At 41.3% G+C, this 281,244-nt stretch overlaps 1 protein-coding gene across 2 annotated transcripts; it reads right to left on the bottom strand.

Moving 5' to 3' along the window:
• Positions 1 to 43,010: 43,010 nt before the first annotated feature.
• LOC140483152 (filamin-A-interacting protein 1-like) lies at positions 43,011 to 271,915 on the bottom strand. Of its 2 annotated transcripts, none has more exons than XM_072581168.1 (7): positions 271,494 to 271,915; positions 210,947 to 211,219; positions 156,897 to 157,070; positions 142,567 to 142,745; positions 81,348 to 84,138; positions 67,595 to 67,817; positions 43,011 to 44,050 (listed from the first exon to the last, which is right to left on the bottom strand). In XM_072581168.1, exons 2-6 carry the CDS (start codon positions 211,211 to 211,213, stop codon positions 67,611 to 67,613), a joined length of 3,618 nt encoding a protein of 1,205 aa, XP_072437269.1. In that variant the 5' UTR covers positions 211,214 to 211,219; positions 271,494 to 271,915; the 3' UTR covers positions 43,011 to 44,050; positions 67,595 to 67,610. The 2 variants fall into 2 exon arrangements, with proteins under 2 accessions (XP_072437269.1, XP_072437268.1); XM_072581167.1 differs by lacking the exon at positions 271,494 to 271,915 and adding an exon at positions 243,504 to 243,525.
• Between the last annotated feature and the right edge of the window lie 9,329 nt (positions 271,916 to 281,244).

Genomic DNA, 281,244 nt, shown 5'->3' with positions numbered 1-281,244 from the left:
TTTCTAATAGTGCGTGTTCAATTCCCTCACTCGCTGAGGCCACCATAAAGGTCCTGCCTTCTTGATCTTGTCCTTTGCCGGAGTCATGATGAAACTCTGGTTAAACACCCGTCTTTCTCATGAGAGAGCAGCTCTATGGTCCTTTGGGACTGTGGTGATTTTACTGATATAGTAGTATACATGGATTATCAGAACACATTTGATACAGTACAGACATGTGAGGAAAGGTCATGGTATAAAAGTGACAATAGTAACATAAATAGGAAATGGAGAGTGGATACTTTTCAGGCTAGAGGAAGGTTTGTAGTTTCCCAGAGTTTTTCTGATAAATATTAATAATCTGAATCTTTGTATGTCATTTGAAGATTTTTAGAAGATTCTAAACTTGGAAGAATTTTAAACTGTGAGGGGGATGGTATGAAACTCCAAAAGCATATTGACAACATAATCGAGTGGATGGAAAGGTGGCAGATGAGATTCAATCTAGAGAAATGAGAGGTGAGGCACTTTTGTCAGAAGAAAATTGAAAGACCATATAAAATAGGAGGTACCATAGGATGTAGGAGCAGAGGGACCTGGGTGTATACATGTACATATTATTAAAGGTGTTAGGATAGGTAGAGAAAGTAATTAATAAAACATACAGCATGCCCAGCTTTATTAATAGGGGTATAAAATAAAAGAGCAGAGAGGTGATTTCAAACTTGTGCAAGACACTTGTTAGACCTTCGTAGAAGTATCTACTAAGTATCACGTTTGTGGGCACCACATTACAGGAAAAGTACCATCAGAGAGACTGCAGAACTGATTTTCAACAATGGTTCAGGAATAAGAAACTTCAATTATGAGGATAGATGTAGGAATTGGGACTGTTCTTGGAGATTAGAAGATTAAAAGGAGATCTGATAGAGGTTTTCAAAAGCATGAGCCAACTGGATTGAGTGGATAGGGAGAAGCCATTCAGGCTCATAAAAGAAGAAATAACAAGAAAGCATAGATTTAACATGATATGCAAATGAAGCAAGAGTGTTGAGAGAGAAAACAAAAGTATTTGGATATAAATGGTGATGGACTAAATGGCCTTGATCTGTGCCACACAAATTTTGTGATTCTACACTTCCATGTAATCAATAAAGCCCTTTTATAATAGTAAGTCCCCTCCCAGAGTGACTTTTCTGTGTAAGGTAGAGGATAAACTGGAAGATTCTCTGTTATACAGTACATTAATTTGACTCAACCTTGACTGATATGGTCGATTTGGTCAATAATTAAGGCAAACATTCAGCTGAGAGGGTGGTGCAGACAGGTGTCATGTTGGTTGTGGTTCCACACGCATAGGGAACCGTCAGTACCTTGATCAAGTTACTATCTTCAGAGTTGTAGAATTTTTACAGCAAATATTCATCCATTTTATTCACATTTTCCTGCACTGGGCCTATATCCTAGTAAGCAATGGCATTTCAAATGCTCATCTAAATCTTTCCTAATTAATGCCTCTACCACCCTTTCAGGCAATTAGTTCCAAATACCCACACCCTCAGATGCCAATCTTCAGCTAACTTGATTCAAACCACCATCAAGAAATGGTTAGAAATACCGGTTAGTGCAAAGGTGATGGGACCTGACAACATTCTGGCAATAGTACTGAAGACTTGTGCTCCAAAATATGTCACTCTCCAGCCAAGCTCTTCCAGTTGAGCTAAAGTCCTGGCATCTACCTGACAATGTGACGTCCTGTACACAAAAAAAGCAAGAGAAATCGAACCCAATCAATTTCTGTCCCATCAGTCTACTCTTGATCATCAGCAAATCAATGAAAAGTGTCATCAGCAGTGCTGTCAAGCAGCACCTGCTCAGCAATAACAATGGAAAAGGGCAATGTTAGTGAGAATACAGAGATACAGGCTACAAGATTAGATTTTTTTAGATTACATTACACTGTGGAAACAGGCCCTTCGGCCCAACAAGTCCACACCAACCCGCCAAAGCGTAACCCACCTATACCCCTACATTTACCCCTTACCTAACACTACGGGCAATTTAGCATAGCCAATTCACCTGACCTGCACATCATTGGACTGTGGCAGGAAACTGGAGCACCCAGAGGAAACCCACGCAGACACTGGGAGAATGTGCAAACTCCACACAGTCAGTTGCCAGAGGCGGGAATTGAACCCAGGTCTCAGGCGCTATGAGGCAGCAGTGCTAACCACTGTGCCACCCAGATAATAATATGTGGGATTGTGGTTGACAACAAGGAGGTTTTAACAATTTTGGAATTTTAACAATTCTGAAAATAGATAAGACCCCTGGGCTGGATGGGATTTATCCTCAGATCCTCTGGGAAGCCAGGAAGGAGATTACAGAGTCTTTGGCTTTGATCTTTATGTCATCATTATCAACAGGAGTAGTGCCAGAAAACTGGAGGATAGCAAATGTCTTGTGTAAGAAGGGGTGTCATGACAACCCAGGTAATTATAGGCCAGTGAGCCTTACTTCAGTTGTGAGTAAGCTGTCGGAAAAGGTTATAAGAGGTAGGATTTACATCTGGAAAGGAATAATTTGATTATGGATAGTCAGCATGGTTTTGTGAAGGGTAGGTCACTAACTAACCCTAACTAACCCTATTGAGTTCGTCGGAAAGTGACAAAACGGGTGGATGAAGGTAAAGCGGTTGATGCGGTGTATATGGACTTCAGTAAAACATTTGATAAGGTTCCACACAGTAGGCTGTTGTACAAAATATGGAGTTTCAGAATTGAAGATGATTTCGTGAAATGAATCCGAAATTGGCTAGCTGAAAGAAGACAGAGGGCGGTGATAGTTGGGAAATGTTCATCCTGAAGCTCAGTTACCAGTGGTGTGCCGCAAGGATCTATTTTGGAGCCACTGCTGTTTGTCAGTGGTTAGCACTGCTGCCTCACAGCGCCAGAGACCTGGGTTCAATTCCCGCCTCAGGTGACTGACTGTGTGGAGTTTGCATGTTCTCCCTGTGTCTGTGTGGGTTTCCTCCAGGTGCTCCGGTTTCCTCCCACAGTCCAAAGATGTGCAGGTCAGGTGAATTGGCCATGCTAAATTGCCCGTAGTGTTAGGTAAGGGGTAAATGTAGGGGTATGGGTGGGTTGCGCTTCGGCGGGTTGGTGTGAACTTGTTGGGCCGAAGGGCCTGTTTCCACACTGTAATGTAATCTAAATAAATGATCTGGATGTGGGTGTAGAAGGATGGGTTAGTAAATTTGCAGATGACACTAAGGTAGGTAGAGTTGTGGATAGTGCGGAAGGATGTTGTGGGTTACAAAGGGACATAGATAAGATGCAGAGCTGGGTGGAGAAGTGGCAAGTGGACCTTAATGCGGAAAAGTGTGAGGTAGTTCACTAGAAGAAAAAACAGGAATGCAGAGTGGCTAATGGTAAAATTCTTGGCAGTGTAGATGAACAGAGAGATCTTTGTGTCCAGGTGCATAAATCCCTGAAAGTTGCCACCCGGGTTGATAGGGTTGTTAAGAAGCATATGGTGTGATGGTGTTTATTGGTAGGGGGATTGGGTTTCGGAGCCACAAGGTCATGCTTCAGCTGTACAAAACTATTGGTCAGGTCACACCTGAAGTATTGCATACAGTGTGGTCACCACATTATAGGAAGGATGTGGAAGCTTTGGAAAGGGTTCAGAGGAGATTTACTAGGATGTTGCTTGGTATGGAAGGAAAGTCTTATGAGGAAAGGCTAAGGGAACTGAGGCTGTATTTGTTGGAGAGAAGAAGGTTGAGAAGTGACTTAATCGAGACATATAAGATAATCAGAGGGTTAGATAGGGTGGACAGTGAGAGCTTTTTTCCTCTGATGGTTAAAGCTAACACGAGGGGACATAGCTTTAAATTGAGGGTTGATAGAAATAGGACAGATATCAGGGGGGTAGTTTCTTTACTCAGAGAGTAGTAGGGGCATGGAACAGCTTGCTGCAACAGTGGTAGACTTGCTGACGTTAAGGACGTTTAAATGGGCATTGGACATACATGTGGATAATAATGGAATGGTGTAGGTTTGATGGGCTGAAAATCGCAGCAGGTCAGGCAGCATCCAAGGAGCAGGATCTCAGCATCTGCAGTCCTCACTTTCTCCTAGGTTTGATGGGCATCAGATTAATTTCACAGGTCGGTGCAACATCAAGGGCTGAAGGGCCTGTGCTGCGCTGTAAAGTTCTATGCTCTGTGTAGATTAGATTCCTTCCAGAGTGGAAACAGGCCCTTCGGCCCAACAAGTCCACACTGACCCTCCGAAGAGCAACCCACCACTCCTTCTGACTAATGAACGTAACACTATGGGCAATTTAACATGGCCAGTTCACCTGACCTGCACATCCTTGAACTGAAACCAGAGCACCCAGAGGAAATCCACGCAGACATAGGGAGAATGTGCAAACTCCATACTCCAAGGCTGGGATTGAACCTGGGACCCTGGTGCTGTGAGGCAGCTGTGCTAACCACTGAGCCACCGTGCCACCCAGAGCAATTGGCAAGTATTCACAGTCAAGACATACAAGCCCCTCATTAATTTCAGGTATTTATTGAATTCAAATTCCACCATCTACTATGATAAGATTCGAAAGCAGGTCCCCAGAATATTGCCTGTGTCCTTGGGAAAACAGCGATAATACCACTAGGCTATTGTCTCCTCATATTGTACAAGTTTGCTGACAACCAGTTGAGCTCCACTACAGCAACTCAGCTCTTGACCTCATTACAGATTTAGTTTAAACACAGACATAAGAGCTGAATTCCAGAGGTGAGAGTGACTGCCCTTGAAATCAAGGCTGCATTCAACCAGGTGTGGTACCAATGAGCCCTCGCAAACCGGAGTCAATGGGAATTAGCGGGCAAAACTCTCTGCTGCTTGGAGTCATGTCTGGCACATAGGAAGGTGATTAGTTGTTGTCTATCAGTCATCTCAGCTTTAGGATATCTCTGCAGGAGTTCCTCAGGGTAGTGTCCAAGGTCAAGCCATCTTCAGCTGCTTCAACAATGACCTTCCCAACACAATGTTCAATGAGTAGGGATGTTCGCTGATGATTGCACAATGTTCAGCACTATTTGTGATTCCTCAGTTACTGAAGCTGTCCATTTTCAAATGTAACAAGATCAATAGCAATATTCAGTCCTGGGCTGACAAGTGGCATGTAACATTCATGCCACGCAAATGCTGGGCTATGTCCAGTAAGAGTCAAAGAGTGTGGTGCTGGAAATGTACAGCTGGTCAGGCAGCATCCGAGGAGCAGGAGAGTCGACTTGATGAAGGGCTTATGCCTGAAATGTCAAATCTCCTGCTCCTCGGATGCTGCCTGACTGGCTGTGCTTTTCCAGCACTACCCTCTTTGACTCTGATCTTCAGCATCTGCAGTCCTCACTTTCTCTCAATGTCCGGTAAGAGACAATCTCATTATCAACCCTTGACATTCAATGGTATTACCATAACTAAATTCCTCATTATCAACATCCTGGGGTTATGGCTGACCAGAAACACAACTGGACTTGGTGCCATATGAATATAAGAGCAGGTCAGAAGCTAGAATACTGTGACAAGTAGCTCACCCCCTGACTTCCCAAGTCCTGTCCACCACTATAAGACACAAGAAATACCTTACACTTGATTGGATGGATGCAGCTCTACACTTGAGAAGCTTGATACTATTCAGGACAAAGCAGCCCACTCGATTGGCACCACATCCTCAAGCATTCGCAAGCATCACTGATGCTCAGTAGCAGCAGTGTATACTATCTGCAAGATGCATTGCAGAAATTCACCAAAGATCTTTAGATTGCACCTTCCAAACTCATGATTACTTCAATCTAAAAGGACAAGGGGAGTAGATACTTGGAAACACCACCACCTGCAAGTACCCCTGCAAGCCACTCACTATCCTGACTTGGAAACATATTGCCTTTCCTTCATTGTCACTGGGTCAAAATCCTGGAATTCCCTCCCTAAGGGCATTGTGGGTCTATGGATATTAAGGTGGAAAAAGTAAAAAACAATCAGGGAAACATAGTTCAATGGCACCAGAAGACAGCAAGTTGCTTTCTTTCTCTTACTTTCAATTCCTTTCTAATTCTTTGTCATTTACACATGGTCTTTTGCACACCAATACACTCATTCACTGGTTGAGAATTCATCCTTTCACTGGTGTTAAAGTCATTTTATTCCTCCTCCTACAAGAGATTGGCAGAGAAAGGTGAGTTGAAGATAATTAACTGTTCCTGGAGATTTTCTTATACCTTCATACAAGAGAGATTTTTTTCATGTTTTCCCTTTGTAGGCTAGGTGATTCTTTGCTTTACTTGGTTTCATAGAAGCTATGGTAACTTGTTCAAAATCCAATCAGAACATCACTGTCAATCAGGTTTCCTTTCGTTCAGATCTTATCGGCTCCATGGTTTCTGCTTCCGTTCCAGGAAAAACGTAACATGTGTGCAACTCACAACCAGTAAATATGGTTTTTAAAACAGCAGCAATGTTTTTGCACAATCTCCTTGGTTAAAGCAGTATCTTCCTTTTTAGTTCTGGTCAACAGTCCAAAAATAAAGAAAATAAAAAGATGTCCTCTTTATGTACCTATAAATCTAAGCACACATTTGTTCACTCATTGGATGAGCAAGGCAGATGAGACAACCAGTTCAAGCAGAAATATTGTGGGTGGAAAGTATAAGCAAAAACATACCAAGTCTGTGGACCAAAGACCAAACTACAAAGGAGAAATGAGGTGGACTTTCTCAGTTTCTTTTACATCTTTGTTAATTATATCACATTGTTATCAACTTTTGTGATCCTCAATTTGGTAGCTGGTTCAGTCGGATGTGGATTTTTGCCTGAGTTCTTTTCCAGTCAGAGGAAAAGCAATTTTGCTTACTGGCAGACATTTTAGAGGTCTGCATAACCTCTTCTGTCAGTTCTATGACAACTTGTACTTTAACCGCCCACAAACTATTGGTAGCAGTTACATTTTCCACCTTAATATCCATTTTTCATTCATCTGTGGAACATGAGCATCAATGCATTTATTTCCCATTCCTAGTTGTTCTTGGGAAGGTGGTGGGCTGTATTTCTGAACTGCTGCAGTCCAGTGCTGTAGGTAGACCCACAATGCCCTTAGGAGTGAATTCCAGGATTTGACCCAATGACAATGAAGGTAAGGCAATATGTTTCCAAGTCAGTGGCACAGTTCTAGTTTCCCTACCCCTATAAAAATAAATAAATTAGACCCAGTGGGGTTCCTCTTGTGGTGCAGTGGTAATGTCTCTACCCCTGGACTGGGAAGCCTGGGTTCAAGTCCTGCCTGCTCCGGAGGTGCAGAATAACATCTCTGAACAGGTTGATTTGACTGTATCCTGTGGGGACACATTTCAGATTCTAATTCTATTCAGATTCCACCATCTATCACTATTTAATCACCAAAACACATCTTCAAGAGGTAGCCATGATGTGGAGGTACAGATGATTGAATTGGGTGGACAAGGTCAGAAGTAACACGATACCAGGTTATTGTCTAACAGGTCTATTTGAAATCACAAGCTTTTGGAGCACTGCTCCTTCATCAGGTGGAGTGAAGAATTTTGTAATTATCTCTCTACTTTAATTAATCAGATTATAGGTCATCCCTTCACCTGCTATTCAGTTGTTGACACGCTACTCACACAGTCTGACACTCTCAATCACCTATTATTCAGCAGGTCATCACTCCATTCACATCATTTGTGTGATGTTTGATCTCTCTGATTATAAGGTCTGTGCCTGAGTGCTTCTCTTCACTCCACCTGATAAAGGGGCAATTCTCCGAAAGCTTGCGATTTCAAATAAACCTGTTGGACTATAACCTGGTGTTGTGTGACTTTCTGACATTAGAGTGATAGTAAGATGAGATGTGCCCACTTTCGCCTAGTATCTTCACCTGACTCTTCAAACACAGTAGGAACACCAAGAACTGTCAAGGATATAAACACCAGGGCATCTTCCTGTATGTGATATCGATGAACACAGATGACTTATGTATTGGTGGAATGGAATCCTTTTTGTTTATGAACTCAGCTGCTTTGTGTTATAGGGCTCTAAGAGAAATGGGTGTACAATCTATCATGCCATGCACATGGGAGAAGCCAACTGTGTTGGCATTACCCAAGAGCAGCACTGAACTCAGGGAAATGAAATGCGATGTTGATCTGGCACAAATGCCATCAGTAATAGCCTAGTTACATTTGTGGGTGGGTGATTGAGAGGTCCATGAATGTATCCAGTGGATTCTTGGTAGAAGTAATTTGTATATAAATCAGTGTCAATACAGGTGTCACCTTGATGGTCTTCGAGATATAAGAAGGCATTGGCTTGTGGTATTATCGCTGGACTGTTAATCTCACAACCCAGGTAATGTTCTGGAGTTGCAGGTTCAAATCCCAACATGTTAGGTGATGGAAGTTGAATTCAAGAAAATAAGTCTAATGATGACCATGAAATCATCGTTGATTGTTCGAAAAATTCATCTGATTCACTAATGTCCTTTAGGCTCCTTACCTGGTCTGGCCTGGAGGTGACTCCAGATGCAGAGCAAAGTGATTGATTCTTAAATGCCCTCTGGGCAATTAGGGATGAGAAATAAATGCTGGCCTAGCCAGTGAAGTCCTCATTCTGTGAATGAATAAATGAAAGGTGGCCACCCACTCCCTCAGATGATCGGTCCCGCCACAAAGCCTGGCTTAGTCCTGTGATAGTGTCATAGGACAGTGTCTCTGTCATCTGGAGAAAATGGCATTGAAGATATTATATTCTGACCTTCTATATCTCCTTAGCATCCTGAGGTACCCTTCAGCTAAGACCTCTTTAATGTGAAGGCTATTCAGCATCTCCTGAAGGTTGCTGCTAGTCCTGAGCTTGCTAGCCTATTTTTCCTCCTCCATCTCTCTGCACCTTTGTTGCAACACAGTAGCAGCTGATAACCTCTGCTGGATCCATCAGTCATGATTGTAACAACCCTATTTAGTCTTTAGTATATGTCTTCAGTAATGTGTGCAATTAGCAATTCATATTAGTCACAAATGATGGTTTATCATACTCCAACAAACGGTGGGACATAGAGCACTCTAGCAAGGAGTGCTTCTACATGGTACTTTGACATGGGACCTTATTCTGAAAAATACATCAGGAGTCATGTCTCAAAGATATTGTAAGAGTTTGGAATTGCTGCATGAATCCCAGCTGACATCACCCAAGGAAAAGCATCCTTGCATATAAAATGTTGCATTATACTTCAGTTCAAGGTGTTAGGAAACCAGATCCATGCCCCTCTACAGCCTGAGACCTTGCATTAGCTTTGTACTTTGTGGCCTGAGAGTGCTACTTTTAAGATCACCTGTGACTACTGTGCTTCACAGAAAAGACTTATATTCAATATGCAATGATAATTGACATGGTTGAGATTTCTTTACACTGGTATTTGCATGCTTCATAGTTGTGCAGTGGTTGCAGTCAAGCTATTGGTCCTTTTAGGGCCCCTTATCCATCAGAAGTAAAGCTCAAATGTTGGGACAGAAAACAAACACGGACTCTAACTACACCAGGTGTAGTCACAGCCATTTCCAATTTATTGTTCACATTTATAAATCAAGAAAACTGAAAAGAAATGCACATCATGCTTGGCAGAATGAGTTGATAAGTGTGGCGCTGGAAAAGCACAGCAGGTCAGGCAGCATCCGAGGGGCAGAGAGTCAATGTTTCGGCCATAAACACTTCATCAGGAATGTGGAGGGGGAAGAAGGCTGAGAGATAAATAGGTGGGTGAGGTGGGTGAGGTGGGGCTGGGGGAAAAGTATCTGAGAAGGCAATAGGTGGATGCGGGAATGAGGTAAAGGTGATAGGTCAGTGGGGAGGGTGGAGCGGATAGGTGGGAAGGAAGGTGGGCAGGTCAAGAGGACGGTGCTGAGTTGGACGGTTGGATTTGGGATGAGGTTGGGGGAAGGGAGATTTGGAAACTGGTGAAGGCAGTGTTGATGCTGTGTGATTGAAGGGTCCCAAGATGGAAGATAAGGCATTCTTCTTCCAGTTGGTGGGGTGACTTCAATTTGGCAGTGGAGGAGGCCCAGGACTTGCATGTCCTTAGGGGAGTGGGAGGGGGAATTGAAGTGATTGGCCGCAGTGCGGTAGGGTTGTTTGGTGCATGTGTCCCAGAGATGTTCCCTTAAACACTCCGTGAATTGGCATCCTGGCTCCCCGATGTAGAGGAGACCAAATCGAGAGCAATGGATAAGGTGGGTAGATTTGCAGGAAAGTCTCTGCTGGACGTGAAAAGATCCTTTGGGGCCTTGGATGCAGGTGAGGTGGGAGGTGTTGGTGCAGGTTTTACACCTCCTGCGGCGGCAGGGGAAGGTGTAAGGTGTGGAGGATGGTTTGGTAGGGGTTAACCTCATGAGGAGTGATGGAGGAAATAGTTTCAGTGGAACACAGATAGCAGTGGAAAGGGAAATATATCTTTGGTGGAGTCAGATTGTAGTTGGTGGAAATGATGAAGGATAATGCGCTGTATTTGGCAATTAATGGGGTGGAAGGTGAGGACCAGGGGCGTTCTAATCTTGTTGCGGTTGGAAGAGTAGGGTTCAAGGACAGAGGTGTGGTCATTACATACTTGAGAGGTTGAAAATTTTAACTTTTGTTGAAGATCAGCAAAAGTGAAGAAAAATAGCAAAGAAAAAATACTAAATTTGCTTCTGGGAATAATGAGGAATCACTTATCTTTCAATCAACGATAAATTTATAGTTGACAAATGATCACAACTCTCAGCTCATATCTCTTGGAATTGGGTGTTAATTAAGTCATGTCTGGCTTGTTGTACCTGATGCTGCACTATTCTATTATGCTACTCAAGGTCCTTCTCTTCCTCCTCAGAATATTGTTGCTTCTCTCAGTTCTTCAGCAATCATCACATTCCTAATCTGGCTGCTTCAGTTGTGCTGAACAGAGCATTACAGGTCTGTGAACCACACTCTGTGTAGAGTGTACTGCAAGCCTCACTGGCTCCCTCCCCAGACCTTGCCAAGCAATGGAACTTCATCTTCAGGAGACCTGTCATTACTCCACTGCAGCGCTGGTCAAAGAATGGGTTGCAATGAATCTGCACTCGGCCTCAGGCAGGGGGTTAGATTCATACAATCAAAAAAAGCACAAAAAAAGTCTCTTCGACACATTGAGTATATGCCCCCAGTCAAAAAAAACTACATAACTATTCTCATGCCAGCAATTCCAGCAATTGACCCAGAGCCTTGTATGACTTGGCATCAAAAGTGTACAGTATATCTAAATACTTCTTAAATGTTATGAGAGTTTCTGTGTCTACCATCCTTATAGGCAGTGACTTCCAGAATCCCACCATTCTGAGTGAAAGGATTTTTCCTCACATCCATATAAATCTGCTGCCACCATACTTAAATCTATGTCCCTAACCATTGATTGGTCCACCAAAAGAAAAAGTTTCTTGCTGTCTATAGTGTCCATTCATTACCATTGTTCTCCCCATCCTCCTCAAAATCCCATGTTCTTTTCTTCCTCACAATCCTTGTCAATTCCAAACATCTTCATCTATCAACATTAACCCTAAGCCCCAGGTTTCCAGCTTAGCCATGCCAACCATAGTGTAGCATTGACTCCCTATTGAAGCCAGACTAGTTGTGACCATCAATGAACCCTCCCCACCTACGCAGTAATCCATGTCCTTCAAAGCACTATCACTTCCCACTCTTTCATATTGAGTTGCCCCTATATTATTCCTCCAAATCCCAGAATGTGCCAATCCCCACAATTGATTTCACAACTTTCCGAGCACAGCAAAGGCCCCGATAACTGCTAATCCTGACTGACAACATTCTCCATAAATTTTACTGAGGACAACCCACCTTAGGCTTTGAGATATGGCAATTTGGCAGAAGCACATGCAGTGAGTTGGTGGCACACCTTGTATGTGCATGTTCTCCTCTATTTTTATTTTACCTGCTTAGGATTCCTCCTTTGTCCTTTTTGTTGTGTTCTTTGCTTCAGAGATATGATGATACACTTCAGGTTTACTGTCTGAGCAGAACTTTATTCAAAGCTTTAAAATATCTGCTCTCATGCTTTTAACAGCTTGCCTCAGTTTAATGTCCACACCATGGTTTAACTAATTATATATAGAGAACAGTACTGGACACAAAAATCAAACACCAAACAATTGAATATTACATTTCTATCTGATAACACTAAAAAACTTATTTGAAATTAAATCATCTCAACAACAAACGTGTACAATTCATCAAGGTGTCCTTTGGAGTTCAGTTTATTTGTTTTCTCTAAAAATAGAAATAGTCTTTGAGGTGTAAAGGTCTTTGATGATGGTGCTCTGTTGTTGACCACCAGACCCTTTCATAGGATTGTAGTTTTATCGAATGATACCCAGATGTCATAGAGTCACAGAGATGTACAGCACAGAAACAGACCCTTTTGTCCAATTTGTCCCTGCCAAATATCCTAACCTAATCTAGTAACATTTGCCAGTGCTTGGCCCATATCCATTTAAAACCTTTCTATTCATCTACTCATCCAGATCCTTTTTAAAAATTGTAATTGTACCAGCCTCTACCACTTCCTCTGGCAGCTTATTCCATACACACATCACCCTGTGGGTGAAAAAAGTTGTCCCCTAGTTCCCTTTTAAATTTTTCCCCTCTCAGCCTAAACGTATGCCCTCTAGTTCTGGACTGTCCCAACCCAGGGAAAAGACCTTGTCTATTTACCCTATCCATGCCCCACACTTTTTTATAAACCTCTATAAGGTCACCCCTCAGCCTCCCACACTCCAGGGAAAACAGCCACAGGTTATTCCACCTCTCCCTATATCTCAAATCCTCTAACCTTGGCAACAGCCTTGTAAATCTTTTCTGAACCCTTTCAAATTTCACAATATCCTTCTGATAGGAGGGAGAACAGAACTGCACACAATATTCCAAAAGTGGCCTAACCAATGTTCTATCTAGCTGCAAAATGATATATATAAAACCAATAACTAATGCTCTGATCAAAGAAGGAAAGCGTACCAAACACCTTCTTCTATCCTACCTACCTGCAACTCCACTTTCAAAGAACTATGAACCTACACTCCAAGGTCTCTTTCTTCAGCAACACTCCTCAGGACCTTACCATTAAGTGTAAATCCTGCCCTGATTTGCCTTTCCAGAATGCAGCATCTCACATTAATCTAAATTAAATTCCAATTGCCACTCCTCAGCCCATTGGCTCATCCTGTTGTACTCGGAGGTAACCTTCTTCGCTGTCCACTACACCTCCAATTTTGGTGTCATCTGCAAACTTGTTAACGATACCTCTTATGTTCACATCCAATCATTTATATAAATGACGAAAAGCAGTGGACCCAGCACCAAGCCATGCAACACACCACTGGCCACAGGCCTCCAGACTGAAAGGCAACCCTCCACCACTACCCTCTGTCTTCAACCTTCGAGCCAGTTCTGCATCCAAATGGCTAGTTCTCTCTGTATTCCATGAGATCTAACCTTACTAACCAGTCTACCATGAGGAACCTTGTCAAGTGCATTACTGCAGTCGATATAGATCGCGTTCACTGCTCTGCCCTCATCAATCCTCTTTATTACTTATTCAAAAACCTCAATCAAGTTAGTGAGGCATGATTTCCCATATACAAAGCCATGTTTATTATCCTTAATCAGTCCTTGCCTTTCCAAATACTTGGAAATCCTGTCCCTTAGGATTCTCTCCAACAACTTGCCCACCACTGATGTCAGGCACACCAGTCTGTAGTTCCCTGGCTTTTCCTTACCACCTTTCCTAAATAGTGTCACCATGTTAGCCAACCTCCACACTTCCGGCACCTCACCTGTGACTATCGATGATATATATATATATCTCAGCAAAGGACCCAGCAATCACTTCCCTAGCTTCCCACAGAGTTCTAGGGTACATCTGATCAGAGTCAAGATTAGAGTAGTGCTGGAAAAGCACAGCAAGTCATGCAGCATCCGAGGAGCAGGAAGATCAATGTTTCGGGCAAAAGACCCTGGGGATTTATCCACCTTTATGCTCCTTCCTAGGCATGATATAATAAATGTTGTTTTTGCAATAACCATTCAAGTTTCACGTGCAGTGTAGTTATTATCAAAAACAATGTGAGTTCATTGTGTATTGTGTAGTGTAAAACCAGTTCTTCCTCTATTTCATGCAACCACTCAGTTTTATGTTACTAGCCTCTTCTCTGCTGTGCACAGTTCGTTACCAGTCCACTGATGTAACAAGAATTATGATCATTTACGAAATTGCCCTTATCACATAAGGCTGAATCTTATGTTTGAGCAGCATCTACGTTTTTGAACGGATTCTCACTGAGAGGCCTAGTGAGATTTCTCACTGTATCTTACCAAAGTCATCTCATTTTCTAGTTACCCTGCTCCTATGGCATCCCTCAGTTCTGATTGTAGCCCTGTCTTACCACGCAACACTCACGCAACAACTCATCAGATATCCACCAAAAAAATGCCATGCCTCACACTTGCACCATCTTCAAAAGCCATTGTGTACCTGGACAAGCATTGTCAGCCCATGTCATAGACATGGCAGACAAGGGGGAAGAGGCACCCTGCTCTGCAGTTAGGGAACAAGAGTCCTACTGGTGGGGTGGTGCAGATAGGTCATGTCTTCTTCCTGAGGACCAGGAGCAGACGCCACGACACCAGATTGTCCCAATCTGGTTCAAGGCTACCCGTGCCTATGAAGTCTCAGCCATCTGGAGAAATATGTAGCAATGTAAGCCACTCCGTCAGCGTGTCACCATCTTCTCTCCCACTTGCCACATTTCCTCTATTTTCTACCAGCATATCGACCTCCCACCAAGGCTTATGCTCCACCACTTCTACAATTGCCTGCAACATTCTTGTTGTCTCAAGGAATTAAGGGCTACGGGGAGAATGCGGGTAAGTGGAGTTGAAATGCCCATCAGCCATGATTGAATGGTGGAGTGGACTCGATGGGCCAAATGGCCTTACTTCTACTCCTATGTCTTATGGTCTTATGGTCTTAACATCATTCCTCATTCACTATCACCTACCCCAACTCCCAACACCACTAACTCTGCACTGCCTACTCACTTGCTCATGTAACCTACACAGCTGTCAATATAAAAAGCTGTGCCACTTACTTTCATCTCCTTCTTTCCTTCCCCCTTTCTTTGTCCTAAAGAGAAACAGCCCCCAGTAAAGCAAAAGCGTCAAGATAAATGGTAGTCTTCCTGACGTTTGGCTTTCACCCATTATGTGGTGAACATCCCGACTCTGGCTGGCTTAGCGTCTGTGTCCAGTCCGCTGTACTTGTATCAAAGGCTGCCCTTGACTTAATGAGCTAGACTCCATGAATGAACCTGTTTACATTGACTTGATTAAAGCCTCATGGCAACTATGGCAAGCTTCCTGACTATGTGTCTGGGCCTCACAGCAAAGCAAGACAGAAGTATTTAAGTCTGATATCTCTGGCTGAGGGGACAAAGCGCAAAAAGGTAGGAAAAAGCACTGCAAGGCAAGATACTATGACATCAATGTAGGCTCACAGTCTGTGAAAACTATGAGCCTAGTCCAGTCTATGAGCTGGGTTCATGACCCTGAGCATGAAGTGTTGTTTTAGCAGCTTTACATAATATTTGCTGGTGAAGCCAAAAATGTAGCTTTGAAGTGCAGAAGTATACTATAAGTGGATCCACGATGTGCAATAAGGTTCTTAGAGGCTGGCACATATCAGATGCCAATGTCCATAAAAATGCGATGAATATGGCCAGTGCCCATGGAACATGATCTGAGATGTTGGTGCCTACTGTCCAACATGGAGGTTCTTCAAAGCAAGCAGTAAACTGAAATTTCCAGGTATCTGCTCTGATTTCAATGTTGAGTATTCTCAATGTCTGGCTTCTTTGGTGTGTTTGGTAAGATAAGAAGCTGAACATTAATGAGGTGAACATTAATGGTAAGTCCCTGCTGACTAGCAAGAAACATATCTTGCCACACAGCAAATGCGTAAAAGATGTAGCAAGATGCTTTCAATAGGAAGATAGACCTCACCAGAATTCTCATCTAGTGCTGCACCAAATCTCACCATACCTCATGAAGATGATTTGGCTGTGTATAGACGTTTAGAGATTAATGAGCAAATCTTGACATGGCTCACAAAGTAGTCAACATTTGAATGTCGAAGCAGAGAATAAACTTTCTACCATATTGTTAATGTTCACAAACGTAGATTCAGGTTAATATTTCTCACTGTTCTATAAAGTATTTGGATTCAGTTTCTAATAATGATCATTCACTTTCTTCAATATACCATGAGAGTATGACATTTCTTGGCATATCTGTTGTAAAATACATTTTTAAATTGTGGTTTGAAATGCTCAGGAGTTATCAGAGATGCCTTGCCTTAAATGTGTCAAATGCTGTTTGCTGTACATTTTTGCTGTGCATTTTTCCCATTCCTGTTGTGTATCTTTATACAGTAACAAAAAACAAAGAACATAAGAACAGGCCCGTCAGCTCTCCAAGCCTGTGCCACCACATTTTACCCTTCCATACTAAAACTGTCTTCACTTACAGGATCCGCACCCCTCTATTCTCTTTCTATTTGTATTCATCCAGGTGCTTCTTGAATGCTGGTTCCACCATCTCTTCTGGCAGCACGTTCCACCAGATATTCATCATCTTTGTGTGACAAACATGCCTCATATATCTCTTTTAAACCTCCCCCTTTGCACCTTGAATCTATGTTCTCTAATTATTGACCCATCCACCCTGGGAAAAAGCCTCATAATTTCCATTTTATCCATGCCATTCACAATCTTGTGTACTTCTATCAGGACATCCCTCAATCTCTTGCATTCCAGTGAAAATGAACCCAGACTAGCCAACCTTTCTTCCTAGCTAAAATCCCCCATACTGGGCAACATCCTGGTAAACCTTTTCCATACCTTCTCCAAAGCATCCACATCCTTCTGGTGACCAGAGCTGTATGCAATATTCCAAGTGTGGCCTAACTAAAGTTTTATAAAGCTGCAGCATAACTTGTGTACACTTATGGCCAGAGCCCTTTCCAATGAAGGCAAGCATGCAATAAGCCTTTTTACTATTTTATTTAACTGCGCTGCCACCTTCAGTGATCTGTGGACCTGCACATCCAGATCACTCTGCATATCAATACTCCTGAGGGTTCTGCCATTCATTGTATCATTTCCACCTGTAGTTGACCTTCCAAAATGCTTCACCTCACATTTGTCCGGATTAACCTCCATCTGCCATTTTTCTGCCCATGACTCCATCACATCAATATCCTGCTGTATCTTCTGACAATCCTCCTCACCATCCGCAACTCCATCAATCTTTGTATCATTTGCAAACTTACTAGTTAGACAAACTATGTTTTCCTCCAATTTGTTTATGTAGATTACGAGCAGCAGAGGTCCCAGCATTGGTCCTTGTGGAACACCACTAGTCACAGCCCTCCTTTCCAAAAGATATCCTTCTACTGCTACCCTCTGTATCCTATGATTAAGCAATTTTGTATTCATCTTGCCAGCTCATACCTGATACCATATGACTTCACCTTTTGTACCAATCTGCCATGAGGGACCTTGTCAAAGGGCTTACTGAAGTCCATGCAGACAACTTCAATCACTTTTCCCTCATCAATTACCTTCATCACCGCCTCAAAAAACCTAATCAAGTTAGTGAGGCACAACCTTCCCCATACAAAACCAGGCTGTCTATTGCTAATAAGTCCACTTGCTTCTAAATGCATATTGATCTTGTCCCTGAGGATCTTTTCCAATTATTTCCCTACCACCGACAGGATACTCACAGCATTGTAATCTGCAGGATTATCCTTATTACTCTTCTTAAACAATGGGAGAATATTGTCTATTCTCCAGTCCTCTGGGACCTCACCTATGGCCAAAGAGGATACAAAGATGTCTGTCAATGCTCTAGCAATTTGTTCTCTTGCCTTCCTCAATATTCTAGGATAGATCCCATCAGGCCCTTGGGATTTATCTACCTTAATACTTTTTAAGGTGCAAAATACCTCTTCCTTTTTAGTAGCAACTTGGCTGAGAAACTCGACACTCCCTTCCTTGAGATCATCCTCCACCAATTCATTCATTTTGGTGAATACAAACACAAAGTAGTCGTTTAGGGCCTCACCTACATCTTCTGACTCCACGCATAGATTCCCTGCTTTGTCCTTGAGTGGAACAATTCTTTCCCTGGCAATCCTCTTGCTTTTATATACATATAAAAAGCCTTGGGATTCTCCTTAATCTTGTTTGCTAATGACTTTTCATGACCCCTTTTAGCCCTTCTAATTCCCTGCTTAATTTGTTTCCTACTTTCCATATATACTTCAAGGGTTTCATCGGTTCCCATCCTCCCAGACCTTACATATGCTTCCCTTTTCTTTCTGACCAAGGTTGTAACATGCCTGGTCATCCAAGGTTCACGTAACTTGCCAAAAGTATCCTTCACTCTCACAGGAATGTGCCATGCCTGTGCTCTTATCAACTCCTGTTTGAAATGCTCCAATACTGTATGTCCAATGTAGATTTGCCCTCAAAATGCTGCCTCCAATGAAAATTCTCCAGTTCCTGCCTAATATTGTTGTAGTTTGCCTTCCCCCAATTTAACACCTTCACCCGATGACTGCTGTTATCCCTATCCATGAGTATCTTAAAACTCATGGTATTATGGTCACTACTCCTGAAATGCTCCCCTACTGAAATTTCACTCACCTGGCTGGGCTCATTTCCCAAAACTAGGTCCAGTATAACCCCTTTCCTGATTGGACTGTTTACGTATTGTGTCAAGAATCCCTTCTGAATGGTCCTTACAATCCTTTAGCACATTTGCCCCGAGCCCCTAGCCTAACTATTAGTGCTGAAGAACAATGCCAATGCTTTCATGTTAGATAGGATCAGAAGTACATGAATGGCTTTGACGTTGTTTCATGTAAACTTGAAACATAGGGCCACAGCTATCAGAAGCAGGAAATATGGCCTTTTGAGCCAAAACATAATCATGTCTGATCTGCATTTCGCAGGACTGTTCCCTCCGGGACACCCGAGTCCATTCCATGACCACCAACACCACTTTCTCTTCCCAGGACACCTTCCCATGTAACCGCAGAAGGTGCAACACTAGCCCCTTCACCTCCTCCCTGCTCACTATCCAAGTCTTTCCAGGTGAAGCAGCATTTCACCTGTACCTCCTCCAATCTTGGGTATTGCATTCGCTGCACCCAATGTGGCCTACTCTACATTGGAGAAACCAAATGCAGCCTGGGTAAACACCTCTGGTCTGTGCACAAGTATGACCCTGACCTTCCCGTAGCTGGTCTTTTCAACACAGTGTCCTGCTCGCATGCCAACTTGTCTGTCCTCGGCATGCTTCATTGCTCCAGTGAATCACAGCGCAAACTGGAGGAACAATATCTCATCTTCAGACTAGGCAGTTACAGCCTTCTGGATTTACTATTGAGTTCAACACCTTCAAATTATGAACCAATTCCAATTTTTTCCCCTTTCTTTTAGCTTTACTTGTTACATTCTTCGTCACCATGTTCTCTCTTCCCTCCCCCCATTCCAACAGGACTATATTCTCTTTAAAGTCTGGCAGTTAGACACACCATTGTTCTGCCATTCTCACATTGCAGTCACTTAATGTGAACTAGCAACATATTTTCTCCAGAAGCACTTTGCATCCTGACTCCCTTCCTCCAACAATCCCCCCCCACCCCCCAACTCAGCTACAGTGTAAAAGCTTCCCCTCCATATGTCACTTTAGCTCTGAAAAAGAGTCATCTGGTGTCTGATCAGCTGTGATCTCCAGCATTTGTTCTTTTCTGTGCTCGTAGCATGTTTTGCAGTGGAAGGACTGTTTCCTTATCAATACGTTCAGATAGGGTAATAGTAAATTAAGAATTGTGGATTGAAATGCTCCTTGGAGTATTTCTTTTCCATCAATGACTGCTTTCTTTTTCATCCACCTGTTATTATAAACCTCTGGAGCAAGTGGAAGATTAGATTCTCTACAGTATGGAAACAGGCCCTTCGGCCCAACAAGTCCACACTGACCCTCCGCAGAGTAACCCACCCAGATTTATCCTGACTAATGCACCCAACACTATGGGCAATTCACCTAATCTGCACACTTTTGGATTATGAGAGGAAACTGGAGCACTCGGAGGAAATCCACGCAGACACAGGTCCCTGGCGCTGTGAGGCAGCAGTGCTAACCACTGAGCCACCATGCCATCCCATTTTTTTTCTGACAGTTCATAGAATCCCTACAGCGTGGAAACAGACCCTTCAGCCCAACAAGTCCGCACTGACTCTCCGAAGAGAATCCCACCCAAACCCATTCCCCTACCCTATTACTCGATATTTACCCCTGACTAATGCACCAAACTTACACATCCCTGAACACTATGGACAATTTAGCATAGCCAATTCACCTGACCTGCACATCTTTGGATTGTGAGAGGAGACCCACATAGACACGGGGAGAACATGCAAACTCCATGCAGACAGTCGCCCGAGGTTGGAATTGAACCCAGGTCCTTGGCGCCGTGAGGCTACTGTGCTAGCCACTGAGCCACCGTGCTGCCCCTGGTTGAACTTGGGCCTCCTAGATCAGAGGTAGAGCCACCATTCCTGTACTACAAGAACATTCAAAAACTGCTTATTTTTTTTTAATTTAACCTATTTTCTATTCAACCAGTTTAGAGATGTTATCAAGATTTGAACCCAGGCCTCCCATTCCAAGCTTAAGGACACTACCAGAGTGCCATAAATACCCTCAAGGACTGTTTTTAAGGGAGGATGAATGATTAGACTCAGTTATTCAATCCAGCTTAACAAGTGTGGTCCAAGCACGAGTGCTGAGTTGCATGCAGTCACCTGCGTATTCATTGGTGGGAACATTGAATATAGGAGTTGGGATGCCATGTTGCAGCTGTACAGGACATCGGTGAGGCCACTTTTGGTATACCATGTACAATTCTGATCGCTGTTCTATAGGAAAGATGTTGTTAAACTTGAGGGAAAATTAGGGATATTGTTGATAGAGACCAAGATGGTCTCAGACTACAGTCTGGTATTGATCAGTTGGTAAATTGGGCAGAGCAATGTCAGGTGGAATTTAATCCCGATAGGTGTGAGGTGATGCAATTTGGAAGGTTTGAGGAAGGTTATACACAATGAGGGTAGGTCCCTAAGGAGTACTGAGAAACAGAGTGACTTGGGTGTACAAGTCTATTGATCCCTGGAGGTGTCAGAGTGGGTTGATTGTGTGGTGAGGAAGGCATTTGGGATGCTTGGCCTTCATTAATTGTGATGTAGAATATAGGAGCTTGTTACAACTTTTAAAACATTTGTTAGGCCACAAATGGGATACAATGTGCAGTCCTTGTCATCACACTATCAGAAGGACATGATTGCATTAGAGAGGGCACAAGGAGATTCACCAGGATGTTGCCTGGGAAGAAAAATTTCAGTTATAAGGTGAGACTGGATAGCCTGGATTTGTTTTACTTGAAGCAGAGGAGGTTGAGTGGAGATCTGATTGAGGTATACAAAATTATGAGAGACATAGACAGGGTAGATGGGGAGAATCATTCCCGTGGCAAATGTGTCTAAGACTAGAGGCATAAGTTTAAGGTGAAGAGCAAGTGGTTTAGAAGAGATATGAGAAAAGTTTCTTTCACCCAAAGGCTGATATGTGAAACGTGCAACCATGAGGGTTGTGGAGGCAGATACTCCTGCAGCATTTAAGAAACATGTGGATGAGTATGTAAAATGTTGGGCCATAGTAGGCTATGGATCAAGTACAGGTAAGTGGAATTAGTGTAGTTTGATGTTTGTTGGTGGGCATAGACATTGTGGGTCAAAGGACCTGTTTCTATGCTGGATGACTGTTTGACGCCTTGTCTTTTAAGTTGTCGGGTCCATCATGAACTGAGACATTGGCAATATTGTATATTGCATACGTTACAAACTCCTGACACTAGACACCAGCAATGGAGGGAGAATATGGAATGTGTACATGTGAAGCATCACACTTGCACAATGTGTAGTTGTGAAGTACTGTTGGCACATACAGTCATGTTTGAATCTTGTGAGTCCAAAGTCATCCTTCCTACTGTCAATCATGGCATGTCTCTGAAATGTCCAGGTTCTGAAGACTGCTTGAGACACATTTGTGCAGTATGTTGAGGCCAAAGATTATGATGGCCATGGTTTCAGCCATGTTGATGATATTGAATTTCAGTATGTACTGTTGGATTTCTCTCTTGTTGAGATCAGCAATTCACTGAAAAAGTGTGACTTACATATTAAAGGCTAATTTACGTGGAAGCTGATTAATAGGGTTTCAATTATGTATTTGGGGGCATAGCAAGAACCTAGGAGAATCTGCCTCTGTATTGCGTGGCTCTTGACAATGACTTCATCCTGTATGGAATCTGCCATGGATATGACAGCCTGGCCCTCCAGTGTTTTTTTATTGCTGCCCTCTTCTTCCTTCTGCTTGTAAGTTCGTCTACTGTGCCATATTGTGGAGCATGCAGCATATGAGAATTATTCTGGAGATCCTTGCATTGGACTACTGTAGGGACCCTCTAGCATAATCAAAGCATCTCCAGCATATTTTCAAGATGCCAGTAGCTTGCTCAACTGTTTTACAGGTAAGCATGTCGTTGTTTCTCTATCCCTTTTGGGCTCTATGTGCAGCTGCCTAAGGGAGATTATTGGTCACTTCATTAATGGGTACATGCCATTTCTCAGAAACCAAGTATAAAACAAGTTGTGGTTTAAAAAGTAGAGGCTGCTTGCATTTCTCAGCATAAAATACTCATGGAAGTTTCTTGGATACCTTGCACTTACATGCAGAAACATCTTAGTGGGCTTGCATGTCACCTGGGCATTCAAAGAATGAAAGAATTTCTGTTAACATGGGTCTCCATCGATTAATTGGTGCCTTTATATATCATGGGTACACCTATGGCTCCCTGTACTTGAGGACGCTTGCTCTTACTGTGAAGTCCCTGTCCCTCACATCTTTGGCAAAGTTAATGTGCTCCGCTAGCAAAGTAGTATCTGTAATTGCCTGTGTATAGGTGGCTGACTGTGAAAAGCTGCAGAGATCTGCTGTGAATCCATTGAATGAACAGGCTGTATAACAATGTAGAGCTACTGTCAAACAAAGTACTACTGGTAGAGCATGTAGATTTGCAGACTGTGTTGCCAAATATTGCTTCACCATGGCAGATACCTCTGAAATAATTTTTTGAGTTAATTGCAGCGGTCTTCTTCACTGGTTTGTTGTCATGTCCAACTAGGTCCTTTGGTGTCAGCATACCTTTAGCTCAAGATAAAACCTTGTGGTCTCCATCTCCTACTTAGTACATGATGTTGCTACCTCCACCTTCTGGCCTTGTCCTCTCCAGTAGGACACGCACTTCTCTCACTGCTCCAATAGCCTGGATATATAACTGTGACAGTAATTTTGCAGCTTGTTTGGCATGATCCACACATCCTCCCAAGTGACAGTCTAAACTTCCTGCATCCCTGAGTCAGGAGGGCTGAAAAGAAAAGCCTTTCCAAGCCCCACCCTCCAATTCATTTGTTTGATTATGCTAATGGACAATCTGTGGCACTCCTTTAAACCTTTCCTGCTCTCCAAAATGCTTTTGATCACTTCAATGATTTTCCACTAGCTTTACAATTTTTGCATAAAGTTGTGAGTTGCATGAGTTAGATCTGGACATGGCAATGATGTTTCTGCTTGACGGACATGATTCCTTGATACACAAATTTAAAACTAGAAAATAACTGCTACAGGCCTGAACTGAACTTCTATACATTAAAGTGGAACTCTAATTCATACCAGTATCAGTTATTTTCAAATGTTACTTATTTTACTTAATATTGTTATTACTGAACCAATACTGCAAAGAATGCTGATATATTGTTTCTCTAACTCTGGTGATTCCATTGTCTTGCTTGTTGGTCTAGTATGATTTTTGTATGCCTGGAACCATTTATAGCATTTCAGCATCACTGATGGATAAATCCTAAATCAGAATCTCTAGTTCTTGTTAATAACTCAAAATTTATGCAATTTAGTGTAACTTGAATTTTAATGAGGACTCTCAGGTTTTGTGGCAGGAACATAAGGTTGGAAACCAAATGCATGGATACCAGTTCATGGAAAATAATCCACTTCCAAACTTATTTTTCCAAACCTTCTACAGTGTATGAAACATCTGAAAACAAAATGAGTTATATGCATATATATTTATCATAGAATCCCAACCGAAAGAGGCCAGTCAGCCCAACAAGTCTGCACTGACCCTCCAAAGAGTATCCCACCTAGGCCTAACTCTCCCAATCTATCTCCATAACCCTACCTAATTCACCTCGCCTGCATATCACTAATACTATGTACAATTTATCATTGCCAATCCATCTAACCTGCACATATTTAGACTGGGGAGGGGGAGTCTGAAGCACCTGGCAAAATCCCACAAAGACAAAGAGAGAATGTGCAAACTCCACACAGACAGTCAGCCAAGGGTGGAATACAACCCAGGTCTCTAACACTGTGAGGCAGCAGTATTGACCACTGAGCCATCATACCACCCTTCCCTCTCAGTCCTCCAAATTGCTTTTGTGAAGATCTGTGAGGACTCTGTGAAGATTCACACTATATTTAATGCAGGCAACTCCCCAAGATGTTGCTGCATGAATGTGTTGTGATCAATAGCTTTTCTCCAGGGTTAGTGAACTAATTTCCCATAACACCAGTGGAGCTGTTAACCACAGGGAGGTAATGGGACAGACTTCATCTTCTGCAAAATGCGAAACAGTAAAATAATGCAGCCTTAATTTCAAAACTCAAATTTCAACCAATTTACTGTCTGAACTTGCACAGGTATTGGGCATCCTTGTTACAATAAAAGGTCCTGCAAAGAATCCAGACTATTATATCAACAGAAAAACCTTCCTCTTTGAATGTACATACACATTTGTGTCTGTTAACCTGACAGTTGTTATGATTCTTTAATCAATAAGAAATCAGATTACTTGACTGTTCAGACCAACCCCATTATTGGACAGGTGGATCCTCAGGGAGAGGGGACATCATCCAAGGAGGTTGCTACTCACACCATCAAATTTAAACGGCACACAGCGAAGGTATAATGAGTGCTTCCGTCACACAGGAACATTCATTTAGCAGCATTGACCTTCTGAAGTTGTGCTTCAGATGTCACACTGCTCAGGGAAATCTTTGCGGTAAGCAAGGTTTATTATTGTTTGCAGAGGAGTGGAAGCAGAGGAGGAAAGATCACGGGAACATCAGCGAGGTGGAGCACAGCAAGGCTGTTAAAAAGCATAGGAGTCCATCCAAAATGTCATCATGACCAGTGACCTGCTGAGCTAATGTGGATTAACATAATGGGTGCATTGGAAGAATGTCAGCTAAGACATGAAAGGGATCAGATAGAAGTCAAGGCATAAGAGGAATGGAATTGAATTCATCATGCTTTGGAACATGTGGTGCATGCAGACGACCTACTGGTTGCTGTGAACTTGGTGAGAAAATTGTGACCACTTATCACATAATACTTTCTAAATATCTGTAGAGACTGACAACTAAAGCTAAAAGGATGAAAGATTATGATTTAATTTTTAAGACAAAAGACTAAAAGCACTATTGATATAACATTATCTTTGTTAGTAAATTAAACTTTAAACCACAATATGAACAATCAACCTTTTCTTTTGATACAAAATTATCTCAGTACTCGATATACAGGAATCCAATGGTTGATTACAGTAGCAAATAACTGTAATCAGACCTTCGAACTACTCAACAACAGTGAGATACTTGAGATGCCATTACCCTAACCCACTCTTCACTATTCTCCAGCAGCCTTCATCATCAGCTGCAAAATCTGCACAATGTGACTCTGACATTGGTGGGTCTGGTGCAGGGTAGTGAGGTTGATGATGGAGGAGAATCTGCCCAGCATTGAGAGATGGCATCTGATGATCAGCGACTTCAATGTTGGTTGGGTCTGGTGTAGACAGTAGCGAGTCAATGGAAGAGAGCTGGCAGCAAGGTATCATTGATGATGAGCTGGCTCAGGACTAATGGATTCACTTCAAGCTATATCTTTCTATTATTTTCTTATTCTCAAAGTTATTCAAAGGTTGCTAGATCTTCACTGTATTTTACTTTTTTATTCTCACTGTAAAGTACACTTGATAATAAGATCATTCATTCATTTCTAACTAAAACAGTTAGAATTTTAACAGCCTGGGGCAACCAAATGGGTAAAATGCTAGGCAGTTGCACTGGAACAGCTGCATGCAGCCGTGCTACTGGAAAAGTATCTCACTGTTGGGTACAGCAGTGCTGCAGCTGCCCACAGACCAATCTGAAAAATTAAAGGCCAAAGTTCCTGGACTGCTGGCTTTTTTCTGATGGCGTAGCTCCCTGCCAAATTGCATAGAGGTTCCCTCCCCAGCAGGGCATAAGCCAGCTAGAAAGTTTATAGCGCATGGAGGGAGCCTGACTGATGGTCCCAGCAAGATTAAAAGCTTTGCTATCTCTACGAGAAGGAGACTTCCCACTTTCCTTGTTGCCACACTAGTGGTCACCTGTCTCAATGTTACTTCTGAGACTGCAAGAGCTGTCAGCCCTCTTATTGGGCTAGCACTGTAGAAGTCTGCCAACCTCCTTAACTGGATGCCTCTTACTGGCAATACCTCAGGGGAGGACCAGCATCCCACTAAAGCATCTAGCCGTCAAAGATGCTGGGACTTTGCCCTTCATGAACCTCTTCGAGGAGAAAGTGAGGACTGCAGATGCTGGAGATCAGAGCTGAAAATGTGTTGCTGGAAAAGCGCAGCAGGTCAGGCAGCATCCAAGGAACAGGAGAATCGACGTTTCGGGCATAAACCCTTCTTCAGGAATGAAGAAAGTGTGTCCAGCAGGCTAAGATAAAAGGTAGGGAGGAGGGACTTGGGGGAGGGGTGTTGGAAATGGGATAGGTGGAAGGAGGTCAAGGTGAGGGTGATAGGCCAGAGTGGAGGTGTGGGCGGAGAGGTCAGGAAGAAGATTTCAGTTTAGAAAGGCGGTGCTGAGTTCGAGGGATTTGACTGAGACAAGGTGGGGGGAGGGGAAATGAGGAAACTGGAGAAATCGGAGTTCATCCCTTGTGGTTAGAGGGTTCCTCGGCGGAAGATGAGGCGCTCTTCCTCCAACCGTCATGTTGCTATGGTCTGGCGATGGAGGAGTCCAAAGACCTGCATGTCCTTGGTGGAGTGGGAGGGGGAAGTTGAAGTGTTGAGCCACGGGGCAGTTGGGTTGGTTGGTCCGGGTGTCCCAGAGGCCACACCCCCCACCAACCCAACCTCCACTCTCAGCCTCTTCTCCTGCAATCGCAAGAAATGCAAAACTTGCACCCACACCTCCCCCCTTACTTCCCTCCAAGGCCCCAAGGGATCCTTCCATATCCGTCACAAATTCACCTGCACCTCCACACACATCATTTATTGCATCCGCTGCACCCGATGTAGCCTCCTCTATATTGGGGAGACTGGCCGCCTACTTGCGGAACGTTTCAGAGAACACCTCTGGGACACCCGGACCAACCAACCCAACCACCCCGTGGCTCAACACTTCAACTCCCCCTCCCACTCCACCAAGGACATGCAGGTCCTTGGACTCCTCCATCGCCAGACCATAGCAACACGACGGTTGGAGGAAGACCGCCTCATCTTCCGCCTAGGAACCCTCCAACCACAAGGGATGAACTCAGATTTCTCCAGTTTCCTCATTTCCCCTCCCCCCACCTTGTCTCAGTCAAATCCCTCGAACTCAGCACTGCCCTCCTAACTTGCAATCTTCTTCCTGACCTCTCCGCCCCCACCCCACTCCGGCCTATCACCCTCACCTTAATCTCCTTCCACCTATCACATTTCCAATGCCCCTCCCCCAAGTCCCTCCTCCCTACCTTTTATCTTAGCCTGCTGGACACACTTTCCTCATTCCTGAAGGAGGGCTTATGCCCGAAACGTCGATTCTCCTGTTCCTTGGATGCTGCCTGACCTGCTGAGCTTTTCCAGCAACACATTTTCAGCCCTTCATGAACCTCTGCCATTTTTATTTTGCAGATTGCTTTTGTTTTTAACAGTCTTCAAGATCAGGCTGTATAGATATTTTTATTCAACTGTTCAGACATGTTATCACACAATATAGGAGACTTTCTGACTTGAATCAAATACACGTTCTAGTTTATGCAGATAGCACATCATCATTTTATGTCAGTTCTGCAGGCCAGAGGCTACTGCTAGGCATGCATTCACCACCTTTCTAGCAGAAGGCGGTTCTATACTGATAAGGGGCTGAGTAGAATTACATTTTTGATTGTTCTTCTAATACTGCGATGTAATGGTGATCAGAATGTATTTTGTATCCTAGCAAGTGTGATGAAGACATGCACCAAAGCATTGTTCATACAACAAATGTCATTGTTTGGGCACTATCCGATTTTAAACTTATAAATCCATTTTTAAGAAGATATTTTCAAGCAGGTGAAGAATTCCCTGTAAAAATAATTCAAATATATTCTTTTACTATCATCGACATGTTTGAAAGTATATGCTGTATACCAGTGAGTCTGTAGCTACAAGTAAATGAGTATGATAGTTTGGACACAGATGGACCTGGCATACGCACTACCATAATGACTTTGTTTAATACTGACTCAAACTAAATATCATTGTTCGCAATAATTTGTGCACAGTCATCATTCAATAGTTCTCAACTTAGATTAGGTACCGGTACTGGCAAGACTGTTTTAAACGAAAATTCCTTCTCTACTTAAGTTTTTTATGTTCGTACCACTTTGTTGTGTCTTCCTACTTTCATGTAGCTACTTACTATACTGACTATTTTCAAAAATCTTTCCTATTTTTCCTACATTGTTGGAATTGCTATATGGGGCAATGGGAAGCTCCAGGGGACAATTATGGAATCCTACAGGTTTCTCAACCAGCCAGTGAGTGGAGCCTTCAAAGATTCCCTGAAGGTTGATGAATAAGTTTGTTATATTTTTTCTAATCATCCTGTTTAGAGATGTCATTACACATCACTGGAGCAGGTGGGACCCAAACCTGACTCTCTTGGACCAGAGGTGGAGACATTACCCACTGTGCCACAAGAGCCCTCAGAGTAGGTTTATTTAACATTTTTGTTGACCTATTTTTCTAATCAGTCTGTTCAGAGATATAATTGCACACCTATAGATCAGGTAGGATGTGAATCTGGGTCCCTTGGTCCAGTAGTCATGCTACCACTGCACCACAATAGCCCTAGAAGTAGGTTTATTGCTTATAATTCAGAACTGATTCCACTTAAATCATAAATGTGTTACTTATTCAAGTAAAAAAGCAAATAAAATACTTATTTGTAAATGAGAGTCTATTCTGTGGCAGCAATATTATTACATGGACGCATGATGATCGAGGCTTTTTAAAAACATTATATTGAATTGCATTGTTTTCTTTAGTTTCTGTTTTCCACATGTTAACCTTAGCCAAGGAGACAGTCAACTACTTCCAGGTTCTCTGCCAGTAATTTTCTGAAAATTACTGCAGAAAGCTTAAAGTTGGAGGTAATTCCCCTCAAGATAATCTTTTCCCTTTTTGGTGTATGTAATTTGCTGCTCTCTACTAAGACAACTCCCCATCATTAGGAATATTTCATGTCCAATGTGAGAGAAGTTAGGAAGTGATAATAGGCAAGGCAAGATACAAAACCTTAAACACATGCTTAAACAGATGCAAGGCAAGATACAAAACCTTAAACACATGCTTAAACAGATGCAAGGCAAGATACAAAAGCTTAAACACATGCTAGCCATCAAAGATGCTGTGACTTCCCCCTTCATGAACCTCTGCCATATTGCTTTGCAGTTTGCTTTTGTTTCTAACCATCTTCAAGGTCAGGCTGAATAAATATTTTTATTCAATCTGTTCAGACATGTTACCATACAATATAGGAGATTTTCTGACCTGAATCAAATACACATTCTAGTTTATGCAGATAGCATGTTATCATTCTGTGTCAGTTCTGCAGGCCAGTGGCTACTGCTAGGCATGCATTCACATGTTTATAGCAGAAGGCAGTTCTATACTGATAAGGGGCTGAGTAGAATGATGTTTTTGATTGGTTTTCTAATGCTGCGATGTAATGGTGATCAGAACAATTCAAGAATAGCTTCTTTCACATTTTTATTAGACTTCTGAATGGACATCTCAAATTTTAGATTTAATATCGATCTCTCTCTTTGTGCACCTTCTCTGAAGCTGTAACATCATTTCCTTTGTTCTGTTCTATTACTGTAATACACTTTGTGTGGTGTGATCTGCATGATTTTACTACACACAAAACAAAACTTTTCATTGTTCCTGGGTACATGTAACAATAATAAATCCAATTAAATCAAAAAAATCAAATATTGGCCTTTATTTCAAAGCAAATGAAGTTTAAAAATAGGGAAGACTTTATACAACTATGCAAGGCACTAGTACCACACCCAGAATACTGCAAACAGTTTTGTCCCCTTTGTACACTGGCATTGAAAGCAGTCCAGATAAGGTTCACCTTGTTGATCCCAGGTATGGAGGGTTTTCTTTAATTGGAAGAGGTTAAGTGGGTTGGGCCTATACTTAATTGGAGAATAGAAGAATGAGAGGCAATCTTATTAAAACATATAAGATTCTTAGTAAGTTTCACAGGGTAGATATGGAGAGATTGTTTCCTCTTGTGGTAGAATCTAGGACCAGAGGGCATAATCTCAGATTAAGAAACCACTCATTTAAAACAGAGATGAGGAGGAATGTTTTCACTCAGAGGTTACTGAATCTGTGGAATTTTTTATCATAGTAGGCTGTGTAAGTCATTAATCAAAATCAAGGCTGACAGATTTTTAATCAGTAGGGAGTCAACAGTTGTGGGGAAAAGGCAGGAAAGTAGAGTTGAGGAATATGAGATTGACTATGATCTCATTGAATGGCACAGCAGACTCAATAGGCTGAATGGCTTGCTTCTGCTCCTATGTCTATGATACAATGTATGAGAGCTATATGTAGATCATCAAAAAACCCATGTATTTTATGACAAAATTTGAATATTGCTTGATTATGTTGAAATGTGTGGTAAAATGAGATTTATTAAATCATGCTGATGTAACTCATCACATTACTGTGACATCAGTAAGAGAGAAGACATCAGTCTAGGATGATCATATGGAGAGAGTGGTCTTGACTTTAGACATGACACCAGACAATTGTATTTGAAAATCAACCATGTTTAGATGTAACAAAAGGAATTTTACAGACGTCTGGTCTACAGAAGAGTTAAAAGGCTAGGGGGCAAGCACCCTCTGGACAGTGGATGTGCAGATATGCACATCCTGAGGTACTTCAAACTGGTATCTGAACATACAGGTAGCAGTACTGGCTGAAAGCCATGATAAATCCTGGTAGCAGCTTAGGAAACAAACTCTAGAGCCACATTCTGAAGTTAAAATAAAGTACAAGGACATAGCTGAACTGGGAGGACTCAAAGGCAGGAAAGGACCACAACAGACTTCAAAGGTGAAACTAATTGAAAAGTAGGAAGATTCCAAAGGGCAGGAAAAAGAACCTTGGAAGACTTTGAAACAGCAATTCTATGGAGAAGAAAAACAGAATATTAGAATGCTTCAACAGTAAAGGGAAAAACCCCCAGAACTCACCCAGGTTAATCAAATATGTACGCCATACGATGGCAGCTCTGATGGAAAACTTGCCATTACCTCAATCATTTGATAATGCAGAAGGCCTACAATGAGGCATGTAGAGTGGAAGGTTCTGAATGTAGCAGTTTCAGTGCTATAAAATGGCTTTAGGTTTACATGCAAAACAGCAGTACTGTTGGTCCAATGGATGATCACTTTGAAAGACAAAAGATGGAAGTATTATAGAGTATGATATATTGATTAAAGCCCCCAATGCACATTTTAGTTCAAAACAAATTTACTGAGAGCACTGGCAAGATTTGATCAATAATCTCTGCATTTGAGAGAATCAATCAATGCCTTTTTAAGTTGATTTATATTGTTTTGCAGATAAGGAGATTTAAAAAATGAATTAATCGGACTGAATAGTAGCTTGTGCGAGGGATGAGAAATTGTTGTGGGAGTAAAGCAGTGCTAATTCTGCAATCATAATTACTTATGCAGGGTAAATGAACTTACACCAGTGTATAATTGTTTCAGCCAAGAGCTGAGTTAACAAGAATGAAAACTATGTGAAGGAAATATGTAACTGTTTTTGTATTAGCTAAAATGTGCATACAAGAATGAAAAGTGCCTGCAAACAATGGTAGATGTTACAGACAAATAGATAAGGTCCTGTGAGGGGAGGGGTTAAGCTGGATATGCTTGTACAAACAGTAATTATAAGCACCTGTTTCCCGCTTCTGCAAAAACAAGAACAAAACCACAATCAAGAGGCTCGATATGGATGAGGAACGGGAGGAAATGTTACAAGCAAGGGAAACAGATGGTAGTGAAGAAGGATATGTAACAATAAGACCACAGAGGGAGGTGGTCAAACGGCTTTGTGAGGCCAGAGATAAACATTTTGCCACGAACAAGGCCGGACAAGTTTGGAGATAAACTAGAGTAGTGGGAAATGTAAACAGAGGAGGAGCAATGGGAGGAGGGAAGAGAAACGAGTTACATATTGTGTTACTCGTTAGACTCGGTGTGTGTGTGACTGCCTTTGTAAACAGTAGACACCACACCCCTCTTTCAAGAGCGTAATAAACGATACTACTGCTTCAGATCTTGTCTCAGACTGAAATTATTGAAGTGAGTGAGCTTCGTTTCTCACATTGTCAAATTTACTTAAATCCAAATTTAGTGTTAGAACAGGTAAATCAATTCATTACACAGGCAGAAATCACAGACCAAAATTGGACTGCAAGGAAACATCAGGAATTCTTTTGAAGTGGCCAGATAGGTTAGTCCAAAATGGCATTTCCATCCTTCTGAAAGCCCATCAAAGTGCCAAAAGTTTGGGAAACAATGTCAACCAGGCTCTACATGATGTGACTTCAAATACAGTTCCAAGTTCAATTAATGTCCAACAGGTGAAGTTGAAAGTGGCCAGTTGGGAACTTTAACAAAACATGTAAGTTAACAGCACCTTCATCAATGAAAAACAAAAAAATAGACCTGAAAAAGGACCATTTCCAGAGAAATGGAATTTATGCAACAAGGAGAGATACAGAAAAATAGGGATATGGAACAAAAGTTGAAGGTAACATTCCAGGGAGAGATCATCAAGCGCTGAAACAGGTCTTGGACCATCCATTTGAAGATATAAGGGTTTAGTCAATGGGTTTCAAATGAAATTAAAACTTGATACAAGAGCATCTTTTTCAAGACTCACTGACAGCTGGCCAGGATTGAAGGAATAGCCATGGGCACCTGCATGGGCCCCAGCTATGCCTGCCTCTTCATCGGATATGTGGAACAGTCCATCTTCCACAGGTACACTGGCACCACCCCCCACCTTTTCCTCCACTACATCGATGACTGTATCGGCGCTACCTCGTGCTCCCACAAGGAGGTTGAACAGTTCATCCACTTTACCAACGCCTTCCACCCTGACCTCAAATTTACCTGGACCGTCTCAGACTCCTTCCTCCCTTTCCTCTCCATTTCTATCTCGGACGACCGACTCAACACAGACATTTATTATAAATCGACTGACTCCCACAGCTACCTAGATTACACCTCCTCCCAACCTACCCCTTGTAAAAATGCCATCCCATATTCCCAATTCCTTCGCCTCCACTGCATCTGCTCCCAGGAGGACCAATTCCAATACCGAACAACCCAGATGGCCTCCTCCTTCAAAGACCGCAATTTCCCCTCAGACATGGTTGACGATGCTCTCCACTGCATCTCCTCCACTTCCCACTCCTCTGCCCTTGAACCCCGCCCCTCCAATCGCCACCAGGACAGAACCCCACTGGTCCTCACCTACCACCCCACCACCAAGGATATATTTCCCTCCCCTCCCCTATCAGCGTTCCGGAAAGACTATTCCCTCCGCGACTCCCTCATCAGGTCCACACCCCCCACCAACCCAACCTCCACTCCCGGCACCTTCCCCTGCAACCGCAAGAAATGCAAAACTTGCGCCCACACCAACCCCCTCACTTCTCTCCAAGGCCCCAAGGGATCCTTCCATATCCGTCACAAATTCACCTGCACCTCCACACACATCATTTACTGCATCCGCTGCACCTGATGTGGCCTCCTCTACATTGGGGAGACAGGCCGCCTACTTGCGGAACGTTTCAGAGAACACTTCTGGGACACCCGGACCAACCAACCCAACCGCCCCGGGCTGAACACTTTAACTTCCCCTCCCACTCCACCAAGGACATGCAGGTCCTTGGCCTCCTCCATCACCAGACCATGGCAACACGACACCTGCAGGAAGAGCGCCTCATATTCCGCTTAGGAACCCTCCAACCACAAGGGATGAATGCAGATTTCCCCATCTTCCTCATTTCCCCTCCCCCCACCTTTTCTCAGTCCCAACCCTCGGACTCAGCACCGCCTTCTTGACCTGCAATCTTCTTCCTGACCTCTCCGCCCCCAACCCCTCTCCGGCCAATCACCCTCACCTTAACCTCCTTCCACCTATTGCATTCCCAACACCCCTCCCCCAAGTCCCTCCTCCCTACCTTTTATCTTAGCCTGCTTGGTACACCCTCCTCATTCCTGAAGAAGGACTTATGCCCGAAACGTCGATTCTCCTGCTTCTTTGATGCTGCCTGACCTGCTGGGCTTTTCCAGCAACACACTTTTCAGCTTTGAAGTCTGTGAAAGTCAGACTATGCAACTTAAAAGTCCTGCGTCCGAGGGCTTAGATCTTCATATGTAAGCAAATCATCATGAAGCTTGTTCACAGAAGGCTGAAAGTATGTGAAACATTGTATACATTCTGAAGAAGCAAAATACCTAATTACTGAGCAGAAATGCATGTCTAGGTCTCTGAGTGGTTGAAATATAGTTGGCAAACTAAGTGCTGAAACGTTACTATGAGCAAAAAATAGTAGTGGAAGATTTATTGGCGTATGAGCACAGAATGGTTATCACTGTGATCACCATCTCCATTTCACCTTCAACCCACACCTCCCAACCTCCTTGTCGTCTGAGTCTCTCAGATAGCGATAACCTAGAATCCTGATATATTGACCTGATTTGGCTTGCATGAATTTAACTCCATGTTGTTGATACCAATCCCATTGTGAAGAGAAATCCCACAGAAATATCACAGAGGACATCTAGGTATCACAAAGTGCAGATCAAGAGCGCAGCTGTAGTAACCCTGCATTTTGAAAAACAAATAACATTGCATTTCATTGTGTGACCATATGCCATTTACAGCCAACTGCTTCAGAGCCAACCATTCCATCAAAATTTCCAGAAAGGTCATGGAAAATGCCTGCAATGGATTTTGTTCAATTTTGTAAGGAGGAGGCATTTAGTTCTAGTTGACTACGACTCAAGATAGTGTAGGATTCTGATTTGCGATCAGTAGTTTGCTGATTTTAAGTCGGTTCAAATCACCCCAGATCCCTGGTTCTGACACTGGACTAATTTAAGAAATGTGAAATGAAGAAGGCAGTAGACAGATGTTTCAGGGCAAAAGAAGCTCTGCGTTTATTTAAATACAAAAAAAGTAAAGTAAAAAACAAGAAACAAAAGGCAAATGCAATAAAAACAGTGAAATTGACACAATTATACAGAGGACTGTAACTAAATACACTATTAAATCAAATACAGATTAAGCGCTATTAGAACTAAGCAACCGGCTTAGTCACAGAAACTTTCATCAGGCTTTCTACCGTTGGGGGTTCCTGCACTGTCACCACCTACCTTCCCCCATCCCTGCTAGCTAGGTTGGATGCTTTGGGGTCTTGGTAATTTAAGCTCACCACTGGGAAGAACTCGTGATTTTGAAGTACAGGTCATTGTTCCCACTTGCCATACCTGGTGCCTTGATGAAGACCTCGGATGGTATAGATCTTCAGTCTGGGTTGAGTCTGCTGATGAGGCAGGACGTGCATTGGATCTACCAAGTGAGTACTTAGTTTTTTTTACTTTCTGGTGGTTTTTGCGAGCCGGTTTTCACTTCAGGTTGTGTCTGAGGCTTTGTGGTGTTGGTCAGGTCGGTAGTTTATGGAGGTTGTCAGTTCACAGGTCTGCTGGTTGTGGTCGGTCATCGTTGGTTTCCTGTACGGAACAGGCCTGTGCCGGTAGGTTTTGAGATTCCGTCGGGATTCCACTTCTGGAGATAGCTGTGTGGATAGCTTTCTGAGTGAATCACTGTGGGATCACTCTCCTAGTGGTAGTTGCAGGAATAGCACTTGGGACAGTAGTTCTCTCAGGTGAGGTTGGATCCTTCAATCATACTAGTTGTAGGCCTTTTATCTTCATAGCAAATCTGCACTTGCCATTGCATTACTTGTGTTCCCTTTGAGGTCAATTGGCTTCCTGACAGTTAAGAGTATGAGTGAATGTACTTTGATTGAGGTTGAATGCCCGATACCTCTCTGAATGAATATTGATTGAAGTTGAATGTCTTGGTATCTGTATAGGCTCCATAATGTCTAGGTTGGGGTAGCCCTAAAAGTAAAAGTGAGTTTAGGTCTAAAGTGTTAGGTCTGGTTGATCTTTTAGAGTTGAGGTGTGCATTGGATTTTCGGGCTGAACTGTAGTTCCAAGCAGCTTTCTCTGTCGATGTCCTGTTTCTGCAGGAGTGTGGGATACCGCACCTCAGCAGTTACAGGAGATGGTCGAGCTTGTGGGCCCACGGGCCGTCAGTGTGGTCGGGGGGCAACGATAGCCGCGCCTCCGGCCTGGGTATCCTGTTGCGGGGAGGCAACTTCACCATCTCCGAGGTTAAGGAGGTGGTGGGCGGGCGCCTCCTCGTCGCGGACGTTAAATACAGAAACGCTCCCGTGAGACTAATCAACGTGTACGCCCCAGTGGGTAAGAGTGAACGGTTGGCCGTCCTGCAACAGCTTCCACTGCTGCTGGCTACGTCCAGGCCGGTCATTCTGGCCGGAGACTTCAACTGCATCATTGATGTAGATGGACGATCCGGCGGGGGAGACAGTAAACCGGACGCTACGTCCAGAGCCCTGATGGAAACGGTCAAAGACGCCAAGCTGCACGACGTCTTCAGCACCCCTGCAGATGGAGCGCAGCGTAGATACACCTGGTCACAGGCAGACGGGTCTATCCGCTCAAGGATAGATTACCTGTTTGTGTCCCGAACGCTCTCGGTCAGATCCACCGACGTCAAGCCGGTGTTCTTCTCTGACCACTGCCTCCTGCTGGCCAACTGTCACCTACAGGACGAACAGCGGGCGGGCAAGGGAACGTGGAAACTGAACACTAAGCTGTTGACCCCGGGAAACATCGAAGAGCTCAAGAGGGATTACGCAGGTTGGAGAACCGTGAAGCCCCTCTTTGAGTCTCCAGCGGACTGGTGGGAAACGGTAAAAGGGAACATCAAGAGGTTCTTTATCCTCAAAGGTGTCCAGGAGGCAAGAGAGAGGCGGGGAAAACTGTCCCAGCTCCAGGAAAGTATGCAGAACCTGCTCCTGCTGCAGACGATGGGGGTCGATGTCACGGAGGACCTCAAGGAGGTGAAGGGCCAGCAAGCCTCGCTCTTTGCCTCGGAGGCCTCCAGGATAATCTTCCGGTCCAGGGTCCGCTCAGTGGAGCAGGATGAGACGTGCTCACGTTTCTTCTTCCAGAAGGTGCACAAAGAGAGCTCCGTGCTCAGCAGCCTGAAGAAAGAAGATGGCTCGGTAACGTCATCTCAGGTAACGTCATCTCGGTAACGTCATGAGGATCAGCAAATCCTTCTACGCCAGCCTGTATGACTCGAAGCCAACCGACAGCGCGGCCTCCCAGTCGTTCCTGTCCTCTATCACGGAGGTCCTAGATGACGGAACACGAGAGAGGCTGGACCAGCCGCTATCTCTGGATGAGCTGACTAAGGCCCTCGAGTCCTTCGAAAAGAATAAAACTCCCGGAAGCGATGGCTTACCAGTCGAGATTTATTCCGCTCTTTGGGACTTGATCGGCCAGGACCTGCTGGAGGTGTATGTCAGTATGCTTCGGGCAGGTACCATGAGTGAATCCATGAGGAAAGGCATCATCACCCTCATCTGCAAGCGGAAGGGGGAGAGGGAGGAAATTAGAAATTGGAGACCGAAATCACTGTTAAATGCAGACTACAAAATCTTCTCAAAGGTCATCGCCAACCGGGTCAGGTCTGCTCTGGGATCGGTGATCCACCCGGACCAAACCTGTGCTGTACCGGGCAGGAAGATCTCTGAGAGTCTTGCACTCCTCAGGGATACGATCGCCTACGTGCAGGACAGGGGGGTGGACACCTGCCTCATCAGCCTGGACCAGGAGAAAGCCTTTGACAGGATATCGCATACATATATGAGGGATGTCCTCTCCAAAATGGGCTTTGGGGAGGGAATCGGATATTGGATCAGACTGTTCTACACCAACATTGTCAGTGCAGTCTCAATCAATGGGTGGGAATCAGATAGCTTCCCTGTAAGATCTGGAGTCAGGCAGGGATGCCCCCCTCTCACCCGCCTTGTTTGTGTGTTGCATAGAGCCATTTGCCGAATCCATCAGGAAGGATGCGAGCCTGAGAGGGGTGACTATTCCTGGCAGCGGGGGCCTGCAGGTTAAGGTCTCCCTGTACATGGATGACGTCGCTGTTTTCTGCTCGGATCCGCTGTCCGTGCACAGACTCGTGTGCATCTGTGACCAGTTCGAACGGGCCTCGGGGGCCAAGGTAAACCGAGGCAAGAGCGAGGCCATGCTCTTCGGGAACTGGGCCGACCAATCCTCTATCCCCTTCACCGTCAGGACTGACCACCTGAAGGTGCTGGGTATTTGGTTCGGGGGGGCTGGGGCGTGCGCCAAGACCTGGGAGGAGCGGATCAGGAAGATGAGACAGAAACTAGGCAGATGGGGGCAATGGTCGCTCTCCATCGCGGGAAAAAACCTGGTCATCGGGTGTGAGGTACTCTCAGTATTGCTATATGTGGCACAGGTCTGGCCTATCCCCAGGACCTGTGCCGCTGCAGTCACCCGGGCCATCTTCCAATTCATTTGGAGATCAAAGATGGACCGGGTCCGAAGAGACTCAATGTACAAAGACTGGTGCAATGGGGGACAAAACACGCCCAATGCCACCTTCACCCTGATGGCCACCTTTGTGTGTGGCTGCATCAAGCTGTGTGTGGATCCCCGGTACGCAAACACCAAGTGTCACTACGTACTGAGGTTCTACCCGTCCCCGATGTTGCGAAGGATGGGCCTGGCCTCGCTGCCGCGGAACGCTCCGAGTAGTTGGACCGTTCCGTATCACCTGTCCTTTGTGGAGAAATTTATGAGGAAAAACACCTTTGACCACAAGTCCATCAGGAAGTGGTCAGCACGTAGCGTCCTTGAGACCCTTCGGGAAAAGGAGAGGGCGGATCCTGTCGAGCGGTCCCCTGAGCAGACTGTCAAAGCCATTTGGCAGAATGCCTCATCGCCAGAACTTTCCAACAAGCACCAAGACGTGGCTTGGCTGGTGGTGAGAAGGGCTCTGCCTGTGAGATCCTTCATGCACGCCCAGACTCTCTGCCGCACCGCGCGCTGCCCTCGAAGTGGCTGCGGGGGGGACGAGACTGTCACACACCTCCTTCTGGAATGTGCCTATGCAGAGGAAGTCTGGAGAGGAATGCAGTGGTGCTTGTCGAGGTTCGTCCCGAGCAGCGCCGTGACGCGGGACTCCGTGCTCTACAGCCTGTTCCCCGGGACTCACACTGAGACGAACATTAACTGAGCCTGGAGGATCATCAACTCGGTGAAGGACGCTCTCTGGGCGGTCCGAAACCTGTTGATCTTCCAGCTGAAGGAGTTGACCCCAACCGAGTGTTGCAGACTGGCACATTCCAAGGTCCAAGACTACGTGTTGAGGGACGCGCTGAAGCTTGGGGCAGCTGCCGCCAAGGCGCGGTGGGGAAAGACCACCGTGTAAGATCGGCCTGCCTAAAGAAGAACAGGGGGCCCATGCGGAAGTTTTTTGGGCTCTGCTGATGCCTCAGCCAAATATATGTATAAGATTAAAAAATGCACAGACCTGTATATGACAAGGATAAATTCGAATCTGTGTTTGTAAATGTGGACATATGTATGGCATGACCAAATGTACAGAACAACAAATCATTTTATGAATAAAGTATATTTTTGAAATATAAAAAAAATCTCTGTGTCTGTGTAACTTTCCCAGATCATAGCCAGCTGCCTTTTTTCCCTTTTAAAAATGATTTGAGAAGTCCAGGATTTTGGTCCAGTATTTCAGAATATGGGGATTTTTGCTCAATCCTACAATAGATTTCAAGACTTAATTCAATTACACTTTGCTCAGTCGTCAGAGAACTGAAAATGACCTTTGCAATACATGATTTTCCAGAAGAATCAGTATTAGACAATAGACCTCAGTTCATGAATGAGGATTTCATGAGGTTTGCTTGGAGACAGCCACCATGCTGGTAACAAGTATTGTATCCTCTGTTGAACAGAGAGGCAAAAAGAGGAATCAAGGCTGTGAGGTCACTGATGCATAAGAAGCCAGACTAGGATTTAGCTTTGTTCACTTATAAAGCAACATAAAATATAAAAGAGGATTTCAGGTCTTTATTGAATGGTGGGCAGGCTTGCGGGGCTGAATGGTCTGTTCCTGTTCCTAAATCTTATGTTCTTATATAACATCTTTGAATAATACAAGAGGCTAGGTCATTAAGAATATTCAAGGCTGAGACAGACAGATTTTTAAATCAGCAAGGGAATCAAGTGTATGGGGGAAGCAGGAAAGTGAAGTTGAGGATTACGAGATTTCATTGAATGGTCGAACAGATCCAATCAGCTGATTGGTCTACTTCTGCTCCTATATCTTGTCAGCAGATGGTGAGGACATTAAAAATAGAATTTCCTGCTTTAAAGCACAACCTTGAACTAAACATGATCTCTCAAGACCACAAAAAAGTAAAACAACTACAACAAAGACACAAGAAATTGCAGCAGACGTGGTACAACTATATACACAGGGCCAAACCTCTATCGACATTAAAGCCAGGGCTTGGGGAGACAAAGTCAGAAGCCATGGTCATCATAAAAAAAAGATCAGCCAAGATGTTATACTGTCAGAACAGCTGAAGGGGCATTCAGGAGGAACAAGAAGTGACATGAAGTATGATTATCAAGGTATATGGGTCAGCCATGGGTATTTGTCAGACAATATACAGAATGGTACCATTATTGTAGACAAGGTTCAATACCATCATCCTTGTGTTAAACTCAAGCAATCTAGACCAATCTATCCAATCAGAATTTCAGGTCATCTCAACTTGTCAGGTTTTGACTTTGAGGCTTTGATGTAGAGATGGTGATCATGTTAGTAACTGTGATAACAGTATTAATGATGTTAATCATTACCAAGACTACGTAGTTAAGACAGTTAGACAATTGGGACAATGTAGGTCAAGGGGTTTCTTATGAGGAAAGGTTGTACAGATTGCACCTGTATCCCAATGAGTTTCAAAGAATGAGAGGTGACATAATTGAAACATGCAGATTCCTGAGGGGACTTGGCAGTGTGGTTTCTGAGAGGATGTTTCCTTTTCTGGGAGATGCTAGAACTAGACAACAGAGTTAAAAAATAAAATATCGCCACTTCAAGCCGAAAATTAAAAGAATGTTTTCCTCTTAGAAGGTCATAACTCTTTCAAACTCTCTTCCCCTGAGAGTGATGGAAGTGTCATTGAATATTTTTAAGACAGAGACAAATAGATTCTTGATTAACAAACATGTCAATGGTTATCAGAGATAACTGAGAATGTGGATTTCAGCCCACAATCAGAGATATGATCTTACAGATGGCCTACTCCTGTTTCTGTTGCAATTTACCTGGATGTTGCCGGGAATGGAGGGTTTGAGATGTAAAATTGGACTGGAAAGCCTGGGACCTTTTTCACTGGAGCGTAGGAGGTTGAGGGGTGACCTTATTGAGGTTCATAAAATCATGAGGGGCATAGATGAGGCGAAAGGCAAAGGTCTTTTCCCTAGGGTGAGGAATTCAAAACTCAGAGGCATATTTTTAAGGTGAGAGGAGAAAGATTTGAAAAGGACATGAGGGGCAACTTTTTTTTAGTGTTTCAATGTGAGGTAATTGTGTTGATTTTAAACACAGGATAAAGCAAAATGTTTCAAGCCTCTTCATGTAATCTATAACTTTTGAAGTGTTTTTTAAATGCAGGCAAATTGATCATATTGATAACTGATTTTTGAGTCATTCTATGCTTTTCTCATGAACAGGATATGTAAAACGCACCTAAAAGGTAGATGGATAAATGAGTTAGCTGTTTATCTCTATTGATTTTAATTAATCCGCGATAGGACGGTATAGAAACACAGTGAATTTTGTCTTCCTCCAAAGTGGATCATTTGTGGAAGAGCTTTGCCTCCATTCCCAAAAGACAAGTAGTTAATTTTCAGCTGCATTTTTGTTTTGTGCCGACAATCACTTTGACAAATGGAAACATTAAAAGGTGTTTCTGAAAAGTCATTTTTAATTGAAATAAAGCCAATTGCTAATACTATTGTTTGAACCAAAGGATAATCAAATACACGCTGCAATGATGAAAGAAAAAAAAACAATGTGCTGAATTAAATATATAGTCTTTAATTATTTAAAACTTGAATTGCACTTGCAATCAGTCAGATGGTGTTGTAGATTTTTAAAACCAGAATGTAAGATGTGCATCATATTCATTAACAATTCATCAGCATTGTGCAGCACCATGGCTAGGAGAACATAGGATGCTTATCAGCCGTTTTGATAGTCAACTTTAAAATTACATCTCAAATCACTGGTATGTTATTTTGCAGTATAACGCTGCTAGAAGAACAAACAAAGGCAGGGCAGTGCCAACTAGCTAATCTGACCACAGCTTCAACTCTAGAATCATCACTGCAGCAAGGAGTTTTGTTTCAAAATGGAGAAGTCCTTGAAAATGAAAAATCCTGTTTTAAAATTTCAAATTCAAAAGAACTTGAACATTTATGAAGTGTAAAAAAAATTAGTTTTCTTTTCTTTATTTAGGTACAGATTGAAGTGTTGCTACAGAATCAAAATGATTCACATTAAATGCTAAGCAGAACTAAAAGGTAAATTAAAAGTCAATCGATATATGAAAATTAATTGTCTTAATTTCTGAATGAGGTTAGATCAGATTAACAGATGTTTCATTTATTCCTCTTCTTTGAATTTCTGTCCCTTGTCAAGGGAGAAGAGTTGATCAAAGTGTTGTGATAAATGAACCCATGATACCATTGGCCATATATGAATTAAGAGGATATTTTTAAAATATACATTTCCATGTAATGAAACAAATTGCAGCAAATCTTGACATTGTACCTCTGTTCCTCTTTTCTTACAATGTGGAAAAAATGATGAGCTAATTCTATACACATAAAATGAAATTTTCAATTTCTTCAAAAAATATACAGGTTATGATTACAGTGCCTCTCTCGTAGTGGTCAGTAGCATACAAGACTGGAATCAGAGCCATGGAGGCTGCAGCCTAGGGCAATGTTTCTTTCAACCAGCAGTAATGCAGTGCAATAAAATCACAGGCACGCTCCCAACAATTAGAGGACCATCATGCCGATGTCATCTGTACCTGATGAATGACTATGCTTTCTACAAAAAGAGGAATAAAAGTATGATTAGTGCATTAAAAAGAGTGGCAACTTTGAATGACAGAGTATCCCTTTCTTGTAGGGCTCCACGTTGTTATATAAAGAAAAAGATGAACTTGGGAATTAAGCATAAAAATTGAAAGTGCAATGCCAGTTAACTGGTTCATCAATAAACAGTCACATCTAACTTGCTATTCTATTCTTTTCAGATGCTGACAGATCTAATTATGTTTCTAACCTTTTAAATTGCTTATACTTCCATTAAAAATGTTACATTTTATCTTTGAAATTTCCCTGATTCTGAGCCATGGGGCTACATAAAATTCCTTTAAGGCTAGTCCAGAATTATTTAATCTATCTTAGAATATTGAAATTTTGAGGCATCTTCCCATAGAATTGTGACCTCAAGTATCAATAACAATGCAAACAACGTTTTCCATAAATCAAGCCAGATTTATGCATGCATCACCATCAAATACAAGCAGGAACACACTTCTGGTTGATTGTTTCAAAAATAACATAAATAGCAATGATCATTGAAATAAATTTAAATTGTACCCCCCCCAAAAAGAACTTGCAAAAATCTAATAAATAATAACCCCTCAAATGGTCCACTAACTGAAGACATCATCTGGTGTTGCAGATCAGGAAGATCCAGGATTCATTCATGGTCAGGAGGGAGGAATGGTGGGTGTCTGGAGGGAAGAATATTTGTCAGGATTTCTGTTCTTCATTGCTGTTTATGGATCCTTACTTAAAAATATATGCAAAGATACAGAGTGAGAACACTTTTAAATCCTCCATAGTGTAATATTCTGGTGACACTATATCTAACATAGAAACATAGAATCTGGGAGCAGGAGTAGACCATTCAGTCTTTCAAGCCTGCTCCACCATTCATTATGACAATGACTGATCCTGTACCTCAATGCTGCTTTCTCTACATATCTCTTGATCGATTTAAAATCTAACAATGTACCTAGCTCAAAAATATTCAGTGACTTGACATCCATGGTCTTCTGTGGTAGAGATGTCCACAGGTGCATTACCCTTTATGTGAAGACATCTGCTCTCATCTCATTCCTAAATAGTCTATCCTGTATCCTGAGACTTTGGTTCTACACACCCCAACCAGGGAAGACATCCTCCCTGCATTAATCTGTACAGCCCTGCTGAAATTATATGTGATCCCCTCTCACCTTAGAAAATATGAAGGTGGATAAATGTCCAGGTCTAGTGTATCCCAGGACATTGGGGAAGATAGGGAGGAAATTGTGGGACCCCTTTTAGAAATATTTGTATCATCTATAACTACGGGTGAGGTGTCGGATAATTGGAGAATGGCTAATGTTGTGCTTTGTTTAAAAAGGGATATAAGGACAAATCTGGAAACTATAAACCTGTGAGTCTGACTTTGGTGGTGGGTAAGTTATAGTGTCATATAGCATGGAAACAGTCATTCGGTCCATCCAGTCCATGCCAACCATAATCCCAAAATAAACTAGTTCCACCTATCTGCACTTGGCTCATATCCTTCCAAACATTTCTTATTCATGTACTTATCCAAATGTCATAGTGTCATCGAGATGTACAGCATGGAAACAGACCCTTCAGTCCAACCTGTCCATGCTGACCAGATATCCCAACCCAACCTAGTCCTACCTGCCAGCACCTGGCCCATATCCCTCCAAACCCTTCCTATTCATATACCCATCCAAATGCCTCTTAAATGTTGCAATTGTACCAGCCTCCACCACTTTCTCTGGCAGCTCATTCCATACCCATACCACCCTCTGTGTGAACAAGTTGCCCCTTAGGTCTCTTTTATATCTTTCTGCTCTCACCCTAAACCTATGCCCTCTAGTTCTGGACTCCCTGACCCCAGGGAAAAGACTTTGCCTATTTACCCTATCCATGCCCCTCATAATTTTGTAAACTTCTATAATGGTCACCCCTCAGCCTCTGATGTTCCAGGGAAAACAGCCCCAGCCTGTTCAGCCTCTCCCTATAGCTCAAATCCTCCAACCTGGCAACATCCTTGTAAATCTTTTCTGAACCCTTTCAAGTTTCACAACATCTTTCCGATAGGAATGAGACCAGAATTGCATGCAATATTCCAACAGTGGCCTAACCAATGTCCTGTAAAATCGCAACATGACCTCCCAACTCCTGTACTCAATACTCTGACCGATAAAGGAAAGCATACCAATGCCTTCTTCACTCTCCTATCTACCTGCGACTCCACTTTCAAGGAGCTATGAACCTGCACTCCAAGGTCTTTTTGTTCAGCAACACTCCCCAGGACATTACCATTAAGTGTACAAGTCCTGCTAAGATTTGCTTTCCCAAAATGCAGCACCTCGCACTTATCTGAATTAAACTCCATCTGCCACTTCTCAGCCCATTGGCCCATCTGGTCCAGATCCTGTTGTAACCCTCTTCGCTATCAACAATACCTCCAATTTTGGTGTCATCTGCAAACTTACTAACTGTACCTCTTATGCTCGCATCCAAATCATTTATGTAAGTAATATTGTAACTATACCCACACTCACCACTTCCTCTGGAAGTTCATTCTATACACGAACCAACTCTGTGTAAAAAGAGTTGCCCCTTGTTCTTCTAAACTCTAGTGAATATAGGGACAGTAGAACCAATCTCTCCTCACAAGCCAGTCCTGCCATCCTTGGTAGCAGCCTAGTGAACCTCTGCTGCATTCCTTCTGTGGCAAGTATATTCTTTGTTGGCTAGGGAGACCAAAACTGCTTGGAATGCTTCAGGTACGGTTACCTGTATAACTGAATAAAGACAAATCTACTTCTGAACTCAAAATCTCTTGCAAAGAAGGCCAATATTACCTTCCTAATTGCTTGCTGCACTCGCCTATTTACCTTCATTGATTGGTGTACAACAACATCCAGAACCCTTCATACAAACATATCACCATTTAAATAAAACACTTCCTTTTTGTTTTTCACACCAAAGTGTATAACTTCACATTTAGCCATATTGTACTGCATTTGCCATGGTGTTTGCCCACTTACTCAATTTATCTAAATCACCTTACCACCTCCTTAAATGTTCCTCACAATCCCACCTAGTTTTATATCATAAGCAAACTTCAAAACGTTGAATTTGGTTCCTTCATTCGGATATTTATAGATATTTGGCTGGGGCCAAAACATTGATCGTATAGTACCACTAATCACTGGAAAAAGGCTCATTTATTTCCACACTCTGTTCCCTGTCTGTTAACGAATTCTCAGTCTGTGCCAATGTATTATGCCTAATCCAGTGTACTTTAATTTTTCCCAGTAACCTCTTCTGAAAATACAAATACACCACTCCATTCTACAAGTTACATTCTAAAAAAAAGCTTCACTAGATTTATGAAGCATGATTTGCCTTTGATAAACTCATGTTGGCTTTGTATTGTCCTGTTAATGCTTTCCAAGTGTTCTGTTCTCACACATAAGTAAAACAAAGAACTGCAGATGCTGAGATTTGAAACAAGCATAACAGAAAATGCTGAATAAGCTCAGCAGGTCTGGCAGCATCTGTGGAGAGAAAACAGAGAGTGAGAAGACCCCTGAAAGATCAAAGTGGTTATCTTTGTGTTGAACCTCATGAGATGAGAGAGATATTAAATGAATATTACACGTCAGTTTTTAGTGTGGAGAAAGAAATGGGGGCTAGTGAATGCAGAAAAATACATATTGATGTTTTGAAAACAATTCACATTACAGAAGAGGATGTGCAAGAGGTCTTAAGAAATATAAAGATGGATAAATGTCCAGGTCTAGTGTATCCCAGGACATTGGGGAAGACAGGGAGGAAATTGTGGGACCCCTTTCAGAAATATTTGTATCATCTATAACTATGGGTGAGGTGTCGGATAACTGGAGAGTGGCTAATGTTGTGCTTTTGTTTAAAAAGGGATATAAGGACAAACCTGGAAACTATAGACCTGTGAGTCTGACTTTGGTGGTGGGTAAGTTGTAGTGTCACATAACATGGAAACAGTCGTTCAGTCCAACCAGTCCATGCCGACCGTAATCCCAAAATAAACTAGTCCCAACTACCTGTACTAGACCCTTATCCTGCCAAATGTTTCTTGTTCACGTACTTATCCAAATGTCTTTTAAACATTATAACTGTACCTACACTCACCACTTCCTCTGGAAGTTCATTCCATACACGAACCAACCTCTGTGTAAAAAAATTGCCCCTGGTCCTTTTTAAATCTTTCTCTTCAATATTGAAATTGCCCACCATAGGGAAAAGACACCTGCCATTCACCTTATCTATATCCATAATGATTGTAAAAGACTCGATAAGGTCACCCCTCAACCTCAGGATTTTTGGAGATGATCCTGAAAGACAGAATTTTATACATTTTGGAGAGGCAAGGAATGATTAGGCATTGTTAGCATGGTTTTGTGCAAGGGAAGTCATATCTCACAAACTTGATTGAATTTCTTGAGCAGAGCTGTAGACATTGTTTACTTTGACATGGTTCTAAATGGTGGACTAATTAGATTACATAGGATTCAGGATGAGCTTGTCAATTGGATACAAAATTGGCTTGATGGCAGGAGACAGAGAGTGGTGGTGGAGAGTTGTCTTTTGAACAGGAAGCTTGTTACTAGCAGTGTTACACAGGATGCACATTTGTTTGTCATTTATGTAAATGATTTAGATGACAATATAGAAGCATTGTTAGTAAGTTTGAAAATGACACCAAAACTGGTGGTATAGTGGACAGTGAAGAAGATTATCTAAGATTACAAAGAGATCTTGATCGATTAGGTCAAATGGCTGAGGACTGGCGAATTGAATTTAATTTGGATAAATGCACGATATTGCATTTTGGTAAAACAAACAAGCGCAGTACTTGTATAATTAGAAGTAGGGCTTTGGGTAGTGTTGTAGAACAGAGAAACCTAGCGGTTCAGGTACACAAATTTTTTAAAGTTTGCGTCACATATGATTTAGAAGTGTTTAGCATGCTTGCCTTCATTGCTCAAACTTTTGAGTATAAGAGTTGGGAAGTCATATTGAGGTTGTGGTGTGGCCTCTTCTGGAGTTCAGGTTACCCTGCTATAGGAAATATATTATTAAGCTGGAGAGAGTTCAGAAGAGATTTACTAGGATGTTGCTGAGAATAGGAGAAAGTGAGGACTGCAGATGCTGGGGATCAGAGCTTAAAGATGTGTTGCTGGAAAAGCGCAGCAGGTCAGGCAGCATCAAAGGAGAAGGAGAATCGACGTTTCGGGCATAAACCCTTCTTCAGGAATGAGGAGGGTGTGCCAAGCAGGCTAAGATAAAAGGTAGGGAGGAGGGACTTGGGGGAGGGGCGTTGGAAATGGGATAGGTGGAAAGAGGTTAAGGTGAGGGTGATAGACCGGAGAGGGGGTGGGGACGGAGAGAAGATTGCAGGTCAAGAAGGCGATGCTGAGTCTGAGGGTTCCTCATTTCCCCTCCCCCCACCTTTTCTCAGTCCCAACCCTCGGACTCAGCACCACCTTCTTGACCTGCAATCTTCTTTCCGACCTCTCCGCCCCCACCCCCTCTCCGGCCTATCACCCTTACCTTAACCTCCTTCCACCTATCGCATTCCCAACGCCCCTCCCCCAAGTCCCTCCTCCCTACCTTTTATCTTAGCCTGCTTGGCACACTCTCCTCATTCCTGAAGAAGGGCTTATGCCCGAAATGTCGATTCTCCTTCTCTTTTGATGCTGCTTGTTGCTGAGAATGAAAGGTTTGAGTTATAAGGAGAGGCTGGATCAACTGGGACATTTTTCACTGGAGAGTAGTAGGTTGAGGGGTGACGTTATTGAGGTTTTTGAAATCATGAACTGTATAGATAAGGTGAATGGCAGGTCTCTTTTCCCTATGATGGGGGATTTCAAGACTAAGGGGCATATTTTTAAGGCGAGTGAAGAAAGATTTAAAAAGATATGAGGGATCTAATTTAGTTTGGAATTACGGTCGGCATGGACTGGTTGGACTGTGACTCTATAACTCTAAATCCAGTGACCCTTCTTTAGAATGGAGTACTCAATATTCTTAGAGGACTTGACAAGTTTGATGTGGAAAGATCGTCTCCCAGTGTCCTTCAAGTACTGCAAGACTAGCCATTTAGCAACCTCAAAGAGGCCCCAGTCATTTGCTCACCATTTAAGCTAGACATTGAATTAGGCTACATCAAATATATTCTGTGGAATATTGGATATCTAGAATAGAACATTGCTTACTTGTTTCATGTAAACTCATCAACAAACATAAGACTGCCACTTTCACATCTGAAAATGCCCAGACTACCTAATATCACCCTGAAAGCCTAAGGTACTAATACGTTTTGAGAAGATTTGTAGCTCAAGTTGAGGTTTTGGATGTAGGTTTGCTCGCTGAGCTGGAAGGTTCATTTCCAGTCATTTCGTTACCCTACTAGATAACATCTTCAGTGGGACTCTGGTGAAAATTCCTGCTTTCTATTTATAGGTTTGGGTTGGTGATGTCATTTCCTGTGGTGATGTAATTTCCTGTGATAACGTCACTTCCTGTTGCTTTTCTCCGGGGGATGGTAAATGGAGTCTAAATCGATGTGTTTTTTGATAGTATTCCGGTTGGAATGCCATGCTTCTCGGAATACTCATGCATGTCTTTGTTTGACTTGTCCTAGGATGGATGTGTTGTCCCAGTCGAAGTGGTGTCCTTCCTCATCCGTATGTGAAGATACTAGTGGGAGAGGGTCTTATCTTTTTGTGGCTAGTTGTAGGGGAGAGTGGCTAGGGTTTCTAGATATGTTTTGTCTGCTTGTTTGGGTTTGTTGCTGAGAAATCGGCGGACTGTGTTCATTGGGTAGCCATTTTTTTAACACACGGTGTAGGTGATTTTCTTCTGCTCTGCGTAGTTCCTCTGTGCTGCAGTGTGTGTTGGCTCATTGAAATAATGTCCAGCTTCGTTTGTGGGTGTTGGGATGATTGCTTCTGTACTTCAATATTTGGTCTGTATGTGTTGTTTTCCTGTAGACCCTGGTTTGAAGTTCCCCATTGGCTGTTCTCCCCTACATCAAAATCATCTTGGAAATGACTGCCAGGCTACTCAGACCCCTTGGCATCATGGTAGCCTACAAACCACCAACACACTAAAACAGCAGCTAATGAACTTGAAAGACCCTACACAGACAATGAGCAAAACTAACGTCATTTACAAAATATCATGCAAGGACTGTAACAAACACTACAGTGGACAAACAGGCAGAAGACTAGCCACCACTGTACATGAACACCAACTAGCCACAAAAAGACATGACCCTCTCCCACTAGTATCCTCCAATACGGATGAGGAAGGACAACACATCCATCCTAGGACAAGACAGACAAAGACACACACAAGAATTCCTAGAAGTATGGCATTCCAACCGGAACTCTATCAACAAATACATCGAGTTAAACCCCATTACCACCCCCTGAGAAAAGGAAGAGGAAGTGACTTCACCAAGGGAAATAACATCACCACAGGAAATGACATCACCGACCCAAACATATAAATAGAAATAAGGAATTTTCAGCATTGCTTTGCCTGAGGCCTACTGAAGATGTTAACTAGTAGGGTAACGAAACGTCTGGAATGAACCTTCCAGCTCAGCAAGCAAACCTACATCCAAAAGCCTAAGGTATTTCAAAACATTTAATCATCAAATGAAGTTAGCTATTTTGCACTCCTACCATTCAGTGGCAACATGAGTGGTATTTTTCATGAACAATTTCTTTGGCAGTCCCTTGAGATCAAGAAAGATATTGTTCCACTAGAGGGTTGTGGGTCCTAAGCTCATTTATGGATTCAGAAAGCCTGCCACAGATGGGGCATGTAGTGTCTGTTGAAGTGGGTGGGTGGGATGCTCACGTTTTCACATGCTTCTTCCACTGTTTGCGCTTGGCCTCCCTGTGCCTGGTGGAGATACTTGAAATTGTGGGCTCTTTCACAGATACTTCTTCTGCAAGTTAGGCAGTCTTTGGGTTAAATAATCCCATGTGTCAGTGAGAATATTATTTTTTTTCCAGGAAGCTTTGAGGACATCCATGAAGAAATTACTCCTAGTAACCAACTGTCATGATGAAATCTGAAGTAGAAAACATTATTTGGAGGTTGAGTTAGGCAAGTGGACAGCATGACCCACCCAAACAAACGGATTTATAGTGACCTGTGCCTCAATTCTAGGAATGTTGGCCTGAGCGTGGACACTGATATTGACACATCTACTCTAACAGTGCATTTCCAGCATTTTGCAGCGATGTTGTTAGTGATATTTCTCAGGGGATTTGAGGTGTCTTCTATTATTATCCATGTCTTTGGTGCATTCAAAACCACTGTTAACACTGTTACTCTCTAGACAATGATTTCATATCTGATTTGAGGTCTTTATCATTAAACACTCTGATCTTCAGAAGATCAAAGACAATGTTGGCACAATAAAGTCTGCACTCAATAGGTGGACATTCCAGGATGTGGGAATTGATCCACATTGTCTGGTGGCCCACCTTGGATCTTGATTGTTGAGGGCAATGCTTTGCTGCTGAAGCAGTTTGGTAGATGATCTTGGTCTTATGGATATTTAATTTTAAGCCCATTGTCTCATGTGCCTCGGTGAATGTATCATTGAAAATCTGGAGTTGACCTCTGAGTTTACATATGCACAAGTATAGTTTACAGATTGTAGCACAATATCAGAGTTTAGGATAGTCATGATTCTGAATTGGATGTGACGGAGGTTCAACAGTTTCCTGCTTTTCCTATCGATTATCTCCCCACCAGAGGGAAGCTTCAAGGAAATGGATAGGGTATTGTGACAAGGAAGATGGAGAAGACTGTTTCTGCGATGACACACCATGGCTTGATCTTAATTTGCATACATTTGGGCCTGAAGAGGATCGATTACTGAGATTCATGGCTTACATGCCATCGTGCAATAGTTGAGAGAGAATGAAGGACAATGAAGAACAGGCAGCCAAATTTAAGGAGCACATTCCATAATTCAACCCTGTTGACAGAGTCAAAGGCTTTTGTGAGGTCAAATAAGATCAAATTAAAAAGTTGTAGCTGTTCTGTACACTTTTCTTGAACTTGACTTGCTGAGTAAATTATATCCACTTGATCAGTGAAATCAAGATTAAATTGAGGTTGAAATGTAACTCATGTATGCATGCCAAAAGCTACATATTTCAAACACAGTGATCTATCCTCTAAAAGCAAGAAAAAAAATTGTCTAGGCATTGCACCTTAAACAAAATGTGGTTGGTGGTTGGCGGCAATTGTTCCTGGGTGCATTCTCCATGAATAATACACTGACCAGAGTCGACTTGCTAACCAAACAGTACCCTTTTCTCATGCAGTAAAATTGTTGCTCCCTTTTTGAGTGCAGAATGAAAAGGTTAGCCAACACAGATCTTTTTTTCTGAGCAACTTTATATAATTTGTTGAAAATGAGAATGGAAATAACACTAATTTGAAGAAAAGCATTTCTACAGGCAGTTTTGATACAAAGTGATAGTTCTGTTCTCACGTGATCTCGCATTATACAAAAATCGTGCAATAGTGGCGCCATTTAAACTAATGGGGCTAGAATCAGGTTCAACAACAAACCACAGGTCCCATATGGATAAATAGTTAACAGTTGGTCAGACCCTAGTCCACAGGTCATAGAACAGTCAAAGTTGGTGCAGTAACATTTTTTGTTGCAATGGGACCATTAGATTGGCTAGAAAACAATTGTGTTTCCTGTGTAGAGATGTGTAGCATGGGGCATTTTTATTCACCTTGTTAACTCAATATGGAATTGCATTTTCAATGTCCTTCACACGCCAACAAGACACTTACCCAATCTGTTATCACTGAGCGTGCTTTGTTTTCAAAATCCACTAGATGGCACATTTGTCACATAAGCTGGCCAAATGAATAGTACCAGGTCCAATTGCAAAATAGACTAACAGCTGTTTTCTGGGGTGGAATCTTCCCAGCCCTGAATGACAATGGTAATCAGTTGGGAAATTAAATGAGATCAGAGAAATTAGATTCTCATACTGAAAAATAAAGAGTTTGATTTTCTGTGGGAATCTTGCTGGTAAGTGGGGAGAGGCTTATCTGCATGCATTAACGTCTCATTATTACCCAATCTTGCCTCATTTCTATGCAATTTTTTATTTCATCAGATATTGGTGAGAAACCAGACTGTGAAAATTTCTGACCCGAGAGTCACGGCAGGTACTTGTTCATCCAGGTCTCCAATTTGGTCAGTATTCCCCAACAAATGTGAAGTGCTGCATTTTGGAAAGGCAAATCAGGGCAGGACTTAACACACTTAAGGGTAAGGTCCTGGGGACTGTTGCTTAACAAAGAGACCTTGGAGTGCAGGTTCATAGTTCGTTAAAAGTGGAGTCACAGGTAGATAGGATAGTGAAGAGGTGTTTAGTATGCTTGCCTTTATCGTAGAATCATAGAATCCCTACAGATTGTAAATAGGCCATTTGGCAGCAGGTCAGGCAGCATCTAAGGAGCAGGATGCTGCCTGAACTGCTGTGCTTTTCCAGCAACACTCTGATCGAAACTCTGGTTTCCAGCATCTGCAGTCCTCACTTTTGCCCATTTGGCCCAACAAGTCCACACCGATGTTTTGAAGAGTAACCCACCCAGACCCATTCCCCTACACTTACCCCTAACTAATGCGCCTAACCCACACATCCCTGAACATTATAGGCAATTTTGCATGGCTAATTCACTTAACCTGCACATCTTTAGATTGTGGAAGGAAACCGGAGCACCCAGAGGAAACCCACGCAGGCACGGGGAAAATGTTCAAACTCCACACAGCTCAAGGCTGGAATTGGATCTGAGTCCCTGGCGATATGAGGCAGCAGTGCTAACCACTAAGGCAACATGCCACCCAGGGTCAGAGCATTGCTTATTGTAATTGGGAGGTCATGTTGCGGCTGTACAGGATATTGGTTAGGCCACTTTTGGAATATTGTGTGCAATTCCAATCTTCCTCCTTTAGGAAGGGTGTTGTGACACTTGTAAGGTTTCAGAAAAGATTTACAAGCATGTTTCCAAGGTTAGAGAGTTTGAGCTACAGGAAGAGACTGAATGGGCTGGGGCTATTTTCCCTGGAGCATAGGAGGCTGGAGAATGACCTTACAGAGGTTTATAAAATCATGACGGGCATGGATAGGGTAAATAGGTAAGGTCTTTTCTCTAGGTGGGAGGGGAGGGGTGTCCAAAACTGGAGGGCAAAGGTTTAGGGTGAAAGGGAAAAGATTTAAAAGGGACCTAAGGGGCAACTTTTACATGCAAAGTCTCGTGCATGTATGGAGTGAGCTGCCAGAGGAAGTGGTGGAGGCTGGTGCAATTACAACATTTATAAGGCATCTGGATGGGTATATGAATAGGAAGGGTTTAGAGGGATATGGACCAAGTCCTGGCAAATGGGAGTAGATTAATTTAGGATATCTGGTCAGCTTGGACGAGTTGGACCAAAGAGTCTGTTTCCAGGCTGTACATCTCTGTGACTGTGACTCTGACTCTGTCATGGGTTATGTTCCATGGGTAGCAACTACCAGCATCCTTCATCCAAAATTAGCATTGGACACACACCACCTCACTACATCCTCATAGTACATCTCTGACTTTCCATTTCAATGCTGCACTTTGGACTGCACTGACACCTTTCATTGCAACGCTGCTACAAAGACAGTATTGTGCAGGTACAGGCACCCAGCTTGTGTATCATAACAGCATGCTTCGGAGAGCTTTTAACTTGCTCTTTTATCACTGACTCATTTTGTGCTTTCTTGGATTCTCTCAGCGTTTCTGCCTTGCCTTTTCTTTTTGAATATTGCTGTCTTATTCATAACTTGCAATTTCATGGAACATCCCTGTATGCTCTGCTTTTTGGGTGCAGACATAAAGCCAGGCAGCTTGTCATGGTGTCAACAATGATTAGTCAAAGGGATGGATATGTTTTGTACAATACTGGACTATGTCAATGTCTTACCAACAGCATGTGCCATCAGCTTACATGCCAAACTCATTTAATGTGTGACAACCAAATGGCCATGTCTCAAAGTCTTTGGGAAGGAGTCTTCAGACAGGGAGTCCCAGCTCAGCCAATCAAGGATGTTGGCCAGGTTAGTCCAGGAGCTTGGGGCATTCAGGATCAAGTGATCCATATCATTACAGTCCAAGGTTTGGACCACCAGTCTGGGTATTAGCAGTAAGTCAACTGTGAAGCTGAATAGAGATCAATCAAGGGTCTGGTCAGACTTCAGGGCCTGGTTTCAAGTTGATCACGGGACCTGGGCTGTGGTCAGTCCTTGGGGGTATATTCACAGAAATCAATAGCAGTTATCAGAATATAAGAAGCAAATTGTGGGGTTGAAAGCAGCAGTGTAGAGGGGACGATTATGAATGGGAGGGAGCAAACTCATAATATAGGGATTGGAGATGATACTGCAGTGGAGGCCACTGGTTACTGCAGGAGAGCAGGGGTCATTGACGATCACTACCACCTTAGCTTTGACAGGGCAATGCTACTGCATGATGGTTGGCAGAACTAAGCTGGTTGGCATAATTAAGGCTGTAGCACAGTGGGTAATATGGTAAAGACTTAAATGAAAGCGTTGGGTGGGAATGTAGGAACCACAGAACCAATAATGTTATCAGGCAGTTTAAAGAAGAAAGGAGCATGAAGGTTTGGGAGCGTCACTTAGATTAATGGGTCAAGCTAGCAACCCAAACTTTGAAGAACATCCTGCATTGCCTCCATTTTCATCTGCATTGCATTGGAAATGAAATGGCTGCCCTTGCACCCAAAGTAGGTGGAAAGTTTTTTTAATGTCTGAGGATAGTTGGAAGTAATGTGAAGACCTTCAAGGGTCAACTGCATTAAATCAGCTACTTAAACAGTGTAATGTTTAAGATATGTGTAAACACAGATTTCTGCATATGAACTGAATGTAGTGACCAACTGTGTAAAATACAAATAAAATCAAGAAGGGCGGATGTTGGAAATCTGAAACATAAACAGAAATTGCTGCAAAAACACTGGAGTTCTGGCATCATTTATGGAGAGAAAGCAGTGCTAATGTTTCAGGTGAAATGTTGACTCTGCTTTCTCTCCACAGATGTTGCCAGACCTGCTGGGTTTTTCCATGTGAAATACAAGCCCTGGCCATAAGCAACCTTGACCATGTTATTCACCATTACAAATTGATCAATGTTGTCTCTGTGAGGAGAAGTAAGCATACATGACCTTAGCAGAGTCATCCCTGGGTCACAATCCAAAAAAAAAATCAAAGGTGTTATTGGTATCATATAGGACAGAGGTGATTTTCTCTCCTTTCTTAACTTTTAGAATTGAAAGCATGATCTTTTATGTAATGCTGCTTTTCTTGGGTGGAGCTGGGGAGTGGGGGAGTAGTGAGGTGAGTGGATAAAGTTGCAACGTACTCCAAACGGAGTGTGCACGTTATCCTTGCATGCTGTGCCCTGCACAACTGTGATGTTCTGGATATTGAAGAGCTGGGAGAACAACAGTTGTCTGAGGAGGAAGATTGCAGGAGAAATATCACCTTCACAAATGGAGACAGAAAGGAGGAAACTACAGGCTAGCTAAACATCTGTTGGAAGCCATTACTGAAGACATTATAACAGAGCATGCAGAAAAATCCAAGATAATCAGGCAAGATTTATATTTTTGGGGAATCTTTAAAGAAAGAAATATGTTGTGGATAAAGGGGAGCTGGTGAATGTATTATACTTAGATTTCAGAAGGCATTTGGTAAGCTGTCACATCAAAGATTATTGAGAAAATAAAAAACTCATGGTATAAAGGATACCATATTGGCATGAAGTAATTGGGTGACTTATGATAAGTATAAAAAGTAGGTGTAAATAAATTATTTTCAGGTTGGCACAATGGTTTTGCTCCACCTTCTGAGAAGCAGCAGAGGAGGAATACTGAGATTGCAGGTGAATGGGTGACCATTTGCCAAAGGAGAGGAGACAGCAGGTCTAGGAAACCCAGGATTCCTTGAAGCTGTCTAATAGGTATGAAATTTTGAGATGATATTAAGCTAGGGAGAATAGTGAATTGCAAAGATGACTTTGATTTGGAGGTGCTGATGTTGGACTGTGGTGGACAAAGTTAAAAATCACACAACACTAGGTTATAGTCCAACAGGTTTATTTGGAAGTACTAGCTTTCGGAGCGCTGCTCCTTCATTGGGTGATTGTGGACACCTGATGACTTCGAATGACTTCAGAGAGATATTGACAGGTTGGCCAAATGGGAAGACACCTGACAGATGAATCTCTATGCATAAAAATGTAGGGTAATGCAGTTTGGTGGAAGAAATACTGAGAGACAATGCAGGCTCAAGTGTCCAACTTTGACAAGAACACAGAAGCAAAGGAACCTCAGGGTTTATGGGTATAATTTTCTGAAGGTGGACAGGCAAGTCGAAACTGTTGTTAAGAAGGCTTAACGGATTCTTCTATTTATAAATAGAGGCATAGAATTTAAAAATAAGGAAGTGATGCTACATCTCTATAAATCATTGGTCAGACCACATTTGGAGTTTTGTGTTCAGTTCTTGACAACTTATTTAAGAAAGGACATTAACTGCCTAGGAGATAGTGCAAAGGAGATTTACTAGAATGATACCAACAATGAGGGATTTTAGATTCAACAAGAGATTTGAGAGATTTGGTTCATTATCTTTGGAGCAGAGAAGATTAAGAGGTGACCTTATTGAGGTATTCAAAGTTATGAACAATTTTGATAGGGTAGAAAAGTATATTCTGTTTCCACTTGTTGATATGTCAGTAACTAGGGATCACAACTTCGAGTTTGTCAGCAAGACAGCTAGGAATGAAATGAGGAGAAATGTTTTTACTCAGAGAATTATTAGGATTTGAAATGTGCTCCCTAGAAGAGTGGTGGAGGTGGATTATATGAGAAGGTTTGAAAGAGAGCTCGATGTATATTTGAAAGTGAAGAAGTTAGAGGACTGTGGAGATAGGGCTAGAGAACGGGATTAACTGGATAGTTATTTCAGAAGCTGTACAGGCACAATGGATCAAATGGCCTCCTCTGTATTGTAAATTATATGATTCTATGATTCACTATATATAAATGTCATAGCTGAAGGATCTAGAGGTATGGTTGCTAAGTTTGTTGATGACTCAAAGATAGACAGGAAAGCAAGATGTGAATAGTACATAAGGATACCACAAGGGGATAGAGATTGATTCAAAGAGTGAAGAAAGATCTGACAAATGGATTATAAGGCAGTAAAATGTAAAATTGTCCATTTTGGCAGGAAGAATAAAAAAGATGCATTTTACCTAAATGATGAAAGACTGAAGAGTACTGAGATGCAGAGGGATCTGGATGTCCTCCTGCATGAACCAGAAAAGTTTAGTATGCAAGTACAGCAAATAATTAGGAAAGCCAAAGTAAGGTTATCATTTATTGTGAGGGGAATTGTTTATAAAAGTAGGGAGGTTATGCTTTAGTTGTAAAAGGCATTGATAAGACCACATTTGGAGTACTGTGTACACTATTAGTCTCCTTATTTAAGGAAGGATGAATATGCATTAGAAGCAAGTCAGAGAAAGTATACTAGACTGTTACCTAGAATGCATGGTTGTTTTATGAGGAAAGGTTTGATAGGCTAGGCGTGCATCCATTGGAGATCAGTGGAGTAACAGGTGACTTGATAGAAACTTAGATGCTGTAGAAAGGATATTTCTTCTTGTGGAAGACTCTAGAAATAGCAGTAGCTATTTTTTTAAAAAGTAGTTCCCTCATTTAAAACAGAGACGTGGAGACATTTTTTGCCAAAGAGTGGTGGATCTGAGAAATTCCCTTTCTCAAAATGTGTGAAAGTTGAGTCTTCGGATATTTTTAAGGCTGAGGTAGGAAGATTCCTGATGTATAAGGGATGAAGGACTACAGTAGACAAGAAGATAGGGTAATTAAAGCAGTCATAAATTTACTGAATGATGGAACAGGTTCAAAGGGTCAAATGGTGCGCGCCCACACGCACACAGACACACAGAAAGTGTACGTACACACACACACACACTCTATTAGGAATGAGAACTTCAATTAATGTTTCCATCCACCTAAATGGCATCAGCCAACACAGCATGGACTAAGGATCAAAGCAGCACCAATTAGCCCCATTATTACTATTTCTTTGAGCAAAGTAGCATGTAAATCGGTCAGCTACAATGAAGGTGTCTTGTGATATTAAGAAAAATCTAGTTTGAATATCTGCATAAATTTACTACTTTTTGTACAACATTTTGCTGACCTGTAAGTTGAAATACTGTGCAGCTTTGTAACAAGCTGCTAAAGAAACATCAAAAACAGAATCTGACTTCAAAATAATTCCAGACTGTTTCAATTCCATTACCTCATCAACAAAAACAGCTTGTGCAGCCTCAGTCAAGGAGTAATTTTGCCTTCTATACCCAGGATCCAAGTAAACCGTATTTGATTAAACTTCAGCTTGTGCTTGAGCCAATAATCAGCACCAAATAATAACCTGGCTTTGTTGGGAATTACCTAAATGTTCCTTTCATGAAACTGGGTTTCTCAAGCTGCTACCTTCCGCTAGTTCTCAAACCTGGATCAAGCATTTCATAGGTAAAAACAATGACTGCAGATGCTGAAAACCAGATTCTGGATTAGTGGTGCTGGAAGAGCATAGCAGTTCGGGCAGCATCTGAGGAGCAGTAAAATCGATGTTTTGGGCAAAAGCCCTTCAGGCAGCATCTGAGGAGCAGTAAAATTGACGTTTTGGGCAAAAGCCAGAAAGGGCTTGGAGAAATTCAGCAATTTTTGGTGGGGAGGTGGCTAGGCTCCATTACCTCATTTTAGTGTCAACCCTACTGGGTTTCACTATTACACTCTCTGCCTTTATTCCTGATCTAGCTTATCTCTCCACTCTTCAGGCTCTCTATCTTTATTCCTGATGAAGGGCTTTTGCCCAAAACGTCGATTTTACTGCTCCTCAGATGCTCTTCCAGCACCACTAATCCAGAATCAAGCATTTTATAGCCTTACCAGGAGCTGGATGGCCGGCTAGATGATGATGGGGAGAGGAGAGGGACAAAAGGCACGAGTGACAAATGACTGGGATTGAGGCAGAGGGAGCAGTAGTAGCCCACCTATCTTTGGTCAAATTGAGTGCTTTATTCTTGTTTATATAGCTCTTCTAATGTAAAAAAAATGCTTTACAAGAGCTGTAATTGAGACAGATACCAAAGTAAGGTGACGCTTGGGTAAATGGGAGGTAAGGTGGGAGAGAGGAACTGCTAAAATATGTGTTCAGGATGGTTGTTGGCATGGCAATAGATTGGGTAGAAGCAGGGAGGTTGTTTCCACTGGCAGGTGAAACTAGAACAAGGGGACATAGCCTCAAAATAAGGGGAAGCAGACTTAGGACAGAGTTGAGGAAGAACTTATTCACTGAAAGGATTATAAATCTGTGTAATTCCCTGCCCAGTGAAGCAGTTGAGGCTACTTTGTTGAATGTTTTTAAGACAAAGATGGACATACCTTTGAAGAAATTAAGGGGTAGGGTGAGCGGGTGGGTAAGTGGAGCTGAGTCCACAAAAAGACCAGCCATGATCTTATTGAATGGCAGAGCAAGCTCGACAGGCCAAATGTCCTACTGCTGCTCCTTTTTCTTATGTTCTAACAAAAGTGGTGGGAAGATGGGGTGCAATTGCAAGAGACCAGAAGAACAAAATGTTCTGGGACATTTGTAGAACCAGAAGAGATCTGAGAGCCAAATCTTCTAAGCACCAGCCATCTCTGTTGGATTACAGTCCATTCCAACATTCTTTAAACCAGACAACAAAATTCCACTTTTGTGCCTGGGAGTTCTGAACCTGATCTGTTCAGAAATGCAGAGCAATCATTCAGAGGACTTCTTAGATTTCCAGCCAGGCATTGCAGAGGATGATGGGCACCATCTCCTTTTTAGAGCATATTCTGATAAAACCTCATTCACTAGCATGTTGTGCAGCTTGGAATATTTAATTAGACTTTTTGTGTGGTGGATTGTATATATCGCAGGATGGGTGGCAGATTGCTGGGTAGGTGGCAGATTGGAAAGATTATGTCAGGGAGAAGCCAAGAGTTGGGGCTATATTTTGTAATGTTGAGGTGATAGAGGGTCAGGGAATGAGATGGAACATTGTGGTGGAGGTCTGGAATCAAAGAATCAGGAGGGGAGTTGGGCGAGGTTGTTGGAGGGGCAGGGGTTTTGGATCACAAATGTTGGAGTCAGAGTGTTGGGGCCATTCAGAGGGTTATTGTGTTAATTATATAGTTAACAAAGAGTTAAACATGGTTTTAATCTGACTAACATCTCCTGAGCAACTAACGAGGTAAGTAAGTCGGCTGTCTTCCATGCCTCTGACTCACATTTGTGCTGGGTTCAAAGGAGCTAAGGAATTTCCCATCAATAGTTTAAAACTTCCGGGACGGTCCTGTTGAGTCAGTATGTCAAGATTTCCAAGATGGCCCTGCGGTTATCTTTTGAAGTATATCCTATCCCCGACTATCTGTAGACCAGAAGATTGGGCCACAAAAGGATTTAAAGATACTGAGAGGGTTTGGTAGCCAATGTAGATTCACTATAAAAGGCAATAGGATATAACATCAAAGTTTGGAATGAATTGAGAGATAAAGTGATAAATATGCATACTGTTGTACAGTACCTGTTTAACTTAGCGGCAGTTGTTGAGATTTTTCATCCTGCACCATTAGTACAAATGTGGATCATCTCAATTCTGCTCCTGCAACACTTTACCCAGATTAATACCAATTGCCTTCTTTAAAGATGTAGAAGATCACACCATATCACATACATCAATGTAAACTTTATCTAGTCTTTTGTTCATGCCACCTTCTATCCAAGTATCACTTAGTATCCTTGCATGTTAGCAGATATTGTCATTTCTGCCAAGGCCAATGTGCACAAGGAAATGAAATCAACTAAGATTAAACAAACTGAATGAAAAGTCATAGATTTCTAATTAGATTATTAATGTAGAAAGGGAGGGTCAGAGACCATTGTAGCAAAGATGTTTTGTGGAATGCGTCAGAGGGAAAAATTGTTTTAGTTAAGGAATTCTGATTAGGAAACTTCTGAAATGATTTGCTTTTTAAACATAGACTTGAAATATTGAGAAAAAAGATAACTTGTGAAAAAAATCCCCACCTGCAGTAATTATTTATTCTGATTGGGAAGAATATTTAATTACTTTGGTGTGCACAAATGGAAACAAACATCTCCTGAAATCAAATAGCTCTCAAAATGCAACATGTCCTCTGTAAGGTGCTGTAGGCGCTGATATCTGAAGCAGAAATATTGAAGAAATTAACTCAAAGAAAGAGCTACCAGAATCTATACTGGAAATTAGTAAATTTACTCTGTTACTTACCTCATATTAAACCAGCCCTAACATCCTATCTCAATTCACTTTTGTTCCTTAACTACCAGCATGTTTGCAAGACTTCACAAGGGACCTCATTCCCTATGTTAAGCAGTAGAAAGCACAAGAACCAGTAAATCAAATAATACAGCATGAACGATAAATGTCTTCCAGTTCAACTGTAATAGTCTCTTAAGGGACATAAGTCAACCTTGCTTGGAGTAGTATGTTATTGAATAGAAACAGATTCAAAGACCATCTTCATTAATCATTAGCTTTGGCCTTTCAAGTCATTTTAATTGAAGAATATCAAGTTCTATTCCCCTGGTAGACTTCCTCCCCAAAAGCTTGATGGAAGCATTAAAAAGCCTCGTAAAAGTCATCAGCATTGGGGTTTGATCAGGTGGGAGCCTGAGACAAATCGTTTGTTGTGGAACAGTGCACCTCACATTTGACTCCCACTTAAATATATTCTGAAGTAGTTCTTTAGAGTCATTATTATCTTTAAACTTGATGGCATATTTCTTACTGCTTACTTCAGTACAAAACCAATCTATTGTGTACTATTTATTAAGATATAAATATCTTACATGCAGACAGAACCTTTAATGTACAGTACCATGAAACAGATGTGATTCAGCATCAAGAACTAGTAAGGATAGGAATATCAGTTAAATAGATGACTGAAAATATAGTTTTTAAGGAGGTATTTCAAGGACCTTTTGACACAGGCAGCTGATAGGGGTAAGTGGGTGACATGGTAGTCAACTTAGTTTTCAAGTTAACAAAGGAAGAATTGTTGCTGATATAGTAAACAGTTCTCTCTCATCAGATACTGAGTCTCCTCCTTCATATCACCATCACTACATTTCTCCTCAAAAATATCCCTCAATTACTCTGTTCTTACACAATTCCATCTCTAATCTCCCTTGGATGTGTTGCCATCTCCCAAAGCTGCGCCTATTTTTCCCAGGATCCCAAGTTTGAATTCCTCCAATCAGCTTTCTAACCTTGTCACAATATTGAATTGCTCTCAAAGTCACAAATGAAATCTCCTTCTTGACTTACCTCCAGCTTTTGACTGGTTAGCCACGCCATCATCCTCTAAAGTCTTTGATTGTCAACCCACCGGATTACATCTGCTCTCACTTGATCCTATTTTTACACAACCGGTCATAGTCAGAGAATCACCTGCAATGACTTCTCTTCCTGCTCCCTCAGAATTACCTTTTGAAACCTACAAAGATCTTTCCTTGACCCCTAAGTCTCATCTTCATGCTGCCCCTTAGCAAAATCATGCAAAATTTCAGAAGTCACATGTACAGCGATGTTACCCATCTCTTTGCCAGCTGTTGTTCTTCAACATTTGGCAAAATTCTGATCCCTAGCCACTGACTCTCACTGATAATGTTACTAGTATGGTGATAAAACCCCTGAAAACAAATCTTCCCGTCAGTGAGCTAACTCACATACTGACTCCATCTGTCTTCATAAGAACCTTCTGAGGCCGAACCAAAGTGCTCACAACTGTTGGTGTCATTCTGACCCCAAGGTAAGGTTCCAATCACATATTCACACCATTGCTAAGGCTGCCCACTTCCTTAACAATGTCCAATTCTGCCCCTGCCTCAGCTCACCCGCAGTTGAAAGCCTTAGCTCTACCTCTATTATTTGACAATTCCAGTCCACAATTTTGCAAATTTCCCACATTTTACCTTCTGTCAGGTTGAGGTCATCCAACACTTACACAAGTCCCTTCACCCTCACCCCTGTGTTCAGTGACCTATATTGGTCCCAGTGATTTTGTTAGAGGGCTTTCTTTCCAATGCTGTGCCTGTTTTTTTTCAAGTTCTGCCTTTTCAAAAAAAAACCTTACTAATTAAAGACCTAAAAACTGCTGCATGCTTGAGGAACAACCTGCCAAGGTTTGCAGATAAAGTAAATATACCTCATTAGGAGTCAGACAGAAATGATAAGGAGAAAACCTAGAGGTGAGCACAAATATGTTCTTACCAGATATGTCAGTACACATAAAGTTTCCTGTAGAGACCGATTGAAACTGGGAAACCTGACGGCACTGTTTCTGTTAATCTATGCTAAATAAACCAGCAAACTGCCATATTTGGGTCCTTCATAGTGTGAGATTGTGACCATAACCTGCACACAGCCACTCCAGTTTTGCTAAATACATTCCTAAAAACATAGTTCCAAATATTCTGATCAGATTAAAAACTACCCACTTAATGATGACTGGCTCGGAGGTCCCTATATAAAACTTTAGTTAGGCCACATAATGGAGAATTGTGTACAGTTCTGGTCACCTCATTATGGAAGAGATGTGAAGGCTTTGGAGAGGGTACAAAAAAAAGGTTTACCTGGAGGTTGCCTTGATTGGAATGTTTTAGCTACAAGGAGTGGTTGGACAAATTTGGACTATTTTCACTAGAGTATCGGAAGCTGAGGTGCGACCTGATAGTATATAAAATTATGAGAAGCATAGATAGGGTGAATAGTTGGAATCTTTTTCTCAGGGTGGAAATGTCAAATATGAGGGTCATAATGTGGAAATATTTAAAGGAGATGTGCAAGGAAATGTTTTTGCATTGAGAGTGGTAGGCATCTGGAACATGCTGCCAGGGAAGGTGGTAGAAGCAAAGACGATAGCAATGTTTTAAAAATATTTAGATAGACACATGAATAGAGAGGGAATGGAGGGATTTGGACCATAAGCAGGTAGATGTAATATAAGTGGGATTAGTTTAGAATGGCATCATGGTCAGCACAGACATGGTGGGCTGAAGGGCCTGTTCTATCTTCTGCGGTACTGCTGTTATAAATCTGTTCAGGAATCTATGATTCCAGCAGCCAAGAAGATCTTTGCACAAACCGTGACCCCTTTTAAAGTACTGGTTCTGTGTATTATGTGGTTTAAATGTCCAGTACACACTTTGATAGCAGACACTTTGATAGCTACCTTGAAAGAGTTAGTATGTAATGTGAGTAGGGGTTGGTAATGGTTTCGTTGGGTTAGGTGGTAGGGTGCTAAGTAGATGAGTTGGACTGGATCCAGGTAAGTTGATGAGCACTTGGGAGGGTCTGGAATTTACATTAACTAGAAACTTACAGGTTAGAAAGTGCCCAAAGCTGAACCTAAATTTATGTTCATCTACTATCTCTGACAACACTAACTCATCTGAAAATGTTTGTGGGAATAATGTTTTCTAAAATCAATTTTAAATATATAATCTCACGAATTTTAACTGTCCTCTTACCTTACTGACCCTACTTGTTTGAATTAATTTGCTATGCGCAGTTTATCTAACCAGGACAAGTCTTTGACTTGGCGGTAGCCTTCCCACCTGTGAACCAGGAAAGAGCAGTGTTCAAACCTGATTCAAGAGCGGAACTCTTAACTCAACCTCAGATCTATATCAAATGGGATACTCCCATTTGGTGAGTGTGGTCAGCTCTCCCTTTGTGCCAGCAGCCTTTTATGTGTTGCAGGAAATAATAAAATCCTCCACTGACAAGAACAATAGCTAATTTAAAGATGGCCAATGTTCATGTCAAGCCTGTCAGACAGTTATTCAGCTTGCAAATTCTTAAACTACTTTTTCATATTCTTTTTAAAGAAGAGACATGAAACTATTTTATCTAAACTAATAGATATGTTGTTATACAAGCTTCATTTGAATCAAAACTAAGTGACTGGAACCTTTCCCTGTCAGTACACATAGGAGAATGTTGCTTTTTATGCCAATGCCTACATAATATGTTAAACTAACAATTTAACTTGGTTAAATAGTTAACTTGTCTTCACAAGTGTACATATACTCAGATGAATCTTACTTTTGTGATACAACAGTTATCAGTGCTAAGATGTTGGTAATTTTAATGACCAGTTTAAAAAAATGAATACTGTTAATATATTATAAGACATAGGAAGAGTTCATTCATTGAGTGAATATGGGATATGGAAGTTTGCTGCAGATTGGGTGATCTCTATGGTAACGGTAACACGTTCACCTACCCCATGATGTCTATCCTCAGCTCTTCCCCCCAGCCTGAGAGATCGGACTGCTGACAGGAGACTTCTTCAGTTCAATTCTCATTGACTGGCTTTCAGTACGAGATTCATATTTTGCCACACCTCCTGTTCCAACAGCTGGCACTACTGGTTTTCCTGCTTTCATACCTTTTGACATGGGGATGCGTGTGGGTGTGGGTCGTTGTGCTGACCCCTCCTGTGCTGCCTAGAAAAAGAAAGAGAAAAAGACTGTTTGCACATTCTGCCAGTATTAGTTTATGAAAGAAAATTTTGATTGTTATATTGCCTTATAAAACTGAACATTTTCTGTAAAGGTGAGTCCATTTTCTGTGATTAAGTATCCTCAGAAATAATGTCTCATGTTATTGCATGAAAATGAGCATCCTCCAGTGTTCAAAACACGATCAGATACAACCTATTAAATATGGGACAAAATATCAGTTTTACTATTCAGTTCCTAATTTTCACCTTCATTTAATAAACCTTGATAAAATTAGCAAGACACAGATCTCACTTAATTTGTGTGAATTGGCAATGCTACAAGAAGCTAGTAACTAGTAAATATAAATAAGCTTCATTAAACAATTATTTACAGTGGTTTGTGAGAGAAGATAACTCCTGGAACCCTAGAAGGGTTGGCATGGTGCCTCAGTGGTTAGCACTACTGCCTCACAGAATCAAGGACCCAGGTTCGATTCCAGCCTTGGGCGACTGTGTGGAGTTTGTACATTCTCCCTGTGTCTGTGTGGGTTTCATCCCACAATCCAAAGATGTGCAGGTTAGATGACTTGATCATACTAAATAGTGTTCAGGGATGTGTAGGTTAGGTGTGTTAGTCAGGGGAAATGTAGCACAATAGGATAAGAGAATGGGTCGGTGTGAACTTATTGGGCATAGTGGCCTGTTTCCTCACTGTAAGGGTTCTGTGATTCCAAGGCTCAGGCTGCAGTTAAATGTGATCTGATGTCACTGCAACAGCTCCTTACTCATGTGCTCAGTAGTTATTTTTAGACTATTCTTGCATTCCAGGATGATCCTTTTAAAAAATGAGATCAAGACTCAATAGTGTATTTTATTGTCTAGCCAATCTAGCAGTTAATAGCTGACAGTTATTTGCTATGTTCATTCATATAGTTTCTACTGGACTTTGGGAGTGGAGATGTGGCCCTAACAAGAGAATAGCCAGAGACAATATTGATCGTATGAGAATTAGGGCATTCTCTGTGGAGATCAGACCATGATTGAGCAAATTAATAGCTAAACAAGCCATATGATACAACAGTGAAGTTTAGAGAATCTGATTTATATCAGTTATAGAGGAGCAATGATTAAAAATAAACTGCATGTGCAAAGTTGTGTTTCAACTGTCTAATAATTAAATATTAATTGTAGATTAAAAGCTACAAGGCACTATCTAACCTTAGCTGATATTGCCATATTTATTGCTAAATATAGTAGTTGTGTTATCACTATCTACTAATGCAGAAAATGTTAACTGATTGAATGGAATAATAAGATTGAAACTTGACCAAAAATTCACATTACATACTCTGCCTGCTAGTTAAATGGTTGACACTTGATACTGACACAAATTACACTTTTCTCGAGGACTCTGAGGAACCACTATCTATAACACCGGTGAATGCAATCTTTGCGACTGGAGAAGGAAATGCTGCACTGGTTTGAGAGTCAGGAAGATACAGTTCTGGAAAATTGTTGTGCCTTAACTCCATCAATAAATGCAATTCTTTCTAGAATACGGCTAAAAACCAATAGTCTCTTAACAATTTAAATTTCAAAATTTCTATGCCATTTCAACATGATAGTCAGAGATGTACAGCACGGAAACAGACCCTTCGGTCCAACTCGTCCATGCCGGCCAGATATCCTAAACTAATCTAGTCCTATTTGGCAGCACTTGGCCCATATTCCTCTAAACACATCCAATCATATACCCATCCAGATGCCTTTTAAATGTTGTAATTGTACCAGCCTCTACCACTTCCTCTGGCAGCTCATTCCATACACGCATGAAAAAAGTTGCTCCTTTACATCCCTTTTAAATCTTTCCGTCTCACTCTAAACTTGCGCCCTCTAGGTCTGGACACCCCAACTAGGGAAGAGACCTTGTCTATTTACCCTATCCATGCCCCTCATGATTTTATAAATTTCTATAAGGTCAACCCTCAGCTTCCGATGCTCCAGGGAAACTAGCTCCAGCCTATTCAGCCTTTTCCTATAACTCAAACCTTCCAACCCTGCCAACATCCCTGTACATCTTTTCTGAGCCCTTTCAAGTTTCACAACATTGTTCCTATAGGAAGGAGACTAGAACTGCATACAATATTCCAAAGTGGCCTAACCAATGTCTTGTACAACCACAATATGATTTTCCAACTCCTATACTTGGTGTTCTGACCAATAAAGGAAAACATATCAAACATCTTCTTCATATCCTATCTACCCGCCAATGCACTTTCAAGGAGCTATGAACCTGCATTCCACCTTCTTTACTGCTAGTGATTACTTCAAACAGCAGGCAGTTTTCTCCCTAATTCCCAATGACTCATTTATCTCTGGCTTCTTGATGTCACATAGTGAAATGCTACTTAGTATCAAGGTCAGTATCCCTCATTTTTCACTGAGTTCAGTCCTTTTTTGAATGTGCAAAATAGAAGCAGAAGTATGCCATTCAGCCCCTTCAACAGGGCCTGCTCTTCTGTACAATCATATCTGATTTGATCATTTGAATTTCACATTTCTGGCTAATAATTTTTGATGCTGTACATCTCTATGATTCTATGCCCTTACCTGATAAGTATCTGTCTATTTCAGCCTTAAAAGTATTCAATGAGCCCTACCTCCAGAAGCTAGAGAGTTCTAAAGCTGCACAATCATCTGTGAGAATAACATTATTCTCACTTCAGTCCTGAAAGGAAATTTCCTAATTTCTAAGCAGTGTCCCTCCAATTCTTGATTCACTCACAAGAGAAAACAACCTTTCCTTGTTCATCTTGTCAAAGCCATTCAAGCTTTTGTATCAAATCAATCAAATAGTCTTCTGATTCAATCAATCAATTTAATTCCAGTGGAATCAAATCAGTCTGTCCTTCCTTTGCTCATAAGACAAACCACTCATCTCAAGCTTTCAATACAGTATACTTTGTATGAACCATCTCCAATGCATTTACATCTTTCCTTAAGTAAGGAGACCAAAACAACAGACAATATTCATCATGTGGTCTCACCAACATCCTATGTGACCGTAGCACTAAATCCTTACCTTCATTTCAATTCCTCCTGTTATACCAAAGGATAGCATTTCATTAGCCTTCTTAATTACTTGCTGTGCCTGCATATTAACATTTTTGTAACTCATATAATAGAACAAAATCTCTCTATATCTTGGAACCCTACATTCATTGTCCATTTAAGTAATAGTCCAATTTTATATTATTTCCACAAAATTGAACGACTTCACATTTCACTACACTCCATCCACCAATCTTCTTGCTCATTCACTCAACATATATACATTCAAGTGCATTTTTGTTATGTTATCTTGGGAACATATTTATGAATTATTTTCAAATCTATTAGAAGCTTTCCAGCATTAGGCATATTTTGGAAAAATATCAGTGATATTTATATGACTTTACTACCCACATCTTTTAGGATTCTAGACTGAAGTCATTAGAACCCAGAGACTTGTGAGCCAACTGATTGAACTGTAGGCTGACAAGGGCTCTAAGTTCAACAAGTTCCTCTCTCCCTTTTATCTTTAGACTTAAAGCAATTGCGATGCACATGTTTTATAAAATTTATATATATATTAAACCCATCTCATTCTCTTTCTCTATTGTTATCCATCAGAGTACATAATGAAAAAATGCTTGAATTCAATGATACCCCCACCAATCCCATTTTCAAAAGTTTAAGGCATCTCAAAGCATTTTTCAACCAAAGTAAGTAGTTCAGAAGTGTAGTGACTGTGGCATTGCAGGAAATTACAGCAACATGTTAATATACAGTAAGGTTTTAAATAAATGACAAGGTCATCAGTTTTGGGCATTGGATAAATGTTGTTCAGGAAACTGGGAGAACAGTTCCCTTTTCAAATAATGTTTTAATTCTATTAGAATGTGCAAATGTGGTCTCAAGATTAAAGTCTTATCCAAAATACAGCACCTCCTGCAGTGCATCATTCCCTCAGTATTACATTATAAAATGTGCGGATATATGCTAAAGGACTTAGAATAGCATTGACCATCTGACACAGTGGTGAGTTTACTACCAGTGAGTCAAATCGGGCAGCTATAATAAATGAAGACTGGTGGGTGAGGGGAATGATGATTGTTGACAGGAATAGAACAAACCTATATTTGTTGCCACATTTATATTTTATATCAGATTTCTCCACAATGGGTCTTCAGTAAATTCTATGATTCTTCTCTTCAGATAATCTCTCCTCATTCCCTCCAGCATCAAAAATGCCTATATTAGTGCTTATATTTTAAAGATCAACTTGATCGATTTTTAAAGAAGAATTAAGCGAAATTATCACTAAGTGCAGTCAATTTCTAATATTTGCTGGTATTTTGCTAATCTAATGTAATTCAAAATAGACACAGGACAGAACACAATGTTTATCCATTAATCCTGCAGAAATAATTGATGGTTAAATGTTGTCTACAGAACTGTTAGAAAACCTTCTTTGCTTTTGCCAGTCTACATTTAACCATATAGGTTAATCAAAATCATTGCATTTATTTTATGAAAACAACAAGCATGATCACAAAGTAAAGAATGTGTAAAATGCAAGAACAGCTGTGAGGAGAAAATCCAATGACGAACAATAGAAGATATATGAAATCAATAAAATCTATTAAAACACGAATCGGAGTCAATCAAATTGCTGTAAATATTTTTCAGAAAATACTTTGCTGTTTGGTCTTCTACAGATAATTGAGAACTTGTATGAAGAAATAAAATTGATAACATAAAGACCTAAAAATAGACTTTAAGATTGCATAATGAGCTGTGCTGTCTGTATCTGAGATGCCTCTAACATTTTTTGTTAGAAACCTTGAATAGCATGAGGAAAGAGGTCATAGAGATTCCCCAGTGATTAGTCTGTTAGCTCAAAGTCCAACAATGAAGCATTATGTGGCAGTGTGTATGCAGCCTGTGGAGAAGTCTCTGAGCATGTACTTCAGGATGACTCCCTTCTGGCTAAACTGAACATCTATTTTTTCTTTGGTTATTGGCGACTAGACTGGTCATTTTGAGAGCATACCAGTACTTGCTGTTTGTATTCTTCATCTCACTGTTACACATTTATAAATCAAAATTTACTGCAACAGTTATCCCCAAGGAAACTATTTCAAACAGCAAAGCTTTTGTTTCTCTTTACTAAATATTAAAATAAGGCAACACATGAACTCTTCAACTTTCTCAAAAGCAAAAAGAAACTCAATAATGAAGCAACTGTTTCTTGATGAAATAAGAAATATAACACGTAACAAAATTGTACAATTAAACTTTGCAGCATTTTCAAAAATGTTTACAATACCATACGTTTCTTTATTTGTATTCATTGAACTTGAAAGCAACTCAAGGGCTGCTCTGTATTTTTAATTCATGTTGATGGCACATCTCATTCCCCTCCACCCAAGAAGATATGTTGATTGCAAGAAGAATAATTGCTGTCCTTATTCCAAAAGTCATCTGTGAGAACACTTAAAGAAATTGCAGTGATACCAATATTTGGACAATATTATGCTATAAAATTGTGTTCGCTAGGAATTAAGTTGGATGTAATATGTTCAGTTTAGGAATTCACACACTAAATCCACCCTTTGTATTTCCAACTGTGCTTCTCTGTCTCTTTGTGCTCCATCTCTACCTATTGTTTACTCTTTCCCGCTCCCCCCACCCTATCTTCTGCATAAAATCCAATGGTTTCCTAGCTATCATCAGTTTTGAAGAAGAGTCACCGGACAGGAAACATTGAATCTGATTTCTCTCCACAGACCTGCTGAGCTTTTCCAGCAATTTCTGTTTTTCTTTCCACCGCTATTTGTTCCTTTTCATTTGAGAGACTCCCTACAACCTATTTCAGTCTCTAAGCCTTTAGTCAACTATCCTAACATCTCATGTAGCTCAGCATCAAATTTTGTAGTCATTTACTTTATTAGTTAAGGGTGCTAAATTATATCAAAAAGTTGACTCCCAAACACATGACATTTTCATTCCATCAGTCTGGGCTTACTTTGAACCCAGGTCCAGAGAAGAAAAAACATTTTTTGCTCATTGCACTTCAACATATTCAGAGACAATTTTAATAAAGTTTACGTTAGAAACAGAATGAGTTCTATATGCATTAGGACAAAATTATGCAGTGCCAATGAAGTTCATAGTGATCAAGAATCAGTGAAAATCCATCCAGAAATCAAATGAGAGAATAGTTCAGCATCTGGCTCCATAATTGTAGAAGGAGGTTATGCTACCAGTGGGTGCAAAAGGAAGTGGCAAATGGGCATTCAACCCATTTGGAAGCACTCCAGCAAATTTGAAAGAAGGTGGAAACTAAGTTGTAAGAGCTGTTTCAACGTCATATGCATGTTGGCTGCACTAAATGCCTCTTTCAGTATCGATACTCCCTGTTGACCACCATGTGAGCCAGCTCCCCATATTCCCTAGTATTACGAGATTCATTTGTAAACAGAATGCTGGATGTCAAAAATATGCAGGAAAGTGGCCACGCTATAGTGGGTTCTAAAGGGTACAGCATTGACAGAGTTCTGAACGTATGAAATACGAACAGAAATAAATCAATCAGACCCTCAACCCTGATCTGCCATTCAATAACATCATGGCCGATCTGTGTTTTGAATTTCACATCTCTATCTTTCCCGATTAATTTTGGATTTCCTTGCCTAATAGGAATCTAGCTACCACTGTCTTAAAAATAGTTAATGACCTCATCTCAACCACCTTCTGAGGAAAACAGTTCCAAAGTCACAGAACCCTTGGAGAAGACAATTCTCTCATCTCCATCTAAGTTGACTTTAATTTTCAAACAGTGCACCCTTGTTCTGGATCCACTAGAGGAAACATCCTTTCCATATCCACCTTGTTAAGACCATTCAGAATCTCGTACAGGATCAATCAGGTCACCCATCATACTTCCAATCTCGTGTGGAAACAATCTCACTCTGTTCAACCTATCTTCAAAGGACAACACAATTATTACAGCTATCAATCTCGTAAACTTCTCAATCTCCTCCACTACATTTACATCCTTGTTTAAGTAGGAGACAAAACTACACTGCAATGCTCTGCAAAACTAAAATATATAACATCCTTTGTCATATATGATGGGAGTGTGGGAAGGAGGTTTTTTTTATTTACAGTCAGAGCTTGAAACACTAAGTACTCAAAAATTCTGTTCAATGCTTAGTGCAAGTTCTGAATTGAGAATGAAAATAATTGAAATAAATTAAAACTAGATAGTCTAAGTTATGAGACATGAGTTGTGAGATATGACAGAGCAGGTAGAATGTTGTTGTGGAGTTTGCAGAAATGAAGACTGTCCAGATTGAACACATCTGCAGTAGATAGCTCCATATTTGACCTCTCCAGCTCAGAGATATTGAGCTTTACTGTGGGCCACAGACACTGTGACATAAGGAAACAGGAACAGCTTCTCAGCAGTTTTGTCCAGACTTTGGTCAGACATCACAGAAAGATAATGCATTAGAATGAGGTCTGTCTGGCCAATAGTCCACAGAGAGAGAGGGGAACCTAGGTGAGAGAGAATAAGGAACTACAGGAACTGATTCTATTCAACAAATGTAACATGCATGCTTTCTGTAAGTCTAATATTAATGATTGTTGGAAGGACATGGCACCTTGAAACATAAAATATTCAAAGCATGGACAAGGAGGAGGACAAGAAGGAGAGGAAGTCCAGTGTGGTTACTGCAGGGAAATCCAATCATTGTTAAGAGGACTGATAACATTCTTTTTGTTGGATCGAAAATCCAAGATAGTTTGTTGCACCTGGTGACAGGGTGAGAAACATGGGTTCAAAGTCACACTTCTGCTAATGACTTGACTAGACTATATTTGGATACTGTGAGCAGTTCTAAGCATCACAATTCAGGAAGGAAACATTGTCCTTTGAGGGAATGCGGCTTAAATTTCCTAAAATGATACTGGAATGCCAAAGGTTAAGCTACAAAGAACTTGAAAAAACTTAAGCTGCATACCATGAAATTTAGAAACCTAAAGTGTGATTTGATTGATGTTTTCAAAAATTAAGGGACACAGACACGGGAGATATAATAACAAAGGTTTTTGGTAGCTGGAGAATTTAGGATGAGGGCATTGTCTAACAAATCTTGTTCTAAATAATGCCCAGTGCAAATGGGAAGAACCCACAAATGAGTGAAATGCAGACAGAACAGGTAGGAAATTGTTTAAGTAGGGCCAGAACTTCCTGAATGAAATCAGGAAATTCTTCTCCATACAGCAAGGTGGCAGAAATTTAGACCTCTCTTCCAGAAACAGTAAATTATGGCAGATCAGTTGTTAATTATTTATAATATGTATAAAACTTTCCTACGTAAAAGGTATTATGGGATCAGGAGTAAAACTGGAATCAGATTGCAAATCAGCCATGAGCTCATTGAATGAGGGTCCAAATGGCCTACTACTAACCTTATTTTCCCAACAGGCTTTTCTGACTGTTGACTTCATTGCAATTTCCATAAGGGCTCTTGATAATTGTTAGAAATGGCAATAATAAAAAGTGCATAAGCTTGATACTTTCTCCCAATAATCTTAAGGCAGTGCTTCTTACAACAGACAGATTTACATTTCAGAACTTTTAGGATGTTCCAAGTTGCATTACAACCAATCTTATATTTTTGGATGTTAAGTCTCTCTTGTGATAAGCAGCTTAAAGGCACTTTACCTGAATGCTTGTAGCATTCGAAACAAGGTACATGAGTTAATGACACAAGTCATTGTGAATAAGTATGATTTAGTAACCATTACAGAAACATGGTTGCAGGATGGTCACGACTGGGAGTTAAATATCCAGGGCTATTAGACTATTTGGAAGGACAAACAGGAAGGTGAGGAATGTGGTGTAGCTTTGATTTTTTTAGGATGACATCAGGGCGGTGATGAGAGATGATATAGGTTCTATGGAGAATAAGGTTGAATCCATTTTGGGTGGAAATTAGAAATTCTAAGAAGAAAATGTCACAAATAAGCATAGTCTATAGGCCACCAAATAATAATATCACATTGGGGCGGGCAATAAGCTAAGAAATAACTAATACTTGTAAAAATGATACAGTAATTATAGGTGATGTTAATCTACATCGCGATTGGTCAAACCAGGTCAGTCAGGGTAGCCCTGAGGAGGATTCTCTCAAACTAAATGTATAGGGTTGAGTCAGTGGTTAGGAAGGCAGATGCAATGATGGGATTTATTTTGAGAGGACTTGAATATAAAAGCAGGGATGTACTTCTGAGGTTCTATAATGCTCTGGTCAGACTTCATTTGAAGTATTGTGTGCAGTTTTGGGCCCCAATTCTCAGGAAGGATGTACTGCCCTGGAGCGGAAAGGAAAAGGAAGGACAGTAGGAAAAGGGGTAATATGTCTAAGACAAGAAGGGGGGCTATCAAATTAAAAGATAAGGCATACGAACTGGCAAAGACCAGCAGGAAACTAGAAAATTGGGAAAACTTTAAAGGTCAACAGAAAGCCACAAAAAGCTATAAAGAAAAGTAAGATTATGAGAGTAAACTAGCTCAGAATATAAAGACAGATAACAAAAGTTTCCATAAATATATAAAATGAAAAAATGAGGCTAAGGTAAACTTTGGTCCTTTAAAGGATGAGAAGAGGGATTTAGTAATAGGATATGAGGAAATGGCCGAGGCATTGAACAGGTATTTTGTGTCTGTCTTCACAGTACAGAACACAAAAGAATGCCAGTAATTGACAAGAAGACGAAGGTAGGTGAGGACCTGGAAACAATCATTATCATGAAAGAGGTAGTTTTGGGCAAGCTAATGGAGCTAAAGGTAGACGAGTCTCCTGGCCCTGATGGAATGCATCCCAGGGTAGTAAAAGAGATGTCGGGAAAAAGAGCAAATGCACTTGCAATAATTTTCCAAACTTTGCTGGACACTGGGGCAGTTCCAGCAGACTGGAAAACAGCAAATGTGACACCACTGTTTAAAAAGGGAGGTAGACAGAAGATGGGGAATTATAGACTGGTTAGCTTAACTTCTGTAGTGAGGAAAATGCTTGAATCTATTATCAGGGAAGAAATAGCAAGACATCTAGATAGAAATTGTCACATTGGGCAAACGCAGTATGAGTTGATGAAAAGCAAGTCATGCTTAACTAATCTACTGGAATTCTATGAAGACGTTACGAGCACATTGGACAATGGGGACCCAGTAGATGTGGTATCTAGATTTCCAAAAGGCATTCGACAAGGTGCTGAGCAAAAGGCTGCTGCACAAGATAAAGATGCATGGTATTACGGTAATGTATTAGCATGGATAGAGGATTGGTTGACTTACAGGAAACAAATAGTGGTGATAAATGAGTCCTTTTCTAGTTGGCAATCAGTGACTAGTGGTGTACTTCAGGGATCAGTGTTGGACTGCAATTATTCACAATCTACATGGATGATTTGGAGTTGGAGACCACATGTAGGGTGTCAAAAGTTTGCGGATGATACTAAGATGAGTGGTGCAGCAAAATGAGTGGTACAGAGGACAGTGAAACTTTGCAAAGAGATATAGATTGTTTGAGTGGGCAAAGGTCTGGCAGATGGAGTATAATGTTAATAAATGTGAAGTCATCCATTTTGGTAGGAATAACAGTAAAAAGGGATATTTTTAAATGATTAAAAAATTGCAGTATACTGCTATGTAGAGGGACCTGAGTGTCCTTATACATTAGTCACAGAAGGCTATTCTACAGCTGCAACAGGTAATTAGGAAAGCAAATGGAATTTTGTCTTACATTGCTAAAGGGATTGAGTTTAAAAGCAAGGAGGTTATGTTGCAGCTGTATCGAGTGCAAGTTTGGTCTCCTGACTTCAGAAAAGATGTACTGGCACTAGAGAGGGTACAGAGGAGGATGCAGTTGATTCGAGAGTTGAGGAGATTGGCTTATGAGGAGAGACTGACTAGACTTGGATTATATTCATTAGAATTGAGAAGAATAAGGGAGTTCTTATAGAAACATATAAAATTATTAAGGGAATAGATAAGATAGAAGTATTGAGGATGTTTTCACTGGCGGGTGAGACTAAGACAAGAGGGCGTAACCTCAAAATTAGGGGATGCAGATTTAGGACTGAATTTAGAAGGAACTTCTTCACCCAGGGGGTTGTGAATCTGTGGAATTCCCTACCCAGTGAAGTAGTTGAGGCTTCCTCATTGAAAGTTTTTAAAGCTAAGATAGATAATTATTTGAACAGTAACAGAATTAAGAGTTATGGTGAGTGGGCGTGTAAGTGGAGCTGAGGCCACAACAATATCAGGCATGATCTTACTGAATGAGGGAGCAGGCTTGAAGGGCCAGATGACCAACTCCTGCTCCTATTTCTAATGTCCTTATGTTTTTATGTTCTTTTGAGATAATGACAGAACAATCTTATTTTGGTGGTGCCAGAAAAGGGATAACATGCTTGTTTTTCTTTGGAAAGGTAAACCTGGTCTGTTTTAATTAGTCGTCTAAAGATGGTTTTTCTGATAGTGCAGCACTCCATCAGTACCTCAGCTAAGCATTAGTCTGGATTGTGTGCTCAAATTTCAAGCTTGTGTCTCAACGATGAGATTGTTACCACTGAGTCAAGGCAGATACCTTAAATCTTATTCCATATATCGAATAGCAAACCTTGATACCTTGAAACTTGATCACAAGTTTGTGATGTGCAGGGAGAAAAATGCCATGATGTCTAAATATCGTTGGAACTTCACCAACCTATTAAAATGAAGCTTCTACCAACATTCGACCCACATTGGAGGGCACCATGGCTGAGTAGTCAGCACTGCCAACTCACAGCACCAGGTATGATTCCAACCCCGGGTGACTGTCTGTGTGGAGGTTGCACATTCTCTTCTTGGCTATGTGGGTTTTCTTCAGGCTTCCTCCCACAATCCAATGATGTGCAGGTTAGGTACATCAGACAAGGTAAGTTGCCCATGATGTGCAGGCTAGGTGGATTAGCCATAGGAAATGCAGAGTTATGTGTCAGGATGGAATGCTTTTCAGAGGGACAACATGGACTTGATGGGCCAAATGGCCTGCTTCCACACTGTATGGACAGTTTACTGCCTCAAGTTGATTCATAATAAATGGCAAATCAATTCTCCAACACATTTTTCCTGACAAGCTTTATGCACTTAATTAATGCTTGACAATTACGCGTGACTCATTGGAATGTCTATTCTTGTATGGTGAAGGGACTAACAATGCATAACAATTCAAAACATAAGCTGACAAATTAGAGCATGCAACACCTAAAACAGAATTCTGATACTTGAGTTACAGAAACTAGGATGATTTTCCTGCGGATATAATCATCTTAAACTAAAGTTAGTGTATTCCAAGTTCATTAGCCCTTTTAAAAGAAGATTATACTGAAACCACATCTGAGTAGGTTTTCAATCAGACAATATTTTACTAGTAACACTGTGTAGTCATATCAAAATTGTTTGTTACGGTTATGTAATTTAGAAGATGCAACTTGTGCATTACTAGCTGACTTTTAAAATGGTTAAATTATGAGATGAAAACAGAAAATGCTGGAGAAACTCAGCAGATCCAGCAACATCTGCAGAGAAAAAGTTAATTTTTCAAATCAAGAATTACTCTTCTTTGAAACTGAAGAGAAATCAAAATGCGATGGGCTTCATTATTTTTACATAGGTGGGAATGGCAAGTGAAAGAAGTGAGGGTCAGGGCAAAGTTAAGAGGAGAGGAAGATTTAGAGATTAAAGGTGTGGTGAAAGAAAAGGCAAAGGGAGTGGCAATGGTTGTAGCGAAAATACAAAGCACATATCGAGAATAGATATTAACTGCAGAATAGGGGGAGGCTAGAGTGCCCTATTATTTTAAACATGTACCTCAATGCTCATTCATCACATACACATTTTTCAAGGGCTTCTTCTTTGTCTGATGGAGACCATCTCCTCGAAGTATTTCTCATTCATTTCCATTTTGTTGGTCTTCCTGAATCCACAGCCTTGCACAGGTACAGTATTGCTGCATATCTGAGAACAAAGCTGCAAGTACACTCAGTACTGTTTCTTCCCATCTTCATTACTGTGGCTTCTGTGAATACTTGTTTGGAGCAATATTATTAACGAGGGTTCTACCAAGTTAATTGAGTGCACCAGCTCATTCATATCTTTCGGGGGGTGAAAAACACACCTCAAATTAGAAATTGCATTTTTTAAGCATTACATCAAGTGACATTTTCAAGCTTTGAAACATGAATTGTCTCTGTCCGTTCTTCAGTTAATTTGTGACTGCAATAGGATTTACTGTGAAAGCAAACAAAACAATGGCTAACCAGATCAAATAAAAAGTCACTGCACATGACAGGACACTAGAAGGTAAAACATGATGCACATAGATATCACCACATTCCGAATAAAGATTAAGAAGTCAATGAAGCTTTAACTCACCACTGACGTTGTAGTCCTTGTGGATGTGGTACTGGCTGGAGTTATAGTGATGCTGCTGGTCATTTTGTTGGTTGAGTTTTTAGGAGCAGTGCAGTTACGAGGGGAACGGAGAACTGTTCCCATTGTCACCTCCTTGTTCTCACACCCACCAGCAACAGACAGAGGCCGAACAGTTATCAGAGGGCTGGTGTCTTCGGTGTAGCTGCTGCCGGGCCTTTTAAACTGACTGCCCAGGTGAATGTGAATCTTGTTGTCCTCAGTCGTTATGATGTTGGTGTTTGGGCTGTATCTTCGAGTTGGTGTTGGCACCATCTGTTTCTCTGGGGACACTTTGAAAACTGCCCGTCCCATGGCTGGTTCCTGGGCTTGATCCGGAGGGACTGAAGACTCGGGGGCTGCTGAAGTAGAAACTGTCATGATCTGAATGGGGGAGGCAGGTGTGTCTGGACAAGTAGTTGTGTCCAGAAAGGCAGCCTTGCCTCTTGCTGGGGGGGAGGTAGCCCTGGAGAAAGTGGTGATTGTAACAGGAGATGCTGCACGCTCTGGTGAGAAGGAGCTGTCTGAGGCTTTACCTTTGGATGTGGCAACAGTGGGAGCGGGCAGGATGGTGATGCGTGGCTTCTGCTGACCCAGGGTGGGGATGACTGTGGTGCTGGAGAAGAAGTCTTCAGCCGACGGGCTGGTGATCTCCAGAGTGGCAGTGCTGTTGCCGTGGTCAGGGGTCACTCGAATGTGCAGTGGCTGGCCTTGCCTCTGAGCCACGATCACCTCCCTGGGGCTTGCACTGGCCTGCGTGGCTCTCTCAGTGCTGTTCTCCTTCTTCTTCATCCAGGGGATCCATGATCTCCTTAGGTTTAACTCATTGGCAGCTGGTGGATAGCGCTCCAGCACCGAGGGCCGCTCCATGGGCTTCTTCTGCCTGAGGTTGCTCATCAGGTGGTTCTCTTCTTGGACAGACTTTCGGATAAAAACTGCAGCATTGTCTTCTTCCCCAAGCCCATTGAGTGGACTTTCGGTCTGGACAGCTGTGGATGTGACTGGGACATCGACCATCCTTCTGCCATTGAGGCAGGGCCTCAGGGCCCGGCTGTAGCGTTTGGATAGCTCCAGTTCCTTTGCCAAGCTGACCACCTCCTGGCCCATGTCTTTGTTTTTACTTTCCTCTTGTTGGAATTTCTTCCGGAGGATGGAGTAATCAGCCTGCAGTTGGGAGAGTTGGTCCTCCTTGTTCATCAGCTCATGAATCTTCTCCTTGAGTGCTTGAACCTCTGCTTCCTCGAGTCGAAGCCGATTGCGAGCCTCAGCCTCTAGGGTCAAGGCTTCTCCTTTCTCCTTGCCTCTGGTCATCTGCTTTTTTATTTCTTCCAGCTGATGGGTCAGGAGGTTTGCTTTGTCCTGCTCAGTCTTGAATTTTTGCTCTAGCTGATCGTATTCATCCTCAGTCTTCATCAGATCACCTTCCACCACCTCCAGCTGCTTTAATCGAGATTTCAACCGCTCAATTTCCAATGTTAGCTCTTTTATTTTATTATTGTCAAGTCCAGTGTCTTCTGGAAGTCTGTCCAGTTCTTTCTTGGCCTTATTTCGGAGGGTATCACTTTCAGTTTCTTCTACACGGTCAAGCCTCTTCTTCAACAAGCCAACTCTAAAGCTCAGCTCATTCGATTTTTGTTCTTCATCTTTGAGCTTTACCTTCAATTCATTTCTTTCATTGAGCAGGGCAGACACTTTCTCTTCCATCTCCGATTTCAATTTGAGAAGCTTCTTGCTCTCTTCAATCAGCTTCTCTGTTATCTCTGTTGTTTTATTTTGTTCCTGCATCAACTTGCTATTAACATCACTCACTTTCTGTTCTTCCTGATGCAACTTTTCTGCCACACCTCTTCTCTCATCTACTAACATCACAGTAAAAGACTTCAGCTTTGTCAAGTCATCTTTCAAGAGGAATTCACTTTTTTCCAGTCTGGCCTCTGATGTTTCAAGTTCTTTCACTCTGGCTTTCACCAATTCCAACTCGTTGACCAAGTCTTTGGCCAGATTCCTTTCTTTATCTAAGCTAACATGTAGCTGTGAACATTCAAATTTGCTTTTGTTAAAGGCACCTTCCAATTTTTCTAGATCAACCATTCTCTTCTGTAGTTTTTCCACTTCCATTTTCAGCTCCTTACTATGGAGCTCCTCCTTTTCCAATTTCCTTTTTAGTTCCCTGCCCTGATCTTCTGCCTTAGTTATCTCTTCATCTTTTCCCTCCATCTCTAGTACCCGCTTTCGCAGGTTCTCCACCTCAGCCATCAGACTGGAGTTTCCACACTCTCCATGGCTAATTTTAACCTGCAATTCCTGAAGTTCCTCCTTGGCCTTCTGTAGGCTCTTGTTGGCTTCCTCCAGCTCTTCAAGTCGGCGGTTTAAACTGGACAGCTTTTGTCGTAACCGGTGGTTTTGAGATTCCTGGGTGGCTAGTTTGGCCATCATCTCATCATGCTCCTGCAAAGACTTGGCAGACTTGTGTCCAAGTTCTGCCTCAAGCCGGATTACTCTCTGACTTTCCTCCCTAGCTCTTTCATCAAGACTTCGGGATTTCTCTTCCTCCTCTTGGAGTTTCTGGCCCAGCTCCTGCAACTTCTGTGCTTGCTGGCTGAGCTGTTCAATGTGAATCTGTCGTTCGTCCACTAGCATCAGTGCAAATGATTTCAACTTGCCCAGCTCCTCTCGCACTTTGCTCAATCGCTTGTTGTTCTCCTTTTCCTTCCGTGCTTGGTAGAATTTTTCCTGTTCAAGCAATTTCTTCAACCTAGGAATATGAGAATGGAATTAAAAACTATCAGAAACTGAAATTTATCATGCCTTGGGAATCATCGTAGTTGATTATTTAAAAAACAACCCTTTAAGAACCGTCTTGAATGGCTATTGCAATGGAATATTGAAGAGCAATTAGCAGTTAGATATGTGGCAATCAGAAGCTGTGGTGGTTAATTTAGACTTTCATGACAATTGGCTAATTGCTATGTTTGAACTACAACTTATAATTTTACATCACAACAAGGGAGGGTTTTTATGGCACAGCAGCAGTGTCCCTAACTCTGTACTGGAAGGACTGTATTCAGGTCCTATCTGCCCCAGACATGTACCATAATCTATCTGAATACGTTAAGTAATCACATCACAACCATACCCAAAGATAAACCTGTGAAAATTGAAGATCTACATCAGAGAAAGGAATAGAAAGTTTTGGTGATGCTGTAAGATGAGGAAGGATGAAGAGGAAGCAAGCACTAAAGCAGAAACACTAATTACACAGAAATGAGTTGTTTTAGCGCTGGACCTTGAATGCACCTCTTTCACCAAGCTTTGGGACACCAATCTTTACATGTCTTGATATTAAATATTCATTTGGTTAAGCTCCTGTCAAGTATCTTAAAAACATTTTACTATATTAAAGGCAGAATAAGATATAAGATTTTGCTGGGAAAATGAGATGGCAATGCAGACTTTATGACTGACTGAAAGATTTTAATTTTTGATCAATATCTTGGGAAGCAATGTAACATCAGCAATAGAGGTTAACGTATTTTCTAGTTGAAAGTCTGAGTGTACAAGCCAAAGTGATTTTCGTACTCACCGGTCTATCAAGATCTATATTACAGTTTGAGAAAGTAGTGACAAATACCTATTGCCTATGTGACCTAGAAGTACCTCTATATAGCTAAGGAGAAAGTGAGGACTGCAGATGCTGGAGATCAGAGCTTAAAAATGTGTTGCTGGAAAGGCGCAGCAAGTTTCCTGAAGAATTCCTGAAGAAGGGTTCATGCCCGAAACATCGATTCTCCTGCTCCTTTGATGCTGCACTTTTCCAGCAACATATTTTTAAGCTCTATATAGCTTAGCCAAGATTAAACAATTGAATTAACACTGCTAGTTCCCTGTTCAGCAAATCAAAATTTTCTGTTCTGACATGCTGAATCTACTATGAAATCAAAACAGGTGTTTATTTCAGAAAATGCTAGGTACATCCACTGTTATCATTGACTGATGATCCTCTCAGATGATCCAGCCCAGCTATCTAGTGTATTATAAAGCCAGTTTTCTAATAAGACAAAATAATTTTTAATGGAGAAAGTGAGGACTGCAGATGCTGGAGATCAGAGCTGAAAATGTGTTGCTGGAAAAGCGCAGCAGGTCAGGCAGCATCCAAGGAGCAGGAGAATCGACGTTTCGGGCATCAGCCCTTCTTCAGGAATCCTGAAAAAGGGCTGATGCCCGAAACGTTGATTCTCCTGCTCCTTGGATGCTGCCTGACCTGCTGCGCTTTTCCAGCAACATATTTTCAAAATAATTTTTAATGAGCATCTGAAACCACAAAATAATTTTTAAAATGACTTTAAACCTGAACATTTACATTAATAAAAACACAAACTACTGGAGAAAGTCAATGGGTCTAGGAGTATCTTAGAAGAGACAAACACGGTTAACTTTTCCAGTCCAATGGCTCTTCTTCGGAACTTGGCGTAACCTTACCTGGCACTTTACAAAGCTGTCAGAGTGGAGTCAGGCTTCTGGACGTAGCCCTTGTGAGATATTGTTTTATAGTTCTCTTTACAAACTCACTAATCAGCATGCTATTTTTACGAATATTAAGTTTCCATTTGTTCATTCATAACTCTTTTACTAACTTACTCAGCAGTGCACTATGTTTACTATACCATGTTTTTCTACAACCTCTGCCATCGGGGAAAAGGTACAGAAGCCTGAGCACACACCAGCCAGTTTCGAAGCAGTTTCTCCCTTACTGTTGTTAGAATACTGAATGGACTCTCAAACTCTTAACATGCGCCTGTACCTGTGTTTTTGTTTTTGCTGCTGTTTACTTTTTATTTACTTATCTATGCTAACTCTGTCATCTGCCTGTTTTGCTCGTAAGACAAAGCTTTTCGCTGTGCCTTGGTATATGTGACAATAAATTCAATTCATAAAACTGTGTTTTTTGCAGTACATTTTACTACTACAAGATAGACTAAATTAAAACATCCCTTCAAACCTATTACTGCTTCTTTACACCTTCAATCCTTATTGGCTCCATGTTGCAAAAGAAGTGTTTAGACCAGCTTCTCTATCAAAGGCTACCCCTGAATAAGTGTTAAAATTGTAACCTGTTCAGGACAATGCCATCCCCATTATCAGGGCTCCATGACTCATCCAAAACTACAGGAAGATTATAATATTAATCAGCCCTTAGCAACCATCTCTCAGGACCTGAATTGATTGCAGAAAATCAGTTTTCTCAACCAGTATGTACCTTTTAAATACATATTAAATAGGATCGCTACACCCTTTAAGAAACATATGATCAAAACGGCGCTTCTGTGAAACTGCACGAATGAATATCAAGACTGGTAATAGGAAATAAAACATCATGACCCAGCTGCAGTAGATCAGTTTAATATCCTCTATACTTTTATTTAGTACACATATAATTCCTAATTTATTTAGATCATATAGATCTAGTATTTTTACTAACATCACTAACTTAAAAGACAAAAGGACAACACCTCTTAATTATGCAAATGAACGGACATGCACTCTAATCCCATCAGGAGTAACAGCAGCATTTAGCAAATGTTTAAATCACTCCAGCTTCCCCAGGGCAGATGTCATGCAAACTTTTGTGTATAATTAATACAATTAGGCAACACCATGGTGCTAAAACATTAATGTATGTAAGAACTGTGTGTAAAGAGGCTACTGTAAGAACTGTACTTCAGATTCCGTCGCCGTCATAAACTACGCTACAGCGGATGCTTAATAAAGAGGCTATTTTTTGCCACTCACTGATTTCAGTCTTTATTTGAACACAAAATCCCACACCCTCAAAAAACAATAAGCTCACTGTGAACTGCCACTTCCTAAACCATTCAAATACATTCAGGCATAATCTAATTATTTTGGTGGGTGAAGACCAAGCTCTGAAAGGGTCTTGTTATGGTCTCCCAAACCTCTGGGCCAGAATGTCAAGTTTCACATCCCACCACAGGATATGTTGACTGCAGAAATGTGTCATAACATGCCCAACAGGTGGATAAAAAAGACCAAGCCTTTCGACTCAATAACATTGATTATGCTCCACAACTGGGATGAGGGCCCATCTGACCATTTTAATCTGATCACATTTCACAATGGACCTAGGAATGTATTTGATCTGACCGTGGTTGGTGATTGGCTAGTTGTTGGAGTATGGTCATGTGACATGTGTTTTAAGGTACTGCTTTTTCCAAGGTCTCTCATTGAATGGATAACAGCAAGAAAAGATTCTCTTTGTTATCTGTGGCAGAGTAACCAACCAGCCTGTATTCCCCAGGACAGTCATTTGCCTTAGGCCTTTGTTCCAGTTTGGTTCTTGTCATGATGCTGTTTAAATTGTAATTTGTGTGCACTCTTCCTGTCACCTGCTATAATAACTTCAGCAGTACCAACCCCACAATAGGAGCAGCATGATGGCTCAGTGGTTAGCATTGCTGCCTCACAGCACCAGGGACCTGGGTTCAATCCCAGCCTCGAACAACTGTCTGCGTGGAGTTTGCACATTCTCCCATGTCTGTATGGGTTTCCTCCAGGTGCTCCAGTTTACTCCCACAATCCAAAGATGTATAGGTTAGCTGAATTGGTCATGCTAATTTGCCCATAGTGTTCAGGGATGTGCAGGTTAGGGGAATGGGTCTGGGTGGGATACTCTTGGAATTTTGGTGTGGACTTGTTAGGCTAAAATGGCCTGTTTCCTCACTGTAGGGATTCTATTCTATTCTAACCCTCTATTCCCACTCATACAGCTCTGTTAGTACCAATGCCAGTTCAGGAAACTGACAGGTGTTCATGTTGCTACAGACATTACTCCAGGATGGCATCTTGCCTCTGTGGTGCCAGGGTCAATGATGTCACATTTTTCTGGGGAGAGTGATCAGCCAAAGCCAATGTTCAATGTTGGTATCAACAAAAAGTTAGGCAGGGGTATGTGGTCCTGCAGTCAGAATTGAGAAAGCCAAGGAGAAAATTAGCAAAAAGGACTTCAACCATAATCCAGGTTTCTCCTAGTAGCACTTGCAAATGTGTATAGCAATAGAATGGTAAAACAGACAAATAAGAATCATGGAGTTGTACAGCAATCAAACAGATTCTTCTATCCAACTTGTCCATGCTGATCAGACATCCTACATTTATTGTAGTCCCATTTCCCAGCATTTGTCACGTATTCCTCTAAACCCTTCCTATTCATCTACCCATCCAGGTGCCTTTTAAATGTTGTAATTGTACCAGCCTCCTCCACTTCCTCTATCAGCTCATTCCATACACGCATCACCCTCTATATGAAAAAGGTGCTTCTTAGGCCCCTTTTAGATCTTTCCCTCACACCTTAAATCTATGCCTTTGGTTTTGGATTCCCCAAAACCCAGGGAAAAGACCTTGGCTATTCACCCTCTCCAAGCCCCTCGTGATTTATAAACCTCTATAAGGTCATCCCTCAGCCTCCAACACTCCAGGTAAAATAGCCCCAGCCTATTCAGTCTCTCCCTCTAGCTCAAATCCTCGAATCTTGGCAACATCCTCATAAATCTTTTCTGAACTATTTCAAGTTTCACAACATCCTTCCTGTAGCAGGTAGACCAGAATTGTATGTAGTATTCCAAAAGTGTTCTAACCAATATCCTATCAAGCTGCAGCATAACCTCCCAATTCCAATACTCAGTGCATGTCTAGAAAGATAGTGCAGGCAGACTTCAAATTCCTCAGACAAAGTCCTTAGATATCTGAAGTGCAGACGGCCTTGGGAGTCCCAGTCCAGGCTTCTGTTAAGGTAAACTTGCAGGTTGAATTGGTAGTTAGGAAGGCAAACACAATGTCATGATTCATCATGAGAGGACGAGAATAGAAAAGCAAGGATGTACTTTTGGAAGGAGTAACAGGAATACTAGGCTAATGATAAGATTCCTGGTAGTGTAGATGAGCAGAGAGATCTGGTGTCCAGGTACAGAGATCCCTAAAAGTTGCCACCCAGGTTGATAAGGTTGCTAAGAAGGCATATGGTGTGTTAGCTTTTATTGGTAGAGGGATTGAGTTTCAGAACCATGAGGTCCTGCTACAGCTGTACAAAACTCTGGTGTGGCCACATTTGGAGTACTGCACACAGTTCTGGTCAACACATTATAGGAAGAATGTGGAAGCTTTGGAAAAGATTCAGAGGAGATTTAGTAGGACGTTGCCTGGTGTAGAGGGAAGGTCTTACAAGGAAAGGCTGAGGGACTTGAGGCTGTTTTCATTAGAGAGAAGAAGGTTGAGAGGTGACTTAACTGAGACGTACAAGATAATCAGAGGTTTATATAGGTTGGCCAGTAAGAGCCTTTTAGCTTGGATGTTGATGGCTAGCACAAAGGGACATCGCTTTAAATTAGTGGTGATATATTTAGGACAGATGTCAGAGGTAGTTTCTTTACTCAGAGTAACAGTAGTAGACTCGCCAACTTTAAGGGCATTTAAACGGTCATTGAATAGGCATATGGACGAGAATGGAATAGTGTAGGTTAGATAGGCTTCAGATTGGTTTCACAGGTCGGCGTAACATTGAGGGCTGAAGGGTCTGTACTACACTGTAATGTTCTATGTACTTCTGAGGCTTTTCAAAGCTCTGTTCAGACCACATTTCGAATATTGTAAGCAATTGTACCTTAGGAAGGATGTACTGACCCTGGAGTGGGTCTGGAGGAGGTTCACAAGAATGATTACAGGAATGAAAGGCTTAACATATGAGGAACTTTGAGGACTCTGGGATTATACTTGATGGAGTTTAGAAGGATGAGGGGAGTTCTAATTGAAACTTACAGAATACTGAATGGCCTGCACAGAGTGGACGTAGGGAAGGTGTTTCCATTGGCAGAAGAGACTAGGACTCGAGATCACAGCCTTAGAGTAAAGGGAAGAGCCTTTAGAATGGAGATAGGGAGAATGTTCTTCAGCCAAAGAGTGGTGAATCTGTGGAATTCATTGCCTCAGAAGGCTAGACGCCAGGTCATTTGAGTAAATTTAAAACAGAGATAGATAGGTTATTGATTGTCAAGGGGATCAGAGGTTATGCTATGACTCTATCACTGTTATGGGGAGAAAGTGGGAGGATGGTGTTGAGAAAAACATATCAGCAATGATTGAATGGCACAGCAGATTTGATGGGCCGAATGGCTTAATTTCTGCTCCTATGTCTTATGGTCACTGGAAATGGCGCCGGGGAAATGGAACCTGTACAAGCCAAATAGAACTGGAACTGATTTTCTTGTAAGTTGTGTTGTTTATGCTGTTGAGGAGGCTTGAAACTAAATCTGCAAGGGTGTGCTATCCAGGAGAGAATATTAGAGAATAATGCCAGTGTGCATAGAATATTAGGACAACCAGCACTAGAAGAGAGAATAGTAAATTTATAGGTGGAGTTGGTGTGATGGAGAAATTGGAGATGGAGACATTCTAAATTACTGTTATACAACTAGTACTGAATGCATGACATACAGTAAAGATGACTGCTGAGTTACAGGTGCAGAGTGCCACATGGAGTTATGATGTGGTGACATCAGAGTTGGCTGAAGGATGGGAAGGAATGGGTGCTAAGCATTCTCAACTACCAGGTGTTCAAGAAAAATAGGAAAGAAAGCCAAAGAGGAGGGATGGTGGTCTTAGTAAAGGAGACTATTGCTGTACTGGAAAAAGAAGATACCTCGAGTGTTCAAGGACAAATTTGATTTGTCTGGTGCGAAGGAACAAGAAGAATGGATTTAAGTTGCTTGATGTAGTCTATAGGCCATCAACATATAGGAAGGATATTGAGGAACAAATGTGCAGGAAAATTACGGAGGTTCAGGCATTATAGACTAGTAATAATGGGGGACTTCAGTTGCTGATTATTTACGGGGAAAGTGATGATGTTAAGAGCAGAGAGGGGCAAGCATTCTTAGACTGCGTTCAGGAGAATTTTGTATCGCAGTATGTGTGTAGTTCACCAAGAAAAGATGCACTGCAAGGCCTGGTAAACAGGGAGAAATTGTTCCTGCTCAAAAAAAAAGGGCCAAGAATATGGCAGAGAATTACAGTGATTTGTGAAATAAGTAGATATCAGAAAAAAAACTCTTTCACATAGTAAGTGGTTCAGATTTGGAAGGCACTGACTGGAAATGTGGTGGGGGCACGTTCATTTGAGGCATTACAGAAGCAATTGGATGATCATTTAAATAGAAATAATGTGCAGGGCTACAGGGAAGGGGCAAGGCAATAGAACTATGTTGTGATGCTCATTCTGAGAACCAATGGAGACATAATAGGCCGAATGACCTTCTGCACTGTAATAATTCTGTGATACTGAATTCTGTAATTCCATGATTAGCTCTAAATGTACCCTGTAACAGTTGGAATATGTGCACAATGTTGAACGTTCCTGTTATGTTGTTTTGCAGATATTATGTGGTAGCGTTTTGTGTTACAAAGGTAGATTGCTGATCAGTCATACAATCTCAACTTGTCCAAAACATTAATTTCACATTTCACTGTGATTCCTGAAAATGGTTAATGCGTTCACCCATTTCTCTTGCTGAACAGCAGTCCTTTCCCATCCTTGTATTTAGATCTGCAAAGGTACAAATTAATGATGTGGAGTTTCCAGTTGGGTACAAATAGCATTAGGGTGCACTTTGTTTGAAATTATAACAATTTGCTAAAGTTAAAGATCAAATTTCTGCCTAAACTGATATTTGCAAAATCACACAAGAAAGTATCCATGATCCAGCGCAATCAAGCAGCGTAATAGAATATCATTATTTATCTTGGCAATTAAGAAGTCCTTGATACGTGGTAGCAAGATGCAGTTTTATTAACATAGGGTAAAATAGATATATTAAAAATAGAAGCATTTTTTAAATGAAGTATCTAGTATACACCATTGAATCATGGAATCCCTACCTTGGAGAACCAGGCTATTCGTCCCATTAAGTCCACTCTGACCATCAGAAGAGCATCCCATCCAGATCCACCCCTTCCTGTAATCCTTCATTTCCCAGGCTTAATCCTAGCACAACCAATCTATCAAACTGCACATCTTTGGACTGTGGGAGGAAGCCAGAACATCTGGAGGAAACCCATGCAGACACAGGAAGAACTTGCAAACTCGAAATAGATGGTCATCCGAGACTGGAATCAAACCAGAGTCCCTGTGAGGCAGCAGTGCTAACCACTGAGCTACTGTGCCACCCACAATTGTAAGTAAACTGGTTTTAAATAAAAACTACTTTTAAAAAAAAACTGTACAGAATATTTTATTAGTTACATTAGTCTACAGCAAACAGTTTCATAGTAAAGTAAATATTTTAAATAAACATTATAAAAACTTACCAATTAGTGGATTTATGTTCACATATTTAGTTTAATTTAAAAAGCCTCCTTGAACAGGCACATTGAAGAGAAATTTACCAGATCATTAATTTGATCTGATGACGAAGTCCCCTTCAATACAATGGTACCTGAATCAGTGTTAAAGACATTATATGCAGTTAAAACTTAGCAGTATTTTATGCTGTTTTTGGCTGATTTCATGTGAAAGTTCCGGTAAAACCAGTACAATGAGTAGAAACCCTAGACCCAGATCACACTGTTCAGACTAATTAAGTCCTGTCAGAATTCATTCAGAATAAAAGTAAAATATTGCAACTGCTCGCAATCAAGCAAATAAAAGGGAAGTGCTGGAAATACTCAGCTGATCTGGCAGCTGTTGTGTTATGTCTCACAATCAGTATACCACAAAAAGATAAGCTCATGATATCATACAATCATAGCACACAATCTGTGGGTATAAGAGTCTTTTATGTCATTTTAACTTGAATCATCTGAAGCATGATGTGGAGGTGCCAGTGCTGAACTGGGGTAGACAAAGTTAAAAATCACACAACACCAGGTTTATTTGGAAGTACTACCTTTTGTCGTGCTGCTCCTTAATCAGGAAACATGACACACTGATGGAGGCATGTTGCTCTTTGTAATCCAATAAATTAATGTGAGCCCAGACACTGATGTGCCTGTTAGTGTAATATTTATATATGTTACTGAGTTGCAATAAATGTCAGCTGGATTCTATCTTTACATTTCAATGGCATTACCATCACTCAGTCCCCACTATCAACATCCTGGACGTTCTATTGACCAAAAATGAAACTAGATGAATGACATAAATGCAGTGGCTACAAGACCAGGTCAGAGGTTTGGAATCCTGCAGAAAGTAACTCACCAAAGCCTGTCCATCCACAAGGCTAAAGTCTAGAATATGATTGAATACTCCCTAGTTGTCTTAATCAGTACAGCTTCAATAATACTCAGGAAACTTGACACCATCCAGGACAAAACAGCCTATTTGATTGGCACCATATCCATAAACATTCACTTCCTCCACCACTGATGCTCAGTAGTGGAAGTGTTAGTGGAAGTGTTCACAAACCCATAACCACTTCCATTTGTACATGGAAACACCACCCTCTGCAAGTTCCCCTCCAAACCACTCATCATCCTAACTTGGAAATGTATTATCATTCCTTTAATATCAATATCCTGAAATTCCCTCCTTCATCATCATTGGTGGTCCCATGCAATAAAGGATGACTCTCTTCCACTCTCAGGATGGGTCCATAGGCAGCTGTACAGACTAATGCAGCTACCACAGGCTCTGTCACACTTGGTCAGGTAGTGATCAGGGGAAGGGTAGGTAGAGCATTGGTATGGAAGCATGCTCCTTCTGCTGTTTCTATTTTTCCGTAATGGCAAGTCTCAAGGCAAAGAACAAAGAAAATTACAGCACAGGAACAGGCTCTATGGCCCTCCAAGCCTGCGCTGATCCAGATCCTCTATCTAAACATGTCGCCTCTATTTTAAAGATCTGTATCCCTTTGCTCCCTGCCTAGATACATTGTAAATGATGCTATTGTGCCTGGCTCTACCATCTCTGCTGGCAATCCATTCAAGGCACTCACCACCCCTCTGCATAAAGAACTTTCCATGCATATCTCCACTAAACTTTTCCCCTCTCAGTTTGAACTTGTGACCCTAAGTAATTGAGTCCCCCACTCTGGGAAAAAGCTTCTTGCTATCCACCTTATCCATACATCTCATGACTTTGTAGACCTCAATCAGGTTCCCCCCCCCCACAACCTTCATCTTTCTAATAAAAATAATCCTAATCTACTCAACCTCTCTCCGTAGTTAGCACCATCTATATAGGCAACATCCTGGCGAACCTCTTCTGCACCCTCTCCAAAGCCTCCGCATCTTTTTGGTAATGTGGCGACCAAAACTGCAGTAATCCAAATGTGGCTGAACCAAAGTCATAGAACTGTAACATAACCTGCTAACTCTTGTACTCCATACTCCATCCATGAAGGAAAGCATGTCATATGCCTTCTTGACCACTCCATTGACCTGCATTGCCACCTTCAGGGAACAATGGACCTGAACACACAGCTTTTTCTGTACCTCAATTTTCCCTAGGACTTTTCCATTTACTAGGAGAAAGTGAGGACTGCAGATGCTGGGGATCAGAGCTTAAAAATGTGTTGCTGGAAAAGCGCAGCAGGTCAGGCAGCATCAAAGGAGAAGGAGAATCGAAGTTTTGGGCATAAGCTCTTCAGGAATGAGGAAAGTGTGCCAAGTAGGCCTGCTTGGCACACTCTCCTCATTCCTGAAGGGCTTATGCCCAAAACGTTGATTCTCCTTCTCCTTTGATGCTGCCTGACCTACTGCGCTTTTCCAGCAACACATTTTTAAGCTTTTCCATTTACTGTATAGTTCACTCTTGAATTGGATCTTCCAAAATGCATCACCGTGCATTTGCCCGGATTGAACTCTATCTGCCATTTCTCTGATCAACTCGCCAATCTATCTATAGTCTGCTGCATTCTCTGACAGTCCACTTCACTATCTGCTACTCCACCAATCTTAGTGTCATCTGCAAACTTGCTAATCAGACTACCTATACCTTCCTCAAGATCATTTATGTACATCACAAACAAGAGTGGTCCCAGCACAGATTCCTGCAGAACACCATTGGTCACAGTTCTCCATTTTGAGAAACTCCCTTCCACTACTAATCTCTGTCTTCTGTTGCCCAGCCAATTCTCTTTCCATCTAGTTAGTACACCCTGGACCCCATGCGACTTCACCTTCTCCATCAGCCTACCAGGGAACCTTATCAAGCGCTTTAGTGAAGTCCCTGTATATGACATCTACAGCCCTTTCCTCATTAATCAACTTTGTCACTTCCTCAAAGAATTCTATTAAGTACATAAGACATGACCTTCCCTGCACAAAACCATATTGCCCATCACTGATAAGCCCATTTTCTTCCAAATGGGAATGGATCTTATCCCTCAGTATCTTCTCCAGCAGCTTCCCTACCACTAACATCAGGCTCACCGGTCTATAATTACATGGATTATCCTTGCTACCCTTCTTAAACAAGGGGACAACATTAGCAATTTTCTGGTACTCCGGGACCTAATCTGTGTTCAAGGATGCTGCAAAGATATCTGTTAAGACCCCAGATGTTTTCTCTCTTGCTTCCCTCAGTAACTGACGTGGGGACCTGTCCACCTTAATGCCTTTTAGAATACCCAACAATTCCTCCCTTGACCAACTTGACCAAGAGTAATCAAATGTCTATCCCTAAACTCAACATTCATCATGCCCCTCTCCTCGAGATCCTCCTGGATGCTTCTCCTCTACTTTGGATACTCTTGGGCCAGTGATTCCCAAGTGTCTGTGGAAATGCTGAACTTTGCCAATGGGGCCTTGAGGGTATCACTGAAGCGCTTCCTCTGTCCAACCAGGACTCGCTCCCCAAGGGCATTTTGGGTCCATCTATAGCACAGGGACTGCAGTCTCTCAAGGGTGAGTAGGCATTTCGCAGCCAGCGACAGACACCCACATCCCATGAATGACTTTTTTTTAAAAAAAGGTGTAAAAAGCTTGTATGAGACCCATTGCAAATCCACAAAATGAACAATGTGAAAAGGTAGGCAAAGGTATGAGTATGTCTTTTGAGCAGCTGCAGTTGTGCGAATGCCTCCGCCTCCATGATCCATATAAAAGATTCCTGCCACAATGACTACCATATGACAATGCAAGATGTTATAAAATACAAATATTATCCACCAAGCATGTAAACATTCTGAAATGTATTGATTGCAGTACAGTACATTGCATTTACCTAAAGAAGGCCATGAGACACACTATTTTTACTTTCACATGCTCACACATACCACAAACACCAGGCCAGAATTTTTGTTGACAGCAGTCACATGTATGGAAGGACTTAGCAAGCTGTTTTAATTTGGCACTGGGATTATTGCATTGCTGGTGAGTGACATTGCTTAAGTGTTTTGCGAAACAAACACCATTGGAATGGCAGCTGGGGTTTGTCATTTCTGGGGCTCATCAGTTTTCTGCCCAATGAATCACAAACACAAAAGTGGAAACTCCAGTCAGGTCAAAGAAAGAAGTAAAGCATGTGCAGACTCATTATTGCATCTATGATACTACATCTCCCAGTTCATTCAGGTGCAGGAGGGTGTAACTAAATTGAATTAGCTTTATTGTCACATGTACTCAAATGAATACAGTGAAAAACTTACAAGTTGCCACTTTTGACACTATTTTAGGTACAAGATACCTCAGTACAAATTCTTCAGTACAAGTTATTAAGAAAAGAAAATTAGAAAATGAAGAAATTAAAAAGCCAGCATGACAGATCATTAGAATGAATTAAAAAAAATAGAGAAATAAAATGTTTGGAATACCAGTCCTTCCAACCCAATCCACACCAGCACCTTGCCTCCAGTCTGTGCGGGACCTTGAATCACGACAAGACTGGAAGTCTAAACTGAGGTCACGCTGGGCTGAAAGACCACCATGGGTGGCTGAAAGACCACCATGTCAAGCTGCTGAAAGACAGGCCCGCATGGCCAGGAGACTACCACACCAGACCAAGAGGACGCTACGCTAGGCCTACACTGAGGCCAAGAGTCCAAATCCACTTTGAGGTCAGGACTGCAGGTGAGGGAATTATGGGGTAGCATTTGAGGTGTCCCATCCCCGGCAACTCTCTAACAGTTACAAGATTGTCATAAGCTATATAGATGAGAATAAGGACTGAGGATGAGTAAACGTACCGTGATACAGAGAGGCAATCAAGTGAGCAGAGATAAGACAAAAGACTGGTAAGGGACAGTACAATTTGAGGGAATATATGCAGTTCTCTGTGCCTATCAGCATGAGTCACAAAGCCTTTGTTGCCTGCTCAGTACCAGGGTCAAGGAGATTTTCTCAGGGTTGGAGAGGAACTTGGAGTGAGGTTGGGTGGGGGGGGGGGGGAGAGGGATCCAGTTATTTTCATCCATGCTGGTATGAATGGATTGCAGAACTAGAAAGAAGGTTCTGCCAAAAGATTTTGAACAAATATCACTTAAATTCAAAAGATGAATCTTCAAGGTAATTATCTTGGGATTGCTCCCCAAGCTACAGGCAAACTAGCGCAAGGTGAATAAAGCTGAGGAGTTAAATACATGACTCAATATTTGGCGTGGTGGAATATATTTCAGTGCATGGGCACTGGCAACAATACTGGGTAGAAGGGAAATGTCCTAGAAGAACAGGCTTCACTTGAAATGTTTAGCACCATGTCCTAATGAATTGAATAACTAGGGCTTTAAACTAAATTAGAGGGCAGGAGAAATGAGGGGAGCAAAAACATAGACTTACAAAGCAAAAGGATGGGACAGCATTGCAGGGCATCAATTTGACCCCCAGAGTGGGACAAGAAGGGGTAGAGTGTACAGACATTGAAAAACAGCAGCAAAAAAAGTCAAAGGATGACAAAATGGTAATGAGACCCACTACCTAAATGGATGTAGCATTTGGAACAAAATAAGACCTGCACGAGGACGGATTGCACCTGAATTGGAAGAGGTACTAATATACTGGCAAGGAGATTGGCTAGAGCTGCTCAGGAGGATTTAAACTTAAACTGAGATGGGGGTTGAGGGGGTGGGGGTGGGACACAGGGAGATAGTGAGGGAAGAGATCAATCTGAGACTGGTACAGTTGAGAATAGAAGGGAGTCAAACAGTCAGGGCAGGCAGGGACAAAGCAGAGAACAAGGTAGGACTGATAAATTAAACTGCATTTATTTCAACGCAAGAGGCCTAACAGGGAAGGCAGATAAATTCAGGGAATGGTTAGGAACATGGAACATCATAGCAATTACAGAAACGAGGCTCAGGGATGGACAGGACTGGCAGCTTAGTGTTCCAGAATACAAATGCTATAGGAATGTCAGAAAGGGAGGCAAGGGAGGAGGGGGAGTGGCGTTTTTGATTAGGGCTAGCATTACAGCTGTACTTAGGGAGAATATTCCAGAAAATACATCCAGGAAGTTATATGGGTTGAACTGAGAAATTATTGGGTCTTTATTATAGACCCTGTAAGACTCAGGGGGAAATTAAGAAACAAATTTGCAAGGAGATCTCAGTTATCTGTAAGAATAATAGGGTAGTATTGGTTGGAGATTTTAACTTTCCAAACATAAACTGGGAATGCCATAGTGTTAAGGGTTTAGATGAAGAGGAATTTGTTAAGCATGAACAAGAAAAATTTCTGATTCAGTATGTGGATGTACCTACTAGAGAAGGTTTAAAACCTGACCTACGCTTGCGAAATAAGGCAGGACAAGTGACTGAGGTGTCAGTGGGGGAGCACTTTGGGCCAGCGACCATAATTCTATTAGTTTTAAAATAGCAATGAAAAAGGATAGACCAAAGTTCTAAATTTGAGAAAGGCTAATTTTGATGGTATTAGGCAAGAACTTTCAAAAGGAGAAAGTGAGGACTGCAGATGCTGGAAATCAGAGTAGAAAATGTGTTGCTGGAAAAGCGCAGGTGGTCAGGCAGTATCCAAGGAACAGGAGAATCGATGTTTCGGGCATGAGCCCTTCTTCAGGAATGAGGAAAGTGTGCCAAGCAGGCTAAGATAAAAGGTAGGGAGGAGGGACTTGGGGGAGGGGTGTAGGAAATGCGATAGGTGGAAGGAGGTTACGGTGAGGGTGATAGGCCGGAGTGGGGGTGGGGGCGGAGAGGTCAGGAAGAAGATTTCAGGTTAGGAAGGTGGTGCTGAGTTCAAGGGTTGGGACTGAGACAAGGTGGAGGGAGGGGAAATTAGGAAACTAGAGTAATCTGAGTTCATCCCTTGTAGTTGGAGGGTTCCTAGGCGGAAGATGAGGCGCTCTTCCTCCAGCCGTCGTGTTGCTATGGTCTGGCGACGGAGGAGTCAAGGACCTGCATGTCCTTGATGGAGTGGGAGGGGGAATTGAAGTGTTGAGTCACGAGGTGGTTGGGTTGGTTGGTCCGGGTGTCCCAGAAGTGTTCTCGGAAACATTCCGCAAGTACACTTTACCAACACCTTCCACCCCGACCTCAAATTTACCTGGACTGTCTCAGACTCCTCCCTCCCCTTCCTAGACCTCTCCATTTCTATCTCGGGCGACCGAATCAACACAGACACTTACTATAAACTGACCGACTCCCACAGCTACATAGACTACACCTCCTCCCATCCTGCCCCCTGTAAAAATGCCATCCCATATTCCCAATTCCTTCGTCTCCACCGCATCTGCTCCCAGGAGGACCAGTTCCAATACCGAACAACCCAGATGGCCTCCTTCTTCAAAGACTGCAATTTCCCTTCAGACGTGATTGACGATGCTCTCCACCGCATCTCCTCCACTTACCCCTTCTCCACCCTTGAGCCCCACCCCTCCAATCACCACCAGGACAGAACCCCACTGGTCCTCACCTACCACCACACCAACCTCCATATACATCATATCATCCGTCATCATTTCTGCCACCTCCAAACGGTTCCCACCCCTGTCCTATCAGCGTTCCGAAAAGACCATTCCCTCTGTGACTCCCTCGTCAGGTCCACACCCCCAACAACCCAACCTCCACTCCCGGCACCTTCCCCTGCAACCGCAAGAAATGCAAAACTTGCGCCCACACCTCCCCCCTTACTTCCCTCCAAGGCTCCAAGGGATCCTTCCATATCCACCACAAATTCACCTGCACCTCCATACACATCATTTACTGCATCCGCTGCACCCGATGTAGCCTCCACTATATTGGGGAGACAGGCCGCCTACTTGCGGAACGTTTCAGAGAACACCTCTGGGACACCCGGACCAACCAACCAAACCACCCCGTGGCTCAACACTTCAATTCCCCCTCCCATTCCACCAAGGACATGCAGGTCCTTGGACTCCTCCATCGCCAGACCATAGCAACACGACGGCTGGAGGAAGAGCGCCTCATCTTCCACCTAGGAACCCTCCAACCACATGGGATGAACTCAGATTTCTCCAGTTTCCTCATTTCCCCTCCCCCCACCTTGTCTCAGTCCCAACCCTTGAACTCAGCACCACCTTCCTAACCTGAAATCTTCTTCCTGACCTCTCCGCCCCCACCCCCACTCCGGCCTATTACCCTCATCTTAACCTCCTTCCACCTATCGCATTTCCAACGCCTCTCCCCCAAGTCCCTCTTCCCTGCCTTTTATCCTAGCCTGCTTGGCACACTTTCCTCATTCCTGAAGAAGGGCTCATGCCCGAAACGTCGATTTTCCTGCTCCTTGGATGCTGCCTGACCTGCTGCGTTTTTCCAAAGAACTTTCAAAAGCTGATTGGAGGCAGATGTTCGCAGGTAAAGAGACAGCTGGAAAGTAGGAAGCCTTCAGAAACGAGATGAGAGTCCAGAGACAGTATGTTCCTGTTTGGGTGAAAGAAAAGGCTGGTAGGTGCAGGGAATGCTGGATGACTAAAAAAATTGAAGGTTTGATTCAGAATAAGAAGGAAACATATGTCAGGTATAGACAAGATAGATTGAGTGAATCCTTAGAAGAGTATAAAGGCAGTAGGAGTATACTTAAGAGGGAAATCAGGAGGGCAAAAAGGGGACATGAGATAACTTTGGCAAATAGAGCTAAGGAGAATCCAAATGGTTTTTACAAATACATTAAGGAGAAAAGAGTAAGTAGGGTGAGAATAGGGCCCCTCAAAGATCAGCAAGGTGGCCTTTGTGTGGAGCCGCAGGAGATGAGGGAGATACTAAATGAGTATTTTGCATCATGGTTAACTTTGGAGAAGGACATGGAAGGTACAGAATATAGGGAAATGGTTGGTGACAGCTTGAAAAATGTCCATATTACAGAGGAGGAAGTGCTAGATGTCTTGAAACTCATAATAATGGATAAATCCCCAGGACCTGATCAGGTGTACCCTCGAACTCTGTGGGAAACTAGGGAAGTGATTGTTGGGCTCCGTGCTGAGATATTTGTATCATCGATAGTCACAGGTGAAGTGCCAGAAGACTAGAGGTTGGCTAACGTGGTGCCACTGTTTAAGAAGGTTGGTAAGGACAAGACAGGGAACTATAGACCAGTGAGCCTGACGTCGGTGGTGGGCAAGTTGTTGGAGGGTATCCTGAGAGACAGGATGTACATGTATTTGGAAAAGCAGGGAATGATTAGGGATTGTCAACATGGCTTTGTGCGTGGGAAATCATGTCTCACAAACTTGATTGAATTTTTTGAAGAAGTAACAAAGAGGATTGATGAGGGCAGAGCAGTAGATGTGATCTATATGGACTTCAGTAAGGCATTTGACAAGGTTCCCCATGGGAGACTGATTAGCAAGGTTAGATCTCATGGAATACAAGGAGAACTAGCCATTTGGATACAGAACTGGCTCAAAGGTAGAGGACAGAGCATGGTTGTGGAGGAGTGTTTGTCAGACCGGAGGCCTGTGACCAGTGGAGTACCACAAGGATCGGTGCTGGGTCCACTACTTTTTCATCATTTATATAAATGATTAGGAATGTGAGCATAAAAAATACAGTTAGTAAGTTTGCAGATGACACCAAAATTGGAGTTGTAGTGGGCAGCGAAGAAGGTTACCTCAGATTACAACAGGTTCTTGTCAGATGGGCCAATGGACTAAGAAGTAGCAGATGGAGTTTAATTTAGATAAATACGAGGTGCTGCATTTTGGGAAAGCAAATCTTAATAGGACTTATACACTTAATTCTAAGGTACTAGGGAGTGTTGCTGAACAAAGAGACCTTGGAGTGCAGGTTCATAGCTCCTTGAAAGTGGAGTCGCAGGTTGATAAGATAGTGAAGACGACATTTGGTATACTTTCCTTTATTGGTCAGAGTATTGAGTACAGGAGTTGGGAGGTCATGTTGCCGTTGGTTAGGCCACTGTTGGAATATTGCGTTCAATTCTGGTCTCCTTCCTATTGGAAAGATGTTGTGAAACTTGAAAGGGTTCAGAAAAGATTTACAATGATGTTTCCAGGGTTAGAGGATTTGAGCTACAGGGAGAGGCTGAACAGGCTGGGGCTGTTTTCCCTGGAGTGCCGGAGGCTGAGGGATGACCTTATAGAGGTTTACAAAATTATGAGGGGCATGGATAGAGTAAATAGGCAAAGTCTTTTCCCTGGGGTTGGGGAGTCCAGAACTAGAGGGCATAGGTTTAAGGTGAAAGGGAAAAGATATAAAAGAGACTTAAGGGGCAATGTTTTCATGCAGAGGGTGGTACGTGTATGGAATGATCTGCCAGAGGATGTGGTGGAAGCTGGTACAATTGCAACGTTTAATAGGCATTTGGATAGGTATATGAATAAGAAGGGTATGAAGGGATGCTGGCAGGTGGGACTAGATTGGGTTGGGATATCAGGTCGGCATGGATAGGTTGGACTGAAGGGTCTGTTTCCATGCTGTATGTCTCTATGACTCTATGACTTTCATTTGACAGGTCCTCAATGGAGTCATATTCCACATGGATAAAATTCTCATTCATGTCTCCACTACAGTGGATATTGGTACAAAAGTATGGACAGTGCCAAGTCATTTTATAAACTGTGGTCTAACATTCAACCATAATTTGAAATTTACAAGCCTGCCATGAATTTCATTGGCAATATGTTTGATGCATCCTGGATCAAGGCAAATCCTCGATCCTGTTTCCATCAAGAATTTTCCACCGTCGTTGAATTCCAGTTCAGGCATAAGCATGGTTAACCAGCTGGCAAGTCCCTACACAATTTAGCACAAAATCAATGAACTGCTATAGCAGCTCCAGAAATAGGATCAGGCTTGGTATTGGAACGAGGACCAATAACTGGTCTCTAAAATGATTAAGTACATATCTACCCTCTATGATTTGAAACCATCTATCATTTTTGCAACCAATGCACCTTTCCATTGTCACAAGAGTTTGTTCCAACTCATGTGATTGCTTTGAATGGTTTGTCTACTAGCCTCCTGGTCAGCCAAGGGGCAATGATACACAGTCATCTGGAAAGAGGCAAATAATTCAAGCCTCAAATCACGTTCCAAGATAAAAAGACATTAGTGACCTTCCTTTGCATCAAAGAGCTGGAAAAATTGCTACCTCGAATCTAATAGCTCCAATTAAGTCTTGTGTTTTGCCATCACCGAGGACTTTTTCTATGACAAGCTCAAGACCATAGCTGGTGCTTGATCTTCATTCCTGTGGGATGTCTAAACAGATTGGTGTCTATTTTGTTGAGGAAATGGAGTCCAATACTTCCTTGTTGACCATGTTGCTCATGGCAACCAGTCAGAAGTTGGAAAAACTTTGTACGGTTGATGCAAACCTCACACATATACAAAATATGTCTTGGGTTAACTTGCATAAATTTTTGCTAATTGCATTCTTACACAACATTTTAAGCAATGTCATTATTTTAGCATTCTGAACATCGACCCCATCTGTAATGACTGCATGGCTGTTCCTATTGTATTAAAGCTGGACTTTCTCCAATGCCAAGAGCCAGGCATGTGACCCAACTCTATCTGGTGGCCTGTAACATCAAAGTCTAATGTACAATCCACAGGCAAGAAATGTAAGGAACCACAATGGTCTCATGTATCCCCTCTTCTTAATGGGGACACCTTGGGATTGATGTGTTTGTCATCAAGAGTAAAACCTTTCTCGATATCATTGATTAATATTCCAAATTACTTCATGACCTCACCTCAGCAGTAATTATCACTATACTCAAAGAGATTTTGCCACACTTGGAATTCCCAAGGTGGTCATCTCAGACAATGGTCTGCAGTTCACTAATGGTTTCTTCAAACTCTTCAAACTCTTCAATACTAGTTCACCTTGATGCCCACAAGTAACTGGTGAGGATGAAGGTGGAAGTTTTCACATAGTTAAGACTCTGTCAAAGAGAAATGTTGACATCAACCTGGGCTTGCTTAATTAATGGTCCACTTCTTTACAAAATGATATGACATTTTCAGAATTCCTAATAAGCAGGAGGTTATATATTGGCTCAAGTCTCCTACATACTGTCTGACCGGGTGTTATAGAGGCTGACTGGGACAAGGCCAGGCTAGTGGATTGCAGTCACACAAACCAATCTGTTGTCTTCAACTTTATCTATAAAGCACATAAACTGCCATAATCCTGCCCTTGGGATTCTTAACAATCAGATTGAGGACCAACCTGTCTGAGTTGAGTCTTGTGGTTCATCCTCATTCTTACTTAGACAACATTAACCATGGCATCCTCAGACAGATTTGCATTGATTGATCGTTCAAAAGATGTTGCCAGATCTGCTGAGTTTTGCCAAACATTTTAATTTTATTTCAGACATCCAACCTCTGCAGAGCTTACTTTTCAATTGATATTGATGTCTATCAGCAAGCTGCCTTTGCAGATCTGGACTGACTGCCCAGATAAGGGGAAAGACACCCCTACCACTTCTGTGCATTGTTCACATCGTCTACTGGATGTATGTGTTCCTACCCCTTCTCCAAGAGAAACAAAGGCAGTGCCAGGCAGATTATTTAAACCACCACTATCTTTTTCTATGTGACTTAAAAGCCATGACAGTGAAGCTGGGGTTTGGTAGCAAGAGTAGAATGAAAATGTAAATAGCTTATGAGTAGAATGAATAATTTGGAGAGAGGTGTAGCATTAGGAGTTAATAACTATTACGTTAATAGCTAGGGCTCTCATACAAACACACCGGTTAAGAACAAGGATAGGGCATTCAGTCCCTCAAGCTGGCTCCACATTCAATATGATGATGGCTGATCTGATTGTGACCTCACCTCTACAATCTCATTAAGTCTGATAATCTTCACTGGTCTTGTTAGTCAAGACTCTACCTACCTTTGTCTTCAGTGTATTTTATCAATCTGCCTCCACCATTCACAGTGAAAAAGAGAGTTCCAAAGATTCTCAACCATCACAGAAAGAAAGGTTTCCTCATTTCTGTCCCTCCTGATTTTTAAATTGTGTCCTTAAGTTCTAGCCTGTCCAATAGGAGGAAACATCCTTCTAGCATTAGGATGTTATATACTTCAATATTCCCTCTCTACTATTCTCAACTCCCATGAATGCAGGCCCAGCCTTTCAAACCATTCCTCATGCGATAATGCCCTCTCCCATCTATATGGAGATGCTGGTGTTGGACTGGGGTGTACAACGTTACAAATCACACAACACCAGGTTATAGTCCAACAGGTTTAATTGGAAACACTAGCTTTCAGAACGCAGCTCCTTCATCAGATGGTTGTGGAGTGCACAATTGTAAGACACAGAATTTATAACAAAAGTTTACAGTGTGATGTAACTGAAATTATACATTGAAAAATACCTTGATTGTTTGTTAAGTCTCTCATCTGTTAGATTGACCATGATAGTTTCACTTCTTTCATATGTAAATCACAAAACATTTTTAAAGCTACATTCTCAGGTTAACTGTAACAATTGGTGTCAGCACAGTTAAGATGTTGAGATGTTGAAGGTGTTAGCCCCCGTGGTTCCCTGTCTGTGCCATAATGTTTAGACTAATTCTAATCTAAAAAATGAGTTAACAGAGTCTTACATGGATTCATGCAGTTTTTGAGCAAAGTACAATGTAACTCTGCAAGTACAAATTCACCCCACAAACCTATATGTGTATTTGTGCATGTGGGTTTTTGTGGGTTTATGTGTGTGTGCGCGTGTGTCTGGGGTGGGGGTTTGTGAGTGTCTGAGAGAGAGAGAGTGTATATGTGTGTGTGAGTGTAAAATGGTCTAAGTCTGAGAGAGGGTGCGTGTGTGAGTGTGGGAGTGTGTGTGTCTCTATAGGAGTGTGTGTGTGTGTGTGTGTGTGTGTGTGTGTGTTTCTGGGGTGGGGGTTTGTGATTGTCTGTGAGAGAGAGTATAGATGTATGTGTGTGTGAGTGTAAAATGGTCTAACCCGGAGAGGGTGCATGTGTGAGTGTGGGAGTGTGTGTGTTCTGTAGGAGTGGGTGTGTGTTTGGGGTGGGGGATTGTGAGTGTCTGTGAGAGAGAGTGTATATGTGTGTATGAGTGTAGTGTCTAGTCTGTGAGAGGATGCATGTATGAGTGTGGGAGTGTGTGTGTCTGTAGGAGTGTGTGTGAGTGTCTGTGTGCGTGTCTGTGTATAGGAGTACCTGTGTGTGCGCGCGTAGGAGTTTATCTGTGTGTGTACAGTGCAATGGTGGTCACCTGTAATGTGACATGAACCCAAGATCCGGGTGAGGCTCTCTCTCACAGACACTCATAACCCCCCATCCCAGACACACACACACACACACACACACACACACACACACACTCCTACAGACACATACACTCCCACACTCACACATGCATCCTCTCACAGACATTGACCACTTTACACTCATACACACACATATACACTCTCTCTCACAGACACTCACAAACACACACACACCCACATGCACAAATGCACATATAGGTTTGTGGGGTGAATTTGTACTTGCAGAGTTACATTGTACTTTGCTCAAAAACTGCATGAATCCATGTAAGACTCTGTTAGCTCATTTTTTAGATTAGAATCAGTCTAAACATTATGGCACAGACAGGGAACCATGGGGGCTAACACCTTCAACATCTCAACATCTTATCTGTGCTGACACCAATTGTTACAGTTAACCAGAGAATGTAAGTTGTAAAAAAAGTTTTGTGATTTACATATGAAAGAAGTGAAACTATCATGGTCATTCTAATAGATGAGAGACTTAACAAAAAATCAAGGTAATGTTGAATGTATAATTTCAGTTACATCACGCTATAAATTCTGTGTTAGGATTGAGCCCTCCACTCCCACCTGATGAAAGAGTGTCACTCCGAAAGCTAGTGTGCTTCCAATTAAACCTGTTGGACCATAAACCTGGTGTTGTGTGATTTTTAACTGTGAATTGTGTAATGTTATAAAGCCGACATTGACCCCCTCCTCTGAGAACTAAAACCGACTCACCCAAAGGGAGTGCATCACCCTATAAATCTGTTAAAAGGAGTGTGAAAATGGGTGCAATCCATTTTTTCAGCAACTTTTAGTGGTTGTGTAAAAGAAATCGCTTATGCTCACTTTACAATCCACAACTAACAATTTATTTATCTAACTAACAGTGAGCAAATTAACTAAACTTTTAACAGACTGAACAATTCTCCTCTAATTACTCGCTATTCCTCAATAATGCAAGATTCCAATGGTATGCTGCTCCAATAGATACAAATTCCACTTATAAAACAAAACAATAGCATTTAGTCTATTGAAATTGTAGTCAGGTTATGTGCCTTCCAGAACTTTCTGTGTCTTCTCTGCTGATTCTTCTGTCAGGAATACTTTGTAGATTTGTCTATCAGGACTTTCGCTGGTGTTCTGCGGTACCATGGTTAAAAGATGGTGCTTTCTATAAGAACTGAGAGTTGTTATCTCTTAGCAGGTGGCAATTGGCTCCCCAATTTTCCAAATGCCCTCATCTTTTATACCCTTGATGACCTATCAATATTTTTACAATTGGATTGGCCCTCGGTTGTCAAAATCATCAGATTTAATTTTAATAGGTTTTTTGTAGCTAAGGGTTTAATTAAATTGATTCGCTAAATTAAAAAAAGGTCTTGATAAAACTACTGCTTGCCCTCTTGATACAAGATGTATCAATTCTGGCTCTCCCTGTTTCTGCAAATGTGAAAGCAGCTCACAGACATCCATTTTAACTAAGCACCATAGAAACACCATCTTTTAAAGGGACCATGTAATGCTTTCCCCATTTTAACATTTTTATAATTTTACAAACACCAACTTCACAACAGTAACTAGTTAAAAGATGGTTGTTAATTTGCTTTGGTGTGGTTTCCAGTACACAAGTGCCTGAGAGCATTTAGAGCTGAAACATTTTGAGAAATAACAAAAAAGGTTAATGAAGGGAATATATTAGAAGTTGTCAGATAATGGATTTTAAGAGAGCTTTGACAGTGTAATTTTTAAATGTCTGCTTTACCAAATTGAGGCTCATGGGATACTCCAGTTGCAAAAAAGAATTAAGTAAAGAAAACTAGTTCTGGTAAAAGGTTGTTTTTCAGACTGAAAGATCATGAACATTAGTGTTCCCCAAGGGTCTATGTTAAGAAAACTACTATTTTTGCTGTTTATAAACATTTTTATCTTGGAATACTGAGTAGAGTTTCAACATTTACTATTGATCCTGAACTTGGAAGTGTGGAAAACAGTGAGGATGATACAAATCACTTACAACGTTATAGAAAAAATGAGCAGACAAGATATAATAAAGATGTGTATTAGGTGATGCATTTTAATAGGAGGGATAGGTAGATGCAATGTCGACTTAATGGCACAGTTTTGTTTTCTGTCTCTTTCCCTTTTTAAATAAAGGTTTTATAATGGTAGTTTTCCAATCCTCTGGGACTTTTCCAGAATCTAAGGATTCCCTGAAAATTACTACAGTGTATTCACTATCACTGCAGCTACTCCCTTTAATATTCTAATATGCATCCCATCAAGTCCAGGGGACTTAACCATCTTTAGTCCCATTAATTTCCTGAACACATTTTCTTGAGCAATAGTTATTGTATTTGTTTCTTCTCCTTTGTCCCTTGCATATTTAGTAATTTTTGAATGCCATTGGTGTCTTCTATTTTGAAGACTGACACAAAATAATTGTTCAATTCCTCTGCTTTTTCCTGGTTCCTCATTATTATTTCCCCAGCCTCATTCTCAAGGTCCTATGTTCACTTTGGCTTCTGTCTTCCCTTTTATATATTTAAAGAGGCTCTTACTATCAAACTTGACAGCTCATGGTTTGGAACAGACTATATCTCAGGACTACTCGCTTGCTTTCTAAGTGTTCAATTCCTTAACACTTACCTGGATACTCACAACATCTCTGCCTTGCTTTACCTTTTAACACGACCCTCTTAGCCACAGCTAATAGGAGCATAGAACTTATGTCTTAACTTGCCTTTTAGCATAGACACAAAAACAGGGAACTCATTATGGCTGTCAACAGTCATCAGTTGAGGGAGTTGACGTGTTGGTATACAGCACTGTGCTATATCAGTCCCACATTTTTATCATATTCCAGCATGTGCTTCAAGCAAATGGCCATGTCTCAAAGTCTTAGGAGAGCAGTGTTCAGTCACGTCAATAGAGATACCCCTTAATCAAGGCATAGTAGTCAAGGTCATCCTCAGACATCAGTCCAGGGGCTCGGGCACTCAGCAATCGGGTTCATAATTCTATGCTGGCTTGGTGTGAAGAGCCAAATATTATGCAGCCGACCACCTGTCTTAGCTCTTTCTGCCCAATTGTAATAAAGGATTAAGTGATATATATGGGAAGCATAGCTATTAATGTTAGTGCAGTTGGAAGAAAGTGAGGAGATGCTTCAAGTAAGTACGTTGACAGAAGAAAGGAAATGCGGGGTTAGTGGTGTGGGAGTACTGTGTGAGTAGGAACAAGTAAGGGAAGATGTTGCATGCAATAGTGAGAGTGATAGAACATGAGTCTTGGAAGGACAAGGGTGCAGGAGCAAAGACAAAGTGATTGTGAGGTAGTAGAGAGAAGATAGTAGCACTTCACCTGGTAGAGCACAGAAGGTCAGTGTCTTTCATCCAATACTGATGGGTATTCCTGCAGATGGCTGAGACTTTACTGACAAATTACTCAGCTTTGATCGGGCTGGCAGAGTCATAGAGTCATACAGTCAAAGTCATATACCACAGAAACAGACCCTTCAGTCCAACTCGTCCATGCCAATCAAGTTTCCCAAACTAAACTAGTCCTACTTATCTGCATTTGGCCCATATCCCTGTGAACCTTTCATATTCATGTACCTGCCCAAATGCCTTTTCAATGTTGTAAAAGTATCTGCATCTACCACATCTTCTGGTAATTCATTCCACAAACAAACTGCCCTCTATGTGATAGAGTTACCCCTCAGATCCTTTTAAAATCTTTCTCCTCTCACCTCAAAATTATGCCCTCTAGTTTTGAACACCCCAACCCTAGGGAAAGCACCGCCTTGCCATTCACCTTATCTATGCTCCTTATGATTTTATTAATCTCCATAAGGTCACTCCTCAATCTACTATGCTCCAGTGAACAAGTCGCAGTTTATCTAGCCTCTCTTTGTAACTCAAACCCTCCAGTCCCAGTAACGTTCATGTAAATCTTTTCTGCATCCTCTCCAACTTAATAATATCCTTACTGTCACACAGCAACCAGAACAGTACACAGCACTCCAAAAGTGGCCTCACCAACGTCTTGTAACTCCTATACTCTAAGCAATGAAGGCAAATGTCTTCCTTACCATTCTGTCTATCTGTGACACAAATTTCAACAAACTGTGTACCTGAACCCCTAGCTCTCTCTATTTGACAACACTCTCCAGGGCTCTACCGTTAATTGTATAAGTCCTGTCCTCGTTTGTTTTACCAAAATGTAATACCTCACATTTATCTAAATTAAACTCCATCTGCCACTCCTTTGCCCATTGGCCCAATTGATCAAGCTTCCTTTGTAATTTTAGATAACCTTCCAACCTGAAAAAGGCCCTAGTGACTTCTATGTGTTAACTGATCCTCAATCCTAATATATTACCCCAGTATTGTGAGCTCCTAACTTGTGTATTAACCTTTTATGTGGCATATTATCAAGTTCGTTCTGAAAATTACACTACATTTATCAGTTTCTCTGCTTGTTATATCCTCAAACAACTCTAGCAAATTTGTCAGACATAATTTCCCTTTCACAACCCATGTTGATTGTTTGATTATGTTATGCTTCTCTAAATGTCCTTCTGTTTCTTCTTTAATAATGAATTCTAGCTTTTTCACAGCAACAGCTTGTTCAACTGACTGGCCTACAGTTTCCTGCTTTCTGTCTCCGTCCCTTCTTGAACAGGAGCATCAAGTTAGTGGTTTTCTGAACTGCAGATCCCTTCTGGAATCCAGTGAGTTCCAGAATATCTCAACCAATATCTCCACTAATTCTGTAGCCATTTCTTTTAAAGGCCTTAGATGCAGGCCATCAGGTCCTGGCAACTTGTTTACCTTTCATCCTGTTATTTTATCAAATACTTTGACCCTCATGATTGAGATTGTTAGCTTTATTGAACTGATCGAATATATCTGTGATATTTCTGACGTCTACCACCATGAAGACCCATGAAAAGTATTAGTTTAAATCATACAGTTATATAGCCACTCGGCATAGAAACAAGCCTTTGGCTCACCATATCTATGCTGACCAACAAACACCAAACAGCACTAATTCCATTTACCTCCATTCGGGCCATAGCCCACTATAACCAGATGCTTCTTAAAATGTTGTGAGAATACCTGACTTCACCACTGTGTCAGGCAGCATATTCCATATTTTCACCAGTGAAAATGTTTTTTTTTTCTCAGAGCTCCTCTAAACTACTTATTCCTCACCTTAAACATATACTTTCTGGTCTTAGACACTGCTGCCATGGGAAAAAAAAGATTCTCATGATCTACTCTATGCCTCTAATAATTTTGTAAACCTCAAGCAGCTATCCCCTCATCCTTCTCTTTGCAAGGAAAATAAACCTAACCTGACATTATCTTTCATTTTCTCTATTCCTTTTTTTTATCAATTCCCCAGTTGCATTCTCCACACTCACATTAGCCATTCTCTTTTTTGAAATCTGCAGAAGCTCTGATTCTTTTTATATTTCCTGCCAATTTACTTTCATAAACAGTTTTCTCCCTTTTTATTGCCTTTTTGGTCATCTACTGCTAGTTCCCAAAATTCCCAATCTTCTGGCCGACCATTGCATTGGCTTTGCATTGCCTTAGTTGTTGTTTCAATGTTCTCCTTGAATGCACATGTTAATGATGGATGGTTCATACTTCCCATCAAGTCCTTCTTTTTGACCAAAATAATTTTTTCCTGACTGTTATAAAACATTTGCTTAAATGTCTCCCTGTTCATTTATTGATCTTCCCATTAAACTATTTTTACATTAGATACTCTTTCTTCATTCCTCTGTAAATGCCCTTGTTTAAGTTGAGGTAATTGATTAGATTACTTACAGTGTGGAAACAGGCCCTTCAGCCCAACAAGTCCACACCAACCCATCCCCCTACACCTAACACTACAGGTAATTTAGCCAATTCACCTAACCTGCACATATTTGGAAATGTGGGAGGAAACCGGAGCACCCAGAGGAAACCCACATGAACACGGAGAGAATGTGCAAACTCCACACAGACAGTTGCCTGAGGCGGGAATTGAACCCAGGACTCTGATAGTGTGAGGTAGCAGTGCTAACCACTGTGCCACCATGCTGCTCTGGTCTCTCTCAAACTGATTCAGACCAGAGCAACTTATTTTATTGAACTTTATTTTATTGCAGCTCTGTATCAGTCTGTTGTTAGTCAGTTGGCATGGTAGATGTAAGGGCAAACATTGGTTCGTGGGGAGTATGAGATGGCACTAAGTTTGCATAGTGGCTATAAAGGACCACAAAAGGGAATGAAGGGCATTACTTTTGGCATTGAGGTAAATGAGGCCATAGGAAGTGCGTAAGAGGAATAGCTTGGTACAAAGGGCCATTGAGGTTGATTGGGGGAAGGGCATGCCTCAGCATGGGGGTCCATGGGGGTGGTTGGGGTCATGAGGTGGCATGGTTTGGTATGGATGAAAAATGCAGAGTGTGTGGAGGAATGAGGAGTGTGTGACAGTGATAGCTGATGGAATGTTTCATGTGGGAAGTATTGCCAAACAAAGAGACCTATGGGTGCAGGTGCATAGTTCCTTGAAAGTGGAGTTACAGGTAGACAGTGTGGTGAAGAAGGCATTTGGCTTGCTTGCCTTCGTTAGTCAGAACATTGAGTATAGGAGTTGGGACTTTATGTTGTGGCTGTACAGGACAATAATGAGGCCAATTTTGGAATACTGCATACAATTCTGGTTTGCCTTCTATATGAAGACTATTGCTAAACTTGAGAGGGTGCAGAAAATATTGACTAGGATGTTGCTGGGACTGGAAGCTTGGAGTTATAGGGAGAGGCTGAATAGGTTGCTGCTATTTTCCCTGGAGTGGCGGAGGCTGAGAGGTAACCTTACAAATGGTCATAAAAATCATGAGGGGTATGGATAGGGTGAATAGTCAAGGGCTTTTTTCCCCAGGGTGGGGGAGTCCAAAACTAGAGGGCATGGGTTTAAGGTGAGGGGAAAGATTTAAAAACGACCTGAGGACTAACATTTTCATGCAGAGAGGATGGTACATGTATGGAATGAGCTGCTAGAGGAAGTGGTGGAGGCCACTACAATTACAATATTTAAAAGCCATCTGGATGGGTATATGAATAGGAAGAGTTTAGAGAGATATGGGCCAAATTCTAGCAAATGGAATTGGGTCACCTTGGGATGTCTGGTCGGCGCAGATGAATTGGACCGAAGTGTCTCTTTCCATGCTGTATGAATCTATGACTCTGCGACTTTTTAAACTTTGGACACTGTGCAAAATCCCTGAGGGAAGCATTCCTGCAAGCCAGCCTCTGTACCTGGCTACAGCTTCAGTTGCCCAATTTATAATCCAGCATCCACCTGCCCCAATCCCACACCATCGGACCAACATAAAGCAGCTGATATTATAGGTTGGGTTCATAGATCTGGGATATGTTTTCCATTGTGCACCCGGCACAGGACTGAAAATTCAGGCCCCAAAGTTGCAGTCATCCAAAGATGCGCAGGTTAGGTGGATTGGCCATGTGAAATTGCCCTGCAGTGTCTAGTGATATGGATTAGCCAAAGTAAATGCAGGGTTATGGGGATAAAGTGAGGGCTAGTCTGGGAGGATGCTCTTCAGAGGGACAGTGCAGGACTCAAGGGGCCAAATGGCCTCTTTCTGCACTGTAGGGATTCTATGATTTCTTACTGAACATGATTGTGGTCTGGACTTTAGGCACAGCAAAATTACTAGAATAATATAGGCATGTAGCCAACTTCACCACATTGTATGAGAACAAATTGAGGATCATGAGGCACATTGTTTCTGGCCTATTTCTGAAATGAGAGAAACTGTGTGATGCCATTGTGTGGTTGAGTTACAACTATGGGATTGTGAATCCATTCTTTTACACCTCTTAAATACAATTACCAAGACTAGTACAAATTGCTCCAATTTATACAAATTTAGATCTGCCTTTTTAAGGTCCCATCAGGTCCAGTATGGAGGTGAGTAGGTGTACAGCAGTTCACCAGCTCTATCCCACCATGGGCCATTTTCCCAGAAGGGTCTGGAGGGACTACTTTCACACAAGCTGCAAATAACCATTTCACATTAAGGCCTATGGGTCAACAGCTAACTGGAAGTTTCAGCATCCAAGTCCTGAGAAGCACATAGACAAAAATGTAGCAACCTAGTACTGCCTGCCAACTGAGAATACCCCATAGGCATGTTTTCTTACACTTTGTGGTCTGACTACCAAGCACATTACTTAAGTTCATGACAACCATAGGGAGAGTATTTTGGAGAGGTTTGTCCCTTACCTGAGAGTTCAGCTTCTGTTTCTATCAACTGGAGTGCTTCGTTTTGGTTGCAACTTCAGAGGTCCATATGAAAACCATGAATTGGCTGGTTAACAACCTGAAATCACAGCTGAGTGACAGTCTTCCACAATCACCACTGCTTTGAGTTAAAGCCAGGGTCCTACAGTTTGCAGTGCGACTCTTCCAGTCAAAAACAGACCTCAACCTAAATGATTAACTGCCACTGGAATTCTTTGGAGCATTGGTATAGTCAAAATGTTTTGTTTACAAATAAAAGAAATGCTTTCCTGAACACACACTTAATAGAAAATCTGAATTGTAAAGCATGGTGACAGAGCATGAGAATCTGCAAGAATTGCACACAACTTTACTGACTCTGTTTTTGCATGTGTCGGACCAGGTTTACTGAACTATCTTTCTCAGAGTTATGAAACTCTCAGTGAAGGTAGCACTCAAATAGAGCTCTACTACATTCATGCAAAATCTCCCACAGTTTACTTTGTTTACCCATTTTACCAATGCCACAGCTCTAAAACCCAGTTGGTGGGAAAATAAATGCAATATTCAAAACTGAAAGGGTAGCTTGGGAAGTTTGTGGGGTGAGAATTAAGGCCAGGGAATTTAATGATAACCCAATATTAGTTAGTAAAACCAGTTGCAATGCTAATCTTTGACAACTCAGCAGTGAGAGTTCAAGAAATCTGGTAGTGACAATACCCTTTCAAATGTAAAACTCCTTTAAATTGGAGTCAGCATTCATACTCAGAACTATCCAAGTTAACTACTAATAATTTTTTTAAAAATAAAAAGGCCATTTTACTTCAACATATACTTGGTTGCAGCTACTTTTATTTGAACCAACACAAGCTAGAAAAATAATTTAAGACCGATCAATTTTGCCTCAGTTGGGCACCATGCAGTAAAACATCTGGCTCAGGCTGCAATCTTACCTTAATCATTGCTATTAATATTTAAAAATTACCTCACACTCACTTACACTATGCAGACAGGTAATCACAATAAGAATACACCCAATAAGAATACACATTGACAAGTAATTACTGGATCAATACACATTGCAATAATTTTAAGTCTTCAATTAAGCAGTCTTAGCTTTGAAGGATTTTCCAGAATTAATGGTAAACTGAGTGTCTTCTTCTCTCCTCCATCCCTCCCCCCCTATTTTAAAGCAAACTTCCATCAGTTGCATATGTGTGCATGAGAGAGAGAGAGACAGAGACTGGGATTCTAACAACACAGCAAACTAAATGAGAAAACCTTTAAGAAAAAGTAAAAACACAACAGAATATTGTGAACATTGGGAAGAGCATCTGAAAAATATTAAGGAACAAAGGAGGTTTAGACTAAACAAATGTTCTCCCCTCTGATTCTCAGCATGAAGTCACCATGCTTGAGTGAGTGCAGAGCTGTGAAAGAAAAGAGAACATCTCGAGATCCCACATTAAAACTGTATAGACAAGTAAATTGAGGGCATTTGCTTACTCCTTGCAAATAACACAGCAAATGAACAATTATCCCAGAACAAAAAATACTCTTTAACTAGTATTGTATTCTGTAATATCCACAGAACTCCAAATAGTTAAAAACAGTTGCCAGGTGAGTTTATCTGCTTACAAGCTCCAACAGAAAAAAAAGGTAAGCACTCTGTGCGTAAGAGCTTAAACATGAAGCAAGAGAGAGAGGAAAATAGGAGAACTCCTTTCTTACCTTGGAGGTAGGATACAGTTAACTCCACGCCTAAGAAGCTTTAACTGTGTTCTGCTGGTGTTCACAGACCAAACAGGCACTGGTCCCTGCCCCACTAGGAATTAACCATAACATTCCAGCCATGTCATTAGACAATGAAAGGTGAATTTTACAGTATGTAGAAGTCCTGAACCAAGAACTAATGATGTCATCTCTTCCTTATATGGGGCAGCATTGTAGAATTTTACTTTGGTCAGTGAAGAGGTGGAGTTTTAGCTCAGAGTGTAAGGAACTTGAACTAACAGAGGAATCCAGCTGGAACAAAGCTCAAATCTCAGGCTAGGCTACACTTGTATTAGTGGACAGGGAGGTTTTTTTGTCAGAGGAGGTGGGAGGGGGTTGGTAAAGGGCTCTTTCAGTGTGAACTTTGCCTGTCTTTAACTTCATTCATGTTAATTCAAGGCAAGCTTTATGTAACCCTATTTAGTATTTTAAAAAGAATGAATTTTAGTTATTTGCAACAGATGACTAAAAGGCACATACAGTTGCAGCCCTGACAAATAAAAGGTGGAACTTACTTAATTGTTGGATTTACAGTTATTGATATGCTAATGGAGTGCACATTTCTCTTCCTTGCAATTGCTGTGTAATCTTTGATCTGTCGCATCAAAATCCTTGCTTCCTCATTAACTTGTTTTGAAGCACACAGTTTTTTACCAGGGTGATTTCACTCATATTTGAAAAAAACAGAATAAAAGAATCAATAGTGTCACAAATATTGAGATCATTCTTAGGACTTTAATTTTTTTAAAAATAATGGCTCAAGTGTAAACACAAAGTGTTTTTCAACCAATTTCCTTTGGTGTGTAATCACTATCACTTAGTAGGCACAGCAGCCAACCTGCGTAAATATCCTTTGAAAGTAAATTAAATGAATGACTCATTTTTTTTAAAGGTTGATTAAGGGAGCAATGCCAACAAAGATACTTACAGAACAAACCTGCTTATCATTGAATAGTACCATGGAAGCCTTCATGTCTAGCTTGAGGCAAATGGAACACAGCTTTAAGATGTCATTTGAAAAACTGCGCCAGTCTTCTTGCACTACACTGGATTGCAGGCCTAGAATGTAGGCCAGATTTTCACAGAGTTGGAAAAACTCAGGAGTCATTTAAAAATGGCTGACGGGACCTGCTTGTGGCCCTCCTTCCTTGCACCATCAAATCCTGGTTGTGGGAGATGCAGATGTGGGTTGTGAACCCATATTGCTGATCTGATTGGTTCCATAATGGGAGTTGTAATCTCCTAGATCCATGCAAGTTTCTTGGAGTTGGATTGACTTCTCTATGATTTGTGGTTCATGGACCCTCAGTGGAGTTGTTAGCCAAAGTCTGTATTCAGGTAATTTGAAAGGAAAGGTCAAAAGACACACATGCACAGACATGCTCCTCACCCACCTCCAAGGCCCTTCAAAACTGTTATCCCAGCCCATGAACTCTCATCCACCTTCCAGTTGGTGAAAACCCAGACTCTTAGAAAAGGTTTAGTTTTATTGCCACAGGTGTAGAAAAGTGAAAACTTTCCTTTAGGATGTTATAAAAATCACTTTCTTCCCTGTGATCTTGTTTAACAATGGCTCAATGTTTATTTGCACAAGACAAAGGGATGTCAAGTTCTTACAGTTTCTGTGATACTTAGTGGTCTGGTTAATTGAGAGCATGGAGGTGTAGCAACAGCAGAATTTTCTTGTTGTTACAATAGGGTTCATGGTTCTCTTCAGAGAGTTTAATGTGTGAATGAATATGAAAATGCAATGAGTTGGCAAGAAAGATATAAAGGGCTATTGGTGGTGGGCAGGGGAATAATGGAAGCTACGAAAGGCATGGAGGTTGTGTGGGGAGTAGACAGAGTTTGATAGGGAGTGAGAGGAGCAAGGGCTTTAACTACAAGCAAAGTCTCAGAGGACTAAGGTGAGCCATTTAATTAGATGTCTTGGCAGTCAACAGCTCTTGTACCCAATCCCATCTGTTTTGCACTCTCAATCTCACCACTGCAGTTTAAACTTGGCTAAATGTGGAGTCTCTGGTTTTCAAGTAATTCTAATGTCTAGTTCACTGGAAATTGTTTAAAATGGCTATCTTTTTCGGGCAATGTAGAACCAAATTTTCTTTTAGGGAGACCTGATTGCAACATTTGAGTAAATGGGGTCTGAATATTTATTAATATATGAACAGCACAGTAAACATCTATGACCTTTCTCCTGATGCTCTCAGAATATCCTTATCTTTTATAACGTTCATGAATATTTGAAGTTCCTCAGTGAAGACTGTCATCTAAATAGGCACATCCTGATCACCTGCTAGAGAATGGAGAAGGGGAGTGCAGAACTGCCTAGTCTCTAGGGTTGACATGGTAAGGCCACTTGCACACAATCCCAAATGTGGAGGTTCTGAAGCTAGTCAGCCCTCTTTATCTAAACAATGACTTTTAAACTGTCTAAAGTCTTTTGAGCCCTGACCCCTCACTACTTACTTCTGTCCAGATGTTCCTCATGTTCAGATCACTTGGGAGGAGGTAATCTTTTTGTTTTATTTGCCATGTTTGGATGATAGGATCTGGTTAAGATGAAACACTTAAAAAGTGTTAGCCTGGGCAGACTCACAGGAATCTCTCTGCCTCATATTGCATGCACACACTACTGCTGATTTTGATGAAATATGAAGTTGTGACAACAAGCCAACATTCAGATATTCAAATATTCAGATTTACTGTGCAATGTGGTAAGTAACTGTATTGACAATCATATACCAGGCACATTTGTGTGTGTGTGTGTATGTGTGTGTGTGTGTGTGTGTGATCCTAATTCCCCAATGAATTGGCATGGACAGAGTGGGAATGGCATACGCCTAAGGCATTTTGTCCTTGCCTTTCAAAATCCCTCTGTAACACACAAATCAGAAGATTTATCAAAGACGTCCATTTGCCTGGATGAGTGCAGCTCCAATAGCACTCAATAAGTTAATTACCATCCAGGATAAAGCAGCCTGCTTGATTAGCACTCCATCAACCAATTTAAAAATTCATTTCTCCATCACAACTGCAGCAGCACGTACCATCTACAAAGCGCACTGCAGCAACTCTCCTAAACTTCTTCAACACTTCTTTCAAAATCTATGGCCTCCATCGCTTGGAAGATTAAGTGCAAATAGAAACTCAAAAACCTCCAAGCTCCCTCCTTGCCACACAACATCTTGACATGGAATTAACCTTTGTGTTTTTTTTAATCAGAAGTTGGAATATTATACATGCAAAAACACAAATTGCTCAAGAAACTTAGCACGTCTGGCAACATCTATAGAGAGAGAGAGAGAGAGCAGAGTTAATCTTTTGGGTACAATGACCCTTCTTCAGAGCCCTGGAATATTAATTCTAGACATTGCGTCAAAAGTTCAGACCCTAAATGACCCAATGTGCCTAATTCCTTGCAGCACTTAATCTGAATGGAAACTTTCTAGAGATTGAGGTATATTAAAAAAATGCTTTAATGGCAGATTTTTTTTAGTCCATGTTTTCATGAGGAAAGTGTTAACCACATATTGAAAAAGCTGCTGTACAGTCATAAAACAAGACTCTGAACAAACTGACATCAATGTTATTTATTTACAGAGCATTACCTCATACGCTAATAAATCATCTCAGCCTTGGAAAAAGAGACAATCATTTTGTTTTTAAACACCTGACAAGTGAGGTAATGGTGTCAGAGTGAGTGTGATTAATCTATTGCATAGAGATATACTCTACGTGACAGAAACATAAACTATCACCCCCTTATTGTTAAAGGATCCAAAGAATTTTCTTGAAGTCAATAAGAAAGTCTATTTAGGTGGGTTAGTCACAAAGATTAAGAGGAAGTTTCAAGAAGTATTTATGAAATTAAAATGAACAATTGAAAGCTGCTTAATTATCAGCATTATCAGTAATTATCAGTATCAGTGTAGATGTGTATTGTCATGGTATATTTGTGCGTAAAAATAATATTTGCATAGCCAATCTGATCTTCTGAAAAAACAGTTCATTATTAAGGCAGGTTCTTGAGTAAAAGTTCTGAGAATGCACTATAGGTGTTAGCCAATGACTAGGAAGGGGCTTTTTTTTTCCCTGAAGGGCATCTTCTCTATGTCGGCTAAAAGAAATAAACAAATGCATTCATCCTGCAGCCATTATTCTTAAGGAAATGATATAACGAAAACACATTCAGTAGTAGCATTCAAAGCAGAACTGAATAAATACTTTTTAAAAATCAGAAAGATCATAGAAATAGAATTAATTAGATAGCTCTTCCAAAGAACTACATAGATACAATGGCCAATGGTCACCTTTGGTCTGTATCAGTCTGTGGCTTTCAGTGATCTTTCTTTACAGTGAAATTGTAGGATATTTGTCTTCAGAGGAATGATTAGAGTAGAATATGAGCTTGTTTTAATACACATTTCTAGCAAGGATTGTTCAATAGAAATTAAGGGCAGAGGCTTTCACCTCCCAAATCCAGAAGCACTTGAGTCAATTGTGAATCATCTACAATGTTAAAATTGAGCCTTCCTCATTGTACCAATGCCAGCTGGTCAATGATTACATCACATTGGCTAATGACTGCCTGCATTGTTTGAGACCAGTCTGTTTTGGGATCCTCTGCTCCCTGGATATTCTGAAGAAGCTGTGCATGATGCCTTTCTTTGGTCTCATATTGTTGGGAAATTCTCACCCTCAGTACATTCTTAGAATTTTTACTCAACAATTATAAACCTGAGTCAATATATAAAATGCACCAAGGTGAAAAGCAGAAAATACTGACTCAATTAACTCCTTTAAAAAGATTTTAATGAACATCTGGTTAAACATTAGACTGCAATTTACTCAAATAAACATAGATCACAAAAATTGGTGTTGATGAGGAATCTCATGTACGCATGCAGTTCATTCTGATATTGGAAATGTTGAGTTCAAATCACAATCCTAGCTGTCTCACAAATATTTTTGTTATTCTCACTACAATTGCCCTATACAGGCAACAATTCAAAATATTAACCACTTATGAAGTGCTTGCTAACACAATTACTCTCTGTGTGTGGGTATCACCAACCTTGTTTGCACTCAAAGTTCATAGGCATAATTTTCATTATTGACTCAAGAATCTGGGTTGGGCCAAAACTTCTTCAATGCACTTTAATCATATCAAGAGCTCATAAAACTGTCAACGTAATGAAATTGACAGTCCTATTGAGAACTGTAGAGAAAACCCCTATTGAGCTAAATCTATTAGTGGGAAAAATATCCATAATATGATTCCATTCCAAAGCTGTCAAAATAAACCATCTAGGCTTCAATATAATGGTGCCTTTGAAGTTGATTGAATAGATGGGTAGTCATTTTTTCCCCAAGTTTTCAATAGATGGTCTGTCAATACAAGGAGTGAGTTTTTTCAAAGCTTCAGCAGAAGTCTAAACTATACATTGATATAAGAATTGGTGTATTAGGTCCAGATATGCATGAATAGATTATTTGCAATACTGAATGTGAAATAACACTTTATCTACTGAAGAAAGTATTTTAATGCATCTAAAACAATGCCACTCATTTTAATGGTATCTTTTTTAGACAGAGGCCGATGATTATTATGCTTATATGCATTATAAACACATGTAACCTATCAGAAAGCATATCATTATAGCATTTGAAGTTTGAAAGATCTTTAAACTTCGCTGACAAATGATTCACAACTGGCTTTCATCAAGGTTCATGAACCGACTAACTGCACAAGTTTCACAAAGTTTCACAATCCTAACTACCTCACTGAGCATCTCAAATTTAGGAAAATTCAAGATGATCAAGGCATTTGAGAACCTATTGGTACTCAACAGGTATAAACTGGTATGCTTGTCATACTAGTCAAATGGTAACTAGTGGGAATTGACAGAGAATTTTATATTTATATTCACTGCATATCCATTGTCAGTCGCCTGCTGCAAGTTTGCCCAACATTAGGATGACAAAATCAGCCTCATATCAGCAAGCATCCTGGTGAGGTTCAACAGATTGTGATCAGGAAATTACACTTTCCTACTCTAAGACACAGACTCAGAAATTGTGAGTACCCTTATTGCCTTACTGCTGAAATCAGTTAACTCAATCTAGATCAGGGACTAAGCTATTCCGTCCACCTTTGCTCCTGTTTTATCTTATTCTAACTTTTAATTACCTTGTTTATTGACTTCTTTGGGGTTTTTTTTAGCATACAAACCTTTGAAAATACCCTGTTCCCAAACCTCAGTTCTTAGGTAAATCAATGTTGCAAATGTATAGTACAGGTGGGGGTGCCTAGCCTTGACAAATGGACCATTCTTTATCTGTGGCTTGGCCGAAGTTAATTTGTTTGTGTTATTGTATCAGTTTTATATTTAGCTATTGTTGAGATTAAATGAGCACTAGAATTTGGATTACTGCTTTGTATTATTCCTCAGTCAATGTCCAGAATTCTCAAGTATACAAATAAAGTAAGTCTTGATTGCTTGTAATCAAGAACCAGTAGTCTGAGTTTATTCATATCACGGTAGTAACAGATTATATTATTGAAAGTTTACAAAACAATGTTTTTTCACTATTTTAAAGAAAATACATGGCACTGTACCTTTAAATTTAAAGAAGAGCGTAAAGAATGATGTAGTGTAATCAACTATGGCTAATTTGTTTGATCACCTTACCAATGTTTTAGAAATTTTATTGGTTTCCATAGACAGTTTCATGTGAACCTTTGCCCATGTCTCCATAACAATCTTAGGGGAATACTGAAGAATTGTGGACCCAAATAGTTCTCAATGTCAAACACTTTGCAACTTACACCAGATATGGAATCTGCACCTACCATCAACTTGGAGAAATTCAAGTGCTGTCAGAAAAAAAAACAACACTTCGCATTTTTCTTTCTACAACACTCGATTTGCAATAACTTTAATTAAATACACCTTTCAATTAATCACAGCCATGTTATCCAAGGCACGATGGTAGTCTTGCATAATGCTTCCTAGCGTATGGAGTCTGACATATGGAATTTCCTTTATGACTCTGATTTCTTACAGGTGCTGAGATGCTTTGTGCCAAATTGAATCATTTACCTTTGAACATGGTTACACAGTATTGTCATGCAGCTGTGCTTTTGTAGTTGGATAATAAGCTACCATTCACCATAGTGCTGAATTATAACTAGAGCAGAAGTTTTAATATTTGATTACAAAGAAACAAACAAGGTTTATAAGTCCTTACTGTTGAAACAACCACAGAAACGTTGATCTTTTCTGAATCCTGAAAGCACTTGCCCAGTATTCCCCTAAGATTGTTATGGAGACATGGGCAAAGGTTCACATGAAACTGTCTATGGGAACCAATAAAATTTCTAAAACATTGGTAAGCTGCCATCTCCCTCACAAGGCCTAAGGATACATTCCTGTCAATAAAAGATTGAGTAATTGAGGTTATGGCAACTATCTCACCAAAACATGCACACTGTTTATGTTGGAGCTACTTTGTCTTTAGTTAATTAAGGAACATTAGTACTGATAAATAGAACAATTTAACTTTTTGTATCCAGTGTCAGCATCAAGTATTCTAAAGCTCACTTTCACCTCAGCATCAAGTATGCCCAGTTCAGGTAAAGCTGCAGCATAAAGTTCCTTCTTCGCAGCCTTATTTTCCTTAATTCAAACCACAGAACAACAACTGTTAATGTATCATTTCCCACAGCAGTCATTCTTGTAGCCTTGATGAGTGCATTAGAAAAAAAATGATTTTGGACAACATTTTGATCTGGAATTGTACTCACTGTTTTGAGAAAGCTTAATCATATTTCACATAATTTTTTTTACAGCAGAAAGGAGAGGACCAAACTTTTATTCTTTATTATTTGATGGAATCAAATTTAAAGCCACAGTAGAAAGGATCATTTCAAATCACGCTACCATCTAGATCCTGTTAGTTAGCCAGCTCAGTTACTAGAACAACTTGAAGTAGCAGCAACACCTGGTACAATGGAAATTATTGTCGTCATCCTGTTAGATACTTAAACTGCCTGCTGTCAGTATCATAAACCTGTAACTTTTTGCATTTGGAAGGACAGGGCTAACAGGTCCATAGGAATAATATCACCTCAAAGTTTTATGCAAAAAACAGACACAATCATGGCATGGTCATGCATTGTTGCTCCTTCCAAATACCTGGAAGTCCCTTCCTGACAAACGTACCTTCACCACTTGAATTGTCACAAATTCAAGAAAACAGTGAACAGCCACATACTCAGAACAATTAGTGAGCAAGCAATAAATTCTGGCTCTTCCCAAATCCCAAGGATGAGTTGAGAAATGAATTCATGACAAACATTGTATGTCTTTTCTCAAACAATAAGAAGTGTTTTTCCAAACATATTTTCCCTTGGTCCTTCAATAGCTCTCCTGAGTTCCTGCTTGTTCAGCATTTTCCTGCCTTTTTTATGTTGTATTTGGTGCTACAGCTGTTCCTCCTCATATTCTTCAGTTCCCTTTAATCAAACCCACCACAAACAGAAATACTCTCTGCTAAAGTGGGAATTTATTTTTAATACCTTGCAGTTATACACATAACTGATGTAATGTTTGGCACTCGTGTACATGGCCTGAACACACATGATTAATTCAAAAGCTCAACTGAATTTCAATTATTTTAAAATCTTTGATGATACTATCAAATCCCCTAGGATCTAATTATTTTAGAGTGTTAAAATATTACAATTGGGTAGACATAGAGCTTATAATTCTGTTTTGTCGTTGTATCACAATGCTGATCATGTATAATGAGCGGACTCCACGATGTGAAAAAGAATCCCTACAATGTGGAAGCAGGCCCTTTGGCCCAACAAGTCTGCACCGACCCTCCGAAGAATATCCCAACCAAACCCGTTCCTATTACTCAACATTTACTCCTGATTAATGCACCTAACCTATACATCCCTGAACATTAAGGGCGATTCAGCATGGCCAATTCACCTAACATGCATCTAACCTAACTTGGGTGGTCCACTAAGATTTTATGAAGATCTTATTTGTCATATCCTCAAAGTGCACAACGTCATACCTACAAGTCTACCACTACAATTTTGCTAACGTTTCTTCTTAATGGTTGATTACTGGGATCCATGATGGTATGCATCTAAATTTTTATATAACATATTATTGCTGATCTCTTGTACACTTTGATTTACTCATTTCTCCTTCCTCCTGCATTCTTTAGTATCACAGAATCCTACAGTGTGGAAGCAGGCCATTTGGCCCATACTCTGAAGAGCATCTCATCCCTAACCTATCTCTGTAACCCTTCATTTCCCACCACTTAGTCTGCACATCACTGTACACTATGAGCAATTTAACATGGCCAATTCACCTAACTTTTGGACTGTGAGAGGAAACCCATGCAGAGACTGGAAGAATGTGCAAACTCCACACAGTTGCCCAAAGCTGTTATCAAATCCAGGTCCTTGGCACTATGAGGCAGCAATACTACCACTAAGATACCATACCGTCCATAAACAATCATCCATTCTAATCCCATTTTCCAGCACTTGGCCCAAAGCCTTGTGAATACTTCCTAATCAACTTGGGAAAGATGTCATTGTGCACTTCTGGAGATAGAACTTGATCGTGGGTGTCCTGTCTCTTGCACCACAAGACCCCAACACATAACATGTAGAATTTTTGACCTGTGAGAAGGTGGATGGAAAAAGGTGCTGACATAGTGTTTTTGATAAGTAGCCTTTGTTCCTTTGAACTCCAATCGCCTGATGCCAATAACAAATGCTTAATATTCTGATCAGAGAGGTCACATCTTGTTAAGCAAATACAATAAATTTTCCAGATTGTGTAAACTGTAAATCCACTGACTTCCCAAAAGCAATTGCCTTATTGCCATTTCTATTTTCATTTGTACCTTTTTTTGTGAATAGTTTGCTCAACAAGAAGGAATATTTCACTTGGCAGTAAAGTAAGGACCATGGACCTATTGACACCATATCATCAAAAATATTCTACTACTTACACTCATCCCACTTTCCCACACTAGGCCCATAGACTTGAATTTTATGACCCTTCAAGAATGGAAAGGAGCTTGTTTCTTAGAATCTTCTTCTCTGGGTTACCTTGGAAGGTGAGTTAGAAACAAGTACAGGGTAAAAACAATGACTGCAGATGCTGGAAACCAGATTCTGGATTAGTGGTGCTGGAAGAGCACAGCAGTTCAGACAGCATCCAAGGAGCTTCAAAATCAACGTTTCGGGAAGGGCTTTTGCCCGAAACGTCGATTTCGAAGCTCCTTGGATGCTGCCTGAACTGCTGTGCTCTTCCAGCACCACTAATCTAGAAACAAGTACAGCCATACAACAAATACTGCAGTTAACTGAGAGCTGATGATGTTTCCTTGATACCAACTTCTTACCAGTTGCTCACAGCATTTATTTCCAAAGCACACATTATCTCTCTCAGCTGAGTATTTTCCCTGGTTCTAACAAACAGTGTTTGGAAATGAGACTGAAACATTATTAAACTAATAGGATCATGACACTGCTAGACTTACTGGATCAGAATGACCTGTTGCAGGGCTAAAAGCTGTTAGGTAGACTTACTCTTGCACCCTGCAATTCAGAAAGATCTTAGCAACAAGCACGTACTGCTAACATATCAGGGCATCTGGGACCTGAGTGAACAGGGCAAACTTAGGGATTGGGAAGTAAGCACTGACCAGACTGGGAAGAAGGTTAAGTGGAAAAGAGAGTGGTAATTCTAAATTCAGAAAAACAAATAAAAAGATCGGCAAATATAATTGGATTATGAGAGAAAAAGAAACAGGAAAATATGGAAAATTGTAACATAATTCCATACTTTCCAAACTTTAACAAATGAGATTGCACACTTGCAACTGTTTATTGTTGGTGCAAAAGGCAGTTATGAACAATTATCATGCTGTAAAAAGAGATCTGCACTTATGATGACAAGAATGAACTTTGTGGTAAGGGTAATGGACATGTTAACGAGAAAGCACATTTTCTAAAAAATGAAAGCCCAAAAGTGCAATGCCATTCTAGTAAAAGTAACTGCAGAGTTGTGCAATCTGGACAGCAACTTGTGGATATTCACATTCCACACCACATCAACTCCTCACTTGGAGTTGCTGTACCATTTAACTGGTGCTATTATTTTTGCCCATGTTTTAACAGCTATTGTCTGGTTGAATGCAACATCAACAAAGCTCAAGAAGCCCAACACAGAGTAAGGCAGCCTGCTTGATTAGTACGTCATTCACCGCCTTCAACATTCACTCACTCCACAACTAATGCACAGTGGCAGCAGTGTGGCTCATTTACAAGATTCACTGCAGTAACTCACAAAGGCTCCTCTAACGGCATTTTTAAAACCTCAGTCGCCTAGATGGACAAAGTTAGCAGCTGCATAGGAACATGACAAACTCAAGCCACATATCATCTTGACTCGGAAGCTGCCATGTCACTTATTCAAAAATTGGAATTCTGTTTCTAACAGCATTGTGAATAGCCCCATACCCAAGGACTGCAACGTTTCAAAAAACATAGAAACTAGGAGCAGGATTAACCATTTGCCCTGTGATCCTGTTTGACCATTCAAAATGATCAGGGCAGATCCTCTTTCTCAAAACTTTGTTCCTGTTTCCTATCCAAACGCCTTGATGCCTTTAATATATAATAACTTATCAATCTCTTTCTCGAATATATTTAGTGAGGAACCATCTCCACAGCCTTCTGCAGTGGTGAATTTCCCAGGTTCATCATTCTCTGAGTGAAGCTTTGTTTACTCATCTCAGTCCAAAGTGGCCTACTCTCTATTGTGAGGCTATGACCTCTGGTTCTAGATTCCTCAAAAAGGGAAAACAACATTCCTAAATCTGGTTTGTCTGCATCTAACCCTGTTAGGATTTACTTGTTTCAATCAGATGTTCTCTCATTCTTTTAAATTCTCATGAAGACAACCTCAGTAAAACCAATCTCTCCCTATATAACAGTCCTGCTTTCCCCAGTAACAGACTAGTGAACCTCTGCTGAGCTCCATCTATGGCAAGTACATCCTCTCATAGAGACCTCTGGATGCAGTCTTACTAAAGAGCTGTATAACTGCAGTAATTTGTTGAATATATCATATCAGATACATGACACTATGATCTCGTGCTATAAATTCTGTGTCTTATGATCCTGCCCCACTGGTGAAGGAGGAAGAGATGAAGTGGGAGGATTGGAAAGAGAAGTTGTTCAGGGTGAAGACCAGATCAGTCAGTCGAAGGAGGGTGTCAGTGGAAGTGAAGTGGGAGGATTGGAAAGAGAAGTTCCTGAAGAAGGGCTCATGCCCGAAACGTCGATTCGCTTGCTCCTTGGATGCTGCCTGACCTGCTGTGCTTTTCCGGCAACACATTTTCGCCACTGGTGAAGGAGCAGTGCTCCAAAAGCTCATATTTCCAAATAAACCTGTTAGATTATAACCTGGTATTGTGTGATTTTCAACTTGGTCCACCCCAGTCCAACACTGGCACCTCTTCATCATAACTGCAGTGAGACATCCCTACTTCTTAACTCAGATCCACTTGCAATGAAGGCCAATATTGTCCACCTAACTGCTTGCTGTTCCTGCCTGTTCATTTTCATTGACTGTTGTGCAAGAGCACTCCGATCTCATTGCACATCGACATTTCCCAATGAATCACCAGATAAATAATGCTCTGGTTTTCTGTTTTTCACACCAAAATGTATAATTTCACATTTAGCCATGTCATATTGCATCTGCCATGAGATTTCCCACACACTCAACTTATTTAGATTTGCCCTCAACTCACAACTCAATCCCACCTAGTTTTGTGTCTTGAAAATATTATATTTGGCTGCCTCATCCAAGTCATTTATATATATCTTGCATAACTGGGGCCTAAACAGTGATCCCTGTGGTAAACTACTAGTCAGCAGGAAAAGACACATTCATTCCCACCCTCTGTTTCTGGGCTGTCAACATTTTTCAATCCCAATGCATTATCCCAAACCCATGTTTTTTAATTTTGCCCACTGGTCTCTTGTATAGTTATCAATAGCTTCTTGAAATCCAAATACGCAATATCCATGGATTCTCCTTTATCTTTTCTACTAGTCACATCCTCAAAAAGATCCACTACTTTTGTTAAGCATGATCTGCTTTTCATAACCCACGCTCACTTTGTCTAGTTGTGCTAATGTTTACCAAACATTCTGTTTTCACATCTTTTACAATAGATTCTAAGTTTTTCTCACTACAGATGTTAGGTTAACTCGACTATAGTTGTGTTTTTCCCTTCTATTCCTCTTTTTAAATAATGGATTTACATTTGCCGTTGTCCGATCTATGAGAATTGCTCCATAGTCTACAGAATTTTGGTGGATCACCACAAATGCATCCAATATTTCCAGGGGCAATACTTGGATGCAGATTACCAGGCCCTGAGGATTTATTAACCACAACTCCATTAACTTCTAATCTTCTGTCTTATATAATTTTTTTCTTTTCACCTATTTATAGAAGTATTTATGTTCCTTGCAAGTTTATACTCACTTTATTTTCCCTCTTTCAATCAAGCATTTTGTCCTCCTTTGCTGAATTCTAAAATGCTCCCAATCCTCAGGCTTGCTGCATTTTCTAGCAATTTTTTATGTCTTCTTTTTGGATCTAACACTATCCCTAATTTTTTTGGTAAACCATGGTTGAGCCACCTTTCCTGTTTGACTTTGTGTGCTCGATAGGAAAAAAGGCAGCTCACCATCACCTTCTCCAGAGAAATCCGGAATAGGAAATAAATACTGGCCTAACCAGTATGACTGAAATCCCATGAATGAGTAAATATTCTGGTCCATTACTGTTTTTCTCCATAGAGTCATAGAGTCATAGAGATGTCCACTGTGCACCAAAATAGTTCTTAGTACTAATGTAAATGGTAGAGGGAGAGTGTTGTATTGGTACATTCAAGTCAGACTCCTTTAAAGACAGAAAGAGGACATTCAGAATAATTTTATTTTACAAAACTGAAATGATGAAGTTCTTCAAAAGGTGTGATGAATGGGGATTGGGATTGTGGGGGTGGTGTGATTTGGGGGTTGTGGTTAGTGGTGCAGCAACATTCCTTTATTGTTTATGGATTAGAACTCTCTGTCAGGAGTGACCTGGTCCTAACATTACACCACCAGAAGAGCAGTCAGAATGATAGCAGCAGAAAGGAATGTGCAATGATGCATTGCTTAGAGACTGGCCTGTACATTCCTGAGGGGACAGAGAATCTGCCGAGAAAATCAGAAAACTGTATGGTGGGAATGAGTCTTTACTTCCAAGGATCCTGTTGTTTCCCATTCAATGGGCATTGCTGCATAATGGCACTTATCAGCAACTCAAATAACAGCAACACAATTGTCCTGCAAACAAGTAGAATCCAATCTTTAAACAGCAACATTTTCTCTCCCATAATTTATGTCAAAAATACTTCCATCAGACACACGTTCTTATCTTCTGTCTATTCAAGACATTTTTAATCAGTTGTGGAAAAGAAAATGTTAACAGAATCAATGTTTTCTTGGCCCACAAAGGGTAACTTTGAACCTTGACGAGCTATTTCTTCAAGAAACCACAAAAGGAATTACTCACCTCAGAAGGAATTTACTTTTCTCATGCAACATAATATGTAGGGCTAATTGTATATAATTCCATTCATTTATACAACGAGGTTGGCCTCAAAACTAAATGTCAAATTACAACATATATTTTCCAACTGAGTCTCAAATTTGCAAGCTATAGAATCAATCTGTGGTTACATTCAAAATTTGGCTGGGAAAGAATGGATATAGAATGTGACTGAATTAACACAATCTCACATTGATGTAGGAGTTAGTTTTGGAAATTTCATCACACAGAGCCTCTGTCTCACATTAGTACAGATCATAATATCCAAATATCAGAGTTTCACTAACTGGAAGCACAATTAAACATGGAAGCCACAGTCTGATCCTCTCAGCTCTCAGTCAATTGAACATCGAAATGAATTGTTATAATATCCTGTTATAATCACAAAACTACAAAAGGCAGGTATAAAATTGAAAACTGTCATTAATAACAATAACATCCCCTGTGGATAATGTTTGAGGTCTAGAGATTTAGGATAGTAGTCAAGGGATAGGACAACATTTGAAAGTCACACAAATTCTGTTGAGTGGAAATGGGGAGAAGGGGTTTCCAGGGGAAAATCTAACATTGTGCAGGGGTTTAGGTGTAGATGGTTGGGGAGTAGTCAGTTAAAGCCGTCAAAAACGTGAGTATATCAGGAAGATGACTTCAAATGGCAAACCTTTGTTAATTCAAATATATTTAATTAGTTGTGCATAACTCCTCAGGAGTGGTGTGTTGCTTAATAATATATGCTATTCATTTGACTGCTGCTGTTATCTGACTGCTTACCGAAGGATCAGTACCAGATAGGTAGACATTTCAACCAAATAAATATTGGAAAGACTGAAGCCATTGGTTTCAGTCCCTACACCAAACTATGTTCTGAAACGTTAGCTTGCTTTCTCTCCATGGATGCTGCCTGGCCCACTGTGATTTTCAGCATTTTTTGTTTTCAGTTCCCCATCTACTGACTCCATGCATGTCCCTGGCAAAGGTCTGAGGTTACAGTGAATGGATTGCAACCTTAAATTTAACCCCATGATTATGACCTCCTTCTTGTGTCATCAGTATGACCACTGATCCATCTAAACTATGCTTGACTTTGCCACTTGTCATGTCTCATCTGCTGTCTCATCTGAAACAGTCTATCCTCTCTTTGTCACTTGACTATTGGAGGTTGGTTAGCTTAGTTGACTGGACAAGCAGTTTGCAATGCAAGGTCAAAACCAACAGCGTGGTTCAATTCCTGGACCAGCTGATATTACAATGAAGGACTCTCATTCTCAACCTCATTCTCAAGATAGCAGACAATGACACATCCTGCCCAAGTCGTCTTAATGCCTTCTATGCTCACTTTGAGCAGAATTTCACCAGCAAGGTAACACCTATCCTAACAAGTCCTGATGAACCTATCTCAACAGTCACTGCATCAGAGGTCAGATCAGTTTTCCTTCATGTGAATCCAAGGAAAGTGATGGGACTGGACAGAGTACCAGGCCGTGCACTCATAGCATATGCAGATCAACTGACAGAGGTCTCCTCGGACATCTTCAAACTCTCCCTGCAGCAGGCCACTGTCCCTGACTGTTTCAAGAGGGCCAACATCATCCCTGTGTCTAAGAAGGCTCATGCAGCATGTCTCAATGACTATCGCCCAGTGGCCCTAACTTCGGTGGTCATAAAGTGCTTTGAAAGGCAGGTCATGGCATTAATCAACTCCAGCCTTCCCACTATTCTTGACCCACTCCGATTTGCCTGTCGGACCAAAACATCAATATCAGATGCCCTATCACTTGCTCTTCACTCCTCTCTAGAACATCTTGACATCAAGAACAGCTACTTGAGAATCTTACTCATTGACTACAGTTCAGCCTTCAACACTATTATCCTCTTGAGACTGAGTACTAAACTTAGTGATCTCGGACTAAGCCCCACTCTCTGCAACTGGATCCTCAGTTTCCTGACCTACAGGCCACAGTCAGTGAAGACCGGAGACAATATTTCATCCTCACTAACACTCAACACTGGAGCCCCCCAGACATGCATACTCAGCCCCCTATTGTACTCACTGTATACCTATGACTGCATTGCCAAATACCAGACTAATGCCATTTACAAGTTCGCTGATGACGCCACCATAGTCGGTCGAATCTCAGATGGCGACGAAACAGACAACAGACGGAAGGTGGAAGACCTAGAAAAATGGTGCACTAAGAACATCCTAGCTCTCAATGCTGGCAAAATCAAGGAACTCATTATTGGCTTTCGGCGGGATGTTACTCATGCCCCCCTACACATTAACAGCACAGTGGTGGAACAAGTGGACAATGTCAAGTTCCTGGGAGTGGTCATCCACAACAAACTTTCTTGGACTCTTCATGTGGACGCACTGGTTACAAAGGCCCAATAACATCTTTTCTTCCTAAGGCAGCTGAGGAAATTTGGCATGATGGCAAATACCCTTGCCAACTTTTATAGGTGCATCATCAAGAATATTCTGTTTGGATGTATCACTAGGTGGTATAGCAACTGTACCATTCAAGATCGGAGATGGTTAGAGAGAGTGGTAAACTCAGCTTGGCCAATCACAAAGGCCAACCTCCCATCTATAGAATCCATATACCAGGCCCGCTGTCAAGGAAAGGCTGCCAGCATTCTCAAAGATCATGCCATCCTGACAATATTTTTCTACAATCTCTACCATTAGGGAGAAGGTACAGAAGCCTGAACACACGCACCAGCCAGTTTTGAAACAGTTTCTACCCTACTGTTGTTAGAATACTGAATGGACTCACAAAGTCTCAACATTTGCCTGCATCTGTGTTTTTGTTTTTGCCACTGTATACCTATTATTTACTTATCTATGCTACTTAACTCTGTGATCTGCCTGTAATACTCACAAGACAAAGCTTTTCACTGTGCCTTGGCACACGTGACAATAAATTGAATTCAATTCAATTCCCCTAACCCTACTCTCTCCTCTCACTTGAAGTGTGGCAACCCTCAGTTTAAACCACCACTCGTCATCTCTTTCTAAAGAGAGAGTGGAACTGTGGTGACTTTACCTTTACCGTCAGGCTTGATTATTTCAATATAGTCCTAGTTGATGTCCCACAGTCTATCCTCTGCAAAATTGTGTCATTGACCATGCTTTTGGTCATCTAACCTAGTATGTCCTTAGCAAAATGCAAGTATCTGAGCTTGTGCAAAACACATATGATTCTTGTGATGGTAAAACATCAGAAGAAGGAATCTCCTCTGAGGATTTATTACCCATAAGGTCCATGGAATTCTGTTGTGTGTCTAATGCCCTGTGAGAGATAAAAGACACATATTTGCAATTGTCATTATGAAATTGTCATTATGAAAGTGATTCAATTTCACTTGCTTGCTGAAGTCAAGAGAACATAGTTGACTGTTATATAAAACATGTGTGTATGTTATTTTGTTCTGTCACCAGTAAACTGAAAAGTCTCTTGGCCACAGAACAAAGATGCATCTATTTTTCTGCATTTCCTCCTCTGCATTTGTTGCCTCTGGTTCCTTCCCTTTCTGTTTTGTTCTACATTCTTCTTTCTACTACAGCAGGAGTTGAAACAGGTATGACCGACTGCAATAGTTCAGCTGATAGATGGAGTGTATTTGGTGAGGTTGACTGTCAGTGGTGGATAGATACATGAGGATATGAGAAATTTTGCTTGCAGGGAGAGTTGACAAAATACAATCATAGAGATATGCAGCCCAGAAATGGGCCCTTCGGTCCAAACTGTCCATGCTGACCAGATATCTTAAATAAATCTTGTCCCATTTGCCGGCATTTGGTCCACATACCTCTATTCATCCAGATGCCTTTTAAATGTTGTAGTTGTACCAACCTCCACCATGTCTTCTGGCAGCTCATCCACACATGCATTACCCTCTGCGTGAAAAGGTTGCCCCTTAGGTCACATTAAACTTGTGCCCTCTAGTTTGGACACCCCCACCCCTGTGAAAAGACCTTATCTATTTACCCTATCTATGCTTCTCATGATTTTACAAACCTTTACAAGATCACCCCTCAGTCTCTGACATTCTAGGGAAAATAGCCCCAGTCTATTCAGCCTCTCCCAATAGGTCAAACCTCCAACCCTGGCAACATCCTTGTAAATCTTTTCTGAACCCTTTCAAGGTTCACAACATTTTTCCTATAGTAGGCTTTTATGGGAGTACAGAGCAACTGGTTCACAAATTTAAAAGTCTCTGAATTATTGACTAACAAAAACAACTTGAGACAACAGATTAATAAAAGGCTTCCTTTTGTGCTTAAGGAAGGAGGAAGAGACATGAGAGAGAAGGAGAAAGAGAGAGAGAAAGAGAGAAGCAGAGTGAGAGAAGAAGGAAGAGAGAGAGGAGAGAGAGAGAAAGAGGAAGAGAGAGAGGTAGAGAGGAGAAAGAAAGTGAGGGAAGGAGAAAGAGAGAAGGAGAAAGAGAGAAGGAGAAAGAGAGAGGGGGAAGATGGGGAGGAGAGGGAGGGGGAAGAGAAAGAGGGGGAAGAAAGGGGTGAAGGGCAAGAAAAGGGGGAAGAAAGGGGGAAGAGATGGAGGGGGGGTAAGGGAAAAGGGAAAAGCAGTGGAAGACGGAAGAGAGGGAGTGGGGGCAAAGACAGTGGGGGAAGAAAGGGAAAGGAGAAAGAGGGAGAGGGGGAAAGGGAGAGAGAGGGTCAGAAAGATGGGGGGGGGGGAAGAAAAAAAAGAGAGGGAGGGAGAAAGAGAGGGAGGGAAAAACAGACAGACAAAAGAAGTAGACACACGCATCCGCTATATTCTGTAGTCCGAAGGCTTCTGTCTGTATTGTTCATACCCACAAGATATTCTGCTCCATCAGTAAGATGTCAGTCAGATCCATAGTAAATTTTTTAAGAAGTTAGCAGTGAGGATCACATTTTCAGTAGTCACCTGTTTTTACTCGAATCTGGCACTGTGACGCAATGTTCTGGTTTAGGCCTGACAAGGCCAATGGTGAGGTGGGAGAGGGTAATACACACAGGAGGATTTGTTGAATGTAAAACTGTAGCTGCTTGTCCTGAACTGTGTAGGTCATTAATGTAACACAATACTCCTGCTATTGACCTCCTGGGCACACTTTGCAAAAGCACCAGGTTTCTCTCTCCTTATTGATTCCTATTGTCTCCAGAAGGGGTGTGTGTATTAAACAGGATGTGTGTATTAAACAGGATGCAATCTTTGTTCATCCTGAATCGATTGTCAAAGCCAATCTTTTCCTGCTTCCAGTGTTCTTCAAATTCTGTGATTGGATTGGCCCACTAAATATTGGAGTTAATCTAATGTCATGTTGTGTTCAGTAGACCTGCTGCCACAGAATCCATGATGAATCCAGAAGTAAAATGATATTTAAGTGGTTGTGTTGATAAAAAGAATATAAATGCCTCTGACAATAATGTAGAATTTGCTTCTGAATTTCCGTCCTAGCCAAATCTAAATGTGTCTCAGAATAGCACAGAACTATTGAGTCTGACAGAATTGTGATAGTGAATCATAGAATCCGTACAGTGTGGAAACAGGCCCTTCAGCCCAACAAGTCCACACCAACTCTACAAACAGCAACTCATGGAACCATATATTTTTGTCCCTAACTAATGCACCTAACCTATACAAAACTGAACACTATGGGCAATTTTGCATGGCCAATTCACCTAACCTACACATCTTTGGATTGTGGGAGGAAACCAGAGCAACCAGAGGAAACCTACACAGACACGGGGAGAATGTGCAAACTCCACACAGACAGTCGTCCAAGGCTGGGGTCAAACCTGAGTTCCTGGTGCTGTGAGGCAGCAGTGCTAACCATTGAGCCACCATGCCTCCCATAGTGGTGGCGAGTATGGAAACAAGGCGGAGTGGAAACCTAATGAGATGAGTAGGAATTGTGATTAATGAGTTATAGGGTTTGGAAGGGCTGAGCATTGGTAGGATGTATTATTCTAGTGATCAAGAGAGACTCTTCCAAAAGGTTGATCAGTTACAGACTTTGGGAGAGGAGGACTCAGAGTACTCTTTTGGAAGTCTGAGACAATTAACAGCAAGGTTAGCTGGACCACCCAAGCAAAAGATTTCCCTCAGTTGTAGAGACAGAGGGGAGAGACAACAAGCAAAAGCTGGAGAGGGTTCAGAAGAGATTTTCAGGATGTTGTCGGGTATGGAAAGTTTGAGTTATAAAGAAGGGCTGGATAGGTTGGGACTTTCCTCACAGGAAAGGAGGTTGAGAGGCAATCTGATAAAAGTTTATAAAATAATGAGAAGTACAAATAGAGTTAAAGGTGGTTGTCTTTTCTCTAGGATGAGGGATTTCAAGACTGGGGGTCATTTTCAAGATGAAAGAAGAGAGATTTAAAAAAAACATGAAAGGCAATCTTTTTACACAGGGGATGGTTTATGTATAGAATGAACTTCCTGAGAAAGTGGTGGATGAGGGAATAATTACAACATTTAAAAGACATTTGAATGGATACATGAATAGGAAAGGTTTGGAAGGATATGGGGCAGGAGCAGGCAGGTGGGATTAGTTTCATTTGAGGTTATGTTCGGCATGGACTGGTTGGGCCGAAGGGACTGTTTCCATGCTGTATAACTTTACGACTCTATAACATGAAAATATGTCAGTGTGAGGAGAAAGGAGGCAAAGGCAATGGGTTCGTGACAACAGAACAGGCAACAAGGTAGTATGACGCTGAAGCAATCTGTATCACTGTGGCCTTATCCTGGAGAAAAATCTCAGACTCAATGACAGCCAAGAACAATACATAGCTACAATTCGAGTGTGATAGACAAGTGGAACAAGTCTGACTGAAAAAATAATTCAATGGACATAGAATAACAGGAAAGTGTTACAGAAATAAGTATTGTAGATAATGCAGTGCAACTTTTTTAAAAAATTGTTTTCTTCCAGATAGATTTGGATATTGTTAAACAATTATTATTTCAGGTTAAACTGGTGGGAATGCAATAATTTTACAATTGCTTGCTATCCCAAACACACAATGTCATAATACTCAATAATATTATCCAATGATGTGATCTTGCTCAGTTCACATTACATTCATCCAGTAATGCCTGAGTCTGTCCCTCAGTTTCAAGGTGATGTTTACTCAGTGCTGCACACTGATCTTCTTGTGATTGAACAGGTTGATTCTTAATTCACAGATCTTCAAGCACATGGGGCAGGGTGTCCTGTAAGGTCATAGAATCCAGGATGCAAGATTCGCTTCCTTTCTTTTTCTGCCACTGTTCTGTTTTATTGTTAATGCATTGGGACTGAAAGTGTGATGCAGTTTGGTGAATAAGTTGTCACCATTCTAAAAATGTCAGGTTCCTCCCAGTTATTGAGCTTACTGCCAACATGCTTCAAGGACAGCATCAGAGTGTCTTCAAAGCATTTTCTTTGTCTTCTTCTGGAATATTTGAAAGTTCAGCCTAGCTTTGGAAAGTACATTTAGTAGAGTCTACATAACACACACCTTTCAAGCAGGGCACATACCTGCATTACTTCTGTTGAGAAATCTAGTTGAGAGACCAAGGTTTACAATGCTGAAGACCAACAATACTGAACTAAGTAAGCCAGAAAATCAGGTAAATTAAGTGCAGATCATGTGTTACCAAGGTGAAATTTAACAAGATAAGTCTAGTGGATCGCAAACGAAAGAGAGGTAAAACATAAAATGCAGAAAGTGGGATAAATCAGTCAACCCCTTAAGCCTAGTTTGTTATTCAATTAGATCAAGGCTGATATTGAACTCAATTTATCCACCCTGACTTCACAATGTAAAGATTGAAACATTCAACAGTCCTGTCGCCACAGCCTTTTGGAAGAAACAGATTCCAGATTTTCAGTGCTGTTGTTTGAAAACGTAGTGCTTCCTGATTCATTCTTGAATGGTCCAGCTGTCATTTTAAGATTACAGATTGTTATGGATTTCTCCACCTGTCAACTTACTAAATTTAAGAGAATATGACCATCAAGCTGTCCTTATAACTTAGCGTTAAAAATCACGCAACACCAGGTTATAGTCCAACAGGTTTAATTAGAAGCACACTAGCTTTCGGAGCGTCGCTCCTTCATCAATGGTACCAATCTGAAGCTAGTGTCCAACACCGGCATCTCCAAATCATGTCTTATAACTTAACCTTTTACTTTCTGATATCTTGTCAGACAGCATCCAAGGAGCAGGAGGATCAACGTTTCGGGCATGAGCCCTTCTTCAGGGCTCATGTCCGAAACGTCAATTCTCCTGCTCCTTGGATGCTGCCTGACCTGTTGTTTTTCCAGCAACACATTTTCAGTTCTGATCTCCAGCATCTGCAGTCCTCACTTTCTCCTATCTGATATCATGCCAGGGAATCTGTGCAGCATCCTCTCCAAAGCTAATACATCCTTCCTGAGGTACAGAAAGTAAATCTAGGTAGAGTCTGATCAACCCCTTACACAACTGAAACATTTTCATTTTTATAGTTCAACCCCCTTGACAAAAAGGCCAACACTTCCTCAGCTTTTTGATTACAGTTTTTACTATGTACAAACTGTGAGTGAGTTTTTAACCTTGACTACAGAATCTCTTTACTCCTCCATAGTTTCTAATCCTTCATTGTTAGGTAAATATCCTGGTTTGTCTGTCTTAGATCTAAAGTGATGATTCCATTACCCACATTGAGATCAACGACCACAGTTTTGCCAGCTCTTTAGTGGAACGTTGGCCTAATTGGCATGTGAAGATATTGGAGGTGCTTAATGCCTCACTGCCCTTATGTCATTTTGCCAGCGGTAGGAAGGTTGGCAGATTGGAGCCAGGAGACAAACTTAAGTGCCACTATCTTGTGAGCATAAAGGAAATACTGGCAGATTGGTACCATTGAGAATCTGTCAGGTTTTATCTGACAGCATTCACTCTACCAAAATGGAGTAAAGTGCAGCCACAGTGAGAAGAAGCCCTTGATCAATTGAGCACACAATAACTCATTTGGTCACCCTGCGGACAGCTACACCACCCAGGTTCCCAATTCTGATAATATGCCATGTCCACGAGAGGATTTTGGGCTATCTCTTTGACACCTTCTTCCTGCCCTCTTTGTCTCTTTTTCTGGATTTGTGGTGCTGGAAGAGCACAGCAGTTCAGGCAGCATCCAAGTAGCTTCGAAATCGACGTTTCGGGCAAAAGCCCTTCATCCTTTCCTGATGAAGGGCTTTTGCCCGAAGCGTCGATTTCGAAGCTCCTCGGATGCTGCCTGAACTGCTGTGCTCTTCCAGCACCACTAATCCAGAATCTGGTTTCCAGCATCTGCAGTCATTGTTTTTACCTCTTTGTCTCTTGGTCCATTTGGTAAAATCCAGCTTTTAGAGAAAGTTGAACGTTCCTCACGAAACTGAGGTTCTTAGTGCAGAAGTTGAGTTTTATTATTCAGTCACCAGGAAAAGAAGTATCAGATTATCACAACATCATTCATAGAGCCAGGAAATGTGGTCGCAATCCAGCAACATAATTACTGATCAAAACTGGTTTTACTAAACTAAAATAGCTTATCTATTATAATAAGAACAGATGGCTCATGTCAGGAAATATTGCACTTTTTGAGGTGCTGTCTTTCAGAAACGACAGTAACACTTCACCTTCTTTTTCAAGTGGGTGTACAGTGTCGCACCTCTTTATTTGAAGAGCAGTGTGGGTGTCCCAGTTCTGATGAAAGTCCATCATCTTAAATGCAAGTTCTGTTTGTTCGACCATTGCTCCTGATTTTCACTACTTCCAGAATTTACTGGTTTATTTTGGAGTTTTGATATCCACAATAGTTTTCTTTCATTTAAAATGGACCATTGGCAAAAATACAATAACCATTATCCTTTGCGCAAATGTTAATTTCAAAGTTGCAGATTATGGTGGCCAACATGTTTATTTTAAGCAAATTGATCAAAGCCAAAAGTGAGCTCCATTACTTTTCAGGAATTTTCATGCCTACAGTCGATCAAAAGATTAAATCATTTGTTGAGTGCATGCAGTTTGTAATAACGTGTCTCGATGTATGGTAATTTGAATGCTCGTCTTGATTGGGTCCTGCTGGATTAGTGGTGCTGGAAGAGCACAGCAGTTCAGGCAGCATCCAACGAGCAGCGAAATCGACGTTTCGGGCAAAAGCCCTTCATCAGGAATCATTGTTTTTACCTCATTGATTGGGTCCTGACAGAGCGGAATTTTTATTGTGTTTCAGCTATTTTTATTACAGATCATATAATTTACTTCAACTGTAGCCTCTCTGATCATTGAAGATGGAAGTGATTTTTAAGTGTTAATATTTTGCACATAGACAGTAAATTGTATTTGCGCATGCATGTCTGCTCTAAGCATTGTGACTATTTCCTCTTATGAGATTTCTTTCCTCCAAATTCACAGCATGGCAGCAAGTATCAAAGTCAAAAGAGCCATGAAAAGCAAGTAATTCTGTTTTCTTGAAACTTCTACAAAAAGTTATCTTGTGTCTCAAATGGAGAGTTAGTCACAATCACGAGCGGCGTTGTATTTCAAATGTGCTAATTATCTAATCATACGCTTAGCTGCCACGGTATACAATTTCTGGAAAAAACATTTGCTGTGTTACAGAAATGTAATACTTCTCTGGCTATTTTATACATCATGTCATCAATGATTTGTTGCCATTAATTGTACAATGAGACACTAAGTTCACTTCATCCTTACCTCTCACGATCTTGTTCAAGGAGGTTGGTAAAGTCATCGCTCTTGTTCATATAGTCTGTGTGCTTGTGTTTCTCATTCTCCAGTTCATACACTGTACGCCTGTGACACTTCTCAGCCAGAAGTAATTGTTCCAACATACGCCGATATGTCTCTCTGTGCTTCTCCACCAGCAAATCCAACTGCAGATACAGGGTAGATTCATTAAAATCAGGCTAGACTGCCCTAACCTATCAGATTACCTCTTGAATGAATTATAGTCAATCCTGATACAATTCTCCACCATCATCCACACTAGCAGACCTTCCAGCGAAAGACCTGCTAAAATCAACAAGGAACGAGAACCCCAATTGATCATCTTCAATCAGCAATGCTGAGGCTGTGCTGATCTTTGATAAGATCAACTATGCTATTAAGGGACAGGCAGCACCATCCAGGTTCTGTGGCTATCATCACATCAGACAGTATATTAACCCATTGTCTCAGAGGAGGAAGCAGGCACTGACCTGTGAAATATAATAGAGTGTGGATTTTCACATTTTATGGAATAATACTGCCACCATCTAAGTTAAAACATTGTTGTAACATGGGGAGATTATTGACAAAAATTTTATTTGTCGTTGGCTATTTGAACTTTCTTTTAATTCATTAATGGATGCAGGCTTCATTAGTTGGACTAGCATTTATTACCTGTCCCTAGTAGCTCTTGAGATGGTGGTGAAAAGCTACCTTCTTGAACTGCTGCAATGTTGTTAGGGAGGAAGTTCTAAGATGTTAACCCAGCAATACTGAACAAATGGCCATATATTTCAAAGTCAGTATGGTGAGTGCCTTACGGGGAAAATTGCTGGTATTCTATATATTTGTTGCACTGCGGTTGGTAGGTGCTATGGAATGAACGTTGGCAAATTTCTGCAGTGCACCTTGTAGGTGGTACACATTGCTGCACATGTACATCACTGGTGGGAGCAGGTCAATATTTGTGGATGTGGTGCCAATCAAGTAGGCTGCTTTACCCTAGGTGTGTGGTGCTGGAAAAGCACAGCTGGTCAGGCAGCATCTGAGGAGCAGGAGAGTTGACGCTTCAACCAGAAGCTCTTCATTAGGGATGTGTGGGGATGTTGTGACAAGGGGTCTGAGAGATAATTGGGACGGGGGTGGGGCTGGGGGGGGGAAGGTATAGGCAGATGAAGGTAGAGGGTGATGGCGATAGGTCAGAGTGGAGAGTAGAGCGGATAGGTGGGAAGGAAGGTGGACAGTTCAAGAGCATGGTGCCAAGTTGGAGAGTTGGACCTGGGATAAGGTGGGGGGAGGGCAGATCAGGAAACTGGTGAAATCGACATTGATCCTGTGTGGTTGGAGTGTCCCAAGGCAGAAGATGAGGCATTTTCCCCCCTGGCGTCAGATGGCTAGGATTTGGCAGTGGAGGAGACCCAGGACTTGCACGTCCTTGGTAGAGTCAATGTCGATTGCTTCTTGAACGTTCTTGAAGCTTCATTAACTCCTGACTTGCACCTTTTAGATGGTAGATAGCTTTTGGGGAGTCAGAAGCCAAGTTACTCGCTGCAAAATACTGAGCCGCTTTATATGGTTAGTATTTATATAGTTAGTTCAGTTCTGTTTCTGGTTAATGCTGACCAGTAGGATGCTGGTAGTGAGTGGATTTAGTGAAGGTAATAGCATTCAATATCAAGGAGTGATAATTAGATTATTTTGTTGGAAATGTCAGCCTGAGCCTGGATATTGTCCATGTCTTGCTTCATTTGAACATGGACTGCTTCAACATTGAGCAGTCATGATTAATGCTAAACATTGTTCATTGATGATTACACATTCTCAATTCTGACCTTATGGAGGCAAGGCCATTGATGAAGCAGCTGAAGATAGTTGGGCCTAGGATACTATCCTGAGGAACTCCTGAAGAGATGTTCTGCAGCTGAGATGACTGACTTTCAACAACCACAGCCATCTCCCCATGTAACAGGTATGAGTCCAACCAGCAGAGAGTTTTCCACTTGATTCATATTGTTTTAGATTTGCTTGGGCTCCTTTATGCCACGTTTGATCAAATTTGATATTTATGTCAAGGGCAGTCATTCTCACCTTGCCTCTGGAATTCGGCACTTCTGTCCATGTTTGGACCAATGCTGTAATGAGATCAGGAGTGAGTGGTCTTGGTGGAACACAAACTGGGCATCAGTAAGTAGGTTATTGATCATGAAGTGCTGCTTTATAAAGCTGCAAATATCCCCTTTTAAGCACTTTAATGACAATCAAGAGGAGACATAGAACGATAATTGGCTGGGTTTGAATATGATGTAATTTTATTTGTAAGGCTATTTTTGACATTGGGAGAAAGTGAGGACTGCAGATGCTGGAGATCAGAGCTTAAAAATGTGTTGCTGGAAAAGCGCAGCAGGCCAGGCAGCATCAAAGGAACAGGAGAATCGATGTTTCAGGCATACGCCCTTCTTCAGGAATATTTTCGACATTGTTGGGTAGATGCCAGTATTGTAACAATGCTGAAACAGCTTGTTTTGGGCTGCAGCAAGTTCTGGGTTACAAGTCATCATATTATTGCCAGCATGTTATCAGCCTGCTATCATAGCATTTGGAGCATCTATTGCCATCAACTATTTCTTGATATTATGTGGAGTGAATTGAATGGGCTGAAGACTGGCAACTATGATATAAAGGGCTTTCAGAGGAGGCCAAGATTAAGGATCTAATCAGCACTTCTACAAATGCTTCAGCGTTATCTTTTACATTGATGTCTAGGCTCCCTTATCCTTGGCAATGGGGATATTTTTGGATCCTCATTCTCTATTGAATTGTTTCATTGCCCACAACCATTCACGACTGGATGGGACAGGTTTGCAGAGCTTAGATCTGATCCTTTGGGAGTGGAATTGTTTAGCCTTGTCTGTTACCTGCTGCTTATGCTGTGTTGTAGCTTCACCAGGCTGGCACCTCATTTCTGGATATTCCTGTTGTTGCTCTGAGCATAACCTTCTGACTCATCAGGCTGGGGCTGTTTTCCTTGGAGCATCGGAGACTGAGGGGTGACCTTATAGATGTTTACAAAATTATGAGGGGCATGCATAGGATAAGTTGACAAAGTCTTTTCCCTGGGGTCAGGGGAGTCCAGAACTAGAGGGCATAGGTTTAAGGTGAGAGGGGAAAGATATAAAAGAGACCCAAGGGGCAACTTTTTCACACAGAGGGTGGTAAGTGTATGGAATGAGCTGCCAGAGGAAGTGGTGGAGGCTGGTGCAATTGCAACATTTAAGAGGCATTTGGATGGGTATATGAATAGAAGGGTTTGGAGGGATATAGGCCGGGTACTGGCAGGTGGGACTAGATTGGGTTGGGATATCAGGTCGGCATGGACGGGTTGGACCGAAGGGTCTGTTTTCATGCTGTACATCTCTATGACTCTATGGTGTTCAACATAGAAGAGTAGATGAATTGTGGACTAAGCAATTTGCTCACCACATTTATTTCTCTACTCTGTTTCGACCTTGGTGCTACAAGTTGTTAGGACTTGTTGTAAGTTGTGAGCACAATGGACTAATCTGCTCAGTGATATCAAATCAATGGTATTCACCAACTTTGTATGAAAGTCAATGCTATACAGTGTCAAGGTCAGTGGTCACATTTAGAACCATTTCAGCTTACTGCAGCATTTAATAAGGGAACCTTTATTTTCTGGGAGTTCTACCCCCACCCAAGGTCCTGAGTTCAACCAGGCACCATGCTTATTAAGCTGTAAAGCAGTTAAAAGTCAAGAAACAACTGTCAATGCTTTAGGATTATGAACATTGAATGAGTTTGCATGATGTTAGATTGTTTATTTTAAATTGCCAAACACTTTTGCTGCAATACCAGGATGTCACATTCTGTGTTCTATATGCTCAACTGCATTTACAAAACAATTTACATTTAGATAAATCTGATGTTAGGTTGGACTTCTGATGATGCTAAATATGCTGATTTCAAGGTGGAAAAAGTGGTTTTCATCTTCTTCAACTTTACTGGAGAAAATTTCTGCTCATATTTGACAAGTAGATTGACAGATCAGAGAGACGAAAGCTTAAGAGATGTGCTGTTGAGATAGTGCTGCAATCCATTACTGTTCTTGTGGAACCATACATTATGCCTTACATTATACATTGTGGCAGAGGAACAGATTATTATTGGTAATAAATAGGGGTGCACAGGAACTGGATCTCCAGACGTAACAGTGCATATATGAAGTATAATTCTAGGTTATAGCTCTGGTAAATAATTCTGTCAATAAGGCCTCCTACAAACGTAACAGCTCTGCCCTCTTTATATGCAGTCTGTCAGATCTCTGCCTCGCACTATGTGTCGAATGAAGATTATGTTTATCATGGAAAGAACTCAAAGTTTGTGAGAAGATTTGTAGCTCGGGTGCTCGTTGTTGTGGTTCTGTTCGCCAAGCTGGGAATTTTTGTTGTAGATGTTTCATTCCCCTGTCTAGGTGACATCCTCAGTGCTTGGGAGCCTCCTGTGAAGCACTTGTGATGTTTCCCCTGGCATATATAGTGGTTTGTCTCTGTCACTTCCAGTTGTCAGTTCCAGCTGTCCGCTGCAGTGGCCGGTATATTGGGTCCAGGTTGATGTGTTTGTTGATAGAATCTGTGGATGAGTGCCATGCCTCTAGGAATTCCCTGGCTGTTCTCTGTTTGGCTTGTCCTATAATAGTCGTGTTGTCCCAGTCGAACTCATGTTGCTTGTCATCTGTGTGTGTGGCTACTAAGGACAGTAAGGATGGCAAGAACTTCACATGGAATCTTGTGGATGTGGGAGGACATTGCACTGCAGCTACCATCAGGTCTGCCTAACCAGAAAACTCTCCCACTTTGCCCACTTGCCGTAGGCCTATTTGAAGAAGGATTTGGATTAGTTTTCATCCTAATTAGCCATATAATGACACACCTTGGCACTGGTGAGACCTTTTCTGGAGTAATATATTCAGTTCTGGTCACCTGTTATAGGAAAGATATTATTAAGCTGGAACGGGTTCAGAAGAGATTTACCAGGTTGTTGCTGGGACTGGAAAGGAGGGGCTGGATAGGCTGGGACTTTTTTCACTGGAGTGTAAGAGGTTGAGAGGTGACCTTACTGAGGTTTTTTAAAATCATGAGAGATATAGATAAGGTCAATAGCAGTTGTCTTTTTCCTAAAGTGGAGGATTTCAAGACTGGGGGCATATTCTGAAGATAAGAGGAGAAAGGTTAAAAAAAATACATGAGGGGCAATTTTTTTTTAAACACAGAGAGTTGTTTGTGTGTGGAATGAATTCCAGAGGAAGTGGTCAATGCCACTTGGGTACAGTTACAACATTTAAAATACATTTTTAAAAGTAAATGAATAAGAAATGTTTGGAAGGATATGGGCCAAACACAGACAGGTGGGACTAGTTCAGTTTGGGATATGGTCGGTATGACCTGGTTGGACTGAGTCCATGCTGCATGACTCTATGATACATCTTCTGTAGCTTTCAAGTCCTGAAAGGGTGCTTGAAATCTCTGACCCAAAGGGTGGGAAGCTCTGCTCCATCTGATCTTCTACCTTGCCTCACGGTCCTTTTCCCAAGAGGGGAAACGTAAGTGAATACCACCTTGGTCAAAATGTACACAGAGCAGAATGCTGAGGGGTGAAATGTTAAAAATGGCCCTCTAGTGTGTTAAGTGCCATGCTCCTACATGCACAGAGGTCAGGGAAGCAGCCATGAATAAGTATGGATCATGATAAATTATCGGGGTGCCTCATGGTATGTATTCAGATACCAGCGCTGCCAGCAGAACCACCTAAGATGCCTTGGGTAGATTCACTTCCATCAGTCCTTTTCATGGGTATCAGTCTAAGTGACTGATGCCAAATACAGAAGGCTGACTACAAAAAGTCTTCGCCTTGATAAACAGATAGGCTTCTTATGTAGTATTTAATAACTACTTACATTACCTCAGAGTAACATGGTAGACGTTAGTGAGATGTCAGTTGTATTTAAGTGTGAGTACACATTATTGCTAGCTACATGAACTTCACAGCTGGAACTATAGTAGAACACTGGATTGATCCCTACAGGTACAGTCTTTTATATCTTTAATGGACAGAGCTCATCTTATGTTATTAGTTAGTACCTGAAAGGGTTAGCTTATAAAACATCCCTTGGAATGAATGACATTGAGTCAGCTGGCCAATAAAATCTCTTGATTTTTATTAATATTTAAGGAGCTGATTCAATGGGGAGGAATTTGCATTGCCCCTAATGGGCATATTGCTGAGAAGGTATTTTCCCTCCTGGGCCAGAGGACACAGTCTCAGAACAAAGCAACATCAATTTAAGACGGAGATGAGGAGAAATTTCATTTATCAGAAGGTTGTGAGTCTTCTGAACTCTTTGCCACAGAGACATGTGGAGTCCTTGTCTATACTTAAGACTGAGATAGATAGACCCTTGATAGGCAAGGGAGTCAAAGATTATGGGGAAAAGGCAAGAAAATGGTTGTAAGCAATATTGGATTAGTCATGATCTTATGCTGGTGCAGGCTCAAGGAGCAGAATGGTATAGTCCTGTTCGTATTTACTTCAAACTACCCAAAATAGGGAGACATGTTACCAGCTGGCATGCCATTTTAGATCTAATTGAGGCCCTTAACTGCCTAAGTAAGTGACAATTAAAACAATTTCATTCCACCCCCACCAGCATAGAACTGTGTAGCTTGGGGTTGATGAGAGAAACATAAAAGCCTTTGACTATCCCATGAAGGTACCCGGTCGTATCTGATATCAGATGCTAAGAAAGGGATTATTTTGGTGCCGTAGTAGCATCCCTGCCTCTGGCCTAGAAGACCTAACTGCTCCAAAGTGTATCATAACATGTCTTAGCAGGTTGATTAAAAATACTACTGTACTGAGTAGTAGAAGGCAGACAAGAGTAGCCAATATGTATGTTATAATCTTCAAACATTAGTGAAAGGGCAGGAAGGAATGTGGATACCTCCGGTTGACCGTCTCCTGTGCCAATTGATACCATGCCCCTCCCAAGATTTTCTCCTTCTTGTACTTCCTTAGCTGGCCTCCAATATCTGTGCCCTGCCCTCTCTACCGTGCATCCCTCCTTATGGTGCTTAACAGCTCCTCTCAAATAAAAAGGCCCCTCTCACCCCTTTGTTTCCCAGGGGATCTTTTGTATCTACCTGAGAAAGCAGTCAGGTAATTAGTTTCAAGAATTGTCTAAAAGGTGTCTTTGTCTCTCACACACAGAATCATCAGCCTGGATTAAACACTAGGTTTCCAGACTGTGATATTACCATTCTGACTCAAGCAACAGTTCTACACGGGCACCTCTCAAAGCAGTCATTGTAGACACACTTTCCCTTGCTTATTAAACAGAAATGAAAAGTAGTATTCTGCTAGACACAACCAGAGGAAGGCAGGGTGATCTTTACACAGACATGCATATGGGTGATCTTTGATCAATGTGCTCATCTGTTGTATAAAAATTTAAACAGTGTCAACATAATCTGTTAAATATAATCGCACTACTAACTGCTCATATTCTAAGACTCCTTGGAAGACTGCACACAGTTTTTCACTATCTTAAACTAATCAAAAAACCAAATAATTACTGGGTCTTTTCTCAGTGTTGATATAAAGGAATATCTTGCTACTGATAATGGAAATACTGTAAAAAAACAAAATTCAATTTGTGTGACAAATTTTATCTATTCATCCTTGGGAAGCGAGAATCACTGCCAAGACTAGCAGTTATCACTTTTGAGAATGTGATAGTGTACGGCCTTTTTGAGCCTTTGTGCCCACAGATTTAGACATGTACAGTGCTTTTGAGAAGGATTTTATACATGATTATCTAATGGTACAATAACAGGCTATTTTGGTCTAACCGGAATGTGCCACTTAGATCTCCTCCTATCTCTCTCACCTAAATCTATCATTGTACACCTTTTCCCTCCACCTCCCCCTTAAATAATATGTCAATATATTTCAATTTAACTGCTTCCTCTCGGAAAGTTTCACATTCATACATTCTTCAGATAAAGACACTTCTTCCGAATTCCCAAATGGATATCTTGTTGACTCTTAATATTTATGGTTTCTAGTTGTCCTCTTCCCCATAAAAGGTAATATTCTCTCTTCATTCACTCTGTCAAATAAATGCCTACGAACACAGAGCCAGATCCCTTTTCAACTGCAGCATTCTGTAGTCTCTCTCCATTTCAACAATATTCTGCTCTCCTATGCTTCCTGCCAAAAAGAGACAACTTCCCACTTTATATGACTTCTCAAAACTTTGCCCACTCATTTCACCTAGCTTAGTCACTTTGCAAACATTCTATCCTCCTCACAACTGGTTTTCCTTATCTTCTTTTTGTCAATGAATACAACTGCAATTGATCAGTCCCTTCAGCCAGGTTGTGTTTCATATACCAATAGCCATATGCTGAATTAGGCAGCAAGTCTGTGATATTCAAGCATTATTTCGCAAATCCACAGTTTCGCACAAACATCAATTTCCACCTTTCTCTTATGCATACTTTTCCTGTCCAGAAGAAGTCAACACTACAATGGAGAAGAACTCACCTCGGTTTTTTTATTTCGACAATCCATTTTCAAATCACTCAGTCAAATTACAAACACTGCCCACCAGGTGCAGTGTAACAACAAAAAAATGAAAGGGGGGGGGGTGCAGGGAAACAAGGCAGAGGAACTCAACTTACTATTTCATAAACCTAATCACCCAAGCAAATAATCTCCTGTTGACGAGGAGCAATGCAACAACAACACAAAAAGCTGGGGAACGAAGGGAGAGAATTAAATCAACATAGTATCAGAGTGGGAATAATTCACTCCAGCCCCCCCCCCCAAGATGAAGAACAATCCAATAAGCATGCCACAAATGAATTCTAGAACTGTTCTGAACCTAAATGTCGCTTAGAACAGTTCACCATTTCTAACTCCAACAGATAGCAGTCCAGTTATGTTGCCAAACAGAATATGACTCACTTACCCTTACTCTTTCTTGTTGATTAGCCAGTCCTTTATACAAGTTAATATATCACTCCCTGCATTTTTAATTCTTCCCTTGTATATTAACCATTTACACAGCACCTTAAGTTTATATTTGTTTGTGACATCAATGGCTAGTCTAAGAGGGCAATTAAGCATCAACCGCATTGCAGTAGATCTGTAGTTAAATGTAGGCCAGACCAGATAAGGTTAGCAAATTTCTTTTCCAGAAAAATGAGTGAGTCAGATGTGTTTATTTTATAACTGTCAGTAGTTATGTAGCCTCCATTAGGCCAGCATCTTACTGGATTCAAATTTCACCGCCTGCTGTGATGAAATCCAGCACAGGATATCAGCCCAGGTTTTAGATTGCTAGCCTAATGACATTACCACTGCGTCAGTTTAATAAATATACTTTACAAATTCAAATACATTACATCTTCTGATTCTTCTTTATCCAACCTGTTTGTTACATCTACAAAGAATTCTAACAAATTTGTCAACTACAATTTTTCTTACATTCAGTCAAGGTGTGTCAGGATGACTTTATTATGATTTTTGAAATGTCCTGCTTTACTTTCTTAATAATAGATTATTTTCGCAATGGCAGAGGCTAGGCTAACTGGCTCATAATTTTCTGCTTTCTGCCTCACCTTTTCTGGAATAGAGATTTATGTCTGTTGTTTTTCAGTCCACTGGGAATCTAGGAAATTTTGAGGGATTTAACCAATATTTCTACTTTCTACTGCCATTTCTTTTAAGACCCTGAGATGCAGGACAAATATCAGACTTTAGCTACATTAATTTTCCTTGTACTTTCCTCTAGTGATTATATTTGCTTTAATTTCCTGCCTCCCTTTGCCACTTGACTTTCTGCTTTTCTTAGAATGATTTATGTCTTCGAGAGATGGATATATGATATTTATGCAGTGTCTGCCATTTCTGTATTTCCTATTATTTGTTCACTAGTTTTACCTTCTAAGGTACTGTATTGATGCTTACTTTTCTGCTCTCTTCCTTTTTGTACACATATTGAACCTTTTATTGTTCATATTTTTCTTGCTAATTTCACATTTTAAAATCTCCGACTTATTTTTTAGTCATCTTTTACTGTTATAAAAGAAGTTGCCTAATGCTGACTATCACTAACTTTCACAGCCCTATCTGATTTTTCTTTCAATTTGATATCAGATTTGACATCTTCAATTGGCTACAGATGCTGTATCCTTCACATATTCTTTCCTTCTGGACAGAATACATCTTTAAGAGTTCTGAAGCAGCTCTTTAAATATCTGCCACTGCTACCCTATATTTTAACCTATTTTTCAACTCCACTTTAGCCAACCGTTTCTTGCTTCTAAATTGCATTTAAAGGTTTAAGATCCTTGTTTTACAGCCATATTTTTACTCTCAAACTAAATGTGATATTTTATTCGTGCTATGTGTGATCTTGGTTAGAGGTCAGTGGAGAGTGTTCCCTTGCACTCCTACGGTGTGTCTTGCACTGTTTTGAAGAGTCAGGCAATGAGCTGCTCAGAATTCCCAGCCTCTACCCTGCTCTTGTAGCCATTGTATTTGTGTGGCTGATCCAGTTAGGTGTTTGTTAATTGTGGGTGATTTACCCATGGCAATACTATTGAATGACAATAGAAGATGGGTTAGACGCTCTTGCTAGAAAAGATAATGACTTTGCCCTTGTGTGATGTAAAGGTTACTTGCCACTAATGAGCTCAAAGCTGAATGTTGCCTAGAACTTGATGCATGTAGATATGAACTGCTTAATGTCTGAGGAGTTGTGAACAGAACTGAACACAGTGCAATCAAAAGTGAAAGTTCCCGCTTCTGTCATGACCATGGAGGGAACGTCATGGAGGAAGCAATTGAAGATAGTTCGGCCTAGCACATTGCTCTCAAGAACTTCTGAAGTTATGGCCTGGAAAAAGGATGATTGATCACTAATAACCAATGTCATCTTCCTAACTATGCAAAGTACGACACCAGTTAGTGGAGTCTCACCCTGATTTCCATTGATTTCAATTATGGTAGGGCTCATTGATACCACTCTTGGAAGAGGCAGTGGCATAGTGGTAATGTTAATGGAGTGGTAGTCCAGAACACCAAGTTAATATCTTGGAGGCAAGAGTTTAAATCCTACCATAGCATATTTGAATTCAATAAACAGCTTGATATCGCACTTGGACAAACATTGTGATGATGTCACAGCCGGTTAGTTTCATGTCACTTGTGGAATCCAATCTCATTTTGGATTGTATAACATCTGGGGCAGGCACTGAGGATGGTAAGGACACAAGATGTAGTCTGAATGGAGGACTTCAAAGTCATCACCAAGGATGGCTTGCTAGCTCCAGTACTCATGAACTGGCTGAGTCCTGAAGTATGAACCCAAATTGAGCATCAGTCAGTAGGTTATTGCTGAGTAAGTGGTTCATGTTGGTACAGTTTATGACAGCTTCCATGAACTTATTACATGAACCAGGAAACTACAGGTCAGTAAGTCTAGCCTCAGTGATGGAGAGAATATTGGAAGCAATTCTCAGGGACAATGATTATTCTGCACTTGGAGGGGCAGGGATTAAATCAAGTACAGTCAGCATGGTTTTGTTAAGGGAAATCACATCTGACCAACTTGACTGAATTTTTCAAAGAGGTGACCAGATATATAGACATAGACTTTCTTTTGGTGAAGTCTAATTGGACTTTACAAAAGCTTTTGATAAGGCCTGCTTCGCAGACTGATAGCAAAGGTAAGAGCCCTTGGAAACCAAGGAAATTTGAGAACTTGGATCCACAACTGTCAGAAAGCAGGGGATGCTGGTTGGGTTGTTTTTCTGAATGGAATTCTGTGCCAAGTGGGGTCCCACAGGGGTTAGTGTTAGGACCCTTGGTATGTATAAATAATTTAGACTTGAATGTAGAAATATTGATCAGTAAGTTCACAGGTGAATCAAAAATTGGTGGGGTGGTAAATAGTAAGGAGAATAGGCTTAAACTACAAGAGATTATACAGACAGGCTGGTCAAATGGACTAATCAGAGGCAAATCAATCTGGATAAACATAAATTGTTGCACTTGGGCAGGGGAAAGAAGGCAAAGGAATGCATGACGAACAATAGTAATCTTGGAAGCACCGAGGATGTACAGTCCCCGAAGGTATCAGGTCAAGCAGGCAAAGTGACTAACAAGGTATATGATATATTTGCCTTTATTAATCAGGAATAGAGTTTAAGAGCAGACAGGTAATGATGGAACTGTAAGAAATGTTGATTAGGCCACATCTAGAGTAATGTGTGCACTTCTGGAACCACATTATAGGAGAGAAATGCAGAGGAGATTTATCAGCATATTGCCTAGGCTGGAGAGTTTCAGTTATGAATAGAGATTGGTCAGACTGGGACTGTTTTCCAAAGAGCAAAGAAGACTGGCTAGAGACATGATTGGGATGTATAAAATTATAAGGGGCATAGATAGGGTAGACAGGAGAGAGGCATAGAGGGATCAATGACCAGGGAGCATAAATTTAAGGTAAGAGGCAAAGGTTTAGAGGAGATGCAAGAGAAAAGCATGTCAACTCAGGAGGTGGTGGGAATCTGGAACTCATTGCCTGCAAGGTTGTAGAGGCAGAAACCCTTATAACATTTAAGATGTGCACTTGTGATACAAAGGAATACAAGACTATGGGCCAAGTGCTGGAAAACGGGATTAGAATAGTTAGATGGTTATTTTTGACTGGTGCAGACTCAATGGACTGAAGGGCCTTTTGCTGTGTTGTAGATCTTTATGACTCTATTGAAGCTAGGGTAATTGGCCAGTAATTGTCTGGAGCAGACTTCTCCCTTTTTTGTGGGCAGGACATATCTTGGAAAATGTCCACATTGTCCAGTAAATGCAGGTGTTGTAACTGTACTAGGAGCTTGGCTAGTATAGAATAGATTTTCAGCACTATAGAGTCATGGAGTCACAGAGATTAACAACAGAGAAACAGACCCTTAGGTCCAACTCATCTGCGCCAACCAGATATCCTAAACTATTCGAGTCCCGTTTGCCAACATTTCACCCATTTTGCTCTAAACCCTTTCTATTCATGTACCCAACCAGATGCCTTTTGTAATTGTTCCCACTTCCACAACCTCCTCTGGCAAATTATTCCATACACGCACTACCCTCTGCATTAAAAAGGTGACCTTCAGGTCTCTTTTAAATCTTTCCCCTCTCACTTTCAATCTATGCCCTTTAGTTTGGACTCTCTTAGCCTAGGAAAAAGGCCTTGACTATTTACCTTATCCATGCACCTCATAGTTTTACCAAGCTCTGTAAAGTCACCCGATGCTCCAGGGATAAAAGCCCCAGCCACTTCATCCTCTCCTTATAGTTGGCAGAACTTATATCCTTCAGTACATCTAGTGTATTCAGCCTTCTCTTCAAATCACGTGGTGTGATTTGAATTGGCTAGGCTTTGTGAGGATAGAGATTGTGGCTGGAGGTAGATCATGCACTCAGCATTTGTGACTGAAGATGACTGCAAATGCTTTGGCCTTTTCTCTTGTCGGATGTGCCCATTGGTACATATTTCAGCAAGGATGCCTGGTCTCAGGTTCCTACTTTAGCCTAACAGATATTTTCTAAACAACATCTTCAGAGATGTTATGATACATGTACAGCAGGTAGGACTCAAACCCAGTTCTTCTGTCCTGGAGCTATGGACACCAGCATGGTCCACAAGGACTCCTAACCCATCGGCTTTACATACTTGTGGCTTTTACATTTGTAAACCCTGTGCTTTAAGTGCCAGCTGTAAAATTATAGAGAAATTGACAAGGAACTTGAGAAAAAAAACCCGAAAATTCTATGAGCTTCTGATAGGATGCTATGGAGCTATTCATTACAGGAGTGATTGTGAAGCAGATGCTTCACCATCTGCTTAACCATCTAACATTATGGAAATATCCTACATCATTGTTATAGGATGGGATTATCTTTAAGTTTCTCAATAGATTCTGAGACTCTGCATCATTTAAATCTGACAGGGATATTTTTCAAAGTGGCTGAATCTCTGCAATTACATTACACATGGAACTAGTCAGAACTTGCACAGTGTAGTTCTGGCTAAAATTAATATTAGAACATTTTTGATAGTCCCATCCTAAAATGGGCTACTAATCCTTTATTGGGCCCAGGTGAAAGCACTCAGATGTGATGCATCAGATTAAGGGTTTCCTGCACGATACATGAATAATCTAAACCTGAAAGCATACCTCTGCCATTGGTTTCTCATAAACATCTTCACCTGTCTTCTTTTCCTGGGCTTGATTGGCATCCCTGTACAATGTCCGTAAAATTGTCTCAGGAACGGCCAGACCATAATAAGCCTCTAAAGACTCCGGATTAATCTTGTTCGACTTCAGCAAGTGAATAACATCCTCTCGAGCCTGTAGAAATTGAGTAAAAACATGTTTACATTTAGCTCACAAGTTAATGCTTCATTTCAAGGGCTAGGAGTAAGCAGGAAAAACAGTAACATTCTGTACAACTCAGTAAAATGCAATATTTTCTTACATTGAAATATTTTTGTTATGAGAAGCTTTCTTTTCTCTCACAGCAATACCTCTCAGCCTCCAAAGTAATGAGACTGCAACAGCTGAAGCTCACTACACAAATGACAGAAGATCTTGCTCCCATCTCAATTTGTTCAGCTCATCCTTATTGGTTGACCACAGCTTTGTCTACTCACCTGACACCTAAGTAATGCTAGCATTTTCATATCCCTACATGAGCCCAACCATTCATTGCTTAAAATGTAAACTCTCAGCACCAATGTTGGCAAACTCTGTGCAACTTGTTGAGGTTAAATCTCCATTTTTTTTGAACTACTATTTAGTATGCATTCATGAGCCCATCCAGCTCTACACTGTGTCCATGACAGCTGCAACTTAACATATCCCATACTCTCCATTTTCCATTGCTCCTCTATCTGCTGCCCCCATAGACTATTAATGAGCTCAGCAAGATATTAATTGGAGATGTCCAAATTGACGGCTCCCTGTTTCTGCCTTTACTTTGTTTTGTTGTTCTAGTGACCATCCAAGATGGCAATTTTTATTGTGTACCTGCACCCCAATTGAAAATCCAATTGTAATGTGTGTTACAAAATTGCGAGTGGTGATGTATTTGCATTATCAAACAACATGATTCTTATTTCTAACTACTGATTTGATGCTTCTATTTTCTTGCAGTCTCATAAACCAAATCATAAAAATGGATGTTCTGCACAACTTCCTTGTTCTAGATATTTAATTATACAACAACTCAGTGATTGTATGATTAAAGAGTTAGTTCTCATTCTAGTTTACACAAGGCCAGACAAAGACGCTTCTTCCTCAACTGTTTAAACAAACATGGAATCTATGTGGTCATTGAAGTATAAAATCTTGTGTCAACTAGATAAAACACTGAAATTAGATCACTGGAAAAAGCAAATATCCTCACTTGGTCTGAAATGGTTGAAAAACCTGGATTAATGTCACAGCAGGCCTTGTTCACTGAGCCTCTCCCTCCCATCCTTCTCTCTGATCGTTTATATAAATGGGAAATGAAAGAGAGCTGTGATATATTGAAAAATAAATAATTGAGTGAGATCAGAAATATGTCATTCATAAGTTTATTTTAAAGTGAACCACTCTACTTTTAACTGTGAACTATATTTTGTAGTTATAAAATTAATGTGGAATTACTTGGCTTAAAAATCATGGTACCACAAGACCCACAAATATCACAGAATATTGTGCATAAATTATACATACTGTGTCAGGCTGGAAATTATTCCCAGCCATCTTGTCATATGAGCACAATGTGCTCAGAAGAACTTTCTCCAACTGCTACTTTACCAGAGCTATTAATGGACTTAGGCATCCATTAACAAGGTGGAGATAAGAATTTGATTTGAAGTTATGTCCAAATAATGGCATGACCAATCATCACTTTCATCCTTTAAATTCAGATTTACAAATGGTAATCCCCATTTCCTAAATCTTTCAATTAATTTTTCATTCTGTCTCTTCAGATTTCTTTGTTTCTCCCCACATTAATCTACATTCTGTCCCCTCACGACCACCTAAACATTAGTCTCTATCTCCATTAGTCTTGAGTAGATCCATTTAGAAGCATATAGACAGTTTAGGTTGAATGTATTTATCTCCTGCAGAGAAGTGCCTAGAAGTAGAAATTCACCTCAGCCTATTTTCAGGACCAACACTGATTTGAGTGCAGCTTCCAGTTAGGATCCTGACCTGATATTGGGACTCAGACATCACAAAAGTGAAATTTGTGACTTGCCATTTTGTCTTCAAAGGTAGGTTTTGCATTTATATCAGCAAATATTAGGTTCTTGCTTCATTAGCAGAAACACAAAAGGCGAGAAAGTGATAAGAGCTGGGTGGTGATGATCAGAAGAGGGCAGGAATTGAACCATGAAAGCTGATGGTTGCCCCTGATTTCAGCCCAATTTCTGAAGGGACCCAAGTATGCTCTTAGAAACCACATTTATACATCTAAGGAATCCAATTCATGTTTTAGGTAGCTAACAGGAAAATGTTTAGATGTTTATCACAGTCCAAAACTGAGTCTGCTAGATCAATAAAAATTAATTTCTGGTGTCCCTTTCTGCAATCTTGAGAGCAGGAACTTTATTACTGAGTATCATGAGTAGAAACCAACATCCTGTTACTCTGCATGAGGAATTTTAACACTGTGTCTTCTTTGCCAGAAACCTTTTGAAGTTAGCACTGTGGTTAGCACTGCTGCCTCACAGCGCCAGCAACCCGGGTTCAATTCCCGCCTCAGGCGACTGACTGTGTGGAGTTTGCACATTCTCCCCGTGTCTGCGTGGGTTTCCTCCGGGTGCTCCGGTTTCCTCCCACAGTCCAAAAATGTGCAGGTTAGGTGAATTGGCCATGCTAAATTGCCTGTAGTGTTAGGTGCAAAGTAAATGTAGGGGAATGGGTCTGGGTGGGTGCGCTACGGCGGGTCGGTGTGGACTTGTTGGGCCGAAGGGCCTGTTTCCACGCTGTAAGTAATCTAATCTAATCTAATCTAAAATTCTAGTGACAAACCATGGAATGTAGATTCTGCCAAGTACCCAATAAAACTGCTCCTCGATATCTCACTCTTATTCTGCCACAAAGTTACAAGGTGACTGCAATTATTGCAACCACGACTAGAGGACTTGTGGTACAATGGTAGTATCCCTACATCTGGGCTAGCTGACCCAGGTTCAAGTCCCACCTGCTCCAGAGGTGTGTAATAACATTTCCAAAATTGCTGATTAGTAAATAAAATATCTTGAAGCCATTATTAGTTAATAAATCATAATGAGAGTAGCCTTTTGCTGATCAAACTAGCATTTTTTATTTATCACTTTCTTCCATTGATTGAATCACATAGTGGGAAAAATGTTAAAGGCACATTTTAAAAAAGGAAGAATTATGTTTAAAGAAATGATGTACAATCAGTCCTAATATAATGCAATAGTTCCATTCTCGTGCGATCTCGTGTTGTAAGAAGATCATGTAATCGCTCCGCCTTTTAAGCTAATAGGGCTGGAATCATGTTATAGCCAATACAGGTAAGAAAGTTCGCATTGTATAAATGATGGTCTAAATTCCTCAATTGCGTTAAAACCAATACATGTTGAAGAAACATGTGTTGTCGCAGAACTGCCTATACTATGCTTTAAACAAGTTATTCTTGTGTTTTATGGACTTAGAGCGTAGACTAAACCACATAGCATCTGTTTTTAGATAAGGATGAGGTCTAAGATTCTCATGCACACTTCTTACAGGAAATGCACAGGAGGCCATCTTGGTGATATCCTTTCACCATGCCTGAAGCTGGTGTTGGAGTGCTTGAAAGTGGGAAAACAGGAACCAAAGCCTGCTTCTGGCCCCTGCTGCACCTTTGGTTTTCCCTGAGGAAGCCAGCAGTAATGCATGTTACCTCTAGGAAACCAGTACTAAATAGCACAGAATTTAAAAAGTAAGTATTTATCATGATTTCCAGCCCTGGGAATTCCATGCTCTCTCAAATCCCCCAGGACCTTTTCACTAAGGTCATCCCCATCCCAACCACCTAACTGCACAACAGTCTTCCCAGCTTCTCAACAAACTACAAGTACAGACAATGGCCCACAACCCTTCCTTCTCCTCACACCTACTATCCAACCTGACCATTTAAATGACAACTGGCATGCATTCTGGTGTAATCTCCAACTGCAGAATCATCTACATTTAGTGAGTCAAAAAGTGTGGTGCTGGAAAAGCACAGCAGGTTAGGCAGCATCTGAGAAGGAGGATTAGATTAGAATACTTGCAGATTAGATTAGATTACTTACAGTGTAGAAACAGGCTCTTCAGCCCAACAAGTCCACACCGACCCTCTGAAGAGCAACCCACCCAGACCCATTCCCCTACATTTACCCCTTCACCTAACATTATGGGCAATTTAGCATGGCCAATTCACCTAACTTGCACATCTTTGGACTGTGGGAGGAAACTGGAGCACTCTGAGGAAACCCACACAGACACGGGGAGAATGTGCAAACTCCACACAGACAGTTGCCCGAGGCAGGAATTGAACCTAGGTCTCTGGCGCTGTGAGGCAGCAGTGCTGTGCCACCATGCCGCCCACAAACGATGGGGCGATGTTTTGGGCATAAACCCTTCCTGATGCCCGTAACATCAATTCTCCTGATCCTTGGATGCTGCTTGACTTGCTGTGCTTTTCCAGTGCCACACATTTCGACTCTGATCTCCAGTATCTGCAGTCCTCACTTTCTCCTACATTACATTGAGGTTAGTGCCCATGGTCCAGGGTTCTATGAACCTCACAATGTGTGTATGGTGGTTAATATGTGTGCAGTAAGGAATTAAAAGAATTTTTTAAACTTAAAGGGATTTCATTCCTTCACTGTGAACCAACACATGACCACGGATTTCTTCCATCACAATGACAAGGGTATACAGCATGCAGCTTACTACTAGATGTGACAATACTATGGCCTTAAGAGATGTATTTTGTCCTTTTTTTTTGAAGAGAGGTTCTAAGTTAGAGGTCGGAGCAATCCATGCAGAGCCGCTGGCGTAAACAGCTTGTGAGGCCTTGGAGTTTTTTTTTAAAGTTGTAACAATAGAAGCAGCCTGAATGGGTGTGGTCAAGCTCCCAAAGAACCAGGATTTTTAGTTTTAGCTTTTAGCATATGATGCTGGGGTCTTGAAGAAGTGGAAGCCTTTTACCCCTCTCTTGGTTACAGCTAAAAGTTGGGGGTTCTCTTCTTGCTGCTGGAGTTGCAGATGAGATTGTCTGTTATTCTGAATTTGCCTTTGTCAAGGGTGTGTTTACGGACTGTTACTACATTGGAACGGTTAATTAATAATAGTTACTGTATCTGTTATTTTGTTAAGCATTTCGATAGTTACAGCTGAACCGATTCTTTTCTATATCTTTTTGTTTTGTTGTATTTTATTTGTGTATGAGTGAAACGTGTTTTGCTTAATGTTAAGTAATCTGACCAATCAAATTCTATCTGGAATGCACCAACTTACACCTACCTTTAAAATAAGAAAACGTTAGGGTCTAGACTATCTTTTTAACATATTTTGAGGGGTTTGGTCTGGTCCGTAACATAGAACATTTTCGAATCTTTCCTGCAGTATTCCTCCAGGATAATCATAGACTTGCTTGAAGATGCCGATGAGTGTACCCTATAACATTCCCTGAGGAAGAATGGCTCTCATTGAACATCTCCTACTGTGCAAGGGATCTGAATACAGTAATGAGCCATGTGATGAGTAAACAAACCAGCATTTGACTTTTGAATATGTATCCAATGTATTTGACAGAGATGCCCATCACATGGGGAAGGAGTTGTTATTTCTGCTTAAATAATGGACTGCGTTCAAAACCATTTCCATATTGAGGTACTGGAACTCACGAAAATAGCTGAGTTCATAAGACACTCCTGAAAAGTGACGGGATGTAGTTAAATGGTACCCTGCACTATTGGGAGGCCGACAACATTTCCAAACCCCAAGGCTCATTCTGTCTGCTTTTCTGTGGCAAGTAGGAATGAGGTGAGGCTATGTCTCTACAAAGCCTCAGTGCATTCCCTCAGATAGCAATGTACTGCAAAATGTGACATGTTGCCGATATCTCCAGTAGCATTAGAAGGAGTTAGAATAAGAAAAGCAAAGATCCAGGGTAACATTGACAACTGGAACCAAAGCATTCCTGCCTGCTTGAGGCTCCATTGGTGGCTGCAAGATTTCACAGAATTCTGTCATTACTACATTAATGAAGCAACAAATTCTGAACTGTCAGCCATTTCTGAACTTGAGATAAGAGAATTAAAGCCCTTAACATTCTCGGTGAGTATGACGCCTGCTGTGAACTCATCTCCCAACCCTGCTCCTCCTCCAGAAGCTTGTTCTGCTTTCTCTGGGTTCTTTTCATTCTTCCAACCATGCTAATTTCCAAAATGAAGACTAATCAGGCCACTCATGTCTGGAAGCAAATGGATTCAGCACATGCTTTTAAATAATATTTTGTACCAGCTAGACTTTGCCAGGCAAAATGCTCAAACTTTGGGAATTATGGAAATGCTTAGCAAAACGTGCACAATTGCACCAACAACACAACAACTAACGTATGAATGTTTAATATTTCCTTTAAATTGTACAGGTGGAGGTATATGCTATTTAACATATTCAGCTGTGCGAGGCAGGACATGTAGTTGTTGGAAATTGAAATGCTGGAGTAAAATCAGTGAGTTGCATAATGATTGATATCAAGACAGCTATCTATGCTCTCAGTAGTTATTATGTGCATTCACACAAATCCCTTTATCAAGATGCTGTCCAGCACACTTCCTATCAGAAGTGTGAGAACACATCTCAGACCCCATTTTCCAGTAATAGGGGGTGTGATTCAGGGGATAGACATAATAGGCAGAAGTTCCCAAATGTTCAGAATCACAATTTTAGGACCAATTGACGGTCCAAAGCCTGCACCTCCTGGGAGACAGACCATTGAACTATTTTACAGAAGGTGGTCTCTTAATTAGGCTGCATCCTAACTCATTGATCAAGGCAGGTTTCTGATAGTGTCAGGCCAATGATACTGTCAGCTCTAGAGTTGGCAACCTTATGTGAAAGATTACCACTGCTGAGACACAGAGAAAGATGTTAGGTCATCTCAAAATGTAATCACATCGGAGTCATGAATCTAATAAAACATTTTTGAAGGACCAAGAATGTAGGTGTCTCTGATCAGAACATTTTCATGGAACATTTTGTCCCATTTCATCATGTAAGTATATAGATGTTAGATGTTTGAAAGTGCAGATAATTTTAAACAAATAATTTGATTAATTCAATAAGACTTTTAAATGTCAGAATATTGTTTAAGCTAAATTTTATTGTGTGTAAAATGCTTTGAATGCATGGATGAAACTAGTTTATAAATAATCAAAACTATGTAAACAAAAATTAAATCAACCTCAGGGAGTAGTGTTGAGAGTGACTGCCCTAGATGTCTAGGCTGGAATTGATCAAGTATAATATCAAGGAGCTCTTGCAAAATTGGAGTCAATGATAATCGGGGAGGAACTTTTCTCTGCTGATTGGAGTCATACCTTGCACATAGAAAGATGATCGTGGTTGTTGAAGATCAGTTATCTCTGCAGGAAATCCTCAGGGTAGCATCCTAGGTCCAACCATTTTCAGCTCCTCATCAATGAACTTCCCTCCACCGTGAGGTCAGAGGTAGAGATTTTCAGTGATGATTGCACAATATTCAGAACCATTTGCAGCTCCTCAAACACTGAAGCAATCATGTTCAAATGCAACAAGAAATGGATAACATTCAGATTTGGGCTGACAAGTGGCCAAGTAACATTCATGCCACCCAAGTATCAGGCAATTACCAACTCCATCAAGAGAGATAGTGGCAGAGTGGTAGACTTGCTGAACTAGTAATCCAGAGTCCCAGGATATTTTTCTGAAAGCATGGGTTTGAAACCCACCATGCCAACTGGTGAAATCTGAATTCAATAACAATCTGGAATTTAAAGCTAGCCTAATGGCAACCATGAAACTACTGTCGATTTTTGACAATGAAGCCCATGTGGATCACTATTGTCCCAAGGGAAGGAACTTACCATCTTTACCTAGTCTGGCCTGCACACACCTCCAAACACAGAGCAATGTTGTGCCCCCTGAGCAATTAGGGATGATTCTAAGGGATTAGGGATTGCCCTTTGAGATTCCATGCCATTACCATAGTTGAATCCTCCACTGTCAACATCCATTATCATTGACCAGAATCTGAAATGGACTAATCGTACAAAACAGTGGCTACAAGAGCAGGTCAGAGGCTAGAAATTCTGCAATGAGTAGCTTGCCTTCTGACTCTCCAAACCATCTACAAGGCACAAGTCAGGAGTGTGATGGAAGGCTCTCCATCTACCGGGATAAGTGCAGCTCTAAAAATGCAAAAGAAACCTGACACCATCTAGGGCAAAGTAACCCACTTGTTTGGCACCACTCACACAAACATTCACTCATTCTACTTTTGATGCAAACTAGCAAGTGTGTACCATCTACAAACTTCATTGCAGGAATTTACAAAGGTTCCTGAGACAGCACCTTCCAGACCCATGACCACTTTCATCTAGAAGGACAAGGACAGCAGATGAATGGGAACTTCACCACTTCCAAATTCCCCTCCAAGCCACTCACTAACCTAATTTGGATATATACCTGCTGTTCCATCAATGTCACTGGGTTAAAATCCTGGAATTCCCACCTGTATAGCATTAAGCACCCATCTACAGGACATGGACTGCAGCCATTCAGAAGGCAGTTTGCCACCACCTTCTCAAAGGCAACTAGGGATGACCAATAAATGTTGGCCCAGCCAATAACACCCACATCCCATGTGTGAATAAAAATAAGCACAAATGGAGAATTTAAAATAAGAGAAATGGAAAAATGAAAGCAAACCCATAGAAGGAAAAGTTCAATTCATATTTTCCATTATGTGTTATTTTGTAATATGGAGTTAATATTACACTTTTTAAGTTATTCTAACATTAACATTACCAGTGTAATGTTAAGATCTGTTTCTCATTCACTTCCTCCTAGGTTCCATGTTGACTTTATTATTTTCGTGAAGAACATATATATATAAATACAACTTGCTGTGGTATTAAACTTTCAACAATATGGCTCTTAAGACAAATGATTATAGGACTGTTTTGCTCAGTGAGACTGTTGCCCTTTGGCAGCCATAACCTAAGAGTTACTGTAACTGGTACAATTCCAGTTTGTAAAATGTTTGTGATATTTCTTCACTTCTATGAAGTAATATTCTGACAAATATTAGTATAGAATAGTCCTGTCCATATCTTTATATTCAACCTGAGAAAGCATTTTTCTGATTTCGGTTTCTCCAGAGGACGGTGAAAATTACTTCATGGTGATGTAATTCAATTAGAACTACCATATGCAGCACTTTTAAAGAAGCTAATAAAGGCTGACTCTTTGCAGATTTAACTTTTAGTGAAGTTGAAATCTTAAAGGCCAACAAAGATGTTGCAGGTTAATAAATTTCACTGCCAAATACCTTCATCTTTAGATACAGGATATATTTTAACACTTAAAAGAACTAGCAAATTGTTGCAATATGTTAAGCAGACTATTGTGCTTTTATTGAGTAAGATAAACGTTGAAAATTATCGAGTTGCTGGTGTGACTTGTCTCATTCATACATTTAGAATTAGAATTAGGATTAGGTATTATTGTCACATGTACTGCAGTACAGGGATAGAGGAGTACAGTAAAAAGTATGCAATGTCACCATTCCCAGCACCATCTTAGGGACAAGGATACCTAGGTATAAAATCTTAGGTACAAAGTAGAAACATTAAAAAAATTGTTAAAAGTTCAATAGTAAAGTCCTTCTTGGTGGAACGCAGAAAAATCAAAGAATAAAGTTAAAAGTTCAACACTGCAGTCTTTTTTAAGTGCTTAGCCATGTTGGGCTAATATCATCCAAATAAATGCATCCTGCACCTGACACATTGTGGTAAACATTTTAGCCTCTTTCTTTGTATAAGTTAATTCCTTGTAAAGCTGGTTTTACACCATTTCTCTCTTTTCTTGTATTCCTTTGCTCCTGTCATTCAGGTTGTCAGAAAAGTGTTCTGGAACTCCTTTTATTCTCCTCCCCTTGGATAAACATGAGCACTACCAACCTATTTGCTCTTTGTTTTGCCCAACTCAACATGACATCTGAAAGCTGAATAATAAGCAGATTTCATAAAGGAGGAATGTAGGTTTCTAATTTGAGGTTATCCTAGATTCACAAGAATATCCGTTCTGCGGTCTGGCTGCGTCCAGGGATAGGTAAGTAGTTGCTATGGAGCGCTAGGTCCAATACACTCATTGTCTACTGGGTATGAGCATAGCCTCTACTAACTCTTTGGTGCTCAGTAAAAATGGTAAAGTGGTAGGATCTTGACATCATTCCAGTGCCCCTTCCTCACAAGGAGATGAAGTTATGGCACTAGGCACCCATCTGGAGGAGTAAGTACATACAGGACCCCTCTTGAAATCTTCTCTCTGGACACTCCAGAGGTCTTCCACCTCTACTTTGCAGTCTGTGAAAGATGACTTCACACAACCCATTTGAAAGATATTCACAAAGAAGTCCTGCCTGCATTGTTTTTACCATGGTTGCTGTACTGTAGGGTGCTGGAGGTGTTGTTCTATCTGAAAAACACCCTTATCTTCTTACTCGGCTCTATTCTTTGCCTCTCTTCAATCCACACTATCCACCTCATAGCCTTAATAAGCTCTTTGTTTGTTTGGAACAGCAATTCTGAAGATTAAGTGGTGTCTTCTGTCTATATAGTATTGGTGTGAAGCCACAGAAATAATCTGCATGGAAACCTGATGTCAAGGGATCATCCTATGTCCTTCATTGGCCCCAGTGGAAGAAGTTGTTACACTGGAGAAATGCTGAACAGAATTTGATTTAGTGTTGTCACGTGTACCTCAGTACAGTGAAAAGTTCTGCTTTGCCAGCAGTACAGGCAGACCATTATAAACAAGGGCATACAGATCATTGAGTTCTTAGACAGAGCAAGGCATACAAGGTTATGACTGCACAGGAAGTGCACAAAATTAAGGTCAACATTAAATTTGAAATTAGAGAGGTCCATTCAGCATTCTAATAACAACAGGGAAGAAGCTGTTCTTGAACCTGTTGGTGTGTATGTTCAAGCTTCTGTAGCTTCTGCCTGAAGGAAGATCACATGTTGTTCCAGCTGACACCTCTGGGCAGAGTCAAGATTAGAGTGGTGCTGGAAATGCACAGCAGGTAAGGCAGCATCCAAGGAGCAGGAAAATCAATGTTTTGGGCAGGAGCCCTTCATCAGGATTGAGGCAGGGAGCCTTAGTGGGGTGGGGGGGGGGGGGGGGAATGGTGGAGAGAAAAATGGGAGGGGTTGGGGCTGGGGATAAGGGAGCTGAGAGTGCAATAGGTGGATGGAGGAAGGGGTAAAGTGATAGATCGGAGAGGAGGGTGGAGCGGAAAGGTGGGAAAGAAGATTGACATTGCTGACCTGGAAGTTTGGAACTGGGATAAGGTGGGGAGAGGGGAAATGATGAAACTGGTGAAGTCCACATTGATGCACTGGTGTTGAAGGGTTCCAAGGCGGAAGATGAGGCGTTCTTCCTCCAGGCGTCAGATGGTGAGGGAGTGGCGGTGGAGAAGGCCCAGGATCTGCATATTCTCGGCAGAGTGGGAGGGGAATTGAAATGTTCGGCCACGGAGCGGTGGGGTTGATTGGTGCGGGCATCACAAGATGTCCCCTAAAGCGCTCTGTGAGAAGGCTTCCAGTCTCCCCAATGTGAAGGACACCGTGTTGGGAGCAACAGATGCAATAAATGACATTGATGGATGTGCAGGTGAAACTTTGATGGATATGGAAGGCTCCTTTGGGGCCTTGGATGGAGATGAGGGAGGAGGTGTGGGCGCAGGTTTTGCAATTCCTGCGGTGGCAGGGGAAGGTGCAAGGAGGGGAGGGTGGGTTGTTGGGGGGCATGGACTTGACCAAGTAGTCATGGAGGGAATGGCCTTTGAGGCAGGTGGATAGGGGTGGGGAGGGAAATATATCCCTGCTGGTGGGGTCTGTTTGTAGGTGGCAGAAATGTTGGCAGATTATGCGCTTTATACGGAGGTTGGTGGGGTGGATGGTGAGGACCGGGGTTGGGGGGGGGGGGTTCTGTCCTTGTTGCAGTTGGAGGGATAGTGTTTGAGGACGAGATGCGGGACATGGATGAGACACAGATGACCTCTGGACAAAGTACTGTACCACTGCCCTTCTCTCTGCGCAGTGTTCTGTGGAAGACCAGCGATGGTGGTGCTTCTGCATCTTTGTCGCATTATGGCAGTGTTTGCAACTGCAAGCTCCTCAGTAGGAGGTGGCTGCATAGTCACTGGAGGTCAATGCTGGTCCTGATCTTCCAGGAACATGTATTTCTTATCCTTTCATGGAGCAGCTCTTAGTGCAACAGGTACTGAGACACCCACATCTATGCCTAGATCCATTGAGGATGGTTCCAAGGAGTTTATATGGTCAACATCAGAAGCAAAGCATCTCTTCATAGTATAATGACTCAGTAGTTACAGCACACACAAATAACATTTAAACAGCATTCTCTAAGCATTGGGACAAGAAGGTCCCTGACAAGGAGGCAAGTGGGATGTCTCTACATTGCCCATCATTGCCCTCATTCAGTTGTCTGCTGCTCCAGTCTTCTGGTGCCCACAGTCAGACATTGTACATATAGGAACAGTAATGAGAATTTTCCTCCCGCCTTCCCAAACCCCACAGTACCCAAGAAAGGCAGCACTGCATGTAGAATAATAATGTGGATATTTTATAGACAAAGATCTGAAATAAGCAGCTCCTGTACATTGTGCAGGTTGTGAGACCTTGGAAGGTGATTGCAACTTTGGAGATGTGCCATGAAGATGCAAAGAGACTGGTGCATTTTTGAAGCCAAAACGTGGGGATGGTGGATAATGGGCCATCACTACCCATGGAGCATGCCCTGAGATGTTTGGGACTGCTGTCCCAAGTTGGAGGCTCAAAGGGAAAAGTCATGGAGTTGTCGGGTATCCACTTTCACGGTAGTACTGATCATCTAGTTTCAATCTGGCATGTGGGAGAAAAGGAAAATGCAAATAAATTAGGTGAGATTAAGTACCAATTTCATGCATTTGCTTGCAAATATGCCTCTTATCACTCACGAGTGAGATTCTACTCTCACCATTCAAAGTTTGATTGCAGAATTTGCCATTTTCTCAGAAGGATTCTCAATTGTGCTGATCTTGTCATATTTTCCCAAATGATCAAGCAATCCTGCCTCAGATTAGTAAACAAAGGGATGAAATGCCAATTTCCCAGAAAAAAGGCTTTTATCCACCCAAAGAGTAAATTTAAAATTGCCACCTTTTGAAATCAATCTGAATGTGAAGTCTGCCCAATGTACAAAAAAATTAATGAATCTCCAGACAGTATATAAGAAAAAATATGCATTCATACAGTTTTTAAGTTGCAGAACGTGTTACAGCCAATTTTGTACTTCTGCAACCATAGTCACTGCTGTAATGTAGGAAAGGCAGGAATTGATCTTAGCGGAGCAATGAGCTGTTGGTCCTTGTTTGATTGATTTTGCTTGAGGGATAGCTACTGGTGGGAACCTCTCCCACGGTGTCTGAAATGCCAACATTTTACATTCAGCAAAGTTGTCAGACACCTTGCTTTAACTTTCCATTGTAAAGATGTCACCTTTGACAATACCACTTCCCTTCAGTAGAGAACTTAGTGCAGACGAGACATTGTACAGAGAACTGCCGGAGCAATGGAGAATCGATCACCACCATAGGAAAGGGTTAGAGGGATATGGGCCAAATCCTGACAAATGAGACTAGATACATTTAGGAAAGGGCCTGTTTATGTGTTGTACATCTCTATGAGTCAACGTTCACATCCATCCCTTTTCCCATAGTTATTGTTGTTTGTTGGGGGATTGACCTGTGTGTTTTGGCAATTCAATGTAAGTTAGGTGGAAATGACAATTATGCATCTTATTTCTGTTATTTTTATTTGCCTGACAATGAAAATTGTATAAATAGTATTACTTATACATCATTTAACTGAATCAAATTCACAGCCAGATAAAAATGCAATGCTCAAGGTTGCACAATACTCTGGAATAGGAAAAAATTGGTTTTAACAATTAAATATTGATATGCATAATTAGCTGTTTATTTCTAAATAATCTCCATTTGTAATTTTTCTCTTTTTTTTCTGTTGAATACTATTTTTCCATCAGCCTGTTTGTTATTTGTTATGAGGGAGTCATTTCCTCCCTAGGTCCACATGCTTCAGCTCAGACCTTTTGTAGTTGGATGTTCACATTATTTTCATACCTTGAAAATTCAAACAAGGAGTAATGGAGGAAAAGGAAGTTACACTGGCAGTTTGAATATCTTAAACATTCACTCACTCCAAGACCAGTGCACAGTGGCCGCAATGTGTACCATCTACAAGACGCACTCTGGGGACTTAACAAGGCTCTTCAACAGTAATATTCAACATGTGATCTCCATCGAAAAGCCATGTACCATTCTGACTTGTAAATATATTGCCATTCCCTTATTATTGCTTTCGTAAAATCTTGGAATCTCCTACCTAATAACATAATAGAGCTACCTGCACTGGTGGTTAAATAAGGTGGGTCGCCATAAACATTTCAAAACAATTGAAAAATAGATATACTTTCATGGGGTGTGGGCATCACTGGCTAGGCCACCATTTGTTGCCCATCCCTAATTGCCTTTCAGAAGGTAATGAAGAGTTGCCTTCATGACATCCATATGATGTAGGGTGTTGTTAGATGTTGTTAGCAAGGGTGTTCCAAGATTTTGCCCCAGCGACAGTGAAATAACATCTATGTATTTCCAGGTTAGGACTGTATGGCTTCAAGGGGATTTGCAGATGGTTGTGCTTGTATGCATTTGCTACTCATGTCCATCGATATGGTAAATGTCACGAATTTGAATAATACTGTTGAAGAAGCCTTGGTGAGTTACTGCAGTGAAGGGAACTTGATATAAGGTAGGATATAGGAAGCTATGGAGGAGATCATCTCTTGACTACCACACCTGGTGAAGAATTAACAGATTATGAGCTCCTTTTTCTTTCTGCTACAACACTATCATCATCTAGATTTCTAAAAAATGGCACTTCTAAACATGGTGCAGTCCCAGAGGCTGCACTCTCATTAGAGTGAGACTGATGGTGAGTTTAATGTGAGTATTACCACTCCTCAGGCAAGGAGTGAGGCTAAGCAGGCAAAGCCTTTATGGTGACCTGAGCTAGTAAGGGAATTACACACGTTGCTGGTAGTATCACAAATCAGTCATCCAGCCAACTGCGCTAGCCAACCCCAAGCTGGAATACCTTGTAATTTGGTTTCAGTTCTCCAGTCCACACTGGAACATTTTACAGTTTCAGTGACATAAAGTCATAGAGTCATACAACACAGAGACAGACCTTTTGGTCCAACCATGTCAATTAGGTTTCCCAAATTAACCTAGTCCCATTTGCCTGCATTGGTCCCATACACATTTAAACCTTTCCTATTTATGTACCTTTTCAAACGTCTTTTATGTTTTGTAATTGTACTGCATCTACCACTTCCTTCTGCAGCTCATCCCATATACACACCACCCTCTATGTGAAAAAGTTGTCTTTCAAGTCCCTATTAAATCTTTCCCCCTTACTTTAAACTTATGCCCTCTAGTTTTGAACTCCCCAGCGAAAAGACATTTTCTGTTTGCCTTCTCAATGCCCCTCATGATTTTATAAATCTTTATAACATGACCCCTCAGCCTCCTATGCTCCAGGGAAATAAGTCCCAACCTAACGAGCCTCTCCCTATAACTCAAACCCTCCTGTCACGGTAAGATCCTTGTAAATCCTTTTTGCACCCTTTCTAGTTTAATCATATCCTTCATGTAGCAGGTTGACTAGAACTGTATATAGTTCAGTGGCCTCACCAATATCATGTACAGCCACAAAATGACATGCCAACTCCTATACCCAGTGCTTTGACCAATGACATTTAGAATGGGAAAGAGTTCTTAAGTGAGCCACCAACCTGAAGGGTAAAATGAGTTCACTTAGCTCTTGTGTCATGTTATCCGTAACCACCCATCAAGTTCTTTCAAATATCAAACTCCAGGCCTCTGAATGTCTATGGAACAACACAAATTACCCTTGGAGCTTTTGTTACGGTAATTCAACTCCATATAAAGCTGTTTTAAGATTGCAGTATACAAAACATTCCATGTATGATTTAGAAATTCCATTTCTGCAGCCTGCTGACTGTTACAGTCTCCAGTTCTTGCTGAAACATATGATGCTGTACAAGCATCTTGCTTTTAAAATCAAACCCCTTGAAATCTGGCTCTGGTATATTCTGATCTATCCACAAGATCTCCCTCCTCTTGTTTCAGCACCAACTGCCCTAGCTTAGAATTTCTTGTAAGTCCACAGTTGCAATTGAGCTCCTACTCCCCTTCCTGTATTATATCATTGACTGAAGATTTCGAGAGCTTCCTCTGCAGAAGGGGTCAGGTGGCTGACGTTTGGGGGTCTGTCAACTATCACATTTCTCTTTCAGCTATTTTGGGCTTCTCAAGTCCTTGAGCAAAAAATAGAACATCTAACATTATCTTATATTACGCAGACATGCTTTTAATCTCTATACAGGAAGATAGAAGAGAGGGAAACAACAAGGGTAAAAATAAAGGACAGAATCAGAAAAAAGAAAAATGACAGGCAGAGAATTCAAATCACAGTGCTAAATAATGTGAAAAGGACTAAACATATTAAGAAGACAAGACTTAAGGCGTTGTGTCTTCATGTGCGGAGCATTTGCAATAAAGTGAATGAATTAGTCATGTAAATAGATAAAATGGGATACAATACAGTTGGGATTATAGAGATATGGCTTCAGGAGGGCTGGGGATAGGAACTGGATACTCAGAGGTATTCCGTTTTTGGGATGGCCAGACAAAGATGAAAAGGAGATGGGGTAACATTGCTGGTCAAAGAGGACATAAACTCAATAGAGAGGAAGAATATTAGTTCGGTAAATTAGGATCTGTATAAGTAAAGTTTAGAGATACCAAGGAACAGAAAACAGTTGTAGGGGTTGCATATAGATCCCCAAATTGTACTGGTAATATTGGGAAAGGCAGTAAACATGAAATTAGAGCTATAAGCAATAAAGGGGCAGCTGTAATTATGACCATTTTTATTCTGTATAAAGATGAACAATTCAAATCAATACCAGTAGAGTAGAGGAGGAATTCCTGGAGTGTGTATAAGATGATTTTCTAAATCAATGCGCTGAGGAAACAATGAGAGGATGGGCCATTCTCAATGGGTATTATGTAATGAGAAAGAAATAATTGCCAATCTAGCTGTGCAAGGTCTCTTGGTGAAGAGTGACCATAATTTGATTGCATTCTTTATTAAGATCAAAAGTGATGTAGCTGATTCTGAATCTAAATAGAAGAAACTATGCTGGTATGAGATGCGAGCTGGCTATGATAAATTGAGAAACATTACTTAAAGGGATGATGGTAGATTGGCAATTACAAACATTTAAAGAATGCATGAATGAATTGCAACAATTGTTCATCCTGTCTGGCACAAAGGTAAAATGGGAATGGTGGCCCAGCCAAGGCTAATAAGAGAAATTAGGAATAATATTAGTTCCAAGGAAGGGACATACGAGCTTGCCAGAAAGAACAGTAGACTAGAGAATTGGGTTTAGATTTCAGCAAAGGAGGGCAAAAGAATCAATTAAGGTAGGAAACATAGTGTACAAGAGTAAGTTTGCAAAGAACTGAATGTTAAAGTTTTTAATAGGAATGTGAAGAGAACAAAGTCAGTGAAGTCCAAAGTAAGACCCTTACAGCCAGAAACAGGGGAAGTTATAATGGGGAATAAATTAAACACATATTTTGGTTTTGTTGTCAAAAAAGAGGATACACGTAACATGCCAAAATGGTGGGGAATGCATGGCCTAGTTGCCTTTCCCAACATTACAAGTATAGTTTGGGAAAGAAACCAGTACTAATAGGGAAATGGTATTAGGAAAAATTGTAGAATTAAAGGCTAACAAATCCCTAGGGCCTGCCAATCTACATCCCAGAGTAGTGAAGACAACAACCCTGAAGACAGCAGATGCATTGATGGCCATCTTTCACAATTTTTTAGATTCTGAAACAGTTTCTATGGAACCTACCTTGGAAGGTTACTGATGTAACATCACTATTTAAAAAAGAGAAGCAAAAAGAAAATAAGGAACTATAGACGAGTTAACCTTACATCAGTAGGAGGGAAAGTGCTAGAATCTATTACAAAAGAATTTATAGCAGAGCCCTTGGAACACTGTGACAGTATTGGACAGAATCAGCATAGATTACAAAAGGGAAATCATGCTTGATAAATCTACTGGACTTTTTTGAGGGTGTAACTAGTAGGATTGATTGGGAGAAGTAGCAGATGTGGTTTATTTGGACTATCAGAAGGCATTCAATGAGGTCCTATGTAAGAGCTTAGTATGTAAAATTAAAGTGTATGGAATGGGGGGTGTAGTGCACTGACATGGATAGAGAACTGGCTGGCAGGCAGGAAACAAAGATGAATAAACTTGTCACATCTTGAGTAGCAACCAGTAATCAGCAAAGTATTGCAGGGATCACTGCTTGGACCTCAGCTATTCACAAAATATATTTATGATTTTGATGAGGGAACTAAATATAATATCTCTGAGTTTGCAGACAACACAAAGGTAAGAGCGAGTGTGAACTAACTGTAAGGAGGATGCAGAGATGCTTCAGTGTGAATTGGACATGTTGAGTCAGTGGACAAATATATGGCAGATGAAATATAATGTGGATAAGTGTGAGGTTATCCACTTTGATACCAAAAACATGAAGGTGGATTATTACCTGAATGGCAACAGATTGGGAAAAGAGCAGATACAATGATACCCAAGTGTCCTTGTACACTAATTGCTGAAAGTAAGCATATAGGTGCAACAAGGTAAAAACAATGACTGCAGATGCTGGAAACCAGATTCTGGATTAGTGGTGCTGGAAGAGCACAGCAGTTCAGGCAGCATCCAAGTAGCTTCGAAATCGACGTTTCGGGCAAAAGCCCTTCATCAGGAATAAAGGCAGTGAGCCTGAAGCGTGGAGAGATAAGCTAGAGGAGGGTGGAGGTGGGGAGAAAGTAGCATAGAGTACAATGGGTGAGTGGGGGAGGGGATGAAAGTGATAGGTCAGGGAGGAAAGGGTGGAGTGGATAGGTGGAAAAGGAGATAGGCAGGTAGGACAAGTCCGGACAAGTTATGGGGACAGTGCTGAGCTGGAAGTTTGCAACAAGGGTGAGGTGGGGGAAGGGGAAGTGAGGAAACTGTTAAAGTCCACGTTGATGTCCTGGGGTTGAAGTGTTCCGAGGTGGAAGATGATGTGTTCTTTCTCCAGGCGTCTGGTGGTGAGGGAGCGATGGTGAAGGAGGCCCAGGACCTTCATGTCCTCGGCAGAGTGGGAGGGGGAGTTGAAATGTTGGGCCATGGGGCGGTGTGGTTGATTGGTGCGGGTGTCCCGGAGATGTTCCCTAAAGCGCTCTGCTGGGAGGCGCCCAGTCTCCCCAATGTAGAGGAGACTGCATTGGGAGCAACGGATACAACGGATATAAAACCTAGTCTTTAGGTTTAAAGGGATCAAAGGATAGGGAATGACATCAGGAACAGGCTACTGAGTTGGATGATCAGCCATGATCATATTGAATGGCTGATCAGGCTCAAAGATGCCTACTCTGTTTCCTATTTTCTATGATTCTATGTAAATCTTTTCTTGGATAAATGCACATGTTCCAGGAGGAATACTTCTATGTGAAGGCTCAGTTCGTGAGTTTAAGCTGTTCAAGCATTTAAACATAATACGAAGGAAGATGATTGTGAATTGTGGACAGGGTCCATAAAGTACATTCTCAGAAAAAAATGGCTGGCTTCACTTACCTTGGCAACTTAACCTATCCATGCACTGTCCGGCCATGCATCCGGTCATAAAGTTGACAATGACTAACCTGACCATCGTCTTCAATCGCTCGTTCATCACTTTGTGCCAAGATGAATTGCCTTCTTCTACACCACTTCCACACTGCCCCAGCTTCATCTGAAAGCCCAAGGGCCCTCTGATCTCCTGCAAACCTGCTAGACATCATTTTTAAATAGTTGTGCTTTCAGCCCATTTTATAATATCTTGAAATCATAAGATATTCAAGTCAAGTTAGCTCCTGTTCACAATAGTGCTTATCGTGGATATTTCAATTAGGCTGACTCAATCTATGGATGAAGCCAGCACATTACAGATTAGCCAGGTGCAGAATATGTTCTGCCCTGCTTTCAGTTGTTATTTCATCCAAGAAAAAATCTATGTATCATCCAATTTGGAACGGACATCAGTGCTCTGCACTCTGATAGCCAATGAGGCCAGAAACAGAAAAAACATCACAATAGTCTAATTTATATACTAATATTAAGGCTGAAATTCTCAAAATAAAAGGCAACTTTACATTATATTTGAGTTGTCCCATTCCTGACCTCATAATCTGAGAGATGGTTATTAATTGGGAAGTGGAGACATTTTTTCCCAATTTCTAGTGCAGCTATCTCTCACCTTGATAAACACACACTCCAAATGTCAGCTTCTTCATAACTTTCGAAAATACTTTAATTTCTATTTCACTATAAATGGGTTTGTGCGTTCCACATGGGCTGGTTAAGCATTCAGAGACATTTGTCTTTTTTTTATAAATTTCCTGTCTATGAAAGTTTGTTCTGCTCTGTTGCCAAAACACTCCATGGGATGATGTCACTTTTCTCAGAACAGTGAAGTTAAGCAGCTAATGTAATTAATTATTTGCATGTTGGCCTTCGACCAAACCATAAGATGATGCAAGTCCCTGAACATTAACCCTAACAGTGTGGTGGTTTGGAAAGAGCAATAAGTAAACTTGTCTGGTAAGGAATCATGATAAACTCTGCTTACAATGGATCAACAGTACAACTGTTAGCAATTTGGCCAATAAATGTGACAGGCTGTTTGTATGATATGAGAACTGTATTATCAACTTATCTGATAGTATTATCTAAGTAGTATTTTCTGCTACTTCTCAACAACTGTGGAAAATTTCAGATATTTTGCATGCACAGAAATCTAGAAATGCTGAGAATTAATGTTGGAGACAAAATCGGGTGGTTAGCAGTTAGTTTCCATGATGTCTTTGCATTGAGAAAATAAGCCAACCCTTTCTTATTTATTGTATCTTTGTTGTCTCCCTCACTGATTTCTGCCACTTCCTGTCTTGAAAGGTGTATTCATACAAACGCATGTTCCAATTGTAATATCAATCGCCATTCCTCGCTCAATGATTCCACTAGGCTATTGCCCCATAGAGAGACAATCATAGTTGAGTCAATTCCATTGTTACCCAAAGTATATGTTTACTTAATCTTTCCGTTAGGAGTCTTCCAATAACATTTGGAAGTGCAAGTCCTACCTGAGACCAGTTGTAGCTCTGCAACTGCTGCTTTGATTGAGATCAGCAAACTCAATATAGATCAATGACTAAGTGGACCAATATTGCACAATATCTTCTTAGGCAGTGCCTTTGTCAAATAAACCATGACAGAACTTATGATGGTAGCGCAACGATTTGTTTGTTAGCTCAACAATTGGGTTATCCTTACAGTAGCAGGAAACAAACCAGGACTGTTTTCAGGTTCTGAACCTACACTGGGGCAGGGATAGAGATGGGGAAGGCAGACACTCATTGGGATTTTCATGGAGTCCCTCTATAATTGGCATGGAGACAGTTCCCAATTCAATTGAGGATGGTGGAGAGGCAAAGGAAAGGTTAGCTCAGTTGGCTGGACAGCTAGTTGATGATGCAGAGTGATGCCAACCCTATGGCTTCAATTTCTATACTGGCTAAGGTTACCGTGAAGGTCCTATTTCCTCAACCTCACCCCTCACCCATGGAGTGGTGACCATGAGGTTGAACTGTCCATCAGTTGTCTCTGTCTAAGGAGGGAACAAAACTGTGGGACTATGACAACTTTTAAACATTAGAAGAAAGTTCCTGCTCAGCTGCCCAAGTCTGTGATTCACTACTTGACAAACCAAGTTGAATAGATGGCTGCAAGGAAGGAGAAATGCATTTGGAGGGTGAGAAGGGGACAGGAGTGGGGTCAGATTGCTCAAAAGCAGTTCTTCTTATGTCAACAAAATAATAATTTGAGATCAAAGATGAATTCAAAAGCCTGGCTGAACAAACGAGTTAACAGCAAAATGAAACAAAGATCTGTGGATGCTAGAAATCGAAATCAAAGACAGAGAGAAAACAGTTAACATTTTGAGTCTGATATTCTGAAGAAGAGCCACAGGACTCCAATCATTAATTCAATTTCTGTCTCCACAGATCTGCTGAGTTTCTCCAGCACTTTCTGATTTTATTAGTTAACAGCAAACCCATTGTTGTACATTTTTCTACAACCAGGGTCGTGTGCGGAATTAATAGCAAAACGAAGCAATGTTGAATCCGGTAAAGTTAAGGCCAATGACGGGTTTTACTGTTCATGGAGAAACATCTGTTTTTTTCACAATGTTCCTATTCCTTTGATGTTGATGTCATAATTTCATCGTCAATGTAGCTGTTTAGAGAGCAGCAAGAAGCCATTTAGAAAACCCAGACACTGTGGATGTTTTAAAATTAAAATCCAGTGGGACAACTTAAACTAAAAAAATGTGAGATTGAATGAAAGATTTCATTTTAAAGGCTGCAAATCAAATCCAATTATGAAAAGAATGACAGTACAATTTTTCACCATAGCACACAATTTTACTGAATTGCCTGAGGAGTTCACAGACACCACTTAATCCCATGCACAAGCTGTTACACTGGAACAACTCAGCACATGCTAAACTGCAAACAGCTAAAATGTCTTGGGAGACTCTTGAAACACCTCATTCACACTTCTGAGTAAATGACAGAAAAATAGTTATCGCTTGATGGCTGTTCCTTCCCTCACCTCTGGTACTCCCTCTCAATCTTTTACTATGCTTATTTCAGCAATGTGTTCATCGCTTGTCCAATATTGTTCACCTTTATCACCAAATACATGGCCTGCAAGCTGTTCTTGCTTCCTGCAAGCTTACTGTGTTGGATCCAGACTTATTGCATAGGCTTCTACTTTAATTAATAATTTCCTAGAGCCTCAAGGCTGTGAAACCCATTAGCTCCCTTAACTTCTTTCCTCCATTCTCTACAAGATTAGCAGGACACAATTACTGCTTACTCTCTCCTAAACTTTGCTACCTTTATAATGTCCTTAATCCTGGATCTTGATCTTCCCACTTCATCTTTCCTAACCCAATTCATTGGTAGCATATCATAGAGATCAGAACTTCAGGAGAAAGTGAGGACTGCAGATGCTGAAGATTAGAGTTGAGACTGTGGTGCTGGAAAAGCATAGCAGGTCAGGCAGCATCTGAGGAGCAGGAGAATGGATGTTTCAGGCCTGATGAAGGGCTTATGCCTAAAGCGTCGATTCTCCTGCTCGTTGGATGCTGCCTGGCCTGCTGTGCTTTTCCAGCACCACACTCTCGAGATAAGAACTTCAGAAATGTTTAAAATGAAGCTATGTAATGTTTCCAAAGGAGTTTGTATATCAGACATTGCCCTGAACCTGCTCGTGATCTTTAGTAAACCAGATGAAGCTTGGTAAGTCTCTGAAGAAGTCACTGATTATTACACATTCTCTGCATGATGCAGTCAAGTGCCAGTGACGTCCTTGATAAAGGTTAAAATAAGTGATGATTATTTACAGAGTTATAGCCAAAAACAATGTCCATTTCAAATTCACAGTCCAGTCACAGCACACAGAGAGTAAGATCTATTCTCGCTATTCGCAGAGAATCAGAACTCTCAAATAATTTCACAGCAAACACCAAATAGAGGAATTTTCTCCTTATGTGGTGGCCATGTGAAATGACTATAAACATCAAACTGAACAGTAAATGCAGCTAAACATCATGACTGAACCATAGCATAATTTAATATGAGGCTAAATTCATTTAACAGAGTATCAACAACTTTTCCTCTTTGAATATGATTTTGGGAAAAAGTATCATCTGAGATAACATAAACTACATTTACAATGGCATTGGTCAATCAAAGAGAATGGATTTGTTAAAGGTCTGACTAGCTTCATTGAATTATTTATGGGGTACAGAAAAGATTGATCCTGACAGTGCAGTAGATTTTGTACATATGGACTTTTGGAAGGCAGTTTAGAAGAAAACAGAATTTAGAGGAACGTGTGGTATGGATACAAAATTGTCCCAGTGTTAGGAATGCAAAGGTATTGGTGGATGAATGCTTTTCTGGTAGGGAGGTGACTTACACATCTTCTCCCCAAGTTTTCATTCCATTGCCCTTAGTGACATTTTTAAATGGCTAAGATTTCAGTGCATAAGTAGTATTAAAAAGTGTGTGTATGATATGAAACTTGGCAATGCAGTGTATAGTGATAAGGTTAGTTTTAGGATTTAGGATTATTTGGATAGGCTAATGAATGGGAATAGACATGGTAGGTGGAGTTGCACACAGGGAAGTGTGGTGATATACTTTAGGAGGCCTAATATGGAAAGATAGTGTAATATATTAAATATTTGAGAAATAATGACAAGCGTAGATGAGTGGAAGACATTGGTGTTTACAAACACAAATGGTGGCAAGGATATGCTGATAAGATCATTAAAAATGCATGGGGATTACTTGAGTTTATAAATACAGGGATGAAACAAAATAAAATCATTTTAGCACCTTAAAAGTCACTGGTTCGGGCTCAACTTGAGTCTGTGGACAATTCAGGACACTGTACTTCAGTAAAGATACAGAGGCAGTAAAAAATGTACAGAGGAGGGGTCCAGAGATGAGAAACATCAGTGATATTCTTGAACCAGAGAAGGTTACGAGGTGACCTAATGAAAGATTCAAGATGAATGAGTAAATAAATAGAGGTCATTGATTCAAAATCAATTGCAACATATCTAGAGGAGAGGTAGAGACTTTGTTTTATTGACAAAATTATTGGCATCTGGAGTTCTACCTGAAAAGGTTAGAGAAGCTGATTTCTTTAATAGTTGTTACAGCAAATTGGACAGGTATTTGAGGATGAAAGCTTTGTAGGATTGTGCACACAATGTGAGGATGAGAGATTATGCAAGGAAAATGTGTGCTATCAAGCCAAATTTCACCTTCCATGCTAATACTCCAACTACTTTGCAATGAAAGCTAACACTCTATTTGCCTTCTTAACTGCTTGCTGCACCTGCATGTTAATTTTCCATAACATATCTGCCAGCATATCCAAATGTCTCTGAAAATCAAACTTTTAAAAAGTGCTCAGCTTTGTTATACTCCAGATGATGCATGGTAGAAAGAGTCAACATGCACATTTTTAGTGAGAACTTTATTTTGGTAAAGCACACACCATAGACACTGCCCCCCACCCAGCCCCCAACAGCCCCCCCAACCCCACCCTCCCCCCACCATGCCTGATTATTTGTTCCCCAAATTTACACAACCAGTTTATACCAAATTACCCCTCAATTAGTAAATCCGTCACCTATCCCTTATTCTTTCAGACCATATGATATCAGATTCCATTTTTCATTATCAATAAATCAACACATTATATTTCTGTTTTTTACTTTGCGCATTAAATTTCCAATGTCTTTTCTCCAGAATGTCCAACAATTTCTTCGAGCTTGCTCCTTTCTTTGTAAAACAGTTAGCCAGCTGAATGCTGCTATCCACCCATTGCAATTTGGAGATTTCTCCATTGTCCACCATCTGTTTTAAAACTGCAACATTGATCATGTCTTTTCACATTCACACATTTTGTTGAGTGTTATTTAGCCTGGAGTGATGTATTATTGATGCAGAAGTCACAGTCATTGTAGCTGCAGTTGTAAGAATCAAGCTTCTCAAGTTACGTGTCCTCAGCACTACCCCATTTTGGAAGCCCATCTGGGGGACCACTGCTTTTCCACAAAGTAAAACTGCATTTATCTCTGGGAACAAACAAGGACTACTTGCCATTCAAGTAACAACAAATTTATAGTCAATGAATGATCAACGCAACCAGCTTATATCTATTGAAACCGGGTGTCAATTAATCCCCGTCTGGCTTGTTGTACCTGATGCTGCATTGCTCTATTGTGCTGATGGTGATGTTCTTCCTCCTCAATTTCTTCATCTTCCTCCTCAGCGTCTATCATGTCCTCTGTTTGTTTGTTCCCATTGTGCAGAGCACAACATGCTAGGATTATATAGCACATTCTGTCTGGAATGTTCAGCAAGCTTCCTTCTTCCCCAGCAAATGTCTCACCTGCTCCACCATAGCCATGGTTGAAGAATGGCTGTGTTGTATCTCTGCTTGGTTTCTGTCAGGGATTGTGGAATGGAATCATCAGCCATGGTCACAGAGGGTAGCCCCAGTCTCCCAGTACCCATAAGGCATTTGGCCCTTCAAATGAAGCAGGAACCTGAGAGTGCTGAAGTACATACGCATCATGGAAGATGTGGTACTGATGATCATAGATGATTGAACATTAAAAGAATGGAAGCTGGAATCTTTTGGTGAAGCCATCCACCATTATAATATGGTGCTCATTCGTGCTGTGTACAGCCTATGGCACCCTGCAGGTGGGGGAACCCAACTATATTGACAAGGACTGCTTCCTGAGCTGATGCACTAAACTCATCACAGGAAAACGAGATGAAGTTGTGAGATCTGCTATAAATTGCATTAGTAACAGCCTTGATACATCTGTGGGCTGAGGATTGAGAGATCCCACAAAGATGCCCATCGGAACCTTAGAAGAAGTCAGTTGCATAAATGTCTAGTACAGCTCTCACCTTGACAGTCCCAGGACAGGATGACCACCCACTCTTTCAGGTCCCAAGTCTTGCTCCAGCAGCTGGTGTAGTTCTGTGACCATGTTCTGGATATTCTCAGTCTGCGACAACACTGTGCCTGGCTGATCTGGAGAAAATGCATCATGGATGAAAGACTCTGGCCTTCTGTATCACCTCCACATCCTGAGGTTACCTTCAACTTCAATTTCTTCATGCTGGAGGCCTTTGGCAGCTCCTGGAGGACTCTGACAAGGCGAGCCATAGAATGCCTGTACATAGACCTTTGACAGAGGACCTTATTTTGATGAATGCAGCATAAGCCATGTGGAGCAAATGCAGTAGGAGATTGTTGATGTTGTATGATTACTGATAACTTGTCTCTCCATGTCACCCAAGAAAAGCAACATTTCATAATAGAGAATGTTGGCAAATACTTACGGTTCAAGGTGAGGGGAATTCAGCTCCTTGCCCTTGTGCAGCCAATGAAATTGTCTTTGTGAATTGTGGCTCACAAGTGTCACTTTTAAGGTAATCTGTGATTACTTCTGCCTCACGGAGATGATTGTGATCAATCTGTAATGACCAAGGACATGGTCAAGATTATGCATGACCAGAATTTGTATCCCTCACAATTGGACACTGCATGCATTTTGCAAGCAGGGTATCATAACAATTGACTTCAACCTGTAGTAAATGCTTGATAAATACAAATATCCTTGAAGGGGCCTCACATCGCTCACAAAAGAGCCCACTCCCTCAGACAACAAAACACTCAGAGTCATAGAGATGTACAGCATGGAAACAAACCCTTCGGTCCAACTCGTCCATGCTGATCAGATATCCTAACCTAATCTAGTCCTATTTGCCAGCACTTGGCCCATATCCCTTGAAATCCTTCCTATTCATAAATCCACCTAGATGGTTTTAAATGTTGTAATTGTACCAGCCTCTACCACTTCCTCTGGCAGCTCATTCCATTCACGTACCACTCCTGTGTGAAAAAGTTGCCCCTTAGATCCATTTTAAATTTTTCTCCTTTCACTCTAAACCTATGCCCTCTAGTTCTGGACTCCCCCACTCCATGGAAAAGACTTTGTCTATTTACCCTGTCCATGCCCATTATGATTTGGAAACCTCTATAAGGTCACTCTTCAGCCTCTGACACCCCAGGGAAAACAGCCCCAGCCTATTCAGCTTCTCCCTGTAGCTCAAATCCTCCAACCCTGGCAACAACCTTGCAAATCTTTTCTGAACCCTTTCAAATTTCACAACATTCTTCCAATAGGAGGGAGACCAGAATTGCACGTAATATTCCAAAAGTGGCCTAACCAATGTCCTATACAGCCTCAACATGACCTCCCAACTCCTACGCTCAATAATCTGTCCAATAAAGGAAAGCATACCAAACGCCTTCTTCATTATCCTATCTACCTGTATTCCAAGGTATCTTTGTTCAGCAACACTCCCCAAGACCTTACCATTATGTGTATAAGTTCTGCTCTAATTTACCTTCCCAAAATGCAGCACCTCACATTTATCTAAACTCCATCTGCAACTTCTCATCCCATTGGCCCATCTGATCAAGAACCCATAGTACTTTGTGGTAATCTTCTTTGCTATCCACTACACCTCCAATTTTTGTGTCATCTGCAAATTTACTAACTATACTTCCTATGTTTACATCCAAATCATTTACATAAATAATGAAAAGTAGAAGACCCAGCACCGATCCTGGTGGCACTCTTCTGATCATAGGCCTCCAGTCTGAAGAGCAACCCTCCACCACCACCACCTTCTTCTAAGTTCTAACTTCTAACATCAAGCCAGTTCTGTATCCAAATGGCTAGTTCTCTCTGATTTCCATGAGATCTAACCTTGCTAACCAGTTTACCATGGGGAACCTTGTTGAACGCCTTACTGAAGTCCACATAAATCACGTCCACCTATGCTGTCATAAATCATCTTTGTTGCTTTTTTCAAAAAACTCAATCAAGTTAATGAGACATGATTTCCCACTCACAAAGCTATGCTGACTATCCCTAATCAGTCCTTGCCTTTCCAAATACATGTACACCCTCCAATAACTTGTCTACTACTGACGTCAGGCTCACTGGTCTGTAGTTCCCTGGCTTTTTCTTATTACGCTTCTGAAATAGTGATACCCTGTTAGCCAACCTCCAGTCTTCCAGCACCTCACCTGTGGCTATCGATGATACAAATATCTCAGCAAGGGGCACAGCAATCACTTCCCTAGCTTCTCACAGAGTTCTAGGATACATCTGATCAAGTATGGGGATTTATCCCCTTTTATACATGTTAAGACATCCAGCACCACCTCCTTTGTAATATGAACATTTTTCAAGATGTCCACCATCTACTTTCCCACATTCTATATCTTTCATGTCTTTCTTCACAGTAAACACTAATGCAAAATACTCGTTTTGTATCTCCCCCATCTCCTGTGATTCTACATGTAGGCTGCCTTGCTGATCTTTGAGGGGCCCTATTCTTTCGCTAGGTACCCTTTTGTCCTTAATATATTTGTAAAATCCCTTTGGATTCTCCTTAACATTATATGCCAAAAGCTATTTCATGCCCCCTTTTTGCCCCCTTTCACTTTTATTGATTAGACCCTCCACGACAGATTTAAGACCCAGTTTCATGACCAACTTGATTTGATTTATTGTCACGTGTATGTGATTATGATTTGGAGATGCCGGTGTTGGACTGGGGTGTACAAAGTTAAAAATCACACAACACCAGGTTATAGTCCAACAGGTTTAATTGGAAGCACACTAGCTTTCGGAGCGACGCTCCTTCATCAGGTGATAGTGGAGGGCTCAATCCTAACACACAGAGTTTATAGCAAAAATCTAGTGTGATGAAACTGAAATTATACATTGAAAAATACCTTAATTGTTGAGTCTTTCACCTGTTTGAATACCATGATAGTTTCACTTCTTTCATGTGTAAATCACAAAACCTTTTTTTAAAAAGTTGCATTCTCAGGTTAGCTGTTAACATTGTGAGTGTGAGAGAGAGTGTACCACCCCAGACATGCACACACACTTCCACACTCACAGACTTAAGACTCTCTACACTCACCACACACACACACACACACACACACACACACACACACACACACACACACACACACACACACACACACACACACACACACACACACACAACCCCCAACCCAGACAGACACACACAGACAAAGACCCACATGCACACATATATTTTGTGGGGTGAATTTGTACTTGCAGAGTTACATGGTACTTTGCTCAAAAACTGCATGAATTCATGTAAAACTCCATTATCTCACTTTTTAGATTAGAATCAATCTAAACATCATGACATAGACAGAGAACACAGGGGGCCAACATCTTCAACATATTGTCTAGCTATCACCATTGTTGCAGCTAACCTGAGAATGCAACTTTAAAAAAAAAGGTTTTGTGATTTATACATGAAAGAAGTGAAACTATCATGGTATTCAAACAGGTGAAAGACTCAACAATTAAGGTATTTTTCAATGTATAATTTCAGTTTCATCACACTGTAAATTTTTGCTCTAAATTCTGTGTGTTAGGATTGAGCCCTCCACTACCACCTGATGAAGGAGCGATGCTCCAAAAGCTAGTGTGCTTCCAATTAAACCTGTTGGACTATAACCTGGTGTTGTGTGATTTTTAACTCAATAAAATTAGGTGGTCTTTGGAACAGCTCCTGCTTTTGGCTCAGTTATAGGCCTGGACTCAAGTCCCAGTTGCTAAACCGATGACACTGCTGCAACCACGCTTCGCTGGAATAAAGAATTGCCAGTCTCCAGCGCCATCTTGCCACCACCAATGCTACTCTTCCCATGAGTTCACACTTGGCCAACCTCGCTGGTGCCGCTGCCGCTGGTGCTGCTGGGTCCTGTGCTGGGACCAAACTCACTGATATTGATGCCTCTGCCATTAGATATCTGGGCCTAGCCACTGACCTGGAGCGTCAGCTCAGCCTGTGAGTCTGTACTGAGCAATTAAGTCTGGAATCTACTCTGTGCTTGCCAGGAGACCTCGAACTAGGGTCGAACCTCGCTCATATCATTCGCCTCACCCTGGTGTTGCTGCCACTGTTACTGGAGATGCCTTCTCCTTTGTCATTCACTCAGCCTTGCTGCTCCCCGGGGCCCAATCTTCGTCCGCCATTCCGTGCAGGGTCCGCTGTCGCGATGCCGCTACAACCAAGGTGGAAAGGTAAAAGGTGAATTTGGACAGGGAACCCCAGCTGATGAGAGACCGGATACCTGATTGATCTCTGTGCACCTCTCTGAATGACATCTGCAAATTCAAGAACTGGTTGGCTGGACCTGCAGGAATGACCGTGGCCCACTTCCTGGAAGACAGTGATACACACCCTGCCTATACAAGCAGCTAACTGACAACGTCCAAGTCTATGGACTGATATCAGACACTGGCCTTGACTTACTCTGCTGGGATCCCCTGACTGAAGGCCATCTTCGGTGACTTGATTGACAACCACTCTCCATAGACTTTGTGACATAGCCATTTGGTTAAGGCACATGCAGAGTAAACTGCATAAGCTATTTCCACGTACTGCGGGTTTGAGATTGACTTGGCGTGATGCCCCACAGTAACATGTCCAGTCCCTTTCCTGATCAGCACTGACAAGCTGCTTGGCTTTGAGTCTGCACTAAATGGCAAGGCAAGGCAGACGTACTGTGAGCCTTTAAGTTCTGCATGAGGGTCAAAGTGCAAAAAGGCGACACAAGGCAAGGCAGAGGTGCTATGAGCATTTGAATAAGTGCAAAGTGAGTGAATGGTAAGAGTGCAAGTGTGGAGACTTAAGATGTAACCTATTCCAATGAAGGGGATGAGTTTGTGTCCCTCCACACAGTGTCCCCACAGCAGCATTCGCTGAAAGTGCTGAAGTGCTCCAAAATGCAGTATTAAAGTGCACAACGTTATTGTCTGAGCAGAGATATGCCATGAGGATGTGGAAACAGTATTGAATGTCTAATGCCAATGTTTGTCAATCATGTAGCTGTGAGTGGTCACTGCCCACAGGGATGTTGGGGATGTAGTGGCCGTAATGAGGTAAGCCAGGTGGATTTCATAGAATATGAGTTCCCCGAGTGGGGCTATTAATGTGGTCCAACCAGGGAACCCTGGTTGACAGATAAGAACAGAAGTCTCACACCTACACACACACACACACACACACACACACAATGGGTGCTGGGAAAAAAAAGGAAAAAAAAAGAAAAAATAAATAAATAGATGTGAGCATTGCCCTTTGATGTGAAGGGCAGTGCTTGTCACTGGCCACTCGGATGTTTTCCCCCTTTTTGAAGAAAACAAAAGAAAAAAAAATAGAACAGAAGTCTCTTCCCTACCCTCCCCTTCACTCTTTGATCACACAGCATTGCCCTTTTGTGAAGGGCACTGTTTGTCACTGGCCACTCGGGTGTTTTCCTATCTTCCTGGTGGTGGAAATTGAATAAAGATTCGTGCACCTTGTGTCTCTCACTGTGTCTCACACCTGCACACACACAGGGAAAAAATAAGCACTACCGCAGTTAGGCAGTAGTGTGGGGGTTAAAAAAGAAAGGGGAAAATAAATAAACAGGAGTGTCAAACTTTCTGTTCACTCTGAGAGCTGCCTCTGAAGGAGCTGGATCAGTGTATAAAAAAGAAAGTAAACAGGAATGTTTTGAGCCCGGGTGTCCCTGGAGAATGAGCAGTGTCCACTAACACCCTTGAGATTTTCAGGAAAAGAAAAGAAAGAGAAAAAAAAGAACAGAAGTCTCAGACATCCTATTCACTCTGAGAGTTGGTTCTGAGGGAGGTCAAAGATTCTCCACCTGTAAATAAAGTGTGACTTGGTGATGGGATACCAGAATTACTTCATGGAACTGCTATCCAAGATGGAGGACTGGCAGAGCATGTGGTGAGCTGCAGTCATCAGGTTGGGATTTGTTGCCATCTAGTTTCAGTCTGACATGTGAATCAGAAAATATATTTCATTGAGGCGAGATTAGTTATTAATGTCACATGAACAGTTCTTTCACTTCCTGCCAGTACAATTCTCTCCTCACTGTTCAAAACTGGGATGCAAGATCTGACTTTATTCTCCTCTATGTTGAGAATCTTTGTATTCTGCTGATCTTGCCATATTTTCTCAACTCATTCACCATTACCCACGTTGTTTGGGCTAGTAAGAGTTGGGCCACAGTCTTTTCACTCTTTCCTCAAATACAGCAGAACGATGACAATTGTTAACAGTGACACCCATGTGCTGCACTTTAATTTCAAATCTCATAATTGGCAATGGCACTCACTTCTGTAGGAGCAAATTACAACCAAAAGCATACCAGACAAACAGACATTATCAGTAAAAAAAACTACTGTATGGTTATATTGAAACCTAACAAGTGATTATACTTGAGTTTTATATGACCTACACCTCTAATTTTTATTACCTGGAGAGGAGAATCTGGACAAACAGAAACAGTTGTGTAAATATTTATAATATGACCAGGTACCATTGAGTAATGAGTATTCCTTGATCTATCATGTAGAATGAAAAACAAAAGGTGGAACAATCACCAAGACAATCCATAGAGAAGAAAATAGCAGCAAAAGAGGATTTAATAAAGCTTTCGTAACACTTCTTGTATAAAAACAAATACAAATATTATGTAAAATATAAATCTAAACAATGACTTTGAAAAGATGAAATTACAAAAAGTGTTTTTGTAGTACATCCAACTGATACTATAAGCAATGATCAAATAATTCTGATGTATTTAATTAAAACAGAACAACCCCACATTAAACAATGAGCAACAGTAGACCGACTAGTACTTCAGCTGTAAAGATAGGAATTGACATTCCTGTGCTACACATGATTTATCTGACCTTCCCTCCCATGTCTCCACTCTCCCTCCAACCTCAGATTAAACTGGATATTATGCTCCAGCAACTTCTATATGTCTGATGCTTCTTCATTAATTTGCAATGAATATCAGCTTACAGCCTTGTTTCAGCAAGCAGAATCAATCACCTTCTACATTTTGTGTAACACAAGCTTCCCATCATAATGTCAGTGTGTTGCAAATTTAAAATTTGTTTTAGATTAGATGATTTACAGTGTGGAAACAGGCCCTTCGGCCCAACTAGTCCACACTGATCTTCCGAAGAGCAACTCACCCAGACCCATTCCCCTACACCTAACACTACAGGCAATTTAGCATAACCAATTCACCTAACATGCACATTTTTGGACTGTGGGAGGAAACCGGAGCACCCGGAGGAAACCCACCCAGACACAGGGAGAATGTGCAAACTCCACACAGACAGTTACCTGAGGCAGGAATTGAACTTGGGTCTCTGGCGCTGTGAGGCAGCAGTGTTAACCACTGTGCCACCGTGCCGCCCATAAAAGGATGGCCCTTTCAGTAGGTCACATAATGTGATCAAAACGGCTGGAACAAAGCACGTTTTTCACATGCCTTAAACTCAGCAACATGAAATTCAGCACAATAATGCTGTGATTAATACAGACAAACCTCTGGAGCTTAGCTGGAAAAGTTCAATCTTGCAATTCCTAATATAAAAGTGACAGGTATTCCTCAATAACCCAAATCTTCGGTATTAAAACATAGGGAATTTTGGTATATTTATTGAATGCATCAATAACTTTAATTTGGATCATTTGAAACAAGTATTAATTGCTTCTTATTTCTGACATCACACAGTCTTTTTAAACTACTGAATATATTGGCCAGGTAACAGAGACTTCTGCTGTTGGTGCCAGATTTACCTGAATTTACATATGAATCCAGTATGTGTTGTAGTGACCAACACCCGAAACATCAAATGAGGTCAAGATTCCGGCAGTCCTGGCCCGGTTGACACTCAAAAGCCTTCTTTGCTCGGTTGTGGAACTGTACAACACACTACTTGTGTACATAGCAGGACGTAGTCATGTTTACAGTGTTATATCTAACAACCAAAATGTTAGACTTGACCATCAGCACCCATCAGCAAGTTTGTTCTACCAGATGAGTAAACTCTCCAGCAATATGGGCATAGTGATATACAGCCTGGTGGTATTGTAATGAGATGCTATGACTTCCAAGTCAAACAATGACAAAAAGTTCCCTTGCTGATCAATATCTATTGTCCTCCCACACCAAACTGATGAATCAGTACTCTTGCACATTGAAGTCGAGAGTATGGCGCTGGAAAAGCACAGCTGGTCAGGCAGCATCCGAGGAGCAGGAGAATCAATGTTTTGGACATTAGCCCTTCATCAGGAATCCTCTCATTTCGTCTTGCACATTGAACTCCACTTGGAAGAAGCTCCAAGAGAAGGCAATGCATGGGACGTTTCTTGCACTTTGAGCAGGGAACCTCAGTGTTTAACATCAGGAGTGGTTCAGTGGTACCATCACTGACAAACTAGGCAGGAACCTGGGAGTCATAGCCACTAGACTGGGCCTGCATCAGTCACTGAGTCAACCATTATCGAAGACATCACTGGATGCATGCAACCAGAATCAAGATTAACAATGTAGCTGGAGATCTTGTAAAAGAATTCAAGATCCACACATCCTACTTTGTGCACTGCAACATGTGCGATCTACTTTTTTGCAGGAATTCACCAAATTATTTCAATCTATAAGGATAGGAGCAGCATGGCTTTGAGTACATCATTACCTCCAAGATGTACAATATCATGATTTGGACCCAAATTAAAGTTGGTAGGTTGATGTTATGGAATTATCTCCAAATCACAACCACAGGATTGCAGCATCTCAAGCAGAAATCCTATGCCACCTTCTCAGAAAAACTACAGATGGACATTCAATACAACTTTACCAGAGTGACCCACATCCAAAATGATCTTTGTAAGTAAGAGCAGATTCATATCTCTTGTTTAATAAACATAGAATCAAGTGAGTGGAACAAGTACAACAGTGAATTTCTGAACACAAAAATAAAAACAGCCTTTTCTCTTTCTCTTTAGCCAGCAAACAGGATAATCTTGCTCACTGGAGTCAGTCACAGTCTTGATTTGTTTCCATTCTATTTTGAACACAAAACCATTTTGAATGTAGTGATTGTAATGAGGTCAGCCAGGTGCACATTATAGAATAAGTTCCCTAATTGGGTGCCCTGGCTGACAGATAAGAACTGGAGTATCAGCAGTTCTGAGTTGTGAGCTGGCTCTGAGGAAGCTTGGTCAGTATCGAGGACTTTTCACATGGAAATAAAGTGTGACTTTGTGACAGGATATTGGCTATTGTAGAGTTAATTCAAAATCTCCCTCATTCCCCTCCTCCTCTTTTTCATCTGCTTTAACATTTCCAATTCCTAGTGTTTTATTTTCTCCCTTTTGTTGAAACTTTGAGTAACACTTACCATTAAAATTCAAACTGTTAAACCTTAGGAAACATACAGCTCTGATGCTTTAAGATTAGCTATACAGCCAATCACAGGAAACACTCATAAATCTGTGCTCCAAGAATGTTCCTAGGCTTGATAAAAACCAGGTCTCACAATAAGACTCTCTTCATACATTCAACAAATCAGAGTTATTATGTGTGCATGAGACTTCTGATTGTTTTCAAACAGAAAATAACTCATACAGTCCTTTTTTATCCCAAATCTATTTGGAAAGCTTAAATGAGACAGATCTGTCAGACACTCTGAGTTCAGCTTTTGGCCTTAGCTGAAATGGCAAAATTTGTGACCAATAAATATAGATCCGGATAGATCCATGTTCCTCAGGGAAATAAAACATTCATAAAAGACCCCCATTACCAAAAAATAAATGATAGCTAAGGAGTCTGGTACAACTTTTACACATTGTTTCCTGTTTCCTTTCAGGCCTCTGATGAGGAAACATTTAAAATCAGTGTGGGTATTACTGCGGATTAATGGCTGCTGTTTGTGGAACCTTTAGGGAACATTTCCTTGCCAAGAACAACATATATTTGGTCAGTGTGAAGCCTGCATTTTTCTGATAGTCTTCGATCTCTATGGGAAAGACTTAGATCTGCTGAAGGATGAGATCATACTCTTGTAGGACTGAAGTACAGCATTGCTCTAAACTTTCTGCATGGCCAGAACCACCCTTGGTTAAGTGACATTGGGCTATGGTATACTAGTTCAGGTGTAGGTGAAAGTCTGCAATAGCTGGCCAGATCTTCATGTTTGTTAGAATAAGTGGACGCTGGAGCAACCCTACTGTGATGTCACATCACTGCACATCATTGAGTATAATTACCACAGAAAGGGCCGAATTAGAACACACTTTAAAGAACACTGGAAGAAATACATTGGAATATGTGACTCTTTTAAAGAGACACATCCTGCAAATGGATATGACCATTTGAAGAAGATAGCTTAGTCATCATAATGTAATTATAAGTTAGAGCCTACTGTAAGATATGTCATTGTATTTAGTATGAAGTAATATAAGTAGCACTGTTTTGAAATAGAAACCAGTCCTTGGCTTGCCTTCTTCTTGACCCATCTGCCATGAACACAAAACTTACCATGTGGCAGTAAAACACACAACAAAATAATTGTAAGTGAAATACAATCTGTGAACTTCAAAAAAAGCTATCAAAGTAGTGTGTCGACTGAGTGACCTAGGCTGTAACCAGTCAACCACTGAATGTGTTCATATGATGCTATTTGACAAAAGTTATTGTTTTCCTAGTTTGCAGGCATCATGCAGTGTCTGATATTCATTGGCCCAGATTTTACTTAGGTAATTATGGCAAATCTGTCAGCACTTGCTGTTATTCCTCCACTGAAAGTGACAGCAACTTTGGGAGTTTGGACATGTGTGAGTGTCATGAAAATCCAAACATTATTGTCAGTGCAGTTTCTGTACTGATAAGGTGTCGTGTTGAGAGTCCCACTAACTGCTAGCTCCCTTGCAATTATTAATGGATGGAAACTTACATTTTAATACCATAGGGATCAGTGCTGCAGTCACAATTATTTACAATGTAATATTAATGACTTGGATTAGGAAAATGGCCAAATTTCAGAATGACATAAAAATAGATGTGAAGGGAAGTGGTAAGGATGACACCACGAGTCTGCAGAGGGATAGATGCAGGTTAAGTAAGTGGGCAAAAACGTAGAAGATGGAAGATGATGTGGGAAAATGTGAGGTCATTCATTTCAGCAGGAAGAATAGAGGAACTAAATATTTTTAAATGGAGAACGACCACAGAAAGCAAATGGAATGTTAGCCTTTATTTCAAAGCAAATGGATTATAAAAGTAGGGAGGTTTTCCTAAAACTGTACGAGGCACAAGTCAGACCTAAAACTGGAATACTGTGAACAGTTTTGGCCCCATGTCTTTAGGAAAGAATAATAGGCATTGGAGTCAGTCACTAGGTTCATACCGGGTCCAGCGAGATTGTCTTTGTGAGAAGAAGTTGAGTAAATTGGACCGTTGGACCTGTACTCATTGGAATATGGAAGAATGAGAGGCAACCTTGTTGAAGCATATATGAATCTCCGGGGACTTGACAAGGTAGAGGTGAAAAGGTTGTTTCCCCTCTTGTGGGAGAGTCTAGGACCAGAGGGCATTATCTCAGAATAAGGAATTGCACTTTTAATACAGAGATGAAAAGGAATTTCTTCTCTCAAGGATAGGAAATCTTAGAAATTCTTTATCCTAGGAAGTCTGTTGAGTGTCGTTATTTATATTCAAAACTGAGAGAGAGAGATTTGTAATCACTAAGGGAATCAAATGTTATGGGTAAAATACAGGAAAGTGGAGTTGAGGATTATCAGATCAGATCAGCCATGATCTCATTGAGTAGTGGAGCAGACTCAATGAGCTGAATGCCTACTTCTGCTTCTACATTTATGGTCTTATGGTCCAATACTTGTGGGGTTGCAAAAATCCTGAAAAAACTTGCACTGTGTTGAATGAGGTGTAATTGGTTTTCTTTTTACAACTTTCTTTAACAATTTCTGCTAAACAACCTTTAAAATGCTGATTTTATATTTGCAGAAAGTCAAGTTTCTTATCAGTGGTTAAACATTATTAATTTTTTTTTCTTTTTAAACTGTATCTCTCTGTTAGTTCTATCTTAATACATTTATTGCACTGTCTGGAAACTTACATTAAAAGTGAACATTTTTATGTGAATTTAACTTCTTCATTTGGTACCTGTTTGCTACCATCATTGCTGTAGCATGTAAAGGCATTCCTCTGAATTATAACCAGATGTAAACTGCCTTTGGGAAAGGAGAAAGTTTCAATACAGTGATCACCAGATCAATACAGACAGCTTTCTGTGAATCAGCAGCAAGATCTAATGCCTAGCCATAGACCACAAAATTCACTGTGTCATTGTGTTTGATATGACCTAGCTAGTGATTTACAAATAACCTGTTATTGTTCTGTTCCTCCTGGCTTGCTAAGCAAAAATGCTGCCTAGTATCAACAAACGTTTACTATCCTGACTGCTGTCACTTCATGATGTGTTCTGAAAGAAGGCCAGAGAACAAACCAATTACAATTCAGAGGCAACAGGTTTGCTTTCAGCTTTGATGTTAATAATTCATTCACTGACGTAGCCAATATGGTATTAAAGGCTGGTTCACTCAGTGATTTTCCGTCAAATAACAACAGGCCGTCAGATCAGTGCAGCTCCTGAGGTTTAACTATTTTAATTCTAATAATGAAGTGTGTCACTCAAAGCTGCAATCCAATGGAAAAATTAAACACTAGGGTTTGGGAAAGTTGTCAGAGAATGAAAAAGAAGAGCAGGGACTTGGGGTACTTTTGAATTCATGTTCTTTTCTCACTGACAGGGATCTCGAATGAGGTAATTACATGTGATTTGAACTGTTAGAGGGCACTCAATAACCTGAAGCCTCTTCAATCACTTTTGGATAATTCAAAGCATTTCTAAAAAAAAGTGAGAAAAGGGGAGGTGGTGTTCAATTTCCCCAATAATTCAAATTGCTGAAATTTCATGAACAACTATTTCTTTCTTGGTATTCGTTGATGAATCCAAATAAAAATATAGACTAAAATTGTCCTGTATAAATAGAACAACTTGCATTTGTACAGTACCTTTTACAATCTTAGCATGACCCAAAACATTTTACAATAAATGAAGTGTTTTTGCCAAGAGCTCACATACCGGTCTGGACCCTCTCCAGTCCTCCAACTTTTGCCTAATTATAAAATAGCTTGTCTGACAGCTACGACCAAGTGAGCAAAGTTTTCTTCTAATTAGTCATTTGTCAACGTCTTTGGCTCCTACTCTATTCTGATTACCAATTCCATCTTGCTCACAGCAAATGTCTTCTTAGACTGAACCAAAGTGTTCAAACATTAGTGTCACACCTGATACCAAGATGAAGTTTCCAATCCCATATTCACGTCATCAGTAAGACCTCCAAAGGCATGCCTTTCTTTTACCTGAAAAGTTGACTATTCAGTGATCACCTCTTCAGTCTCCTGATATTCTATCCTCCATAAACATGGTCATCTGAAAACTCTACCCATATCCTAAGTTGCACCAAGTATGACCACCTATCAAAGGTGGAATTTAGTGCCTTTTCCCATTATGATTTTGGTGCTAGGAGTATATTCAATCAAGCAGGAGGGATTGGATGATCAGACCCCAAATTAGGAAGGGGACTCCCACTGAAAAACAACCCCCTACTCTTGCGAGTGACTACTCTTCCTATTCTCCCTCCTCTGACAACTATCTACCACCATTTACCTCTGACGTGGATGCATTGGAGATCCTATTTCTCAGGTGGGTGAGTTACTGGCACAGCCTCTGCCTGTCTGGTGGCACTTTTGTGGAATGTAAAGCTACAAGCCTCTGATTGGCTAGCAGCTCTCAGGGGAAGGCAGCTATTTCTGCCTCCCAGGGTTCATGACCCAGGGGACCACTCATCATTGCCAGGACAAGTTCCTGATTTTCACTTAATCTGGAGGGGGGTGGTGGTGTGGCCTTCATAAAAGTAGGTGACACTGTGGCACTTATTGGTTCCTTAACTGTTAGGAAAGAGCCAAAACACTTACATTACCGTATCAACATTGACTTATACTGAGACATGGTTAAGTCCATAAATTGTGAAATTCTCATCTTTGTTTTGAAAGTCTATCCAAAAATCAGAAAACTTCCACCAGTCGTGTAACATCAAGACAGGTAAATACACCTGCAAGGCAGGTGATAAACTAATCATTGTTATGCATTCCCTTATATTTGAGCACAATATGGTGTGATTCTATTTATAGCTTTGGTATGAAATGGTTATTTTGAAATTATTTTTATTTTGACTCAAGAAAATGATGTGATGGTCAAAGGCAAAGGGACTCTTCATTAGTAGGTTTAATATTTTTCTTAATTTTTTATTGGGATCCATAGACAAGGATAATATAGATATAGAAATCAGAGGGGAACTATGATATACTTGAACTAATTAGAATGAAAAGGGGAGGTATTAGCAGGTTTAGTAGACTTAAAGATGGATAAATCCCCAGCCCAGATGAGATGTACTCCAAGCTGCTGTGGAAGGAAAAGGAGGAGATTGCAGAACCTTAACATTCATTTTCAAATCCACTCAGGATCTAAGAGAGGTGCTAGAGAACTGAATCACAGCTAATGTGATATTGTTATTCAAGAAAGGTGGCAAGGATAAACCAAGAAACTATGGGCTACTGAGTCTAACAGCGATAGGAAGTCTATTGAAAAAGGTTCTGTGGGCAATTAATCTCCACTTGGAGAAGCAAAGGTTAATCAAATACAGTCAGCGTGGTTTGTCAGGGAGAGATTATGTCTAACAAACATGAGTGAATCCTTCAAGGAAGTGACAAAGTATATAGATAAGGGTAGTGCAACGTAATATAATCTACATGGACTTTTGCAAGGCCTTTGAATGGGTTTAGCATGGCATATTGATCAAGAAGATAAGAGTCATGCCATCAGGAAAATTTGGCAAATTGAATCCATAATTGGCTCAGTGACAGGAGGCAAAGAGTGACGAAAGTTGTTTTTGTGGCTGGAAACCTATGCCCATCAGAGTACTGCAGTGTTCAGTGCTGGGTCTCTTGCTGTTTGTAGTGTACATTAATCTAGACATGAATATAGGGGATATGATCAGTGATATCACAGATGACACAAAGATTGCTGGTGGTGGTAAATAGCAAGGAAGAAAATCTTACATTGCAGAACGATACAGATGGGCAGGTCAGACAAGCAGAACAGTGGCAAATGGAATTTAATCCTGAGAAGTATAAGGTGATGCATTCTGGGGGCTGGGTGACCGTAGGAAGTACAGAGGCTCAGATGGACCTTGGAGTGCATCTCTACAAATCCCTGAAGACAACAGGACAGTTGGATTAGAAGGAATTAGGAGAGGCACTGAATACAAGCATAAGGAGGTTATGATGGAGCTGCATTTAATATTAGTTTGACCATAGCTTGAGTATGTGTGTAGTTCTTGTCACGACTATGTAGGAAGGATATGATTGCAAAGAGGATTCACCAAGATGTTGCCTGGGCTGAAGTGTTTCAACAATGAAGAGAGACTAGATAGTCAGGTGTTTTCCCTAGAGCAGAGAAAGCTAAGGGGTACACTTGAGTGTATAAAAATGTGACAAACATAGAGAGGGTAGAGAGGGTAGAGAGGAAGAAATCTTTCCCCTCAGTTGAGGGGTCTAAAACCAGGGGACATAGATGGAAGGTAAGAAGCAAGAAATGATTTGAGGAGGAATTTTTTTCCTTTGAAGAAAGGGGATTATTTGGCTTCAAAGGGTAGCAGTGGTTGGAACCATCACAACATTTATGTAGTATTTAGATGGACACTGAAAATGCCATTACATACAGGCCTAGTGTGGAAAGTGCAACTTGATAGAACAGATAGATGCTTTTTACCAGTTCATACTGATGAGTTGAAGGGCTTCTTTCCATGCTGTAAAACTCCGAGACCCTTTGTGGGCATTGCTGACAAGACCAGTATTTGTTGTCCTTCCATAATTGCCCTGTAGAAAGTATTGGAGAGCTGCCTTCTTAAACCAAGTAAATTCATGTTTGCTCTGTTTCTCGGCATTTTCACTTAATGCCAATCTCCTGTTTGGACTTTCAGAAAGCTTTCAGAAAGCTTTTGATAAAGTCCCACATAGGAGGTTAGTGAGCAAAATTAGGGCACATGGTATTGGGGGCAAAGTACTAACTTGGATTGAAAGTTGGTTGGCTGATAGGAAACAAAGAGTAGTAATAAACGGCTCCATTTCGGAATGGCAGGCAGTGACCAGTGGGGTACCGCAGGGATCAGTGCTGGGACCACAGCTTTTTACAATATATGTTAATGATATAGAAGATAGTATTAGTAATAACATTAGCAAATTTGCTGACGTACTAAGCTGGGTGGCAGGGTGAAATGTGAGGAGGATGTTAGGAGATTACAGGGTGACCTGGACAGGTTAGATGAGTGGTCAGATGCATGGCAGATACAGTTTAATGTGGACAAATGTATGGTTATCCACTTTGGTGGCAAGAACAGGAAGGCGGATTACTACCTAAATGGAATCAATTTAGGTAAAGGGGCAGTACAAAGAGATCTGGGTGTTCTTGTACACCAGTCAATGAAGGTAAGCATGCAGGTACAGCAGGTAGTGAAGAAGGCTAATAGCATGCTGGCCTTCATGACAAGAGGGATTGAGTATAGAAGCAAAGACGTTCTTCTGCAGCTGTACAGGGCCCTGGTGAGACCACACCTGGAGTACTGTATGCAGTACTGGTCTCCAAATTTGAGGAAAGACATTCTGGCTATTGAAGGAGTGCAGCGTAGGTTCACGAGGTCAATTCCTGGAACAGCGGGACTACCTCATGCTGAAAGACTGGAGCGACTGGACTTGTATACCCTTGAGTTTAGAAGACTGAGAGGGGATCTGATTGAGACCTATAAGATTATTAAAGGATTGGACACTCTAGAGGCAGGTAACATGTTTCTGTTGATGAATACTGAACCAGAGGACTCAGCTTAAAAATACGGGGTAGACCATTTAGGACAGAGATCAGGAGAAACTTCTTCACCCAGAGAGTGGTGGCTGTGTGGAATGCTCTGCCCCAGAGGGCAGTGGAGGCCCAGTCTCTGGATTCATTTAAGAAAGAGTTGGATAGAGCTCTCAAGGATAGGGGAATCAAGGGTTATGGAGATAAGGCAGGAACAGGATACTGATTAAGGATGATCAGCCATGATCATATTGAATGGTGGTGTAGGCTCGAAGGGCAGAATGGCCTACTCCTGCACTTATTGTCTATTGGCTATTGTCTATTGTGATCAGTTAAGGCTGGGTGCGGTTAATTACAGATTGAGACTGACCTGAGGCAGACTGACAGAAGCATGGAGCAGACATTTTAAAGCACTAGAACTAAATAAACATATGGATTAAGAGCTAATTTATAAACTTGTCTATCAATTTATTTGTATTTAATGACCATTTGAAAACACTTCTAACAGCCCAACAAATTTTCTTAGAAGTAAAACCAGCTGGACAACCAACACGTTGTTAATTATCATCCTATAAATTGCCACACAATATACTGTCTCCAAAACAAACCTTATACAAAGAATTGCACATTGTCCCTTTCCTGTAAGAAGGTGAATTTATGGCTTTACTCACACACACAAATACACAGAAAGGTGTTCACATACAATATAGCACACTCACACACACAAAAGCAAACACACCCACCCACATCTATACCCACTCCTATAATTAAACGCAATCATTATACACAATAATTAAATTTGCTTCCAGTCAGTTAACAGGAGTTCCTAGCAAGCTACAAATAGAATAATATTCTTGTGTAGTTTAAATGTAAATCATGAGGTACATTGATTCTCATGAACACATCTGGTAGGTTTACATGAAGTGAAAACATATCTGCAATGCAAAGTAATCTCCAGACAGCCTGTGCCTTGAGTGCTAACGTGAAGAGAGCCGGGTATTTGGCTCAACTGCATGTTACATTCTCAAAAGGACATTATTCCAAATGTGCAACACTCACCCATTTATTCCCAAAGATAGATCTTGTATGGTACAAGTGAAATTAATTATGCAGAGGTAGCTTTGTTAAATTTGAGTACAGGTAAGATTCTATATATCATTTCTGTGGTTGCCAGCTCTACCAGATCTTGTTATGCTGTACCTTTCTGGAAGTGTGGATTCTACCTTGGCTATTTTTGCCTGCAGATGTGTCATCAGTGTGTTGATTGTTTTATATGATTTCCATCACCCTGTCATCTAGTTGTGTTGTTTTGTGTTGCCTGTGCACAGCCACATTTGTTCACTTCCACATGGCACCAAAATGGTGGCAGAGTAGCAGTGCTGCGTTTGAGCTCCAGAGCTGGTTCACTTCCATCTCCTTTTTATAAAACTTATTTTGCTCTTTTCTTTCCCCCTTTTGTTTAAAACGTTTTACTTCTGTGAGGCATTAATGATGGGCCCTGCCCAAGCATGTCCCGGGATCTAGCGATCGGAGGCTGTGAGCGGGCCCTGTCACAGCATGTCCCAGGACCCAGTTGTGGCACTGGTAGTTATAGAATCAGAGGCAGCAGACAGCAGTTGGAGGTGGTAACGTCAACTGCAGAAAGTACTGAGGTCCTCCTGAGACTCCAGGCTGTGGCTTGGCCTGGGTGCCTGCGTGGAGATAAGACTTAAATAAGAATTTAATATCTGGATGTTTCTCATTCCTTTTGGCTTTGTTTCCTTTACTTCTGCAGTTTTTTTTAAATTCCAGTTTTGTAATCAAGTGTGTAACCAAGATGGCATCAGTTACATCGGTGGAGACGAGATGGCACCAAAGAATGGCGACTTTCAATCAAGGGGAGGGGATTCGTGTCTTCCGTGACAGATCACTTAACAAGGACTATAAAGCTGGACACTTTACTTATCCATTTTTCTGCTCTTTTTTTTATGTTTTGGTTTATTTCTCTGTTTTAAGCTGACGGCAGAGAATGACAACACTATATAACACCTTTCACTGTATTTTGTAACAAGATACATGTGATAGTAAATAAATAAATAAAATCTCTGAAATTGCTTCTGCTCTTCATCATTCTTGCGCCATTCAGTATCATGGCTTCATAAAGGCTCCTTGCATAATTTGAAAACCTGTGCATGTAACCATGTTCCCAGTGTGAGGTACGACTCTGACCTTGTGCCCCATGTGTAATTGAGATATTTTCATATCTGCCCGCTGGTCACACACTACTTTCATCCTTCCTTATTTTCTAGGAATTACATCTTGGATCTCAGAAAATTTGAATAGATGGTGGCCTGGAAATATTGGTCTTGATTGGCTTCTGAACATGATCTATGCTTGATGGTCACCCTACACCCAAAGATGTAGCTCTGAGGTATAACATAGCAACATGAAAATCTTATTTTGAATTGATCTTACACTTTGGGATAAGTGATTTCATGGGGAAAGTGAGGACTGCAGATGCTGGAGACCAAAATCGAGAGTGTGGTGTTGGAAAAACACAGCAGGTCAGCCAGCATCTGAGGAGCAGGAGAATTGATGTTCCAGGCAAGAGCCCTTCATCAGGAATGAGACTTGTGGGCTGGGGAGGTGAGAGATAAATGGGAGGGGTGTGGTGCTGGGGTAGAAGGTAGCTGAAAATGCAATAGGTACATGGAGGTGGAGGTAATGGTGATAGGTTGGAGGGGAGGATGGACTGGATAGGTGGGAAGGAAGATGGACAGGTAGGACAGGTCATGAGGGCAATGCCGAGTTGGAAGGTTGGAACTGGGATAAGGTGGGGGGAGGGGAAAAGACAAAACTGGTGAAGTCCATATTAATGCCATGTGGTTGGAGGGTCCCAAGGTGATTTAATGGTCTAAGCTATTCACTTGGCAGTCTGTTTGATCTGTGGTAATGTGGAGAACATCATATGGGTCACAGTTCATTTAGCTGACAAATCCCTCAATGTTCTGCCTGTATACTGTAGCCTAGCGACTGAAATCATGTCTTCAGGTGCACCAAACAGCATGAATATAACACTCAATGGACTAAATCTGACTTATTTTGGCTAAGTTTGTGCTGCATCGATTTTGTTGGATTTTATTTTCCATTATGAGGCCTTGTGAATTTCTCTCATATCTAACAAATCTTGCCTCATTAACTATTTACAACCACAGCTGTGTTGTGCCCATATCCAATTCTAGCCACATCTCATCATGCACTGCTCCCAAAACAACCCAGCACTAAGCAGATATCCCACAATTCACCAGTATTCTTTGCACCTATGCCATCTTTAAAAGCACATTGTGCACCCAGACATAAACTGTCAATTCATAGATGCCCACCTTAGTTCCTGACATTTGCCCCAGACATGGTAATGGGGGAAAATGGTGTCCCACTGTGTGGTCAAGGACCTGGAGGTGCTGCTGGTAAGGGTGGTGTTAACACAGGACTTCCTCATTACCCAGGACTAGCAATGGAGGCCATGACACCAAACTATGTTAACCTGCCCCAAGGTTGCAACCTGGGTAGATGTAGTCCCAGTCGACAGTTTGGTACTGTAAAAGCACAGCAGGTCAGGCAGCATCCAAGGAGCAGAAGAATTGATTCTCCTGCTCAGATACTGCCTGACCTGCTGTGTTTTTCCAGCACCACACTCACGACACTGATCTCCAGCATCTGCAGTCCTCACTTTCTCCGAGGTGTAGTTCCAGCCAACTGGAAAAATGTACAATAGTGTAAGAAGAAAATCAACAACCTTCTGCACTCTGCCTAAGCGGAGTGCCGCCATCTTCTTTCTGATACTTCACACTCACTTCATCTCTGCTATTGTACCCAACTTCTACCATTCTCACTATTATCTGCAAGATCTTCTCTCACTCACTAATCACCCACCCCAACCCACATTACTGCACTGCCTACTTACTTGCTATGGACACCTTTCTACCTGCACCAAAAATAATAGTGGCATCACTAACTTTCTTCTCCCTTAATAATCTGCCTCTCTCAGTCCAAGAGGAAATCAGCTGCCAGTCAAGCAGTAAGGGTGAAGACCAGCAGCAGGTTGCCTGAAATTTGGCTCCTCATCCCCTACTGGAGAATATTTTGATTCTGACCATCCCAAAGCGGCTGACCAACCATTTCCATGTTCCTGGTCTGACACTGGAGGCTGGCCTTGAATACTGAATCCCCCCCACACCAGGTTGTGTCATCACATGTTTTGTTATTATACACAACTCATTGTTAGCCACTAATAATCCCTATTAGTAGCTATTCATTCTCTAAGCTGATTGTTGTCCACTCCTTTGTCTGTCCAACTATTCTTCTCTCTCTCTGGGCTCTATCTTCACCTATCCTTCCCGCCATCCAATCTTCTGCATAAAAAACAACTTCTACCTTGCAACCTGAAAGGGCAATGGACCCAAAATGTTAATTCTGATTTCTCTCCACAGATTCTGCCAGACTTGCTGAGCTTTTACAACAATTTCTGTTCTCAATTTCCAGCATCCACAAGTTCGGTATCAGGCAGAAATGTGATATCAAGGGTTCAAATATCGTAGACTCTTTCCAGGATGGGAGAGGCAGTGGTGCAGTGGTAGTATCAGTGGATTAACAATCCAGGACCCCAGGTCAAAGTTCTGGGACAAAGGTTTGTGGTAATGGTGAAATTGCAATTCAATTTAAAAAAGGAACAAAAATGGCAACCACAGAAACATTGTTGATTGTTGTAAAATGTAACTGATACACTAATGTCCTTTAGGGAAGCTAATTGCCATCCTTGCCTGGTGTGGTTTACATGTGACTCCAGACCCATAGCAATGTGCTTGACTTTTAACTGCCCTGGATGGACAATTAGGGATGTGCTGGCTTAGCTAACAATGTCTAAATCCCATGAACAAATTTTTAAAAAAAGGATGGAGGGATGGTGTTCGATACGGTAGTGCGAAGTGAGTACAGCTAAATTTAACATGGGTGATCGCAATGAGGGTGTCTAACCAGCAACTGGGCTCCATGTTGCTCTGTTGTGAAGGCCCATTGGAATTAAAAGTCCACCTGGGGTTTAACTGGTCAGCATTGCGGTGTTCCTGAGTTTTCTTGCTGTCACTAACCAAAGGACTAGGATTGACAAAGGAGCCAGGCCATTTTTGAGTGAAAATAGGATAGAGGTCAAGGGGAGAAAGTTGCAGGCTGGAGAGGAGGGTGCTCATTTGATTACAAGATAATGCTCAAAGCCTCTCCTCTTTCGAGATTCTGCATCCCTCAAGTAGGTATATCCTGACCCAAAATTTATTGAATAAACCTGAAGGTGTTTGTTATTTCCTCTCCCCGCCTGACCGTCCTTCCGACTGGTGACTTTAAAATCTGATGCTAGATTGGGCATTAATTGCCCCCTAGACAGCCGCAACGAATGTCCGGGTAGGAAAACTCATTGTGGACTTAAGCAGAGAGAAGAAAATAGTAGTGCCCCAACCCCACACAATTAAATACCCCCTACATCCTGTCCGCACGTTTTTTCTAATGCATAACTGCTTGTACTTATAGACTACTGCTTGCCAGTAGGCATCATGGGTATCCCTATTCTGTTCTTTCTGCTAAGAAAACAATCCAAAAATATTCAAAAGTCTGAACTCATTTTCATGATATATTTTTGTTTGAAATCAATGGGCAGTAGATCATTATGAGAATAAAATAGAATAATGCATATGTGCTACTTACTACCAGAATGTACAGTGTCACTGCGCTCTGAACAAAGCTTTATACCAGTCAATACAAGGCCAATATTGTCATGCATAGAACTGATGGACACTCCACAATATAAACTCAACGGAATTCAATTAAAGTAATAGAGCTCCAGTCTGGGAGAATTATAGATTCAAAAACAACTAGTTTGAGGCACAGACAGACATTTCTGCGGCCACCAACAAAAAATCAGAATGATGTGTTGCTTCCCTGATCAAGGATGCCTCAGAAACAGTGCAGAATATTCTCAAAATGGGAGAGGGACCAACAGGAGGTCACTGTACACATTGGAATGAATGACATAGAAGGGAAAAGGGTGAGATTCTGAAGGGAGAATCCAAAGGGTTCGGCGGGAATTTAAAAAGGAGGCCCTCGAGAATAGTAATATCTGGATTACTCCCGGTGCTGCGAGGTGGTGAGGGCAGGAGAATAGAGTAGATGAATGTATGGCTGAGGAGCTGGTGTATGGGAGAAGGATTCACATTTTTGGATCATTAGAATCTCTTCTGGGGTAGAATGACCTGTACAAGAAGGATGGATTGCACCTAAATTGGAAGGGGACTAATATACTGGCAGGGAAATCTGATAGAACTGGTTGGGAGGATTTAAACTAGTGAGTTGGGGGGGGTGGGACCCAGGGGAGATAGTGAGGAAAAAGATCAATCTGAGACTGGTACAGTAGAGAAAAGAAGCAGGTCAAACAGTCAGGGCAGGCAGGGACAAAGCAGAGAACAAGGTAGGGGTAGGACTGATAAATTAAACTGCATTTATTTCAATGCAAGGGGCCTAACAGGGAAGGCAGATGAACTCCGGGCATGGTTAGGAACATGGGACTGGGGTATCATAGCAATTACAGAAACATGGCTCAGGGATGGGCAGGACTGGCAGCTTAATGTTCCAGGATACAAATGCAACAGAAAGTACAGAAAGGGAAGCTAGCGAGGAGAGGGGGTGACGTTTTTGATAAGGGATAGCATTACAGCTGTATTGAGGGAGGATATTCCTGGAAATACTTAGAGGGAAGTTATTTGGGTGGAACTGAGAAATGAGAAAGAGATGATCACCTTATTGGGATTGCATTATAGACTCCATAATAGTCAGAGGGAAATTGAAAAACTAATTTGTAAAGAGATCTCAGTTATCTGTAAGAATAATAGGGTGGTTATGGTAAGGGATTTTTAACTTTCCAAACATAGACTGGGACTGCCATAGTGTTAAGGGTGTAGATGGAGAGGAATTTGTTAAGTGTGTACTAGAAAATTTTCTGATTCAGCATGTCGATGTACCTATGAGAGAAGGTGCAAAACTTGACCAACTATTGGGAAATAAGGCAGGCCAGGTGACTGAGGTGTCAGTGGGGGAGCACTTTGGGACCAGCGACCATAATTCTATTAGTTTTAAAATAATGATGGAAAAGGGTAGATCAGATCTAAAAGTTGAAGTTCTAAATTGGAGCAAGGCCAATTTTGATGGTATTAGGCAAGAACTTTCAAAAGCTGATTGGGGGCAGATGTTGCCAGGTAAAGGGATGGCTGGAAAATGGGAAGCCTTCAGAAATGAGATAATGAGAATTCAGAGACAGTGTATTCCAGTTAGGGCGAAAGGAAAGGCTCATCGGCATAGGGAATGCTGGATGACTAAAGAAATTGCGGGTTTGGTTAAGAAAAGTAAGGAAGTATATGCCATGTATAGACAGGAGGAATCGAGTGAATCCTTAGAAGAGTAGAAAGGCAGTAGGAGTACACTTAAGAGAGAAATCAGGAGGGTAAAAAGGGGACATGAGATAGCAGCTTTTGCATGGAGCTGCAGGAGATGGGCAAGATACTAAACGAGTATTTTGCATCAGTAATTACTGTGGAAAAGAACATGGAAGATACAGAATGTAGGGAAATAGATGGTGACATCTTGAAAAGTGTCCATATTACAGAGGAGGAACTGCTGGATGTCTTAAAATGCATAGATGTGGATAAATCCCCAGGATCTGATCAAGTGTAACCTAGAACTCTGTGGAAAGCTAGGGAAGTGATTGCTGGGCCTCTTACTGAGATATTTGTATCATCAATAGTTACAGATGAGGTGCTGGAAGACTGGAGGTTGGCTAATGTGGTGCTATAATTTAAGAAAGGTAGTAAGGACAAGCCAGGGAACTATAGACCAGTTAGCCTGACGTCAGTCGTGGACAAGTTGTTGGAATCGTGAGGGACAGGATGTACATGTATTTGGAAAGGCAAGGACTGATTAGGGATAGTCATTATGGCTTTGTGCGTAGGAAATCATGTCTCACAAACTTGATTGAGTTCTTTGAAGAAGTAACAAAGATGAGGGCAGAGATGTAGACATGATCTATATGGACTTCAGTAAGATGTTCGAAAAGGATCCCCATGGTCGACTGGTTAGCAAGGTTAGATTTCATGGAATACAGGGAGGACCAGCCATTTGGATACAGAACTGGCTCAAAGATAGAAGACAGAGGGTGGTGGTGGAGGGTTGTTTTTCAGATTGGAGGCCTGTGACCAGTGGAGTGCCACAAGGATTGGTGCTGTCTCCACTACTTTTCATCATTTATATAAATGATTTGGATGTGAGCTTAAGAGGTACAGTTTGTGCAGATGATGTTGCCAGAGTTGGAGAATCTGAGCTATAGGGAGAGGTTGAATAGGCTGAGGCTGTTTTCCCTGGAGTATCGTAGGCTGAGGGGTGACCTTATAAAGGTTTATAAAATCATGAGGGGCATGGATAGGATAAATAGACAAGGTTTTTTCCCTGGCTTGGGGGAGTCTAGAACTCAAGGGTATAGGTTTAGGTTGAGAGGGGAAAGATATAAAAGAGACCTAAGGGACAACCTTTTCAGGCAGAGGGTGGTGTGTGTGTGGAATGGGCTACCAGAAGAAGTGGTGGGGGCTAGCACAATTGCAACATTTAAAAGGCATTTGGATGGGCATATGAATAGGAAGGGTTTTGAGGGATATGGGCCGGGTGCTGGCAGGTGGGACTAGAATGGGTTGGGATATCTGATTGGTATGGACCGAAGGGTCAGTTTCCTTGCCGTTGTTAGTGTACTACTAGTTGTGCCTCCCTACTTTTTGAGCTGTGAAACTGAATTGCTGTCTGCCAATTCAGACAAATATAAAAGACCCCATGGTGGTATTTGAAGCTGAGCCAAGCCTTTTCCTGGAGTTCGGACAATGAATATCTCTTAATCAATGGCAAAGTAGTAATTTATCACTGTGGTGGCAATGGAACCTGACTATGTACAAACTGTCACACGTGTCCACAGGAATCAAAGACCACACCTCAAAAAGAATTCATTCACTGTCGAACATTTTGCATGACCTGAGGATATATATGTTGCTACATAACTGCAGGTTTCTTCTTTACCACTGGGGCAGCATGGTTGCTCAGTGGTTAGCACTGCTGCCTCACAGAGTCAGGGACCAGGTTCAATCCCAGCCTCGGGTGACTGTGTGGAGTTTGCACATTCTCCCCGTGTCTGTGTGGGCTTCCTCCCACAATCCAATGATGTGCAGGTTAGGTGAATTGACCATGCTAAATTGCCCATAGTGCTCAGGGACGTATAGTTGGGGGTAAGTATAAGCTCGGGGGAATGAGTTACTCTTCAGAGGGTCGGTGTGGACTCGTTGGGCTGAAGGGCCTGTTTCCACACTGTAAGGATTCTATGTCTATGTCTATAAGGGTTTGTACTGACAAGAGAATTCTTGGACTGTTGTTTGATTTCCTTGGATCCTAAACCCTACAGTTGATGGAAAATTGTTGTCTTTAATATTTTCATTAAGAATTTGCCAACATTTTCTGAGTGCATTTGTAATCAATCTCATTCATATTGTGTTGCAATAAAACCACTTTTGTAACTGTGAGTCTGTAATGGATTGCTGACTGTCGTCTGTTCTTCTGGCCAAGACTTACTTTATGTACAGAATTATGTGTCTCATATATTTTTATGGGACTTTGAATTGCTTACAGTTTGTTTTTTAGGCCAAGTCTGTCCTTTCCTTTCTTTCTCAATCATTTCCTTCCTCTGCTCTTCTAGACTTCCAACCCATAACACTCATTGCATCCAAGGGAACTTCCAGGTTTCTGCTCACACTGATTCGAAATGGCTGTTAGAAAGTGTGTGGTAATGTTCAGCTGGCAACGTTCTCTCTGAATTTATTCCATGCGTAATGTTAAGATTAGCAACTCAACCTGATGACACTATCTGTTCCAATCTTCTGGTTCACAATTAGATAGCAGTATGTAGCCTACAAAATAAATTTGTAAATGTTAGAAGACATTGCTACTCAAATCTCACCTCAATTTCCCCTTCCATTATGCTGAGCAGACGCAGGAGATCGTCTTTCGAGAGCTCCAGTAACTTCTTTTGTTGCTCATTTTCTTCAGTTGATTTCTGCTGTTTCTTTGCAGGACCTGATACCCCCATTAACTTTTCTCCATCATGTTGGCGATGAGTCTTCTTCTTCTTTTTACTGCCTACAGAAGTGCTTTCCTCACCTTCATGGTTGTGGTCCCTGGACACACGCCCATGAGATGGCGACTCTCCACTGCTCCGGGATCTCATTCCAACCTACAATGGAGAAAGCATATAGAGGTAAAGAGACTACATGTTTTATTACAAGTGGTCAATAATTGCATCCATTTTCAATTCCAGGTTTATAAAAGCAACGTGAAAAATTATTGTAATTTCCAGAAGTGAAGATTCTACTTCTACAAAATTCTAATTTAAGCCGCAATATGTAGCAGATGCCCACTTGTTTGAATTGACTATTTATTCAGTTATTGCCCAAATGTCCTGCAGAGTTTGTAACATTGGAATAACTAGATAAAAACTAACAATTTGTTAGGCACCCTGCGTGGTATTAGTTAGCTCAGTTGATTGGATAATTAGTGTGTGGTGCAAAAAAATGCTTAGGTTTACAAGTTCAATCCTTGCATCGATTATAATATTTCACGGAGTCCTGCCGGATTACCTTACCACATGCTTCCTCAAACTAAACATAATTAGTTGCCTCTTTTTAATAGAGAGAAATGCTATGGTCCTGGTGGAACATGACTCCATTCCATACGATTTTCTCCCTAATCTGTAATTCATTTTCCTTCATTCTAGTACATCCTGAACATTTGTCCTGAGCATTAATTGAAACACTTGGCACAACTCTTCCATTCCTTAGGTGATGTATTGTTAAGTCTAACACTCTGTTCTTATGGCAATTGATATTTTGTTATTTGCATATCACATTTATTCATTTTATGACTGACGTGATATGTGTCATAGAGTCATAATTTTGTCTACATGACAGAAAGAGGACTTTCATCACATGATGTTCCTACCAATCATCAGATATCCATCTAATCTAATCTTCATCAATCCAAGATGGCGGTGCTGATAAGATTGGCAATATTTGGGCTCCTGGGCCCATCTGCCCAAGGTGGTCACTTCCTCCCTCTTTCCTTACCCTTGTGGTCTTGTTTCCATTTCTTTTTCATTGTATTCTTCATGTCAGTGACAGAGGAGAGAGTGACGTTGTGGAGCAGAACAGACAGCACAGGACTCTTGGCGAGGTGGTGGCCTGTGCTCGCATTGCAGCCCAGGACCCGTGGCTGTGGTGCATCTGGAGTGGGGATTCCAGGCATTGTGAGGCTGCAGCTGAAGTGGTGGCAGGGACATCTGGTTAGGGTAAGCCCAAAGTGGGCACTCCTGGTCCTCTGCATTGTGGTGGCGACAGTCTCTGGCTGTGGTAGGGCTGGAGCTGGGGTCTCCTGGTTGTCGGCGAGGCACTGGTTGCAGGGCAAGTGTGGGTCAAGCAAAGGACCCACCATCAGTGCCCCGCCAGAAGGGTGGGCCCAGCAATGAAGAGATGGCACCTAAAGAGTGGTGACTCTGAAATTTGGGGATCCGGCAAAATGGTGACAAGGGTGTTGTTGGTCAGCCGGCTCAGGGCTCAGCTCTCATGGTGGAGGTGGTAGAGTGAAGATGACTTTCATTCGGCTTTGTCTTTATATTCTTGAAGTATTTGAATGGTGCGGGATTGTGGCCACAGTTGAAGCTTTTCACTGTACTTGACCGATGTTGTTCATTGTAGAGTACAAGTGACAATAAATCATCATTCATTTTCCAATACTCTTGTAAAGTTGTTGTAAAATGTCTTGAGAGTTCTTGCCTCTACCACTCTTTTAGACAGTGAGTTCCAGATATCCACAGTTCTCTGAGTGAAAAGATTTTGCCTCAAATGCCTTCTAAACCTCCTGCTCTTTACCTTAAAACTATTTATTAATCTCTCCCACTAAAGGGAAAAGTTTCCCTTGTCTATTCCCTTTAGAACTTTGTACTTCTCAATCAGTTCCCCACTCAGCCTTCTCTGCTCCAAGGAAAACAATCCCAACCTACCTAGTCTTTCTTCAGAGCTGAATCATTCCATCCCAAGCAGCATCTTGGTGAATCTCTTCTGCACCCCCTCTAGTGCAGTCATATCCTTCTGTTGCGTGGCAGCTAGAACTGCATACATTATTCTAGCTGTGGCTTTAACTATTGATACCAACAGACCATCATAACCTCCTTGCTGTTGTATTCAAGAACTGGACTAATAAGAGCAAATATCTTGTTTGCCCTCGTAATCACCTTATCTACTTGACCTGCTACCTTCAAGGAACATGCATAACAAGGTTCCTCTGACCCTCTGAACTTCCTAGGCTCCTGCCATACATTATGTATTCCCATGCCTCTTAGTCATCCAAAAATGCATCACCTCAAACTTTCAGGATTAAATTCCATTTGCCACTGTTCAGCCCAACTGACTCATCCATCTATATCATCTCGTAGTCTAAGGCTTTTCTACTTGCTATTTACCATACCATAAATTTTCATGTTATCTGTGAACTTACAGATTGTATTTCTTACATTCATGTCTAAACCATTAATGCACATAAATTGCAAGGGCCCCAGCACCAAACCCTGTGATGTGGCACTGGACATAGGCTTCAGGTCATAAAAGCATCCTTTGACCATCACCGTCTTCTTCTTGTCACTAAACCAATTCTATGGTCCTATCTGCCAAAAAGCCTAGCTTCTTAACTTTTGTACCATGTGGTACCTGGTCAAAAGCCTTTCTGAAGCCAATATAGACATCTATACTCCTGTCCTCAAAAAATTAAACTCAGTTTATTAGATATAATCTCTGCATTACAAAGCCATAATTACTACTCTTGATTAGTCCTTGCCCGTCCAAGTGCAGATTAATTCTGCCCCTCAGAGTTTGCTTCCAATAGTTTCCCTTCCACTCATGTTAGACTCACTGGCATGTAGTTTCCTGGTTTATTCCTGCCACCCTTCTCAAATAATGTTACCTTATTAATTGTCCTCTAGTCCTCTGGCATCCCTCCTGTGGAGGGAGAGGATTTGAAAATTAATGTCAAAGCTCCTGCCATCCTTGCTTCTTACAGCAGCTGGCACCTGGAGATTTATCCACTTCCAAGCTCATGAAAACTTCCTCTTCCTCAAAGCCAATTCATTCAAATGTATCAAAGTGTCTCTCTCTGATTTCTATAGCTGCTTGTTAAGGATCTGTTTGACACTGGGGCCATTGCATAAAGGAAAATTCTAACCTTCAATTATTACTGCTTTAAACAGATCTGAGGCTGTTCTGTACCTTTGGAACTTCATCTTCCACAACTCCTAGTTAAGTGCTTATAATGGTTCTTTGATAGCATTAGTTTGAAATATGACTCTCTTTACCTCATTTTGGGTAATCTTCAAGTCTCTATTCAGGGAATCAGACAAAATTTTTCAGAAGAATTACAAAGAATAATTTCACGTTGAATACCTGTCATCAGAATTAGTTAACTGTTCCTTTTCACAGAGGCTGCCTGCCCTGCTCAGTATTTCCAATATTCTAAAGTTTATATTTCGAAATTTTCAGTTCTTGAATCTTACTCTTTTCATTTTCAATGATACTATTTCCAAAAAATATCACCATGATCTCATTTCATACTGATTTAGCCATTGTTTAAGTATGTAAAATTGGTTTGAAGGTACATTTATTAACAGATACAATTCCAACAGCACTGTTCTGCAATAGTATTCAAAGAACACTAGTAAAACAAATGTAGCTTTTCTAAAAATATCAAACCAATTCAGTTGGTAGCACTTTCACCTTGGATTGAACAGGATTTGGGTGACGCAATGAAGTATTGTTATTTTGTTGATGTTAAATGATGATTCTATCTGCTCTCTCAGCTGCATCTAAAAAAACCTTCATGGCATTATTTCATAGATCAGGGCATTATTTCTAAGTCATGGCCAACATTTATATCTCAAATTTACATTATTAAATCACTACATTACTTTTAAAAATACAGTTAGTTCTGGTGTAACACAATAGTTCCGTTCTTGTGCGATCTTGCTTTACCTGTATTGCACAATAGCTGTGCCATTTAAACTAATAGAGGCAGGAATCGCATTATAGCCAATACAGGTAAGGAAAGTTTGCATTCAACAAACAACAGTCTAAATTCTTCAATCGTCTTAAAGCTAATTCGCATTGAAGAAACATGTCTTATAGCAGAACCGAATGTACTGAATTACGTAAAAAAATCAGATTAACTGCTTATTATCACGTTGGGGATTACGGGATCTTGCTGTGCACAAATTGGCTCATGTTTATAACATTACAACAGTGAATATATTCTTTTTTTTTCTACAACAAATTGCTGTGCAATGGATGTTGGAAATCTGAAATAAAAGCACAAATTATTGGAAACGTTTGGCTGTTCTGGAAGCATCTATGGAGAGTAACGAAGCTAACATTTCAGGTTGATTCACCAGTTCAACTGTAACTCCATGTTGATTCTGTTACTGACTGCTGGAAGTCAATCTGCCCATGGGTGGAGTGTTCTCACAGGAACACGTGGCAAAAACATCATGTTAATAAAATAAATATTTAAAGCTGATGTAATGCCATATTATGTTGGAACAAACACAGAAATACTCCCAAACAAAACAGTATATATTACAACACAAATTTTGTAAAAAAAAGGTTGAAACATCATTCTCTACATTTTTACATGTTAATCAGAGTAACATAATGTTGAAATAGGAAAACAGAAAGTATGTTTCCTTTCACTTTTTCCTTTTACTATCCTACTCTTTCTCATAGACACGTAAGAAATCCTCATAAAATCTGGATTCTTAAAACCCAATGAGCTATTTTCCAAAATGTAGTCAGTGCTATTATCATTGAAAATGTAGCAGTCAACTCCTACACAACATTGCACAAAAAGCAGTTTGAAGAAGATAAAGTTAAACTGTTTTGCTGTGTTAGGGAGGCTTATGAATCAGGACACTAAGAAACACCATCTGCTTTATTTAAAAAAATCTCCAAACATATTTTATATTCAACAGAACAGAATTAGGGCCTTCATTCAATACTTCATCCAAAAGAAAACACATCTGACAATGTAGCATTCCATCAAAACTAATCTACATATCTGGACAGAAATCTACTTTAATTCTGTTTTAAATTTAATCCCAATCTAACTGAGAGACAAAGTGCTACCACTGAGCCAAGTTTTAACAGGTTAATGAGTTGGCTGTGAAGAGGAATTCCCTGTAGTTGGATATTTGATCTGTGTTGCTGTTAAATGTTCAACCTTACAATAAATTGGCTTCTGACATGTGGCTGCTCCCTCTCACTGTTCTTTTGCACATGTCTGGGTCTCTTGGGCATAATGACATCATATTAAATGCTCAAATGCCAAACATCTGAATCTGCTGTTGCTAAATATTTAAAAGGGCACCTTTTAAATTGGAGTATATTCAGAAGGTATTATTTTTAAGGAAAGCAGAAACACTTTTGGTTTGTCTCAATAATGCCTAAACAAATGGGACAATGATAAAAAAATTAACACTGTGTGTTTGTGGACAGAACAAAATAGTGAGTGGGTTTTTTTATTATAAAGCACACTTAACCATTTGATGATAATCCTGTTATATTGGAAGAAAATGAGAAGTATAACTTTAAATAGACTGAAACATTTGTAAATATTATTAGAAAGCTATGAAACACTGGTGAAAAATGACACCAGTGAAGCTAACTAGGAAAAAAACTAAATATTACTTAAAATGTTCAGATCTATGCTCCGCAAATGACTGCTCCAAGTTAATCTTTCTTCCATCTGATTTCTGTAGCATTAAATGAACATGAATATACATTAATAAATATGTTGCTTTTCTTCAGATCTGATGCAGTCAAATTGTCTCACACATTTTATTTTACATAGCTATACTGTACACTGTAATCATTATCTCAAAATGACTTTATGACTCCAACTGCTAGCTTCCTTGTGATTTATGCATAAGTACCCTCAAATCCATCAGTGCTGTGACCTTCTGAAATCTTTCTCCATTTGAATAACATTCAGCTCTTTCCTCTTTTTGGTGTATCACTTCATATTTTCCCATTTTACACTGCATGAGCCAAGATTTTGCCCACTCAGCTAACCGATCCATAGTCCTCGGTAGACTCTATCATCCTCACTATTTGCCTTCCTGCCTGTTTTTGCATTACCTGCAATTTGACAACAGTCCTTGACAACACTTTCCTCATCCAGCTTATTAGTATATATCATAAATAAGTGTGGGCTGTGCAATGATTCTGTGGCACTCTACCTAGGTTGCCAACCTGAAAATGCTCCCCTTAATCCAATTCTATCAGTTGAGATAATTCTTATAGCCTTCTATTAGTTAGCCAATCTTCTATTCATTATATATATATATATACCATCCTCAGTACCATGTGCTCCTATTTTATTTAGTAGCATACATGCAGTACCTTATCAAATGCCTCATCGTGTCTTCCAGAAATGAATGTCTCCTAACCTATCTGTTCTTTTCCTTAAGGTTGGTCTGAGACTTGTCACAGAGTCACACAAGTCCACATCATGGAAAAAGGCCATTCATCCCACTGAGCCTGTACCAGTAAAATGAGCACCTCCCTTCCATCATAAGGTCAGAAGTGGAGATGTTCAAGTAACAAGCAAGACTCACACCACACAAATGCCATGCAATAACCATCTCACAAAGATAATCTAATAATTCCCCTTGAGATTTAATAGTGACACCATCACTAAGTTCCCCATCATCAACATCCTTGGGGTTGCCATTGATCAGAAACTGAACTGAATTAGTTTTATGGCTACAAGAACAGATCAGAGGCTGAAAATATTGCAGTGTGTAACTCATCTCCTAACTCCCCAATGCCTACCAACCATCTACAAAATAGGAGTAATAACTGTGAAAGAATATTCCCTACCCGTATCACTGAGTGTAGCTCCAATAAATGCTCAAGAAGCTGAATACCATCCAATACAAAACAATTCATTTGATTGGCATTGCATCCATGAGTATTCAGTCACTCTGCACTGATGTTTCGTATGCACTGCTGCTACTATCTACAAAGGTGCACTGCAGAAATTCAAAGATTCAAACCCTTTCCATCTAGAAAGATAAGGGCATCTGAGTAAAAACATGTTTCCTCACATTCCCTCTAAACTTCCTGCCCCCTGTTTAGGTCTATGCCTTCTGGTCATTAACCCCTCCAGCAAGGGAAAATATTCCTTCCTATGAACCTTACCAATGTCCCTCATGATTTTGTAAATCTCAGTCGTATACCCCTCAATTTCTGCTGCTACAAGGAAAACAATGCCAGTCTATCTAATATCTTTTCATAACTTATCCTTTCCAACCCATGAAGCTGCCTGGTAAATTTCCTTTTGACTCTTTCCAATGCTACCACATCCCCCTAATAATGTGAATTCTAGAAATGCATACAATATTCTAGCTGTGGCCTAACCAACATTTTATACAGCTCCAGCACAACCTTCCTGCTCCTAAACTCTATGCTAAACTTCCATGCTTCCTAGGATCCTAACATGTGTCATATGTTCTCTTACCTTGTTCTTCTTGCCCAAGTGCAACACCTGACACTAAGCCAGATTAAATTCCATTTGCCACAAATCAGCTCATCTATATCCTTTTGTGATCTTAGGCTATCCTCTTCACTAATTGCCACCCCACCAATTTTTGTATCATCCATGATCTTACTGACCAACCTTCCTAAATCATTTATATAAACCAAAACCAGCAAGAGCCTCAATACAGATCCTTGTAGAACCCCACTGGACATGGCTCCCTGCCACAAAAACAAATTCACTAACTAATTAAGAATTTTTACTTTATTAACTTTACCAAAACTATTAATTATTCTGAATAGGCTAATTAATTCTACTCTTAACCCTTGTTTGCTTTCAAAATAAAAAAGAACTCAGCCTCACCAGTCTCTCCTCATAACTAAAGACTGTAATTTGGGAATGGCAGAATCTCCTCTACACGCAGGCCTTGACTTCTTTCCCAAACCAAAGCACCTGAAACTGGGAATAGTTTTAACTTCCAATGATAACATTAACAATTTTTCACTGATCTGATAATCACCCATCTCACACAATTGCCCAAAGTCAAAAGACCACTAATATTCAAAGTGTGGTCTAATCAATGATTTAACTAGTTTTGGCATTCCCTCTTTGCTTTAGTAAACATGGTCATCCATAGTGAAACTGGAGCTCTTAAGTTCCCTAAGTTCTTAAATTCCCAATGATACCACCTTTATGACCAGGAAATGATAATACCCAATTGTCTATATCATTTTCAAGCAATTGTATTGAATGGACCCAACACAATAATGGTCTTGTGATCAATATCACTAAAACCTTCAACTTCAAAAAAGATTTGCTGAATTAATTTTTTTTCAGATATTCAGACAATTACTCCATTTTGATCAACGACAGACTTTTAATTTTTTTTTTGTCTGGTGCTAAACAGATGTTGAGATCCATCATTTACCATCTTTAATGAAGTAGAATCTGGCAGGCGGCTTTCAAATCCTCAGAAGAATAAAATATAATGTACAATGCTTCCTCTAACATTTCCTCCCTGAAGTAAATGTCTTGTAACAGTGATTGCAACTTCCTTTCATGTGGAAATTCAAGGTGGAATTCCTTTTTGCCTTGACTCACTCAGGGATTTACAGGTTTTCATTTTATATCTATCATGACTTCAGTTCAACTGTACAATCCATCCATCACATCTGTATAATGTCAGGAAAATTAAACTGCAAATCGTGCCTAGCTGTATTTGAATGTGTTACAACTGATTGCTAAAATCATCAATGTGATACAGAGCAAACTACTTCCAACTAACTTTGTCAATTAATTGTAAGAAAGCTGCCCAAGGAAAAAAAAGCTTTCATAACTGTGTTGGCATGCATCCTTCAGTTATAAATAAGACATTAACTTTTAAAGTAGCCTGTCAAACAACTGTCACTAAATTATTGAGTGTGTTACAATCCCCATAGAGACCAATAACATTAAAAAAGAAATCTGATCTTACATTACAGAGCCAAACATTGACATAACAAGGTTTTGTATTTGAAAACATTTATTGTAATAGGCTAAAAGCATTTGACTGAACACCGTGGGTGGAATCCTGAACAACATGGGCTATGGTGAGAAATGTGGCAGAATGATGTGAGAAGTCCAGAAAGGTCTCTTTCAGTCTCAGGAATAACTTGCTGCATCTTTTCACTTAGTTCCAGTCAGAGAGGTGAGATTCTTACTAGGAAGTGGCGAGTTGCCTATTGAGGGGAATTTTTAAAAAATTTGTTTATGGATATTACTGGCTAGGCCAGCATTTACTGTCCATTCCTAATTTCCGATAGGGCAGTTAAGAGTCAGCCATATTGCTGTGGGGCTGGTGTGACTTGTAGGGTAAACCAGGCAAGAGCAGCAGATTTCCTTAATCCCTAAAGGACATTAGTGATCCAGATGAGCTTTATGACAATTTACAGTTTTCAAATGGTTGACATTAGGCTAGGTTGTTTTTATTCCTTTTTTTATTGAATTCAAATTGCATCATCTACCATGGTGGACTCAAACCATGAACACTATCCTGAATTACTAGCCCAGTGACACTACCACTATATCAGCATATCCTCTGCTTGCTAAAACTCTTATTAACTGTGCATCTCATTTTATTAATATTTAGTTTTCTATTTCACCATCTGCAGTGAGCAAAAAGACACTGAGAATTCTCACCATGGAAGTTAAAGTGGGAACCTGTGGATGTCAGCTCATTGTTAGCTGTCAAGACCCTCAATGTTGGTCACCATGCAGTAACATCTCAGGGCATTCTTCATGGACATTATCATCCAACATGTGCTATCCTCTTGATGTAAAATCTCCAACTCACGTAGTGCATTCTTCTGTATTTCAATTTTACAACAAGGAGACTATGTTCTCAGGAACATGCATCCAGCTCACGCCCGGACCTGGCTGCATCTCCAGCTGTTTGTTCACTCTCTTAGCACCCACTCAGCTTGAGCTGACCTGAATAATCACAACATCTCTGCATTGCCTTACCTGACTTTACCTTTTGCATGTTGTCCCTTAGATAGGGACAGCAGGCACACAATGTTGCTTACTGCTTTGCCGTTTACAGCAAACACCAAGGCATGAACCTTACATAAAGCATAATGACTTAAGAATAGGAACAGAGTAGGCCATTTGGACCCTCAAGCCTGTCTGACCATTTAACATGATCATGGCCAATCTGCCTTAAGCCTCAATTCTTCTTTCATGCCAGCTCCTTATAACTGTCAATTCCCTAATAGTTACAAAATCTATTCACCTCCTCTTTAATTTTTTCTCAGTGATCTAACTTCCACAAATCTCTGGGGTAGAGAATTTCAGACATTCACCATCCTCTGGGAGAAGATGTTCCTTTGTCCTCAGCTTTAAGTGAGTATTCACTTATTCTGTAACCATGTCCCCTAGGCCAAGATTTCACCCCGCACCCCCAACAAGAGGAAACATCTTCGCAACACCTAACTCTCAAGTCCCCTTAGAATCTTGTATGTTCCAGTAAGATTGACCCTCATTCTTCTCTTATGAATAAAGATTCTAAGCTGTTTTGCCATGCTTAATAAATTAGCCCCTTCAATCAGCCTAGTAAATCTCTTTTGAATAGCTTCCAATGTCAATATATTCTTTTTTAAACATGCACATCAAAACTGCACGAAGTTCTCCAGGTGCAGCCTAACACAGTTGTAACAAAACGTCACTGGTTTTGAAACCCACCACCATCCCTCCACCCACTGTGGAGGGCCGGAATTCAATTTGCTTTCTTAATTAGTTGCTGCACCTGTGTGCTTACATTTCAGTTTTCATGCACAGGAACACCCAAATCTCTCCAAACTGCACTTTTTTGGATTGTCTCTTCATTTAAACAATAGCCTGTGTTTTGATTCTTTGACCAAAATTCTTTGACGTGACACATTCCTACATGAAACTCCATCTGTCAGGATTTTGCTGATTCACTCAACTATCTATAGCCCCTTGCAGATTCTTTATGACCCATTACATGCCCTCCCACTTACCTTGTAACCTTAGAAGACTTGAATACATTACTTTCTACCTCCTCCTTCACATCATTGATATAAATAGTAAATAATTGAGCCCAAGGACTGAGTGACATGATACTCCATTTGTTAAATCTTTCCAACCTGAAGAAAATCCCTTCATCCCGATTCACTGTCTCCTATGTGTTTTTTTTAGATTACCTACAGTGTGGAAACAGGCCCTTCGGCCCAACTAGTCCACAACGACCCTCCAAAGAGCAACCCAACCAGACCCATTCCCCTACATCTAACACTACAGACAATTTAGCATGGCCAATTCACCTAACCTGCACATTTTTGGGCTGTGGGAGGAAACCGGAGCACGCAGACATGGGGAGAATGTGCAAACTTCACACAGAAAGTTGCCTGAGGCGGGAAATGAACTCAGGTCTCTGGTGTTGTGAGGCAACAGTGCTAACCACTGTGCCACCATGGCGCCCAATCCTCAATCAATGCTTATACATTACCCCCAATAACATGAAATCATATCTTGTGCAATTAGCTTTTTTGTGACAGCTTATTGAATGCTCTTTGGAAATCCAAATACACTGTATTCATCCCTTATTAAACCTGCTTGTTATATCCTCAAAGAATTGTAGCAAATTTTACAAACATTATTTCCCTTTCACAGAACCATGTTGATTCTATTTGATAGTGCGAAGCTTTTCTAAGTGCCCTGATATTTCTTCCCTGAAAATGGACTCTAGCATTTTCCCAATGACAGATGCTGGGCTAACTCTATAGTTTTCTGTTTTCTGTTCCCTCCCTCTTGAACAAGGGTGTCACATTAGCAGAGACCCTCCTAGAATCCAATAAATTTTGAAATATCTTGACCAATGCCTCCACTATCTCTGCAGCCACTTCCTTTAAAACCAGGCAATTAGGTCCTGCCTTGTCATAGAATCATGGAATTTTACAGTATAGCAGATCATTCAGCTTATCACGTCTGTACTGGCTCCCATAAGATTTATCCAGCTAGTCTCATTCTCCACTCATAGAATTATATATCCAGGTCATCAACAGAGTATGTACACTTTCCATTTCAGATCCAAGTCTACAGTGTGAGATATCCTCAAAGAGTAGTCCCATTACCTTGTCACGTACATTATGCCTCATAATAGAGATTGTTACAAGATCTTCCCATTCGCACACCACCACACTGATACTTTCCTTTATTAACAAAGCTATCCAATCCCCTTTTCCTTTTCACCTATTCTTCTAGAATGTTGAATACCTCTGAATATTGAGTGTGCAGCCTCGGTCATCTTATAACCATGTCTTGAACATCTATAAGGTCATATTAATTTATTTCTGTATCTGCAGTCAACTCATCATTTTCCAACAAATTCTGCATAAGTTCCAAAAAAACCTTAAACTTTTTTTTTCTATTATTACCCCCTCTGGTTTCTGCACTTTGATTATCGTTCACCTCTTCACTACACTGCACATCTCTCTTGATTCTTTTTGATTTTTCTGAAGTTGCCTTCAATTGAATCCTCATCCCACTATTTAGTTTACAGCCCCAGAAACTGGTTCCAGCATTGTTCAAATGAAGCCCATCTCATCTCTCTTTCACCAGAACTGCTGCCAGTGCCTCACGAATTAGAGTCTATTTCTCCCATGCCAATCATTACTTGTCATGGTTGTCAGCAGCCCTCAAGTCAAGGTGAGAGTTAGGATCCTCTCAGAAAGGATGAGGATGTAAATATGAGACAGCCCAGTACCTATCTTGAGTTTTTCTTCCAAGTTGGGGGCAGTTTTTCTCCTGGAACGAGACAAGGAAGTGGTGGAGGCTGGTACAATTGCAACATTTAAGAGGCATTTGGATGGGTATATGAATAGGAAGGGTTTGGATGCATATGGGCCGGGTGCTGGGGAAGGTGGGACTAGATTGGGTTGGGATATCTGGTCAGCATGGACGGGTTGGACTGAAGGGTCTGTTTCCATGCTGTACATCTCTATGACTCTATGACTCTATTTAGGGAGATGAAAGTGGATGGCATTACTGTTACTTTTGGTGCAGGTGGGGAGGTTTCCCAAGCAGCACAGAGGACCTGCAAAGAGTTGAGGTGGGTCAGAGATATTGTAGGCCCTCGTAAGAGTGGCAGTATATGAGTCTTGGTGGGGGGTGTGTGCAGAAGCAGAACTAGAGTGAATGTCAGATGAAGCTGGCACTTATACTGGTGGAGTGGGAAAAAGACATTGACCTTCATCTTACATACCTGTGCCTCCCTCCAGATGGCTGAAACTACACTGATCTAGGTTGTGTGGTCTGGTGTTGTGGCACCCTCTGCTGGTCCAGGAGAAGATGACATCTGACTCTACATCATCTCATCTGCCAGGTCCCTGTCCACAAAGTGAAATGTCACTTTTCACTGGTCTGCCATGCCTGGGGCAAATGTCAGGAACCATCTGGGTCAGATCTGGACTTACAGTATTAGTCCATGTACTCAATGGCCTTTAAAGTTAGTACAGATGCCCGAGAAGCCAGACCATTCAGCGACATCCTGGCAGGGGAAAGCCATTCCAGGTACAGCAAGTGGTAACCCTGGGCTAGAATTGGATGATGCCATAGACGTGCGGTAAAAATGAGGCAAGTTCGGTAAGATGTGGCAAAAGATCCTCCTGGAGAGAAGCCTTCCCTGAAAATCGATAAGATATTTCAGTTGGGGATGAGCCAGTTGGTGTGGAGCAGGACTGAATTGGTTGTCTTGGGTCCAGGAGGTGTAAGTGGCTAGGAGAGGTGCAGTTGAAGGGGCGTGTGACAAGTTGGGGCTCAACATCATAGTTGCATGGGATTTTAACTAAGCTTTTAATTGTGTAACATTTCCTAGGTAACTAGTAAATTATCAGAAGTGGAACCCTCTAAATTCTCATGGATTTAGAGATTTCTTCAAGGGTTCCAGAGGTAGGAAAGTTTTCAGTGAAGTCATCAATTTTCCAGTCAATTCCCATGGACTCTGCTGTAACTGGGAGTCCATTTGGTCCCAACTCACAATTCCTGTCTGCACTATTCCAATTATCATGTAGTCATTGGAGTATTCAGGCTAGTTTTGTAGGCCACATTAACTTCAACCACAAAACAGAACATTTAATGCAACACAAGAAAAATGATTAGATTTATATTATGTATTCTTTTGAGGACACATTCATCCTCCCAGATTCAATCCAAAACGATCCTATGTTCCCAAGGGTTTACTCTCCATATTTTTACCTTACAGCTTGGAGAGTTTTAACACCAGAAGTGCAAATTTTCTTGGGGAATTCGCCCTCTCACTAAAGCCAGGCAAACTTTCCATCGTCATTTTGACTCCCTTTGAATTTGGTCTTTCTAATCCAAGCAAAAGCTTTCATCCGCATTCCAGAATAGGGGAAACAATGGAAACTTCCAGCCTCTTGCTGCTCTTTCTCTCTCTCTCCCTCTCTCCTTGATCCTGACAAATTAACTTGTCTGTGATATTCTGTGATAATTTAGGAAAACTGGTAACCCAACATCTCATAAACTTCCACTCTACCTTTCCAATCTTAAAGCTCATTGCCGTGCCAACAGAAACCAAATGCATTTTATATCCAGGTAGAGGTGCTGATCAGTTATCCTGGAGACTTACATTCTCATTTACTCTCTTGGAAGTAAATAGGCAGTTTAAAGTACAACTGTTTTCAACATGATATTCTCATTGGAGACTCACTGTTTGCTGCTGCACTGTCTCCAAATGTAAATACCTTGCATTTTCTTAACTGTCAAACCACGTTACTCTACAAAATTATGAGAGGTTTGAACAGGGTGGATAGCAAAAAGCTTTTCCCAGATTGGGGTCTCAATTAGTAGGGATCACGACTTCAAGGTGAGAGGGGAAAAGTTTAAGGGAAATATGCGTGGAAAGTTCTTTACGCAGAGGGTGGAGGATGCCTGGATTGCGTTGCCAGCGGAGGTGGTACAGGCATCACGATAGCGTCATTTAAGGTATATCTACACAGATACATGAATGGGCAGGGAGCAGAGCAATACAGATCTTTGGAAAATAGACAACAGATTGAGATAGAGGATCTGGATCGGCGCAGGCTTGGAGGGCCGAAGGGTCTGTTCCTATGTTGGAAGGTTCTTTGTAAGACCCCTTTAATCTCTAACAGTCAAGCCAACTAGATTTGTCAGGGAGACTTCAGAACAATTCACATGAACCTTTTCATTTAGCTTAAAGACACATCTCTAAAGCGTAAACAAGCTTATAAACCTCATAACAGCAATTGGAACTGCAATGTTTCTTGAAGCCAAATCGTGTACTATGAAACTATCAAACAGTTGTTTCTAAAAAAAACTTTCCCTTTATTTTCAAACTGCTTAGCTCAATTTTTAATTTTGTTTTGGATCCACAAAGTTGGTTGAGAACAACTTGTAGACATTCTGTCTGACCTACGCATTATGCAGCATGGAACTGAAAATGAATTATGGAAAACTCCATATCTGTGGATAAGGGGAGGTAACTGAAGCCAAGAACCTAAGCCACACAATCTTTTCTGTGGTTAAATAAACATTTACAATGTCTCGCCCTCCCTCCCCCCAACACATGTTGCTGCCATTTGTATTTGCCAATTGTACGTTTTTTCAATTGCTGGAGTACATTCTTTTGGTTTCTGAAATTGTAATCTTCAATATATCCAGATATCTGAATCTTATTGAGTTGGCTCACTATTAATGTGTCAAGTATTTTTGATTGCAGATCTATAAAAACGGAAGGATGTCAATAACTCCAATCAACACTGAATTATATTTTATAGTAATACTCTGTAACACAGAAAGATACCTGGGCTTGATCACAAATTGAACTTGTTCCAGAAGATTTTTCAGTTTAAGCTGCATTAACTAAAAATAGATGAACTGCCAAACATGGATGAGCAATTCTGGTGTATTATTTAGGTTTACATTATCTAGAATCTCTACATGGTCATTCTATCACGGATTATGGGGAGATGGTGGCATAGTGGTGATGTCATTGAACTAGAGGGGGAATATGATTTTGATGTGAAGGATTGGTTGTGATCATATTGCATGGAAAAGCAGATTCAATGGGGTTTCTTACCTACCCTGCCCCTTTGGTATCTCCCATATCTCGTTTCCATTCATGTCACCATTGTTTCTGTTTTTGGAACAATTTGCTACTCAGTGGGAATCCACTGAAACACTAGCATTTCTTGCACCTGTGCCATCTTTAAAAAGCAGCTCTGGACAATGGTGTGTACAGCCATTGTGCAGCTACCCTGCACAGGATATCAAGAAAAGGGCAAGACGCTACTGCAATTCTCTGACAGGGACCTGGAAGCTCTAGTCAAAGGGGAGGTGCAGCAAAAAGGTAATCTCTTCCTGGAGCATCGCCAGAAGAGGATGAGCTACCAGTTTGGTCTGAGGTCATCGCCAGGGTAAGTACTATCTCCAGGATGCAGAGGAAGCTTCAGCAATGCAGAAGGATGGTCACTAAGCTTCTTACTCCATCACACAAAGTATTACACTCTTCTCTCTGCTACCTCACACTCTTTCACAGAATTGTTTCAGTGCAGAAAGAGGCTATTTAGCCCATTGTGGCTACACCAACTCTTCAAACGAGCATCATTACCTCTTGCCAATTTACTGCCTTTTCCCCACACCCTTGCACATTATTTTTATCTAAATAATTATCTGACGCCCTCTTGAATGCCACAATTAAATCTACCTTCACTATACTTCCAGGCAGTGAATTCCATACCCTAATTACTCATAGAGTGAAAAAACATTCTCATATCACTCTTGCTGCTTCTGTTCTCTATTTTAAATCAATGTTCTTTTGTTCTTGTTCCTTTAACAAGTGGGAACAGCTTCTCCCTATCTGATGTATCCAGCCTGCTCGTGATTTTGAAACCTCAATCAAATCTCTTCCCAGCCTCCTTGTCTCCAAGGGAAACAGTCCCAACTTCATCAATCCGTCCTCATCACTGAAGTTTCTCATTCCTGGAACCATTCTTGTAAACCATATCTGCACTCTTTCAAATACATTCTCATCTTTCTTACAATGTGGAGATACACCATACTCCAGCCAAAGTCTAACAAAATGAACATCAAGCTCTTGTACACAGTGCCCTGATTAATAAAGCCAAGGACACTGTATGCTTTATTAACTGCTCTTGCATTTGTCTTCTATCTCTGTCACTGCACTCAGCTCTCTCCAAGGGTCATAGAATCATAGAGGTGTCAGCATGCAAACAGGCCCTTCGGCCCAACTTGCTCATGCTGCTCATGCTCTTCCAATCCCACTATGCCCTGAAACAACTTCCCTCATCTGCTTTCCCCCTCAGCCTACCACACCGCTAACCCTGCATGCCATCGGTGCTGACTCCACCTTTGTTCAATACACAACACCAGTTCCACCCATTGTCAGCTCACACACTTCCACTGCATCCCTCCAACCCCCGCATTCCCATCACCCCCACAACCTTACTCCCATTACAGGAAAAGACAGCCCATTGCAAAGCAGGGCGAGCCCTTATAGGTTGGAAATATCCGGCTTCTGTTCCATCACAGCTACAAGAACAGAATCGGCTCTCGTAGGAAAAGGCAGAGACTGCTCTACCGGAGATGCTGAGACATACACATCCTGCTAACTGAGTACATATCACTCTCCCATGCCACTGCCACTCTCCCATTAACCCTGATGCCTATCTCAGTCATTGCATACCACTTCTAACCACTGACTAGATGCCTTCTTTCTCTTTCATCTTGCAATTTCCAATGTTCCAAGCTCTTGAGAAGCACCTTCCTGGACCTCTAAGAATGAAAACAACCTGTTTTTTGAGGAGTCATTGGCAAGATTGCCTCCTGCACTCTCACCACCAGCCCAAATACTGACACTTCAATGGGAACTGTAACAGACAGAGTGTCAGACCACAGTCTGATGAGATCCTCACTGTGACAGCTCCTCAGTTAGCTGAGAAAGAAACATCCCAAACTGCTGGCATATGGAGCAGTGCTTTTGACCAGGTGCCCGCTTAAGACCAGGCATGAGATGAGGCTGTAGCATCAATAATCAGGGACTTTATGCAAATACACAGAGAGCAGCAGCAGACAAGCAGAAATGACACGTTGGTGTTCATTGCTCTGGAGATGCATCAGTGCAGTGAGTCCTATGACTGTCTCCCTTCCCCCATAGACAGGTAAGTGGCTGGCATTCAGCGACAGGCCCAGCACCCTCAGGGAGGTTGGCTGCTTAAGAGACACTGGTGCCTGGACTCCACAGATCCAGCCATTAGTCCTCAGTACTGAAGATTGGCTTCTGACAGCGGGATGGGGTACCTTGACCCTAATCCAGGTGCTCCTTTTCTCACAAGGTGATAGGGCAGTGTCAGGAAACACCCAGCTGGAAGTGGAATTGCAAAGAGCCTCCTTCGCAGTCTCCACTCTGGATATTGCAGAAGTGGCCATGTCCTCCATCTTCAATCTGCCTAGTCCCTTTCAGCTCTTGAAACTACTCATCAAAAAGAGTCAACATGCATCTGGTAAGAAGCATGTCTGGCATGTCCAGATGCAAGAGCCCCATGGGGCACTCCATTAATCCACTAGGGCCAATGGGATCCACAAAATGCAGGATCCCTCCAACCCCAGCCGTGGAACCAGGAAATATACTGAGACACAATGGGAGGGAGAAATTATAAAAAATACAACTGAGGGCGTTTTGGTGACATGGGTAAAGAAGGTTTATTAGTTAATACTAATCTTTGCAGAAATATTCTTGATGTTGTATACATTTGCAACTGTTCCTGTTTAAGAGCTAAACACACTTTCACACCAGCTGACACCAGCTCATGGCCAAACACGAGGTTCATTGGATGGAGATGTATGTTAAGAGGCTACTGAGACATTGGAGGCTGGGGAACATGCATGTACGTAGCGTTGAATCCTGCTCACACCCATGTCTCTCTTCATTCGACATTCTCAGTCTTTGGCTTCCTCTGTGCACAAAGGTGTAGCTGTCAAAGAGTTGTTAAGCAGTGAGTGTGCAATAACATGCAAAAATGGTCAGTGTTGTAAGATGGCCAGGCAATTGGAAAGCTGTTATATAGGCCTGTAACCAACGTTCTTCCTCTTTAAAAACTCTATGATGGATGTTCACTATGATTCCCACACAGGTCGAGACACTTACCCCAACCAGTCCGAGAGTGCTCACAACTATTTTCTTCCCCTTTTTTTTTAGATTAGATTAGATTACATACAGTGTGGAAACAGGCCCTTCAGCCCAACAAGCCCACACCGACCTGCAACCCACCCAGACCCATTCCCCTACACCTAACACTACGGGCAATTTAGCATGGCCAATTCACCTAACCTGCACATTTTTGGTCTGTGGGAGGAAACCGGAGCACCCGGAAGAAACCCACGCAGACATGGGGAGAATGTGCAAACTCCACACAGACAGTCGCCTGAGGCAGGAATTGAACCCAGGTCTCTGGTGCTGTGAGGCAGCAGTGCTAACCAATGTGTCACCGTGCCGCCGTTGTATTTTGTGCTTTCAATTTCCAGCACCATGGGTCTCCAGTGACTTTGCAGGTGAGCCCCCATATTTGTACACCCCTTCCAAGAAGCCCATCACTTCAATCCCATGGGATTGACATTTCTCCCAGTCCTGGACCAATGTATCTATATAAACCTGCTCCTGCCGACCCTTCCCACCCAGACTTTAGCAAATGAGGTGACCACATTAGCTGTCCCATTCATCCGCAAGCCAGAGTACTCCTGGCTATGGATAACACCTCCATCCTGCATTGCAGCCTTCTCAGTGATTCTTTATAGTATGTCCCTGTGCACATTCTGCTGTCTCCCTCCACAATTCTACAGTGCCCCTTGTTCAGAGCCTGCATACCCCAGTCCCAAAGATTAAGCTGCTGAGATCTCCTAAGCTCTATCCAACCAACTCCCAACCTCCCCACTCCTCCTCACTCCCCCCTACATCAACCACCCTCCCGAACTACCACCACCACCACCCCAGAATCTGCCACTATAGAACTCATGGACTGACCATGACTGACTTGTTGACTGCAGAAGTGCAGACCCCTTGACCGAGACCACCCTGACTGGATGCCTGACAGTAGACCATCCTCTTGAGTGGTATTAAGAGGCTTTGCTTGATTTATTGTTTCGGGAACCCATGATTACTGGATGCCTCTCTAGACTTCAGTGAGACATGACTGTTTACTTGCTGCACACACAGTGTGTTTGCCCCCATGGTGCATGGTATGAGGTTGATATAACACACAACAAGATGTACTCCCCGTTGAGTGAGGACTGCTGCCCAGCAAGGCAAGCTGCTTGGTTGCGTGACTGCGCTAAGCGGCACATCAAGCCAAGGTGAGGCATGGATTCTGTGAGCATGGTGCTGGGCGCTACGTGAGCAAGCACTAAGCCAGCAAGGCAAACATCACTGAGATGTAGCCTGGCCCAGTCTGTGAGCCTATCTCTGTGTGCAAATTATCCAAGCTGCAGCATTTCAACATAAATTATTGGGTGCACCCTGTATTGCAAGTTAGTGCTTCCAGAGCGCACTGTGTGAACAATTGGAGCAGGGGGGATGCTTCTGATGAGTTAGTAGGTGCTGGATGTCCATGTCTGCAGAGGAAGAGCACATTTATCTATTCCTCATTGATCGCGGTACAGTTTGGGCATAGGAACATGAAGATTCTTCGGTGCAAGGTATGAGATCACTTTGTTTGGGTGTTTGGCACATTTGGCCAGATGGGAATCTGAATATTAATCAGGTGATTTGTGACATTAACAAGGCATTCAGCAAGCATTAATTGGAATCTTGCCAATGCCTAGAGAGGTTCTCACCCTCCACTTTGAAAAACATAAAAGACGATCTCAACATCAAGATGGATGACAGAGTGGTTCAATAAATTTCTGCAGTGCATATTGTCGATAGTACTGAGTGTTACTGAGCGTCAGTGATGGGAAGAAATGGATGTTTGTGGATTAGGTGCCAATCAAGCAAGCTGCTTTGTCCTGGACAGTATCAAGCTTCTTGAGTGTTATTGGAGCTGCAACCATCCAGGCAAGTGAAGAGTATTCCATCACACTCCTGATGTGTGCCTTTAAGATGATGGATAAGTGTTGGAGAGTCAAAAAGTCGATGTTTTAAGTGTAACCCTTCTTCAGGCCTGGGGGTGGGTGTAGGGGGAGCTGCAGATAAAAGGGGTGGCGGGGGCAGGGTGGTGATGGGGATAGGTGAAGATCGGTAGAAAGTATGACCTGGTTAGTCAATAGGAGGAATGAAACCGGTTGGTGGCAGGGAGCAGTGGAAGGGAGGGGGAGGGGCTGGGAAAGGAGTCAGGGGATGGTCTCCTCCATTGCCACAACAAATCAAATCGCAAATTGGAGGAACAACACCTCATCTTCAGCCTGGGCAGCCTACAGTCTGCAGGACTCAACACTGAGTTCTCCAATTTCAAATAACCTCCCTTCCCATCTCCCAACCCCTTTCCCAGTCCCTCACCCTCCCGCTCCCTTCCATTCCTCCCTGCCACCCACCAGACTCATCCCTCCCATTGACCTACCAGGTCGCACTCTCTACCTGTCTTCACCTATCCCCTGTTCAACACCCTGCCCCTGACACCCCCTTGATCTGCAGCCCCCCCCTACACCCACACCTTAAGAAGGGTTATACCCGAAATGTCGACTTCTGTCTGTCTGTCTACTATAATACATGGTAAGCAGCAGTGCGGATTTGATTTAACTCATGGTGAGCAGAAGTGTGTCATCTTCAGATTTAATGAAGATAAAGGGGGTGGCAGGGACAGGGTGGTGAAGTGGGGTGGCACAGTGGTTAGCACTGCTGCCTCACAGTACTAGGGTCCCAGGTTCGATTCCAGCATTGGGTGACTGTCTGTGTGCAGTTTGCACATTCTCTCTGTGTGGGTTTTCTCTGGGTGCTCTAATTTCCTCCCACAGTCCAAAGATGTGCAGGTCAGGTGAATTGGCCATGCTAAATTGCCCTTGGTGTTAGGTGCATTAGTCAGAGGGAAATGGGTCTGGGTGGGTTATTCTTCAGAGGGTCGGTGTGGACTTGTTGGGCTGAAGGGCCTGTTCCCACACTGTAGGGAATCTAATCTAATCATTAACTTTATGTTACCAGCACATACAACACAGCAGCAGGCAAGAGTTAAAGCTTTAAAAACTGAACAGAAGAAACTCTTGTAGCAGCCCTCAGAATGGTTTCTGACTTGGTAAGAAATGAACTGCGACAGGAAAAATAACAACTCATTGGAGAAAGGGAATTAGTAACTCCAAAGCAGATGCACGGTGCATTGTGAGGTGGTTGCGGTGCGAGGTGTAATTCCGAATCACAGTTCAGCTGGTGAGTGAACAGTCATCGGAGGCTTCGTTAGTAAAATTAAAAGCTCCTGGTAGGCAAGGGGAAACCTTAAAGAAGCACATTATTCCAGGCAGGAAAAGCAAGGTTCAAAAGTTATCTGCTGCTCAAATCAAGCGTTGCCACCACAACAAGCAGACACCATGACGCACACCACTGAGAGAAAAGTAAAGAGCCTCATAAGAAATACTGAATGAAGGTCACAAACTCGTGAAGCCAACTATTAAAGTGATAACATTTTTTTGCAGATTAAAATTCTATGCAGGCTTACTCTAAAGAGAATAGAAAGTTTAGAAATCTATGTTACAATCACAGAAATTGCAGGAAATATTTCATAAGAGCTTCAATAAAGACAGGAATAATTTATTTAAACTGAGGAAGAAAAAAAATTCAGCAAAGAAAAGGGGGTCTTTACTAAGGTCACAAAAAGTAGGAATCGCCAGTAAAAACCCAAGTAGGAAGAGACTATAAAGTTGTATTGTCACTGGCCATATAATCCAGAGATCCAGATAAATTTGTGGGGATATGGGTTCAAATCCCACCATAACAAATGGCAAAATTTAAATTCAATACAAATCTGGAATTAAAAAATCAAATGATGACCATAAATCTATTGTTATAAAAACCCATGTTGCTCTCCAATGTAATGTCCTTTAGGGGCCTAAACACAGGCGAGTCAAACATCAGACTGTTGTACCTGTACTCATGGAATGATACATTACACAGTGTCCCAGGCAACATCATCACCATTCCTGGGTATATCTTGTCTCATTGGCAGGACAGACACATAAGAGGTGGCAGCAAGGTGGTGCCTTGCAACTTCATGAAGTCCCCTGGGCATCAGGTTAAACTTGAACATGGAAACTCCCTGCTGATTATTATATAATTGCCTCCCATTCAGCTAATGATTCAGTATTCCTTCACATTGAACAGCACTTGGAGGAACCATTGAGTGTGGGAAGGGTGCAGGGTAGGGGACATCAGTGTCCCTCACCAAGAGTGGCTCAACATCCCCACTATTGATCCAACTGGTCAGGTCCTAAAGGGGAAGGGTCCTAGACTGGATTTGAAGAAGACTGTGAGGGAACAAAATAGAGGGAAAACATACTTGACTTCATCCTCATCAATCTACCTGCTGCATATGCATCAGTTCATGAGAGTATCGGTGTGAGTGACGACAGCACGTTCTTTGTGGAGACACAGTTCTGTCATCCCATCATATTGAGTGTAACTATCACCATGTTAAATGGAGTAGACTGCAAACTGATGTAGGAACTCAAGACTGAGCGTCCACGAAGTGCTGTGGGCTATCAGCAGCAGCAGCAGACTTGTGCAACACAATCTGCAACTTCATGGTTTGGCATAGTACTGGAAAGAGTGCAGGAAATCCTCAAGTGCGAAGGTGAAGAGCCAGACGTGGTGGTGCATGTTGGCACAAATGACACCGGGAAAAAGAGGATGAACATTCTACAGCGGGACTTCGGAGAATTCGGAAGAAGGCTGAAAAGCAGGACATCCAGGATGGTTATCTCTGGTTTGCTTCCAGCTCCTCAGGCTGGAGAGGATAATGGACTTGAATGTGTGGCTGGGGAACTGGTACAGGAAGCAAGGATTTAAATTCTTGGTTCACTGGGGTATGTTTAGCGGTAAGGATAAATTATACAAGAGGGACAGGCTGCACCTTAATAGGTGGGGGACCAGCATTCTGGCAGGTAGGTTTGCCACTGCAATACAGCTGCATTTAAACTAAATAGTGGGGGGGGGAGGGGACAAACTGGAAGTTTAAGAAGGAAGTTAAAGAGAAAGTTAGAACAAGAGAAGTCAAGAAAGACAACGGAATCAATGGAGCAGAAAGCTCAAAAAAGGATAAGGTCAAGTGAAATAGGGATTGATAGGAAGGGTGAGGGGAGTAACAAATTAAAAATATTATATATGAGTGCACGAAGCATTAGAAATAAGATGGATGAGCTGGAGGCTCATTTGGAAATTGGAAGTTACGATGTTGTGGGGATAACTGAGACGTGGCTTCAAGTGGACAGGGCCTGGGAAATGAATATTCAAGGCTATACATGCTATTGTAAGGACGGACTGACTGGCAGAGGAGGTGGGGTGGCCATGTTGGTAAGGAATGATATTCAGTCCCTTGCGCGGGGGGGACCTAGAATCAGGGGATATAGAGTCAGTATGGATAGAGCTGAGAAATTCTAAGGGTAGAAAGACCCTAATGGGAGTTATCTATAGGCCCCCTAACAGTAGCCTGGATGTAGTGTGTAAGATGAATAAGGAGCTGAAATTGGCCTGTCGCAAAGATATTACTACAGTCGTTATGGGGGATTTCAACATGCAGGTAAACTGGGAGAATCAGGATGGTACTGGACCCCAAGAAAGGTAGTTTGCCTCCGAGATGGATTCTTAGAACAGCTTATGCTGGAGCCTACCAAGAAGAAAGCAATTCTGGATCTGATGTTGTGCAACGAACCGGATTTGATCAGGGACCTCGAAGTGAAGGAGCCATTAGGAGGTAGTGACCACAATACAATAAGCTTTAATCTGCAGTTTGAAAGGGAGAGGGTAGAATCGGAAGTGACAATATTTCAGTTGAATAAAGGGAACTATGGAGTTATGCGGGAGGAGCTGGCCAAAGTTCAGTGGTGCAATACCTCAGCAGTGGAGGAACAATGGCAGATATTTCTGGGTATAATGCAGAAGTTGCAGGATCAGTTCATTCCAAAAAGGAAGAAAGATCCTAAGGGGAGGCAGGATGGGCTGTGGCTGACGAGGGAAATTCAGGACCATATAAAGACAAAAGGGAAAAAGTATAACATAGCAAAAATGAGTGGGAAATTGGTGGACTGGGAAGCTTTTAAAAGAACAACAGAGGATAACTAAAAAGGAAATACGCAAAGAAAAAATAAGGTACGAAGGTAAACTGGCCAAAAATATAAAGGAGGATAGTAAAGGCTTTTTTAGGTATGTGAAAAGAAAAAAAAGGTTAAGACTAAATTTTGGGCCCTTGAAGACAGAAATGAGTGAATTTATTACATGGAACAAAGAAATGGCAAAAGAGTTAAATTGGTACTTTAGATCTGTCTTCACTGGGGAAGACACGAGCAATCTCCCAGATGTAATATTGGCTGAAGGACCTGAACTGAAGTGAATTTATATTTGGCAGGAAATGATGTTGGAGAGACTGTTATGTCTGAAGGCTGATACGTTCCCAGGACCTGATGGTATGCATCTCAGGGTACTGAAGGAGGTGGCTCTAGAAATCGTGGATGCATTAGTGATCATTTTCCAATGTTCTATAGATTCAGGACCACTTCCTGTGGATTGGAGGGTGGCTAATGTTGTCCCACTTTTTAAGAAAGGAGGGAGAAAGAAAACAGAGAATTATAGACCAGTTAGTCTGACCTCAGTGGTGGGACAAATGTTGGAGTCAATTATAAAGGACAAAATTACGACACATCTGGATAGCAGTAAGAGGATAGGTCAGAGTCAGCATGGATTTATGAAGGGGAAATCATGCTTGACTAATCTTCTGGAATTTTTTGAGTATGTAACTCTGAAGATGGACAAGGGAGATCCAGTGGATGTAGTATACCTGGATTTCCAAAAAGCCTTTGATAAAATCCCACATAGGAGGTTAGTGAGCAAAATTAGGGCACATGGTATTAGGGGCAAAATACTGACATGGATTGAAAATTGGTTGGCTGACAGGAAACAAAGAGTAGTGATAAACGGCTCCCTTTCGGAATGGCAGGTGTGCCACAGGGATCAGTGCTGAGACCGCAGCTTTTTACAATGTACATTAATGATATAGATGAAGGTATTAAAAGTATTATTAGCAAATTTGCTGATGACACAAAGCTGGGTGGCATGGTGAAATGTGAGGAGGATGTTAGGAAAATACAGGGTGACCTGGACAGGCTAAGTGAGTGGACAGATGCATGGCAGATGCAGTTTAATGTGGATAAATGTGTGGTTATCCACTTTGGTGGCAAGAACAGGAAGGCAGATTACTACCTAAATGGAATCAATTTAGGCAAAGGGGCAGTACAATGAGATCTAGGTGTTCTTGTACATCAGTCAATGAAAGCAAACATGCACGTACAGCAGGCAGTGAAGAAAGCTAATAGCATGTTGGCCTTCATAACAAGAGGAATTGAGTATAGAAGCAAAGAGGTCCTTCTGCAGCTGTACAGGGCCCTGGTGAGACCACACCTGGAATAGTGTGCACAGTTTTGGTCTCCAAATTTGAGGCAAGACATTCTGACTATTGAGGGAGTGCAGCGTAGGTTCATGAGGTCAATTCCCGGAATGGCAGGACTATCTTACGCTGAAAGATTGCAGCGACTGGGCTTGTATACGCTTGGGTTTAGAAGGCTGAGAGGGGATCTGATTGAGACGTATAAGATTATTAAAGGATTGGACACTCTGGAGGCAGGAAGCATGTTTCCGCTGACGGGTGAGTCCCGAACCAGAGGACACAGTTTAAAAATAAGGGGTAGGCCACTTAGAACAGAGTTGAAGAGAAACTTCTTCACCCAGAGAGTGGTGGGTGTATGGAATGCTCTGCCCCAGAAGGCTGTGGAGGCCAAGTCTTTGGATACTTTCAAGAAAGAGTTGGATAGAGCTCTTAAGGATAGTGGAATCAAGGGTTATGGAGATAAGGCAGGAACAGGATACCGATTGAGGATGATCAGCCATTATCATAAAGAATGGTGGTGTTGGCTCAAAGGGCAGAATGGTCTACTCCTGCACCTATTATCTATTTTCTATTGCCTAAGCCCCTGGTTCAATGGCGAGTGCAGGAGGACATGCCAGGAGCAACACCAGGCATACCAGAAAATGAGGTGTCAACCTGGTGAATCTACATAACAGGTCTATTTGTATGCAAAACAGCATAAGCAGCAAGTGATAGTCAGAGTTTAGTGATGCCAGAGCCAACAGATCAAATCTAAACTCCGTAGTTCTGCTACATCCAGTCATGAATGGTGGTGGACAATTAAACAACTCAATGGAAGAGGAGGTTCCACAAGTATCTCCATAATCAATGATGGGAGAACCCAGCACAGTGCAAAAGATAAGGCTCAAACATTTGCAACAATCTTCAGCCAGAAATACAGAATGGATGATCCGTCTCAGCATCCTCCAGAGGTCCCAAGTAGCATTGCAGATGCCAGTCTTCACCCAATTCAATTCACTCCACACTTATGCTAAAGGCATGTGCTCCAGAACTAACTGCACCCTTAATCAATTTGTGCCAGTTTAGCCGCAACACTAACTCTACCAAACAATGTGAAAAGATTATCAGGTATGTTCTGTACACAAAAACCAGGGCAAATCCAACCTGGTCAATTTCTATCCCATCAGTCTACTCTCAATCATCAGTAGAGTGATGGAAAATGTTATCAGCAGTACTATCAAGCAGCACCTGTTCAACAATAACCTGATCAGTGATGTTCAGTTTCATTCTGCCAGGGTCACTCAGCTCCTGACCTCATTACAGCTTTGGTTCAACGATGTGCTGGATGAAACAGTTCAACTCCAAATGTGAGGTGACAGTAGCAGCCCATGCATTATGGTTGCATGTGATCGAGTGTGGTATCAAGAAACCCAAGAAAAACTGGAGTCAATGGGAATCGGGGGGGAAATTTGCCATTGATCGGAATCATATCTGACACATAGAAAGATAGTTGTGGTTGTTGGAGGTCATTCATCTCCACTCTAAGACATCTCTGTAGGAGTTCCTCAGGGTAGTGTCCCAGTCACACCCGTCTTCAACTGCTTCATCAATGACTTTCCCTCCATCATAAGGTCAAAAGTAGGGATGTTCACTGATGATTGCCCAACGTTCAGCACTATTCATGATTTTTCAATGATAAAGCAGTCCATGTCCAAATAAAGAAAGATATGAACAATATCCAGGTTTTGGCTACCAAATCATATCCCCCAACTCATCCCAAGCCTCTTATACTTTGAAGAAAAGCAAGCAGCTCCATGCCACCCAGGACAAAGCAGCTTACAATTAGACAATATCCAGGCTTGGACTGACAAGTGACAAGTAACATTTCAACCACATAAATGCCAGACAGTGGCCATTGCTAACAAGAGGTAACAAGAGGTAACCTAACCATCGCCCTTTGATATTCAATGTTGTTACTATCATTGAATTCCCCCATTGTCAACATCCTGGTCAGAAAGTGAACTGGACTCAACATATAAATACTGTAGCTTCAAGAGCAAATCTTAAGCTAGGAATCCTGCAGTGATTAATTCACCTCCTGACATCCCAAAGCTTGTCCACCAATTACACAACACAAGTCAAGGTCACTTGTCTGGATGAGTGTAGCTCTAATACTCAAGAAGCTTAACACATTCCAGGACAAAGCAGCCTGCTTGTTTGAAGCCACATCCACATTCACTTGCTCCCACCCGCTGATGCTGTGTGTACCATCTGTAAGAAACAATACAGAAAGCCATCAAAGCTTCTTAGACAACATCCGCCAAACATGCAATCACATCCGTCTACAAGGGCAAGAGCCAGCAGATATATGGGAACACTGTCACCTGCGAGTCCCCCTCCAAGCCACTCATCAACCTGAGTTGGAACTATATTGCCATTCCTTCATTATTGCTGAGTTAAAGTCCTAAACCTCTCTCTCTAATGCTATTGTGGGTCTACCTGGACTGCGGTTCAAGAAGGCAGCACACCACCATCTTCTCGGGCAACTAGGAATGGGCATTAAATGCTGACCCAGCCAAAGATATCCCATGAATGAATGAAAAAGCCTAATAAAAACCTTAATAGAAAACAATTAGAACATAGAACATAGAACAATACAGCACAGAACAGGCCCTTCGGCCTACGATGTTGTGCCGAACTTCTATCCTAGATTAAGCACCCATCCATGTACCTATCCAAATGCCGCTTAAAGGTCGCCAATGATTCTGACTCTACCACTCCCACGGGCAGCGCATTCCATGCCCCCACCACTCTCTGGGTAAAGAACCCACCCCTGACATCTCCCCTATACCTTCCACCCTTCACCTTAAATTTATGTCCCCTTGTAACACTCTGTTGTACCCGGGGAAAAAGTTTCTGACTGTCTACTCTATCTATTCCTCTGATCATCTTATAAACCTCTATCAAGTCACCTCTCATCCTTCGCCGTTCCAACGAGAAAAGGCCGAGAACTCTCAACCTATCCTCGTACGACCTACTCTCCATTCCAGGCAACATCCTGGTAAATCTTCTCTGCACCCTCTCCAAAGCTTCCACATCTTTCCTAAAGTGAGGCGACCAGAACTGCACACAGTACTCCAACTGTGGCCTAACCAAAGTCCTGTACAGCTGCAACATCACTTCACGACTCTTGAATTCAATCCCTCTGCTAATGAACGATAATACTCCATAGGCCTTCTTACAAACTCTATCCACCTGAGTGGCAACCTTCAAAGATCTATGTACATAGACCCCAAGATCCCTCTGTTCCTCCACCTGACTAAGAACCCTACCATTAACCCTGTATTCCGCATTCTTATTTGTTCTTCCAAAATGGACAACCTCACACTTGGCAGGGTTGAACTCCATCTGCCACTCCTCAGCCCAGCTCTGCATCATATCTAAGTCCCTCTGCAGCCGACAACAGCCCTCCTCACTGTCCACAACTCCACCTATCTTCGTATCATCTGCAAATTTACTGACCCACCCTTCGACTCCCTCATCTTAGTCATTAATAAAAATTACAAACAGCAGAGGACCCAGAACTGATCCCTGCGGAACTCCACTTGTAACTGGGCTCCAGGCTGAATATTTACCATCTACCACCACTCTCTGCCTTCGACCGGTTAGCCAGTTTTCTATCCAATTGGCCAAATTTCCCTCTATCCCATGCCTCCTGACTTTCCGCATAAGCCTAACATGGGGAACCTTATCAAATGCCTTACTAAAATCCATGTACACTACATCCACTGCTCTACCCTCATCCACATGCTTGGTCACCTCCTCGAAGAATTCAATAAGACTTGTAAGGCAAGACCTACCCTTTACAAATCCGTGCTGGCTGTCCCTAATCAAGCAGTGTCTTTCCAGAAACTCGTAAATCCTATCCCTCAGTACCCTTTCCATTACTTTGCCTACCACAGAAGTAAGACTAACTGGCCTGTAATTCCCGGGGTTATCCCTATTCCCTTTTTTGAACAGGGGCACAACATTCGCTACTCTCCAGTCCCCTGGTACCACCCTCGTTGCCAGTGAAGACAAGAAGATCATTGCCAACGGCTCTGCAATTTCCAACTGAATGAAGTTAGTTCTGTTAGTACAAAAGAATTTGTTTTGTACGATCAATGAGATGGGAACCAGTGTCTGTACTAAATTGGTGCAAATGTTTTCCATTTCCATTAACTGTGAAGAAAACTCAGACTGCAGGAGTCAGCAAGGTTTACAAGGCAAACCAAACAGTGAGATAGCCATGAATAACATTCTACACCAGAGCCAAATTAAAAGTTTGGAACTGAGGTAACTCAGAGTACAACACCGTGAGATTGTGAACATGCTAGTTTCACCAATACTGAGATTACTGGAGGTAAATGAGAGTCCAAACCACTCAAGTAGTGCAAGTAAAAAAAATTACATGCTTCAGCAGAAATCCACTGACTGATTGAGAATAAAGTCTGCTGACCCAGATTGAAGATGTGGTGAACAAAACTTGACAAGGAAGCACGACTGAGACAGGATGACCATTGTCCAAATACTCAACATACCACTAAGAAGAAATTGCTTATTACAGCAGTGAAGATGTCCTCCATTAAGGAAATCCAAGAGATTCCAGTTTCTCTGGTTTAAAGAGACATAAAGACCTCGGACTGTCAGGAAGGGAATACAAAGCAACAGCCCTCCAACTGGCAAACTTCCAGTCTTCCATATTTATAGGGAATGGTAAATGTAATTTGCTGCGCAAATGTATAATGTTAATCATGAAGAAAAAAAGCTGCTGGGGAATATTGTTTATGGATCTGGAAGGATTAACACCGAGAGGAGAATTGCTGGAAAGTTAAATTAATTGAATCTTGATTCAAGGCCACTTGCTGGATTCATATTTACCCTCATTTGAACTGTTCCCCAAGTTTTTTACTGATCATTTCATTTTCAAAGATTTGATACTTTGAATGAAAAGAAAATTGGATTGATTATACTTGGAAAATAACGCAAACCAAAACACCCTCCAATCTATACAGATGCCATCATTAAATTAGTGCACACTGATTACTGGATTGAAGGCAATATGGAGAATATAAATAGCAGCAATACAAAATACAAGGAGGTAATTTTGATTTTGTTTGATAGTGTACAATGAGCTTTGAGGATCAACAGCTCATTTTACAATTTTCACAATTTCTGCTTCCATTGGCTTCAGTTAAAATTGATTTGAGTATTGGGACAGATGTAAAACAGATGGTTAATTCACTATCATTCATTTTAAAATATTGCACAAAGTCAAATTTCCCCAGAAGAATTGTATTATCTGTTGAGACTGTGGTTTGTGACATATTAGACATTAACTGTGGTATAAATGGTCAGCTCAGTTCAGTGGGGGAACTCTTGTCTGTCAGTTTCAAGTGAATTAATTCTCATGCAGGACACAAATTGATGTTTTTCTGTCTTTCAGTATAATCCTCAGCCTAAAGCACCTCCATTTAAAACAGTCAATTGCCTACAATGGCTGAGAAATGAAAACCATTCCTAATTTGTGTGAAAGTCAACCTCAAAGTTACTGTTTACAGTGTCTATAAGTGCTCCACTTATCCTTGGCAAAAATCCTGTTTCTCCCCAGCTCACACCTCATTAATGTGCACAAAATTCAAGAACAAACATAAATAAATAAATAACATTTCATTGCAGTGCATTGAATGTCGTAAAAAACAGAATTAAAAAATGTTATTAAGTAGTGAACTTTTTTACCTTTCCAGTGAATTTACGCATGCAGTCCATTAGCTGTAATAAATAGGCCAGATTTGAAAATTATCCAGTAAATACAGAACCACAAATAACACTGGATTATTTCTATTACATTTTATTCAGCTATTTAGTTTAGATTAGATTAGATTACTTACAGTGTGGAAACAGGCCCTTCGGCCCAACAAGTCCACACCAACCCGCCAAAGCGCAACCCACCCAGACCCATTCCCCTACATTTATCCCTTCACCTAAGACAATGGGCAATTTAGCATGGCCAATTCACCTAACCTGCACATTTTTGGACTGTGGGAGGAAACCGGAGCACCCAGAGGAAATCCACGCAGACATGGGGAGAATGTGCAAACTTCACACAGTCAGTCGCCTGAGGTGGGAATTGATCTGTAAGTTCACAGAATAAATCATTTTTAACATTAAGCTGCTTGTAAATTAGGAATAAACATTCTAATTACATTGAAGTCTATAATACCTTAAATGAAACTTCTTCTGAAGTGCCTCTGGTCAACTGGAAACCAAATGAGGGTACCCAGTCTGAAACTTCACCTTGATGCACTCTCTTTCCTCTGTAACCCACCCACAATAATAGCCAGGCCTGTAGGCCAGCACAGTCCACATGCTTTGTTGACATTTTCTAATAAAGTTTTCACAGATATTATGACATATCTTGAAACCAGGCATCCTGGCTCAGGGGTAGGGACACTACCACTGTGCCACAAGAACCATGCTTTGTCGATTATTTAAAACAACAAGCTCTAAATCTATAAGGAAGGTGAAGATCCTCAAGAAAACACAGACTCAATCTCATTACCAGCCAGGATCTTGGCCATCAGATAACACTGGCTGTTGCACATAATTAACCACCTGATAAAGGAGCGTCGCTCCAAAAGCTAGTGCTTCCAATTAAACCTGTTGGACTATAACCTGGTGTTGTGTGATTTTTAACTTTGCACATAATGAATGAATTGTAATCATATGAATTCACGAACTATGCTGTACTAATGGATTCCTATATTGATGGAGATACATGTGATATTAAACTGAGGCTTTCTTCACTTGAGATATTAAACTGAGGCCTGACTGCCTGTTGAGAAAGATATAACAACATCTATGGTATTGTATTAAGAAAGAAGAAGAGTAATTCTTCAACTGTTCTGAGAAAAATGTTTTTCTTGAACAATGGCCGCAAAATGGATCAATTGGTTACTCATCTCATTGCTTGGTGGCACAACTTTGTATCTAAGTTGGCAACTGCATCCAAACAGCAATAATTACAAACTTTGAAAATAATTAATTGCAATATGGTACTTAGAGATGCACTGAGTACATGAAAGACATTAGGTTTGGAGTCACATGTAATTCTTAAGCATCTCATTTATTGATCAAGTTAACATGAATCAGTCTAACTAAATGTGAAGATAAGTAAGAGTCTCTTTTTGTTATAGGGAAGAAACACTAACCACTCTACTGCACCTTACTCTTTCAAGTAATTATTATTAACAAAATAATCATTGTGCTTTAAATGAAATTGTTTGAGTGATAGAGTTACTCAGTAGGTATTGATAATTTCTGTGGTTCAAGAAGCTGGTTTTATGGTTATGGCCATTATTGTTTCTAATAAAGCTGTGATGATAAAATATTCTGAAGGTAGAAGCTAAATCACCAGGGCTGAAAATGTGTTGCTGGAAAAGCGCAGCAGGTCAGGCAGCATCCAAGGAACAGGAGAATCGACATTTCGGGCATCAGCCCTTCTTGTTCCTTGGATGCTGCCTGACCTGCTGCGCTTTTCCAGCAACACATTTTCAGCTCTGATCTCCAGCATCTGCAGTCCTCACTTTCTCCTCGCTAAATCACCAGGATCAATTATCAAAACATTGTCTTAATTCTACCCATCTTAAGTTAAATTTTATTTTAATTATGACTTTATGAGCAAAATTATAGTAAATAAAATTTAAAAATCAATATTCAGCATTTTCTCTTTAAATTTCATATTGTATTCACACAAAAATTCGAAAGATGCATTTTACTAATTAAATCTGCAAGTTATGCATTCAATCAGAGGCATTTGTCAATTTGTCACTTTATGGATCTTTCATCTTGTAACTCCCAATAGTTGTTAAGATCGGCTTTCTTAAAAACCGTTGTTCAGGTGAGAAAGTTGTTAACCCCTGCACTAAGTAAGTGGAGGTTAGATTGTATGCTTTTCACTGTACTCATGTATTCCTATGCTTGAGTACAGGTGACAATAAAATCTAATTCTAATGTTAATTCTAATTCATAATTCATATCAATATAGGCTATTGTTCATGACTAATTAAAAATCAAATTAGTGCTTCATAGAAATTCTGCTATTTCCAAGTATATGATACTTAGCAGGGATTGTGAAAGAAATAGCCTTAGACAGTAACTGAATATTATCAGGAATTCAACAGGTCAAATTAGAAAATAAGAGAATGTGCCATTTCATAAACAACAGTGCTTACCTTATTGAACATCAATGACAGATCAAAATCTAATGTAAAAGATGTAAAATATCATTATTTCACATTCCTTAGACATGTATAGGTTGAAGTCCAATTTCAAAGATAAACTAAGGTTTTTTCTAGAAACATGTTACCAACTTAATTCAGTTTAAATGTTCTGAAGATTCTATTGTTTCTTCTTCTTGTTGCTTAATTCAACAAACTAACCTAAAGGGTCAGAATTTTAGGATGTTGAACTTGATGATAGCTGATGACAATTAAGTTTCACACTAAGCTTATCATTAAAAAAAACTTCTGCATTCAATTTTCATGCCCCACATTCCCCTCCACTTGCCTCGCCACCTACTTGGTATTCAAACAGAAAGATTAAGATTTATGGTAAAAGCATTCAAGTAGAACAAACACAAATATACCCTTGGGTTGTGATTGAGATGAAGAAGCAGAACAGCAAGTAGAAATCCTGAGTTCAAATATACTAATTATTTTTACACAATGACAGTTATAGACAGTGACATTGAAAATGTGCATGAAATTGAAATCCTATGGATTTCTGGAGCCTATAGGGAATATCATAATGTCCCCCCAGAGAGAATCCTGGTATCCTTTCTGGCAACCTCTTGTCTACAGGAGACCTATTCACAGGCCTAGGGTAACCAGCCCAACCCCTCCCCTGTTAAGGTAAGTGACTAATTGCTGCCCTATTCATGGCCACTTCTTTGGCTGCTGGCAGGAGGCATTCAGGGACATGGGAAAGCCTGATAGATTATGCCATCTGAGTGTCAGACAAGAAAGGTTTGGGCTCCTCCATCATAGGCCCCTTTTCCAGATGTGGGTGTTCCTCTCCTCACCTATTCACCTCCTGGGTCAATAGCTCTCTGAGGTGGGACTTAGGAGTAGAATTCCCACTTTCAGCTGCAGGGTATCAGTGAGGACTGACCTCACCAAATCTTAGAGTGATAAGACAGGAATCTCCAACATCAAAAAAAGGCTGTCCCATGGGGGTGAGATTAGATTCTGTTGTGGAGTGGGACCCAGTAATGAATATTTTATGAATGCTTCAAATTCCCTTACAGTTCCAACCACCAAATGAAGGAGCAGCGCTCAGAAAGGTAGTGCTTCCAAATAAACCTGTTGGACTATAATCTGGTGTTGTGTGATTTTTAACTTTGAACACCCAGTCCAACAACAGCGTCTTCATATGATTATGGTTTACCTCTAGCATGAAGCAGGTAAATGCCATATTGGAAAAGAAATTAATTAATGGCTGCACACTTAACATCCACTGACAGTATGACGTGGAGCTCGTTGGATGCTGCCTGAACTGCTGTGCTCTTCCAGCACCACTAATCCAGTATTTGGTTTTCAGCATCTGCAGTCATTGTTTTTACCTAGTATGACGTGGAGGCAGATCATGATATTAATCAGTGTACAATGTCACAAAAATTGTTGTTTTTGAAATCTACCTTCCTTTAAACTCACATAATTAATTAAAATGTTAAGTAGCATTCTTATGGACAGAAATTCATGTGCCCCCTGTTTTGTCATAGTCGTGTGACCTCCACTTCGAGGTACTCGCTGTAAGCATCCATCCTTTTGCCTTCTTTATCTTTTCCTAGACAGTCCCTCAAGACTAAGGGTATTATCCTCCACCCTGAAGTCGAAGATTCTGAGATGACTGAACATCCAATTCTGGATTCAGTCAGGTGGGGCAGTCAGGTGGGTGCTTATGGTCTCTATCTTGATCTGTCAGAAATGCTAGGGATGGTCAACACTTTCACAAATGATTCTTCTCCAGAAGGACATTTTTGGGCAAGAGATTGCCATGAGTTGGTGCAGATGTTGTACTTCTTCACAGAGACTTTGAGAGTGTCCTTAAAGCATTTCCTCTGCCCAGCAGATAACTATGAGCTGAAACAAAGCTCAGGGTAAAGGGCAAGCAAATGCATGGCCTGTTCAATGCAGCTGATTAACAGCTCTTCAACACTCAATCTCAGCTTTACTCTGACACCACGTAATAAGTTCACTGCCTTCAATATCAGTATAATTCCTTAGTCAGGAGGATCAAAACTGTTCACAGCATTATAGGTTGGTATAATTCATTGCTTGCTTAATCTTAGCAAAACCTACCACTTTTTAAACTCCATTCCCTTTGAAACTAATACCTACATTCCATTTGCCTTTCCCTTTTCCAATTGAACTTGAACACTAGCTTTTTGTGTTTCATGTACAAGGACTCCAGTACCCATTGTGTTGTAGCCTTCTGCAGTCTTTCTCCATTTAAATAACTTTAAGTTCCTCTATTCTTCACGCCAAAATGCATACACTCACATTTTCACTCATTATCTTCCTGTCAGTTTTATGCCCTTTCACCTAACTTGCATATGGTTATCTGCAGTGATTAATCAAGCAGGTGGGTGCTGTGTTGTATGGGATCATGCTCAATTTCACACCTGCACCACATGTCAGCAGCAAACATTGTGGATGGGCTTCATCCAAACGGTTAAGCTCAAAGTCTGTGTGGAGTACTCCTCCATCAGGCCAAGGGAATAAGTAATCAGTCAGAGGTTCCCATGATGGCAGCGTCTGATATCAGTTCAGGGACTTGGACATGGTCAGTTGGCCATGTGGGCAGTCAGGATACATGGTTCCATATCATTATGGTCCAGGATATGGGCTATGGTCAGTCTGGCAGGTCCAGTGCAAATAGCCTGGGAATTCACAGGAAGTCAGATGTGGTGCTGCACAGGAATCAGTCAGGAGTCTGTTCTGTCATCAATTGGACCTTACTTCCAAGTCGATCAGAGGTAAACCATTGTCAGTTCTAATAGTTCAATGGAAGTTGAGGAAATTAATTCTGGGGATTGGGGCAATATTCTGGGATGCAGAAGGGACAATAATTGTGAAAGAAAGGAAACTCAATGTGTAAGGGGGAGATGATGAAGTATGGGAGGAAATAGGTATACCATATGACTGGTGGTCATCAATGGTCACAACTACCCTGGCTTCAATGGGAGAACACTTCAGCACAATGCATGACTAAGCTGTAGGACCAGGGTTTGTGGGTAATGTCGAAAGATTAAGTGCAATTCAAAGAGGTGTGTGGAAATGTGTGGACATTCAATACTGATGGTCTCAACAAAGTCTACCAGAAAGAATGGAACATGAAGCCCCTTGCTTAGTTACATGCTGAGCCTTTAACTCAAATAGAGACCAAGAGTGCTGAGGAAACTCAATGGGTTTGGCAACAATTTTAGATTAGATTACATTACTTAGAGTGTGAAAACAGGCCCTTCGGCCCAACAAGTCCACACCTACCTGCGAAGCGCAACCCACCCAGACCCATTCCCCTACATTTACCCCTGCCCCTAACACTACGGGCAATTTAGCGTGGTCAATTCATCTAACCTACATATTTTTGGACTGTGGGAGGAAACCAGAGCACCCGGAGGAAACCCACACAGACATGGGAAAAATGTACAAACTCCACACAGTCAGTCGCCTAAGGTAGGAATTGAACCTGGGTCTCTGGCGCTGTGAGGCAGCAGTGCTAACCACTGTGCCACCATGTCGCCCACAACATCTGTGGAGAAAACAGAGTTAATGATCCAAGTTGAATATGATGCGTCTTCAGAACCATTCTTCAGTTCAGAAGAAGTAGATTGCTTCACTCTCAGAGGAACTGATTATCTTGTCAATATTGATGATTATTCTGACCATTAGGAGCTAGCTTAACTGACTGCTGGTGAGATTATAGGATACTTAGGGGTGGCATGGTGGCTCAGTGGTTAGCACTGCTGCCTCACAGTGTGAGGGACCTGCGTTCAATTTCATCCTCAGGTGACTGCATGGAGTTTACACATTCTCCCCGTGTCTGCGTGGGTTTCCTCCAGGTGCTCTGGTTTCCTCCCACAGTCCAAAGATGTGCAGGTAAGGTGGATTGGCTATTCTAAATTGCCCATAGTGTCCGGGGATGTGCAGGCAAGGTAGATTAGCCATGGGAAATGCAGGGCTAAAGGGAAATGCAAGGCTACAGGGTTGAGGTTGAGTCTGGGGGGATGCCTTTTGAAGGGTCAGTGTAGTCTCAATGGGCCAAATGGCTTGCTTCCACACTGTTGGGATTCTGTGATCTACTTGAAAGTGCAATCCAGTCAATATGACTTTCCAGACACTGAGGTGAGCGACAGTAGTGTCCAGTTGACAAGTGAAGAACTCCACTGCTTCATAAAGGCTAGGAAATTTTAAGACTGTGCATCACCTTCACACTATCCCCAGTCAAACGCAGTGATTAACAATTGAACTTTGCTCTGAAAAACTAAGTGACAGTGAAAAAGTCTTCAGATGCACAGGACATAAGAAATAAGAGTAGGTCATTCAGCCTGCTTCACTATTTAGTAAGATTACGAAGGGTCTGTTTCCGTGCTGTACATCTCTATAACTCTATAGATGATCTGATTGTGACCTTAACTCCTTGTCCCACCTGCCTCCCCTAATCCACAACTCCTGGTCAATCAACATTTGGAGATGCCGGTGTTACGATCAAGCGCTCCACAATCACCTGATGAAGGAGCGTCGCTCCAAAAGCTAGTGTGCTTCCAATTACACCTGTTGGACTATAACCTGGTGTTGTGCGATTTTTAACTTGGTTAATCAACAATCCACCTGACATTACCTTTGAATAAAATCAATGGCACAACCTCCACTAGTCATAAGGGTGGAGTCCTCCAATACTAACAACTCTTTGAGAGAATAAAGTCCTCCCCATTGCCATCACATATGAGACATCTTTTATTTTTAAATTGTGCATCCCGATTCTATATTCTCTAATACTGCCTTATGATTACCTCTTATTCTTTTAAACTCCAGCGAGTATAGGTCTGACTAGCTCAAACTTTCCTCGTAAGATAAATCCCTCATCTCACAGTAAATTTAATGAACCTTTCTGAACTGCTTCCAATGTAGGTATTTCACTCTTTCAGTAAAGTGACAAAAACTGTCCACAGTAGGGTATGTGTGATCTGTATAGTTGGCCTATACAGTTGTAGCCAGACTTCCCTACTTCATACTCCATCTCGCTTCTCCTTGCAAAATAAAATAACATTTCATTTCACTTCTTAAATATTCACTGTGCCGATATGCTGACTCTTTGTGATTTATTATCCATAGTGTAATGTGTTCTTCTGCATCAAAAAATATTGATATTCATATTTGACTAGCAATTGACACCTAGATTAGTTATGTTATTGATAGTTTATATTTCCTTTTTTCCAGCTTTAAAGCTTGAACGGATGGTTAAGTTCTGAGACTGACATCAAAAGCTTTAATGTATTCAGTTTTGGTACTTTTGTTGACATAATTTACATTTGAGTTGCAAAATCCCATCATGAAATTGGGCTATTGATAAAGCTGGAAATATCAATTTGTTTATCTTTTAGATTTTATGACCAGTTATAAGTTTTTCTCAAGTGGGTTTTGAAAGGCTGTTAATTTAGCTTGTCAGTTTTATGAGCATCGCAATGGCTCCCAAGTGATAATAGGGCTCAAGAAATCTATACATAGTGGACACTAGATGCGTTAGCCTGAGAGGTACATGGGTAAGTGAGCATGGATGGGTTGGAAATACTTGAGGGGAATCACAGGGTTGAAGGAAATAAAAGGCAAGTTTGAGGAGCTTCATAATTATCGATCAAACAGGACCAATGTCCCAGTACTCAGAAAAAGAGTTTCTAATTTGTCCAGCTCAGTATCTGCATATCCAATTGCCATATTGGCAGACAAAGCAGGCCTAACTCCAGTTAGCTTACACCAACTCCCTTAAAGTAGTATTGACAGGGACTACTAGTGCACTGAATATAGAAGTTGGGAGGTCATGTTGAGGCTGTACAGGACATTAACTGCTTTTGGAATCCTGCATTCAATTCTTGTCTCACTACTATCAGAAGGATGTTGTGAAATTTGAAAGGTTTCAAAAAAGATTTACAAGGATGTTGCCAGGGTTGGAGGGTTTGATCTATAGGGAGAGGCTGAATAGGCTGGGGCTGTTTTCCCTGGGGTAAGCTTATAGAAGTTTATAAAATTATGAGGGACATGCATAGGGTGAATAGCTAAGGTTTTTTTGCCAGGGTACGGGACTAAAACTAAAGGGCATAGGTTTAAGGTGAGAGGGAAAAGATTTATAAGGGACCTAAGGAGCAATGTTTACATGCTGATGGCGGTGCATGTATGGAATGAGCTGCCAAAGAAACTGGTGAAGGTTGGTATAATATCAACATTTAAACGTATCTGGATGTGTACATGATTGGAAGGATTTAAAGGATATGGGCCAAATGCTGGCAAATGGGACTAGATTAATTTAGGATATTTGGTCAGCATGGGAGGATTGGGTAAAGGGTATGTTTCTGTGCTGTGTAGCTCTATGATTTTATCATTCTGTAATCAGAAAGTGGGATAATTATAATTTAAACAAAATGTGTATGCAATTGTATGTTAATAGCATTACCTAATTAGTGAAGTTATGAATTAATGATAATTATATCAAGTGATATATTCCATGATACAGAAAAATTTTGAGTCTTTTGCTGTGAACACACATGTATGTATAGGTGAAGATATTGCTGTTCCTTGTATTAGTTTTCACAGGTGCACTTGTCAGTTGATTTTCATGAATATTTTATACAAATCAATTAAGAATAGTAGGACAGTCCATGTCCAAATGTTTCACTGATAGAATAATCTTCTTTGTGAGGACAACTTTGAAGATGGCGATTTAGCTCTTAATTATTAATGCATAGTCATCTTTTAGGTTAGATCCAAGACTAGACATCTTTTAGGCTAGACATAATGTAGCACCATGGCTACGTTACTGGTGCAGTAATCAGAGACCTGGAATAATTCATGGGGCTGGTTTTAACACTGTTAAAATCAGGCCATGATATGGAATCATGAGCTCAGCCTGCCAAAGCAGTAGGGAATTTAAATTAGGTTCATGAAATAAATCTGCAGTACAGAATAAAGGCTGAATTTTATTGAAAGATAATATGTTCCAATAATGGAATTCTAATCCTGGGATGACATTTTACTTGCAACAACCAACTAGGAGGCTAGCACTGGGATAAATTTGCAATGGAGGCTGGTGGCCCACCCAGCAGTACTCAGAGGATGGGCAGCCTTGGCAGTGTCACCACTATGGTGTTGCCAAACAAAGGTTGGAATGCTTCAATAGTGAGGTGCCCTCAAAGAAGAGTTAAGTTTGATCCTGGGGAAAGGCAGGCAGGTTCAAGTGACTGGGGACATGTTGCCATACTGTGATGGCGCAGAAGCCATGGGGCTGTTGGGGCTGTTGCTGTCGGGGACCCATATCTCCCAAAGGATGTTAGACCAGCCATAACAGACAGATGCAACTGGGAGGCTGGCAAGGGTTTTTCTGGTAGTCTTTCTATACAATGGCCATCCCTCCTGATGAGATAAAATGCCTCAGGGGCCCTAATTGTATCAATCGGCCATCCAGATTGTGAAACCCTTATCACGATCAAGCTACCAGGAGGAGGTAGAGAGTAAAGGTTTGTAATTGCCAAAGGGAAAGGATGAACTGCCTGGTAGACGTCAGTTGTGTAACTTTGATGAGAGTGATGTTCTGCTGTGAGTGCACATCATATTCGATAGAATGACATTTGATAAGAAGGGAGCTAAAAGGAGGGGGGAAATGGGAGTGGGGTATACCTCTATTCATAAAGTATGCAATGTAATCCTGTACGACTGCATCCCACTGTGAATAGCAGAGTTAATCACTCAAGATTAAGAAGCATACCAGGCAATCTCAGAGTTCTTCACAGCCTGCTCCTTTCTTAATCAACAGATTGCTTGGATAGATGTTAGATACAATCAAGCAGAAATAATAATGGTAATTAAGTGACAACAACAGAATGCACGAATCAATTAAAACAGGCAACACAAATTTATGACTTGGAACTAATATGCAATGATACATGACAAAAATAAGGTGCGATTTTAGTACAGGACAGATCAACAATCTCCTGTTGCTAAAGCTGATATCTAGCATACCACCCAGGGGAAGCATATGTGTGGATTGAGTTACAGCTTTCATTAGTTGGAATTTCACCAGGGGTTGCTGCCACTAACAAACATACCTTGATAATCTTGGCTATTTAGCCAATGGAATGCCTGTAGCATAGCCAGGCTTAAAAGTTAAGATCCCTTCAGGGTCAAATTAATTTTGGAGAAAGTCAAAATTTTTGTGATTTGAAAAAACTGTAAGTTGTACCTTTGCGATCATTATGGGAGGCCTGTTCTCCCAGCAGAATTGTGTCGTCTATCATTTGTAAGCAAAAGGGGAGTTACTAAGTGCCAAGCGGAATTTTAAAAATAGCCTGGAGTGAGGGCTTTGAAATGTTGCCTGCATAGAACTATGGGGCCAGGGAATAGGATGTGTGCTTTACTAACTATGAACAGTTGGACTGATAAAGACTTTTTTTTTGAAATGTGAAAAGGGAGAATGATCATCCAGACATTTCTTTCCATCTGCCAGATTTTCATAGAAATATTTGAGAACTTCATTTGCAAACATTAGAAGATGTGGAAATCATTGGAAACAGTAAAACCCCAGGCAAAGTACCACATCTATCACACATTCCTTTTCTATGTCTCCCTTCATAGATGAACATTAATGTCTGAAGATATCAGTCCACCTTTTACACATTTTAAGCTGAGCATGTTTATGGAAATGCAATCAGGAAGCTTTGCAATTTTTAGTACGAACCTTTCTGATGCCATGAAGTTGTAGTAAAAAAGATGTTAATATTCTGTTTAATTAAGAAGAAATGTATAATTGTGTTTAAGCATCATAAACACCAGAATTATGGGTTATGCTTCATTTAAAATTTAGTCATAAATTTATATTTCATTCAAAATGTCATAAATTGTAGACATTAGTTTGAGCTGTATATGCTCCTCAGAGTAGGCTGCATTAAGAACAGCAAAGGATCTTGGCAAAGATTTTGTGGAACTTGTTTAAATAAGAAGGAATTTCTGGTAAAGTATAAGAACTAGTGTAGTTCACTTGTGACTGAATTTCCTTCAATTTTCAATTCGACAGTAGTTTTGAAAAAGTTTTGCAGAGACTTTTGTCTGGAATCTTTTTCGAGTTTCTTCCACTCCACTGCCATTTGCAGGACAGAAAGGTGGTAAAAACCCTGTAGCTCTGGGGAAATTCAGTCCTTCAATAACATTTTACTTGCACAATCAGTGTGTCAAGACTACACACTGTCTTTTACTAGAAGGGAATATCGCGTTAGTTTCTATTGGACTGGGAATAGCAATTTAACAACAAGTTAGTTTCATATTGCTGTGGTCCTGAGATTGAAGGTATTCAGCAGCAATTTTTCAAATATTTCAAGGATGTACTTTTACAGTTAAAGTGAATTCATCCTACATCACTGTTAAAGGAAAATAAAGCCAAGTTAACTGAATTTTAAAGTGGGTGAAATAGGTTTGAAATGAAGTCTTCTGATTATGAATCTTCTGCCGAGAATTTATTCTATCCTTTGTCTCCATTGGTGAGAAAGAATTGTATCCATCTCTACGGAACAAGTGCAATTATCTATTTCTAAATTTGAGCTATTGCTTGCTATATTGTGCCCCTGTTGCAAGGTATGCTGCATGTTCCACTCTGAACTATGATCTAAACATGGAGTCTCATCTGTGAAATTGGAATGTGGTAGTTTGAACCCAAGCACACCCCAGGGATTGGACAACTGAGAATTCCAATTGACTCAGCGTATTTCCAATATTTTGAACATTGCTCTCTGTTCTTGGATTGTTCTAATTGCCCACTGCATTACTTTTGCTTACCTTTTATTGCTCTATAATTCAGCTCATTGACTTCCATAGTGCAGTTCAAGGGCCACTAGCAATCATTCAATACTCATCTATGACACTTGATAGCTTGATTTTCCACCTTGCTGTCATCTTTGGTTTAAGAGCCAAAAATGAAACCATCTGGCAATATGGGGTGGTATTTACCTGACTAATGAATGATTAACTGGCATCTCCAATATTGTGCTTGCCCACTGAGAACCTTCCAACATGTTTGTAAACTTTAATGAAAAGCATATTTATGTTAAATAGCAACTTATGCCTCCAAGTTGACATTTGAATGGCCACTCCACAACTAGAGTGTACTTCTAGGCAAGGATATTTCGTTAAAATGAACACATTTGCAGGGTATTTAAATCAATCTAATAGCTAGACATAAACTTTGTACTGTTTGAGTGATTTTGTTTCATATTGACTTGACTGGTATATGCTGAGGGACAGTGGTGGAAAAGGTAAAATATTCCCCAAAGAGTAAAGGAAAAGCTGGAACTACTGCCAGGTCTGTTTGAATAATGTACTCAACTACAGAATAATACATTGTACTTTCTTATTAATTGAACGATTTTCTACAGTTTGAGTATCACACACGCTGATGTAAAGGAAGAGATAAATTTGCAATATAATTCACATTAAGTAATCACATCTATAAACCTTCATGTATTACCTCAATTTAAAATAAAAAGTCATGTGTGCAATGCTGAGCATACAGCGACTTGTCAGATAAATTCTATTCCTAATAATATGAAGGCAGCTTTGGAGTGTAAGTGGGAGCTAACCCAAATACCTCAGGGGCGGGGAAGGGAAATTTTACATGCCTGATCACTGTGCAGTGAAATTGGATAGAAAATTGTACAAATGGTAGATGGATGAGACAGAATTCCACTTAGCAATGAAACCGGTGACATTCAAAAAGCCTGTGATATCCATCATCAAGTGACAGTAATATGAAGAATGGCAGAGTGTAAGAAATCCGGGAACTGGACTCCAGCAAGGAACAGGTTTGAAATTAGTAATCAACCTCTGCAACTGGGACTGCAGTATAAACCCCTTATGGACTTGTGGAAGACACAGACAATGCTGCATCTTACTGAGGCATGTCCCTGTCGACAGACTAAATTTCAGACCAAGCATATTAAACTCAACAAAGGAAGAAGCTTTCATTTGGCTCTGGGGATGTGCATTTGCTAAATAAACAAATAATAAATACTTTTTTTTAATGCGCTATTTATCTGAACCAGTCCACTGGAAATAAAGCTATTGGAAAGACAGGTTGGAAGGAATTCCAACTAGAGTTTTTCAAAGTGTAATTTTCACATGAAGCTCGTCTCAAAGGAGACCAATAAAAAGCCTGGCAGCTGGAGCTGTCAGTTGAACTATAGGAGGGACAGCAGCTGCAGCTTTCTGTCACAGGGACCCTGTGTATTAGGCCACAGGCACCCACATAACACTGGCCAATGTTTTCATTTAAAGTTGCTAGCAACTGTTACCTTGTTACAGTTTGCAGGAGCTTTTATTTTTAAGCTTGCTGAACATGCAAGTAATCGGCTTCCATCATGTAACAAATAGTACATTAGCAACAAGCCAATCCAATGGGAAGTTCTAATAAGTTTCACATTGTTTACAACAGGATAGAAATGATTTCACGTGGTAACAAAGAAAGGACTCCTCACATAGAATGGACGCCTGTTACATGTCCGGTCAGCAATGTGTAACTTTTAACCTTACTTCGTATGTTCTACTCTACACTGTGATTATTGCAATGTTTAACTTTTAACTTTGTTCTTTCTTTCTACCTTGTTCTTAAGATTCTGTACCTAGGTATGTACTAAGGTGGTGCCTTGTGTGGTGACATTATACACGCTTCACTGTACTCCTATACTTTTATATTGAGCACACACGACAATAAAATTAAAATCAAGTCAGTTCGATATGCTCTTGGACAAATGTCAGTATGACTGAATATCAGGCAAGTGCATGGTGTTCAATTTGACTGACAATCCTCTGATTAAGTTGTCAGCCTTGGCTGAGTTGACAACACTCTCACACTGTGTCACAAATTTTGAGTTCAAGTCCCATTCTAGGGTTTGATCAACCACACCAGTGTAGTGCAGTCTGAATGGACTGCTGCATCATTGAAGATATTGTCTTGTGAATTTAAAAAAATTAATTGGTAGCCCTTTCTGCCTTCTTGGGTGACACTACTCATAAGAAGATCAGTAGGGGTATCCCCGATGTCCGGGCCAATATTTATCCCTCAGTTGATTGATATAGATCATGAAAGCAGATTATGTAGTCACTATCAGATTGCAATATGTGGAAGCTCGTTGGACAGAGGAAGCGTTTCAGTGATACCCTCCAGGCCTCATGGGCAAAGTGCAGCATTCCCACCTGGGAATCACTGACCCAAGAGCATCCAAAGTGGAGGAGGAGCAACTGGAAAGGCATCAAGCACCTCAAAACTTGGCATTGGGAGGAAAAAGGAAGCCAGGTGAAAACAATGAAAGGACCGTCCTGCCACACCAATCCCCAGCCACCCTTCCTGTGACCACCATCTGCTCCTAGTGTAACAGAGTCTGTGGTAGCCACATCAGTCTCTGCAGAATCAACCTAGGATCCTTTTCTGCGAGGGACTGTCAATAATGATGACATGTGGAAGATCATTGCCCACATATTGGTTGCTGCAATTCCTACATTACAACAGTGATCACATCATTGATTGCAAAGCACTTTGAGATGTCTAGGAGCAATGAAAATTGCTTGGTGAATGCAGTCTTCCTTTCCTTACTGCTCCTAAGGTGTGGTTTCTTAATTATTTTGTGTTAATATCTGCAGATAGTGGAAATAGCAGTGTTACTCTGATACTAAGACTGTGACCCTTAGTCCAAAAACTCAAAGATTGAGTCAACATGTCCCTAAAATTGAAAAATTATCATAAATCAGAACATGAAGAATGAAAATCTGTAACCTTACTCTTTAAACTGACAACGAAATCACATCTTGAGACCACGTGGTTTAATCGAATCTTTCTTCAGCGCTGGTAGAATCCCAACTGCGTGGAAGCAGGCTATTCAGCCCATTGAATCCACACTGACCCTCCGAAGAGCATCCCACTCAGATCCATTCCCCCCTACCCTCAGCCTGTAACTCTGCATTTCCCATGGCTAATCCACCTAGCCTGCATATACCTGGAGAAAGTGAGGACTGCAGATGCTGGAGATTAGAATGGAGAGTGTGATGCTAGAAAAGCACAGCAAGTCAGGCAGCATCTGAGGAGCAGGACAATTGATGTTTCGGGCATAAGCCGTTCATCAGGAATGAAGGACTTATGCCTGAAACATCAATTCTGCATACACCTGGACATTATGGGCAATTTAGCATGGCCAATCCACTTAACTTGTACAGCTTTGGACTGTGGGAGGAAACTGGAACACCCAGAGGAAACCCATGCAGACACAGAGAAAATGTGCAAACTCCATACAGACATTCACCCAAGAGTACAATAAAATCCAGGACCCTGGCGCTGTGATACCATATCGCTAATCATTGAGCTCCTGTGCCTCCCATGAATTTGTATTGTGGGGCAAACACATCTCAGCAACATCACAACGAAGCTGAAAAATGAACTTTGATTAGGCTTCTGAAGAACCATCTAGAGACCATTGGCTCACATTTATCAAGCGCTTTAATTCTGCTAATTGCTTAATGAGTTTAATATGTGAAGAACTGGACTGTACAACCAGAAGTATTTCCAGAGGCTGGATGATCTCAATAAGAGTGGTAGACAGAAAGCTGGAATTGCCTTTGCGTGTAAGTTATGATAATTAGTCAGTTTTCCTTCTCGTGATTGTTGTCCATTGGGGTTCTGGTCCCACTGTGACTCTACCTTTGCATTTTATTTTTTAAAAAATCATTCTCAGATTATGGAATGACTGATGAGGCAGCAATTATTGCTTAAATGTAGTTGTCTGAGAAGGTTAACCTTCTGATTGATCAACTGTGGTCAAATTATGAAGGTGTTCTCATAATGCTGTTCAGGAGAAAGTGAGGACTGCAGATGCTGGGGCTCAGAGCTGAAAAATGTGTTGCTGGAAAAGCAGGTCAGGCAGCATCCAAGGAACAGGAGAATCGCCGTTTCAGGCATGAGCCCTTCTTCAGGAATGAGGAAAGTGTGTCCAGCAGGCTAAGATAAAGGGTAGGGAGGAGGGACTTGGGGGAGGGGCATTGGGAATGCGATAGGTGGAAGGAGGTTAAGGTGAGGGTGATAGGCCGGAGAGGAGTTGGGGGCGGAGAGGTCGGGAAGAAGATTGCAGTAAAAAATACGGCGGTGCTGAGTCCGAGGGTTGGGACTGAGATAAGGTGGGGGGAGGGAAATGAGGAAGCTGGAGAAATCTGCATTCATCCCTTGTGGTTGGAGGGTTCCTAGGTGGAAGATGAGGCACTCTTCCTCCAGGCGTCATGTGGCCATGGTCTGGCGATAGAGGAGGCCAAGGACATGCATGTCTTTGGCGGAATGGAAGGGAGAGTTAAAGTGTTCAGCCACAGGGCGGTTGGGTTGGTTGGTCCGGGTGTCCCAGAGGTGTTCTCTGAAACGTTCCGCAAGTAGGTGGCCTGTCTCACCAATGTAGAGGAGGCCACATCGGTTGCAGCGGATACAGTAAATGATGAATGTGGAGGTGCAGGTGAATTTGTGGCAAATATGGAAGGATCCCTTGGGGCCTTGGAGGGAAGTGAGGGGGGAGGTATGGGCACAAGTTTTGCATTTCTTGCGGTTTCAGGGGAAGGTGCCAGGGGTGGAGGTTGGGTTGGTGGCGGGTGTGGACCTGACGAGGGAGTCGCGGAGGGAGTGGTCTTTCCGGAACGCTAATAGGGGAGGGGAGGGAAATATATCCCTGGTGGTGGGGTCCGTTTGGAGGTGGCGGAACAATGCTGTTCAGGAACAAGTTCAAGGACCTTGACCTGACAATGCTGAAGGAACATTGATATTTTGTTCACCCAATGTGTTTCCCTGAGAATCTTCTGCTTTTATTCCTCCAGGTAGTGAATGGTCACAGATTTGGGAGATATTTTTCAAACAAGAATTACAGTAGTAAAGTACAAGGAACAATCAGTGCCATTAGACACAACTGATCTAGGAGTCAATTACTTTGTTAGAGGTTAGTTTGGACTTTTCTACAGCCAGGTTTTGTATGCTACATGGCCAGCTAATACTCATAAATTGTGTTCAAAATGTAGATGTGCACTTGGGATGTGAAGTGGTGTTAATAATGGTGTGGTGATGATAATTCTAGATTACTAATCCAGTGTCCTGGGGACATGGTTCATATCCAACCAATGTTCATATCCCCATAATGTTCATATCCCCATAATGTTCATATCCCCACAAACTTTAAATCCAATTCCAAAATCTGGATCTGGTCTCAGTAATGGTGACCGGGAAGCCACCATTGTCATAAATCCCTCTGAGTTCAATAATGTCCTTTCTGGAAAGGAAATCTGCCATCCTTTCATGGTCTGGGTGACATGTAATTCCAGACCTACAATAATACGGTTGACTCTTAACTGCTCTCTGACATAGCCAAACAAGCAATTTGGTTCAAATACAATTAGATAGGCAATGAATGTCAACCTTGCCAGTGATGTCCCCATGACCAGAAAGAACACATGTTTAAAAGTTTGCAAGTTGTTTTCTTGGTAAATAGAACATAGAATATAGAACATAGAAAAATACAGTGCAGTACAGGCCCTTCGGCCCTCGATGTTGCGCCGACCGAAGCCTACCTAACCTACACTAGCCCAATAACCTCCATATGCTTATCCAAAGCCCGCTTGAATGACCATAAAGAGGGAGAGTCCACCACTGATACTGGCAGGGCATTCCATGAACTCACAACCTGCTGAGTAAAGAATCTACCCCTAATATCTGTCCTATACCAACTTCCCCTTAATTTAAAGCTGTGTCCCCAAGTAACAGCTGACTCCATACGCGGAAAAAGGTTCTCACTGTCAACCCTATCTAAACCCCTAATCATCCTGTACACCTCTATCAAATCGCCCCTAAACCTTCTTTTCTCCAATGAGAACAGCCCCAAGTGCCTCAGCCTCTCCTCATACGATCTTCCTACCATGCCAGGCAACATCCTGGTAAACCTCCTCTGCACCCGTTCCAGTGCCTCCACATCCTTCCTATAGTATGGCGACCAAAACTGTACACAATACTCCAGATAAGGCCACACCAGAGTCTTATACAACTGCAACATGACCTCAGGACTCTGGAACTCAATTCCTCTACCAATAAAGCCCAGTACGCCATATGCCTTCTTCACAGCACTATTTACCTGGGTGGCAACTTTCAGAGATCTGTGTACATGGACACCAAGATCCCTCTGCTCATCCACACTACCAAGTAGCCTACCATTAGCCCAGTAATCCATCTTCTTGTTACTCCTACCAAAGTGAATGACTTCACACTTAGCTACATTGAACTCCATTTGCCACCTTTCTGCCCAGCTCTGCAACTTATCTATATCGCGCTGTAACCTGCCACATCCTTCTTCGCTGTCCACCACTCCCCCGACTTTCGTATCATCCGCAAACTTACTCATCCAGCTTTCAAGCCCCTCCTCCAGGTCATTTATAAAAATGACAAACAGCAATGGTCCCAAAACAGATCCTTGTGGAACACCGCTAGTAACTGCACTCCAAGATGAACCTTTACCATCAACTACTACCCTCTGTCTCCTTCCAGCCAGCCAATTCCTAATCCAAACCTCTAATGCACCCTCAATGCCATACCTCCGTAATTTTTGCAGTAGCCTACCATGGGGAACCTTATCGAACGCCTTGCTAAAATCCATATACACCACATCTACTGCTTTACCCTCGTCCACTTCCTTAGTCATCTTCTCAAAGAACTCAATAAGGTTTGTGAGGCACGACCTGCCCTTCACAAAACCATGCTGACTATCCTTGATCACATTATTCCTATCCAGATGTTCATAAATCCTATCCCTTACAATTCTCTCTAAGACTTTGCCCACAACAGAAGTGAGACTCCCTGGCCTATAGTTACTAGGGCTGTCCCTACTCCCCTTCTTGAACAAGGGGACCACATTCGCTATCCTCCAGTCTTCTGGCACTATTCCTGTAGACAACGACGACATAAAAATCAAGGCCAATGGCTCCGCTATCTCCTCCCTAGCTTCCCAGAGGACCCTAGGATAAATGCCATCAGGCCCAGGGAACTTATCTATTTTCACCCTTTCCAGTATTCCCCGGACCTCTTCCCTACATACCTCAAAGCCATCCATTCTAATCACTTGTGACTCAATATTCACATCAGCAACAATGTCCTGTTCCTGAGTGAATACTGACGAAAAGTATTGATTTAGTGTCTCTCCAATCTCCTCTGCCTCCACGCACAACTTCCCACTACTATCCTTGACTGGACCGATACCTACCCTAGTCATCCTTTTATTCCTGACATACCTAAAGAAAGTCTTAGGGTTTTCCCTAATCCTACCAACCAAGGACTTTTCATGTCCCCTTCTCGCTGCTCTTAGCTCTCTCCTCAGATCCTTCCTGGCTACCTTATAACTCTCAATCACCCCAACTGAACCTTCACGCCTCATCTTTACATAGGCCGCCCTCTTCCCTTTTACAAGGGATTCCAATTCCTTATTAAACCACGGCTCCCTCACAAGACCCTTTCCTCCCTGCCTGACTGGTACATACTTATCAAGGACACCCAATAGCTGCTCCTTGAACAAGCTCCACATATCATTTGTGTCCTTCCCTTGAAGCCTATTTTTTCAATCCACACATCTTAAGTCATGCCTCACCGCATCATAATTTCCCTCCCCCCAGCTATAACTCCTGCCCTGCAGTGCACACTTATCCCTCTTCATCACTAGAGTAAAAGTCACCGAGTTGTGGTCACTGTCCCCGAAGTGCTCACCCACCTCCAAGTCTAACACCTGGCCTGGTTCATTACCTAGAACCAAATCCAGTATGGCCTCACCTCTTGTTGGCCTGTCTACATATTGTGTCAGGAAACCCTCCTGCACACATTGGACAAACACCGACCCATCTAACGAACTTGAGCTATAGCTTTCCCAGTCAATATCTGGTAAGTTAAAGTCCTCCATAACAACCACCCTATTACTTTCACTCTTCTCCTGAATCATCCTTGCAATACTTTCCTCTACGTCTCTCGGACTATTAGGGGCCTGTAGAAAACTCCTAACAGGGTGACCTCACCTTTCCTATTTCTAACCTCAGCCCAAACTACCTCAGATGGCAAGTCTTCCTCCATCGTCCTTTCCACCGCTGTAATACTATCCTTGACAAGCAATGCCACACCTCCCCCTCTTTTACCCCCACCTCTGACCCTACTAAAACATTTAAACCCTGGAACCTGCAATAGCCATTCCTGTCCCTGTTCTACCCACATCTCTGTAATGGCCACAACATTGAAGTCCCAGGTACCAACCCACGCTGCAAGTTCACCTACCTTATTTCTTATACTTCTGGCATTGAAGTATACACACTTCAAGCCACCTTCCTGTTTACCGGCACCCTCCTTCGAGATCGATGCCTTGTTCCTAACCTCCCTACACTCAAGGTCCTGTACCCTAAAGCTACAGTCCAGGTTCCCATGCCCCTGCAGAGCTAGTTTAAACCCTCCAAAAGAGCACTAGCAAACCTCCCCCCAAGGATACTGGTGCCCTTCAGGTTCAGGTGGAGACCATCCTGTTTATAGAGGTCCCACCTTCCCCAGAAAGAACCCCAGTTGTCCAGAAACCGGAATCCCTCCCTCCTGCACCATCCCTGTAGCCACGCATTTAACTCTTCTTTCTCCCTATTCCTCGACTCTCTTTCACGTGGCACGGGTAACAGACCAGAGACAACAAATAAATTTGTGTGCGCATATCTAATGACCACCAGCAGAATACAGACCAGTGAGATTATTATTTAAATCAACGTTTAATGTTAATTTGATGTCAACACCACCATTGTCTAACTGCACACTTAGCCATATTGCTCTCCCCATCCCTGTTTTCAGTGGTTAGCCAACTTAAACCCTGTTTTGTTTTACATAAATGGGCTCCACACATAAAAATTAAACTGAAATATAAAATCTAACAATGAAATACCTTGGTTTGGTATTGCTCACAATCACTGAAAGTGTGTGAATATCTGCATTGTGAAAGGACATTCCTAATTTTGGGGTGGCATGGTGGTTCAGTGGTTAGCACTGCTGCTTCACAGCACCAGGGACCCTGGTTCAATGCCTGCACTGGGTGACTATCTGTGTGGAGTTTGCACGTTCTCCCTGCGTCTGTGTGGGTTTCCTCCCATAATTCAAAGATGTGCTGGTTAGGGTGGATTGGCCGTGTTAAATTGCCCATAGTGTTAGATGTGTTAGTTGGGGTAAATGTAGGGGAATGGGTCTGGGTGGGCTACTATTTGGAGGGTTGGTGTGGTCTTGTTGGGCCAAAGGGCCTGTTTCAATACTGTAGGAATCTATGCTAATATTTCTTCAGCTCCCAATGTTATGCATCATGGAGCATGTACTGAAGTAGTGCTTTAATCTCACATCATGTGTTTTTTTTTAAATTCCTCTTTCCCACTCTGTAGTGTAGCTCCCAGAAATTCAGTACCTCTTAAATGCAGCAGTAGGGCTGAGAACTGTGATAGAGACAAAAACTATGACATATTTGGCCTTACAAGTGAGCGCAATGTGGGACACAGTACATGCTCTAGAAACTTCGGAACAAATTAGGAAGCTTGGCAATTACACAGGACTCTGCAAAGCATTTCACTGCATTGTCAAAACATATCAGAACATTATTTAAAAATATGACCTAATGGTTCCTGGCAATTTGAAACATAGTTTCAGCATTCATAAACACAGTACTAAACTGGCAATCATTACGTTAACTGTGATATCGTGTGTGTTAGCCATAGCCACTCCCCTCTGTTTCTGTAAGTCCCATTCTCATTGATAGCAGTTAACTCCTCCTCCAACCCACTGTTGCCAGATGAAACTTGCATTCTTTGTATTACTGTTCTCCCGTCAGCTTCTCCAATTTCACTTGGGATCACCACAATATTGGTTGATCATCCTTCTCCAACTTCTCTTGTCAGTTACCTATTTCTCTTCCTCTCTCCCAATGAACTAGCTGACCATATCATTTCAAGTTCCTCAGAGCTACCTCCGTCAATGCTTCTGCAATCTTTGCTGAACACCCCTGAAACATAACACTCAGTCAAATGTTCGCAGAAGTAACCACTACCAGGAAATGGTTTAGAGTACTACCACCAATCTTCCTTTTGACTCTTTTAAACAAAACATTAGCAGATCAACCATTAGTAAGTCTTAACAGAAGAGGTACTTGTCTTAACAACATGATACGGTTAATTGCATACATGTTAGGTGCAAGTTACATTGACTAGTAAGCCATCATTACTCAGTCTATCAGGAACTGGCAAGGATGCATCTAATGACATTGTGACATTGAATGAGACAAAATGTGTGACATCATCAGATTAGGTGTGGACTAATGAGGTCTCCAAACTTAACCCTTTCAAACTTAATCTTATACCCTCCAATTATTCTAAATCAAGCTAATCTTTTGCTTAATTTCAATTCCCATATTTCCATCTTCTGCTAGCACTGACCCCAGATACATGAAGGCACTTACTGTTTCCTACTTCACTCATTATCTTCACATGTTCATCTCAATCCTCTTCCCTAGAACCAAACTGATCGTTCATAAATTGGTTCCTAATCACCACACACAACAGCATGATGAAGAGAAACAGTGGTTAGCACTGCTGCCTCACAGCGCCAGAGACCTGGGTTCAATTCCCACCTCAGGCGACTGACTGTGTGGAGTTTGCACATTCTCCCAGTGCCTGTGTGGGTTTTTTCCGGGTGCTCCGGTTTCCTTCCACAGTCCAAAAATGTGCAGGTTAGGTGAATTGGCCATGCTAAATTGCCCATAGTGTTAGATGAAGGGGTAAATGCAGGGGAATGGGTCTGGGTGGGTTGTGCTTTGGTGGGTCGGTGTGGACTTGTTGGGCCGAAGGGCCTGTTTCCACACTGTAAGTAATCTAATCTAAAATTGAAATTATAGCCCAGAAATAGGATGCTGGGTCCATCTAATCTGTTGATCATTATTTTCCATACAAATCTCTCTATGTGTTAGCGTGATCCACATTTCAAACACTTGCTGGCTAAAGAAATAATTGGTCCCTTATTTACATTCTTACAGGTTTTTCAGACCTGGATGGAAGATGTATCATTAACTGACTGAAAAGGTGCACTCATGCTTTCCGAATGTGATAAACAACCTCCATCTCCCACACATTTTTTTTGTGATGTCAATAGGGCCTTCGGCATAACACAAGGCATTACTGCATTACTCTTCATTGTGTTCAGAAATCCATAACTCAATAACAAATTAGTATTAAACACCATCAAATCCCTTGGAAATTGTGCAATAATCTCATTATTAAAAGTTCTGAGGAAGGGTCACTTGACAAAAAGCGTTAACCCTGATTTCTGTCCACAGATGCTGACAGACCTGTTGAGCATTTCCAGCAATCTCTACTTTTGTTTGTTTTTGAAAAAATAAAGGTTCTTCTTTCTTTACAAGTCAGTATGAGTATTTTTTTTCCCCAAACATTAGTATCAAGATTATCCTGATTGGTGGGATGTCTGGACTAAATTAAACTTGGAAGAAGGTGCAATTTTTCTAAGTTAAAAATCACACAACACCAGGTTATAGTTCAACAGGTTTATTTGGAAGCACTAGCTTTCAGAGCGCCGCTCCTTCATCAGGTGAATGTCTTTAAAGCCAGATGAATTCTGACACCACATATTGCTCATTGTGCTTCAACAGTCTATCTCAAGACTAGGGAGGCAGGTCAGGAGAATGGTGATTGCCTTTGTTTGTTCATCAAAGGAAGGAACATAAAGAATTGAAGAATTGAATGTTTACCAAATGATGTTTTCCTACACCTTCCTTGTATAAACATCAAGTGTCTAGTACACATTTTCTGTAGTTATCTGGAGAGTGAGTTTTTGCAGTAGCCAGTAAACTGTCTTAGCTCCAAATTCAGAAGAGGGCCTACGAACTGGTTTGGAAACAATATCAAATAAAATTTTTTGTTGTCAATGTTCCCAAAAATGGCAGAAGTGAAGGTACATCATGTGCCAGCCTAGATTGCAGAGCGAGGTCGATGTCCTGTTGTTGAGAGCAGGAATTCAAGTTGCTCCCATATGATTTCAGGTTTTTGACAAGTGTGTCAATTGTTGTGAACTAAGAGGAGGCAAAGCACCTCACAGTTCTGAGAGTAGAGGGAAGTAATTGACAAAGAAAATCATGGGGAAAGATACAACATGTTTGCAAAACAATATGGCCACCAAAATGTCAACAGTTCTTTAAGATGAACCATCATTCTGGGATAGAAGTAAAGGTCACCCCTTTTGTCTCAAAATGGCAAGACTGTTGAATTCCCAGCAGAACTGTTGTCAATAAATGAACCTGAACACAAACTATACTAGCATTGATTTATTTTCTTTATAATTCCCCAAAATTACTACTGGAAACAGTTTTTGTACATAAGCATGGATTGTAAAAGTGCATTATATCTATATACAAATATATAAAAAAAGTTTTGACCTTTTGTACTGTGTAATTTAATTTCTCATGTTCCACAAACTAGTCCTGTTGTCCAATAAATTACAACTGTAAGATAAAGCCTCTCTGCAAGCAAGACTATTTTCTTTTGAAAAAAAAGTAGGCTCTTTAATCTGATTAAAGTTTGGTTACTGATAGGAAACAAAACAAAAGAAACCAGTGAAATTCCTCTACAAAATGATGAGAAGTTCCAGACTTTTCCTGAGTAAAGATTGCAATGGCTTCACTTCTCATCTCATGCTGAGCTATTTCACTTCTTCATCCACAACAACATGTTACTAAAATACAAGGTGACTCACTCAATGCTACTGTGTGTCCCCTTATGTGTGGCACAGATCCTACTTGATGGCTCATGCAGATGTACATTTTAACCACTATTTAGTTTCACTTCGCTTGTTGACTTAACCTCTTTGCTAGAACAAACCAACACACAGGTTTTAGAGAGACATACTTCCGAAGCCAAATAACTTTTCTATAGGGGTCAGTGCCATTAACATAATGTACCAGATCATTTCAATCCCATTCATGGTAATGCAATGACCTAATGGGTTTCATTTCAAAAAGACGTAGGATGTCAATGTTAAAGAACTGAGGCCATGGATGTTGCTCGTTGTTATTTATAACTTTACAATGCAATCTGAGTAAAGATCAACTGGTGTGGACGCATCTGCTGGTAAACAGGAACCTCTATGAAGGATGAATAGGGTTAGCTTTTACCTTGCTCTGTACTGAGGCAGTCTCAATACTCATTCAGAGTTTCTATTTGTTGTGAATACCTTTAATGAAATTGTGCTTTGTTCAGTCACTTCCATATGTTTTCTGGCAGTTCCAAGCACCATGCAAATTTAGCACATGGAAAGATCTATGTATTCCAGAATGTAAGTAAGTAATTAGCACATCACTAACATTTATCGGCACTAACCGGGGTCAGATGGTTGGAATGTAGTCAAACAAAGGTTGGATTAATGGATAATGAAAGAATTTTTGTATTTTTTAAAAATATCTTAAAGATATGTGGGATAAGATAGTGGAAATTCAGCAAATAAATATCACGTGATTTTAAGTCCTTACCTTAAGTTAGTTTGTATTTTCTAGCATAGTATAAAGCCTGTCATGCATTCTAAAATAGAAACCATCTTCCATCTTTGTAAAACTGAGAGAACAGCAAATGCAGGAAATCAGAAACAAAAACAGAAATTGTGAGAAAGGCTTAGCAGATCTGGCAGCATCTATGGAGAGAAATCAGAGTTAACGTTTCAGATTCTGAGGAAGGATTACTGGATCTGAAACATTAATTCTGATTTCTTGCTACAGATGCTGCCAGACTAGCTGAGCTTTTCCAGCAATTTCTGTTTTTGTTTCCATCTTTGTAGGATGAAGAAGATGAACTTCTAAATGGCTTAATGTCATACTGAAGTTAGTGTCCAGCAGATTTTTGACAAATTACATTCTCTAGAGTTTATTCTTCCATGCCACTTGAAGTGATGTCACCATAGCTAATAACTTTTTTACTTCTCAGAATTAATCTTTCTTTCAATGACAAAACTTTCAAAATGTACCCATGGTCTTCACAGTAAAATATATACATAATTGATTTTCTTTAGAATTCAGATAACCAACTCAAACTTCCAAAACAACAACTTTTCATTTTATTTAGCCAATTGAAAGATTTAAAAAAATAATTATTTGCTTTAATTCCTAACATATAAAAACTTCAATATGGTTTTCAAAGGGTTAACATTTGTAAGACATTCTTTCTGGTAAATGATGGCTAGTTACTGCCAAATAACTGCTGAAGAATCTGCAACAATGACACAATGGTGTTAAAATGGCAGTCAACAACACCAATAAAATGAATCATTCCAAAGGGAAAAAAAATAAATCATGGGAATACTGTACTCTTGATTGTTTCAGAATAACGGAAAATTCACAGCCTCATAAAAGGATCTTAGAAATGATGAACTGACTCAAAATTTTGTATTGTGACATCTATACATAGTACATTTGTGGATTCAATTCCAGACATAATTTACATGACTCTTATTTGAAAGTAACAGACTTCTTTACTGTCTCAAGGAATAGGCCAATGACTGACGTTGCATCTGCTCGGGCTAGTATTTCTATTGCTCCGTAACTGGCCTTTACATAAAAGAGTTGGCTAAGACTGTGAGTGAAGAAAGGATCTATGTGGTCTGTATAACCAATCACATCCATTATGTCTGTCTTGGATATTCACAGCAAAGCAGAACAAAACATTAAACAGATGGTAGTTGCTTGAGCTACAGTGTTGTCGATCATGTCCCATGAAATATCCAAATTACAGTGAAGTAAATTGCAAAGATTTCTAATAACTAATTTTTCATTATGAGAATTTGTTTTGCATTGTTTGGTTTCTTTAAAGATATGAACCATTTGACTGAAATACACAACATTTTTAAAATATAACATTGCCATTACGTTTTTTAAAGAAGTCCCAGTCCAATACTCAAAAACTTATGTTATTGTATTGAAAAGACAGTGAGGAAGAGCAGAATAAGAGTTCTCAATTTTATTAACATTTTTTGTTGTGTTGTTACAAAACAAATTCTGGACTCTAATGTTGATTGGGGCTACTTTGATCTAGTTTATGTGTGCTATATTAGAATAGATATAATACAATTAGAACATTATTAGAAAAAAATTGGCCATTTCTGTTCATACCTCCAATTTTGAAAGGAAAGTACTGTATCAACCTTTTCACAGTTTAAAGGATACACATCACTACTTGAGATAAATGGACAATGTATGTTTCACTATCTGTAAACAATAGAGGCTGTTAATGGTAGAATCTGTGATTTTATTTTACTTTTCATTTCATTTTGATAACTTAGAAGGAAAAGATAACAAGAAACTTCTCTTACCTGATGTTATCAGACACAGAACAGATCTAATCGAGCACAGGTTCAGTGATTAGAGATTGTTCCACAATCTTTGGGTAAGTATAGATCAGGCAAACATTGCTATAGTATAGAACAGATGAAGATGAGTTCCTTTATGCTCTCTACCCACCATCTGCTGAGATCATGCAGGAAATAGTGGAAAACAGGATGAGAGTATGTTTCTTCTTTTAGACAGGCTGGCCAGCATAAAAAGTCCACACAGGCTCCCGATTAGAAACTGTTAGTGTTTGGAAAATAAATCTGTTGCTCTCCTGTTTAATGTCTCACTGCTGTGTTTCCTCTGTCGGTGCTGATACAGCCCTCAGATACTGTGACACTAGTGGCTATGTAGCAATCAGTTCCCCTGAGTTATATTTAACCCGTGTTCTCAGCAAGTCAAGCCTGTCAACAGCTGAAAACTTTGTAGCAGTTCTCTTTGCTATAGAACAGCTGAGCTGTTCTGACTTATGAGGAGTTACAGCCAAACTGCCACATACTGAGGAAAGAAGGAGTGAAACCATCAAATCCTTCTGTGGCCTCTGGCCAAATATTTCATCTGCATACAGGCACTATTTTAGGTTATTCAGCTTTCCTCTTCATGCCAGCTCCTATTTGATCAGTGAAGATCGACATTGTCCACAAATGCAGAACCCCTGGCTCTTTGCATATGACATCAATAGACAGTGAGCAAAAAATTTGAGTGACAAAATTTGGGCACTTTGCGTGAAAAAAAGACATAGTTTTGGTTGACACAGAGCTGTGTGCAATGATTGCTATGCTTTCAGAGATCAACAACGTCGGGAATTCTATAAGAAACAACAAGCAAGAACATTCACTGGAAATGCATGTTAGTTTAGTTTACTTTATATTTCTGAAACATTTTAGAATGGCATGTACAAATTTGAATTTATTCTAGTGTGCCTCTCAGCTATCACTAGTGATTAATCTTGCATTAAGTAAGATAATGAGAAGACCCTTAGCTTTATACAAACATACGCATTACAACTACTTGTTAAGGGTAATTTCCCGAATATGCCTCACCATTAGGGAACCTGATCCACTGAACATATCAGAGAATCACGATATTCCATTCAATAATTCTAATGCACAGAAAAATAGACTATTCTGCCTGTCCATGTTGGAGGAGACATCCAGAAAATCTGACCATGAAAGGAATGCAAGGGTTGAAAATATTAGGCTAGATAGACACAGAGGGGAGTCTATTGCAACATTTAAAAGGCATTTAGATGGGTATATGAATAGGAAGGATTTGGAGGGATATGGGCAGGGATATAGGTGGGACTAGATTGGGTTGGGATATCCGGTCGGCATGGACAGGTTGGACTGAAGGGATTGTTTCCATGTTGTATAGACAATAGACAATAGACAATAGACAATAGACAATAGACAATAGACAATAGATGCAGGAGTAGGCCATTCTGCCCTTCGAGCCTGCACCGCCATTCAATATGATCATGGCTGATCATTCCTAATTAGTATCCTGTTCCAGCCTTATCTCCATACCCCTTGACTCCACTATCTTTAAGAGCTCTATCCAATTCTTTCTTAAAAGAATCCAGAGACTGGGCCTCCACTGCCCTCTGGGGCAGAGCATTCCACACAGCCACCACTCTCTGTGTGAAGTAGTTTCTCCTCATCTCTGTCCTAAATGGTCTACCCCGTATTTTTAAGTTGTGTCCTCTGGTTCGGCACTCCCCCATCAACGGAAATATGTTCCCTCCTGCCAGAGTGTCCAGTCCTTTCATAAGCCTATACGTTTCAATCAGATCCCCTCTCAGTCTTCTAAACTCAAGGGTATACAAGCCCAGTCGCTTCAGTCTTTCCGTGTAAGGCAATCCTGCCATTCCAGGAATTGACCTCGTGAACCTACGCTGCACTCCCTCAATAGCCAGAATGTCTTTCCTCAAATTTGGAGACCAGAACTGTACACAGTACTCCAGGTGTGGTCTCACCAGGGCCCTGTACAGCTGCAGAAGCACCTCTTTGCTTCTATACTCAATCCCTCTTGTTATGAAGGCCAGCATGCTATTAGCTATTGTACATCTCTATGACTTTATAAGATCATGAATTATTGGCTAATTCCCACTTTTCTCAGACTTTTACCCTGTTTTATTGTAGGCACAGTAGCTGTGTAGTTTACTTAACTGTATTTACCTTGACATCAGTATTTGGTGCTGCAGAAACTATAGAGAGGGAACACAAACATTGATTTATGTTCTCGTTTTTGTGTATCTTCCTTTCAATGTTGATTTCTCCCTCTCAGTACATATGTATATATTTCTCTCTTATAATTCACTTAAAATAGCCCTTTCAACTTTCATCAGTTCTGATGAAGAGAAACTGGCTTAACTCTGCTAGACCTGCTGTTTCAATAAACATTTTGATTTTTGTTTCAGATTTGCAGAATCCACAGTTCCCAATTTCATTTATTCCTTTCAATTTTCCTGCTGTCTTGTATTTGGCTCTCCATTCATAACATTTTTGCTTCTGTAGATTTACTCATCTACATTCTCATGAGAGAAAGTGAGGACTGCAGATGCTGGAGATCAAAATTGAAAAATGTGGAGCTGGAAAAGCACAGCAGGTCAGGCAACATTTGAGGAGCAGGCTCATGCCCGAAACATCGATTCTTCTGCTTGTTGGATGCTGCCTGATATGCTGTGCTTTACCAGCTTCACACTTTTGATTACAGTCTCATGTCCTCGCTATTAAAATTATTTCTCTCTTACCTTAATAAATAGCCTCTATTGTGTGTTTCATCCCTTTTCCCAGAAATCCATGGGTTGAAAACTGTAAAGGGTATTATAGACAACTGGTGTACCATTTATCAACAGATTATGCTGGACCACAGTAAGTATTAAAGGATACCGGGCTCCTCTGTGAAACTGCAGAAAGTTCCCAAATCATCTCAGAATGCTTCTTCAACAAAATCTACTGAACCCACAACCTCTACCTCCTAGAAGAACCAATGCAGCAAAAGGGAACACCATTACCTGCAAATTTAACTTCAAACCACACAACATCCAGGGTTAAAACTATATTACCATTCCTTTACTATTAGTTAGTGAAAATCCTAAATCTTGCTTTTAACAACTACAGTAGAACCTCGATTATCCAAACGAGACGGACGGGGAGCATTGTGTTTGGATAATTGATCACTCAGATAATTGATCTGTTGGTAAACAAGCGGTAATTTATGAGTGCCAGTTATCCGAACGTTTCTCAGTTCTCCAGCAATGCAAACCATGACGCTGTTTAACTGAGAACTGAATGCTGAGTTGCCTAATGTTATTTTTACGGGACCTTGAGATCTTGTTCAGATAATCCGAAATTCGGAAAATTGATGTTCGGATACTCAAAGTTGTACGATACTCTAAATGGACTGCATTGGCATTGAAGAGATAGTGCTGACGATGCACTGAACATAAGGAAATGCTGCAGGGAGTGAAGTGACAATGATGAAATGGTGACAAAAATGCACTAACATTGTGGAAACAATACAAATGCAATAATCTAAAATGAAAAGCTACAAATGTTTGCGATCTGAAAGAAATTCAGCATGTCTGGCAGCATGTACGGGTAGAAAATGGAGTTGAGCTTTCACGTCCAGGGACTCTTCATCAGAATTGTTCTGATGAAGAGTCACCGGACTTGAAACATTAATGGAGAATCCAATAGCAGTGAATGAGAATGCAGGAATGTATTGCAAAAAATGCTGAGAATTCAGTGCCATTCAGAAAATGGTGCTGAGAATGCAATGACAATTGAGAAAATTAAGACAATTATGATTAAATGCTTATAATGTAGTATATTTTGATTTCAAAACAGAGGTAGATTGGTGTGGGTTAGTTCTGTGAAGCTTTTTCTTTTAACAGCCAGGTTAGAGTCAAATGGATCATTCAAAGAAGACATATGACTTATGCCTTATTGTTAATAGAGAAAATACTTATGAGTTTATGATAGACAGTAAACAGAACAAAGTAGACAAGCAAGAGGCTGAAAGAACACAGCAAATCAGGCCGCATCAGGAGGTGGAGAAGTCATTGTTTTGAGTGTAACCCTTCTTAAGGACTGAAGTGTTGACTTCTCCCCCTCCTGATGCTGCTTCCTGTCTTCTTCCAGCCTCCTGCTTGTCTACTTTGGATTCCAGCATCTGCAGTTTTTTTTGTCTCTAACCAAGTAAACAGAACAAAGCCATTACTTTTGCTTAGACTTCAGTTCAGAAGAAAATTAGAACATACTTCAAAAGTGAAAGGCTTCTTTCTTAGCAGAGGTTTCACGCAGTCCAGTTCAGTTCAGGAAACAACTTGCCTCAGCAAAAGTGTTTTTTTGTCAGTGCAATTTCCAAGCCTGGACAGTTTGGATAAAAATCATCACGGTTTTTGAACTGAAAAAATTTGGGTGACCAGGATTGTGAGCGGTTCATGCTATCTGACTTGGAAAGAATCATAAAATTGTGTCTTTAATTCAAGGAAAAGAAACTAGAAGGACTCAATTAAGGAGCAACTTAAAAGTTGAGTTAGAAGTCAGATTTCTCCAGTTTCCTCATTTCCCCTCCCCCCACCTTGTCTCAGTCCCAACCCTCGAACTCAGCACCACCTTCCTAACCCCTGCAATCTTCTTCCTGACCTCTCCGTCCCCACCCCTACTCCGGCCTATCACCCTCACCTTAACCTCCTTCCACCTATCGCATTTCCAACGCCCCTCCCCCAAGTCCCTCCTCCCTACCTTTTATCTTAGCCTGCTGGGCACACTTTCCTCATTCCTGAAGAAGGGCTCATGCCCGAAACGTTGATTCTCCTGCTCCTTGGATGCTGCCTGACCTGCTGCGCTTTTACAGCAACACATTTTCAGCTCTGATCTCCAGCATCTGCAGTCCTCACTTTCTCCTTAGAAGTCATATCTGATTGTTGTAACTGTAATCGTCTGTTCGTTGTCTTTTTTTTGTATAATAAATGTTTGTTCTGCTGTTAAAGGACATCTGCTTTCAGAGACAACCCACAATGTTACCAACTGCAAAAAATTAAATATATAATCTATCAAGTCAGGTATTGTTCTGGGATCTGATTTGTCCAGACTTACTATCAGCTGGGTCAGAACATATTGAGGAAACACTGCTGAGAATGCAGTGACAATGAGCAAGTGTTGCTGCAAATGTGGTGACATTGAGGAAATGGAGCTGAGAATGTGGTGACATTGAGGAAATGTTCCAATGAATGCAGTGTCATTGAGGAAATAGGGTGGAGAAAGTGAGGAAAAAAAAGCTGCAAGGGCCATAACCTTGAGGAAATGCTGTTAAGAAAGGAGTGACACAGAGAATGCAGTGATGCAATGGAAAGAATGCAGTCACATTGTGGAAACAGAGCTGTTAATACAGTGCCCTTGAAGAAATGTGATGAGAATGAGTTAGCATATTAAGCAATTGATGCTGATACTGTAGTGACATTGAATGATAAATAGGTCAATAGAACCATAAAGTTTTACAGCAGGGAAAAAGGCCCTACAGCCCATTGTGTCCGTGCCAGTCACTGTGCAAGACCACAACATTGAATAATTTGATGCTGATGATACGTTGATATTTCATCAATGAGAATTCATCGATGTTGAACTTCCAAGAGTTAGAATGATCTCAGTCTGAGCGGAAGCAACTAAAATGCCCTAACACTTGAGAATGACCTTTTGTTGATAAAAAAAGAGAGTGTTTTGTTGTTGAGCAACATAATCTGACAACGGCCAGACATTGAGCAGATAAAACTGAATGCCCTCCCCTCAAGTAACAGATGCAGGACATGCACTGACATTGTGCAATGACATGCTTTGACATTTTTTATATTTATTCATTTTGTGGGACATGGGCATCACTGGTTGGCCAGCATTTATAGCCTGTCCCTACTTGCCCTTGAGAAGATGGTGGTGAGCTGCTTTCTTGAATTGCTGCAGTCCACCTGCTCTGGGTTGACCCATAATGCCATTATAGAGTCATAGAGTCATAGAGATGTAGAGCATGGAAACAGACCCTTCAGTCTAACCTGTCCATGCCGACCAGATATCCCAACCCAATCTAGTCCCATTTGCCAGCACCCGGCCCATATCCCTCCAAACTCTTCCTATTCATACCCATCCAAATGCCTCTTAAATGTTGCAATTGTACCAGCCTCCACTACTTCCTCTGGCAGCTCATTCCATAGCCGTACCACCCTCTGTCTTTCCCTCTCACCCTAAACCTATGCCCTCTAGTTCTGGACTCCCCAAACCCAGGGAAAAGACTTTGTCTATTTACCCTATCCATGCCCCTCATAATTTTGTAAACCTCTATAAGGTCACCCCTCAGCCTCCGATGCTCCAGGGAAAACAGCCCCAGCCTGTTCAGCCTCTCCCTACAGTTCAAATCCTCCAACCCTGGTGACATCCTTGTAAATCTTTTCTGAACCCTTTCAAGTTTCACAATATCTTTCTGATAGGAAGGAGACCAGAATTGCACACAATATTCCAACAGTGGTCTAACCAATATCCTGTACAGCCGCAATATGACCTCCCAACTCCTGTACTCAATACTCTGACCAATAAAAGAAAGCATACCAAATGCCTTCTTTACTATCCTATCTACCTGCGACTTCACTTTTAAGGAGCTATGAACCTGCATGCCAAGGTCTCTTTGTTCAGCAATACTCCCTAGGACCTTACCATTAAGTGTATAAGTCCTGCTAAGATTTGCTTTCCCAAAATGCAACACCTCACATTTATCTGAATTAAACTCCAACTGCCACTTCTCAGCCCATTGGCCCATCTGGTCAAGACCCTGTTGTAATCTGAGGGAACCCTCTTCGCTGCCCACTACACCTCCAATTTTGGTGTCATCTGCAAACTTACTAACTGTATTTCTTATGCTCGCATCCAAATCATTCATGTAAATGACAAAAAGTAGAGGACCCAACATCTATCCTTGTGGCACTCCACTGGTCACAGGCCTCCAGTCTGAAAAACAACCCTCCACCACCACCCTCTGTCTTCTACCTTTGAACCAGTTCTGTATCCAAATGGCTAGTTCTCCCTGTATTCCATGAGATCTAACCTTGCTAATCAGTCTCCCATGGGGAATCTTGTCGAACTCCATTAGGGAGGAATTCCAGGATTTTGACCTAGCAAAAGTGAAGGAACAATGATATATTTCAAAGTCAGGATGGTGATTGACTTGGAGAGAAACTTGAAGGTGGTGGTGTTCCCATATATCTGCTGCCCTTGTCCTTCTACATGGAAGTGGTCATGGGTTTGGAGAGACTTTGTAACAATTCATACAACTGAATGGCTTGCTAGGCCAAATATTTCAGAAGGCAATTGAGGGTCAACCACATTGCTGTGTATCTGGAGTCACATGTCAGCCAGACCAGGTGAAGATAGCAGATTTCCTTCCCTGAAGGACATTACTGAATCAGATGAATTTTTAACCAGTACATTCTTAATTCCAAACTTTTTTTAAAAATTGAATTCAAATTCCACCATCTGTCATGGCGGGATTCAAACCTGAGTTCCCAGGACATTGTCTGTGTAGGTAAAAACAATGACCGCAGATGGATGCATTGGCGCCACCTCGTGCTCCTGTGAGGAGGTTGAGCAATTCATCAACTTCACCAACACATTCTCCACCCTGACCTTAAATTTACCTGGACCATCTCTGGCACCTCCCTCTCCTTCCTGGACCTCTCGACCTCCATTAACCGACTTGACACCGACATCTTTTACAAACCCACTGACTCCCACAGCTACCTGGATTACACCTCTTCCCACCCTACCTCCTGCAAAAATGCCATCCCGTATTCCCAATTCCTCTGCCGTATCTGCTCCCAGGAGGACCAGTTCCACCACAGAACATACCAGATGGCCTCCTTCTTTTGAGACCGCAATTTCCTTTCCCACGTGGTTAAAGATGCCCTCCAATGCATCTCATCCACATCCCGCACCTCCGCCCTCATACTCCACCCCCCCCAACCGTAACAAGGACAGAATGCCCCTGGTGCTCACCTTCCACCCTACCAACCTTCGCATAAACCAAATCATGCGCCAACATTTCCGCCACCTCCAAATGGACCTCATCACCAAGGATATATTTCCCTCCCCAACCCTTTCCGCAAAGACCGTTCCCTCCGTGACTACCTGGTCAGGTCCACGCCCCCCTGCAACCCACCCTCCCATCCTGGCACCTTCCCCTGCCACCGCAGGAATTGCAAAACCTGCGCCCACACCTCCTCCCTCACCTCCATCCAAGGCCCTAAAGGAGCCTTCAACATCCATCAAAGTTTTACCTGCACATCCACTAATTTCATTTATTGTATCTGTTGCTCCCGATGCGGTCTCCTCTACATTGGAGAGACTGGACGCCTCCTAGCAGATCAACCACACCGCCCTGTGGCCAAACATTTCAACTCCCCCTCCCACTCTGCCAAGGACATGGAGATCCTGAGCCTCCTTCACCGCTGCTCCCTCACCACCAGATGCCTGGAGGAAGAACACCTCATCTTCCACCTCGGAACACTTCAACCCCAGGGCATCAATGTGGACTTCAACAGTTTCCTCATTTCCCCTTCCCCCACCTCACCCCAGTTCCAAACTTCCAGCTCAGCACTGTCCCCATGACTTGTCCTACATGCCTATCTTCTTTTCCACCTATCCACTCCACCCTCTCCCCCCTGACCTAGCACCTTCATCCCCTCCCCCACTCACCTATTGGACTCTATGCTACTTTCTCCCCACCCCCACCCTCCTCTCATTTATTTCTCCACCCTTCAGGCCACTCTGCCTGTATCCCTGATGAAGGGCTTTTGCCCGAAACGTCGATTTTACTGCTCCTCGGATGCTGCCTGAACTGCTGAGCTTTTCCAGCACCACTCCAATCTATTATCTGTGTCTCAGGGTCATTAATCTAGCGATAATACCACTTTTGCAATGGATGCTTAAAATGGTGAGAAATTCAGCGACATATTTTGACTTTGAGTACTAGATGCTGAGAAACACTGACATTCAGCTATAGTGACTGGGTTGCAACAATCTCAACCAATAGGGATTGTAATTGCCCTGACATGAGCAATGGATTCTGAGTATGCCCTGTTATTCAGCAATTATTGTTAAAAAATGGCTTGTTATTTAACAATAGATGCTGAGAATTCCATTGTAGTGATTGTGTAATTTTAGGAAAAAAAGAGATTTTAAATACTGCAATATTTAGGAAAAATGTTGATCTGACTGTAATTGTACACCAGAAAATAAAAACACGGCTGCTATCAGTCACTTAACTATTCAAATCCAAGCTCGAAGTGGATTACTGAGACATGCCCAGATGTGTAAAATATTCTCTCCAGACGATAATATTTTTATTTCAAATTGTCAGCATCCATAGTATTTTGCTTTTATTTAGGTAACACCACCTTAATTCATGACACATTATTAGAATGTAAGTTGGGCATTGACCACAGCAAAAGCTAAGAACAACAGGTGGAAGAAAGGCTGTTTCTGGAATGCTTTCAAAGCCTGTGAGTTAACTTTTTGCAAAGGTACCTGGTAACAACGTCCATCTTAGCTTGCAAGCATTAAGTGATATAAAAAAGTCAAGGTGCCGTGACAACGAGAGATTCCACCTTGAAGAATTTGTAAGAAACTCATCTCCAGAATGAAAGAGAGAGATATCTTGATCTAGTTAATGGTCTGTTGTAGAAAGCAA

This window comes from Chiloscyllium punctatum, chromosome 11 (genome assembly GCF_047496795.1).
Source record: "Chiloscyllium punctatum isolate Juve2018m chromosome 11, sChiPun1.3, whole genome shotgun sequence".
NCBI lineage: Eukaryota > Metazoa > Chordata > Chondrichthyes > Orectolobiformes > Hemiscylliidae > Chiloscyllium > Chiloscyllium punctatum.
This window is presented reverse-complemented; position numbering and strand designations above follow the sequence as displayed.

What these genes read in the sequence shown, in the direction of transcription:
- LOC140483152 (XM_072581167.1), bottom strand. Translation starts at nt 243,524, where the DNA reads ATGCGTAAATTCACTGGAAAG. An exon ending in TGCGTAAATTCACTGGAAAG is followed by an intron (nt 211,220 to 243,503) that starts GTAAAAAAGTTC and finishes TCTCCATTGTAG; the next exon opens with GTTGGAATGAGATCCCGGAG. An exon ending in ATGAGAAACCAATGGCAGAG is followed by an intron (nt 142,746 to 156,896) that starts GTATGCTTTCAG and finishes CTGTATCTGCAG; the next exon opens with TTGGATTTGCTGGTGGAGAA.